This window comes from Punica granatum, chromosome 2 (assembly GCF_007655135.1).
Source record: "Punica granatum isolate Tunisia-2019 chromosome 2, ASM765513v2, whole genome shotgun sequence".
Taxonomy (NCBI): Eukaryota; Viridiplantae; Streptophyta; class Magnoliopsida; order Myrtales; family Lythraceae; genus Punica; species Punica granatum.
Genome location: NC_045128.1, coordinates 23,584,529 through 23,849,236, shown reverse-complemented (window position 1 = coordinate 23,849,236; position 264,708 = coordinate 23,584,529). Strand labels below are relative to the sequence as shown.

The 264,708-nt window shown below is 39.2% G+C and overlaps 16 protein-coding genes, 3 long non-coding RNA genes, 1 other non-coding gene and 4 pseudogenes across 25 annotated transcripts; 11 read left to right on the top strand and 13 right to left on the bottom strand.

Annotated features, from left to right (window-relative positions):
• Positions 1-15,832: 15,832 nt before the first annotated feature.
• LOC116193789 lies at positions 15,833-17,701 on the bottom strand. Its single transcript, XM_031522538.1, has one exon. It carries the CDS (start codon positions 17,699-17,701, stop codon positions 15,833-15,835), a length of 1,869 nt encoding a protein of 622 aa, XP_031378398.1.
• Positions 17,702-42,436: 24,735 nt separating this feature from the next.
• On the top strand, positions 42,437-43,415 carry LOC116193788 (germin-like protein subfamily 1 member 13). Its single transcript, XM_031522537.1, has 2 exons — positions 42,437-42,503; positions 42,726-43,415. The coding sequence occupies exons 1-2, from the start codon at positions 42,437-42,439 to the stop codon at positions 43,286-43,288; spliced, it is 630 nt and encodes a 209-aa protein (XP_031378397.1). The 3' UTR covers positions 43,289-43,415.
• A 3,708-nt stretch (positions 43,416-47,123) lies between these two features.
• LOC116194431 lies at positions 47,124-48,167 on the top strand (annotated as a pseudogene).
• An 18,106-nt stretch (positions 48,168-66,273) lies between these two features.
• LOC116193787 (probable xyloglucan galactosyltransferase GT14) lies at positions 66,274-68,093 on the top strand. The gene has a single exon (XM_031522536.1). The coding sequence runs from the start codon at positions 66,274-66,276 to the stop codon at positions 67,780-67,782; it is 1,509 nt and encodes a 502-aa protein (XP_031378396.1). The 3' UTR covers positions 67,783-68,093.
• Positions 68,094-68,343: 250 nt separating this feature from the next.
• LOC116194430 lies at positions 68,344-72,386 on the bottom strand (annotated as a pseudogene).
• Positions 72,387-73,561: 1,175 nt separating this feature from the next.
• Positions 73,562-73,643, top strand: LOC116198322. The gene has a single exon (XR_004155259.1). It is a non-coding gene; the product is annotated as a small nucleolar RNA Z199 (small nucleolar RNA).
• A 7,047-nt stretch (positions 73,644-80,690) lies between these two features.
• LOC116193786 (xyloglucan galactosyltransferase MUR3-like) lies at positions 80,691-82,165 on the top strand. Its single transcript, XM_031522535.1, has 3 exons — positions 80,691-80,946; positions 81,024-81,207; positions 81,802-82,165. The coding sequence occupies exons 1-3, from the start codon at positions 80,691-80,693 to the stop codon at positions 82,163-82,165; spliced, it is 804 nt and encodes a 267-aa protein (XP_031378395.1).
• Positions 82,166-83,335: 1,170 nt separating this feature from the next.
• On the bottom strand, positions 83,336-86,369 carry LOC116194429 (probable aldo-keto reductase 2). The gene is made up of 5 exons (XM_031523239.1): positions 86,032-86,369; positions 85,614-85,811; positions 85,160-85,332; positions 84,951-85,053; positions 83,336-83,905 (listed from the first exon to the last, which is right to left on the bottom strand). The coding sequence occupies exons 1-5, from the start codon at positions 86,242-86,244 to the stop codon at positions 83,567-83,569; spliced, it is 1,026 nt and encodes a 341-aa protein (XP_031379099.1). The 5' UTR covers positions 86,245-86,369; the 3' UTR covers positions 83,336-83,566.
• A 2,907-nt stretch (positions 86,370-89,276) lies between these two features.
• On the bottom strand, positions 89,277-92,385 carry LOC116194428 (annotated as a pseudogene).
• Positions 92,386-94,258: 1,873 nt separating this feature from the next.
• LOC116193785 (galactolipase DONGLE, chloroplastic-like) lies at positions 94,259-95,694 on the bottom strand. The gene is given in 2 exon segments (XM_031522534.1): positions 94,259-94,998; positions 95,001-95,694. Coding segments are annotated over 2 exon segments (1,434 nt in total).
• Positions 95,695-99,170: 3,476 nt separating this feature from the next.
• On the bottom strand, positions 99,171-102,138 carry LOC116194425 (annotated as a pseudogene).
• A 3,683-nt stretch (positions 102,139-105,821) lies between these two features.
• Positions 105,822-122,262, bottom strand: LOC116194424 (probable aldo-keto reductase 2). Of its 3 annotated transcripts, none has more exons than XM_031523236.1 (5): positions 121,815-122,262; positions 121,397-121,594; positions 120,569-120,741; positions 120,364-120,466; positions 105,822-106,175 (listed from the first exon to the last, which is right to left on the bottom strand). In XM_031523236.1, exons 1-5 carry the CDS (start codon positions 122,025-122,027, stop codon positions 105,837-105,839), a joined length of 1,026 nt encoding a protein of 341 aa, XP_031379096.1. In that variant the 5' UTR covers positions 122,028-122,262; the 3' UTR covers positions 105,822-105,836. The 3 variants fall into 3 exon arrangements, with proteins under 3 accessions (XP_031379096.1, XP_031379095.1, XP_031379097.1); XM_031523235.1 differs by lacking the exon at positions 105,822-106,175 and adding an exon at positions 118,674-119,246 and having other exon boundaries at positions 121,815-122,253; XM_031523237.1 differs by lacking the exon at positions 105,822-106,175 and adding an exon at positions 120,094-120,242 and having other exon boundaries at positions 121,815-122,255.
• LOC116194427 (probable aldo-keto reductase 2) lies at positions 112,248-114,236 on the bottom strand. The gene is made up of 4 exons (XM_031523238.1): positions 113,970-114,236; positions 113,190-113,387; positions 112,729-112,901; positions 112,248-112,622 (listed from the first exon to the last, which is right to left on the bottom strand). The coding sequence occupies exons 1-4, from the start codon at positions 114,180-114,182 to the stop codon at positions 112,487-112,489; spliced, it is 720 nt and encodes a 239-aa protein (XP_031379098.1). The 5' UTR covers positions 114,183-114,236; the 3' UTR covers positions 112,248-112,486.
• Positions 122,263-130,757: 8,495 nt separating the features above from the next.
• Positions 130,758-140,202, bottom strand: LOC116193784 (inositol oxygenase 1-like). Its single transcript, XM_031522532.1, is given in 12 exon segments — positions 130,758-130,863; positions 130,998-131,096; positions 131,208-131,281; positions 131,401-131,523; positions 131,629-131,681; positions 131,817-131,876; positions 132,133-132,337; positions 132,570-132,651; positions 133,691-133,815; positions 139,319-139,530; positions 139,809-139,874; positions 140,154-140,202. Coding segments are annotated over 12 exon segments (1,254 nt in total).
• An 11,188-nt stretch (positions 140,203-151,390) lies between these two features.
• Positions 151,391-158,083, bottom strand: LOC116194423 (protein PAM71-homolog, chloroplastic). Its single transcript, XM_031523234.1, has 10 exons — positions 157,722-158,083; positions 156,929-157,067; positions 156,432-156,615; positions 155,781-155,828; positions 155,074-155,170; positions 153,377-153,537; positions 152,819-152,884; positions 152,304-152,354; positions 152,065-152,169; positions 151,391-151,736 (listed from the first exon to the last, which is right to left on the bottom strand). The coding sequence occupies exons 1-10, from the start codon at positions 157,843-157,845 to the stop codon at positions 151,671-151,673; spliced, it is 1,041 nt and encodes a 346-aa protein (XP_031379094.1). The 5' UTR covers positions 157,846-158,083; the 3' UTR covers positions 151,391-151,670.
• A 5,619-nt stretch (positions 158,084-163,702) lies between these two features.
• On the top strand, positions 163,703-164,658 carry LOC116194422. The gene has a single exon (XM_031523233.1). It carries the CDS (start codon positions 163,796-163,798, stop codon positions 164,489-164,491), a length of 696 nt encoding a protein of 231 aa, XP_031379093.1. The 5' UTR covers positions 163,703-163,795; the 3' UTR covers positions 164,492-164,658.
• An 11,702-nt stretch (positions 164,659-176,360) lies between these two features.
• Positions 176,361-179,643, bottom strand: LOC116194421. The gene is made up of 2 exons (XR_004154438.1): positions 178,977-179,643; positions 176,361-177,320 (listed from the first exon to the last, which is right to left on the bottom strand). It is a non-coding gene; the product is annotated as an uncharacterized LOC116194421 (long non-coding RNA).
• A 2,077-nt stretch (positions 179,644-181,720) lies between these two features.
• Positions 181,721-190,948, top strand: LOC116194420 (fanconi-associated nuclease 1 homolog). 2 transcript variants are annotated; one of them, XM_031523230.1, is made up of 15 exons: positions 181,721-181,956; positions 182,446-182,599; positions 183,122-183,570; positions 183,656-183,760; positions 185,289-185,553; positions 185,644-185,706; positions 186,177-186,251; positions 186,348-186,463; positions 187,542-187,612; positions 187,701-187,788; positions 187,886-188,026; positions 188,139-188,362; positions 188,879-189,152; positions 189,388-189,621; positions 189,859-190,948. In XM_031523230.1, exons 1-15 carry the CDS (start codon positions 181,843-181,845, stop codon positions 190,303-190,305), a joined length of 2,820 nt encoding a protein of 939 aa, XP_031379090.1. In that variant the 5' UTR covers positions 181,721-181,842; the 3' UTR covers positions 190,306-190,948. The 2 variants fall into 2 exon arrangements, with proteins under 2 accessions (XP_031379090.1, XP_031379091.1); XM_031523231.1 differs by lacking the exon at positions 187,886-188,026.
• Positions 190,949-197,484: 6,536 nt separating this feature from the next.
• LOC116194419 lies at positions 197,485-199,408 on the top strand. Its single transcript, XR_004154437.1, has 2 exons — positions 197,485-198,751; positions 199,182-199,408. It is a non-coding gene; the product is annotated as an uncharacterized LOC116194419 (long non-coding RNA).
• An 18,053-nt stretch (positions 199,409-217,461) lies between these two features.
• On the top strand, positions 217,462-222,179 carry LOC116194417 (uncharacterized WD repeat-containing protein C2A9.03-like). 2 transcript variants are annotated; one of them, XM_031523229.1, is made up of 10 exons: positions 217,462-217,972; positions 218,486-218,612; positions 218,883-219,050; positions 219,166-219,252; positions 219,731-219,865; positions 219,982-220,092; positions 220,341-220,432; positions 220,516-220,621; positions 220,980-221,066; positions 221,475-222,179. In XM_031523229.1, the coding sequence occupies exons 2-10, from the start codon at positions 218,493-218,495 to the stop codon at positions 221,886-221,888; spliced, it is 1,320 nt and encodes a 439-aa protein (XP_031379089.1). In that variant the 5' UTR covers positions 217,462-217,972; positions 218,486-218,492; the 3' UTR covers positions 221,889-222,179. The 2 variants fall into 2 exon arrangements, with proteins under 2 accessions (XP_031379089.1, XP_031379088.1); XM_031523228.1 differs by having other exon boundaries at positions 217,464-217,960.
• Positions 222,180-229,661: 7,482 nt separating this feature from the next.
• Positions 229,662-233,987, bottom strand: LOC116194416 (eukaryotic translation initiation factor 3 subunit H). 2 transcript variants are annotated; one of them, XM_031523227.1, is made up of 12 exons: positions 233,817-233,987; positions 233,634-233,710; positions 233,222-233,338; positions 233,019-233,122; positions 232,543-232,609; positions 231,657-231,790; positions 231,470-231,518; positions 230,961-231,032; positions 230,783-230,884; positions 230,636-230,703; positions 230,322-230,474; positions 229,662-229,981 (listed from the first exon to the last, which is right to left on the bottom strand). In XM_031523227.1, exons 1-12 carry the CDS (start codon positions 233,824-233,826, stop codon positions 229,924-229,926), a joined length of 1,011 nt encoding a protein of 336 aa, XP_031379087.1. In that variant the 5' UTR covers positions 233,827-233,987; the 3' UTR covers positions 229,662-229,923. The 2 variants fall into 2 exon arrangements, with proteins under 2 accessions (XP_031379087.1, XP_031379086.1); XM_031523226.1 differs by having other exon boundaries at positions 233,634-233,713; positions 233,817-233,986.
• Positions 233,988-251,877: 17,890 nt separating this feature from the next.
• LOC116194413 (amino acid transporter AVT1H) lies at positions 251,878-254,016 on the top strand. The gene is made up of 3 exons (XM_031523224.1): positions 251,878-252,340; positions 252,517-253,124; positions 253,242-254,016. Exons 1-3 carry the CDS (start codon positions 252,064-252,066, stop codon positions 253,782-253,784), a joined length of 1,428 nt encoding a protein of 475 aa, XP_031379084.1. The 5' UTR covers positions 251,878-252,063; the 3' UTR covers positions 253,785-254,016.
• Positions 254,017-254,255: 239 nt separating this feature from the next.
• Positions 254,256-258,617, bottom strand: LOC116194415. Its single transcript, XR_004154436.1, has 2 exons — positions 258,306-258,617; positions 254,256-257,686 (listed from the first exon to the last, which is right to left on the bottom strand). It is a non-coding gene; the product is annotated as an uncharacterized LOC116194415 (long non-coding RNA).
• A 2,822-nt stretch (positions 258,618-261,439) lies between these two features.
• On the top strand, positions 261,440-263,975 carry LOC116194414 (chitinase-like protein 1). Its single transcript, XM_031523225.1, has 3 exons — positions 261,440-261,958; positions 262,745-262,904; positions 263,239-263,975. The coding sequence occupies exons 1-3, from the start codon at positions 261,565-261,567 to the stop codon at positions 263,660-263,662; spliced, it is 978 nt and encodes a 325-aa protein (XP_031379085.1). The 5' UTR covers positions 261,440-261,564; the 3' UTR covers positions 263,663-263,975.
• The last annotated feature ends 733 nt before the right edge of the window (positions 263,976-264,708 follow it).

The window sequence follows — 264,708 nt, the reverse complement described above, 5'->3', positions numbered from 1 at the left end:
ATGGGAAGTTCACTCATCCAGCGCGCGACTCATGGGATGCCGCACATGGAGGACACTCAATTTCGGGAGTTCGGTCATCGCCACGCTGGAGCGGTTAGACTGTGACTAGGAACCGTATAGTTGTACTTTCCTCGATTGCGGGTTGATCTATGCATCCGTCCTAGGGAAAGCTCGAGGAGCCGAGTCCCATTAGGACATGCGAGTCGGACAGGTCCGACAGAACCAATAGGGCGTCTTCGAGACTGCTCAAGTGCCCATTGAATGGTTCGTTCATGCCGAGAGCTTGTTTGGAAATGCGAATAAATGTAAAAGAGCATTTGAAGGAGAGCATGTGTTGCCCCGGTAGCATGTCGGTGACCATAGCGGAGGGTGGGTTGGCCCCATTCTTCGATCGGCAGTGTGATCGTGCTGGAAACCCCGTGGCGGGTGGGCTGGGACATGCTATGATTGTTGGAGCTGTCGTCTGTGATCTTTCGTGGAGGGAGGGTCGGTCTTCCAGTCTCGATTGTGTTTCCTGTCTCGATTGTGGTCGTTTGAGATTCAGGTTGCTTTCTTGTCGATTATTTCCTGCAACGGGAAAGGGGAACGATAAAAGAGCAAACTATGTTCGCAATTTTAATGCAAGGGCGTAGGGGATCGAACTAGTCTGGTAGGCGTCGTGCGAGCACACTGAGAGACATGCACAAGGTGTGTCGAGGATGCGTGCATGGGCAAGGTAGGGGTGTGCTCGCACGACGCGGAAAGGGCACGCTCAGTTGTGCTGATGGAAGCACTTGTAGCATTGAAGGACGTGTGCTAAACCATGCAATGACATAATCGATTGGGCGGATTAATGGGGAGTTAGTGTTGCTTGGATGGTTGGCCCTTAAGCTACTGATCGTCTCGCCGTGGAGGAAGGGTGAGGACCACAAGAGGTCCACCTGCAAAGGCGGTCACAACTTTGTCTACTGTGTGGTAGTGTTAATTGTCGTGTAAAACAGTAAATGGATAGGATGCATGCAATGCGTGAGTTTTCAAAAGCTAATGTTGTCATTCACATTGACTCGAAAGGTTCAAAGTACAATGCAAATTTTGTAAAGTAGAGCCTTAAGCTGATTTGCCACCACACTCGGGATTTCAGCGAGCGCGGCCTCGGAAAGCACCGGGTCTAGGAGAGGGCCTTGCGAGGACATCTATCCTACAGTGCATGTGTGGGCCTTCATGAGGCCCTTTCCTATACCTCTCCAGGGCGGCGTTCGCTCAAACGAGCTCCTGATCGTATCTCGATAGCTTGTCGCGGGTTTGGGAGAACTCCTTCCAAGTTGTGGTTGGCCGGCGAGTTCCTCATCTCTCAGCAGCCTCTCGATAATCGAACCTAGTGTTGGTGAGGTCGATCGTGTTGTCCCAGAGTATACGCCATCAGCATTTCGTGGCGGGTCGGTGAGGTCCTTGTGTGCTGGTGGACTCTGTCGAGGCGCGAGCAGGAGGCCGAGTGAGGCGTCCCTTACCAAGACGATAAGAAAATCTGCTTAGGACTTGTCAACGTGAACGACATCCTAGTGTGTTTTGAAAACTGCATGATGCATATGTGCAGAGAAAATTAAATGCCCATGGCTTAATACAAATTACAAGATACATCCCTCTTGAAATAGAAAAGACTCAAGTGGCACGCAGGCCGACTCGATAGACTGTTGTCGGCGTCGGGTTGAAGGCTTGCATGGAGACATAGCACGATGCATGGTTCGGTGCTACAGGGACCGTGCTATCTATGGATGGGGGCCCTCGACTCAAGGGTGTGAATTCCTTGAAATCGAGCGAGGATCTTTGGGGGCCGGTTCGGTGGCATAGCCGACTCGATTCGTTCCCTTACTCGGAACCTCTGACTAACCTAACTTCCTATTTTGGCGCCCGTGGGATTTCAGACAAGGCACCTAAAGCTAGCATGATATGCAATTCATGCGTGAAATAAATGTGCGTAAGTAGATAAGCGAAAAATACGGAAAGCGGTAAATAAACAAGCAAACAAAGTAAGCGGGAACGAGCCCGAACCCTCTAAGTATCCCCAGTGGAGTCGCCAAGCTATGCGCACCCGAATTTCGTCTCGTCGGGGTACGCGTGCGCACGCCTATGCAACGCGGCTTGGGAGTGTTCACCTTTCCAAGGGCGCGCGACGGACACACGTGAGAATGAGTCGCCACTTGCCATTTTACTACCCGAAGGTCAAGGGCCGACAAGTTACCAAGGTCTAGGGGCACGGGGTACACCTAATTGCTAAGGCATGTAGTCTGCGAAACCCGAGGTTCCGAATTCAGGGGTTTTGTTACATGCGAGCCTATATCTCGCACGCCCTATCGGTACTCTAGCTTGTCTAGGCTTGCCATTTTAATTCAATTACCGCTTAATTAAGTTCCGCTCATCTTACACGTTTTGACACCGTAAATTCGAAGGAACACTCCGACCGTCCACTCTCCGACCGGGATTCTTACATGAATAAATGTATAACATAAATCCTTACATTGTCCTCTCAAATAAATAAAATACAAATTACAACAACTGAATCCCGGCCGAATCGCGTTCGGTTATTATTCCACTCGTGCTCACCGTGTAGTTTGAAAAGACCGGAATTGAAATTAAGATGCGCTCAGTGTTAGGGGGGTTAGACCCCGTGATCTACGGTGGGGCGTTGGACCCCTATGGATCGCATCCTAAAGGATCGAGCTCGATCCGCATAACAAAACAAGTGCAAGAATGTAACAAAATGGGCATAAATAAGCAAACAATGAGATTTTGTTATTGCCGAATTTACGTGAATTAACCGATTATTAACCGGGATATCTTAGCATGCAAATCCTACCTTAAAACAGACAAAATGGGTACAAGGTGTGAACCGATCAAAGATCGCCTCGGGAAGGTATTTCGCATTTGGCATTATTTTCTGAGGATTTGACGTACGTTACGTCTGTTGTCAAGTCTTGTGTTTGTGGGTTGCTTTTAGAATTGTTCTATGTTGTGACACTACGGTTATTACAAGTTATTACCGAACATTGATTTCGCCCGTAAATCCTAGAATCTAGTGCCTATCCCGCTATTACCCGCTTTCGTCTTAACCAAGTACACAATTAGTCCGGTATTTGTATTTTGAGCCTATCCACCGAACTAACTACCCGAGACTATACTAGAATAACGAAAAACTCATCGGTCGGATAGAGCGGGCTATGCAGATGAACCTGCCCCTAGATAGTAGCCCATCCCTGCCCTGATACCGTAATGTTTCTCTTATTCTAACCTTAGGGGTGTTGCTAAGTTGCAAATAGACGATTTTGCCCTTGAGGTAAAAATTATTTTCGGGAAAGAGAGATTATGCGGTGCGGGCCACCTCGGCCTGTGACCGGCGCTAACCAATCCCCTGGACCTTCCAAGGTTGTCAAGAACCCTAAAAGAGCCAAAAGATCGGTTAATCTATCCGGAAGTGATCTAAGAAAGACTTCCACGTCCCGACCTGAGTTTTTTGAAATCAGGTGAGGCCTCGAGTCGAGATGCGCAAGTCCTTCCTAGACATCCATGTCACATCGAACCACGTGTCTCGAGTTTTATAAAATTTGCAAGTTTTGAGAAGGGTACCAACGCATGTTTGCAACCTATTGACGCATGTTACCGATTTATTACCAATTCGTGAAAAATTATTAGGGCCAAGTGATTTAATTAATCGTGTGAACGTCCCAATTACCCGTTAGTGGAATTGTTGATTAAATTAATTAATGTTTTTGCCAAATGCTCTGAATATGCGGGTTTCAGACCGTCGAACCGATCATTGATAGACCGTCCGATGCGAATCCTAATTCCCGATCTCCTTGGGATTTAAAAGTTAATTTTAGGTCGAGTTTGTATGATTAAGCCGATTCATGTGAGTTTTCAATTGAAACGAGAAAATAAAGCATTTAAACACGGATCAAGAGCATATTAACACGTCAAGCACGACAAACATACAAATTTACATAATCGGTGCCGCCATGATCATGATAAATACATACAAACATACGTATAAACATAGTATCAACGAAATCGATAAAACGACACCGATTCATGGAAGCGGAAAATCATGCAAAGCACACACGTTGTCATGCCGTATACATATAATTACAGGAATAAAATATTTAAACAGGGCACATACGTTGTCGGTCGGTGATCCAAGTAGGAAAGGCTTGGATATCTTAAAAATGTCCAGGGACTGATTTGAATAATTTTAAAAGAACAGGGACTGATTTGAAAATTCGGATAAAGTTTCGGGGACTGATTTGAAAATTCTGAAAAATTGGGGACTGTGTAAGAATTACTGAAAATATCCCTAGGACTCCTTTGGAATGAATCTGAAAGTCCGGGCTGATCTGAAAAATAAAAATGCCCCAAGGACTGAATTGAAACGACACGAAAAGTTCCGGAAACGATTTTAGAAAATTCTGGTAATTTCGAGGACTGATCTGGAAGTATCAAAATGACCGGGACTTGAACGGAAATAATTTAAAATTCAGGGCTGATCTGAAAAAGGCGAAAATGACCCCGGGACTAAATTGAAACAACTTGGAAAGTTTCTTGGGATGCTTGAAAAATTCTGGAGATTTCAAGGACTGATCTGGGAATATTAAAATTGCCGGGACTTGACTGAAAATAATTTTAAAATTTGGGGCGGATCTGAAAAAAAAAAAGAAATGCGTCCTCTGGACTGAAATGAGAGAAAATGAAATGTTTGGAAAATCGAGTTCTCGACGAATCCGATCACCCACACGACCCAATAACGCTCATTTCACATCATATTCATCCAAGCAAGCATAAACATTCAGAAATGGAGCCCTAAACATGCCACTAAATCGAGGATTTACCTAGTTCGGGAAGTTGAGAGGTGATTCTGTAAATAAAAAAAATTAAAAATTAAAAATTTCGCCGGATATTGGGCTGCTGAGGGAAGATTGGGCCGAGTGGGCCTGCTGGGAGTTGGGCTGGGCCGAGTGGAGTTGTCTGTTGCTGGGCCGGGCTGGATGGATACCGCTGGGCCGGGCCGGATGATTGGGCTGGGCCGTCGCTGGACTGAGTCGAACTATTGGACCGTATGGACTGCTGGGCTGGGTCGGCGCGATCGGCCCTGGTCGTTACGGGCGTTCCCTGTACGATCCAAAAAAGAAACCGACCCGATTAATGTCGGAATGGGAACCGAGGGGGAGAGGCGAGCTGAGGGAGCCCAGAGATGGGCGAATCGGCCGAGCTAAGGGTTCGCTGGGCTGAGGGACGAACTGGGAATTTCCGGGCGTGAGAGTGAACTGGACCGTGGGCGAGCTGTGGTTTCGGGCGTGAGCTGGGGGTTCCGGAAGTTCGAGCTTCGGGTTTCCCGTTTTTTTTTTCCGTAAGCTACCGTTCTTTCTCTTTAAAAAAACGAGCTGCCGAGAGAGAGAGAGGATTCGAGCTGAGGGGTTCGAGTCCGGGAGCCGAGGGCGGATCATCCGAACGAGCTGAGGGAGAGAATCGGTGAGCTAAGGATTTTTCGTTTGTGAGCTCTGAGAGTTTTTTTCCGCCCCTCTCCGAACTCTGTGAGCTGCGAGTTTTGTTCTGGAATCGAGAGAGAGAGAGAGCGAGAGAGAATCGCCGGTTTTCGAGGAGGGGTCGAGCCGGTTCGATCGTTGCCGTGTGAGCCGAAGTTAGCGGGTGCAGAGGAAGAACGTAGCTGAGAGGGAGGTTTCAGGACGAGTCGGTCTCGGGCAGAGGAGCGGTGCTGCAGAGGAGCAGCCATCAACGGAAAAATGAAAAAGAAAAAAAGAAAGAGGTCAGAAGAAGAAGAAGAAGACGAAGGACGAAGGCTGGGGAAAAATGAAGAGGAAAAAGGGAAAGCCATGGTCAGAAGTCAGCAGTCTGACTTCTGACCGGCTTTGGAATTTTTTTTTTCGAATTCGATGCGCGTACAAATTGAAAATCCCATTTTCTTGATCGGGCATCGGAAAAATAATTCGAGACCGCCATCGTGCTCAGAAAAATTCGTCGATTGATATTATGCGATAAAATTATTTTCAATCTCGAATTTTGTCCCGGATTTTGAAGATTGACGTCGATGTACGCGAAATCCGAAAACGTCCAGAATAGTATTATTTTTGAAAAAAATCATAAAATTGGTGTAAAATTAGGAAAATTTGCTATTTTCAAAAAGTCGTGAATACTCGAGTAATTAATCGGAAATACTTCCCTCACGGTGGCAAAAATGACGATTCTGCCCCTCTGGAGCCGGCGGACCAAAATTGGGTGCTGATAGCTGGTATCCTTCTATATGTATTCTGCTTAACTTGTAATATTTAATATTTCATTCTTTTGGGTTGACATTGATTAATGTTTTGATTTCTGTATTTTGATCCGATCTGCTGTGTTGAAGGTTGTACTATATATGATTCCTATTTATTCTGGTTCTCTTGACTTTTCCAGATTTGAATCCTAATTATTTGGGAGTTCTTGTTGTTGATTTTATTCTATTTAATTTTGATAAATTAGTGGGTTACTCTTTTTGTACTAAACTTATATGGTTAGTGAATCTCACGAATTTGAATGGAATTGGATGTGTAAGCTAACTTTTATTAGATGATGGTTTGCCAAGATTTGATTGAATATAAAGTTAGGTTTCCTTAATTCATATTTGGTAAACTGATCATAGTTGGTCCATATTCTTTAACTTTTGTATCTTCTCTGTCTTGAATCTCATCCTTGAATTGCTTTAATGCGACTTGTCGTTTTAAACTCCTTCATTTAAAAACTGAGCGAGTTACCTGATTGGTGTACTATTGAAGCTATGTTCTCTAACTGCAATTGCTCCATGATGGGTTTCTTCACTTGAAATTCTAAGTGAAAATGAGCTTAGGTTCTTGATATGATTATACACGGGTACAAATTGTTATTGGTTGTAAGAGTATTTTGTCACCTATTTGGTCCTTAGCTAAAGAGTATTTTTTTTTCTCCATATGTTTGGAATTATCTGATAGTAGTAGATCTTTTCTACTACTACACTTTTTCTCTCATTTATGTGGCCCTTATTTGAAGGATACCTGTGATTGTGAATCTATATTGTTTATGTAGGCGTAGTCATAATGGAGATTGGTTCTTCTCAGTAACCTAATGCATCGAATATATATATATATATATATATATATACACATATATATTTTATGTTGATGTCTGCAAGGATTATTGTTTGCTTCGTAAGATTCCAGATATCCTAAAATATTGATGATTACTGAGCAATCAAGCAAATGGTTCATGTTGTTCTTGTAGGCTCTGACTTTCATATGCAGTCGTCGAATTCCTGTTCTTCCGTGGGCTCTCTTTGCTTATTGAAACTACTATAATTTTTTAGAAATCCTTGTCACATGGAGTAGTTCTGCTAGATGCCACTAAATGGGTAGAGTCGAGCTTAATAAGAGGGAGCCGAACTCGAACTTTCATTGAGTCGAACCTGAACTATTTGTGAATAGTCTCTTCTGTTTTTATTCTAGTTTAAACTTGTCGATTTGGGTCTAAGATCGTTTGGTTATATATGGGAAATGTGCTTCAACTGCTAACTTTCATTAGATGCTATGAACTTTAATAATCCTTTCTAGTTCCCCAAATAAATTTCGAGGACGAAATTTTTATTAGTGGGAGGGATTGTAAGAACCGGCATTTATTTTAAACATGCACACACATATAATTACATATGCTTATATATGTATATTTATATATATATTATGGCTGGAGCTTTAATTAAAAAATGAAGAAGAGATGAAGTGGTTGAATGGGCTCCACGTTTACCCCATTTCCACCGCCATCCTTTCCATCTCTTTTCTTTCTTTCTTTTCTTCTTTGTTTGTTCATTTGTTTCTTCCTTTCCTTTGCTCTGTTTTCGGGCTGGAGAAGAATGGAGAAACAGAGCATGAGAGAGAGAGAGAGAGAGAGAGAGAGAGAGAGAGAACAGAGCAAGATTGAACAAGAAGACTAAGCTTCGAGGAGTAGCTTCAGCTCTATTCTTCTTTCTTTACAAACTAAATAGTAGAGAGAAAACTAAAACATGGGAGCTCAAGTCCGAGAAGAGGAAGTTCATAACCGAGAGCAAATTTCAGTTTTCAACTTGAGTTGACAATACCGAAAGCAAGCATCTTGAACGCTCGATTCAGTGGATCATACGTTGGGTATTTAGTGAGTACTCTATTTTCTTGTCAAATGATGTATTATAGTTATATAAATTATTTAAGAATAATATTGTGATAGTTAGAGATTAAAAAATTGTCCTGCTAGGTTGTGTGAAAGAATTTGAGAGATTACCCTTTTATATTTCATTTTGACTTGAGATATATGGTGTGATTGTGTATGATATATGTGATGATAGCGTGATACCATTTTAATGTGATTTGGATTGTGCTTGTATATACTGATATTGCTTGATTATAGTCATGGGACCGATGGACCCGGCGGAATAGAAAATAGGGCTCGAATGGCCGCTGGACTCGGTATAATAGAAAATAGGACTCGAACGGCCGCTGGACCCTACAGAATAGAAAATGAAGCCTGAATGGCCGCTGGACCCGGCGAGATAGAAAAAGGGACTCGAATGAGATGTGCGAGGTCACGGTACCGTCCTAACTTGCCGCAAGGAAATACGACCCTATGGCTATATTGTTTGATTAATGTTGTGCATTGTTTGTTCGGATTGATTTAGATGGATGGATGTGATTGTTGAGCTTGATCTATCAAGTGATTGTGTAGTGATTTGATATGGAATGCTAAATGAATGATTAATTTATGTTTATGTAATATTGGATATTAGATTTTTTTTTGAAGAGTTACGTGTATTAGTTAGGAGGACTTAAATTTAATTACTATATTGGATGTAATTATTAATATGGTATATCTCTCTATATATATACCGGATATGCATGTGGTGAGCTGATAGTTGAATTGAATGTGATTGTATTATTTATTTGAATATTTGGTTATTTGTAATTAAATATTTATTTAATAATAATTCATTTTGCTTTGGAATTTAGTACTCATTGAGATGCAGCTTACATCTTGCGTATATTTTTCAGATGAACTATGAGCTAGACTTGCAGCACAAGAGAACTTTTTGTGGAGATCGGGGATTAGCTCGGAGGACTAGGTAGAGATCTTAGTTATTTGATAAGTAATTTTTGTATAGAATACATTTGAATATATTACAATTTGAAACTTTTGGTTAGCTGGATTACTGATGTGGGTGAGAAAAAGTAATCTCTTGAGAAGTATATATACATATTAGAGTTAGCTGGATTGGTTATATGTATTTTGGAGTTTATGGAAAGCAGGTTGTTATATGAATACTTATGTGACAATGGATATTAAGAAATTTAGAAGAAACTCTGCTCAAATTTCGAGTCGTGACAAAATATTTGATGAAAGATGAGATATACAAAGATGATAATAATTACTATTATACCTACCTATTTAGTATCGTATCTCTTTTGCACTATCTCATTGTTTTCTCTTCTTTCTTCTTTCTTATTTTAAATGGACACTGTGCGCACCCGAATTTTATCTCGTCGGGGCACGCATGCGTGCGCCTATGCAACGCGGCTTGGGAGTGTCCACCTTCCCGGGGACGCGCGACGGACGCACGTGAGAAGGAGTCGCCACTTGTCATTTTACGACCCGAAGGTCGAGGGCCGGCAAGTTACCCGGGTCTAGGGGTACGGGATACACCTAATTGCTAAGGCATATGGTCTGCAAAACCCGAGGTTCCGAATTCGGGGGTTCTGTTACATGCGAGCCTATATCTCGCACATCCTATCGGTACTCTAGCTTGTCTAGGCTTGCCATTTTTAATTTAATTACCGCTTAATTAAGTTCCGCTCATCTTACGCGTTTTGACACCGTAAATTTGAAGAAACACTCCAACCGTCCACTCTCCGACCGGGATTCTTACATGAATAAATGTACAATGTAAATCCTTACTTTGTTCTCTCAAATAAATAAAATACAAATCACCGTGTGGTTTGAGTAACCGAAACCGAAATTAAAGCAACGCGGGCTCAGAGAGCCGGGGGTCGGGTCCAACCGAACCAACGGATGGCAAAGAATCATGTGACTTTCTTGATAGCCGGAGGATCGGTCGAGCTCCCGGGTCATGTCCGGCCGCGACTTACTTACTCGATCCGAGTCGTCTTCCACATAGACACTACTAGGAGCGAAGCAAAAAGTCGAAACAGGATCCGATTCCGCACTTGGGTTGCGCGCGCTAGGTGTGTGAGGGGCATTGGACCCCGTGATTGGCAAAAGAGGGTGTTGGACCCTGTGTATATCGTATCCTAGGGATCCGGGCTCGACTTGCAATAAATAAATAGAAAACAAAGAGTTATGTCTTTTAATGTCGTGTTTACGTGATTAGCCGATTCGTGCGGGATTTCGATCAAAAGCGTATCTAATTATTCACATGTGCATATGAACAAGCAAAATCAGTCACGACGGAATTTAATTTTGTCAATTTTTAGTCCGAATAATTAATTAAACCAATTTTGATGTATTTAATCGATTTAATTCCCTTAAAGTCGAGTGAACATGAGATTGGTTCGTGTGAATTCGTTCTCGCTTCAAACAACCGGTTTAATGTCGAGTAATTAAAAAATTCCAATTCGTGTTTTTGTTGGTTTAATTAAAACAACAATTATTTTATTTTCAAATTTTTTTCCAACACGACAATCACAAATTATTATCGCAATTACCGAATTTATCCACAAATTGAGTCCTATGCATGCCACTAAGTCGGAAGAATATACCTAGTCCCGGTTCAAATCGGAAATATGGCGGTCGAACCAGCAGGAGGCGGTCTGCACAATTCAGACTGGCTGAAAGGGCACTGGGCCGGCAAGCTGGGCCAGGCGTGAGGGATCTGGGCCGAACGTACGGGGACTGGGCCGCAGAAGGGAGCGTTGGGCCGCGGAAAAGGACGGCTGGGCCGAACTGGGCCGCGCGTCTGGATCCGCTTGTTCCAGGCCAATTTCGGGGTGAGACCGAATGGGTCAGGCGACAAACTGGGTCGGGTCGTCTCGGATGGACTGAACTGGGCCGAACGGGCTAGACCTGCGCAAACCCAAGGAAAATGGGCCGAGCCCGTGAGAGATAAGATGAACGGAGAAGATGAAGATGGGCGGAGGGGAGGATTCCGGCAGCTGCGGACGGCGGTTCCCGCTTCTGGGTGTCGTGGCGACGGCGCGAGAGGACGCGAGAGACGACAACGAGCACCGCCTTGGCTACACCGTGCTCGGGATGGGCGTCACGGGAGTCGGGACAGTCTCGGTCGAGAGGATTTTTTGAATTTTCCGGCGCGATTTCTAGATTTTCCGGCGAAGGATTTTCGAGTTTTTCGCCGGAAATCGGTAGAGTTGAGGGGAAGAAATGGAGGGGTTTTGTTCCGAGGAGTGTCGCCGGTCCGTTTCCGGGGAGAAATCGGAGCGAGGGGGAGGGATTCCGAGCATTTTTCGGAGATCCGAGAGTCGGGGGCCTTGAGTTCGAGAGAGAGTTGAGGGTTTGGGGGGGCCGGCCAGAGAGAGAGAGAGAGAGAGATCGGGGCCGTGAGGGAGATAGCGGTCGAGGGAACGTGCCAGGGAAGCGAACGGTGGCGTGTCGGACGAGCGTGTCAGCGATGGCAGGCGGTCGCGGTGGGTGGGCAACCGCGGCGTGTCAGAGATGGCAGAGGGACGTCAGTGGAAGAAGAGGAGAAGAAGAGGGGGGAGAAAAGAAGAGAAGGAAAGAACAGTGGGAGCGGAGAGGAAGTGGAAGAAAAGAAGAGGGGGCGAAGCGGAAAGAAATAAAGAGCAGGGGCGAAAATGAAAGGGTCAAAAAGTTCTGACCCACATCAGAAAATTCTGACGCTGATTTGGCCGGTCTGACGCGATCTGACATGGTCTGACGCGATTTGACCGGTTTGACACGATCTGATCGGTTTAGACCCTTGGAGAGAGTTTTTTTTTAAAATAAATAAAAAAGGCCATCCTTTTGTTAGGGTGAACCAAAATGGGGTGCTGACAGCTTGCCCCTCTTTGGTTACATGCTCGGATAGAGGATGCTGCCAAAGATCATGAGAAGCACCCCGTCGGGATCCGGCGACTGTCTTGTTTCGGATGTGTCGGAGAGAATTGTGCAAGTGCATGGACCCTGTAGAAAAGTAATGATAGGACTCGGCCCTGCAGAATATTGGAGATGGACTTGGCCCTGCATAATAGCGATGATGGGACTCGGCCCTGCAAAACAGTGAAGATGGGACTCGGCCCTACAAAAGAGTGAAGATGGGACTCGGCCCTGCATAAAGGTGAAGACGGGATTCGGCCCTGCAGCTAAGTAAAGATGGGACTCGGCCTTGCAGAATAGTAGTGGTGGGACTCGGCCCTGCAGAAAAGTAAAGACAGGACTTGGCCCCTGCAGAATAGTAGTGGTGGGACTCGGCCCTACAGAAAAGTAAAGACGGGACTCGGCCCTGCAGAAAAGTAAAGACGAGACTCGACCCTGCATAAAAGTGAAGGAGGGACTCGACCCTGCAGAAAAGTGAAGGAGGGACTCGGCCTTACAGAAAAGTAAAGACGGGACTCGGCCTTGCAGAAAAGTAAAGACGGGACTTGGCCCCTGCAGAATAGTAGTGGTAGGACTCGGCCCTGCAAAAAAGTAAAGACGGGACTCGGCCCTGCAAAAAAGTAAAGACGGGACTCGGCCCTGCATAAAAGTGAAGAAGGGACTCAGCCCTGCATAAAGGTAGTGGTGGGACTCGGCCCTTCAGAAAAGTAAAGATGAGACTTGGCTCTGCAGAATAGTAATGGTGAGACTCGGCCCTGCAGAAAAGTAAAGACGGGACTCGGCACTGCAGAAAAGTAAAGACGGGACTTGGCCCTGCATAAAAGTGAAGACGGGACTCGGCCCTGTAGAATAGTGGTGATGGGACTCGGCCCTGCAAAAAAGTAAAGACGGGACTCGGCCTTGCAAAAGTAAAGATGGGATTCGGCCCTGCAAAATGGTGATGATGTTGTGGGTTGGACCTGCTCTTAGGATCACGATCCGTTTTGTGATGAAGAACTCGAGCTTGGAGAGTGAGCGCCTATGTATCCTATGGGGTCGAGCATCAGAGTTTGCCATATTCCTTGCCGCTTGGTATCTGTGATCCTGACATCATTAGCAAATCATAGTGAGTTACTAACGATGTATGGGCGTATCCATGCTATGAAGATAACGTCATTGTGACGCACAATGCTCCAGTTTTGGGGTCCCCTGGGTGACCTGTGAAAAATTTTGCTTTGACAAATACGACTGGATCCCGCTTTCGAAGGCCTTGATACGAGGCCTTCAGAGGTTTTTTTTTTTTTTTTGCCAGCCATGCATGGGTATATTAAGACGTCCTCAGTGATGCCCTAGCGACTCTATCGATTGTTCGACGCGCTCGTCGGCTTAGGACCCTTTTCGTCAGGGTAGCGCAAGGCGGCTGCGTTTGTGACCCACATGGGGAGTTCTGCGCAAATTTGATCAGACCTCAGTCTAGTCATCCCAAAGTGTTATGACTAGGCTCCCGGAAAGGAATGTCTGAGACATTGGCTCTGTGGTAGCCGATTGCAGGGTGGCTATGACCCATTTAGTTGCTTATGGACAGAGAGAAAAGAGAAAGCATGGAGAGCACGTTGTCCCATGCTAAAAGGATACACGGGTTCACGCCTGCAGCGAGATGTACCCCCTTTTTTATCTTTCCGCGGTGTGGGCTGCGCCAAACTGCTCGGATGGTGTGCTCAGTTGCCCACTATGCCTGGGGAAGAATCCGTCTTGGAAAGTTGAGTTGTGTTGAAGAGCCGATCGAGGATCGCGTTGGAGTAGATAACCTGACCATTTCCCTTGGGGATCCCTAGTTCGCATAGTGTGCGAGAGCCTAGAGTGACTGTTTTGTTTATCTCTCGTTTTACTCTCCTTTTGCTACGGTCACCCACCTCGGGGCCGTACCTCTCAACCTAAAGGGGATGAGCTCTCCTTTTGCCACGGTCGCCCACAAGGGATTTTCAGTCGTGCCTCTCTCTTACCCTAGCTTTTGTCTAGTTCGCCCCGAGGGGTTTTCGACCTAGCGGGCTCAATTATTTTGTCTCTCGAGTTTGCAAGGGCGAATGGTTCAAAGGATTCGACCTCCGAGTGCGTCGCGTTCTATCTCTGTCGAGGAGTTGCGTCTGCTGCTTCCCCTTTTTGTTGGGGGTCTGTTGATTTCTTCTTCGAATTGGCGGTGTCGGAGTTTTATATCTCGGCGGTGCCTTGTTTTGTTCATTGGCGGGTTTTTCCCGCATATTTTCTCTCTCTCTTCATTGGAGGGTTTTTTCCCGCTTCTTTTCGCTCTGTCTTTTGCAGTTGGGGTTTGTTTTGTGCCCCGTGTATTTGTTGGAAACTCCTCGACTTTGCATTGCGTGGTCGCTTTGGTGTGCTTGACCCAATCCCATTTTGTGAGGGTCGGCTTTCTTGGAAGCTTGACTCTTATGCACTCGGAAGTTGAACTTCGTGTCATTTGCTCTTGCAAGCATTACAAGTGAACTTCCCCTATTGTCTAAGAAGAAAATGTAGGATTGCTCCGTGAATAAACAACTGATGTTGCCTCTGTACGAATGTTAGACGGAGATGCCCCAGTCTTCATTTGTTAGACTGGCCCGTGGCAGGCTCCTGGTGCGATGTTCCTGATCGTTTCTTGCTATTCTTTACAGTGCGTGCCTCTTGGATGGTGCACGCTGTTAAAGTTGTCGGATGTTCAAGGAAGACGGTCGCATCGATGCTGAGTGATTCGCTCGATTGTCCTCGTCTTCGGCTTCGTAGGGGGGTACCTCATGGTCGGACCCTTTCCCTATCGAAGTAAAAGGGTGAAGGGCCCGATAGAGTTCTCGAGGAGGTGTGAACCCGCGCATCGCTCTTTGCCTGTGACCGGCGTGTCCTTGTGAAATACGACAAAGAAAGTGATGTATCAGGCGATTATGCGGTGGAATGTGTGGTAAGAAATGTAAGGTGGACCCATGGGAAGCTCCTTCATCCAGCGCGCGACCCATGGGTGTCTCGCGTGGGGGGACACTCAATTCCGGGAGTCTAATCATCACCACCCTGGGGTGGTCAGACCGTGACTGTGAGCCGCATAGGTGTACTTTCCCCAATTCCGGGTTGGCATGCGCAGCCATCTTAAGGAAGGCTCGAGGAGCCGAATTCCACGAGGACAGACAAGTCGAACAGACCCGACAGAACCAATAGGGCGTCCTGAGAACTGTCCTAATGCCCCTTTCTTGCCCGGAGTCTGTTTGGGAATGCATTAAGATAAATGTAAAGAGAGAGTTCAAAGAGGAGTGTGTGTTTGCAAGGCGCATGGTGCTCCGGCTGTTGATTAGTATCCGCTGTGGTGGGTGGATTAGCCCTCTCCAAATTGTGGCTCGGAATAATATGAGTCGCTGTGTCGGTTCGTCACGTTTGAGTGGACCCTAGCAAAGAAGATGATTCTTTTCAGCGGGCGAAAGTGCTTGAAACAAGTGAGGAGAAAAACATACGGATGTGACAATTTCAAAAACATGCGAAGGTATTTCATTAAGATCGGCATTTGCGTTACAAAAATCCCTCTTTCGCCGTGCGGCTGATAGTTTCGCCTACATGCAGGGAACGTTTTACGTGGGTAGCCTCATGGGGGAACCAGCTTTTCCTTTTCGGCCTTGTTCTTGCTCCTAGGACAAATACCGATCAGATTGATAGTCGCATCAGAGCTCGATCCGTGGTCGAGGAGGGGGTTGGCCTGGACATTTGATGGTTGACTTCATTGAAAGAGAGTTGGTTCTTCTCAATCATCCCTTGCAATTTGCCCCGGAGCACCCATATGGTATTCACAACGGAGATTCTGATCTTGATTCGCGGGATTGAACTGAGGATGAGGGGCCACGGGTCTAATTTCCTTTGCTGCCAGAAGTTGGCGATAGACTTGTGATTGGGGAACCGGCAAAGGCGGGTATTGCAGACGTGGCCTGGCCTGCCCTCCTTGTCGAGGATGCAAGGTTGGGGCTTGTTGAGCCGTTGGTGGAGCTCCTAAAGCTAGGGGCCCATTTGGAGATGCCCAATGAGGGGTAGGCGCATAATTATGACTATATGGTTGCGGGGCCCGTGGCGGAGGGTAAGCCGATGGCGCCGAGTAGTTAATCGGCAGGGCCGGGTATTGTTGCTGGTACGGCATGGGTGTTTGGCGTCCAAGGCTGACGGCATTAACGGACGTGTCTCTGCCCTTTTTGTTACTCGTTGGTGATGGCACAGTAGTGGCATTCTTTGATGACTGCCCCTCCTTTCCGGTCGGTCCTTCTATCTTCCCAAGCTTGATGCCCATGTCAAGTTTCTTCCCAACGTCGATCAGACTGGAGAATGAGGAAGTATGGGCCAATAGGTGCAAGTAGTAGGCCCCTGTGAGAGTGGAGTGAAATAACTGGATCTGCTGCGCTTCACTAATCGGGGGGACATGCTTCGCCGCTCTAGCCCGCCACTTCACTGCGTAGGCCTCGAAGCCCTGGTCCTCGGCCATCTCTATTGTACTGAGCTCCAACAGGGTCGGGGGCGTCTCTGCACAGTACTTGTACTGGTCGATGAATTTGTTTGAAAGGTCCACCCATGTAGGGATATCCGCGGCTTTTAGTGACATGTACCAGTCAAGAGCCGCTCTCGCCAAACTGTCCTGGAACGTGTGGATGACGAACTCTTCGTAGTCCCAGTACTGCAGCATCTTTCCTCTGTAGTGACAGAGATGGTGACGAGGGTCGGTCGTGCCATGGTACCTTTGGAATTCAGGCACCTTAATCTTCGGGGGTAGTCGCATACCCTGGAAAAGGCTCCAATCGTCATCGCCGGCATCGAGGCGGGAGCCACCTGATTGTAAGGCTTTGATGTTCTCTTCCATCTTCTTCAATCTCTGCTCCTGCTCAGTCCTCGTTTCCGGGAGAAAGTTTGTCAGTGGAGCTATAGGGACAACCTGGGTTGGCGTGCCCGGTTCAAGGATGGGAATGTTTAGGGGAGGTAGAGTTGGGTAAGAAAAGCTGATATGGGGTTGTGAAGCTTGGAATGGGAGAGGCTCGGATGTGTGAGCAGGAGCGTGAGGGCTTTGTGCCGAGAAGACCATCGGCGAAGGAGCTGCGTAAATAGGTGCCGGAACCGGTATGGACATCGGCGGCGGTACAAGAGTAGTCGGGTTCGACGGTGGAAGAGGAATGGCTGCCGGGAGCGTCACCAGTGGCGGAGGAATGTTGACCGGGTGGACCGCCGGTGCGTGCATTGCGGGCGCTTCGTCATTCTCCGGAGCATGGGTTGGTGGGACCCAAGGGTTCAAGTCGACCGTTGGCCCGTATCCTAGAGGCGGAGTAGAGCTCGAGGAGGCGCGGTTTGGGCCCTTGAGCAAAACCATGAGTTCGGCCATGTTAGCAGCCATCTGGTTGATCGTACCCCTCAATGTGGTGATGTCACCTTCCAATGTGACGATGCGGGCACCATCAGTGGTGGTGGACGGTGCTCGAGTTTCCGGCGATGGGCTTGGTGGCGGAACTACTCCTAAGTGTGCCGGAGGCGCGCCCGCAGGGGTTGGTGGTAGCGGTGCATGAGTCACGAGCGGTTGAGAATAGACCGGCGTCGGTGGAGTGCTTTCCTCGAAACTCGCGGGTTGGTTGTTTTGCGCCATTCTCAATTGCTGATGAGTAGGATAACGATGTAGCGCCAGTTATGGTTACCTGCGTCCCACAAGTTTGTAAGTTGCAACGCGAGCGAGTCTTGCTAATTATATAAATGTACAAAACAATAAATAGAGAGGTGCGGTGTATGAGATGCATGAATTTTGAAAGCTAATGTCGTCATTCGCATTGATCCACGGGGTTCGAAAATACAATGTAATTTTGAAAAACAAGCCCTAAATCGATCTTCCACCGTGCTCAGGGAGCGAGCGACCATCTCCGTGGAAAGCACCGATTCCAGGCGAGGGCCTGGTGAAGATGTCTATCCTAAGGTGCATGTGAAGGCTTCCACGAGCCCTCTTCCTAGACCTCTCCAAGGAGGTGTTCGCTCAAGCGAGCTCCTGATCGCGTCTCTGTAGCTTGGTGCGGGTAAAAGAGAGCTCCCTCTAGAGGTCACGGTTAGTCGGTGAGTTCCTCATCTTTCTCAGCAACTTAACGGCGAAGGTGATCGATTCTGATGTTGGTGAAAATACCATGATGGCTATGCCTGGAGTAAGGGATATCTTGGCAAGTGTGTCGATCTTGGTTTGCGGAGACTCGGTGAGGATCCTCGTGCGCTAACAGACTTTGTCGAGACGCGAATCAAGAGACCGAGTGTGGCGTCCCTTACCAAGATGAAAGGAATATCAACTTAAGACTCATCAATGCGAATGACATCCTAATTTTAAAAATTTACATGATGCATGTTTACGAAAATGTAAATGCCCACGGCTTAACATGTTACAAGTTATATGTACATCGCTCTTGAAACAAGAAAAGATTCAAATTGGCACGCAGGCCGACTCGATGGACTATTGTCGGCGTCGGGTTGAAGGCTTGCATGGAGGCATAGCACGATGCATGGTTCGGTGCTACAGGGACCGTGCTATCTATGGATGGGGGCTCCCGACTCAAGGGTGTGAATTCCTTGAAATCGAGTGAGGATCTTTGGGGGCCGGTTCGGTGGCATAGCCGACTCGATCCGTTCCCTTACTCGGAACCTCTGACTAACCTAGCTTCCTATTTTGGCGCCCTTGGGATTTCGGACAAGGCACCTGAAGCTAGCATGATATGCAATGCATGCGTGAAATAAATGTGCGTAAGTAGATAAGCGGTAAACGACGGAAAGCAGTAAATAAACAAGCAAGCAAACAAACGGGATTGAGCCCGAACCCTCTAGATGTCCCCAGTGGAGTCGCCAAGCTGTGCGCACCTGAATTTTATCTCGTCGGGGCACGCATGCGCGCGCCTATGCAACGCGGCTTGAGAGTGTCCACCTTCCCAGGGACGCACGACGGACGCACGTGAGAATGAGTCGCCACTTGTCATTTTACGACCCGAAGGTCGAGGGCCGGCAAGTTACCCGGGTCTAGGGGTACGGGGTACACCTAATTGCTAAGGCATATGGTCTGCGAAACCCGAGGTTCCGAATTCGGGGGTTCTGTTACATGCGAGCCTATATCTCGCACACCCTATCGGTACTCTAGCTTGTCTAGGCTTGCCATTTTTAATTTAATTACCGCTTAATTAAGTTCCGCTCATCTTACGCGTTTTGACACCGTAAATTCGAAGAAACACTCTAACCGTCCACTCTCCGACCGGGATTCTTGCATGAATAAATGTACAATGTAAATCCTTACTTTGTTCTCTCAAATAAATAAAATACAAATTACAACAATTGAATCCTGGTCGGTTCGCGTTCGGTTATTATTCCACTCGTGGCTCACCGTGTGGTTTGAGTAACCGAAACCGCAATTAAAGCAACGCGGGCTCAGAGAGCCGGGGGTCGGGTCCAACCGAACCAACGGATGGCAAAAGAATCATGTGACTTCCTTGATAGCCAGAGGATCGGTCGAGCTCCCGGGTCATGTCCGGCCGCGACTTACTTACTCGATCCGAGTCGTCTTCCACATGGACACTACTAGGAGCGAAGCAAAAAGTCGAAACAGGACCCGATTCCGCACTCGGGTTGCGCGCACTAGGTGTGTGAAGGGCATTGGACCCCGTGATTGGCAAAAGAGGGTGTTGGACCCTGTGTATATCGTATCCTAGGGATCCGGGCTCGACTTGCAATAAATAAATAGAAAACAAAGAGTTGTGTCTTTTAATGTCGTGTTTACGTGATTAGCCGATTCGTGCGGGATTTCGATCAAAAGCGTATCTAATTATTCACATGTGCATATGAACAAGCAAAATCAGTCACGACGGAATTTAATTTTGTCAATTTTTAGTCCGAATAATTAATTAAACCAATTTTGATGTATTTAATCGATTTAATTCCCTTAAAGTCGAGTGAACATGAGATTGGTTCGTGTGAATTCGTTCTCGCTTCAAACAACCGGTTTAATGTTGAGTAATTAAAAAATTCCAATTCGTGTTTTTGTTGGTTTAATTAAAACAACAATTATTTTATTTTCAAATTTTTTTCCAACACGACAATCACAAATTATTATCGCAATTACCGAATTTATCCACAAATTGAGTCCTATGCATGCCACTAAGTCGGAAGAATATACCTAGTCCCGGTTCAAACCGGAAATATGGCGGTTGAATAGGCAGGAGGCGGTCTGCACAATTCAGACCGGCTGAAAGGGCACTGGGTCGGCAAGCTGGGCCAGGCGTGAGGGATCTGGGCCGAACGCGCGGGGACTGGGTCGCACGCGCGGGGACTGGGCCGCAGAAGGGAGCGTTGGGCCGCGAAAAAGGACGGCTGGGCCTAACTGGGCCGCGCGTCTGGATTCGCCTGTTCCGGGACGATTTCCAGGTGAGACCGAACGGGTCAGGCGAAAAACTGGGTCGGGTCGTCTCGGATGGACTGAACTGGGCCGAACGGGCTGGACCTGCGCAAACCGAAGGGAAATGGGCCGAGCCCGTGAGAGAAAAGATGAACGGAGAAGATGAATATGGGCGGAGGGGAGGATTCCGGCGGCTGCGGACGGCGGTTCCCGCTTCTGGGTGTCGTGGCGACGGCGGGAGAGGACGCGGGAGACGACAACGAGCACCGCCTTGGCTACGCCGTGCTCGGGATGGGCGTAACGGGAGTCGGGACAGTCTCAGTCGAGAGGATTTTTTGAATTTTCCGGCGCGATTTCCAGATTTTTCGGCGAAGGATTTTTGAGTTTTTCGCCGGAAATCGGTAGAGTTGAGGGGAAGAAATGGAGGGGTTTTGTTCAGAGGAGTGTCGCCGGTCCGTTTCCTGTGAGAAATCAGAGCGAGGGGGAGGGATTCCGAGCATTTTTCGGAGATCCGAGAGTCGGGGGCCTTGAGTCCGAGAGAGAGTCGAGGGTTTTGGGGGGGGGGGGGCGGCCAAAGAGAGAGAGAGAGAGATCGGGGCCGTGAGGGAGATAGCGGTCGAGGGAACGTGCCGGGGAAGCGAACGGTGGCGTGTCGGACAAGCGTGTCAACGATGGCAGGCGGTTGCGGTGGGTGGGCAACCGCGGCGTGTCGGAGGTGGCAGAGGGACGTCAGTGGAAGAAGAGGAGAAGAAAAGGGGGGAGAAAAGAAGAGAAGGAAAGAACAGTGGGGGCGGAAAGGAAGAGAAAGAAAAGAAGAGGGGGCGAAGCAGAAAGAAATAAAGAGCAGGGGCGAAAATGAAAGGGTCAGAAAGTTCTGACCCTCATCAGAAAATTCTGACGCTGATTTGGCCGGTCTGATGCGATCTGACCTGGTCTGACGCGATCTGACCGGTTTAGACCCTTGGAGAGAGTTTTTTTTTTAAATAAATAAAAAAGGCCATCCTTTTGTTAGGATGAACCAAAATAGGTTGCTGATAGACACCATAAGATAGTTTCTCATATAAATTATATTAGAATTAATGAGAAAGAATATAAGGAAGAGAATCAATATTGGTTAGGTTTTTCTATAAGTCATCAAGATTTCATTAATAGAATTGATCTTACAAGAAGAAGATCACAAAAAAATATTCACAAGAAAGATCAATGTGGGGTTTTTCTTTTTGATAGGTAAGATGTAGATTATTATAATACTGAAGTTAGGTTACATCTAAATCCGGATAACCCTCAAACATACAAAAGGAAGCAAAATTCGACTTGAGACCAAATTGGCCTAAGTCATGAGTAAGTGGGTTGTCAGTGCGCGGAATCCAAGTACATTTCCAAATCGAAAAACGGGAAAGTAAATGTACAATATCCAAGATAATGCTTCTAATATCCCACGGTGAGTGATGGGGTCTATGGATAGCATCACCTAGGATCAGAGCATCAGTTCTAATCCAGATTTTCTTCCATCCATGATTAAGAGCTATGATAATAGCAAACAACGCTGCCCTGGCCTCGGCTTGTAGTGGAAAAGCTGTCTCTGTGCGTGAGAATCATGAGCAGGATATTGATTGTAGCTGGCCTGGGTGACAGCAAAATTCCTGTCACGCGTGATTTTGCTGTTATCCAGGCTGCATCAATACTGATGATGGCTCAATTCTTGTCCATGCCGCTGGCTTCCTCTTCATTTTGGTCTGGTTTGTGATTGGAATCGAGGATATCCAAGGGTGCATGCTTGCTACTATGCTCGTTGAAAGTCCGCTAATTCGTTGGATGAATGTTGTGAGATCAACTCTTTTTCTTGTAGGCAAAGTTTTAGTTCTAAGATTCTACAAGTGATACAAAACAAGGGCACCATAGAGGGCAAATGATGCGGTAGAAGACCTGGCAAGTCGGTACCTGGAGAAAATTAGGTTCTGACGATCCTATTTTGAAGGAAATGGTCTCCGGAGCAAAACTCACCGCTTTGTCGTGATTTTTTGATATATAAGGCAAATTCCTTCGTTTATGGTCTCAAACATGCAATTTATGTTAATTAGGGTTTTTTTAAAAATTTTTAGGAAAGTTTAGTTCTTTTTATGCAATTTAGGTCTTCTTAAATCTATTTAAGTTTTGTGTAAGTCCTAGGGCTGGAAGAGTTGTTTTTGGATTATCAATAAAAATTGGAGCTTTTGTGCTCTTTGCCCAATTCTCGGATTTGTTCGAGTTGGATGCCAATTTCTTAGGAATTCGAAGAATCAATAGGGATTGAAGGTCGTAGTTCCGATATTCTGTTGAATCAACGGGTCTGCGATAGGTTACTTGCGTGTACGCTGCGTCAGTTGGTATCAAAGCTACGTTCGTTCTGGGATCAACGATGCCGCCCAGGAGGAGGGATCGTGTGGAAGTTGTTCATGACCGTGAAAATCTGCGACATCTGGAGCAGAGGCTGGATCAACTGGATCAGAGGGATCAGAGGCTGGATCGTATGGTGGAGTAGCTAACACAGCAGATGGCTGCACTTATGGAGAATCAGAATCAGAGAAACCATAATCCGAATTCTGATCTTGATCAAGAGGAAACTGAAGCAGAGTCGGAAAGGGAGAATTTTTTTGCTGATATTCCACGAAGACAGCAAAGAGGCCTAATTGAGGAAGACAGGCAGCGATGGGAGATGGACATTCGGACCGATATTCCCGAATTCCAAGGGGGTTTGCAGCCAAAAGAGTTTCTAGATTGGCTAGCAACGGTAGAAGAGGTTTAGGAGTTCAAGGGGGTACCTGAGACCAAGCGGGTACAACTTGTGGCGACTCGGTTGCGTGGTAGGGCGGCATGGTGGCAGCAGGTGAAGCTTACCCGTAGTAGGATGGGCAAACCGAAGATCACGTCGTGGGAAAAGATGAAGAAAAAGATGAGGGCTACCTTTGTGCCCTATAATTTTCAGAGGATCATGTACCAACGCCTGTAGAACTTGAGGTAGGTGTACGAACCCGAATGTGGACTCTCGTCGGGGCCCGCATTGCGCGCTTTTGGATCGCGCGGCTTGGGAGTGTCCACCTTCCCGTGGGGACGCGTGAGAGAAGGAGTCGCCACTTATCATTTTACGACCCGAAGGTCGAGGGCGGATAAGTTACCCGGGTCTAGGGGTATGGAACACCTAGTTTGTCGTTAAGGCATTGGTCTGTGCGGAACCGGAAAATTTGTGTTCGGGGGTTCATGTTACGTGCGGGCCTATATCCCGCACGCCCTTTCGGTACTCTGGTTTGCTAGGCTTGCATGTTTTATGATTTACCGCATGAATTAAGCTGCACTCGGCTCGCACGTTTTGACACCGGAGATTCGGTGAATTAAACGATGTCGGTTGAGAAGCCGAGAGAGAAGTAAACCCGTATGTCGGGGAGTTGGTTCACAATCTTGCATTACAGTTCATCGAACCATGGAGGTTGAATCCCTGCGTGAACCAAAAACCGCGAGATCTTGGATTTACTTGTCTCTGGACAAGCATTAGACCGATTCGATTAATTCGACTCTCGGACCGTTCGCTTACCGACTGAAATTCTTACATAATGAATGTACAAAATAAAAGTCCTTACAATGCTCTCGAAAACAATAAATACAAATTACAAATGGCCGAATTCCAGTCGACTCGCGTTCGGTTATTATTCCGCTCTAACTCACTGTGAGTTTAGGGAAAAGACGGAAGAACTGAAATTCAATGCACACTCTCACTGAATAGGGCGTTGGATCCTGTGAGTGATGATTAGGGTGTAGGACCCTGTGCTCGATGATTAGGGCGTTGAACCCTAATATTATTCGGCCTAGGGATCAAGCTCGACCCGCATGGCAAACAAGTGCGGAAGGATAACAAGCAGCAGGTAAATAACAGACAATGTGTTTGTATTCACCGAATGTACATGGATTAGCAAGTTTATTAACCCGGGGTATTTTGGCATGCAAATCCTACCCTAGACAAATAAACGTGTGCAAATGTTTTAGCATTCGGCTTTGGTTTGAGAACCTGACATATCGGGTGTCCGTAGTCAAGTTTCGAGTGTGTGGATTGCTTTTACAGTGATTTGGTGTTGTGACACTGAATTACCACTGAATTAACCTAACTCGTGTTTTGACTTTAGATTTGAAACCTAGAGTTCCACCTAACCATTTTCTAGCGTTTGGTTAAGTCGAGTGAAATGATTAGTCAGTTAATTGTAATTTTGATACAGAGTACCCAACTGACACCTTAAACTGAGCTAGGATGTCGGCAAATCACAAAATGATGTTCTTGCCCTTGATTTGAAAATTTGTTTTCAGAAAAGGAGAACAACACAATACGGATTTGAAAGTATGAGGGTTTTGAAAAGGGCATTAACACCGTTTTGTAATTCGTCGACGCGAGTTACAAATTAATGTCCAATTCATGCAAAGTTGTTTAAATTGAATGAATTAACCGTGTGAACGTCTCGATTAACCCGTTCGTGGAATTAATGCTTAAGGTTATCGCCGAATGTATTAATTGTGAAAACGATTCGTGATTTGACGACCAAGACGGTTCCGTAAGGATCGAGGATATTTGGTCCAATGACCGAAACTACCCTCGTAACCGAATGGACCCGAATGAGTCATTGATACTCGAATCCATGCATGCTTTGTTTTGAAAAGACATTTTATGCGATATTGCGACAATAATGTAAATTGTAAATTACACGAAGGCCGAGAATGGACTCAAAACGGGAAGAAGAATCCTCATACCACCCGTACGAGTCTAAGAGGCTCTCGGTTACTTCTCCTTGGAGATAGCCGAGAGGTCTCATGGCTCGAATGGGATTCCACGAGGTTTCCCCGTCTTGTTTCGAATCATTTCTCGCATGCTTAAACGACAAAAATGATAAATGACACGATTAAACGAAAGTCGGTATTGCCATGACTTGACTAACGCATTCGAACATGCAAACATGCACAAACAAGTTATTTAAGGAATCGATAAAACAATACCGACTTCATGCACGTAAGAAAACACGAGAAAACTCAGGAATCAAGCTTGGATCGGGCTAAGAAGGCCGATCTTAACCTGAGGAAAGCAAGCCAAGCCTCGGTCACCTCTTCTTGAGGCAAACCCGAGAGCTCTTTTGCTTATTTCGGGTCGGGAAGGTCTTCTGAGGGTCGATCCAAACGTTTCCCGACATGCTAACATGTTATATGATGATGACCATGCATAATATAACAAGAAAGTGTATAAAAATTAAGTCTTGTAAGTTAAACATGCATAAAACGCCATATTACTCCATAGTCATGCAAATAATGTAAAAAAAAGCCCTAACTTCTCTAAGTCAAGAGTGATTTACCTAGCCTCGGGATACGAGGAAAGAGTCGGGGAAGTGTTCGAGAGTCGGGTGACTCGGTTGAACGCTTGGAAGAGTGCTCAGGTGCAAGGGCATGCACGTTCGGGGAGCTAGGTGCACGGGGTGTGCGGCTGGAGTGCATGGGAGGCGCGCGGGCGCGCGGGGCGCGCAGCTGGCGTGCGCGGGGGCGCGGGGCGCGCGGGGGCGGGGCTTTGCGCGCGGGGCGCGCAGCTGTGCGCGCGGGCGCGCTGCTGTGCACGCGTGTGCTCGGCTGGACTCGCGAGCGTGCGGCTACGGGTGCACTGTTTACCCGAGAACACGATCTTCGCCTGAAATGAGGAAATCAACCTGAAATGATGAGCAAATGACTTCAAACCAAAAAACTAAGTTCATAAATGAACTCCTTGGGTCCAAAACATGTGGTCCATGGAGTTTGAGAATTTTTGAACTTAAGTCGGGATGATGAACATCGGCTTCCGACTTAAGAAAACTCAAAGCTTTCTTCGAGTTTTCTTCGGTTTTTCTCTCTTGGTTTTGAAGTGTTGAAGCTTGCTGGTTTTGGCTTTGGAGTTGAGAGCTTTTCTTGAGGGAGAAAGCTTGGAGAGAGTGTGCAAGAGGAGAAGTGATTATCTTAATCACTTTTGGGGCATTTATAGGCAAAGCTAATGACACAATTAGCAAAAGCAAGTGCTCTTAACCCCCATACTTAGCAAATTTCAGTTTGATTAAGAAAATATCAAGTCTCATCCTCTTCCATTGCATTAATGAAGAAGAGATAAGCATTGATGAGCATTGATGAAGATGGAGTGTTGTCTTCAAATTGTAGGCTTGATATTTTCCTAAGAGGATGCAAGTTGCATGGAGAAAATGACAAGGAGATGAGGATGAATGTGGACCGTGCAATCTTGATGAAGAAGAGCCAAGAAGCTTTGATGAGCATTGAGTGTTATCTTCAACCTCTCCAAGATATTTTGGCTAAGAGAGGGCAAGTTGGCTTCTTGCATTGAAGAGGAAGAAGAAGCTTCTAGAGCATAGGGTGACTCATATTGGGTATCCCGTGGGTCCCACGACCGAAGAGGAGAAACCGGGAAAAAGCTCGGGTCTCGATTGATCGCGCATTCGAGGCTCGTGGTTCGAACCAAATGTTGAATTATCGATATACGCGAAGAAACGGGTTTAAAGATCCGAGATTGGCATTTTCCGTGAGAAATTGCCAAATGTCTGTATGAGGCTCGGAAGCCGGTTTTGCTCCTTTTATGCATTCAGAGCGAGGTTGCCCATTTCTGACAGCATATCTTGTATCTGCATCCCACGTCGGTCATTTTGACATAAATTGTCAAATTACGTGGGCACTTGACCCTTAAGCCGGTAATGCAAAATATGGAGCCGGAGATGTCCTAGGAGGCCGAAACTGGATTTCTCAGATTGCTTTCTGAGTTTCTTGGGCGATCCGGAGATTACTGTGATCTCTGTTTGCCGAGATTGGGCCTCTAAGGATATGAAAAGTGCATCTGAGACCCTTAAAGCACTGCTCGGGGGGTCTAGGCGAGTTGTGTGATTCATTCCGACGACTCCACATTGAGCCTTGAGAAGGCTAGCATTGTGTAACGTAAGCATTCGGCATCAAGTTTCCCCAAAGAGGATCTTCGGATATGGATCTTCACTGAAAATGGCCTTTTGTGCTCCTCGGAGGTTACTCGGGAAACCGTGAAGGGTTTTGCTATCTGTTTTGCCCAATTGCGAATGTCCGCTGGAGTTTTTAGGGCAATGTAGTGTGAACTTCGTTTGCCGTAATTCCATCAGACCAGTCTCCGGTTACGCTCTTCCGAAGAAGGGTATACCCGTTTTGTCCCTCGGAAGTCATTTAGGGTGTTTGTATGGCTTCCAAAAGACAATCTGAAGCTCTGCACGTGCTCTGTATGATTGTGGGGCGTGGCCGCATCTGATATTTGGAATTAACTTTTCTCCGAGAAACCGACATTTTTGGACTTCCACTGAAAAGATGTCTGTATACAGAAAGTTGTTCTGTATAGAGCAGATGATTTGCAAAGTGCCTTTGGGGACACTTTTCATCTGTTTGGCATTGGAGTGGATTTTTGGAGTCCAATATTGGCTATCTTCCGATAGTCGAGCAAACTATCGGAAAATGGGGATGTCCACGTGGTATGCTGGAAATGCCGGTTTTGGACGTTGTTGAGCTCTCTAGTCACTCTGTTGTCCTTTAGTGACCCTTGGAGTCCTTCTGTCGTGTCCATGTGTCATTTGCCCGATTTCGCCGACTTGAGGATGAATAGTGATTTTCTGCTCTGTTAAGTCGTTTTTCTGTATTCTGCTCAAGTTGCGGCTTGGATCATTACTGATAATGTCATTTGAATTGGTGAGCCAAAATGCGGTGCTGACAGCAGGGCAGTAGGTCGGTGGACGATTACACCAACGAGTTCTACCAGTTGGTTCCTCGTAACGAGCTTCAAGAAACCAAGGATCAGCTGGTGGCGAGATATATTGGCGGGCTGAGAGTGCAACTACAAGACACGGTTAACTTGTTCAACCCTGTTAATGTGTCTTCCACCCATCAGAGGGCCCTGATTATCGAAAAACAGCAGAAGCAAGCGGGCAGCGGGGTGTTCAGTGGAGGTGTTGCCATTGCAGGAACCGGTGGGGCCGTCCGAGCTGGCGGTAGTAGTGTTGTTCCTGGACGTCCGATGAGGCCTGCCAACATTGGGTCGAGCAGTAGCGGGGCGAAGTGCTTCAAGAGTGGAGAGCCTGGGCATCAGCAATCTGAGTGCAAAAAAGGGGAAAAAAAGGGCTATGTTTATTGAAAAGGAATTGTCTGATGACGCAGTTTATGTAACTGGAGGCGATGGAGAAGTCAAGTTTGATGAGGAGGAAGAAATTGTGACTGGAGATGGAGTGCCCAATCTGGTGGTGAGGAGGTCTTGTAAGATTGGCTGCGTAACAATATCTTCCAGTCCACCTGCACCATCGGGAATAAAGTCTGTCGTTTCATGATAGACTCGAGCAGTTTCGAAAACATTGTATCTGTTGAGGCCGTGCAGAAGTTGAGCTTGCGAAGTGAGCCACATCCCAAACCGTATAATCTGGCATGGCTGAAGAAAGGAGGTGAAGTGAGTGTGTTGAAGCGCGCGCTGGTTACCTTCTCTATTGGCCCTTGGTATAGGGACTCTGTGTGGTGTGATATTGTAATGATGGACGCGTGTCACTTGTTGTTGGGAAGGCCCTGGCAGTTTGATAGGAGCGTGAGGCATGATGGACAGACCAATAAATACAGCTTCATGCATAAGGGATTAAAGATTGTATTGGTACCGAATAGAGGTAGGGACGCTATCGAGCCCGAACCTACGAATTCGGTTACCGCAACCAACTTGCTGTCCTTTGCCCGATTTTAGGAGGAGTTGCATGATGCAGAGTTTATATTTGCTCTCGTGGGCAGGGAGGTTGTGGAGTAAGGTCTTACGTCTTGTGAGTCCTTATCGATCTTGAAAGAATTTCATGATGTCTTTCCTGAGGAGCTGCCAAATGGTCTACCACCCTTGTGGGACATCCAGCACCATATTGACCTGCAGCCAGGTGCGGCCCTTCCAAACATACCACACTACAGGATGAGCCCGGCTGAACATGAAGAGTTAAGGAGATAGGTGGAGGAGCTGATATCGAAAGGGTTTATTCGAGAAAGTATGAGCCCGTGTGCTGTCCCGGCACTTCTAGTGCCTAAGAAGGATGAATCATGGCGTATGTGTGTAGACAGTTGAGCCATCAATAAGATAACGGTCAGGTATCGTTTTCCCATTCCTCACTTGGATGATTTGCTTGACCGAATGAGTGGTGCTAGGATTTTTACGAAGCTTGACTTGAAGAACGACTATCACCAGATTCGGATTCGTGTTGGAGATGAATGGAAGACCGTATTCAAGACTAGAGAGAGGTTATATGAATGGCTGGTAATGCCATTTGGGTTGTCGAATGCGCCGAGTACATTCATGAGAGTGATATACCAGATTCTGCGGCCTTTCATTGGTTGGTGCGTGGTTGTGTATTTTGATGATATCTTGATCTACAGCGCCGACCCCGAGCAACACCTGGCCCACTTGCGAGAAGTCCTCTCTGTCATTCGACGCGAGAAACTATATACAGCGTTGAAGAAATGTGTTTTTATGAGTTCAGAAGTTCTTTTTCTTGGTTATGTTGTTGCTGCTGATGGTTTGAGGGTTGACTCGTCCAAGGTCGAGGCAGTCAGGTAGTGGCCTAGACCAACATGCATTACTGAAGTCAGGAGCTTCCATGGGTTAGCCTCCTTCTACAGGTGATTTATTCCTCATTTCAGCAGTATTATGGCTTCCTTAACTGACTGCATGAAGGGAGGCAAATTCGAGTGGACTGAGGGGGCAGAAACGGCATTCCAGAAGATTAAGGAGCATTTGACGACCGCCCCGATTCTTGTCCTGCCTGATTTTTAGCAGCCCTTTGAGTTGCATCCGATTCATCGAAGGTGGGGATTGGAGCAGTCTTGAGCCAAAACAGCAGGCCAATTGCTTTCTTCAGGGAGAAGCTGACGAGGGCGAAGGTGAGATACAACACCTACGACGTGGAATTCTATGCTGTAATGCAAGCGGTGAAGCATTGGCGACATTACCTTTTTCACAAGGAGTTCATTTTGCATACCGACCACGAGGCCCTGAAGCACCTCCATAGCCAAGTAAGGTGTCAGCTCTTCATGCATCATGGGTGGCTTACCTGGAGCGTTTTACTTTCGTGGTAAAGCACAAGAGCGGAGTCACTAATCGCGTTGCAGATGCTCTTAGTCGGAGGCGTAGCATTCTGAGCAGGATGACGGTTGAGGTACCTGGTTTTAGTTCTTTTGCTGAGTTGCTTGAAGTCGACCCCTAGTTTTCTATGACGCTAGCTAAAGTTCGGGCTGGAGAAAGAACAGAATACGTGTTGCAAGATAGTTTTCTTTTCGGGGGAAATCAGCTCTGTATTCCTGATTGTAGTTTGCGAGCCCACATTATTCAGCAGCTACACTGCGAGGGTCATGTGGGGAGAGACAGGACCTTGCAGCTGGTCCAGTCATCGTCTTTCTGGCCTACAATTTGTAAAGAAGTGGAGAAGTACGTGCAACGCTATAAGGTTTGTCAAGTGTCCAAGGGTACAACAACTAACGCGAGGTTGTACATGCCCCTGTCGATTCCCTCGCAGCCATGGGTGGATATCAGTATGGATTTCATCCTCAGCCTGCCCCGTACCCAAAGAGGAAATGCTTCTATATATGTGGTCATCGACAGATTCTCGAAGATGGCTCCTTTATTCCGTGCAAGAAGACCACTAATGCTGTGCGAGTTGCTCAGTTGTATTTTCGAGAGGTATACCGTCTGCATGGTCTGCCAGTTTCTATTGTGTACGATAGGGACACCCACTTCTTAAGTCATTTCTAGCGGACCCTTTGGAAGATGGTGAACATCTAGTTGAACTTCAGTACGGCGTATCACCCGCAGACAGATAGACAAACATAAGTGGTTAACAAGTCATTGGGCAATATGTTGAGAGGTTTAGTAGGGGAGCACGTGAAGAGCTAGGATCAGAAGTGAAGTCCAGTGGAGTTTGCGCACAACCACGCTGTTAATCATAGCACTGGTTTCAGTCCCTTCCAAGTGGTATATTTTGTTACTCCCCGGGGTCCCCTTGATCTGTTACCCGTGTCGGATAAGACCAGGGTTCATGGTAAGGCGGCAGACTTCGTTCACGAGCTGCAAGAGATTCATGAAGCTGTGCAGAATAATTTGAAGAATGCTGCCATAAAATACAAGGTTGTTGCTGACCGAAGGAAAAGGCACGTGGAGTTTGAAGTTGGCGATTTTGTTTGGGCTGTCCTTACGAAGGATCGATTTTCTGCTGGTGACTACCACAAATTCGCTGCTAGAAAGATTGGTCTTGTGGAGGTCGTTGAGAAGATCAATTCGAACGCCTATCAGCTTAAACTTCCCAACCACATTCGTACTGCTGATGTATTTAATGTTAAGCAGCTGATTCCTTACACAGGTGATAGCTCGGACGATGACGATTCGAGGGCGAATTCTCTCCATCCAGGGGAGAATGATGCGGCAGAAGACCTGGCAAATTGGTACCTAGAGAAAATTAGGTTCTGACGACCCTATTTTGAAGGAAATGGCCTCCGGATCAAAACTCACTGCTTTGCCGTGATTTTTCGATATTTAAGGCAAATTCCATCGTTTAGGCTTCAAATAGGCAATTTATGTTAATTAGGGTGTTTTTGAAATTTTATGAAAGTTTAGTTCTTTTTATACAATTTAGGTTTTTTTAAACCCTATTTAAGTTTTGTGTAGGCCTTAGGGCTGGAGGAGTTGTTTTTGGATTATCAATAAAAATTGGAGCTTTTGTGCTCTTTGCCCAATTCTCGGATTTGTTCGAGTTGGATGCCAATTTCCTAGGAATTCGAAGAATCAATAGGGATTGAAGGTCGTAGTTCCAATATTCTACGGAATCAACGGGTCTGCGATAGGTTACTCGCGTGTACGCCACGTCAGCAAATAATTCATAATCAGGTAGCATGCAAGATAAATAATTAGAGGGGCTTCGCGATATAATTTACAGTGTCCTTCAAGGTGTTGCGTAGAAGATTACAGCACGAGAAAATTTTGAATAACCTAGCACAATCACGAAGAAGAGGGCAAAATCGTCATTTTTGTCATCCATCGGAGGGAAGTATTTTTGACTAATTGCTCGGGCATTCATGATTTTTGAAATCGGGGCATTTCCTTAAGTTAATTTCAAATTTTACATCTTTTAGAAAAATACTCAACATGACATTCTTGGATTTCACGTGCATCAATTTATGTCTTCCAAAATTCAAAATTATATTCGGGACCAAAAAAATATATATTTTTTCATAATATTGATCCCTAAATTTTTCTAAATACAGGAGTGGTCCCAAAATATTTTTCCAATATTTGATTAGAAAGGCAGTAATTTCAAGCCTGCGTGCTTTAATTTCAATTTTCAAATTCGGGACGATACTTGAGAATGAAAAATATTTTTCTACGTAATATTGATCGTTGAATTTTTCTGAATATAGCGGTGATCCCGGATCAGTTTTTGGATATCCAATTGAAAATACGAGTTTCCAGCCTTACGTGCATTGAATTTCATTTTCAAAATTTAGGAAAATATTCGGGGCTAGAAAATATTTCTCTACATAATATCGAGTCTCGAATTTTTCTGAACGCAACAGTATTACCAGATTATTTTTCAGATATCCGAGTGAAAAGACAAGAAATATGAAAATGATCGTGCAATTACAATCGACATGCATTGAAAGTTTGATATCAATTTTTATCGAGATTTGATCTCCGTCGATACAAATTAGAATTCTCATAGAGCCGGTTATTTTTCGAATTTCGCAATTTCGAAGCTTTCTTTCCGAAAATGTTGACGGAATTTTGAGAAATCGAATTTTCTTCCTCCAAGTCGGCAACAAATGCATCCGGCAGCAGAGGCAAGTTGCTCTGCAACCGCCCACAACAAATCTCGGCGCCAACTTCTCCTAGCCTAGCCAATCCTCATACGATCCTCGTTATCACTTGCGCCCAACATTACCATCATCATCTCCATTCCATTTCTTCTCTTCTCCATCTTCCTGGGACAGCAACAACAGCATAATTTTTCTTCCTTTTCGTGATCCCCTGTTAATCCCATCCTCAGCCTAGTGGACGAATCCCCCTAATCATCAGCTCAATCCATCAATCCCCTCTCGGATCTCTCATTCAATCTCTCGACACTCAGTTCTCTCACTTGGGCTTGAAAAACCCAAAAAAAAAAGAAGAAGAAGCATAACAGAACAGACAGAACAGAAGACAGCAGAAACGAGACAGAGGACAGAACAGAGAGAGAAAAAAAGGAACATAATAGAAGCTCAGTTAAAAACTCCTGGTTTCCCCTCAATTCAGTGGACTCTGGTGTCCCTCAGCTCAGTCAATTTGGATCCTCAGCTCACTCTCAATGTTCCCTCAGCTCATTTCCTCTCAACGAGGACTCGACTCTCCCTCAGCTCAGTTAGGGAAAAAAAAACCCTCAGCTCATTCCCTCTGCATTGGATCTCTCTCTCCCTCAGCTCAGTTAAACTCTCGGTTCCTCTATTCTCCCTCAGCTCACTCTCCTTGAACTCTCTCAGTTCGCCCTCAGCACTCTCATTCTCCTCTCGCTCACTTTCAACTTACTTTCACCTCACTCAATCCCTCACGATCTGCTCACTCTCTCTCTCTCTCTCTCCCCCTCTCTCATTCGGGCAGAAACACAGACAGAGGGGGGGGGGGGGGGGGACCTTCACTCTCGGCTTCCCTTGAGGTCATCACCAGCTCAAGACCATCACACCATCATCTCTTGTTCTCTCTCAGCCGATCATTCCTCATTCAAAAGCAACACTGAAACTTCCTCATCACTGTCATCATCATCGCCCCAAATAGGTCAACATATACAGCTTCGGCTTCCTCTGTAGTGAATCTCACTAGTAACGGAGAAACTAATGGAGCAATACTCAGGGAAGGAACGATGGGAATGCTTTGTATTCAATCAGCAACTCTTAAGGGAGAATTGCAATCCTCACAGCATAACATTCAGGAGAAAAGGAGATGAGAATTCAGAAGGAGATGAGAAATACAGAGAGAAGACTAAGGAGATGAGAGAAGAGGAATATCACTTAACAGATTGGCTACCCTTTCCTTCATTCACCCCCTTATTATAACAGCTCACTCCTTGCCCATATATGCCAGCACACATTTTTGTAACTAACTCGGGCCCCAAACAAAATCATCAAATCTTCGAGAAGGAATCCTCTGACGTGAGCTCCTTCTCTTTGCACCGCCACCATGATCCATGTTGGCACATGCTCCTTCATTCACAACAATACCCCTATCCCGAAATTGAACCTTGCCCTCAAGGTTCCAATTAGGAAAGTTCTGCAGTATGCAGGACTTATCTTCCCAGGTAGCAGCCTCATCATCTAGGTCTTCCCATTTGATCAAACATTGCTCTACAATACTGCCAACCCTTTTAATGATTTGTGTGGCAAGAATTTTCTCCGGCTGCAATTGGAATGAACCGATTGAGTTCACCAACTGTAATGGAGTGACCTGTTGGTCTGGATTTCCTATGCATTTCTTGAGTATCGACACATGGAACACATGGTGGATTCGGGCTGCCTCTGGTAAGGCCAACTTATAAGCCACTTCACCTACTCGTTTCAACACCTGGAAGGGTCCAACGTAGCGTCTTCCAATCTTGTGATAGCGTTGTAAGCGAACCGATCTTTGGCGATAAGGTTTCAGTTTCACATAAACCCAATCACCCTCTTGAAAGTGCACCTCGCGTCTCTTACGATCAGCTATCTCCTTCATTCTTAGCTGAGCCTTAGCCAAATTTTGCCTTAGTAAAGCGAGAGCCTCATCTCAATTCAGCAGTTGTTGCTCCACCAATTCATTAGAACTACTTCCTTTAACATATCGTGCCATCGTGGGGGGTTCTCGTCCATATAGAACTTGAAAAGGTGTCGTTCTAGCAGATGTTTTGGAAGGAAGTGTTGTACCAATACTCTGCCCACGGAAGCATTGACACCCAGCTATGTGGAGAATCAGCAAGGAAACAATGTAGATACATTTCCACGCATTTGTTTTGCGCTTCCGTTTGCCCATCTGTCTGTGGGTGGTAGGCAGTGCTGAAAGCCAACATGGTGCCCTGGAGTCGATTAATCTCTTGCCAAAACGAGTGCATGAATTTTGGGTCTCTGGCAGTTATAATCACCCGAGGTACCCCATGCAATTGAATGATAACAGCCACAAAAACCTCAGCAACCTGTCTACTCGTGACGTGTACAGGTAAAGCAGTGAAATGCCTATACTTCGATAATCGGTCGACGACAGTCAAGATAGTTGCTTTCCCTTTGGAACTAGGCAACCCTGCAATAAAATCCATGGAGATTTCTTCGAATACCATCTCTGGAATTGGAAGAGGTTGAAGCAAACCAGCTGGGCACTGGAAATCATCTTTAATCTGTTGACAGACTTGACAAGCAGCAACAAACTGTTGAACATCCTTGCGCATATGCTTCCAAGAAAAATTAGAAGATAACCGATGGAAGGTTCACGCTATTCCAGCATGCCCTCCAATTGGTGAAGAATGAAATTCTTGTAGAAGTGTGAGACGAAGAGGCGACCCCGAAGGAATCACTAGTCTTCCACGAAAAAATAATAATTCATCCTTAAATTCAAATCCTGGTAAGGAGCAAGGGTCCATTTGCAGTTGCTGCTGCAACTCTAACAACTCGGGGTGCTCTTTGTTAACCTTGCGCAACTCATCGGCTAAAGCAAACTTTCGACTAGAGAAAGCCAACAGAGTAGCAGTAAGCACTCGGGATAAAGCATCTGCAGCTGAGTTTTGCTTGCCAGGACGGTACACTATAGTGCATTCATAACCAACCAGCTTGCTAAGCCATTTCTGTTGTTCAGGAGTTTGTATCACTTGCTCCTGTAGATTCTTCAAAGATTGTTGGTCTGTGACAATGGTAAATTTGCGCCCTAGAAGATATTGTCGCCATTTACTTACTGCTTGGGTAATGGCATACATTTCCCTATGATAAGTAGAAGCTCGTTGCATTCGTGGACACAACTTCAGACTGAATTAAGCCACGAAATGACCTTCCTGGGACAACACAGCTCCAATACCAACACCAGAAGCATCAGTTTCAACCTGAAAGTCCTTAGAGAAATTGGGTAGTGCTAACACCGGCGTGGAACTGAGCTTCTGCTTCAGTGTTTCGAAGGCTTCCTGCGTCACTGAATTCCAGCAAAAGGCATCTTTGCGCAGCAGGTTAGTTAAAGGACCAAAAACATGCGCATACCGTCGAATAAATCTCCTGTAGTAACTGGCTAAGCCCAGAAAACTACGTACTCCCTTGACATTTTGAGGTTGAGGCCACTGTTGAATAGTGATAATTTTGTCTGGATCAACCGCTAGGCCTTGTTTGGAGATAACATGCCCCAAATAACCCACTTGAGTTTGACCAAATAAACACTTGGATTGCTTGGCCACAAGGTGATTATCTCTCAACAATTGCAAAACCAATCGTAAGTGATCCAAATGGGTCGCCCAAGTAGAGCTATAGACAAGTATATCATCGAAGAATACTAGAACAAACCGGAGCAAATAAGGCCGAAAGACCCCATTCATGAGACCTTGGAAGGTCGAAGGAGCGTTGGAGAGGCCGAAAGGTATTACCAAGAACTCGTAGTGTCCGTCATGAGTACGAAAAGCCGTTTTCTCCACATCTTCAACTTTAATGCGTATCTGGTGATACCCTGCCAATAAGTCCAGCTTGGAGAAATAGTGGGCACCATGCAGCTCATCAAATAACTCATCAATTGATGGGATGGGAAATCGATCCTAACTGTAATAGCATTGAGAGCCCTATAGTCGACACAAAAGCGCCATGTACCATCCTTCTTACGAATAAGCAATACTGGAGAAAAAAAAAAGAGGGCTGGTACTGGGTTGAATGAGGCCCTCTTGAAGCATCTCAGCAGCCAGTCTTTCCATTTCCTGCTTTTGAAAGTGTGGATACCGATAGGGCTTCACATTTACCGGACCAGAGTTGGGCAGCAAGTGGATCGAATGATCTTGTGCTCTCGAGGGCGGTAAGCCATGTGGTTTGGCAAAGACATCCGAGAAGACTGTCAATAACTCAGAGAGTTCTGGTGGATACTCTGGAGTAGATTCCACATTCGTAGTTAATACTTCCAGACGAAAAAATGAAGCAGTAGAATCAATATCCTTCATACGTCTCAGACACTGTAGCTGGACAGGTTGAATCGCAGTGGTAGAGTCTCCTTTCCAACAAATCCGCTTCCCTTGAAAATTGTATTCAAAGCGACGATTTGCATAATCTGTGAGAATCGGACCCAAGGTGGCCAGCCAAGAACGCCCAAAACCATATCAGACCCATGTAATTGAAGGACATAAAAATCAAGTGGAAGTTCATAGCGTTGAATTGACAGGGGAACACTTCGAATAATTCCTTCACATAACAGTCGTTCGCTGCTCCTAACTAATACTAAATATACAGGGGAGGGTTCAATAGGTAACCCTAGAAATTTCGCCACCCGAGCTTGCACAAAATTGTGCGTACTACCCCCATCCACAAGAACCTGAATTGGCGTGCCGTGGATGTGGCCAGTAAATCGAAGAGTAGTCGGCGAAATACTCCCAGCCAGTGTACGATAAGAAATAGTCGAAAGGGCTTGTACCTCTTGGACCTGTAACTCCTCAGCCAAGGCAGTATCACTGGATGTCTCCGAAATAGGTTCGCTGTGTTGCCCGCCCTCATCCTCAAAGAGAAACAGCTTCGGTCGAGAGGCACATTTATGATTAAAGGTATACTTCTCATCGCAATAAAAACACAGACCTTTCTCACGCCGTTGTTGAGCTTCGGCATAACTTAGTCGCTTCACTGATTGTTTCCCCAGAAGCATTGTAGGAGGGGTTATCGGTGAACCCACAGAGCTGGTAGGAGTAGATGGCGTCGGAAGCAACGGAGGGGAGCGACCTAACGAAGGCCGAATAAAACCCTTCTCAAGGGAAATACGTTGTTCATGTAGATGGGCCAAGGTGATAGCATCCTCCAGTGTAGTGGGCCTATGGACCAATAGTGCTGTCTTGATATCCAATCTTAAGCTCGAAATAAAACAATGGAGTAAGAACGTACCGGGTAATGCCATAGTTTCATTGGAAATAGCTTCAAAGCCCGCCTAATACTCAGTGACAGTGGTGCGTTGGCGAAGTTTAGCCAACCGCCCTTCAGGAGCTTCAAAATCCTTCTTACGGAATTGAGTAACGAGGGCTTCAGCAAGATGTGGCCAATCAACCAGACGTTTGTTTCGAAACATCTATCGATACCACTCAAGAGCTACACCCTCTAAGTAGAAGGAAGCTAGATATAGTTGATGATCGGGGTTGATTTTATAAAACTCGAAGTAATGCTCAACCTGAATTGTCCAGGCCTCTGGGTTGGTGCCGCTGAAATGGCCAATCTCAACCGGAGCCGGCCTATGACGTAAGGTCGGAGTGCTGTTGGTTCCCGATCCTTGGCCCAAAAAATCAACAGTAGCAAGACGTGATTTACCCGGATTAGCCATGAAATCGTCCAGTTGAGTTCCCAGGGAAGACATGCGGTGTAATACCTCTTGAAATAGCTTTTGTTGACCCATCACGGTGGAATTCAAGCCTTCAAACTCCTTCTTGTGTTGGATTTTAGCTTCTTGAACAGCTTTTAAGGAATCATCGAGAACCTTGAGGTGAGTACCCTTTGCCATCGGAGATGAGAACACAATGAAAGCACCAATTTAGTGAGTCCCACTAATAACAGAGAAACTAATGGAGCAATACTCAGGGAAGGAATGATGGGAGTGCTTTGTATTCAATCAGCAACTCTTAAGGGAGAATTGCAATCCTCACAGCATAACAATCAGGAGAAAAGGAGATGAGAATTCAGAAGGAGATGAGAAATACAAAGAGAAGACTGAGGAGATGAGAGAAGATGAATATCACTTAACAGATTGGCTACCCTTTCCTTCTTTCACCCCCTTATTATAACAGCTCACTCCCTGCCCACATATGCCAGCACACACTTTTGTAACTAACTCAGGCCCCAAACAAAATCATCAAATCTTCGAGAATGAATCCTCTGACGTGAGCTCCTTCTCTTTGCACCGCCACCATGATCCATGCTGGCACCTGCTCCTTCATTCATAACATCCTCCCTCCAATTCCAAAGCAGTTATGTTGTTGCTGTCCTTCCGAGCTGCTGGCCGTGTCCCATCCGAGTCCCCAGGAGTTGTTGGTGTTACTGCTTCTCCCTACAGAGCCACTGAAGCTGTTGCCATCTTCCTCAAACTTCCTGAGCTGAGGCTGCTGCTTCTCCGCTACTTTGCTCTTCCATTGAGCTGTCGTGTTGTCCTTACTGGTGTTTCGAATTTGTAGAGTCTTTGCAGACCCTTTTCCTCTCTTTTGCAGGCTTTTCCCGAGCTCCTTCGAACTCTGTTGCTACTGTCCCTCCTCATTGCTGTGGTGACTTGTTTGTATTGATTGAGGCTCGATTTTGTGGATTTCCGAAGCTCCATGTAGTTCTCTCGACACTTACTCCGGAAAAGGTATAATAACTTGACCTTAGTGGCATGATTAGGGCCCATTCATCGGTTGATTCGATGATTATGTGAATAATGTTGATGTGAATCATCTGTTTTGATGGAAATTAGCACGAATCAGTTTGTTAATATTAACTCAACTCTTTGGAACCAAGATGTATGATGATAAGAACCGGCCCAAACATGAAATGGACATAATGAAAATCGAGATTATAGTTGGTTGTATGAAATAAGAATGAATATACACAAACCGACTCCATGCTCACTCGGCTTAAAGGAATAAAATTGATTAAGAGTCAACACCGGCTTAATTCATCCACTTGAGCTAAAATCGATAAATTACATTTTGATGTGATTTTGTTATCATTATTCCCATGACTCGTACATTTAGATGCGTTCCTTGTCATTTTTAGAAAAAAAATCTCACACAAATTGGACTCCATGTGCACTCAGCTTTAAGGAATAAAATCGACCTAAAGAGTCCAAACCGGCTTAATTGATCCACTTGAACTTGAAATTGATGAATCAAATGTTGACGTGATTTTTGATTCCATGATTCGTGTGTTTGGACGTGTATTTGTCATTTTTTTTTATTAAAACCTCACATGAACCGGATTAATCATATAAACTCGGATTAAAATCGGTTTTAATTTCAAGACGGTCGAAAATTAAAGTTCTTGTCGAACGGTTCACCAGTAACTGGTTTGATGGCTTGAAACCCGCAAATAAAAGCATTTGGCAAAATCATTTAATTTAATTGATCTCACATATGTAGTAATTGGGACGATCTAATTAATCCACTCAACTTTTAAATAAATTGCACGAACCGGCTAGTAACTTATAATCGAGTCGATAAATCGCGAACTGATAATTGTGCCCTTTTCTAAATCTGCATTTCTTTATAAATACCGACACGTGTGGTCTGTGCAGCATGGATATCTAAGGACTCACATGTCTTGCCTTGAGTCTGGGCCAGATTTGAGGTGACTTAAGTCGGAACACAAGAGTCCTTCTTAGACCACTTCTGGCAGACTGACCAGTCTTCCGGCTCCCTAGGAATTTACACACGACCCTAGGGACTCCAAGGGATTGGTCGACACTGGCTGCAGGTCGAGGTGGCCTGCATCACGCAGTCTCATTTTTGCAAATTAATTTTTCCGTCTCATGGGCAAGATTATCGGTTTATGATTTACCGACAACTCCAGGGTTAGAGTGACCGAAACACTCCAAGCCACGGGTAAAGACGGACTGCCTGTGCAGCCACAAGTGTCATTTGCATTGCCTTCTTTACCCGACCGAAGTGATCTGTCATTCTAGCATAAGCTTAGAAGGTGGACCAGAGATGCGAGCTGGGACGACCCATGAAAGGTTGTTCGGCCTTCCATAGGGCATGAGCAAAGGCCTTGGCACTTCCGTGGTGTTTCGCGTTCCCCACTTCCCTAAATTTGTGTTTAGATTGGATTTATCCATCATAAAATACAAAATCAAATTAATCACGTATTCGACATAATCAAACACAGGGAAACGGCCTGGTCAAAATCCTAGGTATTAGGTATGAAGCAAAACATTTGATATAATTTATTAATCTGTCAAGTGTCACAGAACGGTAAAACTTTAAAAAAACCCACAAACTCAGGGCTTAACCACAAATATCATGTATGTCAAGTCCTTTTTAAGCAAAGCCGAATGCTACATGCTCTTTCATGGTGGCTCACTATTTTTGTCTGTTTAGGATAGAGACATGATTGTTAAGCAACCTCGGTTCATAATTTGATAATCACGTAAACACGGCAATCCACACACAACTTGTCTGTGCTCATCTGTTTTTATCTATTTTCATATTTTTTTTGTTTGTTTTTATTTGTTTTTATCTATTTTTAAATGCTTTTATTTGTCTTTGCCAGTTTTGTGACAGTTTAAGCCCGAACCCAAAGGATACGGTTCACACAGGGTCCAACGCTCAATCATCGATCACGGGGTCCAATGACCCCACACACACTGAGTGCGCGCAACCCGAGTATGGTATGGGGTCTAGCCTCGAATCACTGTTTCGACCCTAGTATTACCCAAGCTAAGGATGACTCGGGTCGGACTACCTGAAATGGGGTTAGACAATCACCCGGGAGCTCGACTGGTTCCATGGCAATCTTGAGGACTCTTTGGCCCTCTTGGGATCGGTTGGTTCGGTCGAACCCGACCCCTGACTCTCATGAGCCCGCGTCGCATTAATTTTGGTTTTGATCTTTTCAAAACTCACACTGAGCGCGAGCAGAATATTGGCCGAACGTGAGTTGATCGGGATCCATTTATTGTAATTTGTATTTATTATTTGAGAGTACATTGTGAGGTATTTATTTATGTAATAACTACGTCCTACTTTGATATATACAATGAAGCTCTTTGTAGCCTTACTCGTGTGTGCTTTGGCAATCTCGAGCAGCTTTGCATTTGATCCTAGTAAAAAATGCTGGTATTTACATATCTAGATATATCTATTTTTATATTTGTGTGATATCTATTATTTATATATATCGGTCCGTCAGGTACATCCTAGCTAACATGCATGCAAACACTAAACAAAGCTGAACAAAGCTTCATTCCAATTATTCGATGTTGCCCATGGGAAACAATTCACATGGATGCATCTTTTGTATACATATCGTTAGATATACATGTTCTAATTGCCATCTTTTTATACAGTATTTATAAATGGAAAATTATGCAAGAATCCAAACCTTACAGTCGCCGATGATTTCCTCTTCCGGGAAATCAACATTCCCCTTGATACCAACAACAACGCCGGGTCCATTGTGACTATGGTTGCTATTGACCAGCTCCCGGGTCTTAACACTCTAGGGATCTCTTTGGCCCGCATCGACTATGCCCCTTACGGCCTGAACCCTCGTGCAACTGAGGTCATCATGTGCGTCCAGGGCGAGCTCCAGGTTGGGTTCGTCTTGTCAAACCAGCTTGGAAACAGGCTCGTCACCCAAATCTTGAAGTCTGAAGACGTGTTTGTCTTCCCATTCGCGATGATTCACTTCCAACTCAACATAGGGAAGACCGCCGCAGTCGCAATCTCAAGCTTGAGCAGTCAGAACCCCGGTGTCATAACAATTGCTAATGCTGAGTTCGAATCTAAGCCACCGATTAACTCGAAGGTCTTGACCAAGGCTTTCCAGGTGGACAAGAAAATTATAGATTATCTCCAATCCCAGTTTTGGTACAACAACCACAGTTAAAACCAAAGGAGGGAGTGAAAGAGGATAGATTATATCCATCAAATAAAATCGAGGCGTCGGAGCTTGTTTCCTTTGCTGATGGTTAAAATATATTCGACATGTGTTCGTGTGAGGTGGAAACGTTCGATGTTTCTTATAATTAAATGTTCGTGTACTAAGGTGGAAACATGGTATATCTTTCTAAATGAAATTAATGATGTGTTTCATCGATGTTGTTTCTTGTTATTATGAGTTATTCCCTTATTCTCTCACCCACTCGAAGAATGGGATTTGCATACCTCAAGACTGAATTCTAATTGAACTTTCCAACGTGATCACTACTCTTTCGATTCATTAATGAAAGCGACCTTTTTCCTAATAGAATCAATATTATAAACATCACACGGCAATGGTCACGAGTGATTAATTCATTTGCAATCCATAGATTCACGTTTAAAATGATAATAGTTTTCGAATTGCCTTAAAATAGTCAAGATATCCTAGCACTTCACAATAGCATGTTTCATCTGTTTGGCATAGTTTCGGATTGGATATAATTAGTTAAAGGATAAAAGCACTTGATTTATTAAAAGAGAGTCCAACATAGTAGAGCATGCTCTCTTCTATTGATCTAGAGATCACACGTTCGATATCTAGTATGATTACCAATGTCCCTTTATCAGTTATTTGAGATATTTTTTTTCATTGTACTAGATCTCGGACCACTTTATAAAAAAAAATAGTGCTTGATTTAGATTGGCCGTTGTTTACAATCCGTTTCTGATAATCTTCAGATTATTGCACCAAGAAATGCCAAAAAAAAAAAGAAGGAAAAAAAAAGTAGATCCTAGTTGATGTTGCTAGTAAGAGTAAGCTTCAAAGGTGGACAAGGAACCAGAGTAAGAAGTCTCGGGTATTGAAACATTTTCATATTAGCAAAGGTGGAGAATAGATGATGCAGCTCGCGTGGTTATAAATCAATGCGGATTTTTTAAGGTGATTCAACATTCGTTCTCCTTAAATGAGATCTTGAACTTTGTGAATAAAGAAAAGTCACGATTGGAAATTCTTACTCATTATTGAGCCGACTCGATTTGAATTCGAATTAATCGACATCTATTGAACTTCAACTACTCAATTACAGAAAAAAAAATCTATAAATCAGAATAATTCTTCGGGGAAGAGTCAGCATCTAATAGACGGTACCGCTTTTGATTCCCAACTTGGATAGCCAGTGCGATGCTGCATGGCTGAAATTTTTGAACCAATAATATCGTAATTATAAGTCATGCTATGTTTGATATAACATGTATAACCGCGATATATTGTATAGAATGAGAATCTTGAATTCTTAATTGTTAGTACTACAAATGAACATTGATTAATATGTATTACATGACGCAAAAGCTAATATCTATCTTTACTTCAAATATTACTTTTAATAATTAGAAAATTATTATTTTTATTTCAATAGATCACTTTACTCAACCGATATTCGTTAAAAGATGAAAATAGAAGTAAGTATGCATATAATATCTTTAATAAGAAGAAGACCATTATGACACGATAGAGTTTGTCATATAGTTCAAAATTAGGTGTTACAAAATTTGTTATTATAACAGAATTACGATATGACTAGTGACTGAAATTTACTATGATAAGAAAATTATAAGGCAAAATATGATTACAAAAGTGGACATCGGTGAACTCGTTTGTGGGGTCACACCAAAATTACACGTTCCTACGTTAGCTTTTTTGTCCAATTTTTTTTATGGAAAATTAACAGGCTGGTATATAGTAAAAAATTCAAAATATTTGTGCTATGTAATAAAAATGAATTAAATTGTGTTATGTCATCGAAAAATCAGAAAACCGTGATGTACAATATATTTCTTTCTTGTATTTTACTTTATTAATCGTTTGGGTCACACCAAAATTACACAAGCTTTCCATCAATTCTTTCTTCTTTTTATGGAAAATTGATAGGATGCTGCGGGGTGTAAAAAGTGCAAAATCGTTTACTTTATGATGAAAATATTACGATATGTGATCGCGGTAAAAAGATTTAAAATATTGTGTTGTACAGTATCATTTTTCTTAAAAGTTTTCATGTCCATCTCTAGATCCTTTCCCATGGGGTTAAATCATTGAAAAATATGGTTAGTTTTATACATAATGATAATGCCACGAAAATACTTGTCTATGGTTTCATAACTAAGTGAAGCAATACACAAATAATTAAGTAAATTTTGACCTGGTTGATGTTGCTTGTAAGGATAATCTTAGGTTAAGTAAATTAGTGCTTAAGCTTGAATAGGCTAGGTTGCTTGTAAATATTATAAATTCCTCCAATTTCATTCCTAAGTGATGTATGGTGAATTCATGATGATGGATAGATGGATGGACGAGTGGGATTAGACTTTGTTAGATGTTAATTAGGTTTGATTTCACGACTTAGAATATAATTGGGCTTAATCAAGTGAAAATTAGCAAATTATGTTGCAGCCACTTGTAATGGTAGTCTAATTGAATCTAATTTGGAGTACATAGGTTGGATTGTTCGTATATACATGTGGCCAATCGATTGCTTAATCAATTAAGATGACACGGTGCAATAAAACATGTACTACAAAATAAATGACATTTACTAATAGACAATTTGGGTTGGTAAAACGAAATATTCATTGATAAAAGGCTAATTTACATTATACCTTCAGTCAAGACTAGTTGGCAATAGTTGGATTGGTGTAGGACAAATCTAATGGACTTTTGCTGAGGGTAATGTTCAGAAATCTATACAAATGGACAACTAATACTAATCATAGCTTAATCTCACCCATGAAAATAGATAATTTCATGCTAATGACTAAAGAAATTCTGGTATAACTCCGTTTATTAACATTTTCTCTACCATTCATAAAGATTTCTATTGGTATATATATCATTTATTTTGTGCCATTGTCCTCGCCGGCAATGAAAAGTTTTTAAGGTCGATTTTCGTCATTGAAATTAGTTATAGTGTACATGTTTCTATTTTCTTGTTTTAGACTCAAAGATCTCCTTTATAAACCGATAAAACAATTAGAACTACTATTTTTTATTTATAAAGAAAAAAATATTAATTACTCTTTTAACCCTTGGTGTTACGTGTCTGTCCTCTTCCATTGGGTGAGTGATATCTTCCCTATGATTTCTTTAGTAGTTGATAAAGCTACTTATCTCTATCTCTTTCTCTCTCTCTCTCTCTCTCAGATTGGAATAAGAGTTGAGTTTTCAACCTCGGAAGCTTCGAATGTTATTTAAAAGTTTCATATAATTAAATCTTGGTCGAGTTAATGGTATGTAATTTATTTTTTGGTGGATATAAAGTGCATGTATATACATATATAAATTCATTTGATCATTAGAAAAAGAAAAGTCAGGCTCTATACACCTTGCATTTTTTTCTATAACAACACGTGATTTTTTTTTATTTATTTATGTATTTCGCCATAGTAAATAAGTTTTTTTATTTAAGGAGCTATACTACTGCAATGCTAGCCCTTGCCAAGAAATAGGAGTTCCTAAGTTCAATTTCTGTCAGTAGTATTACCAGTGTCTATTTATTTAGCACTTTATTTTAATTATACAAGGTCCATGAACCTCCCTTATTCAACTAGAAAAAAAAGTATATTATTCGGTGAGATCATGGAGGAATGATTAATCAAGACCTTAATCAACCTAATGACCAAATTAAATATATCCACCTTAGGCACCTGTAGCTGCGAAAATCTATCAGGTCAGTGCCTCCTATCTATAAATAAGCTTGTGATATGTGCTCAATCCCTCAAACCCCGAAGGTATTATCGATCACCTTTTCTCTCATATAACTAACTCCTACTTTGATATAATACAATGAAGCTCTTTGTAGCCTTACTCCTGTGTGCTTTGGCAATCTCAAGCAGCTTTGCATTTGATCCTAGTCAACTTCAGGACATTTGTGTGGCTGTAGATCAGCCCAAAAATGCTGGTATTTACATATCTAGCTATATCTATGTTTATATTTGTGTGCTATATATATTATCTATATATTTCGTTCCGTCACGTACATCCTAGCTAATCGGCATGCAAACACTAAACAAAGCTTCCTTCGAATTATTCGATGTTGTCCATGGGAAACAATTCACATGGATGCATCTTTTGTATACATATAGTTAGATATACATGTTCTAATTGTCATCCTTTTATGTAGTATTTGTAAATGGAAAATTCTGCAAGAATCCAAACCTTACAGTCGCCGATGATTTCCTCTTCCGGGGAATCAACATTCCCCGGGATACCAACAACAGTGTCGGGTCCACTGTGACTATGGTTGCTGTTGACTAGCTCCCAGGTCTTAACACTCTAGGGATCTCTTTGGCCCGCATCGACTATGCCCCTTACGGCCTGAACCCACCTCACATCCACCCTCGTGCAAGTGAGGTCATCATGTGCGTCCAGGGCGAGCTCTATGTTGGGTTCATCTTGTCAAACCAGCTCGAAAACAAGCTCGTCACCAAAATCCTGAAGCCTGGAGACGTGTTTGTCTTCCCATTCGCGATGATTCACTTCCAACTCAACATAGGGAAGACCGCCGCAGTTGCAATCTCAAGCTTGAGCAGCCAGAACCCTAGTGTCATAACAATTGCTAACGCCGTGTTCGGATCTAAGCCACTGATTGACCCAAAGGTCTTGACCAAGGCTTTCCAGGTGGACAAGAAAACTATAGATCATCTCGAATCCCAGTTTTGGTACAACAACCACAGTTAAAACCAAAAGAGCGAGTGAAAGAGGATAGTTTATATCCATCAAATAAAACCAAGGCGTCGGAGCTTGTTTCCTCTGTTTTTGGTTAAAATATATTCGATATGTGTTCGTGTGAGGTGGAAACGTCCGATATTTCTCATAATTAAATGTTCGTATAATAAGGTGGAAACATGGTATGTCTTTCTAAATAAAATTAATGATGCATTTCATCGACGTTGTTTCTTGTTATTATGAGATGTTTCCTTATTAAAAACTAGGTATCTCTCTCTCTCACACGCGAAGAATGTGATTTGCATACCTTAAGACTGAATTCTAATTGAACTTTCCAACATGATCACTACTCTTTCGAGTCATTAATGAAAGCGATCTTTTTCCTAATAGAATCAATATTATAAACATCACAGGGCAATGCTGACGAGTGATTAATTCATTTGCAATCCGTAGATAGTATGCTTCACGTTTAAAATGATAATAGTTTTTGAATTGCTTAAACTAGTCAAGATATCCTAGCACTTAAAAATGGCATGTTGCATCTGTTTGGCATACTTTGGGACTGGATATTATTAGTTAATGGATGAAAGCACTTGATTTATCAAAAGAGAGTCCAACGTAGTAGCGTGCGTTCTTTCCTATTGACATAAATGTAGCATGTTCAATATCTAATAGGACTGATCATGTCCCTTTATTAGTTATTTGGAATTTTTTTCATTATACTGGATCTTGAACCTCTTTGTAACAAAAAAAAAATATATATATATATATATATATATATATATATAGCACATACCTTACCCAACTGCTGTTCCTGGTTTTAACAATAATAGTAGGCAGACAAACTCAGTAAGACTCTCTATAGATCTACATCCTATCCCAACTGCTGTACCTAGACGAACGATAATGCACAAGGATAACTCTACTCCAGCCGATAACCTCCATCTACTTAGACGGTGTTCATAACACTACCGGGCCATTGTCCAATTTTCTCCCTGATGCCATAGGTGGGGATAGGATGTATGTTCCGTTTAGATTCTCAGATTCAGTAGAACTCGTAGGTCATATCATTTAGGACCGCCTTCATGGCTGGTAGAAACTCATATAGTGTTCCTCTTCATGTGTGGCAAGGTACATATCTATACAATGAACTGAAGCTGGTAAACATAGTAATTAGGCAGCCCTAGCATAGGTCTCTTTAGAAGTCTAGATCCAGTATCACAATGAACTGATGCTAGCATAAGGAGTAATGTTATGAGGCTCTAATGTCCATCTAGTCGCTCTAATGGACCCTACACATTCACCGTTCATAGGAACCCGGGGGGAGTCCTAAGGTATTCCCGTTTGTAAGTCCCGACGGTTAGGGCAGTTTCAGGGAGAAAATTGGACAATGGCCCGGTAGTGTTATGAACACCGTCTAAGTAGATGGAGGTTATCGGCTGGAGTAGAGTTATCCTTGTGCATTATCGTTCGTCTAGGTACAGCAGTTGGGATAGGAAATAGATCTATAGAGAGTCTTACTGAGTTTGTCTACCTACTATTATTGTTAAAACCAGGAACAGCAGTTGGGTAAGGTATGTGCTAGATCTTGCAGGGAAGCATTGTGTGAGGTGGGATTTCTACCGACCAGGTATGTCTTAGACCATTGATCTTGAGAGAAGCTGGGTAGGAGAATTAGATACGGTTTAGCATCTTTCAACCACTAGGCTATTGGCTCTATAGATCTATAGAGATTTCGTCTAGGATAGGTTTGGAATACTGTAAGGGTAAGGAACTGATATGCAGATTAGAAAGTCTTGATAAATATTTGAGAAACTGGAAGATTTATTGTTTTTGAAATATGGGTTTGTTCAAAATGATTCTTGCTCATGCATGCGGCTCTTACAGCCAAAAAACCGATAAAAATCCTCTTCATAAAAAAATCTCTTTTCATGATAGGATTAATCAAAAAATATCTGATCTGAATTCCCAGAAACCACTATCTGTGTCGGTTGTCCCTAGGGTAGACACAGTAGTCAAGGAATTTAAGATAGACTACGATAAGCTTAGGAATGATTTCCTAGGATCCCATAATGACGATAAAAGAAGATGGCTCCATGAGTCATTCTCTAAAGAATATACCAAGTCTCATATTAGGGTTAGTTGGATAGCATTCGTGCTAAAAAACTCCACAAATATCCTATTTTGGGATTGGTTTGAAAACCATTTCGTGCCTGAAAGAATGGTATGTGTAACTCAAAAAACCATAAAGTGGGATCTTGCTAACGCAGACCCGGTTGAGTCAACACACCCACCTTTAGGTACCCTCCAAATAATCCATCAAAAGGCGGAGATCAAAGCTTCTCCTTTCAAAATGAAAGTGGATGATTCACTGGCCCCCAAAGATATTAAAAACATCTTTGAATAAAATAACTTCACAAACCAGTGTCTTTCCACCATAAGTTCCCAACTGGATAGGATTGAACAAGAAGTCACCAAGCCTGCTGCCAATCAGGTAGGGACTTCTAGTCATCCAAACCAATCAAGACCTTCACCCATAGAACCTCTCAGAAAACCTCCTTTTAGACCTCATGAGATTCTCATCTCTAGGAGACAAGAGTTTAATCAAGAGCTAGAGAGGAAAATAAAAGGCATAAATCTCCATGAAAACTCCTCATTCACGAGTTTGCCCAAAATGGTCATTCCGGACACTCCCCTTTCAGGAATAGAGCCAGGAACCCCATTAAGAGCAACAAAAATCAATGCACAAGAGTCCCAGGGCTCGAATGTCAACACCATCGATAAAATTGGAGATTTGAATGCATTAGTGTGGAAGGAACCCCAAAAACCCTACTACACTACCATAAGTGCACCAGACCTAGTTTTGGAAGAAAAACCCAATATTGTCCAGAATAGGTATAGTGCTAATGCCATATATGAGTGGAACATTGACGGGCAGTCTGAGTATAACATACTCAGCGTCTTGCAGCAAATGACAATGGTGTCAAATGCTTACAAAACCCAGACGCGACTGTCGGATCCAGCCATAGCACACCTGCTAATAGCAGGGTTCACTGGTCAGCTGAAAGGATGGTGGGATAACTACCTATCGCCCTTTCAACAAAATGAAATCCTGACCAGCGTCAAGACTGATGAAGTAGGTGAGATCATATGGGATTCTAACAATGAAGATATCCCTGATGCCGTAGCAACTCTAGTCTTTGCCATCTCCCAACACTTCGTAGGAAATCCTTCTCACCTCAAAGACAAAAACCTAGATTTGCTGTCAAACCTAAAATGCAAAAGACTGTCTGATTTCAGACAGTACAAAGACACCTTCCTCACTAGGGTCATGTCTAGGGAGGATTGTAACCAGCCGTTTTGGAAAGAAAAATTCTTAGCAGGCCTTTCGACCTTGTTAGGAGTGCAAGTCCAAAACGAAATCAAATCCATAAATCATGGCCAGATACCTTACAAAGAACTGAGTTATGGAGAGCACATCAACTTCATCCATAAGGAAGGTATCCGAATGTGTACTCAGCACAAACTTCAAAAACAATTGAAAAATGAAAAGGCCCAGACTAGGAAAGAGCTTGGCAATTTCTGCCAACAATTCGATCCCTCTTTTCAAGTCGACAAAAAGGTCGAAAAAACCAAAACCTGCAGTGGGGACTGCAGCAGAAAACATAAGCCCAAACCATTCCATAAGAAACCTAGGTTTCCCCCAAAATCCCAATCCAGTGAGAAGAGCGAAAAGAAATTGAGCTCTTCCTACAAATGCTTCAAATGTGGGAAAACAGGCCATACCCAGAGGTATTGTTACCTCAACAAAAAGATTCATCAACTGGAAATTGATGAAGAAACCAAAACCCAGGTCTGCAACCTGTTGATAGAGTCTTCTGACTCTGATACAGGATCCTCAATAGAGGATGAAGAGGACCTGCAGGTGGATGAACTTGACTAGTCGTCCGATGAAAAATCGATAAATGTCTTAACAAAAGATCAGGAATTCCTGCTAGAAATAGCGGACCAAATCCAGAACCCCTTGTTAAGAAAACAATACCTTGAGAAGTTGAAACAGGGCACTCTCGAAAATGAGACCAAAACCCCTAATTACAACCTCTCTGAAATCCTTAAAAGGCACGACAAGAAATGAGCTCATAAAACCTCGTTTGATGCCCAAAGCGAAATCGATAATCTCAAGAGTGAAATTGTTTGTCTCAAATTTGAACAACAACAACACTCCACCATAATAAGACATTTAGAAGAGCTCATCACTGGGGCACAAAAACCCCCAGCCAGCTCTGATCAGGTTCTCATGAAACAGGATAAAAACCCAGAGGAAACTCTGGCCCTGGACCAAAAACAAAGTGACCAGCCTGGAACACTAACTATGGTAGGAAATCTCTCTCCTAACAGATGGTTAATCAAAATCACGCTAGTCATAAACCATAATCTGTTTATTAATGCAATAGCTCTGTTTGACACAGGTGCAGATGAAAATTGCATTAATGAACAATCCATTCCTACCAGATTCTATGAAAAAACAACTGAATCACTTTCTTCTGTCAGTGGTGCTAAACTCGACATCAATTACAAGTTGAGTGAGGTAGAAGTTGAGCAGAATAGAGTCCGGTACAAAACCTCATTTTTGCTAGTACGAAACCTTAACCATAAGGTCATACTAGGAACCCCATTCATCCAGCTTTTAAAACCGTTTCTAGTCACCTCATCTGGCATAGAGACGCATAAGCTTGGAAGCAAAATAAAATTCCATTTCATTTCTGATAAATGTGTTTACAAGAAAGACTGACCCATCTTATACAGGAAATGGCCGTGGAATCTGCTCAAGAGTGGTTACAACAATGGCTGTTTGAACTGTTGTTGCAAGACGACAGTCTTGAAAAAATACAAAATGATATACAGGACGGGGAAACAGACTCTATGGATCGTATTTATACGTCATATATCCATAACATCTGTGCCCTCATCGATCATCCTGTGTCCGATGTGTTGTGTGCTTATTTTGACAGGCATTGCAAGAAAGTCCCTCCTTGCGATAAAAAACCTTGTTTTCTGGATATTAACTCCACTTTAAAAACCCGGGAGGATTATGAGCTAGTCATTGGCCATTGTCTCTACCAGGAACCAGTGGTGGTTGATTTAAACATAAACTTGCCATAACCCTTGTTCATGTCAACATACAGGAACATGGAACTCCCCTGGTTTGACCAGGTTTGCGATGGCTCCTCTTCTAGGAGCAAAACACATAAACATCAGGATCTGCCTCTACCTCCAAAGAAGCGATTCTGCATAAAGTCCAGCCTCACGGCTTGGCGGCCTGACCCCAGGCAACAACTCATCTTGGATAATTTATGGGCTTCCATAAAGAATCCTCAAAAGGGTGAGGAAACCATAAACACATTAGTCCTTCACATGGAGGAACAGTGCAACAGCAAAGCGTCCTTGCAGCAGAATCTTTGTCTGAAAATCGATTCGCTGCAACAAGAGCTATCCCTCCAAAAAGCTCAAACTCATGCTTTCTTCCAAAACAGGTTAGTTGAGTTCGATAATTTCACAGAGCACTTTGCAGAGATGCAAAGAGAAAATCGTGCTCTGAAGAAAAAATTAAAAAAGAGTGAAAAAAGGAGAGATATTCTGGGAAAAGAAAATGAAGGCTTTAAAAAAGAAATCGAAAGCCTATGTGCGGAAAGAATAGAAGTCTTAGAGTTTTCTGAGACCTGCCTCAGAGAAAAAGACGCTCTTGAAAAAGAAAATAAAAAATTCAAGCAGGATTTGGAGTCCTCATCAACTCCATCGATAATTCGGTCAGAAGTTCCCCCCATCGGAAATATGACTGAAAAAGTGTTTTCTAAAAAACCCATTGAGGTAACTCTCAGTGGCATTTTCCCTCAAGCAGGAGAAATCCTGTTTCTTTCAAAACTTTCGGAGGACATTGTCTTTAAAATTTCTGAGATAAGTCTTCAGGATTTTACTACTTCCATGATTTCCTTTTTCAAAAGACTCCTTCAGTTTTGTGCGTGTACACAAAAAGGAATTGACGGATGGTTTTGGAATTGGGAAAGAAAAAACCATTTTCAAAATGATTTTCCACAACCCTGCGACCAACACGGTGAGGATAATGCTTTTGAAAAGGCTGATATCTTACTCATGAGTGGTTGCAGGCATATCTTGGAATTCTCGATCCCCAGGATAAGTTTTTATATTTTCCCTTTAAAAGATAAATTTTATAACCACCATTTCGATTTTTGTGATCTTCTGAAATATGGAGTTCTCAAATCCATAATTTTAAGACCAGAGGATCAACATCGGCCAGAGTATCAATCCCTTTTTGGGAACAATGCTTGGGACCTCATCAAAAAGTCCTTGCACCGATCGTTCAGCCTCTTCATCAGCATTGAATCCTCTCTCCCAGAGTGGATTTCCCCCATAAAAGTTCAACCTGCCATCCATTACATATTTATCTCTCCGGTAAGTTCAAGAAGTGTTCTCACCCTAGAGGCAAAGTTTTGGCCAGCAGAAGGACAAATCATTACTCAGATCAGCAAATGGCGAGCTTGGGTTCAGGTAAATGAATGGCACTGGCGTTAATACCAAGAACATATTCTCCAGTTCTCAGGAACATGCCAAAGGGTTTTCATGCATATCTCCCTCATCGACATGCCGATCCAACCAAGGTTCAGCACCCGTCATGATTCATTTCTTGACAAGTTCGAGGAGGAGTTCTTATTGGATTCCCAAATTGCTCATCAACGTTACTAGCCCCATTAACCGAGAGCGTCCGCCCACTGCATCAACAAGTGGATCATTACTGGACAAAAAACCTTTCGGCTCATAAGGCTATGCCCCACATCATCAGCGCAATCTCCGGAAGCGTCCCACCACTCCTCACAGTGGTACCATAATGGACAAAAAACCTTTTGGCGAGACGTGCCTGACATAAAGCAGCAATCTGTCACTATTTGCGACAAAAAAGGCACTGTAGCTACAGTTCTTCCACTGGGCTAGACAGTACCCTGCATGTGAGTGCACAGTCCAAAGCTGCACAGCGACAAGGCATCCACCACTGCCTATAAAAGAGGTCTCCTTCCAGCATCAAAGGACACCACTCATCCACCGATAATTCTCTCTTCTTCTTTCTATCTTCTTCTCATATGTAAACATCCGGCTCTCATAACCCGGATCCTCCAACCCCCTTTCTGAGTGTAAGTTCCAGTGTAAGCATGGATTGAGTTCTTTCAGACTCTTTCCTTTTCCCTTCTTCTTCTCATGTCTTCTTTTGTTTTCTTGAACATCATGTACTCCCTTGAGCCCATCATGGGCTAAGTTTCTGAATAAATCTTCCATGTTTATCTACTATTTATCTTGATCGTCTATGCATATCAGATTCTTGTTCTTTCTGTATTCCATGGTTATCCCCTACGATAGATCTACTATATATATATATATATATTGCTTGATTTAGATTGGCCGTTGTTTACAATCCGTTTCTGATAATCTTCAGATTATTGCTCCAAGAAATGCCAAAAAAAAGAAGTAGAATAGGTGAAGACATTAAAGCAACATCTATATACACATTCGCATCCACATCATGCGCGAGATTAGGTGACGACATCCGGTTTTGTAACAAACCATGAGTAAGGATAAATTGGAGATCCTATATATTATGGGGTTAAACAATAGAAAATTACGGTTATACACGAAATATTATGGATCAGGAACCAGAGTAAGAAGTCTCGTGTATTGAAACATTTTCATATTAGCAAAGGTGGAGAATAGATGATGGAGCTCGCGTGGTTATAAATCAATGCGGATTTGTTTCGGTGATTCAACGTTCGTTCTTCTTAAATAAGACCTTGAACTTTGTGAATAAAGAAAATTCACGATTGAAAACTCTTCTTACTCATTATTGAGTCGACTCGATTTGAATTTGAATTAATCGACATCTATTGAACTTCAAGTACTCGATTACAGAAAAAAAAACTATAAATCAGAATAATTCTTCTGTAAAGAGTCATCATCTATTAGACGGTATCGCTTTTGATTCCCAGCTTGGATAACCAGTGCGATGCTGCATGGCTGAAATTTTTGAACCAATAATATAGTAATTGTAAGTCATGCTATGTTTGATATAACATATATAACCTCGATATATTGTATAGAATGAGACTCATGAATTCTTAATTGTTAGTATTACAAATGTACATTGATTAATATATATTACATGACGCAAAAGCTAATATCTATCTTTACTTTGTTCAAATATTGTTTTTAATAATTAGAAAATTATTATTTTTATTTCAATAGATCACTTTACCCGACCGATATTCGTTAAAATATGAAAATATGAGAAAGTATATATATAATATATCTTTAATAAGAAGAAGACCATTATGACACGATAGAGTTTGTCATATAGTTCAAAATCAGGTTTTATAAAATTTGTTATTATAATAGAATTACAATATGACTAGTGACTGAAATTTATTAAGAAAATTATAAGGCAAAATATGATTACATGAGTGTGGTCGTCGGTGAACTGATTTGTGGGGTCACACCAAAATTACACATTCTTTAGGCTGGGGTTCAACTAGCTTTTTTGTCCAATTTTTTATGGAAAATTAAAATGGTGTTATGTGGTGAAAAATTCAAAATTTTCGTGTTATGTAATGAAAATGAATTAAATTGTGTTAACTAGTGAAAAAATCATAAAACTGTGATGTACAAGATCATTCTTTCTTGTATTTTACTTTATTAATGATTTGGGTCCCACCAAAATTACACCAACTTTCCATCAATTCCTTCTTCTTTTTATGGAAAATTGATAGGATGCTGTGGGGTATGAAAAGTACCTTGTACTTTATGATGAAAATATTACGATGTGCTATACGTGGTAAAAATATTTAAAATATTATGTTGTGCGGTATAATTTTTCTTCAAAATTCTCATGTCCGTCTCTAGATCCTTTCCCATGGGGTTAAATCATTGAAAAATATATTTATATTCATTGAAAAAATCATAAATATATTTATAAATCATTGAAAAATATATTTATAAATCATTGTTATATTTAGTCTTATACCTAATGATAATGCCACGACAATTACTTGTCTTTGGTTTCATAATATAAGCGAAGCAATAAACAAATAATTAAGTAAATTTTGACCGAGTTGATGTTGCTTGTAAGGATTATCTTAACTTAAGTAAATTTTGGCCTAGTTGATGTTGCTTATAAGGATAAGTTTCCGAAGGTAGACCAGGTAGGAACCAGAGGAGAAGTCTTGTGTGTCGAAACTTATAGTTCTCGGTAGAGAGAATTGAGAGTATTTTCTCGGTAGAGATAGAGACAACATCTAAGACGCGTACTTGCTCCTGTTTCTCAATTTCTTTTGATTTTTTCGGGGTGGATGGTCTATTTCATGTCGGATGTCGCAGGTCGTGCGGTATGTGAAGATCTTTCCAAAGCATACATATATATGCACATACATACATATATATATATATATATATATCTGGAGTTTAATAGGTGCATTGAAAATCAACCTTGAAACGGTACTACAAATTCATAGATTATAGCAATGTATATTGATTCGTTCCTAATTAATGTAAATAATTGAATGTATTTTTGTATCAATTTCGAGTTTATATTTATACTTATATTTATGTTTATATTTTCGGAAATAATACATAGTAAGAAAAGAGAACCCGTGCTTCGCGACGGGATAACAACTTCATTTTAACATTATTTGAGTCAATTATAAATTGTTCAACAATATGAATAGAATATATTTATTTAGATATTTGATATTAGTAAGTAATCTTATTATTACTCTTTTATCATGATCATATATTATCTTTGGGTTGTTTAAATATCTTCTTGAGTTACTACCGATATTTCATAAGCCATATATTACATATGTATGAGCTTACGCCAATTTGAAAATAAGAAGTAAAAGGACTACATATATTTTAAGATAGGGTGGTAAAATACTAGTTAGAATTGATTTATAAAATTCGAGTGTTCCATATAAATGAAATTACAATGATAATCATGCTAAATCAAAATCATTAATTAGAAAATATTTGATGAAACATGAGATATATATAAAGATGATAATAATTACAAAATAACTACCTATTTTGTATAGTATCTCTTTTGCACTATATCTCATTGTTTTCTCTTCTCTCTTTTTTCTTATTTTAAATGGACACCATAAGATAGTTTCCCATATAAATTATATTAGAATTACTGAGAAAGAATAGAAGGATGAGAAATTTATGCACAAAGAAAAAATATTAATAATAAAAGAAAGGGGATGGTCACAGTTGATCCATTACGTTATAATTTTGAGATAAGTTTCTTCTATTGTTTTGGTAGATTAAAGGGGTCCTTACAAATTATTTCAACTAATATTGAATAACGATAATCAGCGTGGGTTATATTTTTTTTTATAAGTCATCAAGACTTCATTAATAGTGTTGATCTTACAAGAAGATCACAACAAAATATTCACAAGAAAGATTAATGTGGGTTTTTTTTTATAAGGTAAGATGTAGATAATTATAATACTGAAGTTAGGTTACATCTAAATCCGGATAACCCTCAAACGTACAAACGGGAGAAAAATTCGACTTGAGACCAAATTATCTAAGTCGTGAGTAAGTGGGTTGTTAGTGAGTGGAATCCAAGTACATTTCCAAATCAATAAGCAGGAAATTAAATGTACAATATCCAAGATAATGCTTCTAATATCCCAAAGTGGGTGATGGGGTCTATGGATAGCGTCAGCTAGGATCGAAGCATCAGGTCTAATCCATATTTTTTTCCATCCACGATCAGGAGCTATGTTAATAGCAAGCAACGCTGCCTTGGCCTCGGCTTCTAGTGGAAAGGTTGTCTCTGTGCATGAGAATGATGAGCAGGATATTGATTGTAGCTGGCCTGGGTGACGCTGAATTCCCGCCATGCATGATTCTGCTGTTGTCCAGGCTGCATCAATATTGATGATGGCCCAAAACTTGTCCATGCCGCTGGCTTCCTCTTCATTTTGGTCTAGTTTGTGATTAGAATTAAGGATATTAAATGGTGCATGGTTGCTACTGTCTTATTGAAAGTCCGCTTGATTCGTTGGATGAAGCTTGTGAGATTAGGGTTGCGTTTGGTTTCATAGTAAGATTTTAAAATCAGATTTTGATTTTGATTTTGAGTGGAATAAATGGGGTCCACCTTTGACTTTGTATGAGTTATATTATTTTGTTGTGGAAAAAAGTGATATAAATGGGGCCCACTTTTTGACTTTGTATGAGTTATTTTGTTTTGTAGTGGGTAGAGTTAAGTTAGAATTGTGATTCTAAAATATTATCCTAAAACCAAACAAGCCCTAGCTCTTTTTCCTGTAGTCAAAGTTTCAATTCTAAGATTCCACAAGTGATACAAAACAAGGGCGCCATAGAGAGCAAATAATTCATAATTAGGTAGCATGCAAGATAAATAATCAAGGGGCTTCATGATATAATTGACAATGTCCTTAAGACATGTGCAAAGAATAACGTTAGATAGAATGTTCCAAGGTGATTCTTTCCAAACATGATAAAAAATGAAATCACTGGAGAGGTGGGCATAATTATCGGAGCTGGTTCGATAGAGCGGATAAGGAGCGTCGGTATGCGTGAACCAGGGGAGGCTTTCACTAGCTAATCTCCAAAAATGAATTTTCAATCGATCATGTAGCTTTAGGTGCCACCACGTCTTCTAATTAAATTATGTGGCAAAACTGAAGCGATTCCCTTGGTCTAGGACATAGAAAGATTTTACCGAATGAGCACTCAATGTTGTATGGGGTCCAGAGAACTGAGTCGTTGTAATCTTGTTGGGGGAGATGACCTTTAAGATGTTTGTGGTTGTGGACTGATCAAACATATTTATCAAAAGCTCGAGGTTCCATCTTTTTGGATTAAAGAGCATTAGGTCATGTGCCTTTGTCTCCGTTTTAGCTTGAATACCGAAGCTAGAGGCGAGTTTGCAATCAAGATTACCTGGTATTCAGGGGTCATTCCAAGCTGAGATGGAAGCCCCATTTCCGATGGAGAAGCACGTAACTTTTCTGAATCGTGTTCTTGCACCAAAGTAGACCCTTCCACACATGTGATGAGCTCGCGGCTGAGCATTGGCTAGATGATAAGAAGTTTCCATATTTTGCTTTCATGGTTCGAGAGGCAAGGCTATCGAAGTTTGCAGTGAGGGCCCTTGGTGTCTTCAATAACATAGCTCTATTGGAATCTTCCACTTTTCAAAACCCAAGTCCACTCGAAGCCTTGGGTTGGCAGATGGCATCCCAAATCTTTGGGGCAAAGTAACTTCCTTCATCTTTATTGCTTCCCCACCAGAAAAGTTGAGTGGCTTCATCGATCTTGTTGAGTGTGGACTTGGGAAGCTTGGATAATGACATAGTGTAGATGGGGGTGCTTGTGATAACGGAGTTCACCAAGGTTGCAGAGCCGCCCAGGATAATGATTTGGATTTCCAAGAGGTGAGTATGTTCTTTATCTTTTCTATAAGGAATTGGAAAGACTTTTTTTTTTCTTTTTGACGAAAAGAGGGCTACCCAGAAAGTGAGTATCATGTTTGAGCTTTCTCATTCCCAAGGTGGATTTGATATCTCTTCGAATGTGAGCTAGGGGGTTCCTCAAGTAGAAAACAACATATTTTGCTGAATTGATTTCCTGGCCCAACCATAGACAAAACTTGTCGAGAATGTCCTTGGGTTTTTTTTTTTTTATAATCTCTGAGGCAGTGGCCCGGGAGAGGATAAGGAGGTCATCCGCAAGCCTCAAGTGAGAGATAGATGGACTTCCTTGGCTAATTCGAATACCTTTTTGGATTCCATTTTCTTCGGCCCTATAAAAAAGATAGGACAAGACTTCCATGGAGATAATGAATAGATAAGGGGATATAGGTTCACCTTGTCTTATACCTCTTTTCGAGGAGAGTAGACCGTGTGGCGAGCCATTAATGAGAATTGAGAAGAAGGAAGTAGATATGCATTGATGAATCCACATGATGAACGTTTCATGGAAGCCAAAGTTTTTTAGAACAGTGATGATGAAGCTCCATTCAAGTTTGTCAAAGGCTTTCATGAAGTCAATCATCATGCCTACCCATCCTCTTCTAGACTGTCTTATTCATTGTATGTAGAATTTCTTGTGCTAGGAGACCATTCTCATTAGTCCATCTTCCCTCGATGAATACATTTTGATTTGGTGAGATAATCCTTTGGAGATGTGGCTTGAGTCTTTCTGCAATGATTTTTTAGATTACTTTATAGCATGCATTGCATAGACTTATAAGTCAAAAGTCCTTGAAGGTGGAAGCATTTTGTGATTTTGGGAAGAGCATGATAAGGGTGTTGTTCCATTCTTTAAGTATATGACCCCTATCGAAGAAGTTTTGAACCGCAAAGATGAGGAGTGGTTGCACTGTGTGACCATAGTGTTTGTAAAACAGTGATGGAAGGCCATCTAGTCCAACTGCCTTCAGATTTGGGATTGCATGTGATGCTCTAGAAATTTCTTCTTCGTTTGGGATAGAGGTAAGAGCCTCGTTCTCATCCTCCGATATAACTAGAGTAATCAAGCCTTCTAGGTCTTAGGGAAACGTCGGGTTTGATGAGGTGAAGAGATCCTTGGACTTGTGGAGAAAATAGTTCCCTATCCATCATGTTCTTGAATCCAATTGCCATTTGGATCCTCGTTGGCGATAATGTGGTTTGAGTGCCTTCTAATGATTGTGGAGAGTGGAAGAATTTTGAATTTCTGTCGCCATCTTTGAGCCACAATTCTCTTGATTTTTGGCGCCAGACGAGATCTCTCCTCAACAAATATTCATCGTGAGCCATTAGTAGGTTTTTTTCTTTTTCCTTGCTCTCTGGTGTTTGATCAAGATACAGTAGCTCATCAAGCTCTTCTACTATACCTGTAATTCTTGTATTGCAATGTCCAAAACAATCTTTATTCCACGCATGCAGTATATTTTTCACATTCTTTAGTTTTGAAAGATAGTTCAAAAGCTCTAGATCCTTTGGTTTCAAGTAGACATGCATTTCTTACTACATCTTGACTTGTTTGATCAAGGATCCAGACTTCCTCGAAACGAAAGGGTCTAGGTTTTTTGCTTAAATCCATCCAAAGCTTAACCAAAATGGGGTTATGATCTAACTGAACCCATGGAAGATGAGCAACCCTGGCTTTTGGGAACAGGAGACGCCACTCATCATTAGCAATGGCTCGATTGAGCCTTTGCTTGATGTGCGCTAGGCCTGAGCAATTGTTACGCCATGTGATATGATTACCAAAGAATCCTAGTTCTATACAGCCCGAATGATTAATAAAGGAATCAAGAAAAGATTGAGAAGATAAAAGCAAAGTTTCTACTACCCCTTTTATCAAATTTAGCATAAATCTCATTAAAATCACCAACCAATGACTAAGGGCATTTAATAGAATCAGTAAGTTCAGACAATTCAAACTAAAAAGCTTGTTTCAGATGATTATAAGGGGGCTATAGACACAAGTGATACACCAAGTGGTAGGCAAAGTGGCACGATCTATAAGTGCATGAATATAGTGAGGTGAATTGTTAATAATTTGTACCTTAAGATCGGTATCCCAAATAAGGCGGAGGCCACCCGCAGTATTTGTGGAGTCAACAACTGAATATGGCCTCGAAGTTACAAAGCCTTGCTATCTTATTGCATCCATTGGTACTTGATTTGGTCTCGAAAAGGAAGATCATACTAGGTCGATGTGGGATCAAAAGGGGCAGTCATGCGGGATACCCCCACCCCGAGGGATCAATCCTAAAGTAAACTCCTATTCTGGGATCGATCTCGGGGATGGGGCTAGTCGACAACCATTATCCCTTGGTTTAATATTGTTGAATTCTAACTTTAGGCTCGATCTCGAGGGTGGGCTAATAACTCTTTATATATTCGAGCTATTCTATTCCTAATTGTGCTTGAATTTAGTGCTAAGCCTTCTATGTGTTTAGTATTTTAGATAGTTTTTAGGTCAAGTTAGTTATATTAGGAAGTCTCTAACCTTTAGTTCATCTTTGTATAATTTTGGTAATCATAGAAATGTATATTCGTGTTTGATAGGAGTATCAGAAGAGTGGATCATTGCTGCACTTGTTGAAGTGATGGGGTTTCTCTCGCTTTTGACATAATGGGCCCCAACGAGAGGCCCGCACAACGGGCTATTAGCTCAGTGGTAGAGCGCGCCCCTGATAATTGCGTCGTTGTGCTGTGAGGGCCCTCAGACACATGAATAGTTCAATGTGCTTATCAGCGCCTGACCCTAAGATGTGGATCATCCAAGGCACATTAGCATGTTTGCAACTCCAATAATCTGAAGTTGCAAATCAGCTTTAGAAGGCAAGGGCAGAAGGTTTCGAAGTTGTGACTATTTATTCAATAGTTGCAACTTTGACTGATCTATCACCTTCTCACACATAAACCGACTTTGAGGAAGAAAACCATCAAGAGTAGGACCCTTGCAAGCACAAGTGGACAATCTTGTCCAAGTTGAAACTTCAATTAAGAAGAAGAAACAAAGAAAGAGGCTAGTAATTAATGCATGAGTCAACTTGGGAAGAAATGAAGACAACTCACACTTGGCTTCCCTTGTTGAGCTGCGACTTGGAGCAAATTGGTGAGGGAGAGACAAAATTAGAAAGCTTCTATAGGAAGCTAATGAAAAGGGGACATAACTATCACCATCCCATTAGCTCTCCTATCTTTTATATATACATACATATATATATATATATATATCTTCTTTTTTTTTCTCTTCTCCATTCAAGGGGGCTAGTTTTGAACGTAAGAACAGAGGAGAAGGAGCCCAGTACAGAGCATAACAGAGGAGTAGCTGAGCATCGAGCCAAGGAGGAAGAGAACCGGGCAACGATTCAAGACATCAACTCTTTCGAGTTTCTTCTTTCCATTCCACTATTCTATTCTCTTGTTTAGCATGTTAAATACTTCTAAAAGAATGTATTTTGTGGCCATGAGCCGAGTTACTGCTAGGGTTGTTGAGGTAACTTCATGAAACTCTCTCAATCATATTGTTGAATGAATATATGTACTTATTTCATCCCTTTCTTAATGCTTGTGGTTGCTTGGCCATCAATTACATTAATCAAATAATCTTACTGGATTCAACGAAGTAAGCTATGGTTTAGATGAGGATTGAAGCAGCCTTTGTTTGACTTTGATTAATTGATAGTCGGGTTGTTTCTCGGGTATCGATAGAAATATATGTGCTCGCCTTAGGCACCCTTGGTCAGGATTGAAACTTAATGAATTTATTTAGACTTTGATACTCATAGAAATATAGGGAGTTGGTTTAAATAGATATATCCCATAAGCAATTCAGAAGATACCTATGAGAGAACTTCGAATCTCGGGGTAGTCCATCATGTCATTCAAGAATATGAGAAGGAGAGTGTGTGAAGTTAAGACAATATCGAGGGAAATCAAGACCCTAGGCTTTCTTATCATTGATTTCTGATAGTTGAACTAGATAGTATTTTATTAGTTAGTTCGTTGTCTCTTAACTTTACATCTCATATGATCGATTGGCTTGACTATTATCGAGGTGTGATAATTTTAATGATTAGCAAAATTATTAGATCAATTGTTCGTGGGAACAATACTCGACTCATCTCTTTATTACTTACACGATGTGTATAATTGCCGGAGGCAACATGGGTCTCTCGAGTGTGACCACTACCTCCAGAGAAATGAGGTTGTCGTGCGCCCCCCCTCCCCCCCCCCCCCCCCCCCCCCCCCCCCTCAGGGATGTGCTCACTAGAGCTTTTTTTTTTATGTTGTTGGCAACATTACGCTGAGGGATGATGGCAGTCGACTAGCCCCCATCCCTGAGATCGCTCCTAGAAAAGGAATTTAATTTTAGGCTTGATCCCCCGAGATGAGGGTATCCCACGTGACTGCCCCTCCCAGGATCGCCGCGGGTGAGACTGCCACCCCCAAGATCGATATCCAATTTGGTGTAGATGTGGTGAAAAATGATAGTTTGTGAATTTTATTTGCAAAATATATAAAAGTTCATGGTAAAAATGAAAATATGAACTTTCATATTTCTCTATTTTTTTGAATTTTTCAATACTTTTTTTTTATGATGCGGTTGCCGCATCAATTGCTGTTTGCTATGTTGCACCCGTTAATTGCCACATCAGCAAAACTAATGGCGAATAGAACAAATGGAGATGGGGCAAAAAAAAATTGAAAGTTCATGTATTTAATTTCCTAAAAGAAAAATTTTATGGTAAACTTACGCAGAAGGCAAAATTTGTGTTTTTCTAGTTCATTAGCCCAAAATAAAAATCAGGATCTCTTTGTCTCAGATTAAGGGAGATATCATTTCGTCAAACCTCATATCTCTATATATCACCTCCCTGTGTTCGGCACTGTAGAACAATATCGTTGGATTCGCCTTACCCCGTCCCATATATTTGTTGCTGGTTATTTGAGTTTTGTGGTCTCTAATCACATTTATCCACCCAAAAAAGAGAAATGTTGATCTGAGATTTCTCGACTGGAAAAAAATAAAAAGGAATAAACGGAGAACCAAAATAGCCTATTCCCTCAGCTGACCGATTAATATTGCCGCCATAATAAGTTTTGCAATCAGGAGTATTAGGGAACTTATGACTATCATGTAGATTTTCTTCAAAGGGAGGAATTATATGGCTTACCAAACAATCCAATCAAATATAATCTCTCCAAATAAAGTTTCTTCTTTAACTGCGTTTTAAGCACCCCTAACATGGAATAACATGAAACCCTGCATGTTAAATACATAAAATGTATAAATTGGCGCATCTGACAAATAGGGAAATTAGATATCTTTTTATTATTATTATTCTTTGCTCGGTGAAATTAGATATCATTTGATTCACTTCTTAAATTTTTTCTTCTTTCCCTGGAAATTTTCCTAACTAAGTTGCCATAGATACAATTGATTTATATGTCATGTACAAACCAGCCTCCTTAAAAGTGACACCGAATCTTTCCTTAAAAGGCACAATTAACTTCAATATGCCTCCATGTCCATTCCACCCCCTAAAGTCAAAATTCAATTCTCTCTCTATTGTTCATATGTACGTAGGTTTTCTTGTGGTGATATTTGTGCTTCTTCTCTTGAGATTTAAGATGGAGAAGAAACCCAATCTCATCAAGAAGGCCAATGGCCAATCCATGTCCACTTTCATCTTCTTTTTTCTCATTTGCTTCATAGTCCTCCTGCTCCACTTCTTTGACTTTGGTGGGGCCAAGAGTGGGGTCTCCTCTCTATTCATAAGCTACTACCATAGCCAGGACGATGTTCCAGCTCGTTCCTGCGTCCTAAATGTAACCGATGAGAGTAGTAATGTGGATCCTTGCTCAGGTCGTTACATCTATGTTCACAATCTCCCCCAACGGTTCAACGATGACCTTCTCAAAAACTGCCGAGCCATAGCGAAGTGGAATGATGTGTGCTGGTTCGTGTCAAACTCAGGCCTCGGGCCCAAGGTTGAGGACCCAAGAGGGATCCTCTCGAATGGTAGTTGGTACTCCACGTACCAGTTCTTCCTCGAGCCCATATTCCGAGCCCGGATGAAGCAATACAGGTGCCTCACGAATGACTCTTCCTTGGCCTCAGCCATTTATGTTCCATTCTACGCGGGCCTCGATGTTGGCAGGCATCTTTGGGGGTACAATGTATCGGTGAGGGACGCCTTGGCTCATGAGTTGGCCCAATGGGTTAGCGCGAGGCCAGAGTGGAAGAGAATGTGGGGGCGTGACCATTTCGTCGTTGGTGGTAGGATTTCATGGGATTATCGGCGTAATATCGACAATGACTCCGAATGGGGAAATAACTTCATGAACCTCCCTGAATCGAAGAACATGACATTGCTTTCAATCGAGTCAACCCTGTGGACGAATGAGTTTGCAATACCATATCCGACTTATTTCCACCCCTCGACCATCCTCGAAGTCTCTCAATGGCAAGAGAGAATGCGGAATCAAAATAGGAAGTACTTGTTCTCCTTCGTGGGGGCCCCCCGACCCAAGTCAAAAGAGTCTATAAGGTCCAATCTCGTCGAGCAATGCTCTCAAGCCTCGAATTCGAGTAGTACTGACACTTGCTTTCTACTGGCATGCCGTTCAGGGAAAAATAACAAATGCAATGACCCTTGCGAGATCATTAGAGTTTTCCAAAACTCGGTCTTCTGCCTTCAGCCTCCAGGGGACTCCCACACTAGAAGATCAACCTTTGATTCGATCCTTGCCGGGTGCATCCCTGTTTTCTTCCACCCAGGGTCAGCTTACGTGCAGTATTTATGGTACTTTCCGAGTAACTACACCAAGTACTCAGTATATATACCCGAGGAGGATGTGAGGAGCCGGAGGGTTAACATTGGTCACAGGCTGATGAGCATCTCGAGCATCGAAGTGGAAGCGATGCGAGAGGAGGTGATAGGGATGATTCCTAGGATTGTGTATGCTAATCCTAGGAATGATGGATTGCCTGAGTTTGAAGATGCTTTTGATGTTGCAATCAAGGGGGTCCTTGGGAGGATAGAGGCAATTAGGAGGAGAATTTCTCAAGGGGAGGATCCTAGTGTTGGGTTTTCTGATTGGGACAGTAGGAAATTTGATCTGCCCTCCGTAGTATGAAAAAGTTATTATTAGTTGATTGTCAGTTAGTATGGTCGTCAACCACAGTGTGACCGTGGAGCGTACAAGTCCCGCAATCCGATGATGTGACAAACTATGATTGGTAGTTATACGTGATAGCATATGGATGACACTAACTATTCATTATTGGTTAGTATGTGGGAAAATGAAATAGGTAGATTTCAAAGGGGAAAGAAAAGAGAGAAATTGTATCAGATCGTTTGTCTCTCTCGTTGGAGTCATTAGGATACAAAGAAAAAGCAAAGTCATTTTCTTATTTGTCAAGAAGGATATGGGGGCAGGAATACTCATCTAATGGTGACTATGGTAAGAATCATTGTCTAACGATGTCTAAGTATATTTTTAAATTTTAAGTATGATCCATGATCCTGTTTTAAAACCTTGTGATACTGACATTAATTTATTATCCATCTCATTTTCCATATACTGCCGAATTCTGATGCTTGGGCGTCGGTTTGATATTCTAATCGTGGCTGTCTACAGATCTGACCATACCTAAAGAGGTTATTGGCATATTCGGAGAAGTTTTAACATTCGATAGATCTTGAATGAGTCTTTGATCATTTTGGCACATAATATGTCATGCACACCAGTAGAGAAACTTGGATAAGCACGTTTAACAAGTAACTTGACTACTACATATCGTAAACCCATAGCTTCCATATCCCCATACTGCATTCTGTCATACCAAAATGATCAGTGGGAGAAAAGCTGGCTTTTGGCTCAAAACAACACTATTCTAAACCAACATACGAGCTGCATATGTCCTGCAGGATTAACTCGAAACATCCAGCAGTCAATTCTCCATGGTACGGTACAGATCCATGACTTCCTCTTAGGCAGCTTTCCATGAGGATAGGGGCGGTGACTCAGAATCCTTCCATGTAGCAACATCGGGTTTATATCTCTCACCCTTCCCACTACCTGACGCTGCAATAGACTCGAGCTCCACCATTTCTGATAACATAAGCTTCACAGACAGGGCTCCAATGTTCTGTTTAAAGTTCTCTAACTTGGTGGTTCCTGGGATGGGGCACACGTCATCCCTCAGATGGGGACCCATGCAAGGACTACCTGTGATGGGGTGCACCCCTTCCTCCGTGTGATCTCGTTCACCCTATCAAATATCTTTGTGTTGTGTTCCAGGTTCTCGGGTTGGAACCTTGGGAGATTCTGCAAAACAAGCAGATTCAGTACTGTAAAAAAAGTGAACTGTACACAGAAGTACAATGATTTTCCACCTAAATAGTAAAACTAAGGCAAGTATTATCCTGTTTCAAGCTCAACTTCCCTCACAAAACTCAAGGACAGAGATTTGCTCGGATTCGAATATCTTTTAGACTTCAGCTTTTCTCAAAATTATGTTCGACCTCAACTCCGCTCAAATCTATTTCGAGCTCGAGCAATAACTTGGAAAATGGAGGAACTTTTGTACTATTAGACTTAAATATCATTAGTTTCAACTATATGAGAGAAGTTGGATCAGCTTCCAGCAGAGTAAACTGATCTCAAGCATAGCTAGATCAACTGAAATACGTTGGTCGAACTCATAAGAATTTGAGTTGAATTCAAGTAGACTTCAAGCCGATTGCCCCTGAGTAATTTAGCCCTCTCCTTAAGCCATCTTGAGCTCTTACATGAACTCAACAGTGACTTAGACGGCAGTGGAACCATTGCTTGATTCCAGTCTCTCGGACTGTTTTATATATGTAGTAGTTCAGCTCCGACATGTTATATTCTTAGTAATGCAAACACAAGTAATGAATTTATATGTGATTGAACTTCCACTAGAGTTGGTTGCGAAAAAATAAACTAAAATAGAATAAATAAAAGGAAGAATAGATGACCAATGTCTGTATTACTTCTATTTTCTATCAGTGAAACGTCACAAACTTGCTATACAAAAAAGGCAAGGAAGAACTATAAAATTTTTATTTGTATAATTTTACTTTATGAGTATTATGTATTGCAGCACAATCGTATTAACTAGAGCAAAAGTTACTGCAGAGAAAATTCAGTAAGTACAATTCAAATTGTACTTACCAGTCCGTACGGGTATGGTCCTTATCTATTGGCATGCAGCAATCTTCAAATTGCACCACTAACTTAAGCTTTTAAACTTTTTATGGTGCACAACTACCTTAACAGGACTTCGCTCTAGCCAGTTTTTGAGGATTTACTTGGCCCACTAGAAGTATAAGCCTATCTTTTTTGGGCGCTGGAGTATAAGCTTATTCCTTAGTTACATATTTTAACAATAAATCATGTTGCATAATTAAGGCAAATAATACGAACCTTTCTGAAATCATCGTTCGACAAGTTCTCAACCAACTTTGAGCCCACAGAGAAGAACCCTCATCCCAGAGGACTGTGTGAGACAATCCCAATCCCCAGCTCCCTGAGAAATAGCATACGAAAGAATAGTTCCTTCAGAGAATACAAAGAAAATAGATTTCTACTTATTGCAGAAAACAGTTCACTGCGAGGGGATAACCCTAACCTGCACGTGGGAACTACCTTCCTCAACATCTCTCGACCACAATGACCACTCCAACTGAACAGCAGTTATTGGATGAATGGCACGGGCCCTTCTGATAGTTGAGGCAGAGGCCTCAGACAGACCGATGTATTTTATTTTCCCCTCAATGTGTTTCTTCAACTCCCTGATCTTCAAGAACGAAAGAGGGATTTATCAATGAAAAGATAGCCAGGACACCGTAGTCCATTTTATCCTTCCAACAGAAGCGAGAAACAGATTGATATTAACTGCCAAGTCAGTTTTAAACGAAATTAGCAGGATGAAGCATTGAGGAGCAACTTAATAATTTTTGTTTTACTTCGTGCAGGAGACATCTTTTTGTTGCATATGCTAAATCCAGGCGAAGAAGTCCTGCATATCAAAACACACTTTTCATAATCCAAACACAGTGGATAGTGTTATACATATATACATATGTATACATAAAAAGAAGAATTCTGTAAAGATGATAATCATATTTTATGCAAACTATACTCCACGAGGCAAGTGGAGCAGGTAGAATGATGTTATCTGCAAGATCAACGACTGGAAAGATAGATTCTGGTGACATCATAAAATGAAACAGAATGAACACCGAGAATTAAATCATTAAGGTTCAAGCATTCTAAGCTGGAGATCTCCCAATGATCAATCCCAAAGATTGAAACCGTCATCACTAAAGTTAGGAATCAGTTAGTTGAATAAACAAACAGGTCCAGAATTACTGAGTAAGCGAGAACAAATTTACAAGCATTGGAGCAGTTCTAGCTACATTTTACAGTCAGGCCGTGATATTTTTAAAATTCTTAAGATGATAAAGATTTCTTAGTGAACACAGTGAGTTATGTGCTTGATAAATTAACGTAGTCAACACAGCACAGCAGAGCCGAGCTTAATAACAGCAAAAAGACTAATGACAGCAATTTCAATCCCAGCACACATGACTCCGAGAAAGCTAGTATCAGAAAACAAAATTAACACGGGATGAGAAGGGTCTAATACCGTCACTTCGATGGGGACTCGAGTATCGATGTGTGCTGGTAGCAGAGGTCAACACGATCAACACCGAGCCGCTTAAGGATGCCTTCGCAGGCTGCTCTCACGTGGGCTGGATCGCCACGGATATATCCCTTCCCGCCTTCATAGTAAACACCAAATTTGGTAGCTAACTGGACTCTGTCCCTTATCCCCTTCAAAGCCTGCTCTAAGGATGTAACCAAAATCATCGGAAATAACGAAAGCGAGATTAGTTCAGCTCAGCTCCAACTGAGACCTGAAAGAGGATTCACTGGCCAGATTTAGCCCCGGCATGAATTATTAAAGCTTCAACCAAAAACATGCGAAAACTGGCCACTGGGAACCATCATGATTACCCATAAACAGAACAAAGCGGAAAAATGAAACTAAGTCAACCCAAGAGAAGAAGGTCAATGCTTCCATCATGCATGAAAGCAAAAAAGCCCGGAAAGGTCGGGCCTTTTTAAGGAAATCAATCGATACAACATTTCTTCCGACCAAGAAAGTGCAAGAAACTAGAAACAAGATGATAGTATCAGATATCCACATGATAAAATGAGCTTATTTATTGAGAAATAGGAGCTGGCCCACCTTGCCGAGGAGATCCTCGTTGGTGTCAGGGCCGTAGACATCGGAGGTGTCGAGGAAGGTGATGCCGCTGTCGACGGCGCGGTGGATGAGGGCTATCATGTCGGGCTCAGGCTTCGGGGGCCCGTAGGAGGCAGACATGCTCATGCAGCCGAGACCCTGAGCGGAGACCTTGAAGCCCTGAGACCCCAACTTGATCTTCTTCACTGCCGCCATATTCTCCCCCTCCTCTGTCCTTCCTCTGCTTCTTCTTCTGGGTACGTACCACCTCACAATCACAAAGAAGAAGAAGCTTAATGGAAGTATGGAAGCCCAGCGCAAAGTGGGATGAAGCAGGAGCAGCGATGCTAATTTATGAGGGGAAGTGGAGCAGTAGCAACGCAGGAAGAGGAGAGAGACTCCAACAGCAAGCAACAAATGGCAGACATCGTAAGTCTGAACATGGAGAGAAAATATTGGATAAACAATACACTATCGCTGAAAGATAAATGACTTTATGGGAGTATTACTAATCTTTCATTCCAAACCAGGGCGTTGGTATCGTAAGTAGGATTTTTGTGTCCTAAACCAAAATCACACAATTTAATATTAATATTTTAGAATGTAAAACAGTTGACATTATACAATTTAAAATCGCTCGTATGATTCTATGTTGCTAGCAACAAATTAAGTAATTTAAGATAATTGTTTTGACCACCAAAAGAGTAATTTTTTAAAAAAAATCAAAGTAATTAGAGATAATTATTTATGGCAAATAAATTTGGATAAATGAATTTATTCCTACTAAGAAATTTATTCATTTCATTCAATGATATGTACAGCAATAAATTATAAAATATAAAATCATAAGAGGTAAATGAATTACATTCATTGACCTATGTATCATATCAAATAATGAACAGTGAAATTTTGCATACATATATGCATATATATTCTACATTTTAAATGATGACATATTCCTATTTTGTTATCACAAGAAATTTTCCAGAAAAAGTTTATAATAGTCACTAAAAAGTATTTTATAATTACAAATTCAGCGAGTTAAATTTATGATATATAAATATATTATATAAAGTGTTTTTAACATAAAATAGCACGTATTATTTAAAAATTTCTTAATATACACGAACTTTAAGAATTTTCTATAAGAACATAACGTTTCAAAATCTTCTCTTACCTAGTAAGTTGCTTCCTTCTGTCCATCTTCCCTCATGAAATCTGTGAGACTCGGTAATTATTTTTAAACCTGTATAAATACATATATACATACTTATATATGTATATCATATGTTACATGTTTAAGTGGCTGGAAAATTAAAAAAAGAAAAGGTTCTATGGGGTCCACGTGGTGTTGAGACCAATCCATTTTCCACCGCCGAACATATTTCATTTCATTTGCTCCTTCCTTCCCCTTTGTGCTCTATTTTTTTTCTTCGCTGGGGAGACGAAGAAGAAACAGAGAAATAGAGAGGGAGAGAGAGAGCCCGCCATTGACGACCTTCTTGAGCTTCGTACCTTGCTTCTCCTTTTCTATCTCATGAGCTTCTAACGGATTCCCTAGCTTTTGGCCATTGCCGATTTAATGTTTCTCTTGCTTGTTCTTGCTGGTTTGGCTTCGTTCTGATGTTGAGGAGCGATCAGGTGATGGAAAAAAAAACTGCAACAATATGACAGAGCTTGGTTCCACGATTCCTTTGTATTTAAGTCTCTGATGATTTTTCATCTCAATTTTTCTCCTTTAGCCTTCTTTGAACTCCTTCAATATCAAACAATCAAAGATTGCTGCTTTCTGATACTGTTTCCACGAGAAATGATGAGAAAAACTTTTGGTTCGATTCCATTTAACTGAGAATAGGGTTTCAAAACAAAATTTACTTTGATTTTTTTTTCCTTTGATTTAGCTGAGATTTATGTGTATTTTCGCCCACCACAGCTAAGTCTAAGATGTGGTTTGCTGATTGGATAGTGGGATTGAGTAATTAAGCCGTGAGTTTGATTTGATAAGATGGCTGGAATTTATTTATTTATATATATATATATATATATACACTACGCATCTTTGATATTAAAAAAAAGAGAAGATATGTGTTTTGATGAGTTTTATTGTTTTTGGACTACCTTATATGTTATACTGAGTTGTCTAGACGAAATAATTGATGTCGGTTTGAGCAAATTCTATTGATGATATCCTTTTAATATGTTTCTTGAGAGATGGTTGAGCTTATATACTTAGTTGTATTTTTCCTTATATGATTTAGCTAGTAGGTTGAAGTAAGCGGGTTTTTCATAGTTTAAGCATGGGTGTCTAATGAGTTTAATGAAGCTGGAGTTTCTCTTGTTAGAGTGAATTTAGTCGTGTTTTGAGCTGAAGGAATTCGATTAGATGAATTTGATTGAGTTTTTGAGGTTATGACAAATGATTCGAATTTACATGCTGAATTTATACTTGATAATTTCTATTGATTGTGATTGTTTGGGTGAAAGTTTGAACATGCGTGTGGAGGAAGTTTTATTTTTAATGTTTTCATTAATAGATTAATGGAGGATTTGTTAATTAGAGTATTTTTCAACTTTATTTAAAGTGAAAAAGTAGTTTGACTGAACCAACATGAAAAAGTAGTTTGATTGAACCAACATGTGTATTATGATATTCTCTTGCATATTTAGTAATATTTTATGATTGTAATGGATAGGGATGGAGAGACCGAATATCTAGATTCTGAAGACTCGAGCCAATGAACTATTCTTTTGGAAATTATCTGTGAGTACTTTATTCCTTTATAAAATGATATATTATAGTTATATAAATTATTTAAGAAGAATATTGTAATAGTTAGATTAAGGAATCAGTCTTACTATATTTTGTGAAAGAATTTGAGAGATATTGCCCTTTTATGTTTCATTTTGAATTGAAATCTGCAGTGTTGCGTACAATGATTGTGTATGAGATATGTGATGATAATGTGATAACATTATAATGTGATTGGGTATGTGCTCGTGTATACTGATATTGCTTGACTATAGTCATGGGACCGTTGGACCCGACAGATTATAGTAAGAGTTAGATCGGCCGATGGATCCGAAGAAATATAAATAGGGACCCGAATGGCCGTTGGACCTAGCGAAATAGAAAAAGGGGCCCGAATGGCCGCTAGACCCGGCAAAATAGAAAAAGGGGCCCGAATGGCCGCTAGACCCGACAAAATATAAATTGAGGTCAACTTTTACCTCCAGAGGTTAATTGGCGGCCCCCGCTTATGAGATATGAGTATTAGGAGTTGATGATGATATGACTGAGATGTGCGATGTCACGGTACCGTCCTAACATGTTGCAAGGAAATGCGACCTTATGGCTATATTGTTTGACTAGGGTTGTGCATTGTTTATTTGGATTGATTTAGATGATTTTGATGATTGTTGAGTTTGTCGAAATATGTTCTTATACTTGAATGCGGGTGGAATGCTAGAGCTTGATATGTCAAGTGTTTGTGTAGTGATTTGCTATGTAACGTTAAATGAATGGATATTTGATGCTTATGCGATATTGGATATTAGAAAAATAGTTGGAAGAGTTGTGTATACTTGTTTGTAGAACTTAAATTTAGTTAGTATATTGGATATAATTATTATTATTATAATTTGTGTATATATATATATATATACACACACTATATATATGTAAGGGTGAGCTGATAGTTGGATTAGATGTAATTGTATTATTTATTTGAATATTCGGTTGTTTGTAATTAAATATTTATTTAATATTAATTCATTTTACTTTGAAATATAGTACTCATTAAGATACAACTCACACCTACATATATTTTTTCAAATAAGCTTCTAGATGCACAAAAAAACCATTTTTGATTTCGGGGATCAGCTCGGAGAACTAAATAGAGACTTTAGTTATTTGATAAATATTCTTTTTTGTAGAATGTATTAGAATATGGTACGATCTGAAACTTTTATTTAGTTAGTTTAGTGATATGGCTCTCTTGGAATGTAGATATATATATATATATATATATATATATATGAGAGCTTGCTAGATTGGTCATATATATTGGGCAATTTATGGAAAGCAAGTTTTATGTGAATAGCTTTTATGTGATAATGGATATCGGGAAAATTCTACTGAAATTTCGAGTCATGACACAATGCTTACATGGCATTTACATTTGGTCTAGTTAGATGTTATCTTCCACGTAAACTTCATTTAGTCCAATTGGCGAGCCCAGCCACAATATTTCCCTCAAATATCTCTTCCTCCTCCCTCCATCATGCGCAAGCATAAAATTAGGGCAAGAAACGAAGCTAAAGCTTGTGCTCCTTCCCACTTTTTTGGGTTGGATTGAGTTGCAATTCTCTTGCTTTCTTCAATTGAGCGCTCGCTGAATAAAATCCCTTAGTCAATTTTCATAATTGGAAATTGGAGCATGACCGCAAGCAAGCATTAGCCGAGAAGGTGAGTTGAGATGTCAACAGGTATATTAGTTGAATTGGTGAGTCTTCTACAGCAACTAACAACTCTGGAGTTTAGAAGGAATGCCATTACAATTAAGTAGCTGCGTTATTGACTTCATGGAGTGAGAGCAATCCTGGAAGAAGATTTTTTCAGTGCAAACATTGGAAGGTACTCATGTTCTCGTTTTGATCATGATTGCTTATGATATGATATACTATATGCTGATATAAGTTTTAAAATAGTAGGAAAATGATTGTAAATACTTCAAATGGTTGATCCCGAATACTCCAAGCATAAAAAGCATATATTGGGTGTCCTGATGAAAGAAAAGTAATATGCTGCTATGGAGCTCAACCATGTCTAAAAGAAGAATGAACTTCTTCTTTTAAAATTGTCAGCGGCCGAAGATAAAGTGGCCACATTGGAATGGAAGAATGAAATGATGCAAAAGGAGTTAAATGAGATGAGACTGCAAGTCAAAAATGCAAATTTGGTTGGGAAATATTGTTCCAAGATGAAAGCAACATTGTGCCTTATAATTATATGTTTGTTGTTTAGTTGGATATTTGTAGTTGGCAGAAATGTCAACCAAAAGATGCTGCCATGAATTCCTTTATTTTAGTAAGAATGATGCAAGTATTCGTATATTACATAGATGTCAAACCATTTATGTTACAATGTTCATGACCAATGAGTAATGAAATTGCATGTTCTTCATTTTATGCAATGAGGCTCCACCATCCTTTGTCTAATCATATTACTCCTTATAATTAGAAAATCTATCACAAAATAATGATAAAAGCGATATAACCACAAAAGGCATCATATTACATAGCAAGTAAAGTTGGCATAACTAAAATCTATCAAATAACTGTAAAATGCATCATATTACATATTGATATTCATAATCCATCATAATCCATCCATCAAGTTAAATTACAGTTGGCAAAAATGAAATACAATATATTATCACAAGTTAAATGTCATATCTACCACCATCACTGTAAACAAAAAGCCTTAAATATGGTCAGACATCGTGCCATATCTACGACCATCACTACTACACCATACTATCAACCACCAAAAGCTGACAAAAACAACCACGACCAACACTATATATGCTTTTTTTTGCTTCTTGTTTGGACATTTATCTGTAAGTGTCTGTTGCTGCTGCTCCTAGAGTCTTTGCGCCCTTGTTCTCACAATTAGCTAAGGTTGTTGCTAAACCCCTTACTGATGAGCCCCTTGCTTATGATCCCCTTGCTACTGAATCCCTTGTTGTCGAACCCCTTCCTGTTGAATCCCTTGCTGCTGCTATCCTTAAACTCCTTAGACAACGTTTATGGGCTAGCATCCATATTTGCCAGTGTAACTAATTCTCATAGTCCAAGCAAGTGTACATAGCAAATGCTAGATTGACCTGTGATCACCCCAACACCTCTTGAAGCTTGTTCGAATTCTCTATACATAGGATGCCTAATATTTTTGCTTGAAGTGACTTTCTTATGCTTGCTTGTGCTTGGTTTGTCCCCAACTTCCTTGAGTTTATTGGTGTCTAGTCCGTCCTCAACTTCATTTGTTGCATTTCTTTTGACCTGTCATTCACAAAATCACAAAAATACAACATTAAATTATGTGGATAAGACACTGAGCCAACAAGACAAACAATATACTTACAAGTAACTTTAGTCTATTCTCATAAGTAGATACTAACTTCATGACTGTGTTCCTCACTAGCTCCATGATTGTGGTCTCCTGAGACTCCATGACTCTGGACTCCTAAGTCTCAATGACAGTGCTATCTTGAGGCTCATTGAATCTGCTATCCTGAGGTCCCATGACTCTGCTCCCTTGAGGCACCATGACTCTGCTCCCTTGAGGCTCCATGACTCTACCCCGGCCCCTGAGGCTCAATGACTGTGTGTCCTTGAGACTCCATGAAAGCACTGCCCCGATTCACTAGTTGGACATTTTTTCTTGGTCTTCCTCTCTTCTTAGGTTGCAAATCAATTGTAAATCTATATTTGTTATTACACACACACACATATATATATATATCATAGCTCATGCCTGCCAAATTGAGTGAATTCTGAATTAGGAGATTTTCAGGTTTATTATAGAAGGATGTAGTAACACTCTTATTTTGGGTGAATTGAAGAATTAAATTTATGTGGCGGATTAAAGAGAGTAAAACGCAGTGATACATTCTCTCGCCTAGTAAATCCAGTGCTATTTTGTCTTTTCTATACATGTCGTACTCAAGTTCATTTGTCTCGTACTCCAAAAAATAAACTCTTCAGACAGTCGACTATATATGCATATTATCGGCTGCATCATTTTGTATGCAAAGTAGCCAACAATACGCACATGTAGTCGACTGTCTGAAGAGTTTATGAATCGAAGTACGTCACAAATGAACCAGAATATGACATGAGCACGACACATTTAGGAAAGATAAAATAGCATTGGAGCTCCAGTGGCTTGACTAAAAAATTTCCCAAGGAGAAAGGGAATTCATGTTTTCTTTGTTTTCCAAGGAAATAGGACTCTCTTCCGTTCAAATCTTAAATGGGTTCTTTAACCTATGCCTCAACTACATGGATTTCGTACAATATAGAGACGATCAGAAATCAAGGGACTGATTCATTGAATGTATTCATATTACTAAAAAGAAGCACAAACTCAAATTTAAATTACAAAAGATATCCTACGCTGTCCTGTATCAGGCATAGGGATGGGTAAGCTTAAGAAATACAAAGGCGGGGTAATGAGACCTCAATGATAACGATAAAAAGTTGTTAGGCTCGTTTGCAGATGCTGATGAAAATGAGAACTAAAAGGCAAATGCAAAGAGCTCTTGGCTAATTAGTCTGCACATGAATTATCTCCCCGATAGCTATGATCAATCTAGACAGTTCAATCCCTATGAATTAATCTTTTTATGGCTTATACCAAGGAGACGATATGTGGGGCATAATACTAGAAAATGCGTGATTATGAAGGGAAATTTACGTAGGGATTTACTGAGAGAATATTTCCTCCATAATAATAAAAAAAATATAAAAAAATCAAAATTACCAAGGGAAGGACTCCTCGGTAAAGTTATTATCGAAAAGACAATCAGACCTTACCCTAGCATACTGCTCCTATGTTATCATGCCCAAATGGAGCTTGTTCTTTTTCTCGATATAGTCACATAATTGATTGATTGTAAAATCACATATGTGTCATAACAAGTAAATATATTTCGAATATACTGATGAATATTTACAATATGAACGCTTATATTCCATTCTCGTTTGACAAGTTTAAGGCATGCTTAGTCTCCTTGCATTATAGTCTTGGAAGAGCATTATGAGTTGGTGAGGGAACTCATCATAGGCCTGGATTCCTTTTGGTCCTCAAATTTGGTCATTACCGGGAGCTAGCTAGTTGTATTCTTTTGGGCAGAAATTGACAGATTGTCAGTCGAAATTAGTTGTACGTATAGAAAAGGAAACGCATGTACAGATAGTACAGCGGACTGATCCTAAACCTAATTGTACCGTGGTCTCTAATCCCATTTATTCACCATAAATGAGTATCAATTTGAGATTTTCTTGAGGACAAAAAAAAAAAAAACTTAATGAGTCCGTTCCTTCAACAAGTGATTATTTTAAAAAATTCTTACTGTGGGAACTTTATTAGTAGGTCGACTTGTCTCGAACCGGATTAGTCGAGGTCCGTTGTGATTGTCTGGATTGAGGGTTATGGAGGGTTATGGAATTGGAGGGTTATGAAAGCTTCTATACAAACCATAATCTTCTCCTCCATAACCCACATACTCCAAACAAGCTAAATTAGGTTTCCAAATGCCATGATAAAAAATTAATAAATAAATATATTTCTTGCACCATATGACTATTATGCAAATTTTCTTCCAAAAGAGGAATTAGCAACTATCAAATCTCTCCAAATAAAGTTTCTTCTTTACTTGAGTTTCAAGCACCCTCACATGGAAAAATCAAATACTAAATGTTAAATACATAAGTGTATTTGGCACATTTAACAAATATGTACAGATATTGGAATATTAGATTTACTTCTACGTAATTTTCCCCAAGTAAGTTGCCATGTTGACAACTAATATATGTCATGTACAACCAAAGTCCTTTGAACAGACACCAAATCTTTCGTTAAGAGCCTCAAATTTCTATCCCTCCTTGTCCAAAAGTTGAAACTCAACTCTTCGTCTCTCTCTGTATTGTTTATGTGTACTTAGGTTTTCTTGTGATGTTTTGTCCTTCTCTTGGGATTTAGATGGAGAAGAAACCCAATTTCAGAAAGAAGGGCTATGACCAATATTTGTCCATCTTCGTCTTGTCCTTCCTCTTTTGCTACATAGTCCTTAACCTCCATTTCTTTGCCTCTGGTGGGGCCAAGAGTGCGGTCTTCTCTCTATTCATAGCCACCACGAACTTCCAGCTCATTCCTGCGTCCCAACTGCAACCGATGAGAGGAGTAGTGTGGATCCTTGTTCGGGTTGATAAATCTATGTTCGCAATCTACCCCACCGGTTCAACGATGACCTTCTCAAAGACTACCGAGCCATTACAAGGTGGTGTAATGTGTGCTGGTTTGTGTCAAACTCAGGCTTCGGGCCCAAGTTTGACAGCCCAAGAGAGATCCTCTCCAATGGTAGTTGGTACTCCACGTGCCAGTTCTTCCTCGAGCCCATATTCGAAGCCCGGATGAAGCAACACGGGTGCCTTCCAAATGACTCTTCCTTGGCCTCAGCCATTTACATTCCATTCTACGCGGGCCTCGATATTGGCAGGCATCTTTGGGGATACAATGTATCGGTGAGGGATGCCTTGTCTTGCGAGTTGGCCCAATGGGTTAGCGCAAGACCAGAGCGGAAGAGAATGTGGGGACGTGACCATTTCGTCGTTGGTTGTAGGATCTCATAGGATTATAGGAGAGGTATCGGCAATGATTCTGAGTGGGGAAACAACTTCATGAACCTCCCTGAATTGAAGAACATGACATTGTTGTCAATCGAGTCAAGTTCATGGAGGAACGAGTTCGCAATACCATATCCGACTCATTTTCACCCCTAGACCACCCTCGAGGTCTCCCGATGGCTAGAGAAAATGCAGAAGAGAAAAAGGAAGTGCTTGTTCTCCTTCGTGGGGGCCCCCAACCCAAGTCAAAAGAGTCGATAAGGTCCGGATCTCATCAAGCAATATGCCCAAGTCTCAAAATTAAGAAGTACTGACACTTGCTTTCTACTGGCATGCCGTTCAGGGGAAAATAACAAATGCAATGACCCTGTGGAGATTATTAGGGTTTTCCAGAACTCGGTCTTCTGCCTTCAGCCTCCGGGGGACTCTTGAACTAGGAGATCAGGCTTCGATTCGGTCCTTGCCAGGTGCATCCCCGTTTTCTTCCACCCAGGGTCAGCTTATGTGCAGTATTTATGTTACTTCCCAAGTAACTACACCAAGTACTCAGTATTTATACCCGAGGAGGATGTGAGGAGCCGGAGAGTTAACATTCGTCGGAGGCTGATGTGCATCTTGAGCATTGAAGTGGAGGCGATGCGAGAGGAGGTGATAGGGATGATTCCTAGGATTGTGTATGCAAATCCTAGGAATGGTGGATTGCCTGACTTTGAGGATGCTTTTGACGTAGCAATCAAGGGGGTCCCTAGGAGGATAGAGGAACTAGGAGGAGGATTTCTGAAAGGAAGGATCCCAGTCTTGAGTTTTCTGATTGGGATAGGAGGAAATTGACTTGCCCTCCGTGGTAAGAAAAAGTTATTTATTGATTGCTGGTCATTATAGTTTTCAATTACAGCGCAACACATAATCACAGTAAAATGAACAATTCTCACAATCTCACGATCGATGTGACAAACTGTGATTGATATTACTATATGATCACGACAGCCAACAACCAACTAGTCGTTGTTGGTTATTATGGGAGAAAATGAGATAGATTTTAGAAAAGGAAGAAATTGTATCAAATCGTTTATCTTCTTGGAGTCATTAGGATAGAGAGAAGAAACACCCAGACATCCTCTTATTTTGTCAGGAAGGTTTTAGGGGTAGGAAAATTCAATTTTATAATTAATATTGCAAGAAGAGTTCGACTTCAAGTTGTGTGCCCTGATCCCTTGTTTAAGTTCTTGTGATTCTTAACCTTCATGAGTATCCTATCCATGTTATTTTTCATTCTATTTGTTAGCCCTGGAGACCATCCAACCAACTGAAGAAACGAGAAAATCGAAATAGAAACGACACACGAATAATTAGGTGGAATTAAAAGGATTCATTAGATCACACAAAAGATATTACAACAAGATCACGCTCGTACCTCCCAAACCCAAACCCCAACCTATTCTCACCGAGACTAAGTCTTACACTAAGTTCTCTCACGATCTTTACCATCACGTCTAACCAGTACTCCAAGACTATCTATCTCGATGTATAGAGTACAAGATCCATATCTATAGTATCAGATAAATATCTTACATATCCCTAAGAAATATATCATAGAATATTTATCTCTAAAAGACCACCTAGGAAGTTAAAACGGAATCACACCAAAATAGAAATGAAATCGTGAGGATATCTCTCATTCGACCATTCGTCCTCAGCACAAAAAACTGGTGCCTCGACACCGAAATTCTGATGCCTCAGTAAAAGCGTGCCTCAGCACATTCTGGTCAATGCCTCAGCACACTTCATATATTTCTCCGTAAAAGAGTGCCTCAGCACACTCTGGTCAGTGGGTCGAATGTGGCTCGACAATAGGTTCAATATTCTAACAGTAGTTGTTTACATATCTGATAATAGCTAAAGAGGTCATTACTTATTAACAAAATAAGGGGTAGTTTTTTAACATGACAGTTCTAAACCGAGTTTCTTTCATTGCGGCACTAATTATGACATACTTACCAATAGAGAAAACTTTGGATAAGCACATTTAGCAAGTAACTAGACTACAACATATCGTAAACTCGTACTTCATTTCTCCTCACATTATGTCATACCAAAAGCATCATGCTGTACATTATTCTAAACCAGCATTCGACCTGCATATGTTCCTGCAAGTTTAACTTAAAACATCCATGATTTCACAAACCTAAGAGCCAAGTCTCCATGTACACTTCCATGATTTCGGATTTCCTCTTAGGCCGCTTTCCAAGAGGACAGGGGCGGTGTCTCAGAATCCTTCCATGTGGGAACATCAGGTGTGTATCTCTCGCCCTTCACTTTTTCAGAGGTCGCAATGGACTGCAGCTCTGCCATTTCTTCCAACGTAAGTTTGACAGACAGGGCTCCGATATTCTGTCTTAGGTTCTCTAACTTGGTGGTCCCTGGGATGGGGCACACGTCGTCCCCCTGATGATGAACCCATGCGAGGGCTAGCTGTGATGGGGTGCACCCCTTCCTCTGAGCTATCTCGTTCACTCTATCGAATATCTTTGTGTTGTACTCCAAGTTCTCGGGTTGGAACCTTGGGAGATTCTGCAAAACAAATGGATTTTCAAGCTAAATAGTAAACCAGAAGCAAGAATTATCCAGTGCTAAGCTCAAATTGCTTCACAAAACTTGGGGACAGAGCTTTGGTTGGATTCGAATATCTTCTAGCCTTCAGCATTTCTCAAAATTTTCTTTTATAACTGAACTCCGCTAAACTCAAGCTTGAGCAGTAACTTAGAAAATGAGATGAGTTAAATCAGGGTCTAGCAGGGTAAGACCAAGCTCAAGCATAGCAAAACCAACTAATAATCTTTGGCCAAACTCTTGAGTTGAATTCAAGTAGACTTCAAGCTGGCTGGCCCTCAGTAACTTGACTAGCTAGACCTTTCCATTGGCTATTTTGAGCTCTCACATGACCTCACAATGACTTAGCTGACAGTGGAAGAATTGCTTGATTCCAGTCTCTTGGACGCTTACTCTGCTTTCTAAATGTTTTAGTTCAGTTCCGACAAGTTAATTTTCAGTAATCCAACCACTAGTGAATTTATACCAGCAAAACTTCAATTAGAGTTAGTCGCCAAAAAAAGTAAAATAAAATAAAAAGAAGAACGGATGAGAAGGTTCTTTCCAACCTTGCAAAGTTTAAGGCACTAGAAGCATTTTTATGACCACCGTCTGATTTCACTTATACTTCTATTCACAAAAGCATCGCAAAATTGCTATAGAAGAAAGGCAAGTAAGCACTGAGTAAATTCTCCATTTATGTAATTTTACATTGGTAAATATTCCAGCATAATCAAATTAACTGGCGCAAAATTTGCAGAGAAAATTCAAGTAGCTTAATAAGTTCAATTCAAATTGTACTTAGACAGTGTGCACAGTCCTTAATAATTGCCATCCACCAATCTTCAAATTGAACCATTAACTGAAGCTTTTGAGCTTATTTTACGGTGCACCAAATACTTTAGCAGGACTTCACGTTAGGCAGCTTTTGTGGATATGCCTTCCTCCAGGCCCGTTAGAAGTGTGAGACGCTCTTTTCGCTCATGCTTAATAAATCATGTCACAAACTAAGGCAAATAATACGGACCTTTCTGGCATCATCGTTCGACAAGTTCTCAACCAGTTTTGGGCCCACAGAGAAGAACCCTCGTCCCAGAGGACTGTATGAGACAATCCCGATCCCAAGTTCCCTGAGAAATAGAATATAAGGGAATATAGGACCATCATAGAATACAAAGAAAATAAAATTCTACTTATGGTAGAACATAATTTTCAATGCAAGGGGGTTGCCCTCACCTGCAGGTGGGAATTATTTCTTCCTCAACATCTCTCGACCACAGTGACCACTCCAACTGAACAGCAGTTATTGGATGAACGGCGTGGGCCCTTCTGATAGTTGAAGCAGAGGCCTCAGACAGACCGATGTATTTCACTTTCCCCTCCTCAACGAGTTTCTTCAACTCCCCAATCTCCGAGAACACGAGAGAAATTTATCAATGAAAAGCTAAACCATGGACCATTTTATCCTTCCGATAAAAGCAGGATACAGAATAATATCTTACCGGCAAGAACACTTTTGGCAGTTGCACAGAATTTGCAACAACTTCACAGAGTCAATACACAATAGCAGAGCCTAACTTATATAACAGCGCAGAAACTAATGACACCAATTTCAATTCCAGCACACATGACTCCGAGAAAGCTAGTGGCAAACAACTAAATTAACATGGAATGAAAAGGGTCATTATACCGTCACTTCGATGGGGACTCGAGTATCGATCCTGTGCTGGTAGTAGAGGTCAATACAATCAACATCGAGCCGCTTCAAGCTGCCCTCGCAGGCTGCCCTCACGTAGGCTGGGTCTCCACGGATGTTCCCCTTCCCGCCTTCAAAATAAACCCCAAATTTGGTGGCTAATTGGACTCTGTCCCTTATCCCCTTCAACGCCTGCTCAAAGGATTCAAGGTTGGTTATACCAAAAACACGCAAAAACTGGCCACTGGGGACCCATCAAGAAAAGAGCCCGAAAGGTCGGCCCTTTTTAAGGAAATCAATCGACACAACATTTCTTCCGACCAAGAAAGTGCAAGAATCTAGAAACAGGATGATAGTCTGAGAAAACCACAATAAAATGAGCTTATTTATTGAGAAATAGGAGCTGGCCCACCTTGCCGAGGAGAATCTCGTTGGTGTGAGGGCCGTAGATATCGGAGGTGTCGAGGAAGGTGATGCCGCTGTTGACAGCGTGGTGGATGAGGGCGATCATGTCGGGCTCGGGCTTCGGGGACCCGTAGAAGGCAGACATGCTCATGCAGCCAAGCCCCTGAGCGGACACCTCGAAGCCCTGAGACCCCAACTTGATCGTCTTCACTGCCGCCATGACTCTGCCCCCTCCTCTGTCCTTCGTCTGCTTCTTCTTCTTCTTCTTCTTCTTCTTCTGGATACGTACCACCTCACAATCACAAAGTGGGGACGGAGCAGTAATTGAAGTGAAGAGCAGTAGAAAGGCAGGCAGGTTATAAAGTGTCAGAAGGGGAGACTCCCACAGTAACAAACGGCAGACAACGCTCAACCACCAAAAAAAAAAAAAAAGGGCAGACAACGCAAGGCCTGACGTCCTACCAAATAAAAAAACGCGAGACCTGACGTCCTACCAATAAAAACGTAAAGACCTGACGAAGGAGCTGTGAGTTGACTAGATTCCTGACATGCGTTGACGAGTATATGTTTTTGGTCGAACGCTAGGGAAGAGTCGATACAAAACTAGTCTTCGGACCTACGCGTTGCCGGGGTATTTGTATTTCTGGAGGCAATGGTTGTAAATTTATACCGAAATGACATGCATTGAAATATGAAAAGACGAATTTATGATCAATCTATTAAATTGTAACATTAAGGCTTTCAAAATGCATAATGATTCTTCATATTTTACTCAAGTCTCTTTTTTAAAAATGACAACTTAATTCTGATAATATTTTACTAGAAACGCTGATCACTTTTTTCTCATGAATTTGAATTACAGTTTTTAATTTTTTTCATATTGACAAGGAATTCTTCCTAATCGGGTTGCACTATAATTTTAACTTGAGAGGACGAGATTTTTCACAGTTATGGGAAGAACTGTCCTTAGTCTTCTCTATTATAGAGATACGAGTAATGTTCGTTCATTGAATTGACTACTCTGCAAGATTGGGCAATTAGAAAGAACGTTTCTATTATCTTTACGAAGAGCTAAACACAAAATTTAGTCACTAATGAAATTGTCTTATCTATATATCCATTCCAATAGTTGTCGTTGTTTTTATTTATATGCCCGACGATTCTAGCTCGTGCGTGTGCACGGGCCTTGCATCTAGTTAAATTAATTGGGTCTTTCCATCGTGACAATTTGTTAAGGTGATGAAAGTACAAAAAAAGGTGATCATAACGTACTAAATTAAAATGACTACGAAACTTATTAGGTAATTTATCATACTTTACAATGTTGTATAGTCCCTCAATTACGAGTTCAAGAGTTTCCAAAAAGGTGGTTGTGGCGCTTCTGATTGCACTTTCTTGCTTTTATATATTATTATAGTTGATATAATCATATTGTAGTTGATGTGCCAGCAGGAGTGCAGACTCTCTCCCAAAATGGCACTGTGGTAGTTCTAGACGAATTTTTATGGCATGTATCATTACGGCCACACTCCTTACGTAGTAGGGAGTGAAAAAAAATCTAATATAAAAAGGGAAAAAAATGAAAAAACTTCAATTCTTAATCTTTGATTACCTTTTCACTTCCGCCCCTAAATCTCCGAATTGCATATCACATCCTCAACCATAACTTGTGGAGGCAATTAGGACTTTCTAAAGAGAGGATTAGGAGTTAGGTTTTTTCTTCTTCTTTTTTTATTTTGGGATAATAGGAAGTTTGATTTGCCTTCCATAGCATGAAGAATCATCAGCTAATTAATAGTTGTACTCCTCAATCACAAAAAAACGTTATTATTATCATAATGTCATAAGTTATCACTGCTCACAATTTTAAGAGGATTGGTCGAGTAATAGAGAGGACTTCTAGTATCCAAATGATCTTGAGTTCAATTTCCCTTGAAGTCATCCGCCAGACTTAACCGCCCAGTTTACTTGTTCATTGTGTCGCAGGAGGTGCACGAGACCGGGGATAATATGAGTTGTTTTTATGTTTTTATTGGGATAATCAGAAGTTTGATTTGCCTTCCATAGTATGAAGAATCATTAGTTAATTAATAGTCGTAGTCCTTAATCACAATGTAACGTTATCACAATCACAATGTAATAAGTTATCACTGCTCATAACTTCAAAGGGATTAGCCTAGTAATAAGGACGACTTCCAATATCCACATGATCCCGAGTTCAATTTCCCTTGTAGCCACTTGCCAGACTTAACCGCCTAGTTTATTGGTTCATTATGTCGCAGGAGGTGCATGAGACCGGGGTATAATAGGAGTTGTTTTTTTTTATTGGGATAATTGGAAGTTTGATTTGCCTTCCATAGTATGAAGAATCACCGGTCAATTAATAGTTATAGTCCTCAATCACAATATAATGTTATCACTATGACAATGTAATAAGTTATAATTGCTCACAACTTCAAGGGATTGGCCTTGTAATAAGGAGGACTTTCAGTATCCACATGATCCCAAGTTCAATTTCCCATGAGGCCACCTGCCAGACTTAACCGCCTAGTTTACCAATTCATTGTGTCGCAAGAGATGCATGAGACCGGGGATAATAGGAGTTGGATTTTTTTTTCTTTTATTGGGATAATAGGAAGTTTGATTTGCCTTCCATAGTATGAAGAATAACCAGTTAATTAATAGTCGTCCTCAATCAAAATGTAATGTTATCCTATCGCAATGGAATAAGTTATCACAACTCACAACTTCAAGGGGATTGACGGAGTACTAAGGAGGGCTTCTAGTATCCACATGATCCCAGTTCAATTTCCCTTGAGACTCCCTACCAGACTTAACCACCCATTTTACCGGTTCATTGTGTCGCAAAAGGTGCATGGGACCGGCAGTTTAATTGGGCGAAATCTACACCCCATTAAGAAAAAAGAAAAAATTATCACTGCGCACAAAGCCATACACACAATATGACCAAATGGGAAACTGGGATCGGCAGTCATACAATATCACGTGATGGTAACCAACTATTAATTTGTAGCTATGTTCCATGATCCTGTTTAAGTTATTGTGAATTTTTTACTCAGACAAGCTTCCGTTTTATTTCTGAGAATTCTGTGGCTAGACAGAACGTTCGATATTCTAATAGTAGCTCCCTGCATATCTGTCCATTGGTAAAGAAGTTGTTGGCAATTTGAGGTGTAGTTTCACATTAGACAGTTCTTGAATGAGCATCCGATCATTACTGCACATATTATGTCATATGTAGCAGTAAATAACTTGGATTAGCACATTTAGAAAGTAGCTTGACTAGTATTTCATTCCGTGCCAGTAACTCCTATATCTTCATATTGCATTATTTGACAACATTATTCTAAACCAGCACACAATTACGCATTGTGATTTCACAAACTTGATAGTTGAGTCAGCCCGGTACAGATCAATGATCTCTTCTTAGGCAGTTATCCATGAGGACAGGGGCGGCGTCTCAGAATTTTTCCATGTGGCAAAATCGGACATGTACCTTTCACCCTTCACGTTATCAGATGCTGCAATGGACTCAAGCTCTGCCATTTCTTCTGATGTAAGTTTGACGGACAGGGCAGCGATGTTCTGTTTAAGGTTGTCTATCTCGGTGGTCCCCGGGATGGGGCACACGTCATCCCCCAGGTGGTGGACCCACGAGAGGGCTAGCTGTGATGAAGTGCATCCCTTCCTCTGTGCGATGTCGTTCACTCTATCGAATAACTTTTTATTGTGCTCCAAGTTCTCGGTTTGGAACCTTGGGAGATGCTGCAAAACAATCGGATTTTCAAGCTAAATAGTAAACCAGAAGCAAGAATTATGCAGTGCTAAGTTCAACTTGCTTCACAAAACTTGGGGACAGAGCTTTGCCTGGATCCGAAGCTCTGGATTCGAATATCTTCTAGGCTTCAGCTTTTCTCAAAATTTTCTTTTATAACTGAACTCCGCTAAACTCGAGCTTGAGCACAGCTAAACCAACTAATAATCTTTGGCCGAACTCTTGAGTTGAATTCAACTAGACTTCAAGCTGGCTGGCCCTCAGTAACTTGACTAGCTAGACCTTTCCATCGGCTATTTTGAGCTCTCACATGACCCCACAATGACTTAGCTGACAGTGGAAAATTTACTTGATTCCAATCTCTTGGACCCTTACTCTGCTTTCTAAATGTAGTGGTTCAGTTCCGACATGTTATACTTCTATTAGAGTTAGTTGCCCCAAAAAGTAAGAAGGTTTTTTCCAACCTTGCAAAGTGTAAGGCACTAGAAGCATTTTTATGACCACTGTTTGATATCACTTATGCTTCTATTCACGAAAGCATTGCAAAATTGCAATAGAAGAAAGTCAAGTAAGCACTGAGTAAATTCTCCATTTATGAAATTTTACTTTTGTTAATATTCCAGCATAATAAAATTAACTGGCGCAAAATTTACTGCAGAGAAAATTCAAATAGCTTAATAAGTTCAATTCAAATTGTACTTAGTGTGCACAGTCCTTGTTTATTGCCATGCACCAATCTTCAAATTGAACCATTAACTGAAGCTTTTGAGCTTATTTTACGGTGCACCAAATACTTCACCAGGACTTCACATTAGGCAGGTTTTGTGGATATGCCTTCCTCCAGGCCCGTTAGAAGTGTAAGACTATCTCTTCGCTCATGCTTAATAAATCATGTCACAAAACTAAGGCAAATAATACGGACCTTTCTGGCATCATCGCTCAACGAGTTCTCAACCAGTTTTGGGCCTACAGAGAAGAACCCTCGCCCCAGAGGACTGTATGATACAATCCCGATCCCAAGTTCCCTGAGAAATAGAATATGAGGGAATATAGTTCCATCATAGAATACAAGGAAAATAAAATTCTCCTTATGGTAGAACAGAATTTTCAATGCAAGGGGGTTGCCCTCACCTGCAGGTGAGAATTATTTCTTCCTCAACATCTCTCGACCACAGTGACCACTCCAGCTGAACAGCAGTTTTTGGATGAACGGCGTGGGCCCTTCTGATAAAAGCAGGATACAGAATAATATCTTACTGGCAAGAACACTTTTGCCAGTTGCACAGAATTTGCAACGACTTCACGGAGTCAATACACAATAGCAGAGCCCAACTTATATAACAGCGCAGAAACTAATGACAGCAATTTCAATTCCAGCACACATGATGAGGAATTCCAAGAAAGCTAGTGGCAAACTACTAAATTAACATGGAATGAAAAGGGTCATCGTACCGTCACTTCGATGGGGACTAGAGTATCGATCTTGTGCTGGTAGTAGAGGTCAATACATTCGACATCAAGCAGCTTCAAGCTGCCCTCGCAGGCTGCCCTCACGTAGGTGGGGTCTCCACAGATGTGCATCTTCCCGCCTTCAAAATAAGCCCCAAATTTGGTAGCTAATTGGACTCTGTCCCTTATCCCCTTCAACGCCTGCTCAAATGATTCAAGGTTGGTTATACCGAAAACATGCAAAAACTGGCCACTGGGGACCCATCAAGAAAAGTGCCCGAAAAGGTCGGGCCTTTTTAAGGAAATCAATCGATACAACATTTCTTCCGACAATGAAAGTGCAAGAAACTAGAAACACGCAAGGGTCTATATGGATATCGGGTATATTCGGAACTGGTTAGAGCCTACCCGTTAGGTAGGGTCCGGATAATTCCAATTGAAAATAGGATATAATTCGGGTAGTAATTTAAGAAATCGGTGAAAATAGGTTCGAATTTCGGTTATAACATACAAGATATCCACAAAACCAGTACCCGAGACCTAATTTTTTTATAAAAAAAATATTTTATATTTACATAATTCTCTATGTGCGATGTAGTAGCCACATAATCCGACTTATTTGCTTTGTCTACGAAGAGGAATTACATTATCTTTTTTTTGTTAAATAGCTACATAATCTTTTAATTGCGTACTTACTTTGTCTATTATATAATCTTAAAGAAAACCACATAATCCTTTAGTTTTATGGATGGACGTGATCTGATTAATCTTTGTCGATATTTATTTGTTTTACGTGATTGAGAAATAGGAGCTGGCCCACCTTGCGGAGGAGAATCTCATTGGTGTGAGGGCCGTAGACATTGGAGGTGTCAAGGAAGGTGATGCTGCTGTCGACGGCGTGGTGGATGAGGGCGATCATCTCGGGCTCGGGCTTCGGGGACCCGTAGAAGGCAGACATGCTCATGCAGCCAAGCCCCTGAGCGGACACCTCGAAGCCCTGAGACCCCAACTTGATCCTCTTCACTGCCGCCATGGCTCTGCCCCCTCCTCTGTCCTTCCTCTGCTGCTTCTTCTTCTTCTGGATACGTACCCCCTCACAATCACAAAGTGGGGAAGGAGCAGCGATTGAAGTGAAGAGCAGTAGTAAGGCAGGCAGGTTATAAAGTGTCAGAAGAGGAGACTCCAACAGTAACGGCAGACAACGTTCAACCACTAAAAAAAAAAGGGCAGACAACGCAAGAGCTGACGTCCTACCGGAAAAAAAACGTAAGACCTGACGAAGGAGCTGTGAATTACTGGATTCCTGACATGCGTTGACGAATAAATGTTTTTGGTTGAGCGCTACGGAAGAATCTATTTATATAAAACTAGTCTTTTGCGCGGGTACTTGTCTTGTTGGAAGACGTAGATTGTAAATTTGTTCAATATTTTTTTTAGGAAATTCAAAATTCATTAATGATGTTATTGGAAGTGCTTTCTAGAGAAATGAAAAGATTAGGGTAAAAATTAGAGAAGTCAATGGAAAATGTGAAAGCACAGTAAACTCTTAACTCCTTATTTACAGAGAATGCTTACAATGAAGCTTCTCAACAAATGGATAGGAGGCTCTCGTTGAGAGTACTTTAAATTACTACATATACAGATACTTAAAGCTGACCTCATAGGACAGAGAGGGGTTCTCCTCACGATACCTTTTGTGGGACCACCAATAGTAACACGACAAGTGACATAATAATGTGATACTACCTCACCTTTTGAAATAGAAATGAGATGCATTGGAATATGAAAAGACGAATTTATGATAAATCTATTAAATTGCAATATTAGGTCTTCCAAAATGCATAATGGTTCTTCACATTTTGCTTGGGTCTCTCCTTAGAAAGTGACATAACATTTTACTTGAAACACTCATCACTTTGTTCTCACAAATTTGAATCATAGTTTTTTAATTTTTTTCATATTGACAAGGAATTCTTTCTAATCATGTTGCACTATAATTTTAACTTGAGAGTGGGAGAAATTTTTCACGATTATGGGAAGAATCTGTCCTTAGTCTTCTCGGTTATAGAGATATGAGTAATGTTGATTCATTAAATTGACCACCCTCTAAGATTGAGCGATTAGAAAGAAGGCTTCTATTATTTTTACAAAAAGCTGGTCACGAAATTTAGCAACAAACGAAAGAGCTTCTATTTTCTTGCTTTTATATATTATTATAGCTGATATTAATCATATTATAGTTGATGTGCGAGCGGGAGTGCAGACTCCCTCCCAGAATGGCACTCGGGTAGTTCTAGATGCATTCTTATGGCATGTATCATTTCGGGCACTCTCCTTGCACAGTAGGGAGTGAAAAAGAAATCTTATTTAATAAAAGGAAAATCTAATATAATAAAGGGGAAAAAAACTTTTGATTCTTAATCTTTCGTTAACTTTTCACCTGAAGACATATACATATATGTGTGTCTATATATATATATATTTATAAGTTTCTTGCAAATTATATCCTCCATTGATTAAATGATACTTTCCCTATTTGGAGCTGATGAATTTCTTAAGCTCTTGAAACTAATCTGATCACGGGGTAGTTAATCACTAATTAGACACAGTCCATGGTATTATGTTTCCAAAATATTGACAGATGCTTTACTGAGTTCTGAACGCATATAAGAGGTAAAAAAGACTGAGGAATAATTCTTGAATCATATTTTTATAGTTACTACAAAGAATGCTTGCCCGTCATCATAATCATCAACACTTGAGGATTTTACATATTATAAGATGAGATACGTCACCACACTGAAAAAACTCCAACCGGGAAAATATATTTACAAAAGTCGAAGATCTCGTGTTTCTCTACATATAAGATCACAAGTTTTCGTATCTGTATTCTTTTTAATCCACTTGGAGCCGTAATAATGTTAAGAAATCCACCTTAATAATTTCTGGTGTACTTACGTCCTCTGAGATTGTAACTGGATCAAGTTCGTCATTTTGACTGCTGCGTTCCTCCATGGGAGCATGTTGTTGAAGTTTTGGGCACTGAGAGGAAGTCTCGAACTTTTTGCAGTAAATCAACAGTCGGCATGATATTCTCAGCTCTTTGGATCTCAGTCGTCTTCGGAGATTTGAGTAGGCTTATATAGGTCTCTAGGTCATGAACACAAGAAGGGTTTTGGACACTGAAGAACTCTACGGCAAGTTCGATGCCGACATGGGCATAACATGAACAACTCCATGGGAACTCGTATCTCCCACCCAAAACCCTAAAGTTCTCATTGAACAAGACCCCAGGAAGCTTCGTGATCGGGTCATTGATGTTAACGATCCTCAATACCTTGATTCCCAATTCCTCACACCTCTCCTTGAAGGTGAAGTTTCCCACTCTCGGTCCCCCAAAGGAAAAAACCGTGATGGGTACTCTATGATCATCCAGGATTGTTGGATTGACGGGGTTGCTTCGATTCAACCCAAGCTCCGAGATGTCGTAAGCCAGGAGAAGAGCCAATGAGCTCCCCATGCTGTGGCCTGCAAGGGTTATGCTCATGCTCTCACCTTTGTACTTGCTCAGTAGACGCGACACCTCGGACAAGAGCTGTTCCCGGCAGCTCCTGACCCCGAACTTGCAGGCACTCTCATCCCCGATGTACAAGCTTAGGAACCCCGACTCAACCTTGACATCCGGCCGGGGGTTATGGGGGTCGAGCCGGGCAGGCGTGAGGGAGCTCACAGGTTAGCGATCCACTCGGGGTTTGTGACGGTTCCCCGGAAGGTGATCACCACATCCCTCCTCCCAAGTCTTCTGACCGCCTCATCTGTTGACACAGCGACGTACCCGATCCACTGGCCCGTGCACGAGTCCCCGTTCTGGATCAGGATGTTCACGTCAGGGGTGGCGTAGATGTACTTGGTGACCTTGTAGCCCAAGCCCCCGAGGCCTACTTCCTGGAACAGGCTCTTCTTTCCGAACTTGCAGTTCAGGTACCACCTCAAGCCAGGATTAAGATCGAAGGCCTCGTAGCATGCCATCACGAACTCCCCGTATCGGATGATCTCATCCCTTAGAAGAGGGTGCAAGGGATCCAAGAGATCCTCCCAGTTGTCACACCCTTGGATCTCTCTCCAAAGGAGGGGCAAACAATAATTCGACGAAAAAGTCATCGTCGTCGACGTTGTTGCCTCCATGGAAGAAGTAGTAGTAGAAGCACAAGTGGTAGCAGTTGACACTGAAGTTGCTGATAGAGAAGAGACAACTATTTGATGCCTTATGCTACCATAACAAGTACTTCTCTTTGGCATATTTAGGAGCTGCCTCTTCGAATGAGACCAGGGCTTATGATTAATGTCCCCTCCGCCGAATGTGGCCAAACCCAGATTGTTTGTGTTTGAGACATTGATGCAGCTGTGAACTGCAGAGGAGGCCATTAGAGAGAGAGAGAGAGAGAGAGAAAAGGGGGGAGGGAGAGGGCGTGCATGGAGGAAGAGAGTGGGGGAAGAAATAATTGGATATATATAATCAGGAAAGGAGGAAGAGGGGGGAGAAAGGAGGTGTAGTGCAATGGCTAATACTCTCACCTGATAACCTAAAGGTTCTAGATTCGATTCTCATCAGTGGGACTACCTGTGCTCCTTTATTTAGATTTCATTTTCATTTCCTTATATTAGGTCACAAGTCTCCTATTGTAATCCAAAAAAAAAAGAAAAAAAAAGAGGAGGAAGAGGGGGAGATAGTGTGTTTTACTGATGAGGACAATAATCATCACTAAAGAAAGGGAAAAGGCATGCTTGGCGAGGATTGACTAGGAATTTACTTAGCTTTTGCTATGTTTTATTATTTTGGGAGAATAATATTTGTATTATTTTAAGTGGTCGGTAGGGGGTGCTTAAGTTCACAAAATGGTTGGACTGCTTGTTGCGGCTATCCTGTACAACATTAAAATAATTAACCAAACAAACATTAATTGGGTTAATTAATTACGAGGTTGTGGCACGAGGCAAACTGAGTTTTTAGTGAGTGATCAATTTCATTTATATGATGCAGGAGTCTGATGGTTCACTAGGAGCACTAGGTGGTCATGCTCAAGCGAGTAGCTGAATTAAAAGTTAGTATGATGCAAGTGTTCGTATATTACATAGATATCAAACCATTTATGTTACAATGTTCATGACCAATGAGTAACGAAATTGCATGTTCTTCATTTTATGCAACGAGGCTTCACCATCCTTTGTCTAATCATATTGCTCCTTATAATCTGAAAATCTATCACAAAACAATAACAAAAGCGATGTAACCACAAAAGGCATCATATTACATAGTAATTAAAGTTGGCATAACTGAAATACATCAAATGACCATAAAATGCATCATATTACATATTGATATTCATAATCCATCACAATCCATCCATCAAGTTAAATTGCAGTTGGCAAAAATGAAATAACAATATATTATCACAAGTTTAATGTCATATCTACCACCATCACTATGAACAAAAAGCCTTAAATATGGTCAAACATCATGCCATATCTACGACCATCACTACTACACCATACTATCAACCACCAAAAACTGATAAAAACCACCACGACCAACACTATCTAAGCTTTTTTTGCTTCTTGTTTGGACCTTTATCTGCAAGTGTTTGTTGCTGCTGCTCCTACAGTCTTTGTGCCCTTGTTCTCATAATTAGCTGAGGTTGTTGCTGAACCCCTTGCTGCTGAGCCCCTTGCTGATGATCCCCTTGCTACTAAGCCCCTTGTTGTTGAATCCCTTCCTGTTGAACCCCTTCCTGTTGAATCCCTTGTTGCTGCTATCCTTGGACTCCTTGGACAACGTTATTGGGCTAGCCTCCATATCTGCCAGTGTAACTAATTCTCACAAGTTGTCCAAGCAAGTGTACATAGCAAACGCTAGATTGACCTGTGATCAACCCAACACATCTTGAAGCATGTTCGAATTCTCTATACATAAGCTGCCTAATATTTTTGCATGAAGTGACTTTCTTTTGCTTGCTTGTGCTTGGTTTGTCCCCAACTTCCTTGAGCTTACTGGTGCCTGGTCCATCCCTAACTTCATTTGTGGCATTTCTTTTGACCTGTCATTCATAAAATCACAAAAAATACAACATTAAATTATGTGGATAAGACACTAAGCCAACAAAAAAAACAATATACTTACAAGTAACTTTGGTCTATTCTCATAAGTAGAAACTAACTTTATGACTGTGTTCCTCACCATACTTACAAGTAACTTTGGTCTTTTCTAGCCTTCAGCCTCCGGGGGATTCTTGAACTAGAAGATCGGGCTTCAATTCGGTCCTTGAGAGGTGCATCCCCGTTTTCTTCCTCCTAGGGTCAGCTTACGTGCAGTATTTATGGTACTTCCCAAGTAACTACACCAAGTACTCAGTATTTATACTCGAGGAGGATGTGAGGAGCCGGAGAGTCAACATTCGTCGGAGGCTGATGTGCATCTTGAGCACTGAAGTGGAGGCGATGCGAGAGGAGGTGATAGGGATGATTCCTAGGATTGTGTATGCAAATCCTAGGAATGGTGGATTCCCTGACTTTGAGGATGCTTTTGACGTAGCAATCATGGGGGTCCTTAGGAGTATAGAGGAAACTAGGAGGAGGATTTCTCAAAGGAAGAATCCCAGTCTTGGGTTTTCTGATTGGGATAGGAGGAAATTGACTTGCCCTCTGTGGTAAGAAAAAGTTATTAATTGATTGCTGGTCATTATAGTTCTCAATTACAGCGCAACACATAATCACAGTAAAATGAACAATTCTCAAAACCTCACGATATATGTGACAAACTGTGATTGATATTCTTATATGATCACGATAGCCGACAGCCAACTAGTCCTTGTTGGTTATTATGGGAGAAAATGAGATACTTAGATTTTAGAAAAGGAGGAAACTGTATCAAATCGCTTATCTTCCTGGAGTCATTAGGATAGAGAGAAGAAACACCCAGACATCCTCTTATTTGTCAGGAAGGTTTTAGGGGTAGGAAAATTCAATTTTATAATTAATATTGCAAGAAGAGTTCGACTTTAAGTTGTGTGCCCTGATCCCTTGTTTAAGTTCTTGTGATTCTTAATCTTGATGAGTATCCATGTTATTTTTCATTCTATTTGTTAGCCCCGGAGGCCATCCAACCAACTGAAGAAACGAGGAAACCGAAATAGAAACGACACACGAATAATTAGGTGGAATTAAAAGTATCCATTATATCGCACAAAAGATATTACAACAAGGTCACACTCGTACCTCCCAAACCCAAACCCCAACCTATTCTCACCGAGACTAAGTCTTACACTAAGCTCTCACGATCTTCACCATCACGTCTAACCAGTGCTCCAAGACTATCTCGATATATAGAGTACAAGATCCATATCTATATTATCATATAAATATCTTAAATATCCATAAGAAATATATTATAGAATATTTATCTCTAAAAGACCACCTGGGAAGTTAAAACGGAATCGCACCAAAACGGAAATGAAATCGTGAGGATATCTCTCATTCGGCCATTCGTGCCTCAGCACGAAAAACTGGTGCCTCGACACAGAAATTCCAATACCTCAGTAAAAGCGTGCCTCAGCACATTCTGGTCAATGCCTCTGCACACTTCATAGATTTCTCCGTAAAAGAGTGCCTCAACACACTCTGGTCAGTGGGTCGAATGTGGCTCAACAATAGGTTCGATAGTCTAACAGTAGCTGTTTACAGATCCGATAATAGCTAATGAGGTCATTACTTACTAACAAAATAAGAGGTAGTTTTCTAACATGACAGTTCTAAACCGAGTTTCTTTCATTGCGGCACTTATTATGACATTTACCAATAGAGAAAACTTTGGATAAGCACATTTAGCAAGTAACTAGACTACAACATATCGTAAACTCATACTTCATTTCTCCACATCACATTATGTCCTACCAAAATCATCATGCAGTACATAATTCTAAACCAGCATTCGACCTGCATATGTTCCTGCAAGTTTAACTTAAAACATCCATGATTTCACAAACCTAAGAGTCAAGTCTCCATTTACACTTCCATGATTTCGGATTTCCTCTTAGGCCGCTTTCCAAGAGGACAAAGGGCGGTGTCTCAGAATCCTTCCATGTGGGAACATCAGGTGGGTATCTCTCGCCCTTCACTTTTTCAGAGGTCGCAATGGACTCCAGCTCTGCCATTTCTTCCAACATAAGCTTGACAGACAGGGCTCCGATATTCTGTCTTAGGTTCTCTAACTTGGTGGTCCCTGGGATGGGGCACACGTCGTCCCCCTGATGGTGAACCCATGCGAGGGCTAGCTGTGATGGGGTGCACCCCTTCCTCTGTGCTATCTCGTTCACTCTATCGAATATCTTTGTGTTGTACTCCAAGTTCTCAGGTTGGAACCTTGGGAGATTCTGCAAAACAAATGGATTTTCAAGCCAAATAGTAAACCAGAAGCAAGAATTATCCAGTGCTTAGTTCAACTTGCTTCACAAAACTTGGGGACAGAGCTTTGCTTGGATTCAAATATCTTCTAGGCTTCAGCTTTTCTCAAAATTTTCTTTTATAACTGAACTCGGCTAAACTCGAGCTTGAGCAGTAACTTAGAAAATGAGATGAGTTAAATCAGGCTCTAGCAGGGTAAGACTAAGCTCAAGCAAAGCGAAACAAACTAATAATCTTTGGCCGAACTCTTGCGTTCAATTCAAGAAGACTTCAAGCTGGCTGGCCCTCAGTAACTTGACTAGCTAGACCTTTCCATCGGCTATTTTGAGCTCTCACATGACCTCACAATGACTTAGCTGACAGTGGAAGACTTGCTTGATTCCGGTCTCTGGGATGCTTACTCTGCTTTCTAAATGTAGTAGTTCAGTTCCGACATGTTAAATTTTCAGTAATCCAAACACTGGTGAATTTATACCAGCTTAAACTTCAATTAGAGTTAGTTGCCAAAAAAAGTAAAATAAAATAAAAAGAAGAATGAATGAGAAGGTTCTTTCCAACCTTGCAAAGTTTAAGGCACTAGAAGCATTTTTATGACCACTGTCTGATATCACTTATACTTCTATTCACGAAAGCATCGCAAAATTGCTATAGAAGAAAGGCAAGTAAGCACCGAGTAAATTCTCCATTTATGTAATTTTACTTTGGTAAATATTCCAGCATAATAAAATTAACTGGCGCAAAATTTGCAGAGAAAATTCAAGTAGCTTAGTAAGTTCAATTCAAATTGTACTTAGACAGTGTGCACAGTCCTTGCTTATTGCCATGCACCAATCTTCAAATTGAACCATTAACTGAAGCTTTTGAGCTTATTTTACGGTGCACCAAATACTTTAGCAGGACTTCACGTTAGCCAGCTTTTGTGGATATGCCTTCCTCCAGGCCCGTTAGAAGTGTAAGACTATCTTTTCGCTCATGCTTAATAAATCATGTCACTAAAATAAGGCAAATAATACAGACCTTTCTGGCATCATCGTTCGACAAGTTCTCAACCAGTTTTGGGCCCACAGAGAAGAACCCTCGTCCCAGAGGACTGTATGAGACAATCCCGATCCCAAGTTCCCTGAGAAATAGAATATAAGGGAATATAGTTCCATCATAGAATACGAAGAAAATAAAATTCTACTTATGGTAGAACAGAATTTTCAATGCAAGGGGGTTGCCCTGACCTGCAGGTGGGAATTATTTCTTCCTCAACATCTCTCGACCACAGTGACCACTCCAACTGAACAGCAGTTATTGGATGAACGGCGTGGGCCCTTCTGATAGTTGAAGCGGAGGCCTCGGACAGACCGATGTATTTTACTTTCCCCTCCTCAACGAGTTTCTTCAACTCCCCAATCTCCGAGAACACGAGAGAAATTTATCAATGAAAAGCTAAACCATAGACCATTTTATCCTTCCGATAAAAGCAGGATACAGAATAATATCTTACTGGCAAGAACACTTGCCAGTTGCACAGAATTTGCAACAGCTTCACAGAGTCAATACACAATAGCAGAGCCTAACTTATATAACAGCGCAGAAACTTATGACAGCAATTTCAATTCCAGCACACATGACTCCGAGAAAGCTAGTGGCAAACAACTAAATTAACATAGAATGAAAAGGTTCATTATACCGTCACTTCGATGGGGACTCGAGTATCGATCCTATGCTGGTAGTAGAGGTCAATACAATCAACATCGAGCCGCTTCAAGCTGCCCTCGCAGGCTGCCCTCACGTATGCTGGGTCTCCACGGATGTTCCCATTCCCGCCTTCAAAATAAACCCCAAATTTGGTGGCTAATTGGACTCTGTCCCTTATCCCTTTCAACGCCTGCTCAAAGGATTCAAGGTTGGTTATACCAAAAACACGCAAAAACTGGCCACAGGGGACCCATCAAGAAGAGTGCCCGAAAAGGTCGGCCCTTTATAAGGAAATCAATCGACACAACATTTCTTCCGACCAAGAAAGTGCAAGAATCTAGAAACAGGATGATAGTATGAGAAACCCACATGATAAAATAAGCTTATTTATGGAGAAATAGGAGCTGGCCCACCTTGCCGAGGAGAATCTCGTTGGTATGAGGGCCGTAGATATCGGAGGTGTCGAGGAAGGTGATGCCGCTGTCGACGGCGTGGTGGATGAGGTCGATCATGTCGGGCTCGGGCTTCGGGGAACCGTAGAAGGCAGACATGCTCATGCAGCCAAGCCCCTGAGCGGACACCTCGAAGCCCTGAGACCCCAACTTGATCCTCTTCACTGCCGCCATGACTCTGCCCCCTCCTCTGTCCTTCGTCTGCTTCTTCTTCTGGATACGTACCACCTCACAATCACAAAGTGGGGATGGAGCAGTAATTGAAGTGAAGAGCAGTAGAAAGGCAGGCAGGTTATAAAGTGTCAGAAGGGGAGACTCCCACAGTAACAAACGGCAGACAACGGTCAACCACCAAAAAAAAAAAAAAAAGGGGCAGACAACGCAAGGCCTGACGTCCTACCAAATAAAAAAACGCGAGACCTGACGTCCTACCAATAAAAACGTAAAGACCTGGCGAAGGAGCTGTGAGTTGACTAGATTCCTGACATGCGTTGACGAGTATATGTTTTTGGTCGAACGCTACGGAAGAATCGATACAAAACTAGTCTTCGGACCTACGCGTTGCCGGGGTATTTGTATTTTTTGGAGACAATGGTTGTAAATTTATACCGAAAGGACATGCATTGAAATATGGAAAGACAAATTTATGATCAATCTATTAAATTGCAACATTAAGACTTTTAAAATGCACGATGACTCTTCACCTTTTACTCGAATCTCTTCTTAAAAAGTGACCACTTAATTCTAATAATATTTTATTAGAAGTACTGATCACTTTCTTCTCATGAATTTGAATTACAGTTTTTAAATTTTTTTCATATGGACAAGGAATTCTTCCAAATCGGGTTGCACTATAATTTTAACTTGAGAGAGCGAAATTTTTCACAATTATGAGAAGAACTATCCTTAGTCTTCTCTATTATAGAGATATGAGTAATGTTCGTTCATTGAATTGACTACTCTGTAAGATTGGGCGATTAGAAAGAATGTCTCTATTATTTTTACAAAAAGCTGATCACAAAATTTAGTCATAATCGAAATTGTCTTATCTATATATCCATTCCAATAGTGGTCGTTGTTTTTATTTATATGCCTGACCATTCTAGCTTGTGCGTGGGCACGGGCCTTGCATCTAGTTAAATTTGTTAAGGTGATGAAAGTACAAAAAAAGGTGATCATAACGTACTAAAATGAAATGACTACGAAACTTATTAGGTAATTTATCATACTTTACAATGTTGTATAATATGGGAAATCGGTTCCGAGTACCTTATATTTTTCACGATACCTGAACCCTACCCTGTAAGGGACAGGTTCCAAAATTTTGAAATCAGACCCTATCATGTTGAATCCTGGAATCGGAACATACCCGGAACTTATATTATACCACAGGTTTCGAATGCCTAGTTGAAACCTATAAATTTTTTTCTTTGGCTAAATAAAATCGAAAATGTCACATACATAATCAGTAATCATGCCAAATAGAATATCAATAAATATTTAAATTAATCCACAACAACAACAAAAAATATGTCTCATCAATCCATCGATAAAATTAAACATCCATAATACGATCCCACATAACAAAGTGCCTCTGTTTTGATTCATTAAAATAGACAATAACTTTACTTTTTTCTCTTTTTTTAAATAAATAACCGGTTCCGAATACCTTGTAGGCAGGAATTGGAACCGAAATCGATTTTCACCGATTCCTAACTTTAATATCCGGAACCTACCATATTTTCAATATGAGCTACCCGGACCATATCCTAACAGGTAGATTCCGATCGGTTCTCAATATAGCTGGTACCCGTGCACACCCCCATTGTATAGTCCCTCAATAACAAGTTCAAGAGTTTCAAAAAAGGTGGTTGTGGCGCTTCTGATTGCACTTTCTTGCATTTATATATTATTATAGTTGATATAACCATATTGTAGTTGATGTGCCAGCGGGAGTGCAGACTCTCTCCCAGAATGGCACAGTGGTAGTTCTAGACGAATTTTTATGGCATGTATCATTACGGCCACACTCCTTACGTAGTAGGGAATGAAAAAAAATCTAATATAATAAAAGGAAAATCTAATATAAAAAGGAAAAAAGAAAACTTCGATTTTTAATCTTTGGTTACCTTTTCACTTCCACCCCTAAATCGCGGCATTGCATATCACATCCTCAACCATAACTTGTGGAGGCAATTAGGACTTTCTAAGGAGAGGATTAGGAGTTGGGTTTTTTCTTCTTTATTTTATTTTATTTTATTGAGATAATAGGAAATTTGATTTGCCTTCCATAGCATGAAGAATCATTAGTTAATTAATAGTTGTACTCCTCAATCACAATAAAACGTTATCATTATCACAATGTCATAAGTTATTACTGCTCACAACTTTAAAGGGATTGGTCTAGTAATAAAGAGGACTTCCAGTATCCACATGATCTCGAGTTTAATTTCCCTTGAAGCCATCTGCCAGACTTAACCATCCAATTTACTGGTTCATTGTGTCACAGGAGGCGCACGAGACCGGGAATAATAGGAGTTGTTTTTTTTTTATTGGGATAACCAGAAGTTTGATTTGCCTTCCATAGTATGAAGAATCATTAGTTAATTAATAGTCATAGTCTTTAATTACAATGTAACATTATCACAATGTAATAAGTTATCACTGCTCACAACTTCAAGGGGATTAGCCTAGTAATAAGGAAGACTTCCAATATCCACATGATACCGAGTTCAATTTTCCTTGAGGCCACTTGCCAGACTTAACCGCCTAGTTTACTGGTTTATTGTGTCGCAGGAGGTACATGAGACCGGGGTATAATAGGAGTTGTTTTTATTTTTTTATTGGGATAATCGGAAGTTTGATTTGCCTTCCATAGTATGAAGAATCATCAGTCAATTAATAGTTGTAGTCCTCAATCACGATGTAATGTTATCACTATCACAATGTAATAAGTTATAATTGCTCACAACTTCAAGGGATTGGCCTTGTAATAAGGAGGACTTTCAGTATCCACATGACACCAAGTTCAATTTCCCATGAGGCCACCTGCCAGACTAAACCGCCTAGTTTACCGATTCATTGTGTCGCAAGAGATGCACGAGACCGAGGATAATAGGAGTTGGATTTTTTTTTCTTTTATTGGGATAATAGGAAGTTTGATTTGCCTTCCATAATATGAAGAATAACCAATTAATTAATAGTCATCCTCAATCAAAATGTAATGTTATCCTATCACAATGGAACAAGTTATCACAACTCACAAACTTCAAGGGAATTGACGGAGTAATAAGGAGGGCTTCTAGTATCCACATGATCCCGAGTTCAATTTCCCTTGAGACTCCCTGCCAGACTTAACCACCCATTTTACCGGTTCATAGTGTCACAGGAGGTGCACGGGACCAGCAGTTTAATTGGGCGAAATCTACACCCCGTTAAGAAAATAGAAAAAATTACCACTGCGCACAAAGCCATACACACAATATGACAAAATGAGAAATTGGGATCGGCAGTCATACAACATCACATGATGGTAACCGACTATTAATTTGTAGCTATTTTCCATGATCTAGTTTAAGTTATTGTGATTTTTTACATAGACAAGCTTCCGTTTTATTTCTGAGAATTCTGTGGCTAGAGAGAAGGTTCGATATTCTAATAGTAGCTCCCTGCAGATGTGTCCATTGGTAAAGAAGTTGTTGGCAATTTCAGGTGTAGTTTCACATTAGACAGTTCTTGAATGAGCATCCGATCATTACTGCACATATTATGTCATATGTAGCAGTAAATAACTTGGACTAGCACATTTAGAAAGTGGCTTGACTAGTATTTCAATCCGTGCCAAAAACATCATCCGGAGAAGTTGGCTTTCGGCTCAAACCACAACATTATTCTAAACCAACACACAATTACGCATTGTGATTTCACAAACTTGATAGTTGAGTCACCCCGGTACAGATCAATGATCTCCTCTTAGGCAGTTTTCCATGAGGACAGGGGCGGCGTCTCAGAATTTTTCCATGTGGCAAAATCGGACATGTACCTTTCACCCTTCACGTTATCAAACGCTGCAATGGACTCAAGCTCTGCCATTTCTTCTGATGTAAGTTTGACGGACAGGGCAGCGATGTTCTGTTTAAGGTTGTCTATCTTGGTGGTCCCCGGGATGGGGCACACGTCATCCCCCAGGTGGTGGACCCACGAGAGGGCTAGCTGTGATGAAGTGCATCCCTTCCTCTGTGCGATGTCGTTCACTCTATCGAATAACTTTTTATTGTGCTCCAAGTTCTCGGGTTGGAACCTTGGGAGATGCTGCAAAACAAACGGAATTTCAAGCTAAATAGTAAACCAGAAGCAAGAATTATCCAGTGCTAAGTTCAACTTGCTTCACAAAACTTGGGGACAGAGCTTTGCTTGGATTCGATTATCTTCTAGGCTTCAGCTTTTCTCAAAATTTTCTTTTATAAACTGAACTCCGCTAAACTCGAGCTTGAGCAAGAACTTAGAAAATGAGATGAGTTAAATCAGGATCTAGCAGGGTAAGACTGAGCTCAAGCATAGCAAAACCAACTAATAATCTTCGGCTGAACTCTTGAGTTGAATTCAAGTAGACTTCAAGCTGGCTGGCCCTCAGTAACTTGACTAGCTAGACCTTTCCATCGGCTATATTGAGCTCTCACAAGACCCCACAATGACTTAGCCGACGGTGGAAAATTTGCTTGATTCCATGTTGGGTATCCCTCCAATTTTGAAGGAAGTTGGGCTCAAATTGTATTGGGCTTTTATCGGGCTTTAATACGCCCAAAAACCCACTTTTGTTAGGGTTAATTTTCAGCTAAATTAGCTGGGTAAGAGGCAGCAGAATATAGCAGCAAATTAGCACAGAATAACAGAGAAGAGCAGAGCAGAATTCGGATTAACAGGGGGCAGCGCGCAGCTGGAGATCAAACCTCGATCGGGATGTCAAACGAACTCCGATTGGGACGAAATTTTGACAGCAGCTTCACAACACGTAGGGCTAAGATCTGAACGGTCAGAATTTCTATTCGAGCTCTGTAGGTACTGTTTCAGCTGACTTTGTGAACCACCCGGTGTGGGTGACGAATTTAGTGTTTGGGTGATCCAAGAGAGTGTTTCTCTTGAGTTTGGTGATCCAAGGGTTTACCCTTGATGAAAGACATTGTATAACCTTCATTCATAGTGGATTGTTGATTCGGAGTTGGTCCCGTGATTTTTCCCCACATCGGGGTTTTTCACGTAAAATTCTTGGTGTTCTTTTACTTTACTGCTTGTTGGTTGATTTGATTAGTTCCTATCTCGATTACACTAGTAGGGGAGGAAGATTAATCGCTACGTTATTATTTGGTTAAGTACATCCCTTCCCAACAAGTAGTATCAAAGCCTCGGGTTAGAGAAGTTTGAGTTTTTTTCGGTGTTTTCGAGATGGAGGAGTCTACAGGATCTATGTTCAAGTTGAATGCAACCAACTACTCTATATGGAAGTCTCGGATGGAGGATCTTCTATTTTGCAGGGATTTGTACGATCCCATTGAAGGGGATTCCGCGAAACCCAAAGATAAGGATGACAAGGCTTGGAAACGCACAAATCGAAAGACTATTAGTTTGATTCGACAGTGGATAGACAATAGTATTTATCATCATGTTGCTCAGGAGACAAATGCGAAAGTTTTGTGGGATAAATTGACAAATCTCTATGCGAGGAAGACACCGCAAAATAAGGCATTCCTCGTGAAGAAGCTGGTTCATCTTCGTTACCATGATGAAGGTGATATGGCTGTGCACATGAGTAATTTTCAAGATATTATTAACCAGTTGACGAACCTGGAGATAATATTACCCGATGAGTTGCAGGCTTGTCTACTTTTAGGGACTCTACCAGATAATTGGGACACACTTGTGGTTGCTTTAAGTAATTCTGCGCCAAACGGGAAGCTATCGTTGGCCACGGTGACAGACAGTTTATTTAATGAGGAGACTATAAGGAAAGGCTCGGGGATTTCCATTCAGTCTGAAGCTTTGGTTACTGAACAACGGGGGAGAAGTCAAAGCAGAAATTTCTCTTCCAAGCATAGTAACTCACGTGGCAAATCGAGGGGTAGATCAAAGTCGAAGACGAGGAAAGTGGTCACTTGCTATCACTGTGGAAAAGAGGGACATTACAAAAGGGAGTGTAGAGCTTTGAAGAAAAATCAGAATGGCAACGGTGAGAGCAAGAAGGAAGAAGGCACTACAGCAGTGGCATCTGATGGAGAGACCTACATCGTTTGTGATGAAGTCTATGTGAATTTCACGTGTCAGGACTCTACCTGGGTTGTAAATACAGGTGCCTCGTTTCATGTCACTCTTCATCGGGATTTCTTCTCATCTTACACTACTGGGGACTATGGTTATGTGAGAATGGGGAATAGACAATCATGCAAGATTGTCGGTACTGGTGATGTTTGTCTAGAGACCGAGCTTGGCTGCAAGTTGCTTCTAAAAAAGGTGAGGCATGTTTCAGAAATTCGCCTTAACCTAATCTCGACGGGTCAGCTTGATGATGAAGGCTACAGTAATGAATTTAGCAATGGGAGATGGAAGCTCTCCAAGGGTTCGTTGATTGTGGCACGGGATCAGAAGACCGACACTTTCTACAGGCTGCGTGCCAGGCACAATTCCGGTCAGGTTAATGTTGCTGAGGATTATCCTATCGAGCTATGGCACAGGAGACTTGGGCATATCAGCGAGAAAGGTATTCAAATTCTTGCTAGAAAGCAGTCTTTGCCCGTTAAAGGTATGCACTTGAGCACTTGTGATCACTGTTTAGTTGGTAAGCAGAGGAGAGTTTCTTTTGTTAGAAGTCGTCCCTCTAGATGTAATCATATACTTGATCTTGTGCATACTGATGTTTGTTTCATGTCGGATAGATCTCTTGGTGGTGCTCTCTATTTTGTGACTTTTATAGATGATCATTCCAGGAAGGTTTGGGCTTACCCTGTGAGAACTAAAGATCAAGTGACTGAGATTTTCAAAAACTTCCATGTAGCAGTGGAAAGAGAAACGGGCATGAAGCTGAAATGTGTCAGAGCTGATAATGGTGGTGAGTATAGGGGTCCTTTCGAAAACTATTGCAGAACTCACGGTATCAAACTTGAGAAGACAGTACCGAAGACACCACAGCAGAACGGGCTTGCAGAGAGGATGAACCGCACAATTGTTGAGAGAGTTCGTTGTATGCTTTCTCAGGCAAAACTGTCTAAGTCTTTCTGGGGCGAGGCAATGAGGTCAGCGGTTGATCTTATTAATCTTATACCGTCAGTTGCACTTGATGGAGATGTACCCCAGCAGGTGTGGACCGGCAAGAAAGTATCATACAAGCATCTCAGAGTCTTCGAGTGCAGGGCATCTGTTCACATTCCTCGAGATGAAAGATCAAAACTCGATGCCAAGGCAAAACAGTGCATCTTCTTGGGTTATGCACATGAAGAGTTTGGGTATAGGTTTTGAGACCCTGATAGCAAGAAGATCATCAAGAGTAGGGATGTTGTCTTCTTTGAGGACCAGACAATCGAGGATTTGCAAAAGTTAGAGAAGGCCAGAGTAGGCAATCCTCACGAGGTCTCTATTCCTGTACCGGTTGATGTAGAGCATCCAGTGGAAGAGGTACCTGGTGAGTATGAAGAAACCACGACTGGGGGTGAGATTCCTCAGGTAGATGATGATGTGACTACAGATGATACAGGCTCGCAGTTACAGTTAGAGCCTGCAGATCTACCTAGACGATCTGATAGAATAAGACGACCATCTACAAGATATCCGCCTCATGAGTATGTGCTACTGACTGATGAGGGAGAACCTGAGTGCTATGGTGAAGCTGTGGCACATGATCACAAGGAGCACTAGTTGAAGGCGATGAATGAGGAGATGAACTCCTTGTCTGAAAATCACACGTATGACCTAGTGAAGCTACCGCAAGGTAAGAGAGCATTGAAGAACAAATGGGTCTACAGGTTGAAGACAGAGAACTCGCGACCTCGATACAAGGCTCGACTGGTAGTGAAAGGTTTCAACCAGAAGAAAGGAGTTGATTTCGAGGAGATCTTCTCGCCCGTTGTCAAGATGTCATCGATCCGAGTTGTTCTCGCACTGGCAGCTAGTCTGAATTTGGAGATCGAACAGCTCGATGTAAAAACAGCTTTCCTGCATGGTGACTTGGAGGAAAAAATATATATGGAGCAGTCTGAAAGATTCCAAGTTAAAGGTAAGGAGCATTTGGTGTGCAAGCTGAGTAAGAGCTTGTATGGGCTTAAGCAAGCACCTCGGCAGTGGTACAAAAAGTTTGACTCTTTCATGTTGAGCCATGGCTACACACGGACAACTGTAGATCATTGTGTGTTCGTGAAACAATTCTCGGATGGTGATTTTATCATTTTACTGTTATATGTGGATGATATGTTACTTGTTGGTCATGATATGAGCAAGATTGCAGAGTTGAAGAAAGAGCTCAGTAAGTCCTTTGCCATGAAGGATTTGGGATCGGCAAAGCAGATCCTTGGGATGCATATTTCTCGTAACAGATCAAGTGGAAAAATTTAGCTTTCTCAAGAGAAGTATATCGAGAAGATTTTGGATCGGTTCAATATGGGTAATGCTAAACCAGTTTCATCACCACTTGCTTCTCATTTCAAACTTAGCTCGAAGCAATGTCCTACAAGTGAGAAGGAGAAAGAAGAGATGAAGAAAGTCCCTTACTCATCAGCTGTAGGGAGTTTGATGTATGCCATGGTCTGTACAAGACCAGATATCGCTCATTCTGTTGGTGTGGTTAGTCGTTTTCTCTCCAATCCGGGGAAAGAGCATTGGAATGCAGTTAAGTGGATTCTGAGGTATCTCAGAGGAACATCCAAGGTGTGTTTACACTTTGGCACTAGTAAACCGGAGTTAGTGGGCTACACGGATGCGGATATGGCAGGAGATATCGATTCCCGGAAATCCACTTCGAGATACTTGATGACTTTTGTAGGGGGAGCTATCTCATGGCAATCAAGGCTTCAAAAGTGCATCGCTTTGTCTACAACGGAAGCCGAATACATTGCGGTGATCGAATGTTGCAAGGAGATGTTGTGGTTGCAAAAGTTTTTGCAGGAGTTGAGCTTGAAGCAAGAAAGGTATGTTCTACACTGTGATAGTCAAAGCGCCATTCATCTTTGCAAGAATCCCACTTTCCATTCGAGGTCGAAGCATATCGATATCAAGTTTCATTGGATTAGAGATGTGTTGGAGTCCAAGCTGGTGAAGCTAGACAAAGTGCACACTGATGAGAATGGAGCTGATATGATGACAAAACCTCTCGCTAGGGAGAAACTTCATGTTTGCCGAAGTATAGCCGGTATGCTCGAAACCTCCAAATAGTCGGGAGGGGGAGTTTGTTGGGTATCCCTCCAATTTTGGAGGAAGTTGGGTTCAAATTGTATTGGGCTTTTATCGGGCTTTAATAGGCCCAAGAACCCACTTTTGTTAGGGTTAATTTTCAGCTAAATTAGCTGGGTAAGAGGCAGCAGAATATAGCAGCAAATTAGCACAGAATAACAGAGAAGAGCAGAGCAGAATTCGGATCAACAGGGGGCAGCGCGCAGCTGGAGATCAAACCTCGATCGGGACGTCAAACGAACTCCGATTGGGACGAAATTTTGACAGCAGCTTCACAACACGTGGGGCTAAGTTCTGAATGGTCAGAATTTCTATTCGAGCTCTGTAGGTGCTGTTTCAGCTGACTTTGTGAACCACCCGGTGTGAGTGACGAATTTAGTGTTTGGGTGATCCAAGAGAGTGTTTCTCTTGAGTTTGGTGATCTAAGGGTTTACCCTTGATGAAAGACATTGTATAACCTTCATTCATAGTGGATTGTTGATTCGGAGTTGGTCCCGTGATTTTTCCCCACATCGGGGTTTTCCACGTAAAATTCTTGGTGTTCTTTTACTTTACTGCTTGTTGGTTGATTTGATTAGTTCCTATCTCGATTACACTAGTAGGGGAGAAAGATTAATCGCTGCGTTATTATTTGGTTAAGTACATCCCTTCCCAACATTCCAGTCTCTTGGACCCTTACTCTGCTTTCTAAATGTAGTGGTTCAGTTCCGACATGTTATACTTCTATTAGAGTTAGTTGCCCAAAAAAGTAAGAAGGTTTTTTTCAACCTTGCAAAGTGTAAGGCACTTGAAGCATTTTTATGACTCTGTCTGATATCACTTAGACTTCTATTCACGAAAGCATCGCAAAATTGCTATAGAAGAAAGGCAAGTAAGCACTGAGTAAATTCTCCATTTATGTAATTTTACTTTGGTAAATAATCCAGCATAATCAAATTAACTGGCGCAAAATTTGCAGAGAAAATTCAAGTAACTTAATAAGTTCAATTCAAATTGTACTTAGACAGTGTGCACTGTCCTTGCTTATTGCCATGCACCAATCTTCAAATTGAACCATTAACTGAAGCTTTTGAGCTTATTTTATGGTGCACCAAATACTTCACCAGGACTTCACGTTAGGCAGCTTTTGTGGATATGCCTTCCTCCCGGCCCGTTAGAAGTGTAAGACTATCTTTTCGCTCATGCTTAATAAATCATGTCACAAAACTAAGGCAAATGATACGGACCTTTCTGGCATCATCGCTCGACAAGTTCTCAACCAGTTTTGGGCCCACGGAGAAGAACCCTCGTCCCAGAGGACTGTATGCGACAATCCCGATCCCAAGTTCCCTGAGAAACAGAATATGAGGGAATATAGTTCCATCATAGAATACAAGAAAAATAAAATTCTACTTATGGTAGAACAGAATTTTCAATGCAAGGGGGTTGCCCTCACCTGCAGGTGGGAATTATTTCTTCCTCAACATCTCTCGACCACAGTGACCACTCCAACTGAACAGCAGTTATTGGATGAACGGCGTGGGCCCTTCTGATAGTTGAAGCGGAGGCCTCGGACAGACCGATGTATTTTACTTTCCCCTCCTCAACGAGTTTCTTTAACTCCCCAATCTCCGAGAACACGAGAGAAATTTATCAATGAAAAGCCAAGCCGTAGACCATTTTATCCTTCCGATAAAAGCAGGATACAGAATAATATCATACTGTCAAGAACACTTTTGTCAGTTGCACAGAATTTGCAACGACTTCACAGAGTCAATACACAATAGCAGAGCCTAACTTATATAACAGCGCAGAAACTAATGACAGCAATTTCAATTCCAGCACACATGATGGGGAATTCCAAGAAAGCTAGTGGCAAACAACTCAATTAACATGGAATGAAAAGGGTCATTGTACCGTCACTTCGATGGGGACTCGAGTATCGATCCTGTGCTGGTAGTAGAGGTTAATACATTCGACATCGAGCCGCTTCAAGCTGCCCTCGCAGGCTGCCCTCACGTAGGTTGGGTCTCCACGGATGTGCATCTTCCCGCCTTCAAAATAAGCCCCAAATTTGGTAGCTAATTGGACTCTGTCCCTTATCCCCTTCAACGCCTGCTCAAATGATTCAAGGCTGGTTATACCAAAAACATGCAAAAACTGGCCACTGGAGACCCATCAAGAAAAGAGCCCGAAAAGGTCGGGCCTTTTTAAAGAAATCAATCGATACGACATTTCTTCCTAGTTCCGACAATGAAAGTGCAAGAAACTAGAAACACGTTGGGTGTGCATGGATACCGGGTATATCCGGAACCGGTTGGAACCTACCCGTTAGGTAGGGTTCGGGTAACTTCAATTGAAAATAGGATAGGATTCTGGTAGTATTATAAAAAATCGGTGAAAATAGGTTCTAGTTTCGGTTCTAACATACACCCAAGACCTATATTTTTTATAAAATAATTATTTTATATTTACATAATTCTCTATGTGCGATGTAATAGCTACAGAATCCGGCTTATTTGCTTTGTCTACGAAGAAGAGTTACATCATCCTTTTTTTTATCTAAATAGCTACATAATCTTGTAATTGCATACTTGCTTTGTCTATTATATAATCCTAAAGAGAGCCACATAATCCTTTAATTTTATGGACGACATTTATTTGTTTTACGTGATTGAGAAATAGGAGCTGGCCCACCTTGCTGAGGAGAATCTCGTTGGTGTGAGGGCCGTAGACATCGGAGGTGTCAAGGAAGGTGATGCCGCTGTTGACGGCGTGGTGGATGAGGGCGATCATGTCGGGCTCGGGCTTCGGGGACCCGTAGAAGGCAGACATGCTCATGCAGCCAAGCCCCTGAGCGGACACCTCGAAGCCCTGAGACCCCAACTTGATCCTCTTCACTGCCGCCATGACTCTGCCCCCTCCTCTGTCCTTCCTCTACTGCTTCTTCTTCTTCTTCTGGATACGTTCCCCCTCACAATCACAAAGTGGGGACGGAGCAGTGATTAAAGTGAAGAGCAGCAGTAAGGCAGGCAGGTTATAAAGTGTCAGAAGAGGAGACTCCAACAGTAACGGCAGACAACGTTCAACCACCAAAAAAAAAAAGGGCAGACAACGCAAGAGCTGAAGTCCAACCGGAAAAAAAAAAAAAAACGTAAGACCTGACGAAGGAGCTGTGAATTACTGGATTCCTGACATGCGTGGACGAAGAATCTATCTATATAAATCTAGTCTTTTGCGCGGGTACTTGTATTGTTGGAAGACGTAGATTGTAAATTTATTCGATATTTTTTTTAGAAAATTCAAAATTTATTAATGATGTTACTGGATGTGCTTTCTAGAGAAATGAAAAGATTGAGGTAAAAATTAGAGAAGTCAATAGAGAATGTGAAAGGACAGTAAACTCTTAACTCCTTATTTACAGAGAATGCTTACAAGGAAGCTTCTCAACAAATGGATAGGAGGCTCTTGTTGAGAGTGCTTTAAATTACTACATATACATATACTTAAAGCTGGCCTCGTAGGACAAAGAGGAGTTCTCCTCACGAGACCTTTTGTGGGACCACCAATAGTAACATGACAAGTGATATTATAATGTGATACCACCCCACCTTTTGAAATAGAAATGAGATGCATTGGAATATGAAAAGACGAATTTATGATAAATCTATTAAGTTGCAATATTAGGTCTTCCAAAATGCATAATGGTTCTTCACATTTTGCTCGGGCCTCTCCTTAGAAAGTGACCACTTGTTTTTTATAACATTTTACTTGAAACACTTATCACTTTCTTCTCATGAATTTGAATCATAGTTTTTTAATTTTTTTCATATTGACAAGGAATTCTTCCTAATTAGGTTGCACTATAATTTTAACTTGAGAGTGGGAGAAATTTTTCACGATTATGGGAAGAATCCGTCCTTAGTCTTCTCGGTTATAGAGATATGAGTAATGTTCATTCATTAAATTGACCACTCTGCAAGATTGAGCGATTAGAAAGAAGGTTTCCATTATTTTTATAAAAAGGTGGTCACAAAATTTAGTAACAAACGAAAGAGCTTCTATTTTCTTGCTTTTATATATTATTATAGCTGATATTAATCATATTATAGTTGATGTGCGAGTGGTAGACTCCCTCCCAGAATGGCACCCTGGTAGTTCTAGACGCATTTTATGGCATGTATCATTTCGGGCACACTCCTTGCGCAGTCCTGAGTCAAAAAAAAATCTTATATAATAAAAGGAAAATCTAATATAATAAAGGGGGGAAAAACTTTTGATTCTTAATCTTTCGTTAACTTTTCACTTCCGCCCCCAAATCTCCAAATTGCATATCACAACCTCAACCATAACTTGTGGAGGCAATTAGGACTTTCTAAGGAGAAGTTAGCAGTTGGGCTTTTTTCAATTTTTTTAAAATTTTATTGGGATAATAGGAAGTTTGATTTGCCTTCCATAGTATGAAGAATCATTAGTTAATTAATAGTCATAGTCCTTAATCACAATGTAACGTTATCATTATCACAATGTAATATGTTATCACTACTCATAACTTCAAAGGGATTGACCTAGTAATAAGGAGGACTTCCAGTATTTACATGATCTCGAGTTCAATTTCCCTTAAGGACACCTGCCAGACTTAACCGCCCAGTTTACTATTGTATTGTGTCACAGGAGGTGCACGGGACCAGGGAAAATAGGAGTCGGGTTTTTTTTTATTGGGATAATAGGAAGTTTGATTTGTCTTCCATAGTGTGAACAATCATCAATTAATTAATAGTGGTCCTCAATCACAATATAATGTTATCACTATCACAATGCAATAAGTTATCGCTGCTCACAACTTCAAAGAGATTGGCTTAATAATAAGGAGGACTTCCAGTATCCACATGATCTTGGGTTGAATTTCTCTTCGGGCCACCTATCAGACTTAACCACCCAATTTACTGGTTCATTGTGTTGCAGGAGGTGCACGAGACATAGGGATAATAGGAGTTGGTTTCCCGTTTTATTGGGATAATAGAAAGTTTGATTTGCCTTCCCTAATATGAAGAATCATCAGTTAATTTATAGTCATAGTCCTCAATCATATCACTATCACAATGTAACAAGTTATCATTGCTTACAACTTCAAGGGAATTGGTATAGTAATATGTATGACTTCCAATATCCACATGATCTCGGGTTCAATTTCCATTGAGGTTGCCTGTTAGACTTAACCGCCCAGTTCGCAGGAGGTGCAAGGGGCCTAGGATCATAGGAGTTGGTTTTTTTTTTATATTGGGATAACAGGAAGTTTGATTTGCCTTCCATAGTATGAAGAATTATTAGTTAATTAATAGTCGTAGTCCTCAATGATTACAATTATCACTATCACAATGTAATAAATTATCGCTGCTCACAACTTCAAGGGGATTAGCCTAGTAATAAGGAGGATTTCCAGTATCCACATGATCCCGAGTTCAATTTCCCTTGAGGCCACCTACCAAACTTAGCCGCCCAGTTTAGTGGTTCAGTGTGTGACAGGAGGAGCACGGGACCGGGGGATGATATGAGTTTTTTTATTTATTTATTGGGATAATAGGAAGTTTAGGTTACCTTCCATAGTATGAAGAATCATCAGTTAATTAATAGTCGTAGTCCTGAATCACAATGTAACGTTATCACTATCACAATGTAATAAGTTATCATTGCTCACAAATTTAAGGGGATTGACCTAATAATAAGGAGGACTTCCAATATCCACATGATCTCGGGTTCAATTTCCCTTGACACCACATACCAGACTTAACCGCCCAATTTACCGATTCATTGTGTCGCAGGAGGTGCATGGGACCGAGGATAATAGGAGTTAGATTTTTTTTTTAACTGGGATAATAGGAAATTTGATTTGCCTTCCATAGTATGAAGAATCACTAGTTAATTAATAGTCGTTGTCCTCAATCACAATGCAATGTAATAAGTTATCACAGCTCACAACTTCAAGAGGATTGGTCGAGTAATATGGAGAACTTCCAATATCCACATGATCTCGGGTTCAATTTCCCTTTAGGCAACCTATTAGACGTAACGGTCCAGTTTACTGGTTCTTTGTGTCGCAGGAGGTGCATGAGACCCGGAGATAATAGGAGTTGGGTTTTTTCTATTATTAGGATAATCGAAAGTTTGATTTGCCTTCCATAGTATGAGGAATCATCAGTTAATTAATAGTCGTAGTCCTCAATCATATCACTATCACAATGTAATAAGTTATCACTGCTCACAACTTCAAGGGGATCGGTCTAGTAATAAGGATTTCCAATATCCACATGATCCCGAGTTCAATTTTCCTTGAGGCCACCGATCAGACTTAACCGCCAAGTTCTCAGGAGGTGCAAGGGGCCGAGGATAATAGGAGTTGTTTTATACATATATATATATATATATATATATATATATATATATTGGGATAATAGGAAGTTTGATTTGCCTTTGATAGTATGAGGAATCATCAATTAATTAATAGTCGTAGTCCTTAATCACAATGTAATGTTATCACTATCACAGTGTAATAAATTATCACTGCTCACAACTTCAAGGGAATTGGCCTAGGGGACTTCCAGTATCCACATCATCCCGAGTTCAATTTTTCTTGAGGCCACTTGCCAAACTTAGCCGCCTAGTTTACCCGTTCATCGTGTCGCAAGAGGTGCACAGGACCGGGGGATAATATGAGTTGTTTTTTTTTATTAGGATATTGGGAAGTTCGATTTGCCTTCCATATTATGAAGAATCATCATTTAATTAATAATCGTTGTCATCAATCACAATGCAATGTTATCACTATCGCAATGTAATAAGTTATCATAGCTCACAACTTCAAGGGGATTGACCTAATAATACGAAGGACTTCCAATATCCACATGATCCCTAGTTCAATTTCCCTTGAGACCCCCTGCCAGACTTAACCGCCCATTTCACCGGTTCATTGTGTCGCGGGAGGTGCATGGGACCGGGGATTAATTGGGCGAAGTCCATACCCCATTAAAAAAAAAGAAAAAAATTATCACAGCGCACAAAGCCATACCCACAATATGACGAAATAAGAAACTGGGATAGGTTGTGATGACGAAATAAGAAACTGGGATAGGTTGTCATACAGTATCACGTGATGGTAGCCAACTAACTATTAATTTATAGCTATTTTCCATGATCCTGTTTAAGTTATTGTGATTTTTTAACTTAGACAAGCTTCCGTTTTATTTCTGAGAATTCTGCGGCTTGAAAGTAGGTTCGATATTCTAATAGTAGCTCTCTGCAGATCTGTCCATTGGTTAAGAAGTTGTTGGCAATTTCAGGTGTTCTTCACATTAGACAGTTCTTGAATGAGCATCCGATCATTACTGCACATATTATGTCAGATGTAGCAGTAAATAACTTGGATTAGCACATTTAGAAAGTAGCTTGACTAGTATTTCATTCCGAACCAGTAACTCCCGTATTTTCCTATTGCATTATTTCAGGCCAAAAACATCATCTGGAGAAGTTGGCTTTCGGCTCAAACCACAACATTATTCTAAACCAGCACACAATTACGCATTATGATTTCACAAACTTGATAGTTGACTCACCCTGGTACAGATCAATGATCTCCTCTTAGGCAGCTTTCCATGAGGACATGGGCGGCGTCTCTGAATTCTTCCATGTGGCAACATCTGACATGTACCTTTCACCCTTCACGTTATCAGGTGCTGCAATGGATTCAAGCTCTGCCATTTCTTCTGATGTCAGTTTGACGGACAGGGCTCCAATGTTCTGTTTAAGGTTATCTATCTTGGTGGTCCCAGGGATGGGGCACACGTCATCCCCCTGGTGGTGGACCCACGCGAGGGCTAGCTGTGATGGAGTGCACCCTTCCCTGTGTGCGATGTCGTTCACTCTATCGAATAACTTTTTATTGTGCTCCAAGTTTTCGGGTTGGAACCTTGGGAGATGCTGCAAAATAAAGGTATTCAGTACAAGTAAATAAGGCAAACAGCACACAGAAGTACAAAGATTTTCCCAGCTATACAGTAAATCCGAGGCGAGTAACTCCGCCCACAAAATGCAAGCAATAGAGCTTTGCTCAGATTCTATTATCTTTTAGGCTTAAGATGTTCTCCTGCTAGAGCTCAACTCTGCTCAACTCTCAGCATGAATCTGATGAGCTCATGGTTCTGTTCGAGCTTGGGAAATGTAGTATACTTATACCGTTAGACTTAAATATAAAGTCTCAACTGTATGAGAGAAGTTCGATCAGGCTTTAGCAGGGTAAGACTAAGCATAAGCACAGCTAGATCAAGTGAAAAGCTTTGGTCGAACTTAAAGATTGAGTTGAATTCAATTAGACTTCAAGCCACCCCTGAGTTGAATTCAATTTGACTTGCTAGCCCTTACCATCTGCCATCATAAGCTCCGACATGAGCTCACAAGGACTTAGCACGAAAGTGGAAAAACGAATTGATTTGGTTTCTTGGACCCTTGGTTTGCTTTTTTTTAGTAGTTTGGTTGCGACATGTTACATTTTCAGTAATCCAAACACAATTAATGACTTTATTTACTAGCTTAAAGATGTGAAGGCTCCTCCCAAACCTTGCAAAGTTCAAGGTATTAGAAATAATGAAGACAATTACATTGTCCGTGCAACATTTTTATGACCAGTCGGATATCACTTCTGTTTCTATCAGTGAAAGAATTGCAAAATAGCCATACAAAACAGGCATGAAAGCACTGAATAAATTTTCCATTTATGTAATTTTACTTCTTAAGTATTCCAGCACAATCGAATTAACCGGCGCAAAAGTTACAGCAGAGAAAATTCAGTAACTTAATAAGTTCAGTAAGACAGTCTGCATGGTCGGTCCTTAATTATTACCACACACCAATCTTCAAATGACACCATTATCTGAAGCTTTCAATGCTTTAGCCAGTTTCTGTGGCTATCCATTCCTCCTGGCCCATTTGGAATTTGAGATACTGAATTTCAATCAAATGACTCTTTAACGGTATAGAACTATTGTCTTCATACTTGAACAATAAATTATTGTATACGGCTAAAGAAAATGATATGAACCTTTCTGAAGTCATCATTCGACAAGTTCTCAACCAGTTTTGAGCCCAAAGAGAAGAACCCTCGTCCCAGAGGACTGTATGCCACAATCCCAATCCCCAGTTCCCTGAGAAAAAGAAAACAAGGAAATAAAGTTCCTTGGTAGAATACAAAGAAAATAAAAATTCTACTTATTGTAGAACACAGTTCATTGTGAGGGGGTCCTCACCTGCATGTGGGAATTATATCTTCCTCCACATCTCTCGACCACAGTGACCACTCCAACTGAACAGCAGTTATTGGATGAACGGCGTGGGCCCTTCTGATAGTTGAGGCAGAGGCCTCAGACAGACCGATGTATTTTATTTTCCCCTCCTCAACGAGTTTCTTCAGCTCCCCAGTCTTCAAGAATGAAAGAGGAACTTATCAATGAAGAGATTGTCAGGACTTTATGGTCTATTTTTGTAGCATATGCTAAATCTAGGCGAACAACTGTTGCATATAGCATCAAAGAACACTTTACAAAATCCAAAACAATTAGTTAGATAAAGGGGAAAAAAAGAAGAAGAAACAATTCTATAAAATGGTAATTATACTTTATACAAATCATACTCCACGAAAAAAGTTAAGTAGGCAGCATGATATATTCTGTAAGTCAACGATCGGAAAGATCAGTGATATCACACAAGGAAACAGAGTGTACACCAAGAATTAAATCATAGATGTTCGAGCATTCTAATCAAGAGTTCTCCCAACGATCAATCTAAAAGATCAAAATCGTCATCAGCAGAATTATGAATCAGTTAGTTAAATAAATAAATAGGTCCAAGGTTACAAGGATTGTAGAAGTTCTAGGGAATTGCGCCATGGATCTTCTAAAAATCTTCAGGTGACAAAGATTTTTCAGCGAACCTCACAAGTAATGTGCCCAACAACTTAACAGAGTCAATAAGCAAAAGCAGAGCCCGCCTATATACCTGCCGATTCCAGAACTCATGACTCCGAGAAAGCTAATGGAGAACAACAAAACTAACATGGACTGGAAAGGGAGAAATACCGTCACTTCGATGGGTACTTGAGTATCGATCCTGTGCTGGTAGTAGAGGTCAATACAATCGATATCGAGCCGCTTCAAGCTGCCCTCGCAGGCTGTCCTCACGTAGGCTGGGTCTCCACGGATGTTCCCCTTCCCGCCTTCAAAATAAGCCCCAAATTTGGTGGCTAATTGGACTCTGTCCCTTATCCCCTTCAACGCCTGCTCAAAGGATTCAAGGTTGGTTATACCAAAAACACGCAAAAACTGGCCACTAGGGACCCATCAAGAAAAGAGCCCGAAAGGTCGGCCCTTTTTAAGGAAATCAATCGACACAACATTTCTTCCGACCAAGAAAGTGCAAGAATCTAGAAACAGGATGATAGTCTGAGAAACCCACAATAAAATGAGCTTATTTATTGAGAAATAGGAGCTGGCCCACCTTGCCGAGGAGAATCTCGTTGGTGTGAGGGCCGTAGATATCGGAGGTGTCGAGGAAGGTGATGCCGCTGTCGACGGCGTGATGGATGAGGGCGATCATGTCGGACTCGGACTTCGGGGGGCCGTAGCAGCCGGACATGCCCATGCAGCCGAGGCCCTGAGCGGAGACCTCGAAGCCCTGAGACCCCAACTTGATCCTCTTCACTGCCGCCATATTCTCCCACCCCTCTGTCCTCCACCTGCTTCTTCCTCTGGGTACCACCTCACAAACACCAAGAAGAAGAAGATGATGATGAAGAAGCTGATCAATGAAAGCTCTCACCACCGATGTAGGATGGAGCAGGTGATGCCGATTTATGGAGGATGGGTGGGGGAGGAGAACAGTAGTCGGTGAAAAGGGTCCAGGGCAAACTCCAACAGCAACAAACACCAGAAGACGTAAGTGCTATCGTGTGATCACGTCAGTCAACCCCTACTTATTGGTATTCTATAATTTATATTATCCGACAAAGACGATAATTGCGGTCTCTAATCGTAACTCTGTGATTGGTCAAATTAAGGGAGGAAAAATCTAAGGTGGAAGAGTTTTATCATGGACCCATTCGCCTCTAAAAACAGAAAAACTTTGGAGATGGGGCCGTAATATAGAGATACAGGACGCGGACACGGAATCAATGATCTTTTATTAGTTAAATTTATGTGCCTTTTTATTCTACTTCCTTTCATATTCTTATATTATATTCATAGGCCTCGATTATTATTAAAAAGAAAAAGTTGGTTTTGGTCCAGTATTATCCTCAATAATATAATTCGGACATTCAATTTGGAGCATTGCTATATGTGCCGAAATATCTTAGCGTAAATGCATTTTCTGATAAAAAAGATATCCGCTTATTATATTAAAAAAACAAAAAAAAGTTGGTTTGGGTTCAATATCATACTCTAATACAATTAGAACATTCTATATGGAGCATTGTTTTATGTGCCAAAATATCTTATGGAAATGTGTTTTCTAATAAAAAAGCTATCCACTTGTATTCATATATATATATATATATATATATATTGCAAAATAAATATTTTATTGTAAACACACATAATATACATTAGACCAGCGATAAACCCATCAGTAGAATATAACCACGACGATGCCGGTGACTATCTCGGCCACGACAATACTAGAGTCTATCATGGCCATGATACTGTCGGTGTTGATCTCGGCCATAAAACTACTAGGTGACAGCATACCTCTTATTATGAAACCAACAAGGAAAAGAAACCGCACACTGTATAGAAACTTATCACAACCACAAGATACCGGGCAGATCAGACTCGATAAAGGATTCTCCAAGACAAACCAAACACATAGATAACCTAAACAAATCATAAGCTCCTCAAAATGGACACCAGAGATAAATGACATTGAACTATGTCGGTAAATCGTTGACGGTGAACGTCTGAGAAGCAAAGTTTTTAACTTGGGGCAGGGAAGAGGAAGAGGTGACCATCAAAGACTAAAGAAGAGTTGCGCTCGAGTCGGCTTGGTACGTCGAGGCGTGAATCGAATTGATGTTGAGCTCTAGGGTAATTGGATGGCAGAAGATCAATGTGGGCTACATTGGTGCGCGGCAGTGGCTCGACGGTGGACAATGGAAGGATCGGGATGGGGTCAACGAATTGTGGCAAGCTAAGAGTACGAGGAGTGGACTCGGGTTTTGTTAAATCATATAATAGAGGGAGATAGATCGGGAGCAAAGGACTGGGGATCGTCATCGAACGCGCTCAACCTGAGCCGGACGCGCCCAGCCAGAGCGCTGAGAGGAGATACAGCTTTTGGCTGCACGTTGCACGGGCTTATGCAAATTGATTTTTTGAATTTATGTTGAATAGTATAGTTTGACTTTTGTCATGAGTTTCCATTTAAATTACAAAGTTATCCCGTAATAATTATTTTCCCCAAGCAAATGTGATATAATAAACATAATTTATATCCTAAAAACATTCAGTCTTCTGAGGGTGGTAGATCTAGAGATTTCAAATTTTTTGTGCTTTCATGCAACTCATGCTTTAATAGACACCTTCCTAATAACATTTTTGCTTTTTTGTTTCTTTTTTTTAAAATGTTTTGTAAGCATTAATAATAATAATTTTTATTATTTATTTTTTCTAAGCATGAATGTAGTAGTAGTAATAATAATAATAACAACAACAACAACAACAACAACAATAATAATTGCGATTTAGATATAAAAAAAAGTGTTACGTATTTAATACAGAGACTCAAAAAGATTTTCAATCTTAAAATGAGGATTTGCTAAAAAGGATTATGTGGAATGTTCTCCTTGCATGAATGGGAGTCTCTTATTGTAAAGACATAAAGAGTCTATTTTAAATACATATAATAGATAATCGATGCGTATTCAGAATTTCAGATCACTTTGCCACCTTTTCTTTCTATATAAGACCATAATAACTATTTTCATTTTAATATGACCATAATGTTTTGTAAATTATTTATATCAGGTCTCATTGTACTTATTTAATATTTTTTTGAAATTTCAAATATCAATAAATTAATTTCTAGAAATAAAAAATGAAACATTGAATTAAAACTTTAAAAATAAATAGAAAATAGAAAATAGAAAAGAAGAACGCTAATGGTTAGAGAAGGGGCAACTGGACCCGAGATCACTGGATGCCTCAAAGATCATCGGCTCAAGGTTGTTAATAGCATTTATTTGGAGCATATTTGTTATATGCGTTTTCCTATTCTATGCCCTGAGTCTATAATTGATCGTTGGGTTATGAATTGAGATAAGGGTGGGATGGGATGGAATTTTAAATCCCATGGACATTGATCAATGTCTCATTCTAGTGTTTGGGAACTGGCAACACGGTTGATTGGGATTCTAAAGTTAAATGACCAAAGGGATACTAAATGATCAAAGCGCGATCATATTAATTGTATAAGCATAATTAAATATCTTTTTCAAAAATTTCTCAAGATAAAAAATTAATTTCGAAAACTTAAAAAAAACCAGAGAAAGACAAAAAAAATTGAAGAACAGAGGGAGGGTCAGTGGTTTCCTTGCACCAGCAACCACTGTCACGGTGAGGTCGATCGCCTAGGACGTGAAAGGCGGTGCCAGGCCACTGCTGCCCGCAATATACCGAAAACACAGCAGAAAGAGAGACATAGAAAGGATATTAGGGCTGTGATGCCACTGCCCTAATCAAGGTCGCTGGTGACCTCTGTTGTCGCCATCGACCTCGGTAAGGGCATTTTCATCCTTTCATTTAAATTATAATTTCAATCTGCCTTTATCCAACTCTTTTAATGGGATAACTTCTTTAATACTAGCTTTATCCCACCTTATACCAAGTCCAATCCCAATCCCAGTGTGTCCAAACATAATATAATGATTTTTAAAATCCCATCCCATTTCTTATCCGGACCGTCAAACATGACAAAAGTACATAGTATAACCAATAATTGTTTACCATACTTAGTGTGAGTTTCGTAGTGCGTTGCTTCTCCCAAAACACCATTTTGTATGATGCCACCTATATATATATATATATATATATAAATTTAAAATAGACTCATAAATCACATGTGACGAGAGGTCTCCATTCATTAAACGAGGGCCCTCCACCTAAGATTTTCATGCATTTTCCTGACTCTTTATTGATTGTCCTTTTGAATTTCTTAAATCAACGAATAATCCATGTTTATTTTTCGATGAACTAACACATATGTATTTTAGCCGAGTGACATTGCATTTCCTAATTTCAATTCTCTTCTTCTTCTATCTTCTTCTTGCTCTTTGATGTTTAGATTTTCCGACTCCATTCATGACTATCAGTCCAAGATCGAGGCTGGGCCCTCCAACATCTGCCCCAAAATTATATATACATATATATGTATGTGTATTACTTCGAAATGTTTTAAATTTCATGATATTTCATCTCATCTATCATTATCTACTATTAGTACTAACGGAATTCTAAATTTAATTTGCAAAATACCAACAAAAAATAAAAGCATGCAAAGACCGGCACGACGCGCGGTTTATATGGTTAGATATATATTGCTCCGTTTGTTTTCAAAGTCGTGATTTAAGATTTTAACTTTAACTTTAACTCAAAACACTACACAACAAAACACACATTTCAAAAGTCAAATTGGTGGGCCCCATATATTATTAAAATACAATCCCATTATAATTAATTATCTCTATCTTCCATTCATTTTATATTTCAAAAGTCAAACTGGTGGGCCCCATATATTTTTGTCTTCTTCTACAATCACAATCACAATCACAAATTCGTGACTTTAACTCCGAAAACAAACGCATTGATATCGTTCGGGGTTGCTTTTGAGGTCCATCGCGTATCTTTCCGCCACCGCCAAAATTAAAAGCAGAAAGGATATTCTTTGCGGGATTTGCTTCCCCCACTGTAGCTAATATTCTTGGTAATTACCCAATTTTGCCCTCTTTCTTTTATAAATTTGACATGCATTCTCAACTCCTTTTATTAACCCTAGCCTTTTTCTCCATTCATTATCAAATCGATCGAACAAGATCAAGCGCATTACCACAAACAATTCTTCCCCTTAATTCCTTGATGGGTACGTCTTCTATCATCACTATTTCTTTAATTCATGTCCTACAAAGACTCCATTTTTCAACTTTTAAAATTTTTTTATACGTATCATTTACATGTGAATTTATTGAGATCGTCCCTCTTTTACATGTCCTTTCAGTTTCAATAACTTTTCCAACAAATCATTGTTATTCCAATTTACATATTATACATATATATATATATATATATTATTTGTGTAATTAATTATTTGTACCTTATATTTCTTTTTTTCGGTTGGTAAATTGATATCCAGAAGTCCAACGGGTCCTGACAAACTGAGTCGGCTCATTAAATGGTAAAACTTTCATAATCAAGAATTTACTCCATTCTCATGACTCAAACCCGAGATCTTAGTTAAGGCGAACAAACGTCGAACCATTTGAATTAACCTTTGTTAGTGTACCTTATATGGTTTTATCCTGTAGATAATTTTTTTTTTTTACTTAAAAAGATAGTATCATTCATTTTATCTATTTCAGCGGTCATAGAAGTAGTTTCCCAAATACCTTTGTATATTTTTCCTTCAGTTTTATCAGATTTATGAAAATTACATGACAACAAGATATTACTAAAGATTATTTTTGTTGGTTTGATGAGGTACTTAGGTTTTTTTTTTAATTGCTGACAATTTGATTTAAAAAAAGTCATCTGCAGTATGTGTAGTTTGGTGATGAACATGCTACCTGAAGCTGAGATTGAGGGCGTGGAGTCCCGTAAATGCTGCTGCTGGATTGCACGACCTGCACGAGAAAACCCCATTGAACATCCAATACCTGTTAGAAAAACACAAAAACGGGCGCAAAAACATATATTGAATAACATGGAATTAAGGATTTTTTTTTTAAGGTGAGTAAGGATTCTTTTTGTGATCAGTTTAGATTACCAAAGAATTTTCTCTCATGTTTAAAGAAAATATATCGCAGTGATGCATACACTTAGATATTATATATTTATTAATTTATCCATTCGGAAGAAACGAAAGCGGTCCCGTCCATCTATTTAAAAATTCAGGTTCTCATCCTCACTCAAGACGGGAAGGGAAGGGAGACCTCCTCCTTAACCAAAGAAAATATGTTGTTACAGGTTCGATTTATTAATATAGCTTGTTATATATTTGATTCTCATTGTGGGACTACTCATGCCCCATTATTAGTAATTTAATTTTATGTTTTATGATATTAAATCCATGGATCTTCCATATAATCGAAGAAAATATCTCAATGCGTTTATAATAGAAAATATCAAGTACATATAGAGCATAAAATGTCCGTATAATATGCACGGACATGATATACCAGTAGTGTTTATATCAGAAAAAATAAAGTTTAAATTTTTGTTTCAGTAAACAAGCTGATTTGATTTGAGAATGATGCTAATTGGGATGTTCAGCATGACAAATGGCTTTTTTTAGTTGGTCCACCTCATCAGCTCATTTTTTAGTGCAATTGCACATCGGTGGATGTTCAGAATGCTAATTTAAAACTTTAGGCATGGAATTGTTATTCTCCGTAAGTGACGTCATGTGCGTAGACAATTAAAAAATTCCGGTCAATTACAGGAATGCCATCTCGACCCTTTTATAAATTAATAAAGGGTTAAATTTTTATTACTAGAAAAATTAATTAATTATTCTAGTAGTAATAAATATAATATTTGGATCGTATTCTGTGCATTCAGATTTGTTAAGATTAAAGCATCTATGGAAATCAAATAAGTCAGGAATCATGTATGATAATCTTGAGCAAATGGGAGAATATTTCCTCAAGAAATTTGGAAATGCCTTCTAGCAATATTTACCAAATTTCGTAAGAAACTTTGGTTCGAGCAAGCACGACTATTGATGGCACCCTCCTTCTCACCTATAAATTGGATCCATCATTCTGCAGAATGAAACCTTTGAAAAGCTGAAGCTGCAGAGAGACTTGAGCAGAAAAACAAGTGCTCTACAAATTAACAGTGTGCTAGAAGATCAAAGGCTTTAAGATCTTAAGAATGCTTTGCATTCAAAGAAAGAACACTAAGAGCGACGTATAAAAGTCGTGGAGACTCCAACGATTTTTAGAGCTGATCAGATCAAGCACACGCGCCTCGACGACTTTCAAAAGGTGATTATGTTTAAAAGAAAAGTTTTCGAACAAGCGCCAAGCCCGGAGACTCATTAGCGGTTGTTCGTGTTTAATGGAGTATCTCTGAACAAGCAACAAGCATGGAGGCTCATTAACATGAAGGAATAAATTAAAGAATCTCTGAACAAGCGTCAAGCCTAAAGACACACTGAAACGACAAATTAAATTAATGGTTGTTTGCGATTAAAGGAGCATTTCTGAACAAGTGCCAAACCCAGGAACTTATAAACTGAAGCCATTATCAGAGAGGCAATCATCAAATTCCTGCATACTAGCATCTAGTCCGACATACCTTTCAGGAAAATAAACTTCCTCAAGTTTACCAACAGAGTTGAAATCCCCCAGCAATATCCAACAACCAGATAGCAACATACTTTTGTTGCTATCTTTTTATACTCTAGTTTTTAAAATAAATATTGGTCATCAAAAGAATGGATTATCATAATTAATTTCTTAGTTCTCACTACATAACTTTTCACGTAGAATCATTAATATAAAATCAGTGTAAGAAACTTAACAAAAAATATAGTTATAAATGTTTGTTTTTTTTGGGTTACCGACGAGGATCTCCTTATATATAGTTAGGTCTTTATTTATCCATCAAAAAAGAAACGTTAGGTCCTTACTTGACATCTTCATGCACCTTCATCCAGACTTATATTCATGGATTTTATGCTCATAAAAAATTCTCTTAATTTTCTAATATCGATTTTACGATTTGAGTTAACCTTTTAGTCAGGGAATCTTCCTTATACTTTTCTACCAGAATTCTTTCAATTAGCAACTTGTTGTAAGTTAGCCCATTTGGTTTTAGGGTCGATTTTTAAAATTTTAACCATAACTTTAACTATACTTACTACACAATAAAAGCAACAACAAAATTATTATTTTTTCCATTTTCTTCAATTTTTTAACCATTCAATTCAATTTTTAATACTAAATTCCCTCAACTATTCATTAATTTTTCACACTTTTTCTCATAATTCAACAACACAATCATTACAACTCAATTAAAATCAAAACTAAACTCTACTTAACTCTAAAACCAAACACACTATTAATTTGAGTTCGTTGATCGACTTCTGATTTATGTCAAATTATTGCTGGGTATATCCAAATACTAGCAGTAGTGGATAATTATTGCGTTCATTGCTCTTGATGATGATAATCTCATTAGACAGACACACTAAGGTTGCTATTGTCTGAAAGCTAGCCATCGAGCTTTCTAAGTACAACTATCATTTGAATAAACAGAAATAAGACATGAGGCTACTTCGCCGCAATCGATTGGCCAATAAAAGCTCCTGATCATCTGGGTTGATCAATCAATACCAACATATCCATCATCAACTGGCATTGTTCATTCTCCAACCACATTATGTGAAGCTGCCGATCAGCTGGCTCTTGGGCTTGATTCGCCACATGAGCTTGGCCATTTGATGAATATATTTGTTTATTAACGGTATGATAATAAGTTATTGAAATATTTTTCATATATTTTTAAATATTTTTTTATATGAATTAGCAATGATTTTACCACTTTACCCCTATATTATTTTGACATTTTTTTTCTAGTTGTATTTAATGCATTTGTTATTTTCTTAAAATGATGAATCTATTTTTATTTGTTAGCAATATGATAATAAGTTATTGAAATATTTTCATACATTTTTAAATATTTTCTTTATAATACATATAGTGTATTAACGTATGAATTAATAACGATTTTATCACTTTATCCCCATATTATTTTGACATTTTCTTTTCTAACTCTATTTAATGCATTGGTTTTTTTCTTAAAATGATGAATATATTTTTATTTATTAACGATATGATAATAACTTACTGAAATATATTTCATATATTTTTTGATATTTTCTTTATAATACATATAATATATTAACATATGAATTAATGAGGATTTTATCACTTTACCCCTATATTATTTTGACATTTTCTTTTCTAGCTCTATTTAATGCATTGGTTATTTTCTTAAGATAATGAATATATTTTTATTTGTTAAAGATATGATATTAAATTACCAAAATGTTTTTCATACATTTTTGAATATTTGCTTTAAAATATATATAGTATATTAACATATGAATTAGTAAGGATTTTACCATTGTATCCACATATATATATATATACATATATATATATATAGATTAAACCTGGAAATAATGCAATACCTTGTCAATAAGAGAGAGGTAGTAGGGCTTCACTTCCTCAACAGTGATCAGGACTTTGCTCTTTGTGTAGAGGTCATATTTGCTGCTCCGATCGCATACGAATTGTAAAGCAGTCAGTGCAGGCATACCCAATATCCACAAATATATAAAATGTGTATGTGAATGTGCATAGATATATAAATATTCTTCTATTAATTTATCATATGAGATAATTACTTGAATACATGGAGCCATTTGAGCATCTCTTCGTCTTCCTCATTCATGAGGTACTTGTAAGCCCCCGAACGATGTAACAGTGTTTATCAGACAAAGAAACTGACCATATGCAAGAAGTTAGTATTACACTCAACCCGCATAATGTATGCATACATCTTGATCCAACCAGAGAATGTGTCGGTCATCAATAACGCATGCTCAAGATCGTACTTACAATAAAAGGAATGGAACCGGATGATGAAGAGTGCAGCCGGTGGGAGAGTAGTGTTATTTCCTTGGGCCACCTAATTGTAAAAAAGAAAAAATGCGTGTAACCTTAGCACATTGAAAGTTTTATTTTATTGATTGTTTCCGAAATCCCCCCTGCATGGCTGTACTTGATGAGTAATATATATGGACATACAAGGTACATGTACTCGTCATGGCCCCACGACATCGGGACCTTGTCCAGTCCACAGTTCTCAGAGTAGACGCCAAGTTTGGTGTTGAATTTTGGATTTTGGAAGTCCGGGTTGTCCTCGAAGACCTGAAAAAGATGCGGAAAGACGTGCAATTGGGTTAATTCATTTTGTCGATCCTACATAGGCGTACTACACAAAATATGTTTTAATTACACCGATGAGTTAATTACTCGATGGTGCACGATGGACTCATCAAATGCGCATCCAAGAGGAAATGTGTCACCTGAAATATATATGTATATATATTTATGATTATAAGAAAAATAAGAAAATAAAAGATTACTTCTGTAAAAATTCATATATGAAGACAATTTTTTCCTCATAGATCAACAATTGTCGGAGAAATTAATCGACTTACCCACCACAGACCACTGAGGCTGCTCACCAAACGACGGATGTAGCAAAACTTTTCCCAAGTCTGAAGTGTGTTATAAGACGGAATTAAGAGATTATAAAGAAATTATCAAGGAGGCTAGTTAGATAATATGACCAAGTCACGTGAGTCATATAACTTGCCAATATTAGTAAAGAGCCAGTTCAATATCATATATTACGTTTAAGTTATCTCATCGGTCAAATATTTGTAGAAACAGTTGTTCGTGAAAAACAATAATCATTTTCTCCCGATTATCAAAAGAATGTATAAATATGTGTATGTGAGAATATATATGTACCATGGATGAGGGCAGTGAGATGGAGCCAGTCTCCGTCGGGATAATCCCGGCGTATTGCCTCAGCACTCTGGAGGAGGTGTTGAATCTGGGGCTCATCCAGGTCGGGATCGCTCTCGTCAATGTACTGGCTCAATAGCTCGCAACACTCCCATATGCTCATCTCCGCCTTATCCAGCTTCGCATACTCCTCTCTTTTCTTCGTCGCCTACATCAATTTTTATATTTTTAGTACAAATGGTGAAGTGCCATATATATATATATATATGTATGTATGTATGTATGTATGTATGCATTCATTACTATTTTCCAAAACCATATAGGCAAAACAAAAGAATTTCATGGACGATGGCGATCTTCTGATTATTATGCATTCATATGGTTATTAATAGAAAGAGATTACTATATATATAGAAAGGGTTCTAGGGTTTGTAAATTACGAATTCATAGGTTTGGTAAATGTGATTCTTCCGGTAGAATTCTTCGACCATCAAGTTCCTCTCACTCCTCTCGTTGTAGTCCCTGAAATCGCCATACGAAGAAAAATAAAAAGGCAAAAAAGAAAAAGAAAAAGAGTTAAAAATTACGTCACATAGGTAGCAAGTTTGTTATCAACAAGAAAGGGTTAATTGCATCGATAGTCCAAAAGATTTCATGAATGTTTCAAGTTGGTCCAAAATATTTTTTTGATAACTTATTGGTACAAAAAGTTTCAAAACCGTTTCAATATAGTACATTTCGTCAATTGTCCCCGACGCCATTAATATTTTGCTGATGTGACGCGTCCTATGTGTCACTTTTGTTACGTGGAATCAATCACAGTGCGCCACGTCATTTAAAAGAAAATAAAATTTGAAAAAAGTCCAATAAAAATACCAAAAAAATAATAAATAGTAAAAATTTAGAAAAAATAAACAAAATTATTTCAAAATTATTTCAAAATTTTTTTAAAACTTTTAAAAATTCTAAAAATAATTTTAAATTTTCAAAACATTTAAAAATAATTTTAAACTTTTAATTTAAATTTTAAAATAATTTTTATTAATTTAAATTTTAAATTAAAAATAATTTAAATATTAAATATTAAATATTAAATATTAAATATTTTTAAAAAAATTTAAAGTTATTTTTAAAAGCATTTAAAAATAAATAGAAATTATTTTAAATTTTTTAAAAATAATTTCAAAAAAAAATTTAAAATTTAAAATAATTCAAAATTTTTTTAAAATAATTTTAAAATTTTTTAAAATAATTATTTTACTTTTTTTTTTCTAAATTTTTACTTTTTGTATTTTTTTTGTATTTTTATTGGACTTTTTCAAATTATATTTTCTCTTAAATGACGTGGCGCACTGTGATTGGTTTCGCGTAACAAAAGTGACACGTGGGACGCGCCACATCAGCAAAATGTTAACGGCGTTATGGGCAATTGACGAAATGTACTACATTGAAACGATTTTGAAACTTTTTGTACCAATAAACATTCATGAAATCTTTTAGACCATTGGTGCAATTTATCCAACAAGAAATGATTGATTAAAAAGGTTATTTTAAGGAGAACTTGAATCCGTGGCCAAAAGCAATGTTCTCAGGCATAACAAGTCCTTCTCCCTTCCCCTTCGCATCGTTGTCATTCTTCTCGGCCACATTGTCGACCTTGTTGTGGCTTGTGACTTCCTCGATACTCTGCACGGAAGACAAACATCGAGGCATTTGAAAAAAAAATCTCTTATATCTTCAATACATGATTGTACGATGTGCATGAGCAGCAGGGACGTATTATACCGGGAACAATCTCAGACATGATGACGGCAGATGAAATCGACAAAGATACAAATATACGATTTTTTGAAGATCGAAGAAGTTACGAGCTCAATTCTTGAATCAAGTTGGTATCAACTTAGCAAAAGGCTGCCCTTTCATTGGCGGGAAGGGCTTCACAGGTTTTCCTTGAGTTGCCAAAATAACTAATTTTTACATATATGACAAACATATCTGTCGATTGACCAAGTCAACTCGACGTGTGGGTAAGGATGACATATCAATTCGACATGTTGGGTCAACATGAACGCTTGTCAAGTGCCATTATGGGAAAATACACATGGTAGATGAATTCATCGGATACTAATGCTGCGTTTGGTTTATAAGTAACATTTTAAAATCAGATTTTGATTTTGAAAAAGAGTTGTATAAATGGTTATGTATGGAGCTCACCATTTGACTTCGTATGAGTTATTTTGTTTTATTGTGGGTAGAATTAAGTTAAAGTGTAATTTTAAAATCACACTAACAAACCAAACAAAACATAAATATCTAAATTTACCCAAAGATACAGATACGATAAAACTGAAATTTGATCGATTAAGGGAGTGAATGGTTGAGCTGATTTCTGTTCGAAATTTGATCTTGTCGAATGTTGCAGAACTGATTACGATCTATATTTGCCATATTCTTCTTCAATGACTTCAATTTTCCTTCTCTTTTTTTTTTTTTGGCTCGAAAGATAATGAGGATCCATTACGTGACAAAAGACCGGTGCAAGAGCGGAAAAGACTTCAAATTCTAACTGATTACGATTCAGAAACTATATGTATTTGTTTATATATATATTTATATATATATATATATAGAAAGGAAGTCCAGTTTATTCTTCTTCTTCAATGATCACTTCAAATTCTAAACTGACTCGGAGTGAAATGACTATCTCAAATCCAATAATACAATGCTGTCATCGATTCCATTTCTTTTCTAATCCTTCATATCAAACATCGCTTAGGATCCTCTCAGGTCACTCTATCCTCCTCCAAAGTTCTCGTCATAATTTGCTTTTCAGTCTTATGAAAGTCCTAGAGTCAAGGAGTCACATTGTTGGTGTAATATTATTTCATTAGAACAATAAACAGCTGCAAATGCAAGAATCGAATTGGACAGCACAATGCACCGCGAAAGTATTTTTGTTTGTAAAATGGACTATACTAAGTGCTGCAAAGCAAGGGAATATCCCACACACAAAATCTAATTAATCTCATACATCAATAAGGTTGATGCGTTAGTAAGAATAGAGTTGATTGTTGCTGAATGGATAATACAAGGTCAGATAATAGGCAGATCACAATTACTTTACAGATAATCTATATAAAACCGAAACCGAATTCTCACGTCGTCACATCATCAAAATAAGAAACGGAGCTCTCTTGCTTGGTCACATCATCACTTATATATTAAGAAAAATTTGATCTTCTTTTATCATTAATTATGCAGTAGAATAAATAGATTATATACATATAACCCAAAAAAAATATCCAAGGTAACAAAATATGCAATAATAAGGGCATATAGAACTGAATATAGCCCAATAATATGGACATTAGAATTTGGATATAATTTACCATATACTATATCCACGATGATTTTCACAAAAGATATGGTATATTATCTTTATGGGGTAAATTGCACTGGTAGTCCAAAAAGTTTTACAAATGTTTCAATATGGTACAAAAAGTTTTTTTTGTTACTTGATAGTACAAAATGTTTCAAAGTTGTTTCAGTATAATACAAACCGTTGTCTCGCCATAGACGCCGTCAAGCCGACGCTGATGGTGCAAAATCGATTTTTGTGAGACGTTTCATGATGGTGCAAAATGTTTTGAATTTATAACTTAATAGTACCAAATATTTTACGTAAGTTACATGATAGTACAAAATTTATAGATCTTGTAAAGGACGGCTTGACAGTGTCAATGGCAAGATGACAGTTTGTACTATACTGAAACAATTTCGAAACATTTTGTACCATCAAGTAGCAAAAAAAACTTTTTGTACCATATTGAAACATTTATAAAACTTTTTAGACCATCAGTGTAATTTACCCTATTTTTATGTGTATATATGTGTGTATAGGCGAAGCAAAGGAAAGCATAAGCGGACAATGTATATATATAATCTCAAACCTCCTTTTGTTTTTTTCCCTCTTCTCCAAAATTTTATTTTTTCTTGATTGAATTTTGATTTGTTGATTTAATTTTTGAATGCAAATTTGAAATTGATTGTTTCGGTTTTGTTTTGACAAGATCTATATTCCAGTTCCATTATGGGTGCCGCTTCAGTATTGTAAGACTTTTATGATTTCTATACCTTGAATATTTCTTTTATTCGTATTTCATAACTTAGTGGATTCACGAACTTCGATTCATTAGTTTTATTTATTTATTCTTATTATTTGGTTGAATTTTGATTTGTATACAAATTTCAAACTAATTGTTTCGATATTGATTGTTTTAATAATCCTCTTCAAGTTTTCATTTTTCTTGGTTGAATTTTGATTTGTTGAGTGAATTTTTTAATGCAAAATTTGAAATTAATTATCGATATTGATTGTTTTCACAGGATCTCTATTCCAATTTGATTATGGATGTTACTTCAGTAACCATAAGACTTTTCTAACATTATGCCTTGAATATGAATATTTCTTTTTTATTCTTATTCCATAATTTAATAGAAATCTTTTTTCTCCATGAAGTTCGAGTTCAATTAATTCATTTATTTATTCTTATTCTTTGGTTGAATTTTGATTTGTAGAATGCATTTTTTAGTACAAGTTTCATACTAATTGCTTCAAATTCAATATTGTTTGTTTGTTTTAGTAAAATCTTTATTCAAAGTTCCTCTATGGATGTTGCTTTAGTAATTGAGAATCCTTCAATATTTCTTTTTTATTCTTATTTTATAATAATAATTCCATGCAGATCTTTTTCATCAACTTTTGAGTTCAATATATTTATTGATTTATTTATTTTTATATAATTTGATTTGAGAAGTCAAAAAATGATAACATTAACAATCAACTTCATTTATAAGTATACATATTCTAAGTTTGACTACACTTTATTTGATATATGATCAAATGTATGGTAATTCTATTCTATGAGATTTCTTTTCACTTTTCACTTATTTTACTTTTATAGGATAATTATCTTAGATCATATCGTATAATTATTTAATAAAGATATTTTGTATATTTCTGCTTTAAACATTTTTGTAAATGTATATTACTAAAAATAATAAGGGGATATACATATCATTTTAAATTTTATATAACATTCCTACTTTATAAGAATTAAAACTTAATATTTTTAATTTTTCTCATCATAAGTTGTTTTTCATGCATGTTTTACATATTATAATGAAAAAGTAATATTAAATTATTTTCTATAGTTTAGATTCTTTTTCTCAATTCCTAAATAAAACGGTTTAGTAGTAATAGATATATATATATATATTATATATACACTAGACGCTGATCCATGTTACATATGGGCATATGTTAAAGAAATAAAACTCAATTATGCATAATATATATATATATATCAAATTTTACACTATTTAACAATACGAATAAGTTTGATATTTTAAGATTTCTATCTTTAAATTTCTTAGTAATTGTTGGTGCAAAGCGTAGGTCTTTATCTAGTTTTTTTAGTTACAAGAGAGGCTCATGGGCCTCATTAAATGAAATATAAATTCTAAATTTCTAATAAAGGGCGTGCATTACTGTATTATATCATTTTTTGATACTTTACAGATAAATTGAATTCAAGAAGCCCATAATTTTTCGAACATCGATCCATTACGAAAATTCTAGAGCAGTTGTGTCTGCCAATAAATGAGAAGCTCCTCAAGCAAAATGCAGATTCTAAGCAGAGCAGCATTGCTATGGAAGGCCAGGGCACGTGAAGATCTCAAACTGTAAACAAAAGCTCCTTTGGTTTGGGAGATTCGGTTTGATCTCCATGAAGTAACCTGCAGTGCTTCTCTGGGGTAATGAAAGGCAGAGAGATCTCTCGGATCGTAAGGTCCCCACAGAACGGACATTCGCTTGCTGTGGCGACATCTAACTGTGATCTCAGCTGCACATCAATAACGATAACCACAAAACAGGAGGGACACTGCTTGAAGGCCGGAAAGCTATCAATCAGAAAGAAGAAAATGCGTGCAAAATATTTATTAATCTTATCATTGTTGTGCCAAGGTAGACATGCACAACAGAGGAACTCTAGAGACCAATCTTATCATCTGTAGCCGTGCAGCGGTGCTTGTCATTGATTCCTCATTCAGGATGATGTTAGCACCCCGTTTTGATCCACCGGCACTCGAGGATCGTCGATACATTCCTTGCTTTTGAACTCGGGGGCATTTTCTTAATTTAACTCTAATTTCACATTTTCAAAACAATTACTCTACGGAACATCTTCAGGCCTTACACGTGTCAAGTTCGATCTTCAAATACCGGAACAGAACTCGAGGTCGAAAAATAATTCTCTGCATAATATTGATCTCTGAATTTTTCTGAATACAATGGTGGTCCCTGATCATTTTTCAGGTATCAGATTGAAAAGACAATAATTTCAGGCCTTACATGCGTTAATTTCGATTTTCAAAATTCGGGACGATATTCGGAATTGAAAGATATTGTTTTGCATAATATCGATTCTTGAATTTTTGGGACCACCGTTGTGTTCAGAAAAATTCAAGAATCGATATTATGCAAAACAATATCTTTCAATTCCAAATATCGTCCCGAATTTTGAAAATCAAAATTAACGCATGTAAGGCCTGAAATTATTGTCTTTTCAATCTGATACCTGAAGGTGGTCCCAAAATATTTTTCGGATATCCAATTGAAAAGAGTTAATTTCGAAAATAATCGAGCAATTACGATTGACGCGTGTCAAAGGTTCAATGTCGATTTTTATAGAGATTCAATCTCCGTTGATGCAAATTGAAATTTACATGAAGCTAGTTAATTTTTGAATTTCTCAATTTTGGAGTTTTTATTCCGAAAACATCGGTGGATTCCGAGAAGTCGAATTTCACCCGGGATACGCAAGTAAATGAAAAAAAAAAAAAGGAAATATAAGCAAACAAAAGGTTCCTTTTCTTTTTCTTCTTCTTTTTCTTTTCTATCTTTTTTTTTTCCCCTTCTTTCTTCTTCTGGTTCTGAACGCCCATACGGCCTCTCTGCCCAGTTCTTCCTGCTTCCTCTTTTTTCTGTTCTCTTCTTCTCTGCAGCGTGATGATCCCAGGCTCGGCTGACCAGTTCTTTTTTTTTTTTTCCTTCTTTCCTTTCTTTTCTTTCTTCCTCCTGCTTCACGCCAGTTGCTCTCTGCGGCAACCTGCATTCTGCTGCTACCTGAGCCTGCAAAAAGCTCACGCCCATGCCCTGATCCTTTGATTGCACGGCAATATCACCATCAACCTCAACTTCTTCTTCTTCTTCTTCGACCCGAGCCAGCAACTTTTCGAGCGGCTCACACAACCAACTACCACACCCCATGCCACCTTCTGCAATCTTCCTGCTCCCGTACCCTGCAACTTGCTGCCGACGCTGGTGCACCCATCCCCCTGCTCAGAACTCCATCAACATCACGAGCCCCCTCTCCCTGTCAATCACGGAACCAACTGATCAGTTCACCTTTTCCCTTCCTCCCTTCTTCCGTTCTACAGCTCATCACCCGACCTGGACTGATCTTCCCAGGACTGACCACCCGACCTTCATCAGTTGAACCAATGATACCCTCTCTCTCTCTCTCCCTGGCCGACTCTCTCGCTCTCGCTCACAGTTCAGACCTCTCTCTCTCAACCTCTCTCTCTCTCTCAGTCTCTCTCTCTCCCTCTCTCACGCAAGTTCACCGACTCCTGGAGCTCACGGCTCACTCTCACCTCCCTCGATGACTCCCTCAGCTTCCCTACCTCACGAACACCACAGCATCCTCATTGGCCAACCTCTGGACACCATCACCTTACTCAGCTTTTTTTCTTCTCTTGGGGCAGCAATCAACATCAGGACCTGTTGCTCGGGTTTGGAGCCGCTCCTTCCAGCTCTCTTACTCTTGGTTTTCTCGATCTTGGGCTCCCAGCTAGCAGCAACAGACACTTCCCACCACCATCACCGGTTTCTTCAGCTCCTGGGCGGCTGGCTCCCTTCGGGTTCTCTCGACCCCACTAATCAGACTGCCCCAACTCACTTCCACAAACCAACACCAGCTCAGTCCCTCTCCTTCTCCTCAGCACCATTACTCCACACCCTCTCCTTGACCCGCAATCTCCCTAGATCATCGGCTCAACTCCTTCTCAGCACCCTCAGCTACAGCCCAACACACCCCACTTTCATCATCAAATAAGAAAGATGGCCATGTGACAACACTGTTAATACAGACAGTACAAATGTAGCAGATAACCAGAACAGAGAGGAATTTCAAAGAGAAATTGAGAGAACAACGACACACACTTCATTAACGTAACCTCTCAAAAGTCTATATATTTTTAAGTACATAAAAAAAACTAAAAACATAAACGCAATAAGTAACTGCCATTACAACATAAAAACTGCCTAATACATGACTAACATCCCCTACAAACCAGGAATTGAACAACTAAAACATAATAAAATAAGTCAATCTTCTGCTCTGATCTAACACACATCAGCATGGCAATCCTGATTCAATCTCCAACTTACTCCTCCTTGGATTAGAGACTGCCACAGACTCCGATCTTTACCTTAAGCAACGCAACCTTGTAACAATTAGATGACTTAGTGAACAAATCAGCCAATTGGTCCTTGTTTTTGCAGTACACCAGTTTGACTCCTCTAGGTTGTTGTACCTCTCCAAAATAGTATAACTTCACCTTGAACAATTGAGCAGCTTCTTCTGAACCAAAATCTAAGTTTTCCATCAGCTTCCCTGACCAAATTGCCTTGTACTTATTGACAGAACCTTCATCCCACTTCTAGTTTTTCTCAACCATGCTCGACTCCTACTGCATAACACCTTTCCACTTGTCTTCTTTGGCTTCCTTTAAGCATGCTGGCTCAAAGACAGCTACATTACACCTTTGGTACACTTCTACTAGTGATCTGGTGCCTCTTATAGGTGGATCATCTACCAATTCCTCAAAATCCAATGCTTCAATATGCTCATTAGATTGTGTGTTTTAAGGTGCAATCTGCAATTGTTGTACAACCCCATTCTCATTCTTTTCAGTCTCCTCAATTTGATTTTCCATAGTTACAAGCCTTTTATCCATTGGATTGAACAAAAAACATTTATCTCTCATAGGAGTCACAAGCACTGTCTACCCATCAACATCTGCAATGACACATTCTTGCTTCTCAAACACTACCTTGAATCTCTTCTCAACCAACTGACCAACACTAAGTAAGTTTGGTATATTTGAGGCACAAATAACCCTCAATCAATGCATCTCATTTCCCTTCAACAACAATGAAATCACCATTCTTTATTCTCACTTTTGACTTTACTGACCTGTCTAACTTACAAAACAAGCCTTCATTGCATGTCATATGGTTAGTACTATCACTATCTACAAGCCAGCCATCTTAGATGCATTTGAAGTAAAGCATGAGACCACAAACAGATGCACTACCTCATTTGCTGCTACAATCTGTGCTTTTCCAAACTGATGATGCTTCTCCCTGCAAATCCTCTCCACATGCCCCATTTTGTGGCATTTTCTGCACTTTACATCAAGTCTCCTCCAGCATCTGAAGTGAGGATGACCCTTCTTCCCACAGTGCTTACAAGGATCTGTATAACCCTTGCTATCTCTAGTATCTGAACTCATGCTCCCTCGGTTGTTTGCAGGATTGCCTTGCTTCACTTTGGCTTGCAATACACCCTTTACTGGCTCTTCTCTCCTCATCATTCTCCTCTGTTCTGGTGCTTGCAAAGCACTTAGAACTTCAACAAACTTCAGTTATCAACTTAGTAAAACCAAAACCCTCAATCAATACATCTCATTTCCCTTCAACAACAATGAAATCACCATTCCCTATTCTCACTTTTGACTTTACTAATTTGTCGAACTTACAAAACAAGTCTTCATTGCTTGTCATATGGTTAGTACTAGTACTATCTACAAGCCAGCCATCCTTAGATGCATTTGAAGTAATGAAATCTTCATTCCCTATTCTCACTTTTGACTTTACTAACTTGTCTAACTTACAAAACAAGCCTTCATTGCCTGTCATATGGTTAGTACTAGTACTATCTACAAGCCAGCCATCCTTAGATGCATTTGAAGTAAAGCATGAGACCACAAACAGATGCTCTACCTCATTTGCTGCTGCAGTTTGTGCTTCTCCAAACTGATGATGCTTCTCCCTGCAAATCCTCTCCACATGCCTCATTTTGTGGCATTTTTTGCACTTTACATCAAGTCTCCTCCAGCATCTGAAGTGAGGATGGCCCTTCTTCTCACAGTGCTTACAAGCATCTGTATAACCCTTGCCATCTCTAGCATCTGAACTCATGCTCCCTTGGTTGTTTGCAGGATTGCCTTGCTTCACTTTGGCTTGCAATGCACCCTCTACTAGTTCTTCTCTCCTCACCATTCTCCTCTGTTCTGGTGCTTGCAAAGCACTTAGAATTTCAGCAAACTTCAGATCTGACAGCTCCTTAGTATTCTCAAGAGAGGCAATTGTTGCCTCATATCTCTCTGGCACTGAAACAAGTAGTTTTTGTACCAACATGTTGTCACTTAAATCAGTCCCTAATACCCGTATCTTGTTTGCTATCCCCACAAGCTTGTCTGCAAATTGCTTCATAGTCTCATCCTCCTTCATTTGCACCTTTCAAACTCTCTCATCAAGTTAAGGACTTTCATACCTCTAATCTTCTCATCTCCTTCATATTCAGCTTTAAGAAAATCCCAAATTTCCTTTGTAGAACCAAGTCTCATGATTCTAGTAAAAACAATAGGAGAAATTGCAGCATAAAGACATGACCTCGCCTTAGCTTTCCGGGTGGTTCTCTCCTTGTGATACCTTATTTGATTCATGGTTAGGTTGTCGGGAAGAGATGGCACTTCATAATCCTGCTCCACTGCTTCCCACAAATCACTGCCTTCCATGTAAGCCGCCATCTTTACAGCCCAAGTTTGGTAGTTTTCCCTATCAAATATCGATATTGCTATGGCAGAAAAACTACTCGAACCTACCTCCATCTTGCCTTAAACCTCTATGGATTCAAACTAGAAAGAGACTTACTCAAACTCACTCACAAGGCTCTTAAACACACATGATCTTACACACACTTACAAATCTCTCAAACACTCATTCACAGGTCTCTCAAGACCATTTACAGCTCTGATAACACTATTAATATAGACAGTACAAATGTAGCAGATAACTAGAACAGAGAGGAATTTCAGAGAGAAATTAAAAGAACAACCACGCACACGCTTCATCAACGTAACCTCTCAAAAGTTTGCATATTTTTAAGTGCATAAAAAAAACTGAAAACATAAAGACAGTAAGTAACTGCCATTACAACATAAAAACTGCCTAATACACGTCTAACATCCCCTATAAACCAGGAATTGAACAACTGAAACATAAAATACATAAAATAAGTTTGTCTTATGCTCTGATCTAATACACATCAGCATGGCAGTCTTGATTCAATCTCTAACGCCATGCTCTATATTGGTTTTCTCGGGGAAACTTGGTTAGCTGAGCAGAGATCACACACCAGAAACCACAATCTATTGCTGCCCAGACAACGTCTTCACTCAACCATAAGGAAAGGAAGGAACATAGAGCGTTTCCAAGTGCAGCTCAAGAAGACGTTGCAATCACTCTTACCGAGACCTACTGGACAGAACAAAGCTACTGGAACCTGGAGGAATGAAGTTAAATGTGCCATTGTCAAGTTCAAAAGAAATGGCACTCTTGTTACTATCTTCAGAATTACTTGGCAAACATATTTATATCTCATCTAGGAGGCAAGGAATGACATGATTCACTCACAAAACGTGGCCTCACTAGAAGACATTTGGAACGCCATTCGAGAACTTCGGAAGCAAGTCAAGTACTCAAGCAATTGAAACTCTGGAGGTTATAGCGAAGAAGTACAATAGATATTGGCCAAAAATCATCCCGACTTCTTGCAGCAGAGGCGGGGCTGGTTTCAACAATTTCGTCAAATTCATTAACGCCCTCAACAATGTAACATGCACTAACGTGAATGGTGCTTGTCCCGTCACCCCACGAGCTTCCCAAGTCACCCGATTCCTTCGTCACTTCTTCTCGAGCCTCCCTGAGCTCATCGTTGTGCTGCATTGCCACTGCTCTTCCTATCCCCCCCTTGCCCCGAACAAAGCTAAGTTCCTTTTGTTCTCTTGATCCCTTGCTTCGTTGGTTCTCTCCTCTGCAATTTATTCTCGCCATTCTCTTACAGTTGGTGCTTCTTCTCACTACAGTGTTGCTTCCCTCTTCCCTTTCCTTCTTATAGAAGTTTGTTGTTACTACTAGTCATCGCTCGTTGATGCTTATTATTGTTGTTCTTTCGCATACCGTGCATGCTCGAGCTATTGCTAAGTCGCTGTGAAGAGCTCAGATGATCCGCTCTAGCCTCAATTCAAGGTTTCGTGGTCCTCTCAACATTAGCTCGAGAAAGGTATGATTCCTCGAGCTTAGTGGCATGTGTAGGGTTCTCTTTCTCGGTTGTTTTGATGCTTGCATGGTTGACAATGTCGTGAAATGAATTATAACTGAAAAGAACCACGACCTGGTTTGTTAATCAAACTCGGCCTTTCTTAAAATCGGCATGTTGTGATGACAACCGGCTCGAGCACGAATTTAAATTCTTAAAGAATCGGACTTAAAATTAGTTGTTTGATGTGAGAATGAACCCACACAAATTAATCTCATGCTCACTCGATTTTAAGGAATAAAGTCAATAAAATACATCAAAACTAGCTTAATTGATTACTTGAGCATAAAACCGGCAAATTAAATTTTGTTGTGATCGTTGTGCCCACTTTCGTGTGCTTTTGAATGTTTGAATGCATTATTAATTAAAACCTCACATGAACCGGATTAATCACATAAAGTCGGTTTAAAATTGAATTTAATTCTAACATGGTCGGGAATTAGAGCTTTATCGGGCGAGCGGTCCACCAATGGCCGGCTTGACGGCTCAAAACCCATAGACTAAAATATTCGGCAAGATTTTAATTAACTCAATAATTACACGCACGGGGTAATTGGGACGTTTAACTTGGCTAAATAAATCACTCGGCTTTTGAAATAAATTGCACAAACCGATTAATAATCTGTAATCGCGTCGACAATTCAAAAACTGTTGGCCATGCCCTTTTAAAACTCACAATTTCAAAAGCACCGAGAAACGTGTCACGCATAGCATGGATATCTAGGGAGTACTCATGTATCTTGACTTGAGTCTGGGCCTGATTTGAGGCGGCTCAAGTCGGGGTGCACGAGTCCTTTTTAGACCACTTGTGGGCAGAACGACTGTCTTCTTGGTTCTTTCGGGGTCCTCACGACCCTGGTGGATTCAAAGGACCGGTCAACACCGGCTACTAACTTTCGATAGTCCCTGTCGTGTGGTCTTTATTTTTCATACAAACAAACATTTTTCGGTTCAAGGGCATGACCATCAGTTCTCAACCCGCCGACACCCTAGGCATTAGGATGACTGAAACATACCGAAGAGGAGAAGGGTTAGGCGCTTGTCGAGGTGCGATTGTCATTCGTACACCCCCCATATTTTCTATCTGTATGTTTTTGTCACCCTAGTATAGATTAGGACGCTTAAGGATTTGGACCAAAGACACGAGCGGGGATGGCCCGTGAAAGGTTGCCCGATCCTACATGGGTCATGTACAGAGATCCTGGCACTCTCGTGGTATTTTGTGCCCCAATTTCCCTAAGTTTGTGCTTAGAACGGTTCAAAATACGAAAAACAGATTAATCTCAAACTCGATTTAATCAAACAAGGGCAAATAGTCAAGTAAAGGTTTAGGTTTTGGGTTTTAGGCGAAAACACACTCTTGTCATAATCTGTAAAAGCCACATTATCACGATACAAAACAATGTAAAAGCAACTCACACATTCGAGACTTAACTGCAAAGATCATGTCTGTCGGATTCTTTAAAGTACTGCCCAATGCTATATACCCTCCTAGAGCGGTCCATGACCAATTCACATCGAATACATCATCATGTTTGTCTGTTTAAGGTAGGAATTTGCTTACCAAGTAACCCCGATTCATAACCTAATAAATCACGTAAATCCGACAATAACACACAACTTGTCTGTTTTTGTCTGTCTTTGTCTGTTTTTCTATGTTTTCTTGCGGGTCGGGCCCGATCCTTTAGAATACAATTCACACGAGGTCCAACGCCCTTACACATCCGAGTGCACGCAACCCGAGTGCGATATGAGGTCTTACATTGGGTTACTGTCTTGACTCGTTTAATATCCATGCGGGAGGATGACTCAGGTCAAGGGACGTGAAACGAGGTTAGACAATCACCCGGGAGCTCGACCGATCCCACGGCTATCTCGAGGATCGTTCTATCCTCTTGAAAATCCGTCGAACCGATCGGACCTGATCTTCGGATCTCACGAGCCCGCGTCATTTTAATTTCAGTTTCTATTTTTTCCTAAACACACAGAGAGTCTGAGCGAAATAATGGCCGAGCGCGAACCGACCGGGCTACAATCATTGTAATTTGTATTTTTATTTATTTGAGAGAACAATGTAAGGATTTATTTGTACATTTATCCATGTAAGAATCTCAGTCGGTGAGTGAACGGTCCGAGTGTTGAATCGGTCGAGTGGATCTACTTACCTAGGGACGAGTAAATTCAATGCTTCGCAGTTTCAGTTCGCGCAAGATGTTGACCATCACGGTCCGATGATCCGTTACGCAAGGATAGCAAACCGATTCCTCGATGTACGGGCCTATTCCTCTCTCAGGCTCTTAGTCCGAATCAACTGTTTTCTTCGAATTTACTGTGTCAAAACGGGCAAGACGAGCGTAGCCTAATCATGCGATAAATAAATAAAAAGTGGCAAGCCCTAGGCAAACAGAGTACCGATAAAGCGTGCGGGATATAGGCCCGCACGTAACAGAACCCCATAATTCGGAATTTTCGGTTCTGCAAGACCAATGCCTTAGCAAACTAGATGTATCTCATACCCCTAGACTCGAGTAGCTCATCGGCCCTCGACCTTCGGGTCGTAAACAAGTAGTGGCAACTCCTTCTCATGTGTGCCCGTCACGCATCCCCACGAGGAAGGTGGACACTCCCAAACCGTACGATCGGTTGCACGCATGCATGCCCCAACGAGACAAAATTTGGGTCCGCACGGCTACCATTTTGATCGCTTCACTCCCCAAAAGAGTAAGTTGCTTATATAGATCTAATACATACTCTGCATGAAACAGTTGGAAACCAAAAGACAAGTAAGAAATATCTCTTCTGGGACTACATTTAGTAGGGACTATGAACTTTGTGCATGAGAATGGTTTCAACAAAATAGGTCCTCTTTTCTTCTGCAGGTTCCGAGAACGAACACAAGTACTTGATGACAATGAGGAGAACAGCACATCAGAGCTAAGTTAAAACATTGGTAGTACAAAGATGTGCTGATTTTCTCCATTACAAGAAAGACAGTTTGCCAAAATCTTTTTGACCGAAAAATGAACTGGTATGATACAACAATGCAACCTTTTCTAGTCAGTCAATGGCCAAAAATATCCGGTGTCATATGCAATATCAAAGTGACTTTAAGCATAAGAGAGAAACTCGACACTTATAATACTGTCATCTTTCCATCAATAGAGGGGCATCGAGTCTTCCTACTCCTAAGGGAAAGTTACTCCCGTTCAGATGATCAAGTGGACCAGGTTTATAGCATGGACAACTTACTTCAATTCACAGGAGAACATCCAGTTCGTTGTATGTCCGACCTCAGATATATGACACCACTGAGGTGACTCCATATGAAACATTTTTTTCGATTATCAGAATTAGCATAGGGGAGAAAAGAAATCTGACATGAGGGAGTGGAGTCAAGTTGAAGCTCGGGCACTAGCAATTCGGACCTTAGAGAACTGAGTCAAGTTGAAATCGAAGAAAATCCTTTCAAACGACCAGCAAAATGACTGAGTATATCATGGCCTGTAAAAATATACCTAAACCAGCCTATAATTTCGTGCTATCATTCTTTTCATGAATATGAGCAGTGAATCTTCACGTAAAAATATTATGGACATGCATACGGTCCAAATTCTTGTTATTCCAATCTAACAACTGAAATAACATCAAATATAGATTCACTAATTCACTCACAAGGTCAGATTTCTAGAGTTTTATCATCTCTTTTGGAAAAATTCAGAATTCTAATGCTAAGACCCTAGAAATCCGAGAGATGAGCAGAATGGAAGGGAGGATCTAAATCAAAAGGATAATGCTGATGTTAATACACTCACAAGGTCAGATATCTAAGGTTTGTTTCCTCATTATCATCTCTCTTCTTGTATGCCATTTCCTCTTACTCTCTTCACTTGTGTTAGGATGGATAAGGTACAGGTTAAAGAGTCTAGGCCCTGGTGTCTTTGGATGCGGAGAATGGAGTAGAGGATCTGAATCAGGATAATGCTAATACAGAGGTAGGCCTGTTATTTTAGTACTCGTTTGATGTTGCAGGGTTAGGGCTGTTAGGATTGAGAATGTGAATTAATATGAAGGATGATGTTAATGCAAATGTAGGCCTGTTATTTTAGTACTAGTTTGATGTTGCAAAGTTAGGGTTAAAAATGTGAATTATGGTTGCTGATGTTACAGAGTTAGGGTTGTTAAGGTCATTGTGTTAGGGTGCGTCAATATTCATATTTTCATTTGGTTTTAAGAATAAGTGATTTTTCCCTTTCTCCCTCTAGTTAGGGTTGTTCAATTATATTCGTTTATTTTGGTTTTCCTAGGATCGCGAAGAGGCTGCTTCTGAGTCTGTGTCCACAAAACGTTCTCTCTTCTTGGCCTTAGACTGCTCCAAGCTGATGCAGAAGAACATTCACCATTATTGCTGGACCTCCACAATACTCTATTACAATGCTGCAACTTGATCTGAGTGGCTCTCTTTAATTTCACCTGTCAGAGGATCAAATGATCTTGGCTAATACCAATGCCCATTTCTTAGAACACTAGTCACATTATCCTCAAGTTGAATAGTAGGAAAGCACCTCAACCCGCTTATACAATAATCCTCAAGTGGACCCATTTGGTCTTGGAATGATGCTAATTGAGATGTCCAGCATGACGACTGACTTTTGTTAATGGGTCCGCCTCATCAGCTCATCCTCGTTGCAGTTGCACATCTTTGGAAACATCTTTGAGCAAAAGTATAAAGAATAAAACTTTAGGCACGGAATAGTTATTCTCCATAAATGACCATGCGTATGAATGAGGTTTCTCTTCTTGAACTCAAAGATATATATAGCCAAGCATTATGGTTATTTTTATATGTCATCAACCCTAAAATAATCGCTCTATCTGTGTCCACTCCCCATAGTTATATAGGGTTCAAATAATTTGCTATAATCAATTCAATAATAGGTTTTAATTCTAGAAATTTACAATACATCAGATTTCTAGAGAAGAGAGGATTGGTGGAATTGGCTCACACACCAAATAGTGTGGAGGGCGCCCTTATTTATATACCAGAATGCATAAGATATAGAAAGATAATTATCCTAATATAAAAGCTCTCACACAGATATTGTCCTTGAGTCCGTAAAACCTAAAAGAGCATATTAACTAATGGGAGTGTCTAGGGTTCGGAGGCTCCTAAAAAGTGAGCTTTTAAGGATCCTTTAAAAAATAATAAGATCCTTGTTATTTAGCAAGGAGTTTGTTATTCAATAAAAGTTTTCTTGTATTCAAAATAATAAATTTCTTACAAAATAATAAGTTTCTTATTATTAACAGATATCTTATCATATTCAAAAATAATAAGTTTCTTGTTAAATAACAAGTGTCTTACCATTTAACAAGTTTCTTATTATTTTGTTACCGACTATAATTCAACACGTGATGACGAGGGAGGAGGGGGCGGGGTTGACGGGGGTGGCCCAGCGGGGGGAGATGGAGGGGGAGTTGAATGGGTAGCGGGAGGAGGCAGGGAAGGGGTGGCTGGGGAAAAAGCGGTGGCATTGGCCGTGGGATGGGCAAGGCTAGAGCTGGAGGGGTTTCAAGAGGAGTAGAGAGAGGAGATGGAGGAGGAAGAAGAGAGAGAGAGAGAGAGAGAGAGAGAGAGAGAGAGAGAGAGAGAGAGGGGGGGGTTGGGATCAAATTTGAAAATATGAAAAATATATGGGTCTTTTTAAATAGAGAGCATCCAGGAGAACATGTGTCGTCATTTTATTGATTAATCGACAATTGACATGGCATATTTAGCCCTTAACCGAGCCCTGTCAATTTCTCCATCAATTTTTTACGAAAAAAGTCACGACATGATAGATCCAAAACATAATACAAAGGTTAGGATGTGTCAAAAAAATTTTAAAAAAAATACGATAGATTTGAGAAAAATTCAAAAGATTGAAAAGTGCGGCGTCATTTTTCCCTTTTCTTTATTGATCATAAAGAAGTTCGTAGACCTAATATAATAATAACCTAAATGTAGTTTCGAGTAACAGAAAATTACAGTGTAAATCGCGATATTATGACATTTTTCACTGTATAGCATATATTGTGATCATTTCAGCACACAGAACGATATTTTGAAAAAATTTCATTGGATAGTATAACGTCAACTTTTCGCTAAAGGGTGGACAGAAAGCGGACATGGCACAATTTTTTGGCCTTCCCGTGCATACGTCGTCAAATGTGGGACCCAACCCATTCCCATCTCTCCCACCCCCTTCCTCCACGGCTAAGCATTTCCCGCTTCTTCTCAATTCCTTCTGTCGTTTCCTCTCCTCTATTTCCATCCTCTCTCTATTTTCTCTATTTTCCCCAACACCATTAATACAAACCCTAGATTAAAAATCCAACTGCATAACTCCGGAGAAGCTTCCAGTGGTTGAAGGGAGTGAATTGTTGGAGCCAAAGAGAGCACTGGGAGTCCATAGTGCGGCACTTTGGAGAATCGGGAAAAGCTTATCAGTCCAGAGGTGGTCCATATTTTCTTTTTCCATGTCTTGTACTGCGTTAGAGTTGAGAATCTGCATAAAAGAAATTGTTGCTTTGGGATACATGCAGGTGGGACAACCTTGGAGAAAGCTTGTGAGGGGGGGTCCCTTGCTCGGGAAAGGGAACAAGGGACCGACCCTTGTTCGAGAAAGAATATCAACCTGAGGGACACTGGATGTTTTATCCCTGTTCTGTTCACTTTCCAAATCTCATCCCTCCCCGACTACCAGACGACATTTCTCGGTCGAATTGAATGATATTGAGAACAGCGGACTTGTTATTCTTACACAGGGAGTCAAAGTCCAGAGATCAAAACAAAATTAACCAATAATGGCACAAACTGCTCAGCGTAAGAACCGACCTCTGTCGGTAAAATTAGACATAATGTTTCTCAACTGCATGACCTTCTCCCAGCAATTATTGACTTGTTCGGTCCAAGCTCATCTTCCCAGTATGTATTTCCACCCAGAAAGTATCAGGTGGTTGGTGTCTAGTTCAAATACATGTCCCGATTACTCAGAAAACTCCGAAAAACGTAGCCACAGCAAATACTAGGAACAGCACTCCCCCCAAGTAGCCAACCTGCAGCATCCAAAATTTTCAACCCACGAGCATAAAGGATCAAATGCAGAATGAACCGAAAAATATAGTTAATGCCCATGAGTTTTTCGTATTCCTTTTCTTATCCTCTCTTTTTCCTTCAGACCTGGCTTTGTATTTTTGTTCTATCTTTCTATGCAATTGTCAAATCTAACAAGTGAAAGAGTCATAAGAAAGGGGATTTCCCTGTTACCTCAACTTTGGAGGTCATTATTCGGAATAACAATGGACAATTGCCGAACAGGCAAACTTCAGCAGGTTTTTGCACAATTTACCCGGAAAACAAAGTGATGGAGGGAGTAGTTCTTACCAGCTTTTCAGAGATGTAGTTGGCCAGAAATGCCCCTCCAAGAATTGCAAACGACGTTGCTAGCAGGTGCCCCCCGATGGCTCCACTTGCCACGCCCCAAGGAGACTGAGAACCGAAAATGAGAGCCATCATTATCATATAATTCACTCTTTGTTTTCCTCCCCCTCACACATTTTTAAGGCAAAAATATATCGCAACTCAGAAATCACAAATCAAACATACTGAAAACACAGGCATACCTGTGCAGCACCAAGGGCAATTGTTGCAAGCATCGAGCGGTCTCCCCATTCCTAATTGCAATTAGAAACAAGTAGACAAGAACTAATTGAGCGCTCAGTAACAGAAACAATTCTTTTTATTATTATTATTATTATTTTTTGGCTTCCTCTCTCATATATGCAAAAATAAGAAAATGCCTTCATTTCATATGTCCATCCAAGAAAACATTTATGGAATAGAGAAAATAATGGCAGACTGGAAAATTATTTCCACAATTAAGGATTGTTGTAAGTCTATCCTCTGGTTAGAGCAAAGCCGTGCTCAGAAGCCAAACTGTTTCTTATTTATTTATATTTCCTTGTCCGCAAGATAATGAAGAGAAATGTGACGCTGCTTTGGGGTTCATATAATGAACAGCAAAGACTATTAGCAGCCATGCATCCTTAATATGACAATCTATGGTAAAAGAAGAAGGGAAGAAAAAACTGGCAGACCTTAGTCCCGGAAACAGTGTAAAATTCAAGAAGATTCTTACCGCAAAGAATACAAGGCTGAACGACTTCCAGACAATTTCCAGGGGATTCGAGAGCCGTTTCGAAACCTGGAAAAAAAACATATGCAACAAAACTAAAAATGAGGTCCCACAGTTCTAGTATGAGGATAATACAGCACAACATACCAATGCAAAATTGCTTTTCAACACAGTTGGAGAATAAGACCTTAAGAGAAAAGGGGAATGGAAAAGAAGAAACAGAATATCCAGTCAACTGGTATTCAGCTTACCTTTTTTTATTTTTATTTTTTTGGGGTTGGGTTGGGGGGGGGGGGGGGGGGGGGGGGGGGGGGGGGGAGTACAGGACAACGCACCTTCAATTATGCACATTTCGGTACAGAAGTTTTCATATACTTAGACTACAAGTCCATATACATCAGCAACTCCTTTACCAATTTTAGCAAAATACGGCAAAGGACAGAACAAAACAGCTTTCTGAGAGAGCAAAAGCGACTAAGAGACTCCAAAACTTTGGAAAGAATGAAGCACACGACATCGTTGTAAACTTGCCAATTATATGCGTCTATATTAGACAATTACCTTCTTTTTCAAAAGCTCTTCTGCTTCAACATATTCATCGAGTTCAGGGCCATTCTTCTCCCCACTTCTAACTATGGTTGGAAGATCCCATGCGTCTTTTATCGATTTAAGGCCGAAGAAGATCAGAAGGGTAACAGCAGCGTACTCTCCAACAGGCAGAGCTGTAAACAATATCATAAAAATCGAATTATTGAATGGCCACAACATATTTATGTTTATTAGCCTTAACTTTCTAATATATCTGTAACCTCAGAAAATCTAAACGATCTGGCAGTTTAACATTTAAAAACCCAGAAAGAGACGTGGTAAAAACACTCGATAGCCAAGCATGCTACTATAAAATTCATTCTAGTGATCAAACTGGTGGACTGGCCAGTTTGATCAAATTCATGCAGGAATTACCGGATCATTCTTTGGATGCAGATTCCCATACATAATAAAGCAGCATGAACTAGACTCAATGGACCAATTCTTTGCATCGAGTCAACTTGAACTAGGCAAATATTGGTATCTTTTATATTCTTTTATAATGCTTATCATTATTAACAATTTTAAGTGGTTGGTTCCATAGAATTCCCACTTGGACCTAAATGAATCCGTGAAGAAACGAACTAACCAGTTAATGTCCAATCCGGTTCTGACCACTGTGCATATGAAAAAATCTATGAAAGAGTCATATTCCATGCGTTGTAGAGGTTTGTGTTCATATATGTATTAACAATCACTATACGTATTATTTACATTTTCAGGGTAAACTGATTCTTATTTAGAGCACTCAGAATTTCCTATAATCCTTGTCAAATCTTCTCTTTTTCTTTTTCTTTTTTTTTTCTTTTTTTTTTTTTTTGGATAGCGAGGAGTTTATTCTCCCCGGGCCCATGAACACCCCACAAGCCCATGGATCCAGGTAAGTCCATGTGCAAGCACATGTATGGGTGGCCCCACCAAGGACTACACGCACAAGGGGGATTCGAACCTACGACATTGTGAACTACTCACAAATCTTCAGTAAAATTACTTACTTTAACAGGTGCAAAAATAAACTTAGCAGCTAATTATTAATTGTTCTGCAACAATTCTGAGTGCATTAACAGATACGAAATTGTTCTGTAACTGATTTTATTTGTTAATGCATTAACAGATTAGTACAGAACAATTCAAAAGTTCTCATATCATCTTTATTTATGTGACCTTACAACTTTCAAATATTTGATTTGTGATTTTTTTATATTACTGTAAATTGAATCTATTAATGAGTTACAACAATTTCGTTTTATGTGGAACCCTACAATCATAAAGATCAATTTTTTTTTTTTGGCTAAGTAGTAAAGATCAGTTACTTGCTTTTCTAGGCAATTATACCAAAATCTAATTACTGTTTTGTTATTATGTCCATATATTAATTATAATAATTATTTTCAGGATAATCATTGCATTAGTTAGTGACATGAGTTGTATTCCAAGTCAATTTGGATAGACTCATAGATGTTAATAGCCTCCCAGAAATCCTTATCTAACTTAAAAAACAATAGCACTGGGTCATGGATTATGAATTGGGATGTCATCCTAGGATTCCAGACCATGAAAAATTGCATCAAAACTTTTTTTACGAAGTCAAAGGGAGGAAATAGAAGCTCCATTCAGCACAAAAGAAAAAAGGGTTTACTAACAATAAAATAGATGGAACTGCAACTTACTTGTCTGAAATTGAGCAGGAACTGACTGAAATATCCTTCCTATTACAACAGATAGAATAGTCATAAGTGAAAGAGCACCCATAGACCCCAAAAGCACCTGATAAGAATATTTCTCCATTGTCAGTACACTTCATTCTCATAAATATAGATATAGGTATCCGCATAATAAACATAGATCCGTGCAGTATCTTTTGACACAACACCTTGGAAGCAAAGAACTTAAAAGAAAACAAAAATCCATTGTTCGAAAACTACAGTTGTTTATTACAGACTGATACCAGGGAAAACTACAGCTCACGATTTATTTCCCCAAACTGAATCGATCTTAACCAACGAGATGAAAATCTTCAGTTTTACCCACATTTGGCCACAATTTGTTCAGTATTAGCCAATCGCTATCGTCACCCTAAATTTTAAATCGTGGAGATGCTAAAACACTAAACATTTTTCAACTTAATACACCATTACCTCTGGCAGTTGTTAGCTTTGACAGTTTCATCCACAGGGATAAAGAGCATGCAATCTAGCACAAGGGCAACAACAGTTTATCTCCCAACTTATGTTTCCAAAAGAAACCGAGAGGACTTAGAAATATTAGAAAAACCGAACTTTTCAGATACGTGCAACCATTGAGAGAAAGAAAATCAATTGACTAAACAAGCTTAGAAAACAAAGACTGCTCAGAGAGACAAAGAGAGAGTGTGTACCAGTCCTTTCTCATACTGCATGGCTAACAGTGCAGCAATGAAGAATGTCTGTCGAATTGAAAAGGAGAAAACGTGCAATTAGTCCCTAATTAAAATCAAAATACTTTCTGAGCAGATGTGAATATATTATTCTTCATATGACAAACAGAAGAGAAAATCCTTCACTCTTTAACAAACATGTGTATAGGCTGAAGTTACATTATATAGCTAGTGGAAGGCTGGAGTTATATTATGCAGTCTGAATATATAAGCAGCTTAATTTCTCCAGTGATTACATACACCTGATTGGATTTTGGCTTTGAGTACTGATATCAAATACATTCAACACTTATCTAGAATCTCCACATTGAGAAATTAGAAAGGACTTTCTTCTAGTTGCTTCATAATTGTATTAAATAAATTGAGAGGAAATTGTCGGGTCGCAAGCAAGTTTTTGTCGAAACAAGATGAACATACTTTTATTAAATTCACACATTTTGCATTTGCCAATTTACCTCTAATATAGTTCTCCAATTGCAACAAAAAATAGCAGGAGAATTTATTGAATATGAAAATGACTACTTTCAACCATCCAATTTACCTGTACAGACTACAGAAATTGATTTTTCATGCATATCAAATATATACATCAACTTATCTATTTGCAGTTACCTTATCTCCAATTTCAGATACAAATATCAATGTGAAAGCAGCAGTGAAGCCCGACTTTGCAATCGTAGCTAAGAGAGATGAAGGTCCACCTTTGACGAAAACAATCAGAGAGAATACTATGGCACATCCAAAAAGCACTAATGCTACAGAGAGAGGGTAAGGTATCTTGCTGGGAGGCTTTTCTCTGCAAAATCAGAAATAGTGTGAGAGCACTAATTCCAGGAGGAAGGAAAATGGGGAAAGAATATTAACTCCACCGTTAACTCAGTCTAAGAAATTAGTCAACTAACTCTCGACATGTTTCAAGCTGCAATACAAAATTTAGTTACCCTTGCGCATCTCAAATGCAGATGGTAGGAGCAAAAACAAGGTGCTTTGTGCATTCAAAATTAAGCTAGCATGTAAAAATCGAAACACCTGAAGATGTCTATTGTTTACTAAAGGACCTAACTTTGGAGACCACTCAAGTACTGCAGAATAAGACATACGGAACTCACATATTAGATGGAGTGCTGCTCGCTGAATTATCTGAAGGAGTGTTCGGGTTGCCATTTTCACTATATCCACCAGATCCAACACTAATATTGGAGGCTTGGGCTCGGAAAATGCTGCATGTGGGAATTGATCTCCATCTTACTACAACAAAAATTTAAGCGATATCCAGTCAACTCCAAAAAAGTCCATGAGCATCCTCGCCTTAGTGTTTGAGGCTGTACAGCATTTCCACAACAGACATCTCCACTTTCACAGAATGTCACAAAATTATGATTTTCTTTTTCTTTTTCAATACACAAACTCAGTACGATCCATTCGTGATATTTAGTTCCAGCATCACACAGCTAACAGTAAATCATGTAAACTAAACCTCATTACGCTTTAACGTCACGTTACACAAAATCAGTGTGAAAGCACCAAAATTGTAGCTTAACACCAAAATTCAGACCCACACATTAACGCAAATGTGGGCACGAACGCGGCCTTAATAGAGCCCGCGACGTAGGGTGCTCTTAAGGACAGAAAATCAGCACTTTCTCTTCCTTTTTCGCTTCTTATTGGGTCAACTGCCCTTTCACTTCATAGCTTAAGCAGACTCCTTCAGGGCATTATATCAAACCAATTAATAAAGTTCAGGAATCCCATCCTAAGCAAGATCTTTGCAGACCAATTGACCAAATAGTTTCCGACACCGCAATCCCATCATCTAAGCTCTAAGAGCAACAATTACGGCAGCAAAAGAGCGCAAACTCAAGAAGACGGAAAAAATGTGGAAAAGGGTTGAGATGAACTTACGAGAGGGGGAGAATGGCGTTGTGGGTAGAGCAGCAGTGGCACAGGAAGGCAATGAATCGACGAGAGCTAACAGGGGGAGCTTCCCCCTCGAAACAAACGGCCTGTGAAGAGCCAGCCCCTTCATCCTCTCTCTCTCTCTCTCTCTCTCTCTCTGTGAACTGTGTTCGGCTAATTTAACACAGCTCCTTCATCTTCCTAAATATATTCGACAACCCAATTAGCAGAGTCCCTCCTCGGTCCTCCCCCTCCTCCTTCTTCGACTGAGTACCAGGTGAGACTGAGGATTGAAGTTGGGAAGAAAGACAGTCTCGGCAGCTCTGAACTGAACGAAATCCACCCTTTCCATCCTAACGGAGGAAAAAGCGCTGTCGGGGTCCGCCACGTGTACTGCGGCAGATGGATTGGGCTTAACGATCTGAGAAGATGATTGAAGCGACGCCGTTGACATTGAGAATCCGACGGCTCCTGATCTACTCTGGACTCCGAACATGAGACTGGACTTTCTACTGAGGAGAAGATCTATGGTAATCGATTCAACCGTGCAAATCAAAATGGTATCGAAATAACTTATTATAAGTAGTCATTACGTTGCGCGAAAATATTATTACTAAAAGAAAATAATATAATATATGGTTTAACAGAGGAGAATAAATCAATAGGTAAGTAATTCTGTTTTAAAAAAAATTAGAATATTCAATTTATCTGTTCAAATTAATTATTATGCATACGTTTTCCTTTGGTTTCTTTGGGTACATGAATATGAATATCACTAATTCATTTAAGATTTAAAAAGCTAACCCTTAATTATATGAAATTTGTGAGTGAGGCAAAATAAAGTGGAAAGCGCATATGTATTTTAATCAAAATTATCGTAGTCAATTACCTTTTTTTTTTTACCGGACTAATTTTTTACATTTGATATTGCAAAAGGAGATTTTTTATTTCTGAATTTTTTATCGCTTTACAAATAACTCGTATAAAAAACATTTCAACTTTAAATGATAAATCAATTTACTCCGCATTTTTAAGAAATTTACTTGGCTTGTTATCCCTAGCATTGGTGCATAAATCCTCATCAACATGCAAGCATTTTAAATTCCTTTCGAACAATTTTTATTTTCATGACATCTATGAATATTTTTCTTCAATTTAGTGAAATTCTTGTTGTGAAATCAATGTTTTGCTTATTGAAGATAAAAATAAATCTTGCTGCAACAGGTAAATGGATAATTACTTGAAAACTCCTGCTGGGCATTACTTTCTCAAATAGGATCTTGCAATCAATTTAGCTTGGTTTGGATCATAATCTAAATCAATTGTAATGGAATAAAGCATTTAAAAGAAAAACGTAGAGGTAGAGAGAATAAGGCCCTGTTTATTTGGCCAAAAAAATTCAATTTTTTGGAAAATTTTCAAAAAAAAAAGCATAAAATGTGTGCTTACCTACTTAAAATGAAAAATATTTTTTTAGGAAAAAAGATTTCTCTAATTCTCCAATTCAAAGCAATTTAGAGAAGTACTTTTTATAGTTTTTCAATTTTCTTTTCTTTTATCGGAAGGTTCTTTATCAATTTTTTTCCTTTTTAATTATATCAATTATCCTCCCTTTAATTGGAAAGTCTCCAATAGTTATTAGATATTAAATATAAAGTTGAAAATTTTAAATTTTGAGTTTGTAAACATGATTTCTCAATTTTCTTTAGAGAAATAAATTTTAAAAAAGAGAAGAAAAATAGAAAAGAAAAATGAAAAGGATTTTCTAAAAGTAAACGGCCTTAATTCTTTTTTTTTCGCTCGAAAATTAATGATGTCCATTAATGACAAAAATGAATACAATGGGAAAGTATCCAAGAGGGTAAATTACAAAGACAAATACAGCGGATCCACCTAGATAAGTTGCAAAGGAAAATTAACATGCGATTAGGGCATATCAAATAAATTTAGATGCAATTGCAAAAATCCTTCTAGTTGCTGTAGTTCGTTCTCAACTTCTTGAGACTACACTCTATATGGATTCCACTGAAAACCGAGAAATAGAGTATAGTGCAATTTATATAGAGACTGCAAGTACTGTGAAAACAGAGAAGCAGATCCAAAAGGAGTCTTGGACTGGTATCAAATACAGTAACTCTTCACAGATTCATATCTCAGGTAGAGAGTGTCTGTTGTGACATTGACTGCCGGAAACATTCCCAGGCTAGACTAGAGAGAGAGAGAGAGAGAGGACCAGAGCTTACTTTTACTTGCGGTGACTGTATGGAGAAAAAAGAACATATCTATAATTGAGTATGGCTAAATCGGAAAAGAGGAGATGAATGAGGGAGACGAACCAAATCCTCACCTATTGGATTGGACGGAGAAACTTGCCATGTTTCTAACTGCTAGCCCTCCTCTCTGCTTCTCATCATGTCGACCACATCCTAAAGAAAAATAGTTTCATTAAAACATTGAATCAGAATAGATGAAAGTAAGATACCGATGACATCAATATTTCATTGATGTATTATTATTTAACTATAACATAAAGAGCTTCAGTATGGACCCAAAAGCACATACCATTTCTTCCTCCTTCAAGTTGGACATTAATTGTAGGGATCATCAAGAAGTCATGGACCTTGAGGAAGAACAAGGTCGTCACGACCGACCGGTACGTTTTTAGGATCATGGAGATGGAAGCATTGACTTGCCACTTGATATGAGAGTATTGATGCCACCCACGTGTGATTTGGTGCGGAATCGAGAGACTCATATTGGAGTCCATTTAAAGAAGATGAAGGTTTACTATGTTGAATCGTGTACATATTCATTAATTTTTTTTCACCGAGTTTTATGCAGTTCTCAATGTCCAAGCAGGCATGTTGTTTAAGAAATAAAATCTAAATCTAATTAAATTCTTTAAAAAGAATTTGATGCGTGTATAGGGAACATAAACGGGCATTGCACCATGAGCTGAGGGTTTCTAAAATTTCACCATGAGTTCAAGGTTCTCAAATAGAATTCTCATGATTCCGCTATTCCTCTTTTATATATATATTATATTATATTGATTATATTGATATTAATTTCTAGTAAATTACTTGCATTTTAGTAAATTACTAATAGAGAAAGTAAGTTCCACTAAAAAAAAAAGACAGGAAGTAAGTTGCACAAATTTCAAAGCAAATTACTCACATTTTGAAGTAAACTATTCAAATTTTGAAAAACTTTACGTAGCTTTTTAGTGTAATATTTAATTTTTACCTACACTCTTAGTAATTTATTTGATGGTATAGTGCAACCAAATTTATTGATTGCACCGTAGAATTACCTTGTAAGTGAGCCAATTTAGAAAGTCGGTGCTCACTTGAGTAGCTCGTTGGCCCTAGTCTATGCGGATGAACACTTCTAAATCAAGAAATTTTGTGATTTTGTGAAGTTGAAAAAAAATCAAGAGATCCTACCGGGAAAAAAATAAAGAGTGTAAAAGAACGTAAGTTCAAGTTTCCCAAGGGCAGTTGTTAGGAGAAGAAAAAAACCTGCTTTCGGGAGTGGGGGCCTGTCTGTGGGAAACGACACTAGCGACATCTGTGAGAAAAAACTTGTTTACGAAAAAAACCTACTTACGGAAAAAGCCTAATATTGGCGTTGTCTATGAGAAACGACACAAAAAGTCATCACATCGGCTATTTTCCACCGCACCAGGAAGTGATCAAACTCTAAGCCGTGAATGGGGGGCTACATACCCTCACGACATGCTGCAAAGACCAACACAACAAAGTCGTGCAGTGAGGCTACCTCATGACGATCGTGACTGTCCTCGCGAAAGATGTGCAATGCTTCTATCCTAGAGATATCACAAGCTAAGTCATTTAAATTCACTTATTGTTCGAATTAAAATTTCGAATATGATTGATTACACAATAGTTTCCGCGTTAGTTGATTTGTTTGAAATCAATAGTACTTTGATTTGGAAATCTCAGGCATTACATTGGCATGTCCTTTTAAAAGTGGCTTGTAAAATCACGACACATCTAGCGCATGCAATTGTTAATATAGTAAAGCCACGTTCATACAATAATCTGAACAATGAATGCCTCCCCTTCTAGAAACTATAGCCATCTGATTTTTAAATAATCTTTGGATTGAGGATAATTGAATAAACATTCCCCGTTTACCAATTCAATCGGGGACGATTTTATTTAAAGATTTCCTTTAAACATCCCTTGTAAGATCATGAAGTTGCTTTTTAATTTATATGTGCAAAATAGAATTGTTGGAGACCGTGAGGTCGTAGGCCTAATTTCAATCCGTGGCAAGTTTTGATTCTTTGATTCTTTAATTGAGTGTAGTTTGCATGGATATGCGGCTCCGGCTAGAAGCAAGAAACATCCGAAGCCAGTGAACATGCAAAGCAATAGGCATGAGGTGTCTTGAAATTAGGCACTTAAAACATGTTGAGACGACAATGAGCAAGCCGCAGGTTCAGAGGCCATCGACGCAATAAAGCGAGGCAAGTCCACAATGTTGCATCACATATGCGAAGGTCCCACCACTAAAAATAAGATAAGTCTTTGGATAAAAATTTAGATAAATATTGCAGGTTTCACAAGGCTTGTGGCTGCAATATTGAACGCTGTCACATGCTAAAATTTGGGATTGAGGAGTTGATTAGACAAGGACACCTCAAGTCCTCTGTCCACAGTAAACCTCTTCACCATCACAAGCATAGGGAGATGCACGAGGATACCCATGAATGAGTGATTAATTAAAGCTATTACGCTATTATCACAGCCTACTATCTTTTCCTTCTTACTTATTAGGAATACTTTGGGATAAATATCTGATGGTTGTTATGACGCGATAATGGTAGGTATGAATTGATCCACTTCCACCTCTCGAGCTCACGGGAGTGGGGGCTATGTTAAGGACCAGAAAATCAGTCCTATTTACCGGATCGGGTCCGCATCGATATTCTCCATTTTGGTAATATCTTTCCACTCAAGAAATCCATATATAGATACATTCTATGTTATCTAACAATATTCTATTGATATCTCTGTGGGATATTATATTATCTCTAATGATATATTTGGTATATAAATCTATATGTTATTGATAATCAAATATATTGTGTAGATTGCAATATCCCAACACAATATCATGGGACTCCCATAAATACCTTTTCAAGTATGCCTAAAGGCTAAGTTTAATTATCTTTACTTCTTGTACACACTCTCATTTAAGCATCAGAGAGGAAAATCGAGATTCCCTCTCGATTTTCCCCGTTTTCAGGTTGTTCGTGCAGTGTTCGTGGAAGCTCGAGACTCGTGGCTTGCATGTGATCAAGACCAGATTTTTCAAGACCCCAACAAAAACGAACAATGAAAATGAAAAAATGATAAAACGGAAAAATAAGCAAATCTATTGAATTAAAAAAAAAGTATTGAAGCAGAAAAATGTGTAAAATTAGTGGACTGAAAAGTACAATTTTTTCCCTTTATCTAACTAATTGTCCCCCGAAAAATCCCGCCCTTTACTCAAAATGTTGGGTCTGTCTCTAACTTGAAATTTTGGATTCGTCCTAGATTCATGATCAACAAGTAATCATAGACCCGTTCGATGTAACACCGCACTTCCTTGACCTATAATCAAACGAATTTAAATTCAATTTTCATCAGTGAGATTTTCAGTATTCCATTATTTCTCCTTGTGCTATTAGCTATGCATAGCACTTTTAAAATAAAAATTACCGCGGAATTACAAAGAAGCCATCTACGCATCTTCCAAGACAAAACCGCTAAAAGAGGAGGATAACGAAAACGTTGTTGCTGATGCTTTAATTCTCATTGTGACTCAAATGCTTAGTTTCAGTATATATCTTATTAATTGCACTAACGTGCCTTTCCAGCAAAAACCGCCTTGTAATATATGTATATATATATATATATGTATTTTTTCGGTAGATAACTCGTCATATATATTTATTTCCAGTTAATAATAATCATACCCAACATATATAAAATCTCCCGCAAGCCACTTTTTTTTCGGTGGAATCCCACAAGCCACTTTGTTGTCATATTCTTCACGACCAAGTCATGAACAGCTCTAATTTCGTCAACGGATCCTCCTCCTCCCCGCCCCATGATCAAGAACAACCACCATCCCTAATTGCAACAAACCCGGTTTCGATCGAATTGATCGAATCATCGGTTGCAAAACTCATCCGAAAATGGAACAGGAGGAAGAGATGGCAGCTCCTGTTCAGTAGCAGCACCACAGGCGAATCACCGCCACAGGCCTTGAACGCAGCAGCTCCATGGAGGAACACCCTCGTGCAGTTCCTGGAGTCGAACCCGGTACATATAGTAAGCATCCTCTTGCTCGTCTCTGACGTCGTCCTCACAACTCTTGAGCTTTCTTCTTCTTTCCTTTCTGATTGCACCGCAAAGAGGGACCGAGTGGAGGACTTGTGGTACCACCGGGTGGGAATATCAATCTTGTGCGTGCTCCTTGGGAAATCATTGGGCTTGGCGTTGGCCTTGGGAGCTTCCTTCTTCACCCGCCCGGGTTACATAGTCGACGGTTCTGTCCTAATTGGGGCGATATTCATGGAGACTTTCCTGGAGGGGAAAGGCGGTGGACTGCTTGTGATGGTAAGCCTGTGGCGTGTCCTGAGATTGGTCGAGAGCGCATTCGAGCTCAGTGACGATGCCATTGAGGCACAGATCAAAGAGATACTGCTTCAGTTGGAGTCGCTTCGAGAGGATAGAAGGCTGACTGCGACCAGTTAAGATGAAACAGTTGAAAGAAGTGCATCAATATTAATGTGGAGGGCACATTTTTATTGATCTTAAAAGACATTTGGACTGCACGTACGATAGATTTGATTACGGTTATTTCTTTCATGTTCATAAATATTTATTTGCTAGCTTACTGTAATTAAGAATAATTAGATGCATGCTCGTGCTGTACCCAATTTCTTTTTTAAATTAATACGAACTAGATGGGAAACCGCGCTTTGAGCGGGATACTTGAAATTAAAAGGTATAATACGTAAAGTTACCAACACATATATAGAATTATAACTCTCCAATTTGTCATTTATATAGAAATTATTTTGGGAGCAAAAGGAAGAAAACTATTATAGTCTAACGATCATAATATCAAGCACGAATATGTCCAATTCAATCATATTATTCTATACAATACATTGTATAATATCACCACGAAGTGTTGAGCAATCTGATTCACATCATCCATAGGTTTTTCAATACATACAGAAAATTACAAGATTACCACACGTAGAAATAATCTCACCATGATAACCAAACAATCCAATTTACATCATCCATAGACATCAAATATATGTAGAAAATTACGTAAAATATTACCATCTATATATATATATATAAACTTGAAAACAAGTGTATTAAATGGTGTCATAATTTTAAATATGTACCATTGATTCACATTAACAAAATATTTATCAAACAAATGAATAAATAAATAATAAAACAAATATATATGCTCTGGAAACATATATACATATACATGTGCATGAATATCTATTTTGGTAATTATATTACATAATTATCGGTGGGCAAGTGATCGTATATTTGTTTAGATATATAAAAATGTTATATGTTGTTCGTTTATTTTGTTTATTTTGAATTTTTTATATTATTAAAATATAATGCAATTTTTCACTTTAGGTAATTCTACACATTTACCGTAATTATAATTGATATATAGATCTTAAAAAAAGTTCACTTTTAGACTTACTATTTTAAATAGTATTAAAAGTTCACTTTTAGACTCACTGTTTTAATTATAATTGTAATTTTTATTATTATAATAAAAATCATATAATCATCATAGGATTTAAAAGAATTCATATGGTATATCTTTAAGAACATAAATATTCTCACAAAGTAAATATAATTTATTAATACCATGTAAATGTGAAAATAGTGAAGAATCATAGATAAATTAAGTATTTTCAGTATAAAACAAATTTCATATGTTTTGTATATCTGTAACTATAAAATTCAGATTAATAACTATTATTAAATTCAATTTCTTATATTATAAATAAATATAATTTTTTAATGAATTTTTGTTTATAGAGTCCGTGCAACACTGGTCTAAAACCTAGTGTGTGTTTGTGTATAAAGACTAATATTTCATTTCGAAAAAAGAAAAAGTACCTGAGCTTTTGAGTGATGGTGCACTATCCAGGCAGGTTTTTATAAAGCATGTATGTTAGGAAAGCGAAGCATATGTAACATACTTCCATTTAATACAATGAATCTTGAAGGTAAAGATGTGGATGATGGGGAGAGCATGTTTCCTGGAGAACAGTCGGAGTCGGGCTCTACAAAAGAAATAATGTACATAAAGAATATGTTCATTCAAAAAATAGGGAGACAAGTGAGGATGTTCATTCAAAGGAAGGGACGGGCAATGGCCATAGAGAACGAGGCATGCAATGTGAAATTACGGATATTGATTCAATAACAGATGAGATTTTGAACAAGGCGGAAGTTGCAGAGGAACTTCCACGTCCAATACCAGTTGGTCCATTAAAACATCTTCTTCCCAAACTTGATGAAGATGATGTGTGCTTATGGTTACTTTCTTTCAAAGTTGTAACGTCGAAAATGTGAGTAATTGTACTTTTTGTAATAATTTGTTTTTATATAAATTTTTTAATTTAATTGGATCATGATTGATAGAACGACGTTCTTGCAGAGATTTTCTCATCTGACTCAAGTTAATTATCACTCCATATTTTCAATAGCCAAGAAAAAAAAATTGGGTACAAATTGGATACATGCACGTCTATATCCATACAATTAATGCCATAACATCATTATGTTAATGCAAAATATGTCATAAACTTTAAATTAAATAAGTTAGCTTTTATGATGAGATAAAATAATTATAGCTAAATATTTTACGGGGCAAAGATCACTTCAATCATCAACTTACTCAGCAATAATGTGCCTGGTCTCCAACAAAATTGCTTACCACAGTTGAGCTAGTTAATACGAATAAAGATAAAACCTTAAGTTCGAATATAGATGAATGTTGTAACATTATATTGAAGAAGGAAATATTACATAAAATACGAACACAAAGAAACATATCAAAAATGCACAAGGAAGATATTAAGTGTGCAGCGTGTAGCTTGGCAGTAGAAAATAGTGGATCCGTTTGAAATCCGTTATAATATGTGATAGAATGTTGATAGTAACTTCAAGCAAAAAAGAAAAAAGAATGTTGATAGTTACCTAAGCTTTTATCATTTCTTATATTCAATGATGATTTAAAATGTAGTACCATAAATTTTGATGTTGTTGATTATTGGAAAAGATGTATGGTAGCGGAATAGACCGACGTGACCAATGCATGTAGCTTGGGTTGGTCTACAATACATAGAGTTGAAACTATATGTATGGTACATGCAAATAATTTGCTTGACTTCAAGTAATTTACTTATTTTTACGTAATTTACTTGAATTTGTCAAGAATATTATACATAATGTGCGTACCATACATGCATTGTATCATATAACTTTTTATGTAGCTTGGATTTCCATAGAGATGGGGTTTTACTTATATTTTTAAAAAATTTCAAAATATAAGGACCTATTTTAATGAAATCGCACTAAATATACATATAAGTTGAGTTACAGTAATGTCAATTTGACTAAAAAGCGATTTTGTGCTCATTTCCTTATGTTTGGGCCGAACTATACTTAGGTATTATCAGAGCTGTACTAACAAACAATTGACGGACGCAACCATTGCGCATTAAAGCTTAGTATTAATTAGATATATAGACAAGCGAAACGGCTGAAGGGGAAATTAGTAGTTATTTCCTAATCAACCTCTATGATGACATCCCTATTGTGCGAACATTAGATCCGCACATAGAATGGAACTTAGGTCATACTCCGACCGGAATTGATCGAATGAAGGAGTCGCCACTATCTATTCATGGTTGTTGGAATCTCGGGTCGATTGTCGCCCAAAGACAAGGATTTGTAGCCAACTCTACCATATATCTTTAAAGTGAAGGTCTTGAGCCAAAGATAAGGTTTGAGGGTTCTATTACACATGATCTCCAAGTCACGTGTCATTTCGGTACCATACTTGTCTAAATTTGCCAATTTTACTTGTCAAGTTGAGTTATATTAGGTCTTCCCCACATCTCACACGATCCTAATTAAAATCGAGCAATTTGGACTTACTTTGGACATGTAACTATATGTAATGATTTGAGCTTGGATAAACGTGAATGCATGTATCATGGATCAAATATTCTATGGGCCTTCCATAGGCCCAACCCATATATATGCATGACAACACGAGTGATAGTATAATCCACCGTATGATGGGCCTTAACTATGCCTAAGCCCACGTATTTTTTTAGAATTCTTGATCCATTATCCATTTATCCTATATGCATCTTTCATTTTGATTTTTTATGTATGATCCAATTTCATGATTTATATGGGATGGGCTTTTTGTGAGCCCACGTCCATTTATTCAACTAGAGCCCAACTATATTTTATAACTTCTATCAATTTTTATCCTAACATATCCAAGCCAATCCTTCTTACACGATTTCCGTCTTTCTCTCGATCCAATATAATTTTCATCTCGTTCTCACCAAACCTATTCGATTTATTTACAAAGTGATGTCGGTTTGGATCCCTGGAAGGTCGGAGACCGGTATGAATCGACCCCATGGAGTCTATAATAGGCTTTGGGCCAATATTAGATACGATGAGCCTAATTGGTTTGTGACTGGAAGTCATCAAGTTCAAATAGAAACAATCCCACTCTAATCGATCCAATGAGGGTCTGAAAGAATCAGTGCAAGTCTATCTTAACACAATTTTTACTTCTCACTCAAACCGACTTAATTATATATATTTTTGAAATTAGGTTTGGGCATTGGACACTTTTTCAAGTTTGATTGCTCTCATTCGAATTCTAAATGGTTCGGGCCCGCATCACATTAACATCATTGAGCCTGTTTCATTTAAATAAAGCAATTCAATATTAAACTGATTCTATTTATTTCAAGTCCATTAAATCGGATTTAGGTGATTCAGTCGGTTCGTACGATTTCAGTTTAACAAACAACTAAACACATCCTAACTCCTACTTTTTTAGATTAAAAAAGGTACAAACAATTAATTACAATTCAACACTACCCAAATATATAAAAAAACTCACGCAACTCAAGAACGAATATATGAACACAAAGAACGCAACGATTTTCAAACCAACCATGTAAACGCTGAGATCACTCCTTCAACTCCTAAGCATGATTTCTTAACACAAATCTAGCATAAACTTACTAAGAACACTCAAAATCAGACTTCCTAGCTCATTCATTTCATTCGGCCTAGTGATGGATAGAGGGGCCGAGACCTCCATTTCATTTTTCATGTTCAACCGTTGGTTGTTGGGCCGATTTAGTGTCCATTAAGTCGATTATACTTATATTAATGTTCGTATAGGCTCATTCTAGCTCAAGACAAGTCCGATTTTAAGGTTAAAGTCGAGTTTAATAACGACTTTTCACATGATAGGGGGTGGCCACACAAGGATTGTTCATTCAAGACACCAAACATCATCACATTATTGAGAGTCCTATCATAAATCTAAGTTTAAGATGTTATACCTCTCCTAAGTGACTCTTGGGAGTGAAGCTCGTGAGGAGCTCGTAAGAAGGAGGAAGAGGGGGCTCTCGGCTCCTCTTGGAAGGTATGGCTATGACTTCTTCAACTCAACCACTGCTCCTCTTGGCTGTAATGAGCCCTTCTAAGCCACGAACAAAGTGAAAAAAGAAAGAAGAAAGGTAGAAGGAGGATGTTCAAGGAAGATATGACAAGATAGCTCTCCAAAGAGCTCTCGGGTCCATTGCTATGTAGGTGGATGGAGGTCTCCAGTGGTTGCACGGTCACTTAGGATTGCTAGAGGGGATGTGTGATGGTGGCGGTCATGTAAGTGAGAGGTGGCTGGAGGTGGTCGAGATTGGCCTTAGGTGGCCTCTGGTGAAGGGGGAAAGGGGAAGAGGAGGGGCTACTATTCTTAAGTCAAAAGAAAGGAAAATAGAGTTTTTTTCTCTTCAAAAAAGGCAAGTTTTCTCCAATTCCTAAGACGATTTGCTGGTAGGGCTCTAGAAATTTGAAGTTTCCCTTTTATATAGGGGTATTTATCTAAAATGGCTCATGATTTGCCCGTTTTGTCAAATCTATCCTATGCTTTTTTTTGTCAAATCTATCTCATGGTTTACTTTTTGCATCAAATCTATTCCGGCATTATCTTTTTCGTCGACATCTAATGGCCGTACTGATGTGGTGTCTACGTGGCAAGTATGGCCCACTATCTCTCCATGTGCCACGTCAGTACGACCATTAGATGTCGACGGAAAAGATAACGCCGGGATAGATTTGATGCAAAAAGTAAACCATGGGATAAATTTGACCAAAAAAAACATAAGATAGATTTGACAAAACGAACAAATCATGAGCCATTTTAGGTAAAAACTCCTTTTATATATGATGAGTTAAGGGTGATTAGAGGGCAAAAGATCAAGATCCGAGGGTTGTCTCTGATTTTCATTAGGACAGAGGAGTTTTAGCGAATTTAAGGAAAAGGCTAAGTTGCCCCCGGAAAACGCGACTTTTCCCCTCAATTTCGGCCGTTTCGACCCCGGCGAAGTCCAAATCGGACACCGCGAAGCCCAAGCGGTGCCCAGAGCCATCTCCCGAGCCCTCTCGTGCCGTCGTCGCGGCGTCCAGGGGCGAGAATCGCCCCCGCAGCCTCGTCGCCGCCGCTCCCCCCGATCCCGGTCGTCCTTTGGCTAACGGGCCTCGGCCCATTTCTTTGTCTCGCAGGTCCAGCCTAGAAGTTCGGCCCATTCAGCCCAACGCACCAGTTCGGTCAAGCAGCTCTTCCGGGCGGTTTCTCTTTCGGGCGAGCGATTCGATCTGATCCGACCCGATCCATCCGGCAATTTTTTTTTTATTTTTACAGAGAAGCCCCTCAATTTTTCGAATTAGGTAAATTCTCGACTTAGTGGCATGATTAGGGCTCATTTCCTGAATATTATTGCTTGCTTGATGAATATAATGTGAAATGAGTGTTCTTGAGTCGTGTGGGTGATTGGATTTGTCCTGAATTCGATTTTACGAACTTTCTGTTTTGTCACATTTCAGTCCAGAGAAAGCATTTTATTTTTTTTAAGATCTGCCCCGAATTTAAAAATTATTTTCAATAAAGTCCTGGTCATTTTACTATTTTCCAATCAGTCCTTGTATTTTTCAGAATTTTTCCAAGAATCCCAAAGAACTTTTCAAATTGTTTCAGTTTAGTCCCGGGACCATTTTCACCCATTTTCACCCAGTCATTTTACTATTTTCCAATCAATCCTGGAATTCCCAGAATTTTTCAAGAATCCCAAAGAACTTTATAAGTTGTTTCAGTTTAGTTCTGGGGCCATTTTTTGTTTTTCAGATTAGTCCAGATTTTCAAATTCATTTCAATAAGTCCTAGGGCAGTTTCAGTAATTTTTTACACAGTCCCCTTTTTTTAGAATATTCAAATCAGTCCCCAATTTTTTAGAATTTTCAAATCAGTCCCTGCTCTTTTGAAATCATTCAATTCAGTCCCCTAGACATTTTCTAAAAATATCCGACACTTTCCTACTTGGATCACCCACCGACAATGTATGTGCCCCATTTAAATATTTTATTTTTGTAATTATATGTATACAATGTGATAATGTCGGAAATTAGAGTTTATCGGGTGGTCAATTAATGGCTATCTCGACGACTCGAAACCCGTAAATTAAAGCATTCGGTAATTTCTAATTAACCTAAAATTCTACATATGGGATAATCGGGACGTTAAATTTGGCTAAATTAAATCACTTGACTCTTTTAAATGAATTGTACGAACCGATTAATAATCTGTAATCGCGTCGACAGTTCAAGAACTGTTAGTCACTCCTTTTTTTAAATTCACAATTTCAAAAGTATCGAGATACGTGCTACGTAATCTTGATTTTTCATACACACACATATTTTCCTATTCAAGGGGGATGACTATCGGTTTTTGTCCTGCCGTCACTCTAGTATAGGTTTGTGTTTAGAACGGGTTAAAACATGAAAAAAAAAACAGATTAATCTCAAACTCGGCTTAAATCAAACATGGGCAATAGTCAAATAGAGGGTTAGGTTTTTGGGTTTTAGGTTAAAATACTTTTAATCTGTAAAAGCCATATTGTCACAATACAGAATAATCTAAAAACAACCCACACATTCGAGACTTGACTATGGACATCACGTCTGTCGGGTCCGTTAAAATAATGCCGAATGCTACATTCCCGATCCATCACCCCTTTTGTTTGTTTTAAGGTAGGATTTGTATGCCAAGTTATCTCGGTTAATAATCAGTTAATTCACGTAAATTCGGCGATAACAAAACCCCATTGTTTGTTTATTTGAGCTTGCTTGTTACATCTTTTGCACTTGATTGTTATGCAGATCGAGCCCAATCCTTTAGGACTCGATTCACACTGGGTCCAACGCCTATAACCGTCGATCACGGGGTCCAATCCCCATACACCGAGTGCGCATTTAATTTAATTTTCGGTCTTTTCCAAAACTATACAGTGAGCATGAGTGAAATCATGGCCGAATGCAAACCGACCGGGATTTAGTCATTATAGCTTGCCTTTTATTTATTTGAGATAACAATGTAAGGTTTTATATTATACATATATTCATATAAAATCCTGGTCGGAGAGTGGACGGTCAGAGTGTTTCTTCAAATTTACGGTGTCAAAACGCATAAGATGAGCGAAACTTAATTAAGTGGTAATTAAATTAAATTGGCAAGCCTAGACAAGGTAGAGTATCGAAAGGGCGTGTGGGATATAGGCCCACACGTAATAGAACCCCCGAATTCGGAATTTTCGGTTCTGTACAGACCATTGACTTAGCATTTTAGGTGTACCCCGTACCCCTAGACCTGGGTAACTTGCCGGCCCTCGACTTTCGGGTCTTAAAATAACAAGTGGCCACTCCTTCTCACGTGCGTCCGTCGCGCGTCCCCGGGAAGGTGGACACTCCCAAGCCGCGTTGCATAGGCGCGCGCATGCGTACCCCGACGAGACGAAATTCGGGTGCGCACAGTTTGGGTATAATTACTGAAATAAGCATGTACAAATAATGGAATAATATTCTAATATACCTCTACTTCGGCTTTCCAATAAATGAGGTGGACTTTAGACAACGATCTAAAACCTACAAGACATGGAAATGGAAATATAAAGGGAAAAATATATTTTTGGTCATATCAGTTTGGCAATTAGTCAATTTTGATCCTATAAGATTTAAAACTATTGAATCAGTCCTATACGTTTCCTCCTTTAGACAATTTCGATTCTATAAATTTTAAAAAGGACATTTTTGGTCATATAAATTAGCTTTTAATTAAAATATGGTCTTATAAGTTTTGAAAAAGAAATAAATTTTCGGTCATATAAGTGACAAAAATGGACCATAATTGCTTTATGAAGCAAACGTATAGGACTAATTCAGCACTTTTAAAACTTAAATGATCAAAATTGATCGAAAACTAAACTTATAGGACCAAAAATATCTTTTTCTTGAAATATAATTATCAGCAAATGGAAATATAATAATATTAAATATTATAATGAGAACTTTCCATTTAAAATAATTTTTCATATAAATAGAAATATAATATTATTAAATGGAAAATAAAATATGCCCAATTAATTATTGCTTAATCTAAATGGAAATATAATTAAAAAGCGTATAAATTAATTATTTCACAATTTTTTTCTTAATTTTCATAAATTATAAAGAATAGTTGAAGATCTAAACGGAAACTAAAATTTACAGCAATGGAGGTTAAATTTTGTTTGACATTGTGTGGACCCGAATTTAATCTCGTCGGGACCCGCATGCGTGCAACCGATGGCACCGCTTGGGAGTGTCCACTTTCCCATGGGGACGCATGACGGACGCGCATGAGGAGTCGCCACTTACTATTTACGACTCGAAGGTCTATGGCCGTTAAGTCACCCGGGTCTAAGGGTACAGGGTACACCTAATTGTTAAGGCATATGGTCTGCGGAACCTGAGGTTCCGAATTCGGGAGTTCTGTTACGTGCGGGTCTATATCTCGCACGCCCTTTCGGTACTCTGTTTGCGTATGGGCTTGCCGTTTTATTTACCGCATGATTAAGCTGCGCTCGTCTTACCCATTTTGACACCATAAATTCGAATAAAACAGTCGATTCAGACTAAGAACCCAAGAAAGGAGTAGGCCCGTGCATCGAGGAATCGGGTTCGTTATCCTCGCGCAACGGTTTATCGGACTGTGATGGTCGACGTCCCTCGCGTACCGAAACCGCAAAACATTGGGTTTACTCGTCCCTAGGTAGATAAATAGACTCAACCGATTCAGCACTCGGACCGTTCACTCTCCAACCGTGATTCTTACATGAATAAATGTACATAATAAATTCTTACACTATTCTCTCAAATATAAAAATACAAATTACAACGACTGAATCCTGATCGGTTCGCGTTCGGTCATTATTCCACTCATGTTCACCGTGTGGTTTGAAAAAGACTGAAAATTAAATTAAGATGCGCTCTCGGTGTATGGGGGCATTGGACCACATGATCGACGGTTAGGGGCGTTGGACCCCGTGTGAATCGTATCCTAAAGGATCGGGCTCGACCCACGAGGAAATAGAGTAAAAACAAACAAAAGCAGATAAAAATAGATAAAAACAGATAAAAATAGATGAATACAGACAAGTTGTGTTTTAAATGCCGTGTTTACGTGATTTATTAGGTTATGAACCTGGTTTAGCAAGCAAACTCCTACCCTAAACAGACAAACGGGACGATGGAGAGGCTATGTAGCATTCGGCAGTATTTTAACGGACTCGTTAGACATGATGTCTGTAATCAAGTCTCGGATGCGTGGGTTATTTTTAGATTATTCTGTATCGTGACAATGTGGCTTTTACAGATTATGACAAGAGTGTTTTCACCTAAAACTCGAAACCTAACCCTTTACTTGACTATTTGATCATGTGATTAAGCCGAGTTTGAGATTAATCTATTCTTCGTATTTTTGACCCGTTCTAAGCACAAACTTAGGGGAATTGGGGCACAAAACACCACTAAGGTGTCAAGATCTCTGCGCATGATCCATGAGGGACCGATCAACCTTTCACGGTCGTCCCCGCTCGTGCCTCTAATCCAATTCCCTAAGCGCCCAAATCTACACTAGGGTGACATAAACATACCAATGGAAAAGAGGGAGTATACGAGTGACAATCGCACCTTGACAGGCGCCCGCCCATTTTCCTATTCGATATGTTTCAATCATCCTAACGCCTAGGGTGTCGGCGGGTTAAAAACCGGTGGTCATGCCCTTGAACCGAAAAATATGTGTGTGCGTGAAAAATGAATATTACGTGACACGAACTATCGAAAGTCGGTAGTCGGTGTCGACCGATCCCTTGGATCCATCTGTGTCGTGAGGACCCCGAAAGAACCAAGAAATCGGTCGCTTCGCCCTGAAGTGGTCTAAAGAGGACTCATATACCCCGACTTGAGCCACCTCAAATCGAGCTTAGACTCAAGTCAAAATAAACGAGTACTCCCTAGATATCCATGCTACGTGTGACACGTATCTCGGTACTTTTGAAATTGTGAATTTAAAATTGCGTGGCCAACAGTTCTTGAATTGTCGACGCGATTACAGATTATTGACCGGTTCGTGCAATTCATTTAAAATAGTCGAGTGATTTATTTTAACCAAGTTCAATGTCCCGATTGTCCCATGTGTGAAATTTTATGTTAATTAAAAATTTGTCGAATGCATTAATTTACAGGTCTCGAGCTGTCGGAACTGTCATTGATGGACTGCCTTGATAAAACTCTAATTTCCGACCGTCTTGGGATTAAATCCAATTTTTAGTCGACTTGACATGGTTAATCCGGTTCATGTGAGTTTTTAATAAAAAAAAAAACACATTCAAACACTCCAAATACATTAATATGGACAAAAATTATCACAATAAAATCAATTCATCGGTTTTAAGTCCGAGTGATTAATTAAACTGGTTTTGGTGTATTCAATCGACTTTATTCCTTAAAACCCAGTAAGCATGGGGTTCGATTCGTGTTAGTTCATTTTTCACTTCAAACTACCGGTTTTAAGGCCAATATTTAAAATTAGTCCAATTCATGTGAGATTCCAAAGGATCTTCATTCAAGTCATCGCCAAGCATCGAAACAATATCATAAGATGCAAGAGACACACGAATTAGGCATTTTTAATATTTGCCAGATCTGATCAGAATGCTTAAAACCCTTTTTTATGTTCATTTCGACGTTTAGCATGTTATTTGAGCCAAGTTCGATTTAACAAATTCATATGAGTCATTATTCCAACATCATAGCCACTACCCTACAATTCTTAGGACCTATTAAGATCATGAGAAGTGGTTTAAGAGGATATTTAACCGGTTTTTAACGTCCAAGCTCATATTTTGTCGTTTTCATGTGTTTTCGGCCTTGAGAAGCAAACACGCAACCTTCAATCACTCAAATAAGATTATAGGGGTCCTAAGCATGTTTCTAAAGGTCCAAGACAATACCTTTTCCGGGCTTATGTTAGAAGGATCAAGAAGCTTCGAAAATTGCTCCGACTAGGGCTGACACGGGCTGTCCAAGGATGCCTCGGCGGACGTGGAGGTTGAGTAGCAGCTGGGGGGCGGTATGGCGGGGCGGCTCAGCTTTAAGAGGACCTGGGGACCCGAAGAAGGTCCACAGCAACGGCTCAGCAACAGCTTCTCCACATAGCCATCACAACGCCCTGCCAAAAAAAAAAAAAAAAAAGAAAAGCCGCCAATCCTCAAGAGAGCTCGGGGAAGGTGGCACCACAGCAGTTGCGGCTCGAGACTGAGGGAATAGACGGGAAGAAGTTGAAAACAGAGAAGGGTGGTGACTCATGAAGGGGCCATGGACGTGAGGAATGAGAGAGGTCGAGAGGGAGAGTTGAGGTGAGGATGAAGGAGCTAAAGAGAGGAACTGCCAGAGAGAACGAGGTCTGGAGGGTCGGTTGAGGGAGTTGGCTAGGTTTTTTTTTTCAGTGTGTCACCAGCTGAGAGAGGGAGAGAGAAGCTGTGGGCGTGAACTGAGTGAAGAGGGAGTCTGAGTAGCTGAGGGGAGAAGGAGAGCGAGGGAGAGAGTCGTGAGGTCTGAGCTGTGAGGGCGAGGATGAACTGAGAGGTGTTAGAAGGGAACTGAAGGCGTCAAGGGAGCTTAGGGCAGGTAAGACTGAGGTGAGAGGGTCGGGCTGTTGCTGAGGGAAAGGGAAAGGGAGTGAGCGGCAGCTGAGGGAAAGGGAGTTCGGGGGGAAGTGTGGGCTGTGGAGTTCGGGAGGAGTGTGGGCAGTGAGAGAGAGGTGGGGTCAGTCAAAGGAGTCGGGCTGGGGTGAGCGGAGGGACATCGGGGTGACTTGGGAGAGGAGCCCGAGCTGAAAGAAAAAGAAGAAAGAACTTTTTGAATTCAGCCGGGGGTAAAGCAAACATATTATAGTGCAATGACTAATATCATTATCTGTTAATTTAAAAAATTTGAATTCGATCCTCGTACGTGGAATTATCCGTATTCTTTTTATTTATATTTCATTTTTATTTCTTTTGTAACCGGAAAGGAAACGTGCTCCGTACCATTTTCCTTTCTTCTTTCGTTCTCTATTTCTTTTCCTTGTTTTGTCCTTCTTTTTTTTTGTTCCGTCCGCTTCTTTTCTTCTTCTTCTTTTTTTTTTTTTTTTGAGATGAGAGTGAGCTGCCAGGGCCGAACTTGCGTGAGGAAGGGAGAGAAAAAGAGAGAGTTCGGTTTTGCATGGAGTTGATGGCTCGTCCGAAATGAGCCGAGCCAGAGAGAAGAGAAAAAAGAGAAGCCGAGCCAAAGGGAAAACCGACGTCAAGAAGATCGTTTTTCAGAGATTTCGAAGAGAAATGAGGCAGGAGAGCAGAAAAGCTAGGACGGGCAGAGCTTGCAGGCTCGGGTGCAGGGAGTAGAAGCAGAGGAAGAGGAAAGGGAAAAGAGAAAGGAAAGGGAAAGAACCGATCAGCGGTTCCACTGGTTGCAAGTCACGGGTGAGAAGGGAAAGAAGAAGTGGAAGACAGAAGGAGTAAAGGGGAAGAAGAGACCAGCTGATTACAGGCTCGGGCAGGAGAAGGGAAAAGGAAAAAAAAATGCAGGTTCTTTACGCTTCGGTCAGGGATGAGCAGGGAAAGAAGAAAAAGGAAAGAAGGAAGGAAAAGAGGGAAGGCAGGACGAAATCAAAACAAATGAGGGTTGACCCCTCTGTTAACATTTTCTTTTCCTTCTTTCTTTATTTTTTTATTATTCTTACGGGGGCGTTTATTTATCGATAAATCGACTTTTCAGGATCCATCCATGTTTTCGAAATGAAAATTTTGAAATCATGAAATTCGAGAAATAATTGACTCTATGAGAATTTCAATTTGTATCCATGAACCTCTGATACAAGTTAATCGTAATTGCTCGATTATTTTTGAATTTCTCATCTTTTCAAGCGGACATCCGAAAAATGATCTAAAAACATTGTTGCATTCAGAAAAATTCAAGAATTGATATCATGTGAAAAAAATACTTTCAATCTCGAGCATCACCTCGAACTTCAAAAGATATTAAGATTGTCGTACGCAAGGCCTGAAATTTTTGTCTTTTCAACTAAATACTCGAAAAATGGTCTGAGACCACCATCGTGTTTAGAAAAATTCATGGATCATTATCATAAGGAGAATCATTTTTCCGTCTCGATTTTCGTTCCGAATTTTGAAATTAGAATTTGACGCGCGTAAAACTTGAAACGTCACGTAGAGTATTTTTCTAAGAAATATTAAATAATAATAAAAAATGCCCCTAGGTTTAAAGTCGTGAATACTTAGACAATTAATCAAAATACTTTCTTCCAATTATGACGAAATGACGATTTTGCCCCCTAGAGCCGGTGAACCAAAATGGAGTGCTGACGGACATAGCCAACATTCATTGTAATGCAATTACAATAATTAATTAATGATATCTTAAAAATATAAGCATATATATATATATATATATGTATGTCATTAGCTTTGAATAAATGAAAAAAATATACCGGCTATTGCGTGTGCTCAAAGACACGGATGGGGCTGAGCTTCTACTTCTCGGCTTCTACTTTGTCGTTTGGATCTTTTCTTGCTCTTCACTAGGCTAGCGGAGGAGACCGCTGTGGTGGCTCAGATTGAGCTAGATCCGACAATATCTGGTCGAGTCTTGCTAAGATTTGATTAGATCTAGCTTGATACTATCAGATCTGATCTAGATCCGACCTCCGACACGGGGAGGGTAGCAGAGGCGGCTGTAGTCACAACATCTCGGCCTTTTCCCGTTTTTGTCTTTCTTGTCTCAAGTGCCTTCCCCATCTTCACTGGATTGATCGGCTACAAGTGTGCTAGTGGCTGGATTTGTCGACTCCATGGCGCCCTTCCTGGCTGCGCTGGATTGATCGCCTCTTGGTGTCTTCCTTGGACTGGATTTTGGTTTGATCTTTCGGCCTGACTCTATGATAGGTCCATAGTGCACAAGTACGTCTCAGGGCCCCTCCTGCTTTGCCCTGATGTTGATGTTTTTTCAGAATGTCGACATGAGATGATTGAGATCTACATTGATTATGGCTTAAGGACCCTCCCTTAGTTTTAACAAAGTCCATGTAGGACAGTAGGGTTTCGAATGGGATTTCGGATTGGTTGCTGCATTTGTTTCATAGTTACTTGCTTGGCATTTTCGTCTATTTTTCCAATGTAGTTTCCCAAGATGACTCCTTTGTTTGTTTTTTATCTTGTAATTTTATGTTTTTTGAGTATTTTTATCATGTACTCTTTTCTATAATGAATGAATTCCCTCTTCTTTTGGGTAAAAAGAAACTGTGGCATAACGTTTGACATTTTTGTCAAATTTGACACAATTTTTAAAAATTACACCATATGACACAACGTTTGAGTTTCGGGCAAAAAACGGCATGTAGTGACTAAAATCGTCAAAAGCTAATGAAAGTAATGACGTGGCATACACGTGAAAGACATATAGGACTCAATCTTTGGACGTTGCTAAAGCCTTCTTCAATATGCTTGCTTCCGTGATGACGTGGCTCCTGTGACTTTAGGCCATATTGGGCTTTGCTAAGCCTGCTTCACTGTTCCTCTTTACTATAAGGGACACCTCATATAAGGGCAAATGGGCCCTGTCCCTTAGACCTGTTAACTTGACCCTTGATAGGTTCTTATTCTATCGACTCCATTTTCATTATCATAAATTCATTCGTGAAGCACTAATAATAATGACCACGCTTGAGTTACAACGCTTCCTTGAAGGATAAGATGGTCTCCAACCATCTTTTATTATTATTATTATTATTATTATTATTATTATTATTATTATTATTGTTTAATTAATTCGGTTAGAACCAGGGGTATGGACGTCACTGCCGACGACCCCATCCCCCGACTAAGGTTGTAGGAGGGGCTAGAGCCCACCAATGAAGGTTGAAGGTTGGGGTCACCGGTGGGGGCGCCCCCACCTCGAACTCGTGAGATCTAATAAGATCTCTGGAGTTGGGGTCTCAAGTTAGGGATGGAGACGCCACTGCCGACAACCCCACCATTGACCAATGGTCGCCGGCAAGGTTTGAGCCCATCGATGACTTCGGTCGATGGGTGGAGCCGCCGACGGGGGTGCCCTCACTCCTGATTTATGCAATAAAAAAAATGAAAAAACGGTGGAAGAGGGAAGAGAGGGCAGGGGTGCCTCTGGCAACGACCTCACCCCCAACTGAAGTCGTCGACAAGCTTAGACCTCACCGGCGACCATTGTTTGATGGTGGGGTCATTGGCGCCCCCCAACCTACTCAAGCAGAAGATCTAGAGAGAGACATGACATGGGGAAAGAGACGAGAACTGGGAGAGGAAGCAAGGGAGATTGAACTGAACGTCTAAGAGAGAAATTGAAAAGATTCGTTTCTTTCATATTTTTTATTATTTATTATCATCATTTTGATATTTATCATTTTGTTTTTGTTTTATTTTATTATGCCATGTTAGTATTTACTAATGATGTTGCAATTCTTTTTGTACCAAAGTGTTACGCTTTTAAAACTTTTTATACCTTGGAGTAATTTACCAAATAATATTACGTATTCTAAAGAATTCTTTCCTATTATCAAGAAAATTTTTAATTTATAAAAAAATTTAATTATATATTACTGCATACAATAACCTCAGGACAATTTCTAACATTCGTTAAATATAACTCGAATAGTATAGAGTATAAGTTCATTTAACTAAAATTGAAAAGGTTAAATTCTGCGGAGTTGAGAATTATCAAATGAATTGATTTGATCAAATAAGGACATCTTACAAGAAGCTGAAAGTTATCAAATGGAGATCTCATATTTTGCGTCTTGACGTTTATATATTTTAACAATGAGAAAACTGATGCACCAATATCAGTTAGTTCAAGTGATTTGACATTTGTTTTTAAGTAAAGTCTTGAGTTCGAAGAACTTTATCTATTAATGGCCTGACTCTGTTCGAACTGAATTAGTTGTAGGTCAATGGATTAGATAGCATATAGCAGGAAATTTATCCAGTCTAAGGTGATGACCGGTCCAGGAAGCCTAATGAACATAATAAATTGCTGAACGAGCATAGTCGATTGGAGTGAAAGCACAGTCTACTATATTAAATTTTGCAGTCGATTACATGCATTTGAAACTGGTTCCCTCAAGATAGCAGGATGCGTGTCAGAAAACAAAAATAAATAAATAAATAATGATGATAAAGAAAAATTAAAATAAATCCGCGCCAAATGTTCCCGAGGGTTGAGACTTGAGAGAGAACAGACACGCCTGTCTGTCATGGCTATTACAGAGGAATAGCACTGTGGAGGGGGAGAGAGAGCTTCTGCAGCACTTCTCTCCGGTGGCGATGCTGACGGGGCGAGAGAGCTTGATCAGATTGGTTGGCAAGCGCCGCCGTTTCCTTCCCAATCGCGAATCCCTCCTCTCCTCTCCTCCTCCGCCTCCTCTTCATCCCCTCAAGGTACTCGCTTCTCTCAATGGCGAGTCGATTTTTCCCTAATCCGGGCTTTCTTCCGAATCGTGCAGAGTACGGCGTTATGTTTGCCGGGTTTGATTACCCAACATGATACTCTAGTTGCATCTAGTCGGCCTATGATTATGATTCACCGCTGAAAGTCTCCGCTGGATCAGCATATATATCAGTTGTTAACTTTGCTGCAGCTTATTGATTTCTTAACATTGGCAAATTTTTGTTGAAGTGGATCGGTTGGATAGGTTGTTACATCTCGTAATATGCATCAATATGCCTTTCCTGTTTCTTGTCTTTCGTGTTTCTGCTGACATTTAGTTGAAATGCTTCTATGCGTAAAGCGTTTCTTAATGGTGTCACGAGCAGGCACCCCTGCTTGAGCTGTAAATTTTCATTTTTCCTATATAAACTAAGAGTTCAGATAGATTTGTACGTTTTGGTAGTGACCCAGATTTTTGGTGTGTTTACTTCTTGTTGTAGAGCTGTCCCGATTTAATAAGCAAAGCGAAAGATGTGGAGGATGGGATAGACGGAGAAGTTGTGTCTGGAGAGTTATTGAAAATAGCATCGGTGACTTGTCCTGTTTGCGGTAATCAAGTTCATGGGGAAGATTATATGATCAACTCTCATCTTGGTACGCTTTTACTTCCTGTATTTCTTATCCTCATTCCTGTTTCCTGTTTTCTGCATGTCGCTTTGCGAATGGTGATGTATAATTGGATCACGTGGCTTTAGATTCTTGGTTATTTCATGTACATTGATGTTTTCTCTCTGAGTTTTATAAGTAATAGACACACACCAGTTGTGAACCATATTTGAACACAAACTAATTGCCTGTCTGGTATGAACTTATTTGAAAAAAAGTGGTGGCATTGAAGAAAGCAGGAAACATAGGAGTCGTTAATTTTGTTTACTTCTGATTATATGGATTTTGATGTATCTTAAATTCCCTAAAAACATGAAATGCTTATGGCTCTGAAACTAAATGGAAGGGGATTCTTTTCTCCTCGAGTAAGTAACATCAATTTAACGTGCAATCAAAATGGAAAGCTCTGTTTTGATCATGTTGATGAGTGTTCAACTACAATCTGAGTCTTTCTCTTAGTTTATATTGTTGCTGTTTCCACTGCTTAACTTCTTTATTAATGACCTCCAGATACATGCTTAGCTAGAGGAACCAAAAGGAAATTGGCACAGCGTACACTTCTACAGTTGAATTTTACACCACTGCCGAAGGTTCAAGTTTGCCCTTATGAGTCAGAACCATCTATTCCAAATACTGATTGCAGTTGCAGTCCTGAAGTTAGTGTTGTGCGAAATTTGGTTCATGGACCGCACAATCTTGATGAGGCTGAGAAAAGTGAGGGGGAATTGGCAGTTTCTGGTGGCTCTGCTGAGGGTTTAATCAAGAGTCCCACACCCCCTCTTTTATCCAGTAATGCAATTTATGCTGGTGCAAATGTAAATTTGGATGTGGTTTCTGGGACAGTTCTTGAAACATTTATTGTGGGTCGTAAATTCAGTGAGGAAAGGGAGCTACAGTCTGGGACAAAAGTTACACTTGTCAGAGAACCTGATAATGCCAAGGATCCAAATGCAGTGAAGGTCAATGTGCTATACTAATTATGCTAATTGAAATTTCATTTCTTAATCAATTCTTCTGAAAGAGATTTCATGATCTTTGGATCAGGTTTTCTCCACAAATTCTGGATGTTCCAAAGTCCTCGGCTATTTGCCCCGTCAGTTGGCCCAGTATGTTTCTCCTCTACTGGAGAAGTGTTGCTATAACTTTGAGGTTAGTTAACTGGAAATTGCATGATTTGCAAGTTTATATTTCTACATTACCTAAATTTGGCACTTAAGTTTTAAACTTTCATAATAGCGACTTGCCTCTCTTGTTTTCTCGTCTTCAAACCAATCTGCATTAATGTCCTCTCGTTTTCTTTTACATACAATTAGGTTGTGTTTGATAACAACTTAGTCAAAAATGTGCTTACAAGTAAGTTATAAGTTAGTTATACGGGAAAACGAATGGGAGGAATAGGGAAGAGGAAAGATGAGGATTTAAACTACTTATTCATTGAGTCAAAAACCACTTAATGAGTAAGTAGTGAAAATTGATTTAGTAAAATAAGTAATTTTTTTTACTTATTGGTGCCCTTAAACCCTCACAAAACCTCTTCTCATCCTTATTTTATTTCGTAAAATTTCAAAACTTATTACTTATTTAGTGGTTTTTGACTCGATGATTAAGTAGATTAAGACCACCATCTTTCCTCTTTCCCTCTTCCTACCATTTATTTTCCCTTCCCCTATAACCAATTTGCAACTAATTTTTAAGCACTTATTTGATTGAAAAGTTGAAGTATATATAGGCCTTGCTCACAGGTGGTTGGGTTTTTATTATTGGATATAGTAGACTCCCTTTCTTGTTCCTGGATGACCTTCTAATACAGCTTTGCTTTTATTTGTTTTTTCTTATGTACTATTCAAAAGAATGACTATCAGGTGTCAGTAGCAACTAACTTTTGTGGTAAAGAAATATTGTTATAGCCCCTACACATAAAAGAAGTAGAATAGTATGTATTGGATTTTCTGCTACAGTGAAGCTATGCAGAAAAGGCAAGAGCATGATCAAGAGTAATATCGTCTTAAAGTTTAAATTACTTGATCTTCAAGTCTTGTTTATTTAGGAACCTGAGTCGTTTAAGTTTCTTCCAGATATTAAGATCACTAGCTCCCACAAAATGAATTGGTAAATAGGAATTAGAGTAATCAGTCTCTTATATCTCTAACTAAAAGAGATGCTAAATGAATCCCGGCAATCTTTGTAATTAAAGCCTAAAATGTCAAGCTGTGAAACCATTTTTGTTTTTCTCATGCCACTTTTTGTTCTAGTTCTGCAATAGCATACACTTTTGAAGATAACCACCCATAATATTTCTCACACCAGGGAGAAGAGTATGCCCTGCAGGATAATTTAATAAAACCTGCAGAACATTTGATTTGTCTCTTCGAAAGAATTTTCATGTGGTTTTATAAAGCTGAAAGAAAAGTTGACCTCCAAGTGATGATGAGGTATTGTTCATAATGATGCATTGAATTGTACTGAGATTGAATTAACTACATTTTCCATTGTACATAATCTATCTTTCTGCAGTTTCCGTGGACATAATGTAGGGACCTACTCATTTCTATGTCCTTTTCATTTTCATTCACAGTCTACCAAGTTCTTGGAACTTTTTAGCAGGTTCCAGGATTTAGAAATGTTGCATTAGATTGGGTAATTGCCTCACTTTTCAATATAATGCATTCTGTTGCAGGGAGGCATTACTTCTATTCCAGAACATTATCTTGATGTTGTTCCCATTCAAATTAGTTGTCCTGAGATGCTAGCATATTGTGAAATCGAAGGTGGTGATGCTCAGGAGATCAAATATCTTTGGAGAAATGCACTGCGAGAAGCTGATGCCGCCAAGAATAATCCACCCAGTTCGACAAAATACCAACAGAATTTTCGTGTCATAGTACATGAGGTTCTCGCCAGCTCTCCTCACTTATTCAGGGACAGTGAGAAACTGTTCATTGGTATCCATCTTAGCACTCTCTGTTGCTGCTGCGTAGTATTTTATATTCTTGATTGCAGGTGATGGATTATCTTCTCTCTTTCCTTGACAGAATCATTCAAGTCACTCTCCAATGATAGCCAGCGGCTTTTTATCAGGATTTATTCTAGGAGAGGTGCTCTCCTCCATCTCCAATATTTTTTATTCTTTAGATCTTGACAGTATATGTAACAATTATCTAAGACGTGGACTTTCTTTTACAACACAGAACTTCAGTGCTCTCAATGCCATCAAAACATGTATCACTGAAATTTTGAACCAGTTGTATTGAAAATATTGAGATTCCAAGGCTGGAATAACCTACCTGGACCTTTATTTTGAAGCTCCATATAGAAGTTGATCCAAATTGGAAAATCCATTATAAACTACACTGTCCTGGTACTACCTTTAATAATTGCTTTTTAAAAAGTCAAGTGTGCTTCTAGTGACGGTTTTCTTTGATAAGTGCCTTTCAAGAAGTCAAGTATGCTTCTTGTGACAGTTTTTCTTTCTGCATCATGAAATTTCTGCTTATTATATATGCCTTGGTTTGGTGGGTATCTTTGTTATCGAGTGACTAATCCTATATCATTCTTATCACTTCAGGGCCATGGTTTAGGATGTCCAAGATATCCTATCCAGAAATATCCAATGTTCAACAAGCAGTCGACGATCTCTCTGGTTATTCAAATTCTAAATATATTATTGTTGACAGTTGTCAAGAAGCTTTCTAATTCAGGTCATTGATCGGAACTTATTGTACTTTGACATAAGCAGCATCAGGATACGTCATTGCGTTGGAACCTTCAGGGGTTAATACTGATGACATAGTGGGCGTTTTGAGAACACTTGCTGTCTTTGAGCTTTATGAGATTCTCCACTTATTGAACAAGGTTTGCATTTGATGGATTTTCTGTCATTCTCACCTTATATTGTATAGTCTATGAGTGAACCTAAATCGTAAAGCAACTTTTGGAAACTGAAAAATCCTTTGGCAATTTTCTCGTACTGTGGCCTGAGTGTCATTGCTAGTTCTTTCCAGAGGAACAAATCTTTGGTGAAATGTGTGCACTTGAAATATTAGAAAGGCAACCTCTACTTGGTGGTTTGGGCTCTAAAATTCATTTTACTAAAAATATTATGACTTTCATGTAGTAGTTCAGTAATCTAGCTGCTCCTAGTATGGCAAAGTTATTAGAGAATATCAAACGATCTTTTACACCTTATTTTGATCCTGTGCTTTTTCATTGCTTATCAAGCCAGAACCCCGTCACTTATGATACTATTTGTCAAAGTACTCGAAATGATTAAAGAAAATTTCTCATGGCAAAGCAGCTGCTTAACATGAAGGCCGAAGAGAAAGCCTTGCTGTCCAGAATCAGTATTGGAATGCTTGACTTCTGCCTAGTTTAGCTTTTAATGTCTATGCTAGAATTCCAGCTTTATATTCTTTCTTCCAGTATATATTGATTATGCACAGAGTTTAATAATCAACACCAACTTTTTTTTACTGATGATGTGGAGCATTTTGGGTGGGTCTTCCCAAATTTGGTAGCAGTCATAGTTTGTGCTCCTAAAGTAGATTGGCTTATGATGACTACACATTGCAAGATCAGCTGTGTGGACAGATACGGGCCAAACATCAACTTTGACGGATATGATCAATATAGACCAATTTCTAAGACATGGCTTCGCAACAGAGTCTGTTGGTTGTGCAATAGAAACTCTTATTCGGGACTGACCATTAAGCAAGATTGTTGTATCCAGTTCAAAATTCTTGATACCTACTCTTCCAAATTTTGATTCTTTGTTGTTATACAAGAAGATTTTGTTAATGCAACATGAAATATCATTTAGCAAAGAAGTTTGAGCTTCAAATTACTTTTCCCCCTCTACCTATTGACTGGTCTGAGTCTTCTCATTCACTGATGTATTCCATGTATCTATTGTGTGCCTTCTTGGAGGTTTCAGAACTGCAAACGTGGTTTGAGGAAACAGGATGTTATTTCATTACTTATAGCTTCATATGAAGATGGATCAAGGTACTACTATTTTCAATTACTCTTGCTTGTCCAGGCATTCGGCTAATTTTAACTTATCTCATTTTTATTTTTGCTTTATGATTTGCAGCCCGCTGCTACCAAGTATGATTTTGGAGAAAGTGGGCCTATGCATCAGAATATCCTCAAAAGCTGAATCCCTTTTCTGGCGTGCTGAGGTGCTTGGTGTCATTTTAGGATTTAGATTGATCTGCTTGATTGTTTTGTGGTTCAGAATTAGATCTCTGGTTCTTAAACTTTTTTTTCTTATTGCAGAGAATATTCTTCCTGAATGGAGAACAGGATCTTTCTTCCTTTCTTCTTGTTGATTTAGGAATTATAAAGTACCCAAAATACAATTGCATTATTACCGATCAAATTTTCGTTGATCGAGTTGAGCTGCTTGCTTATGAGGAGGTTTAAATTCCTTTCAATCTGCTCAATGTTTTTGGGCATTTGTCTTTCATTCAATTTCATCTGATGATTTGGTACCACACCTAGATCTGATGATTCAGTATGCATTTTTCAGGCCATCGAAGTGGCCCAACTGATAGACGAAGCCCTTGAGGAAAACGACAACGAGAAGGTGTTAAGATGCATTAGTATAGCTGATTCCCAAATAGATCTTCCTTCATCAAGAGTAATTGGATCCTTAGCTTCATCATCAGCTGCTTTTCTTTTAAGCTTTACGGCATCATGGATCTACTCCAAAGTGGTCTTGTTGGGTGTTTCTTTTCTTGAACGCGAACGTAGGTACGGAGGTTAGATTCATCAATTAAGGCTCATCTGGCTTTTTGATTTGATAGTTTTTTCTGATTATTAAATACACTTTGCTCCTGGAGTTTGCTTTCCTTATCTCAGATTTCTGTGAGTAACTACCCTTACTCATCTTAATTTTATATATCTTTGAAGTAAGAATTAGCTTCAGTGCTGTGAAATAACTTGAACTCGCTTTTAAATTCCAATCATGAAAATGATACATTTTATAATTTTCCTGGCCAAATAAGAGCCTTATCAGTTAGTGATTGATATCCTAATAATTTCTCCAGTAGCTCAATTATTTTTATGGACATCTCATGAACATCCTCTTTAACTTTCATGAAATTCAGTGAACAATTGATGCGTGACATGTGAAAGTGTTCTTTTATCCAGGTTCATGTGATTACACCACGTGAAGGAACTTTTAGTTTCAAATTCTCGCCATCTATATTCAAATCTGTAGCTGATACTCTAGCTCTTGCTGTTTTGAGACATCTTGTTCTTTTCCAGGTACAATTATGCGATTAATCTGTTAAGGCGACTGCTAGATTGTTTTACATGTGATGGAAGAAGAGGATTTTGGACTCTCCGGTTATCCGTTGACTTGGGGCATCTGGGCTATCTTAATGAGAGCCTTTCAGTTGCAGAGAATGGGCTGCTGGATCCATGGATTCGTGCTGGTTCGAGAATGGCCCTACAAAAGCGGATCCTTCGCCTGGCAAAACCACCGAGGCGGTGGAAAGTTCCACCATTTTCAGAGTCTATAAATAGGAAGATCAAGGAGGTAACAGAATAATAGTTTCTTCTCATCAAAGTAAGATAGGAATAGTTTATGTCAAAGAGATCCTGCCTGACTCCTGAGCTCTTCTTAGGGCCAGTCCACGAAACTGGGAAAATGAACAAGAAAAAGTCTATCTAATAAGATGCACTTGTTGCTAATTTAATTGTTGTGCTTCACATGTCAATTTTGAGGCCTGAGGTTTGCTCTTATCTGATTTATATGCTGCTGGATGATTTAGGTTCAAGTGGTTGGGAGACCTTTAAACTGTGAAATCGGCAAGAAAAACAGGTTTTACGGAGAAGACGGAGAGCAGTGTGGGGTGGAACAGCTCGCTCTGCAGCACTATGCCTGTGAAGGCAGGGGATGGTATGGGGTTCACACGGAAAGTGGAATTTGGTTGACTATTTTTGGGCTCCTTATGTGGGACGTTATATTTTCCGATGTTCCAAATGTCTTCTGCACCAGATTTCAGGTATAGTACTAAAAAAAGTTTCCCTTATTATAATTTCTTTGCTCGCTGCCAAAAAGAGAAGCGTATTATTAGAAAGAAACAGTTGCTTATTATCTGGCAATGGCATCTTATGGTTAATTTTGTTCATGAGACAAATGATCTTTTATCATCTCCTTTGGTACGATAAGCATGACTGCCTGAGACTTGAGCTATTTCTCCCTCACAATTTGAATAAGATCATTATTTTCTCTTTCACAGACAGCTCCATTGGACTTGGAGACTAGCAGCTTCTACCCTGCAAGGAAGACCCTCATAGAAACCCAGCTCCAAAGGATCCATGAGGGAATGGCCGAAGAAATGCTCATCACATCATGGGAATCCAACTTCGGGACATCTTGCAGGGGCATCAACTGGGAAAGGCACTCCTTATCTGATCTCCGAGCAGCTGTTTCGTGTGTGGGAGGCCGGTGTTTGGCTTCACTATGTCAAAACCTCTGCCAGGATTATAGGAGCTGGTCCAGTGGAATGCCCGATCTTCTGTTGTGGCGGTTCCACGGAGAGTACAAAGGCGAGGCAAAGCTTGTGGAAGTTAAGGGCCCGACGGATCGACTATCGGAGCAGCAACGGGCTTGGCTGCTGCTTCTGATGGATATGGGGTTCAACGTAGAGGTCTGTAAAGTTAGCCCTCCAGCCAAATGCTCCTGAATATTCTTTTCCTTTCATTGCCTGGTCAGTAGAGCTGTTTCAAGCATTCAATTGAAGAAAGATGAGGTTTAAGACGTGAATCGGACAGCGGGTGGCGTCCAATATGTATTTATGGTGGAGCTTACATTAGATTTTCTTCTCCCCATAATAAAATCGGAGGATAGCATTCATGTTGAATTTATCGACGGTAAAATGCTGTCCGCCAACCAGTACGAAATCCTGTGTAGCAAAGCTTGTGGAGGGACTTTGGAGTTCTCGAGGGACCCTCCAGGACTATGAAGTATCCAAGGCACGGAGGAGCCTCCTCACGCGACTCTCGTATCTACTGGATATGTCCTATGACTTCGAGACGCACCCCCGACATCACAAGCCCTCTGGACATACTTTCCCTGAGAGAGAATCATAGTGTGCAGTGTCCCTGGATTGTCATGGTAAAAGATGTGGAATATGCAACGCGAAATGCTGCGAAATTGTTAGATTCATCCTTCCTCTGGACCCGATGCTTTCTTCACTTTGATGCATCTTTGGGCTTCCATGATTCTTCTGTTTTCACTGCGTTGCTTATCACTTGAACCTGACGAACAGTGTCCAAAGAAAAGGTTCCACAGCCCAATGCATGAACACGTCTGCCTAATTCAGTTTCTGTTCTTCTACATTGTTTTTTGGCACTAACTCAGGTCGTAGTATCTAAACATTACATTACCAAAAAAAGAAAAAAAACACAAATAAACACTATGAATTTCATCTCGTTTCTCTCCTTGTGCACTCTCGAAGAATCATAAAATGTTATTCGATTACTCTCACATCGTGAACTATTTGGAGGGCAGCACCTGAACCCTATCTCGCAACTAAATGCAACACCACGCATTGCTCGCTCTAACGCACGCTTGCTCGTTGAGTAGACAGCGAGTCGCGTGAACAAGCCATTTGCAGAGAGAGGACTAAGAGGGAGTCCTACACGAGCTCGTAAGTCAAGTACAGAACGAGCATTGTCCGTGAAGCAGAGCGACCTCATCTTTGCTTCACAAAAGGCTTTTGAGTCCGATTGCGTCATCACTTGTCACCAAAACTTCGAATTTCAGTTCGTAAAGTTATTCTAGAGGATAGAGATTCATGAAAAAAATTATAAATAATAAAAAGAAGGAAAAAAGGAGGATCGTATGATGAATCCTTTATCAAAGTAAGGAATTAGGACAAAGAGTAGTTCAAAAGTGCATGTGTACGTAGATACATACGTTATTGAATATTTAGTAAGAGTCATCATAGTTATTGTAGATAAAGTATCGATTCACCTTGGAAAATAGCTTGTAAATTAATTTGATATCTGTTGTTTCCGCCTCCCCCAACAGAAGGCCATGATGTCAATTTTGTCCACCATCATGGCCATCCAGCAACATTTTTTTAAAAAAAAAATTTCCTTTTTCTTGTGGGTGAATATTACGTGTATATGTATTGCTTTGATCATGAACCATTATCCCAATAATGTAAGTTAATTATATGTCGTTTTATTTTTGTCAGAATGATATATGTTAATTAGTCTTAGCAAGTTGCATTAAATTCATTCCACCTTGTTTCAGCCAATAATAATAATAATAATAATAATTCCAACTTTGACCCATAGAACCCTTCAAAAGCAGTCTTCTCAACAAAGGATTTAAAAAGACTTTAATGTTCTTATTAGTGATATAATCAAACTTAATCATTTCCAAAAGAATTATTAGTCTACTTATACGTTAGCTAGGGAAATTGAGGTTTTTCCATGGAAAATACATTTGGGCTGTGGGCGGTGCTCTGAGAATAGTCAAATTACTAGCACGATGACGTACATAGGTCAATGACAAATGGAGCTCTTAAGGAGCGGATTTTACCTGCAGAGTTACAATTTTGAAAATAACTGATCATTTTATGATATTATGTGAGATTCTCATTTAATTTACAAGTAACTCGATGATATCTAATCCAAAAATCGAAATCGGATGATGGTTGATGGAACCTTATTTACTAATTAATTGATAGCTGATTATATTATATCTTATTGGACATCCTGTAAAGAACCATATTATAAACCTCAACCCCTGCATGGGCCACTGATCATGCGGTCTCAGCTACGTTGTAGGCCGGGCAATATGGTGGGAGCATTCTCGATACGGTCGATTAAACCTGCTTTGAAACATGCAAAGTCATATGTAGATAGTATATATATGTCTCCATGGCATTTGCTCGTCTCATTCCGATTGAATATTAATGATCGAGAGAATCATGAAGATAGTCTTAAAAGTTTTTCATTTTTTGACTTTGATTTCTATAAGTTTAACTTTGCAAAGAGCAATCCTAAATCGTTTCGAAAAGTGATTGTTTTAGTCTATTCCGTAATCGACTATCACGGAGTCGCTGATTTGGACTTTACACCGTTAAATTCGTCCGAACTAGCTACAAATTGTTCACTTGTCGATTTTTTATCAGAAAAAATTAAAACTACAGAATATTAAACAAGAGAATAAAACAAAAATTACAAAAAATAAATATAGAAAGAAAGAAAGCCCAAACCCTTGTCGGACTAGGTGTGGGCCTCGCCGGGGCCCCTTGTTCGAATCGAGCTGGCTTCCTGCATAAGGGATTTGCCACACAAACAGTCAAATGCGCATCATGGAGAGAAGAACGCGGAGACAAAATCATCATCTATCGGAGCAAATCAACATCAAAAACTAGGAAATCAACTATCTGAAGAACAAGCTAAGGAATTCGGTCTCAGTAGCTTCCTAGTGAGAGAAAGTCCATATCCCTCCCTTTATTCCATCCACCATCAAACGAATTCCCATCACATTTTCCTGTTAGTTTGCACTAATTAATCAATTTTCGTTCACACACACACACACACTCATATATATAGATATATAGATATCTCCATTCTCGTTACTTTCTGACAGCGTTACACTGATTGGGATAGCAGAGAGCAGACACAGAGAGAGGAGGGAAGCGGGAAAGAGAGAGAGAGAGAGAGAGAGAGAGAGAGTCGATTTCGCTCCTTCGGGGTCAATCGATTTCGATCCATCGATCTGCAGATTAATTTGGGTTGTGGGCTCGATCCGCATTGTGATCTTCCCACTCTTTTGTCTCTCTGTCTTCGATTCGGTTGTTGCTTAGTTGAATTGATTGTCACTCAAGCTGATTTGGCTGCCGGCCACCTCATCCTGGGGATTGGGGGCCATCGGCGGGGCCCCCCACCCCCGGCAACCACCCAGCCCGACAAGGGTTGAAATTTTCTTTATTTTCTTTATTTTTGTTTTCTTTTCTTGTTTAATATTATGTGATTTTTAATTTTTTTTCCAATAAAAAATCGACACGTGGACAATTTGTAGCCAGCTTGGACGAATTTAACGGCTTTAAGTTTAGATCAACGACTCCTGACAACCGGTTATGGAATATACAAAAACAGTCACTTTTCGAAACGATTCAGCTTTATTTTTTGTAAAATTAAATTTATAGGACTCAAAATCAAAAAATGCAATACTTTTTAGGACTATCATGATAATTCTCCCATTAATGATCAATAATTGGTTTTTCATGGATTGATTTGATCTTCCGTGCAAGGGGAAGCCTCTAGCCAATTATTCTTTGTGGTTTTGAATTTGCAGCCTTCAGTACATGCAATATAGACATGTACTATATAAACGTAAGTTTCACATTTATTTCAATAGCTTGACAAATTATTGGTTTTGGTATTGCTTTATATTAATTCTCTATGGGACGTGTGCATGACAATTTTGACTTTGGGCTGTGGAAATAGACCAGCCAATGGCAAAAATTGCAATGCCGATTAATTGCTGCAGTGTGGTTTAGATCGATGTGCTTCTAGAACAACAGCAAATACACTGAAAATAACGTCTGGCTTCTCTATTCATTTCATTTCATTTCATTTTTATATCTAAAAGTAGAAAAATTGCAACCATAACACAAAATTTCCCATCTTTTCTCGTGAAAAATCAAAGAAATTCTTAGGAACTTTTGACTCTATCGACGTGCATCCAAGCTACAAGTAGTTGAAAATGAAATTAAGTGGTGGCCATAAGGACAAAACTACCAGGAGCAAATAATTTTTATTGCTAGTTTATTGCAAGTTGATTTTATATATTTTTATTTTGTTTAGTTATAAAAAACGCCCATGAATAGAGTATAATAAAATAAAAATTTTAATATCTACTAAATACGTACGGGTAGTTCCACTAATTATCTAACTAACCCGGAATCTATTAACTACGAGGCGAGAGCGTGTGCTACTGCACTATATTCTTTTGATTATATTTCATTATTCTTAATAATATGTACAAGGTCACAATATTAGGTGTAAATATAATTATATCACCTGACTTTTTGTTAAATATTTAATGGACGTACTCATCTACACATATGATTATATTTCAATTTTGGTGAAATATTGGGACATGCCACGTGAACTTGTTTTCAAGTAGTATTTTTACAGCGAATGACATTGAAGCTTCTTTTTTTTTTTTCCTGATAGAGTGATCATCATTTTTTTCTTTTAATTTTTCCAACATCCAACTCTTATTCTTAGACCAACGTTATCTCTCAAGTTCAATATAAAGTTGAACCTATGCAGTTTGACAAAACTCATGAAAAACTTTTAGAACCACGATAGATTTAAATTATAATGTGCTACGTTTGTTAATTATATATAGTTGGGTAAATTGAATATATGGCTTTTATATATTAACCTTGATACTTGATGCCATATGACTATAGCTAGCATGAATTTCTACGATGATTTTGCTGTTTGCATCTCACTTTTTCTTGACTTGGTTAACATTGTACCACTCAACATCATTTCGGCCGTCCTAAATAGTTCAGAAATTGAAATACACATTCCGCTTGACAGTAGATGGTTTGAAGCAACAATTACATGCATAATGTGAGTTGTTTAGTGATTGCGTTGATAGGAAGCCTCGAGTCCGTTATAAGAATATTTTTTTCTCCATTTAATTCTATTTGCTCGTTGTGCCTCGATGCAGGTTTTCTATTCGATCAGCCTCAAAGAGGCGATGGACATCTCCACTTCTTGCGAGATTCTACTCTGTTAAATTCCCCAAGCCCAGAGACCGTATGAAAAATTAAATTGTCTTTTTTTTTTAAGGAAATGGAAAGGAAATTTAAATAAAGAGGCACGGGTAGTCCCACTGATGAGAATCGAATCCGAAACCTCTAGATTAGCAGGTGAGAGTGTTAGTCACTGCACTACACTCCATTTCTCAAATTAAATTGTCTTTGGAACCTCTTCAAGTATGATAGGCGGAAGAAATTTTACGACAAAATTGCAGTAACACACGGTTACCATTTCTAGTGAGGATCATTCCAATTCTCCTAATACTGAAACTCAGATAACAAATTATGTAATATGAATATATATATATATATATTCTTCAAAACACATCCATGATTGTAAACGACAGCATTTTTCTGAAAAAGACCACCAGCAGCACTCTTCTTTAACGAGTGTATAATGAGATGGTGATAGTCGTCTCAACAAGAGACAAAAAATGAGACGGTGACAGTCATCTCTAAAAGAGACGGACAGAGAGACGGACCTTTCTGTCTAACTGGGAAGAGACGAAAATTTGCATCTCATGCCGTCTTAAATTGTGAACGGCATTATTGACGAAAAGATCTGTCTTAATTGTTGAGACGGAAAGATTTGTCTCTTTCTTCCATCTTCTCAACAAATAATGAGACGGAATCGGTCCTACGATTTTGCTAGAAAGATTTTTTTAGACTGATCTTTTTTCGATTATAATGGAGATCGAATGTCTAGTACAGTAAATTAAAAGATAAATTTTAAATAACTAATAAAGGGATATAGATAATCTCGATAGGCATCGAACATGTGATCTTTAGGTCGACAGACGAAAGCGTGGACCAATACGCTATACCCTATTTTGATTTATAGACGGATCTTTTGAAACGGAAATATCCATCTCTATCGTTGTAGAGACGAAGATTTTTCTTTCAAAACCGTCTCTATATGATCGCATTCGTGTAGTGATGATAGGTGGCAGAAATTTTACGTAAATTGCAGTGACACACGGTTACTACTTCGAGCAAGGACCATTCCCATTCTCTGAATACTGAAACTCAGATAACAAATTAGGTAATATATATATATATATATATATGTATATTATATTCTTCAAAACACATCGGTGATTGTAATGGACAGCATTTTTCTGAAAAAGACCACTGGCAGCACTCTTCTGCCTGCAAACATGAACACTTCTTGCCATCGTTGGTTCCGAACTGGATTAAAAAAATAAAATAAAATAAACTACGTGTTTTATTTTACAAAATTGAAAATTTTGGTTATTTCAGGAAAATTGATAAACTTAATGATTTTATATTCAATTTACCCTAATATATTTAGCCCTATTAATAGAACTCATTACATGTACAAAGCCGAAGTCCAAAAAAAAAAATAAAGAGTTTGCACCTATTATTTTGCCAATAACTTTACATCACTTTTTTTTTATCAATTATTTAGAAGAAAACACAGGTGAATCAACGAATCAGTGATGCAGTTCAAAATATTATGGATTATTACACCGTCTATTGCCATGAAAATCGATTTTCCGCAGACTACTCTTAGAATTACGCCTTATGTCCTTTCTATTCCTAAAGAGTAATATCGTTGTCAACACTCCATTTTGGTCCACCGACTCTAGGAAAGGACATCGACGGCACTTCTAACGACAAACTAGCATGATTACAAGAAGGAGGGGCAAAATCATCATTTCTGTCATCCATCGTAGGGAAGTACTTTTGGCCAATTGGTCGAATATTCACGACTTTTGAAAATGGAGCATTTCTTTAATTCTGACATTTAAAAAAAATACTCTATATAACGTTTTCAGGTTTTACAGGCATCGGATTTAATTTTCAAAATCCGGAACAAAAAATGTTTTTTCACATAATATCGATCCCTAAATTTTCTGAATATAGTTGTGGTTCCGAATATTTTTTGGATATCCAATTGGAAAGACAAAAATTTTAATCTCTACATGCGTCCAAAAAAAAAAGTCAAACATGGGTCGGGGTTTCTGACCATTGCTTTCCTCTTTTAACCGTTGCATTCTCTCTTTTTTCCTTTCTTTATTTTTTCCCTTTCTTTTTCCTTTTCCCGCCCGTTTCTTCTTCTTCTCTTTCTTCTCCTTTCCTTTTTCTTTTTCTTTTCCTTCTCTGTACCCCGCCTGATCGAACCTGCCATTCTCTTTTCTTTCTTCTTCTTCTTTCTTCCTTCTCCTCCTCCTGTAACCCGCTCGACTTGTCAACATCTCGACCTTCTCCTCTGCGTCTTCTTCTCCTTCCTCTTCTCACGCGAACGCCTGCAACCGGACCTACCCCCCTCCTGACCCTCTCTTCTCCTCTTCTTCTCCTCTTCTTCTCCTTCCCCTGCTCTTTCGAGCACACGCATCCACTGCCGCATGCTCTGCCTCCCGTCTGCTTCTTCTTCCTGTTATCCTTCCCGCAGCAGCCCTGCAACAACCCAGCCAAACCATCACTCATCCCTTTGCCCTTCTCTACAATCCCCCGTTCTCTACGGAGTACACCGGCTTTGCCCCGTGAGAAGCCTCTCCTCTGCTCCTTTCTCTTCTTCATTTCTTCACGGCAACCCTGCAACTCCATCAACACCCGAGCCTGCAATTAGCTCAACCGGACCTCGTCACCATCAACCCTTTGGCTCTCTCTCGCTCGCTCTCTCTATCTATCTCTCTCTCTCTCTCTCTCTCAAAGAAACCAGAACAGACAGACAGAAAGAAAAAAAAGCCCGGGGGGCAAAGAACAGAAACCCTCAAGCTCACACACACTCACCCTCATCTTGCTTAGCTCAGAAACCCCGAGACTAAGGCCCTCGGCACTCTCTCTCACCCCGGACCCCAACGTCCTCAGCACTCTCTCACACTCCCTTCAGTTCACTCACCCTCGCAGACAACTCCCTCTCAGCCCGCCATTCATGGACACAACCCCAGCTCACGCCACTTCCCTAGCTCAGTGGCCCGACGACCCGCCACCCAGGCAATCACTCCAGCCACGCTCAAGGACCTCCCAGGGATCGCATGCAACTGAGTCACGACGCCTGAACCACCCGGATTATCCTCCATCTTTCTCGGTTTCGTTGTGGTTCTAACCGGGTTAGTTTTGTGTTTTCCAAGTTTGCACAGATAGCCACCTGCTGGGAGCCATTCTCGACCCCCTTCGAGAGCCTCTCAGGAGCCTAGAGCCCCATCCTCATCTCCGGAAGTAGCCTTGAGACTCTCGAGCTAGCCAACCTCTCTCTCCGGGCGTTTTCCTCTCAGTCGAGTTTGCCAGACCTGATCGGGTACCCTACTTGTCCAGCAACGCCATCCGACTTCCAACGGCTTTCTCCTCCCCCCCGAGCTAGGTATAACACTATTCCGACTTAGAGAAGTTAGACCTTTTAGTTCTCTAGGCTTTGCAGGGCAATAAGGTGATTCTTGGTCGATATTATGCATGGTTGCGATTAATGCGTATTTAATTTGGGTATATTTTTGTTAACGTTACTTTACATGTTCGTATGACGGGAAAAGATTAAATTCGGGGCAAAGGAGACCACCAAGGCTCGAGAGTGCCTTCATAACCCCTTCGGACCCAAAACGGCATCATTTTCCTCGATATTAGTCAGTTCCCATATTTTCATGTTTTCCACTTCATGAGTTGGTGTCGTTTTATCAATTCCGTTAAATATCATACTTTATGCGTGCTTGAATGGTTGCGTATGTTCATAAAATCATGACGGCACCGGCTTTGTATAATACGTGTTATAATCGTGTTTTGATGTGTGAATATGCAAGAAATGACCAAAAAAGGGGATAGAAAGACCATGCAAAACTCGATTCGGGCTCAAGGGTCTCACAGCCATCTCCAAGCGATGGTGGCCGAGTGTCTCTTGACCAGTCTCAGGTCAAGTAGGGCCTCCTTGTCTCGTTTAAAGTTGACTCTCTGATTGTGTGCAATTGTATTTTTCGTTTGGCATTAATCAGATGATAAATCGCTTGTTAAACGCGTTAGTTTTAAGTAATGTGCATGGATTTAGGTATCGGTGACTACCTCGGGCCCATGAGGGTCCAAGAGCGTATCAGCCATCATTGGTCGGGTGGTCCTGGCCTTCGGGGACCTTTCTTGGTCCTCGTGTCACAAATCGCTTCGTGAACCCGTAATATTTAAGGCATAGGGTAATAATCACTAAAAGAATTTCACGTATGGGGAAAGGGGCGCGTAACTTGGCTAAGTAAATCACTCGGTTTTAAGTAAAATGCATAAATTGGTCAAAACTCGGTAAGTGCGTTGATAGGTCAAGAACTAGTGATCTTGCCTTTTTCAAACTAAAATTTTTCAAATTATTGAGGTGCGTGGTCCGATGTAGCATGGACGTCTGAGAAAGACTCATGTACCTTGGCTCGGATATTCGCCTTATTCTAGGCCGTTCAGGTCGGGGCGCGGGAGTCTTTTTCAAATCATTTCCGGGCAGATCAACTAGTCTTTTGGTTCCTTCGAGGTTTTCACATAACCCTGGAAGACTCAATGAGTCGGTTGGCACCGGCTACAGGCCGAGGTGGCCCGTATCGCGTAGTCTCATCTTTCTCAAAATCATTTTTTTCAGCACAAAGGCAATATCATATGTTCTTAATTTACCGACAACCCTAGGGTTAGGATAATTGAAACACTTTGGGCCATAGGTGGAGACGGGCAGTCTGTACAGGCCTGGGCTCATTTGTGTTGCCTGCTTCACCCGATTAAAGTGTTTCTATTATCGCAGCACAACATTGGGCACTTAGAATGGGTTCATCTATCATAAAACACGAAATTTGACTAATCATGCACTTGGCATAATCAAACATGAGCAATTAGGGTTTTTAGGGGAAAACATGTCTTTGTCATAATCTGTTAAAACCATATTGTCGCCTGACAGAACAATTTAAAATAAACCCACGCATCTTTAGTCGAATTAGTACCATTCGCAAGCATGGTCTCGTGTCTGTTTAGGTTAGAAAATTGTGTGCCAAGCAATCCTAGTTTATAATTGGCTAATCACGTAAACACAACGTTTAAAACACAACTTGTTTGTATTCATATGTTTTCATTTGTTTTTGTCTGTTTTTATATGGTTTTATCAGTTTTTGTCTGTTTTCCACTGTTTTATCGCGGTTCAAGCCCGAGCCCATAGGACACGTCTTGCACGGGGTCCAACGCCCCAAACCATCGATCACGGGGTCTAATGTCCCATACACGTCGAGCGCATGCAACCTGAGTGCGAAATTGGGTCTAGCTCCGAATCACCGTTTCACTCTGAGTAGTGTCTAAGCGGAAGACAACTCAAATTAGGTGTGTGAGTTGGAACCTAACAATCGCCTTGGAGCTCGATTGGTCACACAACTATCTCGAGGGTCCAATGACCCTCTTACCCTCCGTCGGTTCGGTCGGACCCGACCCCCGGCTCTTTGAGCCTGTGTCGCCTTAATTTACTTTTCGGTTATTCAAATCTCACAGTGAGCCAGAGAGGAATAATGACCGAACGCACACTGACTGGTTCAGTCATTGTAATTTGTAATTATTATTATTTGAGAGAACGGTGTAAGGATTTATTTTATACATACATTCATTCATTGTAAGAATCTTGGTCGGCGAGTGAACGGTTTGAAAGACAGAACCGACCGAATCAGTCTATTTCCCTCAATACGAGTAAGCCGATGCTTCGCAGTTTCGGTCCGCACAGAGAACCGATCATCATGGTTAGGTAAACCATAGTGAGGATAGTGGACCGAATTTTCGAGGTGTGGGGCCTACTCTCCTCTCGGGTTCAAGTCTGAATCTATCGGTTATTCGAATTTGCGGTGTCAAAACGGGCGAGGCGAGCGTAACCTAATTCACGGGGTAAATAAATAAAAACAACAAACCCTAGACAGACTAGAGTACCGATAGGGCGTGCAGGATACAGGCCTGCACGTAACAGAATCCCTGAATTCAGAACCTTGGGTTCCGCAAGACCATATGTCTTAGCAAACTAGGTGTATCCCTTACCCCTAGACTCGGGTAACCCACCGGCCCTCGACCCTCGAGTCGTAAACATGTAGTGGCGATTCATTCTCATACGTGTCCGTCACGCATCCCCACGGGAAGGTGGATACTCCCAAGTCATGAGATCGATCGCGCGCATGTGGGCCTTAACAAGACGAAGTTTGGGTCCGCACAATCGTTAGGCCTTAATTCAGTTTTATATTTTAGTTAAATTTGATAAAGTTAACTTGCATATAATATTGACTTTAATTCAATCGCATCTTATTACTGGAAATAATCCTAAACAAAATGTACATCATATACAAAAGTGCTTTTCTACGAACAACAAGAGTTGGTTCAAGAAATTTAACGTTTATTCCTCTTAAGTAAGGTCTGAGATTCGAGTCTTTTGAATGACAAATTTACATTATGAGAACTTTACCTCTTAGTGTGCCTAACCAATTCAAACTGGATTCATTACTATGGTACATACCAAAATAAAGTGCCTTCTATAGAATCACTGTAAAGAAAATACTTTCTACAAAATCACCAGGAAAAAAATATGCTTTCTACAGTTTCTCTTGATGTTTCTTTTATGTTCCTCTTCTTGATTTCTGAAAAGCTCCATAGATTTTGAACTGGAGATGTCAACCGATGAAATTCATATTGATGGATCAATGAGGATTTTATTGATCAGTATGAAATGCTTGTGATTGTCCTTTCACATTCATAAATTTCTAAAACCTTTATGTATGATCTTATATTTTTTTTTCATAATAAGTGATATCGATTAAGTTACAGTAAGAACATAAGGATTTAAAAATACTTCAGAGATTTGTATGAGATTAACCAAATTAAAGATAGATGATCCATTATTTCTTATAAATGTAACACTATATAATTTTTTCGGTAGGAACCGTATATAATTTAAGCAGTAAGGAAATCAATATACATATATATGTAAATATATATATATATATTGTTTATCCATCTCTCTTGCAATCACCTCTCACATATGTAACGTGGAGAAGTCACGTCATCGCTTACATGCTCTCTCGCGCAGATTTCTGCACAAAATAGCGTCGTTACTTTAATTATGTAAATATTATATAGTAAAATTTATGTGGAATATTTTATATACAATGGAATCTATATATTACCTGGTGAAGTTGACATATAATCTTACACTTAGGAATATATATATATATATATGCTTTGATATAATAAAATATAGGGCGAATTACAAAAAAAAACTCAAATTTTGTAAAATGTCTCAGTTTTGTCCTAAATTTTATTTTGTAACAAAAAAAACCATAAGTTTTCTAAAATGTCTCAAAAATAACATCCGTTATAACTTCCATCAATTTTTGCCTACGTGTGACCTACGTGGACTGTTAAAGGGACCCACCATCAGCAGCAAAAATTGACGGAAGTTATAACGAATGTCATTTTTGAGACATTTTAGAAAACTTATGGTTTTTTTGTTACAAAACAAAATTTAGGACAAAATTGAGACATTTTACAAAACTTGGGTTTTTTTTTATAATTTACCCTAAAATAGTGTAATTTTCAATTGGCATATATATATGTTTGTAGATGTTTGATGCGTTATGCCAATATAAAAATATGGTTTTCCAAATATAGATAGTATATATTTATGAATATATATAGTTGAGGCATATTTTTTTTATTATTATATTATTATTAATAGATTCAATCACTTCATTTTCATATGAAAGTATAATACATGTTTCCTTTACATATATGATCTATCTGTTTCGAATATATATATATATATATATATATGATGTGCGCACCCGAATTTCGTCTCGTCGGGACACGCATGCGCGCACCTAAATGCAACGCGGCTTGGGAGTGTCCACCTTCCCGGGGACGCGCGACGGACGCACGTGAGAAGAAGTCGCCACTTGCCATTTTACGACCCGAAGGTCGAGGGCCGGCAAGTTACCCGGGTCTAGGGGTATGGGATACACCTAGTACATTAAGGCAATGGTCTGTACGAAACCAGAAATTTCGAATTCGGGGGTTCTATTACGTGTGGGTTTATATCCCACATGCCCTTTCGGTACTCTAACTTGTTAGGCTTGCCATTTTATTTATTTACCGCATGATTAAGTTTCGCTCTTCTTACGCGTTTTGACACCATAAATTCGAAGAAACACTCTGACCATCTACTCTCCGACCGGGATTTTACATGAATATATGTATAATATAAAACTTTACATTGTTCTCTCAAATAAATAAAGACAAGCTATAATGACTAAATCCCGGTCGGTTCGCATTTGGCCATGATTTCACTCATGCTCACCGTATAGTTTGGAAAAAGACCGAAAATTAAATTAAATGCGCACTCAGTGTATGGGGATATTGGACCCCGTGATCGATGGTTATGGGCGTTGGACCCAGTGTGAATCGAGTCCTAAAGGATCGGGCTCGATCCGCATAACAATCAAGTGCAAAAGATGTAACAAGCAAGCTCAAATAAACAATCAATGGGGTTTTGTTATCACCAAATTTACATGGATTAATTGATTATTAACCGAGGTATCTTGGCATACAAATCCTACCCTAAAACAAGCAAAAGGCAAGAGGGGAATGGCATGTAGCATTCAGCATCATTTACCGGACCTGACAGACTGTATGTGTCCGTGATCAAGTCTCGAATGTGTGAGTTGATTTTAAATTGTTATGTATCGTGACACTTTGATTATGATAGGTTATTATACAATGTGGATTTTGACACGAGAATCCTACAACCTAGTGCCTAGCCCGCTATCCCCATTATGTTTTCTATTAGGCCGAGTATGCGATTAAGTCGAATGTTGGTATCTTAAACCGTTATTCCCGATCTAACTACCCAAGATCATGCAGAGATAACAATAAATTGTAAATACGCCTTTTTGCCTTTGCATAGAAAATTTATTTTTGAAAAGAGAGAGACTACGCAATGCGGGCCACCTCGGCCTGTAACCGGCGCTAACTGATTCCCTGATTCTTCTAGGGTTATGCGAGAACCCCAAAAAAGTCAAAGAAACGGTCAATCTATCCGGAAGTGATCTAAAAAAAACTTCCACACCCCGACTTGAGTTACCTAAAATTAGGAGGCCTCGAGTCAAAACATGCAAGTTCTTCCTAGACATCCATGCCACATCGAATCGCGAATCTCAGATTTTAGTATGAAATTTGCGAATTTTGAAAAGAAGGCGTCAACACATATTTGCAATTTATCGACGCGTATTTCCGATTAATTACCAATTCGTGCAAAATTATTAAGGTCGAGTGAATTAATTAGTCAAATGAACGTCCCGTTTATCCCGTATGTAGAATCATTAAGTTTAATTAAAATCTGCTGAATGCTTTATTTTATTTTTTGGGTTTCAAGCCGTCGAAACGATCAATAATAGATCGCCTGATAAACTCTAATTTCAAGTCATCTCGAAAAATTTACATAAAGATCGAACAACATAATGTAGAATAATAAGGACTAATAAAGTAACGGAGAAAGGTTTCAAGGACTAAACTGAAACAAATCAAAAAAATTTGGAGAATGATTTTTTTTCTAAATTCTATAAAATTTGGAGAATGTTCGGGAAAGTATAAAATGGGCTAGGGTTTATTTGAAATTAATTTTTGAAATTCAGGGCTGGTTTTAAAATGAATAAATGTTGCAGGGACTAAATTGAAACAAATTGAAAAAGTTTACTGAGATGGTTTAAAATCCTCAAAAGTTTGGAGGATGTGATATAAATAATGAAATAGCCCAGGGTATGTTTGAAATGAATTTTTAAATTTAGGGCTGATTTTAAAAATTAATAAATTCTCTAGGGACTGAATTGAAACAAGTCAAACAGTTTACTGGAGCAGTATAAAATTCTAGAAAAAATTAGGGACATGATAACAATGTTAAAAATGTCCTGGGACTGATTTAAAATGGATTTCAGAATTTGTGATAATTTGAAAAATAAGAAGAGTTGCGGCAGGATTAAAATGAAACAAATCAAAAAGAAAAAATAATCGAATTAGACATAATTTCGATAATCTATGCAAGCAACAAGCAATTATTTCATGTCATCATCATCCAAGCAAGCACGATATTTAATATGAAGCCCTAAACATGCCGCTAAGTTGAGATTTTACCTAGTCCGAAAGTTTGGGGACGTTTCTGTAATATAAGAAAATTGCCGGAAGGACGAGTCGGGTCGGATCGGATCGGTCAGCCTATCCGAAGGAGGAAACCGCCCGGAGAGGTCTTGGGCTGGACTGGATTTAGGATCGGACTGGGCTTGGGCCGCGAAAGGCGTCGGGCCGCGGCTGACGGGCTGGGCTGGCTGGGCTGACGGGCTGGACCTGCAATGAAACGCAATGGGCCGAAGCCCGTTAGTGGCGATCGGACGGTAACACGGGCGGCGCCGAGCGGCTGAGAGCGGCGGTTCCGGCCGTTGGGCGCCGCAACGACGGCGCGAAGGGGAGTGTGTGAGTGTTCTGAGCGCCGCCCTGGGGACGTCGGTTCCGATCTGGGCTTCAGCGGTGGCCGGAACGGTCGGGATTGCTGAGATTTCACGGTTTTCCGGCGCGGTTCCAATCGGGCTCCGATTTGCAAAATTCTCCCAATCCGAGAGGAATTTCGCGATTTCTTTCACTGGGTTCTGTTGTGTCCCTGCCGAATTCGATTTCCCCCCCCCCTTTAATTGCAATTTTAGGTTGAGATTTCGACCAATTTGGGGAGGAAATCGCGGAAATCCGCGATTTCCTGTTCTGGGCAGGTCGGGGATCGCGGGCAGCCGGCGAGTGCTGCCCGGCCCCTGCCCGGCCTGCCCGAATCTTTTTTTTTTCTTTTTTTTAGGGCCGGCGGGTCACGGGCAGCCGGTCAACGCTGCCCGGCCTGCCCGGCCCTGCCCGACTCTTTTCTTTTCTTTTCTTTCTTTTTTTTTAATACATATTTAATTTAATTAAAAATAATAAAAAAAAATTTTAAGAAAAGGTGATAAATTGGGAAATGACAATTTTGCCCCCCCTCGGAGCCGATAGACCGAAATTAGGTGCTGACATATGATATATTTAGTATTTGTAAAAAAGAAAATGGAAGTACATAAAATAATATTTTACATTGTGATATTCGATTATATTTTCCTTGTTCTACTTTTATATTTTGGCATATTTACTGTGAAGATCAATTTTTTATTGGAAACTGATAGATATCATGTAATATTTAAATAAATAAAATCATTAATATCTTAATTGGCATATAAATTTTTTATATAAGTAGTACCTATCGTCAAAACTTTTAACATCACTAACTTTTTTTTTATTTCATTCATATTCCAACAAGGTAAACCTTTTCTTCCTTTTCACTCATGCATCTATGTATATTCCCCCTTTTTTATCTTGATTTTAGTTTGATTTATTGTTCATAATTGTTAGAGATTATTTTGTTTTACTTATAAATGTTTATTCTAATATCTTGTTGGATGCAGTTAATTATTTTTGTTAGAATAATTTTTATATATTTGATATGAATGATTTATTGTAATACAACATATATAAATACTCGAGTAGGTTAGTTGCAATTAAAAATTCTTCAATTTCTGCCTGAGATACGCGTGGGCCCTCAACTAATTTTTTTAAAAATAAAGATTGGACATTAGTCTGCGTGCATACATACCCTCCTCCAACCTCCTTCGTCTATTTTTTTCCCCTCAAAAAATTTTTATGTGCTAGAGAAGTGCAAAATCCATGCAGCCCGAGAAATGATGTAGAAAAGCAAGAAAATGTGCATGAGAAATTGTAGAACACGGTTTTTTTTCGGTTATAAAGAGGATTTATGGCCTAATACAATGAAATAAAAATTTTAAATAGCTAATAAAGGGCACCGGTAGTTCCACGATAAGTATTGAACCTAAAATCTCTTGGTTACCAGTGAAGGTACGCGCCATTATGCTACACCCTTTTCGATTGTAGAGCATGCTTTTTTTTTTCAGTGTGAACATTCGTATTCGGAATCCCAATGGGGCCCCAACACGCTTTTGTATGTCATATACCCAATGCTCAAGATTATTACCAATAATAAATTTTAACCGAATAGAAACTCAACATTATATGTCAGGTAATTTATATAATTTTAATCAAAATGGGGTGTAGCAGTGGTGGATGCCTCACTTGGTAACCAAGGGATTCCTTATTTGACACTCAATGGAACTACCATTGTCCTTTATTAGTTATTAGGATTTCTATTTCAATGTAATAAGTTCATGAGTTTCTTTCGTAATCGAAAAAATTATAAAATTTTAATTAAAAAGATCAAACTAAATTGAGAACTAGCGGCATTATTAGAAAGAACATGTAGCACAATTTTATTTTATTTTTAATTATAAAGAAAGCCCATTAGTATAATACAATAGAAATCCTAATGGCTAATAAAGAGATATGAATAATCCCATGATGAGATTCGAACTTGAAACTTTTTTTTTTGGAAGAAAAAGAAAGAAAATGTTATGGTTAAATTACTAAAATATTCTAAGTTAACTTTTTATAACTGGTTGATTATCTTTCAATGAATAATTATGTAATTTCAAAAACTTTATTTTATTAATTCCAAGAAATTAAAAAACAAGAGTGCCTTTCTCTTTATTATAGTATAAATAACAAAATATTACATTTTATATTTATAAATTACAATATTATTATTATATAATAATTAAACTACTAATTTTAATTTTGCCACGGCACCGCGCGGCCCCGCTCCCTACTTATTACTATATTATGATATTTTTCATTGTTTTACGTTTTTATGAACGTTATATAAAATTTCCATTTGATCTATAAACATTTGAGCTAATTTTCAACCCAAATGTTTGAGCTGAAAATTGTGGTATACTCTTACAAAATCCATGTATTTCTAATCTATTTTTCAATATGGGACAACAAATTCTCAACGAGACAATGCAAAGCAATGGAAAATTTGGAAAAAACCTTACGCACTGAGGGCACAATTTTTAGTATACATTTCGCAAATTATATATGAATTATATCTATAGCGTAGTGCCAGTAACGCAGGATGTAACTTGACTTGCATGGAGGATTTGTGATAAAAATCTTTAAGAGTGGCAGCATAACTAGACTTGTTATTGTTGCCAACTCCCTAACTTGATATGGAAGCGGGCGGGGACAGGAGCAGGAGACTGCAGAGAGAGAATAAGATGACGTTTTATTACCTTTCGGTTTGCGTTCTTCTTCTTCTAAGTCATCTTTTTATTATTTACACTTACAATTGTTAATTTTCCTTTGAGAGAGAATCGTTTCAATTTGGCGTTCTCATGAATATCAGAAACGTGGCATGCTTGTTTATCATTCATTTATCCGTATATAAAAATATCTTGTCCTATCGTCAACTGAATTCTCCCTACCCATTTACATCCATTTCATATCTATGTACTTCCGTTCCGTGCATCTACCTTCTCTACCATTATTATACTCTATTATTCAACTGCTCGGGAACCTAAATTAATCCATATTGTTAACTCATTTTAAGAAGGAATGAAATAATAGATTAGAGAATATACTTATGAAATATTAATGTAAAAATGGACGAATATCACGAATTTCTGATTTATAATTAAATTATCTGAGCAGCCAAAAAGACGATCAGGTTTGAGTTAAAGGTTGCTAATGAGCTCTCATAATATCGTCGCTCAACTTTTATACATCATAGTAATATATTTACCTCTAAAAGTTAATTATTTGCCTTTAAGAGTATTAAAAATAAAAGAGTAAATTGTCCTATTTACCAATGTCACTTTAGATTTATAGAGACAAATTAGCAACAAATAAGTGTAAGCCACTAATTTGGACTATTAGCATTAATTAAACTAGTTTTAAAGCTCGTGCGTTGTACGAGGGCTAGCCGTCATTCAATTTTTCAACAACTTGCTGGAACACAATTCTGGTCTGTGTGTGAGGAGGGGATCTTCATAGAAAATGTAAAATTGAAATTAATGAAACAATTGTGAAATTCACATCCATAATAAATAACGGAGATTCGAAGAGCCGATCAATGGTAATGTCCGAAATTCCTATGCGGAAGGCTCTAATGGATTGAATTGAGGGCTCTCGTTTGCAGAAGCCTTCTTTACTTGCATATAATTGTTTTTCGGATTTTGATGAACAATGAAAGGCAATTTCCAATCTTCTAATTTATTAGAAAACTAGAAAACTTCTCTTTCATTCAAACCCTTTGGGTTCTTTGCCTTGCTGATGCGATTCCCGCCAAGAATGACGAGACCCGACAACTAAAGGAACCCAAGATCGTTCCACGATCAGATTTGATTGACGAACCATCGACCCGTTGTTTACGACAAAAACAAGAACCTTGGTATAACTGACCTCAACCCGTTGTTTAATGCGAAACAAGAACCTCGGTATATAGGAAGACGCCACAAACAGTGGTGGAAAGCCGTTTGATAAGTCGATGATGAATGCCACGGAAACTTCCGATAAGTTCGATTAGTTCTTCAAGAACCAAAGAGAATACTCTCACAATTTTCTGAATGTTCCTTTTTATTAAAAATTGACTAAGATGAATATATATAGACATAAAATAATCCTAATCTGGCCATATCTCCTCCTAAAGATAAGGAAATTAACACCTAGAATATCGATAGAGATATGATATAATCTATAAAGATATGAAATCTAAATACCCCTAGAATATCTCTATGAGATTTAAACTTTAAACAAATCTGATGATATCTTCTCTTAATCATCAAATATTCTAGAAGATTCATCAAACACTTGCTGAATTTAGCCTTGTCCAGAATCTTCTATAACTTGAATCATGTTAATGGATTTTTGTTGATCACGTGGTTCATGTCCAATGGGCCTCCACGAATTTGCTTGAGCCCAAACCTCATGAATCAGGCCATTGAGTTCATCTTTAAACTTCTTTGCTCGTGTTCGCGTAATCGGTCCAATTGGAACTTGAACTGGATCCCTTGAAGTCGTGCTACAATTTGCATCACTTGCGTACAATGACATCGTAATAATAGAGAGAAGGATGCAATTAAAGGATCAATTGAATTGAACTGATAATTTTATTAAAGTCAAAAATGGAAATATAATCTCAATCTAAAGAGGAATACAAACTTAAATCAAGACTGCAGAGGATGGCTCACATTGCTTTCCATTGCGAAGCATAGTTTAGGCGCTCTAAAGCAGGATCTGAGATCGCCTGTGTCAGAGATGGAGAAATGCACTGCGTTGAGATGCTCCGAGCAAATGTTTGTGGGATGATAGCAATTTCTCGAGATAACCAACCGGTGGAAGTCGTGACTGTAGTCGTGATGGTATTTATAGATTTTCCTTACCCCTGGTGTAAGCACCTCGTATTGGCCCAAGCTTGGTCGAGAACCAGAAAAGACCCCAAGCACATCATCAATCAGAGTACGAAGTTACACAGAAAGATTTGCAAAAGCAACAACCTTGAGAAGACAGTTTTCGAGACATACGAGATAAGTCCTTGAGTGCTCGTCTTAAGCATTTCTTTATTTTTTGAGCCATTTTTAAAACGATACAGTAGTCGGTCATATTTTTCTCAACGTTTGCATGTAAGAAAAATAATTTATCAAAAATAGCATGTAATTCCCGAATATTTTTCCTTAAAAGTCTGTACCTTAATCATTTTAACTGATATAAACTAGAATCCTTTGATTATACTATTTCTATTCAATAAAAAAATAGTTCAAGACTAGAAATCAATATTCTCTAGTCACGAGAAATATTCATTTCGGGGTACTTTCAGTTAAATAATCATTTCGCAATCATGCAAAAATTTCTCGATAAATTTTCTCCTCTAAGGTGTGCTTAAAGTCTTAAAAAATGGTAAAATTGAAGTTTTTTTTACAAAGTTTAGGAATTGAGGCACTATTAATTTAGACCAAACTAGTTTAGTTCAAATAGTTGAACTCAGTTTCATCTTTTGAGTAATTCAAGAGAGTTCGCACAGATACCACTCCCACGAAAGTACGCTCGCGTAGTTACAATCCGCGCGAGCCGCACCAGCTATCCATCCTTATCTGGATGGTTAGTTGGCATGCCCTGTAACTTCGAAATTTCAAAAATAATTTTATTTTGATACCTACACTCTCGGTATTTACAAAACGACCATTGACTCTCATTTCTCTATAAATAGAGGGTCATTTTCAGTATTATAGATCTTTTGGCCATTCACGTATTAAAATGCTGCTAAAATTGACCAAAAATTCCTAAACTTATACCTACCTTCTATCCAAGATAGCAACCCGTGGACATCTCGATGGTCGTGTTCAGTCATCCAAAACTTTATATAATAAAATATCATGAAAAGTGCAGCAAAAGTCTTATAAATTTTAAAATTTTTTGACTTTAGTCTTATAAATTTTATTTTGAAATTTTCAGTCCTATAACGTTTGCTCCGTAGAACAGATTTGATCATATCCGTTAACTCACTGTGCTCGTGGAGATAACACCGTCTCTTTTTTTTTTTAACAAACGTGGATATTAAATTGTGTTCGTGGCAATTCTTTCAATGATGTGTCATTTTCAAGGGGAAAAAAATTTAAAAACAAAAAAGAAACCGGTCCAAATTTCCCAACCTCCAAACTCCCCACTTCGTCCTATAAATCCCAAAATCCTCCAGTCGGTCTCATCTTTGAAAGAACCCCGAATCCTTTGATTCGAAAAACAATGGAACCACAGAATCCTCGATTCCCTTGGATCTGAACTTGAATTTTTTTCAAATTCTTAGGCAATGTCACTCGTCGACCACTTGCTAGTCAGGGTTGAGGCCAAATGAGTGGATGTAGGAGAAAAATTGGATGCGATGGCTCTTCGATCGTCTCCGATAGCTCCCACTTCTATAGCTGTGGATTGGGAGTCATGGACAGATGTTTCTGTAGATGAAGATTCATCGTCTGAGTCATGGACAATCGCATATATGTTGTTGTGGGTTTCTTTTTTGGATTATCATTGGGCAGAAAAATGTGTATAAGTGTGTGTGCGTTTGGGGAATTAACGTGTTTTGTTTCAGCGTTTCAATGTGAGAAATTTGAATTTAATCAGCTTGTACTCATCTTGAAATTTTTTTTTTTTTGCGATATTGGACCAACTCGTATCTTGCAGTAAATCTCAAGTGGAATTCTTTCTTCTTCCTTTCCTCAGCTTTAGCTCAATCAACAGAATCAGCAGTGGCATCACTTCTTATGAACTGATGTCCCCACGGTCAGGGGCGAAGCCAAGATTTATGTCGAGGGGGGGCAAAAATATTATAATAAATATAATTTTGGGGTAAAATTTTAAAAATTCAAAGTTCAGGGGGGCAAAAATGTTAAAATAAACATACTTTTGGGTAAAATTTTTAAAAAATTAAAGTTCAGGGGGGGCAATTGCCCCCCCTGCTAACATGCTGGCTCCGCCCCTGCCCACGGTCTTGAATGGATATTTCAGTGGAACTGTCCTAAGCATGTTCATGCTGCTTCTCATTAATGCCGCAACTACTTCATTGCAATGCAACAAAAAGTGACATTTCACTGCATGCACCTTGTTAATGCTGCAGTGATGCATCCATGCGAAATGAAAGCATCATGTTATCTTTCACTGCAACTGCTTCATCACTGCTGAAACATACGCTAAAATGGAACTGAAAGATGCAGAAAATGCTCAAATGCAGAATAACCAAAACACAACATATGGATATCTTTGCGAACAAAAGAAGAGGGTAAAAATCTCAAAAGCAGTTACTCTACTCGCAGTGGGGCCGGTGATGAAACCATCAATGTTAAGAATTTCTTTAAGGATTGAGTATAGAAGGAGGACAATGGGGTAACATTTCTTTTTCTGATTTTGTCCATATATAATGAAATAACTATATTAATTACCAATAATTGGATCATGGAGAAGTTGAGGCAGATTGTTTTTTAAGCAACTTCTCACTCCCTAATCTCTCTCCCCCCCCTCTCGCTCTCCTCTGTCTTTCTCTCTTCTCTCACGGTATCTCATTCTTCCTTTTCTCTCTCATCTCACCATTTCTTTAATTTTCATGTAATCCCATACATTAATCTCTACAAATAACTCATATACATGTAAAATCTTTAGAAAATAATTATATTTCTTTAAAAATTTTAAGATTACACGATTATGACCTCAACTCCGCTGAGCTGAATGAATCTAAATCGGGAAGAAAATCAGGGATTAAGGAAAGCAGGAAGAGAAAGAGCAAGCCGCTGCATGATGAACTTGATTCGCCACACGAGCAGACGAAATTTGATTAAATAGGAGGATGACAAAGAGCGAGAAAGCAACTACCTAGGACTGGAAAACTGATTCAAACCTCAGAGTGGACCGAGCATGTCAATTGAAGGGTGCAGTCACCAATATTCGGTGACATCGGCACTCAAATATTTTATTAAAAATGTAGGTAAATCTCCTTTAAAATCCATGCAATTTACTAACAAAATAAATACAAACTTTTCGAAATCCGTGTGATTTAATGAGAAGAAACTAAGTAATTTATCCCAACTAATTTATCAAAATACATGTAATTTACTCGAAAGACGTACAATTTACTTAAAATTAAGCTATTATTTGTAACATGATCTTCACCAATATTCTTTCGTATAATTCAAAATCAAATATGTGAATTAAATTCTGGTACATATTAAACAACATCAAATAAAATAGATAAAATTATAAAAATAAAAATATAGCAATTAAATTAAGGGTAAATTAAATTAGTGGTCCAAAAAGTTTTACAAATGTTTCAATATGGCAAAAAAAAATTTTGCTTCTTGATGGTACAAAATATTTCAAAGTTATTTCAGTATAGTAAAAACCATCATCTCGCCATTGACGCCGTCAAGCCGATGCTGATGCTACAAAACCGATTTTTGTGAGACGTTATATGATGATGCAAAATATTTTGAAGTTGTAACTTAATAGTACAAAATGTTTTACGTAGGTTACATGATGGTGTAAACTTTACAGTCTTGTAAAGGACGACTTAATGGCGTCAATGGCGAGATGACGGTTTGTACTATACTGAAACAACTTTGAAACATTTTGTACCATCAAGTAGCAAAAAAAAACTTTTTGTACCATATTGAAACATTTGTAAAATTTTTTGGACCACTAGTTTAATTTACCCTTATATTAATATAGATCATGCTTGCATAAATCTATAATAATTTGGTTAGCAAACTATTATATAAATTCTTTGAACATAAAATTATATATATTTGTGGAAAAGTTCAAAGGACTTTTATGAAGAAGAAAATAAGGTGCGAAATTTTTTTGCAAAGACGGAAAAAAAACTAATTAATTGGTCCATGCCACATGTCAAGTAGCTGTGATTTTTCTTGGTTATATTTGGCACGCGATGATATCTGTTATGGTTCTGTCTCTTTAAAACTGTAATAAATATTGTTATATCCTCCAAATAATTTGTTTAAAAATTTTCCTAATTCAAAAATCTCAATGACTATGACAATTTATATAACATCTCGAGGACTATTTATAATATGTGAATATTAATAGGATTATAAGGCTGACTTGCTAAAATAATAGATGTTAGAGTATATAATGATGGCTTGAACCTCCGAACTTGTGGGTGACCATCACACGTATATCTATTTAAATATTATGTAATTTAGACCTCTCTCATAAGAGTTTATAAGAGCTCTGCATTCGATTGATGAGAAACTTCCATTCGTAACCCTCACCTTTTAGATGATCGATCATTCGCATCCTCTATATATTAATATATCTGGATTTTTTTTCATTTTTTTAATTTCCATAATGTAATTATTTATTAAATATTTTCGAGGAAATTTTAAATTTTTTGTTATTATAAAATTCATAAATATAATAATATTAATATAAAATAAAAATCACAAAAAAGTTCGGATTAGATGACTAGTTATGTATCATGTTGATAGCTCATATGATACCGGGAAAACGAAGCCAATAAATTGGCCTCGTACAGCTATGTTGCCGCCCACGCAAATCGGCATTTTTTTTTTTAGTCTCGTTACTCTTCCTCAGTCGGGATTGATCAAAACACACAGGCATGGCATCTTAGTGCCATAAAATTTCCGTTATTATGCTTTTTAACCCATAATCAAGAGATTTCGATTTTAGTTCCTATATCAGACTTTCTGTACTACTTTAAAATGTTCTTCCACTTTGTTTGAGGTCGAAAGAGAGACGGAGAGAGAGATTCGGTAATTTCTAAATTCGGTTGGTATTTGATATCATCATCGATCTAACTATGGTCGTCAAATGAAATATTAATATTAATTATGCGGACGTCTTGCCAACAGGTTTAGTTGAGATCACAGCTTTGCTCGGGTCCATCAATCCTTTTACCGTTCGCGAGAATCCACCCTTTTCTATTTTGGTCTTATCTAAATTTGTCATAGACAATGAAACACATGCCAAATATAATAATTCTTGTATGACCTGGATAAAATATTACGAGATCCAATATTAAAATCTCTCTGACTTGATTTCGGATATATATATATATATAACAATAAATAAATAAATATACTAACGTGAGTTGATTCAAGTGATTTGACGCTTATTTCTTTTAATGAAAGTCTTCGGTCCAAGCATTATAAAAAGAGAAAATTTACGCTGGGAGTGTTACCCTAAAACTCTCATCGGCTTATTTGGTTTTAACTGAATTAGTCGCGACCTTTTAATTTTTTTAATTTCAGATTACACAAAAAAAAATGACAATGCGTTTTTCTATAATCAATATAATAATAATTCATGTATGAGAGAGTTCTCTTTATGCATTTCCTTAATTTTTTATTTTATAGTCTTTTTTTAAGTAAATAAAATACAACAACCGTTTAAAGACGTGCCGCTTGAACGATTTTATATTAAATGAAAAACCATTATTTTGTCGGTGCACCGCTCGTCCTTACACAATTTATATAAACTCTGTAACAAATCTGTTTTAGGAAATATCTTTTTTTTGTATGTTTGCCGTTAAGTAACGATCAGGACACCTCAACTAATCCTTCGCCCTGACTGAGTCAAAAGCAGGTTGCTCCAGGAAACTCATAAGATAATCGTGCTACTTTATCTGGGATTTGAACCTTAAATGAGAGTATGAAATATGACACATGTAAATTACAATCACCGAATCATACAAGGAAAAAATTTTAAGCGCACCATCCTCGCAATAATATGGTAGGTAGGAAAGTACAAATAAAATTATTTCGATTAAGAATAATTATGATGATTACTTTATGTGATTAGTATCGTTTCTATCACACTACCGGAGTTCTTTTAGTCTCTAGAAGGAGTGGCGAATAACATGTTGATATAGTGATGAACGAATCAATTATAGCAATGCTTCGTTCCGTTTGGTTTCGCAGTTTAAATCACAAAAATTTTAACTTTAACTTTAACTCAACACAATACACAACAAAAATACACATTTTCCACATTTTTCAAGTCAAAAATTTTAACTTTAATTTTAACTCAACACATTACACAATCATTTATCATTTTCCACAATCAAAATCAAAGTCACTTTTAACTTTGAAACCAAACGGAACATTAATTAATTCTTGTTCATGCTATCCTTAGCCCGAAGCATGCCCCTTGGGAACTTAAGACTATTTTATCTGACATTAGTAGTTTACATAATTCATTAAAAAAAAAGATAAACAAACTCCAGAAAACTTATAATTACATAATTTAATTATAAAATGGAACAACGAGATATATCTAATTTTAAATGAAACACATAATATATAAAAGGAAAAGAGGGGAGAAGGATGGATAGATGGGGACCAGTCGCCCGTATTGCACTTGTCCTCTAGTGCAGTGGAGAGGAAAGCCGAAAGAGCTTCTTCGTTGTCTCCTCTGCGTTGTCTCCTCTTCCCTTTTCTTCCTTCCGTCGTCTCTCTCTCTCTCTCTCTCTCTCTCTCTCTTATCTCTCCGAAAGCACAAGGCGATAGGAGAAGACAACTAGAACATTCTCTCTCCTTCTCTCTATCATATCTGTTGGGATTGGATGGGGAATGAGTAAAAGGGGGAAAAAAAAAAGGTGCGCAAAGAGAGAGAGAGAGAGAGAGAGAGAGGAAAAAATCGGGAGGAGCTTTCGCTTTGGGCTTGGCTTGCGTTGCGTTGCGTTGCGTTGCGTGCATTCGCAATCCTTTTGTTCCCTATTCCTTTGCCGACATATAACATCATATCTTCCTTCCTTCCTTTTTTCCTCCTCCCCCTCTCCCCTTGTTTTCTTTTCGCAACGTTTATCATTAGCATTAGCAGTATAAAGCAATACAAGAGGCGGTGGTGGATCTCATCAATTGCCTCTGTTAACTGCTAAGGCTCTCAACCTGATCCTGAAGCTAAAAGGGGCCGACCCGTAGATAGACACACACCCACAGAGAGAGAGAGAGAGAGAGAGAGAGAATAAGTTGAACTCATCATTCTCACTTCCCCTTCAGCAGCTTTTTGCTTGTTGGGGGGCGGTGTTCTTCTTCTTACTGAGTTCTTCTCGCTCTGTGAGGTGAGCTCCCAGGTTTTCCTCGACGACCCTGTTCCCGTTCTTCCTTGTCTTTCCTAAAGTTCGAGCCTTTCTCTTTTTTTCTGGCTGTTCCCAAGTGTCTGCTGTTCTGTTGGAATTGCCTTGTCTGGTTGGAATTGCTTTGCTCTGACTTTTTGATTCCATATTCCGTCTGTGTGTGTGGGTGGGTAACGGGTTCTCCATAATCTTTGCTGTTAGTTCCGTGAATTGACTTATGGAAGTTGGTTGACACCATTGCCTTTTTGAATTGACGGATGCCCGGTTGCTTGCTTTGTCATGAAATGTGCCCTGCTTTTCTTTTGGCGTTTCCTTTTTCCTCAATGGGTTTTGACGGATGGGTCACTTGGAACTTGCTAATGTGTCCATTTCTCTGCCTCACGTTGTTCGTAATTTTTTTTTCTTTTTTAAGCTTCCTGAGTGTTGCTTACCAGTTACGTGATACCTAACTTAATCCAGAAGACTCCGGAATTCCGCTGCTCATAAGTTTGTGATCTCTCTGGGTTGCAGGTGTATCATGCCCAACCAAAGAATGGACGAGTTTGATTACATGGGGGACGAGAAGGATTTTTTCGATGAAATGGATGAAGAAGACAATGGTAGAGACGCGGATGAGATTGCTGACGAATATGAAATGGTGCGTTCCTTATCCCTTCTCGAAATATCTCCTTATCTCTCCTCGAAATATCTTCTTTTTAGTGATTGTCATTTTGTTCCGTACTAGATTATGCTCGACAAAACTCCTTGTCTCGATGTTTACTATGGAGATAAGTGTCATGACTGCTTTCTTCAGTGTTTTTGTGTGTATTAATGTATTTGAAAATTGATATATCAGTGTTTTTGGCAAGTTTATAATGCCCCAGGCTTTGGCACGATTATAGATGTTTCTTGTTTGGTCTTTGAACAGCTTACGAAGCTCACCGATACATCTGCTGCCCAAGCAAGAAAGGGAAAGGACATTCAAGGCATTCTGTGGGAGAGGCTGAACATAACTAGGGAGAAATACAGGTTGACGAGGCTAGAACAGTACAAAAATTACGAGAACATTCCTGCCTCGGGTTTGACTTCAGATAAGGTTTGAAACTGGGTTATTTATATCCCTAAATGCGTCTCTTCTTCTTCCTTCGATTCTTTTAAGTGGAAAATAGTCTATAGTAAAGATTGATAATCTCCTCTCTGCGTCTCTACAGGAATACAAACAAGTGGAAAAGGGTGCAAATTACTATGACTTCTTCCACAATGCGAGAGTAGTGAAGCCCACTATCCTCCATTTCCAGGTATACTTTTGTTCCTCTTTTTAGTTCCTCTCTTCAAGCATGGTCTAGCTTAAAATCAGCTCTCTTTCCCGTCTTTAGATCCTGAGAGTTGTAAATTACAGACTTTCGCTATGAATCAGCCTTAGACATCTCAGAATTTCTTTCTGAGCGCACTTGATAATTTGAAGGAAATTTAAACAGGGCATGGTCCCCTTTCGGGTTACTTTTTTACTTTCCACTAATTTTCAGACACAGCAGATTGGATGTATAAAATGATTGGACGGAGAGTAGGCTCTCCGTTTCACCTGTGGAAGAAAAATCCTTGCTGTAGCAATTTTTAAACAACCAAATAAATTGCCTGACAGACACATACTCTCCACATATTTCGGTAGTTTGGAATTCTTAAGGCCTCAAATATTGTACAGATCTTATTGAAAGGGTGACTGTACATGATGTCGAATTGGTGTTGATTTGGTTTATAATCCATTTTCCTTTGCAGCTTCGGAGCTTGGTGTGGGCTACTTCGAAGCATGATGTCTACCTTATGTCCAACTATTCGCTTATGCACTGGTCATCTCTGACTCGCAATCTGACGGATGTTCTCAATTTCTCGGGACATGTTAAACCCACTGAGGTGAGGAAGAGACCTCACTATCTTCCCTTAGAACCATCTTCTCTTTGTCACTCTTGTCTTTAATATGCTTTCAGATAAGTAGTTGCACTAATGGGAGCTCTGTTTGGTCAAAACAGAAACATGCAGGGTGTCTAGTCGAAGGCTTTACGCAGACTCAGATCAGTACATTGGCTGTGAAGGATAAATTTCTCGTTGCAGGTGGCTTTCAAGGAGAGCTTTTCTGTAAGGTATATGGAATGCCAATGATTTATTAGTCCTTTTAATAGTATAATTAAATTTAATACCATTGTAGGAAAGTTTGAATTGGCAGAAGCTGTAGCTCTCTCATATTGGTCGCTGTTTTAGGTATATGCCTTAAAATTGGAAGGGGTGGTTGTAGAAGTGGGACTATTATAAAGATTTGCCTTTCTATGGCTTCTGTATCTTATATTTACACAAAAAAATATGGGAAGTGATTGTCTCAACTTTTTTGCAGCATTTGGATCGGCCAGGAGTGAGCTTTTGTACGCAGATGACCTACGATGACAATGCCATAACAAATGCCATTGAGATTTACGACAACCTTAGGTACTACTTGCGTTTGAACATGGCTTTTTGGTCAAATTGAGTACGTGAAGTGGTGCATAATTCTCTTTTGTTTTCTCTTGTAGGGGTGGAATGCATTTCATGGCTTCCAATAACGACTGTGGGGTGAGAGAATATGACATGGAGAGATATCAACTCCTAAATCATCATCGCTTTCCTTGGCCAGTGAACGTAAGTTCCTTTTTCATAATTATTTACTTGTAGTTTGATTTTATTTCTGCTGCTTTTGAGCCTTGTCTGATTATGGAGGAAAGTATAAATTTCATTTTTCCATTTGTATATTTTAGGCTTAGTAGTACGGAAGTTCAAATTTTCATATTTTCATTTATATATTTTAGGCTTTTTAGTACTAATTAATTACATACCTCAGATCTCTTCCTTGTCTGTAAAGATAGCTTGTTTTAGTCTCCTGGTTAGGTGGCACAGTACTTTTGTTGTGGTTGGTTTGCTCTCTCTTTTTGCCTGTATAAGCCTGATTGATCGTAGTTTTTGCTTATGTTGACATCTGCTTGAATCTTCTATAATGCAGCATACCTCGATGAGCCCGGACCGTAAAATCATAACTGTTGTCGGGGATCACTTGGATGGCTTACTTGTAGATGCACAAAATGGAAGGGTAAGTGCACTCATTGTCGAAGAATAACCGAGTTTCTTTTCGGGGGAAACTAGTGGCAGGAAGTAATTCTCCTCCCAGTTGTCATCTTCAGAGCTATATAGGAAGCTGCTTAGTGGATAAAATATAATCTTCCTGAGCATTTCTTATGGAGGAATAACTAAGTCGGATTTGGCTGAGTTTATTCCATGCCTTGTCGATAGTAATTTGTAGGGAAGGCACGATTAGCATTCTCAAACATATGTTTGGTTGAGATCTATGCTTGAGATGATTATCTGCTTACACATACGAGAAAATAAGGGTTTGTCGTCGTCGTCATTATTATCGTGCAGAGTTTCATAATTCTTCTGCTTAATTCTCTTATAGGAAATTTCAGTTATATTGAAATCTCTTATGTTCGATGTTATGCAGACAATTGGCACACTGGTGGGCCACCAAGACTACTCCTTCGCCTCGGCATGGCACCCCAACGGGCAGGTCTTCGCCACGGGCAACCAAGACAAGACGTGCCGTGTCTGGGATCTGAGGAACGTCTCTGCCCCGCTGGCAGTCCTGAAGGGCAACCTGGGAGCCATCCGTTCAATCAGGTTCTCATCGGACGGGCAGTACATGGTGATGGCGGAGCCTGCAGACTTTGTCCATGTGTACAGCACGAGGGCAGACTACAAGGAGAGACAGGAGATCGACTTCTTCGGGGAGATATCAGGGGTCTCACTTAGTCCGGACGATGAGTCCATGTATATCGGGATATGGGATCGGACTTACGCGAGCCTCCTGCAGTACAACAGGAGACACAGTTATGGGTATCTCGACTCGGTTTTCTGATGATGTGAGGGGACAGCGAGGTGAGAGTGTGGGCAGTGGAAGAAGCAGCAATCTGTTTCTTTCATCTCCGTTTTCCTTAGTCCTTTTGGTGGGCACTGCATAGGGAAACATAGTGTGTTGAGTGGTTCAGGAAATTTTCTACTTTTAGCGAGGTATTCATCTAGATGTCTTTATTGATATTCGCCGGAGTAAAATGTGCTGACAATCGGGATCGATATGCAGTAATCTTGTATGATGTGATGATAAGCAATGAAACATAAAAAGCATAAAGCAATCGAATAAGCCGTAAAAGATCAACCAATGTAGCCTCATTAATCGCGAATGCCTAGGGGTACATCACTGTTGGGGCTCCCACCAAACACTGTCCCAAGGAGGGGTCCCGGAGGTGTCGTAGGCCCCCAGCGACCCCCGCCAGAGGGCAATGCTTAGCATTGAAGGCCTCGCCACCGTGAATGCTTTCGCGCTCTGTCTTCTGATTTTTTTCAAGGAGAGAGGGAGGGCGATATTGACAGTGGAGGATCGCCCACCGACCGCTGTCCCCTGGAGGAGGTTGCGACGGGTCTGCGGTGAAACTCTCACCGCTGAAATTATCCCCTTTTCTCTCTTCAATTATGTTTTATTTTTTATTTTTATTCTAAATTTTTCCTTTAATTTTCAAAATTTTATTTTATTTTAAAAAATAAAAATGTTATTTTGCGGTGGAGCATCAGCGATTAGTGAGCATATCGATACAAATGTACCCTAAAGTAGCTGGCCAAACAGCCCCAAACAAAAGATTCTCAGAGCTTGTTTGACAGCCTAAGCAAAGTGCTTGTTTAATAACCTAAATTAAATGCTGAAATTAATTTTTCAGCACTGAATGCTATTCAGTTGTTCAGTAAACATAAAAAGATGACATAATTTAATAAATTTAAGCTAAAAAACACTTAATGATTAACTGAAAATAAAATTACCTATTTTTCAGTTTATTCGCTCAGCCAATGGATAATTTTTCACAAAATGCAGTGCTACCTTTCAATATTTTTTCATAATTGCAATTTGGTCCATCTTTCATTTTCCCTTCAGAACATTGTGGGGGGGGGGGGGGGTTCCGATTCCTGCCCACCAAGGTGTAGCCTGGACGGTGATGGCCGAAATAAGGGCCACCACAGCCCTTAATCGTCTCTCTCTATTTTCGAAAATCGAAGAGAAAAATGGACCAAATCAGAGTGGTGGCGGCTCCAACGCTAGCCCCACCATCACAGACAAGGTCACCAGCAAAACCGGCGTCGAAGCCCTCACCGCTCGGATCTACCCCTTCTCTCGAAGAGAAAGAAGAGGCTTGATCGTTTGGGCAGCGTCCCAACGACCCGTTTTGTGCGTGGTGGCTTATATCAGGATAAAAGCTCGAACGGGACTGGACTGCCTGGAAGCTTGATTTTGTTTCGAGAAATTCTATATTGAGGAAAATGGGATTGAATTTATTATGATGCGTTTGGTTTCAGAGTTAAAAGTAACTTTGATTTTGATTTTGATTGTGGAAAAGGACAAGTGAGATGTAATTATAAATTTGACTTGAGAAACGTGTGTTTTTGTTGTGTAGTGTGTTAAATTAAAGTTACAGTTTTTTGTTTGGGAATGTCTTAGTTTCTTTTGAAAATGTAAGAAAACAATTCATTTTAGAAAAGTCATTTTCATACCTAACTCAACCGGGAAATACCTAAGGAATAGCTGAATCCCGAGGGAAGCATATCAGAGTCGCCACCTCCGGTGCCGGCAGAGGACGGTCATCCGACCCCTTGCAAGAGCATCCCCGTATCTCGACTCTCATGCCCTTTGGAGGCTAAGATTCAGGATGACGGAGATAGGTACCCGATTGGGAAGGTATATTGCATAGCATCTCCATCATGCCCAGCTTAAACCGTCCTCGCTATTCCCTTGCTCATTTATTCTCGAAAATTGCCCAAAAATTAATGTGGAGACCCTAATTTGCATATGCATTCACTCAACAATTCAATTGCAATTGTCTAAGAATCGAGGTTCTAGTCACTTGAAAGACCCGTGAAATATGATAGTGATGAAATGCCCTCCGAGAAAAGGGTGTGATTGCGGTAACGAGGTGTCCCGGCTATGCTGATTTCTCCTTGTATCGTGGACTCGTCGTCTTTGGTACCTACATATAACGAGATATATACAGTATGATTGATCAATTAGTCGAGATGTCTCACCTTTAGACCGTTGCTCGAATGCAAGAGCTCTCCTAGGACCTATCTTGTAGGAACTTCGGTTTTCCTCTCAAGTTTCTACGTTCTCTCAACCTCGGGGGCCTCGAGAAGAACCTGAACTCCTCCTCCCTTCCTACTCTCTCAGCCTGACGGAGTCGATGGGAAGCTAATCTCTCCTTTCTCTCTGAAATTCGCCTGCCCTCGAGACCACAGAAATAGCCTATATTTATAGAGTTTTGGGTGCAAACTTAGGCGGTCGCCGCTGTCAAAAACGGCAGTTAGGCTGACATGTTAATCGATCGCTGCTAAATGCGAGCTCCCGCGAATATTAAACCGAATTTCTTGCCTCCTTACCTCGAATATGGTCAGACCGTATTAATGCCAAAACTTAACGCCCAAGCAAGATCCGATTGACCAGCTGTCACAACTGTGGCGCTCGGCGCAAACGTTAGCGGGTGGTCACCGCAAACTGCGCCAATCGCCGCAGTTTGCACGCAACCTGAAAATTCAAATCCTTTTTTCCCGCCAACCCACTAAGAATGGGGTTGATCTGACTCGATATTCAGGTTTGGCACCTAGACCCGAATTAGGCTAGCTATGGAAGTCATCTGCACCAACTGGCGCTGTCAACAAGGGCGGTCACCGCATTCTGCGCGACTACCATTGTTGTCGGGCTAGGCTTTTTCATTCCGATTGGCCTGACTTCCTCTTATTTGACTCGAGATTGATCCGTTGGGTGAGACCATCCGATCAATCAATCGCCATACGTGTATACATGCTCGATATTCAGCTAATATGAGTTTTCATATCATCCGAGAGACTGGTCGGAGCCGGCTGGTCCGACTTATGGAAACATGTCGAAAATTGAGTTTCAATATATCTCAAATTTCTGAGTAGTGGTGGCTCCAATCCAGCCACCATCGCTTAGGGGAAGTCGCCAGCTATTTCTAGTGTCGCCAATGACCTCGACTTGGGCAATGATGGCCAAGATCCGAGCCACCACCTACTCCTTCTCCAATCGAAACCCTTGATCCTCTTTTTTCTTGTTTTTTTTTATTTTATGATATTCAAAAAAATTGTAATAAATTGTGGGGTGAAAGTGAAAACATATTAAAGTATTGGGCAATCATGTATAAATAATTTCAGCCCTGATAATTCTCACTCAAGCAAACACTTTCCACTTAATCAATTATGCACTTACTCTATTAAGATCATAAATTTTCATCAATTAATTTTCAGCACGTAAAATTAAGTCCAAACAAACACCCATTTAATTAGAATAAATGTTTTAACCTAAATCTACAACTTGTTTGATCTCTACTAGTAGCTGATTTTGTGATGATGCTTATTACGTACTCAAATAGTTCGAGCTTGAAATTGATAATGTAGAAAATAGAGGTGTGTTTCAGACGACTACTTTGATTTTTAAGCTTATAGAAACTCCAAAATGGACTATGTGATATTTGATAAATTAAGTACTTAAAAATTAAGCACTTAATTAGTTAAGAAAAATAAATGTATCAAAAGAAACGAGGAATGATAAGAATGAAAAAATATTATGTGAGGGGAAAAGAGCACCAATAAGTAAAAAATAACATATTTTGTTAAGTCAAAATTTTTCTTTAATTATTGACTGAATTATTAAGTAGATTAGACAATTATCTTTCATCTCTCTCCTATTCATTTTGCAATATAATAACTTGTAACTAATTTTTAAGCACTTATTTCATTAAGTTTAAATGAACCCAACCTAAATGTATGTTTGATAACCAAATTAATTGCTGAAATTAATCATTAAGTATTTAATAAGATTCAGCATATTTGATAATGCAAAAGTAAAATTCGACTTAACATAATGGATCGGTCAAAAAAGTGTTGAATGATTAAGTGAGGATCTACTAAATTACTACACACTTAATAATTGAACGGCTCAGTTGTGGGGCATCTTTCGCATATTTGTAGCACTTTCTTTCAGGTGGTTAGAGAGAGAGAGAGAGAGAGAGAAGGGTTTAATAAGGCAATACACGGGAAAAAGAGGTGGTGGCTCTGATACTAGCTGCCACTACCACTACGCCAGGCAAAGTCACTGGTGACCCTAAAGGCAGAGGTTGCCAGTAGGTTGTAGGCACGAGACGGTTCGGGACAATTTTTAGCGTAAATCGTAACTATCCCAAATTTTCGATTCTAGAATTTAGGTAACCGTAATCTTATTCGAATATAAAAACCGTCCTGAAATAAAATCAAATTTTCTGGTTCGATTAACCGAATCGAACCGATATTGAGAAAAAAAATCTGAAATCAAGAACTTAACAGACTCCTATTTATTCATTAAAGATTCAGTACATCACAAAGATAAAAGTGGCTAAGATAAAAGTGGGGATTAGCCGATTAGGGATTTAGATTATATTGTTGGACATATATTTAATTAGTTATAATATAATATTGTTTTTTATACATAAAATATATAGACCAGTATGTAAAAGTGAAATGGGAATCACTAAACTAAGATTAGAGACTTAAAGACAAAGATTCTATTGACTTTTATATTATATAAACATATAATCAATAATAAAAATAATATAATTAAAATATATATTCAGGACGGGACAGTTAACCGTAATTTCTAATTTTGAAAATATTAATCGTCCTGTAACTAATTTCCTCTTCAAATTTCCGAACCAGATTATTCCTATAACCAATTAATCCGATTTATTCGGTTCGGTTCGGAATGGTTTCGCAATACGGTTCGATTTTCGGGATTTTTTGCACAACCCTAACTGCCAGCGACCTTGTCAAGGCCGATGGTGGCTAGGATCAGAGCCAGCACCACCTTCAATCTCCTCATCTCTGCATTTTCAATCATCGGCGACTACCTTGTCTATGGCAGTGGTTGTCGGGCCCAGATCCACCACCACCACCTCTGATTGGAGATCGAGTCTTCCCTTTCTTTTCAATTTTCAACTTTTTATTTTCAGAACTTGTAAAAATAATATAATATTACAATACTAGGAAAAATGTTTTTAAAAAGAATGTTTTGTCCAAGTAAATACAATCCCAAGAACTTCAAATTTAGAGCATTTGCTTCACTAAAAAAATTTTACTTGATAAATTAAGTAATTATTTGATTTAGCACTTAAAATTTCAGCACTTAATTTTCTATACTATTAGAAATGGGAGAAAAAAATTAATTGGAGTGAATTTCTATTTTCCAAAATACCCTATAAAAAATAAAAAAGTTCATCATAGACCATTAGATGGGAAGGTAGTTAAGAATAAGTAGGTAAATTTATCCATTTGTTAACGACCCTTGCACACTACTATTAGTTCTCTCCCCTTCTCACTTTTCTCTATTGGCCACAGTGTCAGTTCCACTTTTTTTTTAAAAAAATAATCATCTTTATTAATTATTGTCATTTGATCTTTTTAAATTAAAATTCATTGTTAACATTTACCATTATATTCAAAAATCATGAAAAATACAATTATCTTTGAAAATTTGACATGTGCATAATTATATTATAAATTATTTTTTAACATAGTATCGAGCGTAGACCGATTGAAACTCGCAAAGTCAAATTAAATTTGCCACTTCACATAGCCCTGGGTCATGCTCTACTTTAATTTTAAGTTAAAAACAAACACACTAAAATGTCGAACGAGATAGAAGAAGCTCAGATTGTTAGCCTTGGCTGCGTTAGTAGGCCGGATGTCAATAATGATATATCATACCTTAGCTGCTGCTTTTGTTGTTGTCCTATCTAATCCTCTTGTTTTTCCTAATATGTTCGGACCTAATATTGCATTAATATTTCAAATATATTCACATTCTTTAGCACATTCGTCCACTCCACAATCATACTAAGTAGTGTCAGAAAACACTAATTAGATTCCAATAAAGGAGAGAACAAGTGTTAATCAATCGAGTAAATGTTATAACTATTTGTAATTTGTATAATCTTATTGGTTTCTTTTCATCATATCATTATTACTGCTTTAAGATTTTTAAGGTGGCATTTGATTTTGAAATTGAAATTCTACTCCATTCAATTCTACCATCAATTCAACAACATAATTATTACTTCTTTTTTTAGTCTTTTTCTCCAATTTAATAATAAATTCACATATACTTTTTCATCATTATTATTGCAATCAATTTGGTAATGCTAAATTTTTCATATACTTTTACATTCATATATATATATATATATACATTTTTTTTGTCTTTTTCTCTAATTTAAAAATAAATTCTCACATTTATTTTTTTCTAACTATTACTACCATTAATTTTTTAATAATAAATTTTCTCATCTACTAATAACTATTATGTCCTATTACGGGTGTTGTAGAATGAATAAAATCCTACTCCACAACCAAACGAACACTATTTTCCTTGGAAAATAATATCAATTTGTCTAAGATCATAATGATCAAGCAAGAATAATAGGTCTAGCCCATATTTGACATTAGGCTCTATAAAAATATGACACCAAATTGTTTAAAGTTTTAGTCCAACCCAAACAACACATGTTTCCACTATAAATTTCCTAGATCCAGCCCAATAAAACTTTGTTTATAAATAAACTGACCATAATCAACATCAAAATTTCTCTCACACCACATGAAACTTGGAGAGCTTCATAACCAACATGGCCTCGCACATGCCAACCTAATAAAGTTTGGTATTACGGGATCTATTGCGGTGTACCGATGTATTCAGCTTCAGGATAGTAAAGTAGCTTAACAGCAGCCATATGGCTCCTGTTCGGTTTCGCAGGACATACAAAACTCACAATTCAAATAACAATCGTATGATGCCTCACCTCGCATGAGAGACATATTGTAGTAGCAATCCACAACTCGAGAGATGTTATCCCCCGCTAGTCCAAAAGAGCACATGCAACTTCTACTGGGAAAGACAAACCCGCAGGGCTGGCCAGTTACTACTTCTGAACCTGTTTAGCAAACTTCAATGAATTAATGTCCCATCAGCTTTTGCCCCCTTCATGACCTTACAATGTTTGGAACACGCTGCCCCCTCCGATGACGTCAAAAATAACCTACCCACGGCACATTAATAACTTGTTTAGATAGTGGGTTATGAAAGGTTATGAAGAATTTCTATACAAATTTATATAGAAACCTTTCATAACCCTCATATCCCACCCCCCTAAGCCCCATAACCCGCTATTCAAATAACCACTAATGCAGAACAGAACCAAACCGAAATTTAAGAAAGCTAAATTGTGCATCCAACAGCTCTTATCTTCCAAACTTAATGACTTCCTGAAACGAAAGCATAAAATTTTCCTCCTCAATTACTATTGAAGGAAAGGACCTGGCTTGGTGGCTTAGGCTCAGGCTCAGCCAAGCAGCCAGCTAGATGCAGATGGAGTCGCTGGAATAATCTGCCACTGCTTACCACTGTCAATCTGGGTCTCGATTGGGACAGATAGGATCTATCAACCTTGACCCTCCACGATATGTGATTTGGGATGCTTCCGTAACAGTAAAGAAGGATTTTCGGCTGCCTGATTCCGGCGACCAGCGAAAATGAAAAAAAGAAAATATCTGTTGAAAGGCACTTTCTACTACACTACTTTCCATCAAAATTTTCCACAGTTCATAGTAGCCTCCGTCGAAATTCTCATGTTATTTAATGGTATGCTTCAGAGCTTCAGGATCAAACAAGCCTCGAATACAACAGAAGAAAGAGCAATGACCAAAAAGGATGTGCTCTAAATAATTTTCTTAATATAACATGAAACATCATTTTACTGCTAAACAATGTAAAAATTTAAACTAGAGAGCAGAGAAAGATAACCACTCTCTTGTCAATTGTCATGCAATGCCTTCATCAAATAGAGTCTGCTGAAGCTTTGTCCCGAAACCCTGCCATAGTTCACAAACATGTAAGATAAATGCTAGATATAACAACACTTCATCATAAGAACCGAAAAAAATTGTCTAATGACTAAACTGAGAAGCCAGAAGGATTTCAAGTGTCTTTTCTATTTGCTCAGGAAGCATCTTCGATTTGATCAGCAGGTCAACAAGAGTGATACATACTTTTGTGTTTCCTTTTCATACTTAATTCTCTTCTTAGATCGGCATAAGTGCCATTGGTGGCCAAAAAGTAGAGCACAGAGAACAGACTAAAGCACTGGTTTATATGACAACAGTTCAGTGAGCAATGTATTTAGTGATTGTTGCCTCAAGGTTTCAGACATACCCATTGATTTGGTTGCAGTAGTTGGAGATTTGATTGGTTACAAGAAAGCTCTCCAAGCGAGATGGCTCAGGGATAGGCTTGAAAATCGGATTTGATGGATCCTCCTCAGGCAAAGGCTCCTCTCCAGCAGCTTTACGTGAAAAGTTCTCAGCCCTTGCATGAGATAATAACACCCAGTCAGTATATTTTTAGTACCTCATCAGTGGGTCTAATAACCACATATAAAATTGATATAATATGCTCTTTGTATGATGTAAGACTAAAGAAAGTTGACACAATGCAGAGAGCAGTCATCAAATGTGCTCATAACTAACCTTCTTTTCTGTAGCCATGCTTGCTGCTGTACCTGCTGTCTTGATAAGTTCCTATAGTAATATTGGAACTGAAAAAGAAACCATATCTCAACCAGTGAAATTAGCAACCACAGGAATGTGTCTCCAAAGATAGAAAGCAAAACTAACCTTTTGTTGTTCAACTGACAAATCATCCATGCACTCAATCAAAAATTCCATGTTCCTCTCCACAAATGGACCACTTGATAATTGGAGGCGATCATAATCACACTAGAGAAACAAGAAAGATCAGAATATAAACAAAATTATCAGACTTTTATGTTCCCAGGAAATTACAAAGTATTACCTGGGTCACTGGCGAATCGGCTTCCAGCTCAGTCATAAAGGCACTCATAAGGGCAGAATTTGAAACCTTGATCTGTTCACACATAGAGGCCACAACTTAATTATTATTCTTGAGTTAGACTTGCATGCACAGTGACTGCTAAAAAATCTTAAGTCCAGAACTCCCCAATACTAACAATTTGCAACAAGAAAAATCACACAGGAACTCCGGGCAATTCTACCAGTTGTGATAGTTTCACGATTGCTAATGCCACCATTCTTTAAATCTCATCAAATCCTCTGAACAAAATTAATATATATATATATAACTGACAGCTCTAGCGTGAATTAGTTACATGTTATCTCTCATATTCTCATCACTCTTTTAGCAACAGATTGATACGTGACATTGCTAATCTATATTTGTTATAAAAATAGTAATACAGCACAGTTAAGAACTCAAGATGGCAGTTTTGTGCACTATTGGAATGTGTAAACCAGAAAACGCCCTCCCGATATAAGAAAGCTTACAGGAATTTCTTCGAAGATATCCACCCAAGACAAGTTTTTCTCCCTTAACCTGTTGAGACGACCAATAAATAGATTTCAATAACACAATATCTTCATTATATATACACGTGTATATCTATAAACACAATATCTTCGTTATATATACACGTGTGTATATATATAAACAAAATCTGTAGAGGTCACTCACTTCTCTCCAGTGAAATTGTGATTTCGGTAGAGTTCCATGAAAGAATCAGAGAGCTTCAAGGCCTTGAGTGATAAGACACCTTGGCTGGACCTTGAAGGATCATATATTATGCAAACACATCGCCTGATATTCTCCTGCAATCAAAAGAGACCTAAATCAATGACTGATTGAACCATAGCAAAGCGCTAACGTAATGCCCCATCTAAGAAATCAAATAATGTAACTGCTGAAGAATCAAACCTCAGCACAGATTCAAAATCGAAGGGTCTCAATATACAAAACCAAGAAGACCTATTCCAAAGATACTACTCCAACAGCAAGAGCAATATGGAAAATCAAGTGACTGATTGAGCCATAGAGAAGCACTAAGGTAATGCCCCCTCTAAGAAACCAAATAGACTACCTGCTGAAGAGTCAAAGCTCGCACAAATTCAAAATTGAAGGTCTCAATATAAAAAATCAAGAAGACCAATTACAAAGATATAGTTTCAACTTTCAACAGCACGACATACACATAGCTCACTGTCGAGACAGCTTAGGGAAATAAAATTTGCAGAATCGTGCAAATGATTGTCACGTGACTAAACCAAAAAAGAACCAAGAGAATGTTTTAGAAGCAACACAACCATGTACATCAACATTTATATTTTACAGTTCCAACAAAAAAAAAAGAATATTCAATATATAATTAATAGTGGTCAGACATTCATCACAGGCCAACTGCAATGATCCACTATATAACAACGACTCTATGTATAACTAATAGTGGTCATATAGCTGGCACGTCAAACTGCATGATAAGAAAGTTACTTGAATGAACCAAGGTTACTAAGGACACGACATTATATGCAGTCTAACTCAATTTAGATTACTCATGATCCAATACCTGGTAATTCATGAAGGTTTCAATCAGTTCCACTGTCTGGTAAGAACCTAACAATGTAGACTGATACCTAAATGGATAAAAGAGAAGAGATTATTACATTGCAGAAATAGCATCACAGTACTCTAAAAACCATCACAAATGCTTAGATGATGACTGGAGCATCTAAAAGCTATAATAAGGATGATATTTTTTTGGAACGGTTCGAGACAGGTTTCACTTTTAATCAGAAAAGACGCACACTAGGAAAACAGGACACCACTTTCACATTGTGTTCACCAGATGGATGATAAACACAGATTGTGAACGAGGCCGCTGTGATCCCAATTGAAAGGCAATTCCACAAGTTAGGAAAGAGTTCCACTAGTGAACTTGGGAAATGGCATGGGGCTTTCGGTTCCATGTCAACTGATCCATGAGAGAATATCAGTAGAACTATAGATCAAAATGCAGCCACCGAAAGATTGGATAGGGCTTACCATCCAACAGTGTTATTGTCAACATTGACTTCTCGAAGACACCTCATCATTTCAAGCTGGTAATTGGCACCGTCTGCTTCAATTTCCTCATCCTCCTCCCTACTCTTTACAACACAATAAAGATTGGGGCAATGTTAGAGAGAGGTCGGAAAAGCTTCCACGGAGAGAAATAGAGAAGCTTTATCCTTCGAATTAGAACATACTGGAAAAGGGAAGCAATTCGTGACTTCAAGAACACTGCCAACATCTAATCCGAGCAGTTGCCCCGTCACAAGGGCAGGAGAGAACTCCTTGCAGTGCTTGATTATCTTCAATACGACCTGTTGGACCCATCCATAGGATGCCACGAAAACAGAGTTATGAGCATCTGAACTCGAAGACTTGATTACAAGAAAAGCAACCAAATTTGCGAGCTAAGGAACAAACTGAAGCTCATCGAACTCCCATAAGCTGTTGCCATCGCATAATTATGCAGAAAAACAAAACCCCAAGTCAAGAGATTCAGCCTTTCGTTTTAATCATAGACCTAACATCCATCTTAATCGAGAAGACAATCAACGACGACATTCAGATAAAGAAGACAGCATAATCGGTCGATTCAGCGATGGAACTCACAAGGCCCTCAATCTGGACAACTCTGAGAGGCGACGCAACCTCCTCGGTGGACGCAACTTGCAGGAAGGACCTTGTCGCTGCTGCCATTAGACCGAGCAGTTACTATACGTTGTAGATGAGGGTAGAGAGTAAAACAGAGGGAGATGGAGGTAAGCGTATGAGATCATTCGAGTCCAAGCTTACGGGCAGCCATGGATGACGTAGTGATGAGAAGCCGGATGTAGGAGGAGGAAACGGCCGCCGCAACTTCCTGAGTCTATCCGCCGGCGGCGATGAGCCCAGTGGGAACCTCTGTTGTATCTGAACGAGCGAGAGAGACGACGGTAACCCTAGTTTTGGTTCCCCAGTTGAAGCAAACCCTGTGGATTTCTTTCTTCACCGCCTCAAATTTTGTTAATTTAAAATTTACTCCTCAAACTTATTGCGCCTTCTTGAAACTTGGTCTTCGTACGTTTGCTCACGTAATTAAGCAAGCATTTGTTTGGGCTCAAAATAAAGTGTTGAAAATTTAATCATTTAGGTTGCGTTTGGTTTCATAATAGGATTTTAAAATCAGATTTTGATTTTGATTTTGAGTGGAATAAATGGGGCCCACCCTTTGACTTTGTATGAGTTATGTTGTTTTGTTGTGGAAAAAAGTTGTATAAATGGGGTCCACTCTTTGACTTTGTATGAATTATTTTGTTTTGTAATGGGTAGAGTTAAATTAGAATTGTGATTCTAAAATTATATCCACAATCCAAACAAGCCCTTAATAGAATAAGTGTTTAATTAGTTGAATCAAAATTGTTTGGGAAAATATGTAGCCAAAAGTTAAAGTTCTTTGATAGTATATGAATTTTGGAGCCAATATTTTGCTTATTTGTACTTTGACCCCTTTCTGTATTTTATTCTTTTTCTAAAAAATAAAAAATGAAAATCAAGAAAAAGGATCAGATCTTAGACCTTATCTGAGGGCAGGGGACCATGGTGGCTCTTCGGACAGCCACCATCGCCATAGATGAGGCCGCCAACAAGCACTCACCTCTCTCTCTCTCTTCAAACACCGAATCTCATCTCGAGCCACCACTGCACATACGAGGTCATCGATGGTCTCGCCCCCACTTTCTCTTTTCGAAGAGAGAGAAGGAGGAGATTCAAGAGAAAACCCCAATAATGGTGGCCTCGTCGTCAGCCACCACCACTCCGGCAAGATCGCAAGACCAAGGCGACCTCACTAGAGGGGTAGTGGCCAGCGATGGGCCCCATTGCTTTAAATCAACCACCGCAAGAGAGAGGGCTGAGTCGTCTCTCCCCTCTCTCTATCGGGTGTGAAAGGGTTAAGGGATGGACTAATTTGCAAATATGAAAATATTTTGAGCACCAGTGCAATAAATGAACAAAGGCCCCCAACTGGGAGAATTAGCAGACTCCGCCTATTTAATGACTAAGTGATCTTTTAACATAAATATATTAAGCTAAGTCAATTTTTCATGTGTTTATTAAACAAACTAAATCCCATTACATGCTGAAAATTTAATTTCATCACTTAATTTGGATAATAGAACCGGCCTGAGTCCTCAAACTTCTCTACAATGTTTGATCAGACCTTTATTTTACAAGCTATTATTATCAAGAATTATATCTAGAAAATAGCGAGCTTAAGTCTAGACAATACTTTGTTTGGTTTGTTAGTGTGATTTTAAAATCACACTTTAACTTAATTATACCCACAATAAAACAAAATAACTCATACGAAGTCAAAAGGTGGGTCCCATATATAATCATTTATACAACTCTTTTTCAAAAGCAAAATCTGATTTTAAAATGTTATTTACAAACCAAACGTATTTCTGATTGGACCAGTTGAGATGATAATCTTAGCTAGGGATAGATTTACGTATTTAACTGATCATTTATGTTCAACAAAAGAAAGACCATTTCTTACATATGTAAATAAGACATGTACCTTTGCTATGCACAGTGTATTATTACTTTTTTTTTGCCCTTTTATAATCTCTAAAAAATGTAATTATTTCTATAATTTTTTTCATATGTATATAGGTTCTTTATAGCAATTAAAAAGGATTTTCATACTTAAAAATTATGAAATGAATTAATAAACATGTAAATCATGAGAAGGGCGGGTGAGAGATTCGGAGAACCTTTGAGAAGAGAGGGAAAAGGAGAGAGGATAATGGAAGAGAGGACAGAATTGAACGTAATTGAGATAAATTATGGTAGTTATGTATACTAGCAATTTAATTTTTATTAATTGTTGCAATTAATAAAAATATTTGTAATAAGGTTATTTAGGAAAATTAAAAGTTACATCAGTGAATGCTTCTCCAGTATAGTAATATAATATAATATAATATAATATATAAGCATGTAAATAGTGAAATCTCCTCAATGAGAGATGTTAGGGAGGGATAAAAGGAAAAGTTTCGGAAGGAAGAGGAGAGAGAGAGAGAGAGAGAGAGATACAAAAGAGAGAGAATGGGCTAAGTAGCATCGGGAGGAGAGGGGTGGGGTAAATTTGTAGAAACACAAACTATAGGGTTTACTTTTTATTTTAAGAATATAAGCGTAAATGTGTCCCGTTCTTATGGCAGAATGGGAGTTCACTTAATGCCATTATACTCCACGTAAGCAATTAAACAGAATCTGTCATAACTAATGGATGGCATGCCAGAATTGAGACAAATATCTATGCTCTTGGAATTTGAATAAGTTCGGCATCGAATCAAGAAATTTTGGCGATCTTCTCTATCTAATGAATGAAGATTCTAATCGACTAGGAGTATCATGCCAAATTGTTTGAGTAATATATTTGAAAATGCCCATTGATTCTTTATTAACTAGAAACATTGGGATTTTTATGGCAAAAGTGAAAACTCGTGCTAAAACTGAGAAAAAGTAAAAACTTGTATTTTTTTGTAATTTACTTTTATTTTAATAGTGTTTTATTCTATTTATTTATCTCATTCAAGATCTATAATTAGTACTTCTTATTTAAATATTTTTACACCGCGATATAAGATTAAATTATAATGGATAAAATTTTCACCATTTTATTAATTCTATAAGTCAATTTAGACTCTTCTTGTACTTTCTTCACAACTAAGCAAAACTTACTTTGTAACTAAGTAAACTTTACCGCTTTCTATCTCTACAAGTCTCTCTCTCTAATCTCTCTCTCAATCGAAACCCTAAAGACAGCTCCACTGCCGATGTGTCTAGTTCCGATTAGCCGCGCCCATCAGCATCCCCATCCTCCTTTACTCCTCTTTACTCTCCCTTGCCCTCGTCATCCTCGACTAAGTAACAAGCTAATGAATCTCCTTCTTTTTGCCACTAGATTTCCCAATCCAATTCGTCGTAACATTCATAATGATCAACTTTACGAAGATCCCATTGTCCCACCAATGTTCTAGCAAAGGTATCGTGCCGCTGTGCCGTGCCAAGCCTTAGCTCCGACGTCCTGTTGTTGCTCTGCACCACTTCCTCCTCCTTGTTGTACCGTTGCGCTGCTTTCCTCCTCCCCAAACCAAGACCTTGCTTGATCAGGTTTAATACAATCGGGTCGAGCCAAGATGGTGCCCTTCCCAGTATGGCCAGTTTACAAAGACTTCAAATCCGGTAAGATTGATGCCGTATATGGCCGAATCGTGGCAAAATTCAACCAAGGGTTGCTATAGGGTTCAGGAACTGACGTCTTCTTAAGTTCGGGCCAGAGGACCCGCAGCCACTACTATGGAGTTGGTGTTGACGCCGCCCGAGTCGTCGTAAGGGCTCTTCCTCCCCCTCCTCTTGATCTTTGGCGGGCGCGTGTGGTGGTGACATTTTGTGGCTCTGCCTTTTTTTGTTGATATTGATAGGTCACGGCTCCCCGAAAATAGTCATTGGTTTGAACCAATCAATGTAGTTTGACTGATTTGATTTGATTGTCTAGATAATAATCGCTGGTTTGAACCGATCAATGATGTTTGGTTATTTTAGTTTGACTTTTTAGGGATTGTGTGTGTGTGTGGTGATCTGTGAAGGGTTGCTACCCCGAGTACTAGTTCAAGAACCCTTTTGGCTCTACTCATTTGTTTCCATGTAGTAGCTGCTTTATGTGGATTGCACTTGACTCCACTTCCCAGCAATGACTGGGTCCATGCAGAGTTTAGTTTCAAGAGGTTGGGATTAGACATACAACATTTGAAAGGTTCTCTACAATTGTATTTGTTCTCATGGATGTGCTCTTGTCGCATTTATTTCCTTTACAGTGATACTGGTAGATTTGCTATATTTTTTCTGTCATCGTAATCTTTCTCTTGAACATTCTATCTTGTATTCGTTTTGTTATATCAATGGACAATCATTGATTGATGAGCCAAAAAAACTAACTAAACTTTACGTTATGGTTAAATAAATTATGTATATCATCGTTTTATAAGTCAAAGTTTTTTATGATTAAAATCAAACTAGCCACAAACTCATGTTGCGCGGGATTATTACCATGAAAAATAATATATATTTTTTATATATATAATTAGATCATTATAAATATAAATTAACTTACGATTGTAGAATTAAGTTTTGAATAATTCTCAAATTGACAATTAAATGAAATGAATAAAATTATTTTAATCAAAATCATGATAATTAGTTATAATTACAATATAAATTTATCTCATACATTTTGTGGTTAACTTAATATTTTTATTAATGCATTTTGTTATGAAAGCTTCATTTATATTTTTATTATTAAGTTCTACATTACTTTTATTTTTCCATCAAATTAATGTTGGTTGCATATAGTTAGTTGCATATATTATAAAGCTACCAATATTCTTTATTATTTTTGTAAAAAAAATTATCATTTCAAAATTAATAGATTCGAGATGTGTTATTCACACCGTATTGATGTATATATATAATTTTGAGAGTATCATCATAGTCGAAAATTGTCATATTATTTAATTATTATTATATTATTTCAAAATCAATAGATTAGAAATGTGTTTAAGATCATATTTATGTATATATAATTTTGAGAATATTATCCTAGCCGAAAATAGTCTTGTTATTTAATTTCTATTATGATTTCAAATTAATTTATTAAAGATGCATTGTTAACACCATATTGTTATATATATATATATATATATATATACACATATAATTTTGAGAATATCATCACTGATAATTATCCCTTATTTAATTTATTGATTGGGGCTATGAAATTTGAGGAATTGAACTAATGGTTGAGAATTCTAGGAAAAGTAAATTGGGCGGTGAATTTGAAAGGGAATGGCACTCTTCCTTTTGAAGGCAAAAGATCGATCGGTAAATGAATAAGATAATTAAAATTATTTGTTGAAACGTGATTCTATGTATGATAGCCTTGTTTATTTGAAATAGAGAAAATAATGTCATATATCCCAACATTTACATGTTATCTAAGTTTTATCCCAACTCCGATTTTTTTTCTTAGGTATTCTAACGTTAATGGTTTCATTTCAAATCTATCACGCTGTAAAAGTTCCGTCCATTTTTTTATGAAAATGCTGACTTGACCTGTTAATTACTTGACGGAACTGACTTGGAGAGTGTGTGGGTCTCAATATAAGGGAAAAATTACACCATATATCCCAACCTTTTTGTAGTTTCTTAGTTTTATCCTAACATTTTGATGTTTTCTCAATTTTATCCCAATATTTCGATAGTTTCTCAGTTTTATCCCAATATTCTATTGTTTTCTCAATATTATCCCAACAGGTTAGGATAAATTTGAGAAATTATGAGAAGATTGAGATAAAATTGCAAAAAAATAAAAAAGGTTTGGATAAAATTGAGAAAATATTAAAAGGTCGGGATACATAGTGTTATTTTTCCTCGTATTATGACCCACACACTCTCCATGTCAGCGTCGTTAAGCAATTAATGCACGACTCAGTATTTTCCGTTAAAAATGAACGAAATGTTTACGGCGTGATAGATTCGACACCAAACCATTAACGTTGAGATACCTCAGAAAAAAAAAATCGATGTTGAGATATAAAGGTTATACAACATATAAAGGTTATGATATATCGTGCAATTTTTCCTTTAGAATATTGTGGTGCATTAAACATTTCTAATTAATGAAGTCATCTATCATAGATAATTCGGTAAGTCATTACATTAATGAAGAACAACCAACTCATAGAAGAGCAAATGAACAACCACTTCAGAAAATGGCAAAGCTCTTAGTAAGTTCTAGTTTCATCTTCTTAAATTTTCTTTTAAAGTTCTACAATAATTATTATGACTGTGCGCACCCGAATTTCGTCTCGTCGGGGCACGCATGCGCGCGCCTATGCAACGCGGCTTGGGAGTATCCACCTTCCCGGGGACGCGCGACGGACGCACGTGAGAATGAGTCGCCACTTGCCATTTTACGACCCGAAGGTCGAGGGCCGGCAAGTTACCCAGGTCTAGGGGTACGGGGTACACCTAAAATGCTAAGGCAATGGTCTGTACGTAACCGAAAATTCCGAATTCGGGGGTTCTATTACGTGTGGGCCTATATCCCACACGCCCTTTCGGTACTCTAGCTTGTCTAGGCTTACCATTTTAATTTAATTATCGCTTAATTAAGTTCCGCTCATCTTATACGTTTTGACACTGTAAATTTGAAGAAGCACTCTGATCGTCTACTCTCTCCGATCGGGATTTTACATAAATGTATGTATAATATAAAACCTTACATTGTTCTCTCAAATAAATAAAAGACAAGCTACAATGACTAAATCCCGGTCGGTTCGCATTCGGCCATGATTTCACTCACGCTCACCGTATATTTTGGAAAAGACCGAAATTTAAACTAATATACGCACTCAGTGTAAGGGTGTTGAACCCTGTGATCGATGGATAGGGGCGTTGGACCTGTGTAAGTCATATCCTAAGGATCGAGCTCGACCCCGCATATCAAAACAAGTGCATAAATCATAACAAGTAAGTATAAATAAACACGCAATGGATTTTGTTATTGCCGAATTTACGTGAATTAACCAATTATTAATCGGGATATTTTGGCATGAAAAATCCTACCCTAAAGCAAGCAAAAGGCAAGAGGGGAATGGCATGTAGCATTCAGCATCATTTACCGGACCTGACAGACTGTGTGTGTCCGTGATCAAGTCTCGAATGTGTGGGTTGATTTTAAATTGTTATGTATTGTGACACTTCGATTATGATAAGTTATTATAGAATGTGGATTTTGACACGAGAATCCTACAACCTAGTGTCTAGCCAGCTATCCCCATTCTGTTTTCTATTAAGCCGAGTATGCGATTAAGTCGAATGTTGGTATCTTAAACCATTATTCCCGATCTAACTACCCAAGATCATGCAGAGATAACAATAAATTGTAAATACGCCTTTTTGCCTTTGTATTGAAATTTTATTTTTGAAAAGAGAGAGACTACGCAATGCGGGCCACCTCGGTCTGTGACCGGCGCTGACTGATTCCCTGATTCTTCTAGGGTTATGCGAGAACCCCAAAAAAGTCAAAGAAACGGTCAATCTATCCGGAAGTGATCTAAAAAGAATTTCCACACCCCGACTTGAGTTACCTAAAATTGGGAGGCCTCGAGTCAAAACATGCAAGTTCTTCCCAGACGTCCATGCCACATCTGATCACGAGTCTCACATTTTAGTATGAAATTTGCGAATTTTGAAAAGAAGGCGTCAACACGTATTTGCAATTTATCGACGCGTATTTCCGATTAATTACCAATTCGTGCAAAATTATTAAGGTCGAGTGAATTAATTAGTCAAATGAACGTCCCGTTTACTCGATTGGTGAAATCATTAAGTTTAATTAAAATCTGCTGAATGCTTTATTTTATTTTTGGGGTTTCGAGTCGTCGAAACGATCAATAATAGATCGCCCAATAAACTCTAATTTCCAGTCATCTCGAAAAATTTGCATAAAGATCGAACAACATAATGTAGAATAATAAGGACTAATAAAGTAACGGAAAAAGGTTTCAAGGACTAAACTGAAACAAATCAAAAATTTGAAGAATGATTTTTTCTAAATTCTATAAAATTTGGAGAATGTTCGGGAAAGTATAAAATGGGCTAGGGTTTATTTGAAATTAATTTTTGAAATTCAGGGCTGGTTTTAAAATGAATAAATGTTGCAGGGACTAAATTGAAACAAATTGAAAAGTTTACTGGAACGATTTTAAATTCTAAAAAAAAATCAGGGAACGTTCTGGAAAGAATGAAATAGCCCGGGACGCGTTTGAAAAGAATTTTGAAACTCTGGACTGATTTTTTAAAAGGGATATATGTCACAGGGACTGAATTGAAACAAATGGAAAAGTTTCCTGAGGTGGTTTAAAATCCTGAAAAATTTGGAGGATGTGCTAGAAATAATGACATAGCCCAGGGTATGTTTGAAATGAATTTTGAAATTTAGGGCTGATTTTAAAAATTAATAAATTCTCCAGGGACTAAATTGAAATAAGTAAAAACGTTTGATGGAGAAGTATAAAATTCTAGAAAAAAATTACGGACGTGATAACAATGTTAAAAATGTCCTGGGACTGATTTAAAATGGATTTCGGAATTTGTGATAATTTGAAAAATAAGAAGAGTTGCGGCAGGACTAAAATGAAACAAATCAAAAAGATAAAATAATCGAATTAGACATAATTTCGATAATCTATGCAAGCAACAAACAATTATTTCATGTCATTATCATCCAAGCAATCACGATATTTAATATGAAGCCCTAAACATGCCGCTAAGTTGAGATTTTACCTAGTCCGAAAGTTTGGGGACGTTTCTGTAATATAAGAAAACTGCCGGACGGACGGGTCGGGTCGGATCGGATCGGTCAGCCCTTCCGAAGGAGGAAACCGCCCGGAGGGGTGTTGGGCTGGACTGGATTTCGGGCCGAACTGGGACTTGGGCCGCAAAAGGCGTTGGGCCGCGGCTGACGGGCTGGGCTGGCTGGGTTGGACCTGCAATGGAAACGCAATGGGCCGAAGCCCGTTAGTGGCGGATTCGTCGGACGGTAACGCGGGCGGCGCCGAGCGGCTGAGAGCGGCGATTCCGGGCGTTGGGCGCCACAACGACGGCGCGAAGAGGAGCGGGTGAGTGTTCTGAGCGCCGCCTGGGGGATGCTGGTTCCGATCTGGGCTTCACCGGTGGCCGAAACGGTCGGGATTGCGGAGATTTCACGGTTTTCCGGCGCGGTTCCAATCGAGCTCCGATTTGCAAAATTCCCCCCAATCCGAGAAGAATTTCGCGATTTCTTTTACTGAGTTCTGTTTGTTCCTTGCCGAATCGCATTTTTGTACCATTTAATTGCAATTCCATCACCTTTCCGTTGAGATTTCGACCGATTTGGTCTAAAATCGCGGAAATCGCGATATTGGGTTTCTGGGCCAGCCGGGGATCGCGGGCAGCCGGCGAGTGCTGCCCGGCCCCTGCCCGGCCTGCCCGAATCTCTTTTTTTTTTTTTTAAATTAGGACCGGCGGTCACGGGCAGCCGGTCAACACTGCCCGGCCTGCCCGACTCTTTTCTTTTTTTTTTTTTTCTTTTTCTTTTTTTTAAACATATTTAATTTAATTAAAAATAATAATAATAATTTTTTTTTAAGAAAAGGTGATAAATTGGGAAATGACAATTTTGCCCCCCCTCGGAGCCGATGGACCGAAATTAGGTGCTGACAATGACTATAATTGTCTTCTACATAATAGGTAGGAACAATGACTTACTAGTAATGGTGCCAACTCTAACTGTGAATGCCTCTAGTGGAAGTCAATCTTATGAGAGGACTATATTTAGAGAGAGGGCACAAGCTATGCGTGGGTATGGTATTTTAGCTAGCACAACAACTAGAATGGCCTATGTGAGGGTAAGTGAGACAAGACTCAGTTGAGTTAAGTATATGTTTAATGAACAGTTTAATATAACTATTTGTTTCTCTGATAGATGCTTGGAGAACCACTTCGCATTAATTACATTAGTACTCATGGTGCCCAGTTTACAAGTGTGGTACATGAATCCCAACCCAAACAATCACACCATCTTGTAGGGCCACAAGCAAACTCAGGTGGACAATAGACACAACAGCAGCAACCATCACCAAACTCAGGGGGACAGTAGAAAAAGCAGCACCAACCACTATCAAACTCAAGGGGACAATTAAAACAATAGCAGTAGCAATGAGCAAGCTCTTTTGTTCCCAGCAGCACCAGTAAGAAAAAGCAGAAAATATTGCCCTCAACACCAACAAGAAATAGTCACAAACTGAATCAGCAAAAGCAGCAACATGGGCAAGGAAGCAATAGTTCCACCTCAAGAAAGTTGAGGGTGTGAACTTTAACTGATGAAGGAGAGCTGGAGTAGATTCTTGGATGTTCTGTCTCTATGATATTTTATGAGGGATACCGAGAATCCACATCAACTGTTCAATTTCATTTTGGTTAGCTTGGATCAATATTGATGTTTAAATTATTGTTAGTTGAAATGTTCATTTTGGTACCTTAGATAATGTTGAACTTGGTATCCATTTGTGGAGTATCTAAGACATGTTTATGGGATGTTAGATTGATCATTTTGTATGTTTGGATAATCTTAAATGATTATGAAATTGTTACTTTATATTGGTATTGTACTTTCAACATCATTTGGTTTTGTTTCTCCGTCAATTTAATTATGACTAGAATATGGTCATTTGTAAACATCAATGCCAAACTCTTAACTGTTTAAAAACACTACTAAGTACTAACCATTCAAAGTGTGAACAAAATACATAAATACAAGTTATCATGACAACATCATTTGATTTCCATTGTTTCCATTAGTAATCATCTTACTCACAATAACAATAACTACAATGAGCAAGGCCATGCAAATATTGGTCTTCATCTTCGACACATGAGGAACAACTTTATGCTTCTTCAGTTTCATCCTTAATGCAATCAACTCCTCCTGTAGCAAGTTTTTCTCCCTTCTACTGAAGAAATTTTTTCTTCTAGTATTGACAGTTTCATCAAATTAACTTCATTCCTTTTTTGCGATACCTTAATCTGCTCAATCGAACTCTTCTTCTTAGCTATTAAAGATCGCAATACATCTTTCGTGTGTCCATGGTCCTCAGGATCATACCATTGGAAAAAAAACGACAATTATCATTCTGCAATAAAAATATATCGCATAAGCAGCTCACAAACATCTAAGAATAAGCAATCAAACAACAGAATGATATGCATTTACATAAGATCTACATACCCTCCAAGATTTGCAATGCCAAAATCTTCTTCCGAGATTCTGCTAACTCCACGAGGTCAAAAGCACAACATTACTTCCGTGATTTCATAATGTTATTGGTCTAGAGAACATAGAACTTACCAAACCATAATCATTCTCCACAGTTAACCTATCACAGTGGCTCTTTGTTGCTCCAACCACCCAAATTTCCAAGATAGACACTTCAAATTTGTTGGGTTGATCGCAATGCTTCTTCTCTAATGTCAATTGCTCAAATTCCACTACCGAGACACCGAATTTATTGAACGCTCAAACCCTAATCACAGGTCTGTGAAATGGAAAACCCAATTTCATCCATCGATCTTCCCAATTGCACCTAATTTATGTATCCAAATCGAGCAGAGGCGAGAAATAAAATGGGGAATTTGCCTCGCTTGAAATGACGAAAATGACCTGACTAGTGGAAACGGCCATGTAGGATTCCGTTATGCCACATAATCACTGTTATCATCCACATCAGAAAAATTACCGCCCCCCTAACGATTGGTTAGATGTGGTAACGGACTAAAACCTTCTGCATTTTCAAGTCAATTTTTGAAAAATTGGTAGATTTGAAATTTTCTTGAAACCTTGTGCATTTCTAAGCTATTTCCCCTTCTCTTTATTTATGTGGAATAGGAATCACGTGAAGGAAGCATGATAATTCATTGTTTATTATTAATGGAAGCCCCATCCATAATCCAACAGTCTACCCCTCAACCCACCACCTTCCTTCCTAAAAAACCAAGGCACCCTCCCAGCTACTCTCGAGCCAATGACAGCAATGAAGCTAGATCTGATCTCCGCGAGCCAGATCTGACTCAAAAGGCTCATGGAGGGTTTGAGCCCTTCCGTCAACTTCTTTCTCGAGCCACACTTAGGGCTTCGAAGCTCCATTACTGGGTTCGCAAATCCAAGCAAGGGGCTCCCAAGCCTTGGGATGGTCGAACAAGGGCTTGGGACTAGAGAGACTTTGGTTTAAGCTTTCTCTCTCTAGCCAGTCTGAGGTTTATGAGCTCCATGGCTAGGTTCGCGACCCTAGTGCAAACCCAACGATGGGGCTCGAAGCCTTGGTCATGGTTAGGAGGCTTGGCTCACAGAATCTAGATCTAGCTTCGGCAGGCCATGGTGCTTCCATAATTCTCTTTTTTTATTAAAAATCTTTAAAAAAATACCCAAAAAAGTAAAAATTTACATATATTTATATATAAATGTGATTATGGGTCCCAATTTGGACCGTTGGGGCAAGAGGGGACATTTTTCCTACTCGCCTTTGTCTTAAAAAAATATTTAAATTTTAAATTTTTTCAAAAAAAATGATCCTTTTTTTCTCATTCTTTTAAATCCGACCTGAATAAGATATCATGTCCCAAATAGAGCCTTGAGGACGAGTGGGGGCATTTTCCCAACTCGCCTCTCCTTTTTTTTAAAAAAATTAAAATTAAATTATTTTTTTAAGTGTTTTCAAATTCAACCCAAATAAAGTATTGGGTAATCCGATTGACCCGTTAGTCCAAATATAGTGCAAATAATCCGATCATATAGTCGGACCACTTATTTCTAAAAAAGTATTTTTCACCCAATTTTTATGTAGAAAATTAAAAAAATTGTATTGAAAATAATATATGTACAAAATAGGATATATGCAATATGTTTTTTATATTTCAAAATTTGGGTTACAAGTAGTGGAGAACATTTTCCCTCTCCTAGATGTCTTTTTTTTGTTTTTATTTCTTGATTTCGTCTAGTGTTTTTAAACTCGTTCTCACAAAGTAGCGGTGTCAAATGATTGTCCGATCAAGTCAAATAACCCGATCATTATGGTTAAACCAGTTGTTTCTATAAGAATTTATTTTCCTTTTTACCTAGATTTTTCTCTATTACCTACAAGTTCTTTCTTTTTCTGTTTTATGAGTACTATAAGTACAAATAATGTCACCTATGAAAGTAAATATCCAGCATTCACAAGTAAATAGAACTTCACATTTTTCGGCCATATGGTGCACAAGCTTTTCTCTTTTTTTCCTCAATTACTATAGGATTTGACACAATGCGTTTTGATTTATTTTCTCTATCTATTTTATCTTTTTCTCAAAAGAACGTATAGCATAGTAGTGTACGTTTTCATCTAGTAATCAAGAGGTTTCAAGTTCGATACTCAGTAGGATTACCCCAATTATTAGTTATTAGGATTTCTATTTCATTATACTATGCTCACTGGGTCTCCCTCGTTACTGGAATAAAAGAGTACGATGCCAAATACTTCTTTTCTTCATTTTACAAATTTTTATTTGTAGATACAAACTTTCTTCCTATATATTGTATCTTTTGTAAGGAAGTATACTAGGTATATACATATTTTTGCGAATTATAAGTACTACTTTTTCTCACTTTAACCATATGAGAAGACTCACGAACACTCCAAATCTATTATTTAATATATTATAATTATTTAAAATAAATGGATATAAAAAATAATAATTTCGTAATATTATATTTGTCTAACAAATCACTTGAAGGAATTGTTGAACCCGCGGTGAAACCCTGGCATGTTTTCTAATTATATTATTATAATAGTAGCATTTTTGTCCTCTTTTATTCAGCTTTGCCACCTTCACTTATCAACCAAACAAAAGATTTCAATTTCTCGCAAATCTATTACCTCAAACCAAACAATCAAAATTTTCTCCGTGCTCCAATTCGATTCCTCGATCATTCATATTACATTTCTATATCATTCTCAATAATTACGTTATGGCGGGGATCCAAACATGGCATAATATCATAATCTTAGTAATAGAATACGGAACTAATGATTTGCGATGGTCGGAATATGAAGCGTAAACAGGAGAAAATTAGGCTTGATAGTATTCTAAAAACGCGTCAAACTCCATTGAGGGGTACTTCAACATGAAATATTGCCTTTTTTTTCTTTTTATTTTTATACTCTTTTAAGTTGCTTACTCTTAGTTATGCGTTTCACACACCTCGTCAAATTTCAAACATTCTCTTATTATTAGTAGTCCATATTTTATAAGGCCAACATGCTTGCATCTATCGAAGAATAAAGGAAATTAAGTTAATTGTCGGGGTTTCTCCTTTTCTTTTTCTTTTTTTGGTAAATTACATATAAAAGAGCCACCGTTTTTCTATTTGTCTCAAATTTAGCCAATTTCAAGTTTTGTCTCATAAAAGTACAAGAGTTTTCATTTTCATCTCAAATATGACCAACTGTCCAATTCCATTAACGTTTTCCTCCATTGTTGACATAGACTTAATAGACATTAAAATGGACCCAAGTTGCACACGTGGGACAAATCACTGCACACCACCTCATAAAAGTTCAAAAAAAAATCAAAAAAAATTCATGAAAAGTTAGAGAAAGTTCAGAAAATTTTAAAATTAAAAAAAAATTCAGAAAAAATTCAAAAAATTGGGAAAAATAAAAAACAAAAATATATGAAAATCTAGAAAATTTTTCAAAACTAAATAAAATTCAAAACTTAAATTATGAAAATTAAAGAAAATGGTAAAAACTCATAAAATTCAGAAACAAATAGAAAATTTAAACTTTTATGAAAATTAAGAAAAACGGAAAATGAAGAAAATTTAGGAAAATTCAGAAGATTGATCGAAAATTCAAAATAAATTCAAAATGAAAGAAAATTCAAAAAATAATTAGAAAAAATTAACACCCTGTTTGATTTTGCAATCCAATTTTAAGATTTTACTCTAACTTTAACTCTACTCTCTATACAACAAAAATCAACTCTTTCAATTCAAAAAGGTGGACCCCATGTATAAACCCACATACAACTTCATTATACTCAATTCTTTCAATTATTTATTACTTTTTCATACTTTTTCTCATAATTCAATAACATAATCATTACAACCCAATTAAAATCAAAAGTCAACTCTACTTAACTCTAAAACCAAACAAACCTATTCATGAAAATTCAAAAAAAATAAAACCAAAGACAATTTAGAAAAATTAAAAAAAAATTTAAAAATTTAAAATTTAAAAAATCACAAAAGGATTCAAAACAAATAAAATAAAGTTCATAAAAATTTTGAAAACATAATTCATTGCCCCAATAAGACGAATCATGTAGGCTCCGTTTGGTTTTCCAGTATTATTTTAGAATCACAATTTTAACTTAACTCTACCCACTATAAAACAAAATAACTCATACAAAGTCAAAAAGTGGGTCTCATTTATATCACTTTTTTCCACAATAAAACAAAATAATTCATACAAAGTCAAAGGGTGAGCTCCATTTATACCACTCTTTTTCAAAATCAAAATTTGATTTTAAAATTCTATTATGAAACCAAATGCAGCAGTAGTTTTTGAGGAATTTTAAGGCCTTGTTTGGTTTGTGGATTTTATTTTAGAATCGCAATTCTAACTTAACTCTACTCATTACAAAACAAAATAACTCATACAAAGTCAAAGAGTGGACCCCATTTATACCACTTTTTTCCACAACAAAACAACATAACTCATACAAAGTCAAAGGGTGGGCCCTATTTATACCATTTTTTTTCAAAATCAAAATTTGATTTTAAAATCTTACTATGAAACCAAACGCAACATAAAACTCGTGAGATTTTGCAGCTCAATTGGAAGCTTCCTGGTCATGCTGCTATTATAGAGATCGAATTGCTGTAGGTTTATTTAGTTCTCGATTTCCGGTGGAATGTTTTTTATGACGTTATTATTCAAGAATTCGAAGTTGATGAGCTTTGTGAGTCCTCTAGTCGCAGATTATTTTTATTTTTTTTCTATCACCAATACAATAGTACCGCAGCCCTAGATGTGGCAGATCCTACAAGGGAGGAGAGCTGCCATTGACAAGAATAATTGTGGCATTTTTGCCAACCGAATGAATAGGAAAGACACGCCATGTCACATCTTGAACCGGCATGTTTTGCACTTGTGGTATCTAAAATTCAGGATATATATTGTGTGTATCCAACACAAATGCGTAAGGTTCTTTGGGAATCACTTTTCCTCCTCCCCCCATACGCACTACACATACATTTGAGGAATCCCCTTGCATCATATGATACCCCAATACCAAAATATGGGAGAATATAGGAATATATTTTGTCTAAAGCCAACTCTTGTCTGTGAAGATTTCTTCGGCTGATGTGAAACTTTATCGGATCTATAAATAGATGAGTCCATATCTAATAGTCAGAAGTTTGTGGTCATCAATGTGTTGAAATACCGTCTAATTAATCACGGAGCAGTATTTTCCTCAGGTCATATATATTTTGCTTAAGATTTATACCTATTTGAAGTATAATAAAAGTGTTAAATCCTGCCTAATAAGCCTCGTAATACTCACATGCTTCCGTAAATTACTTATGAATACTTCCACTAGGAAAAACCTACTTTTGAATAATTTACTTGGATTCATTTTAAATGATTGACAGATGAAATAGCTATATTACACAGAAAGTTTTAGTTACAATTTTAATAGATTATAAGAATTTCAAAAAGTGTTAGCTAGATTTTATATAGTAGATTAATGAATTGTACATGCCATTCTGTTGATTGTAGCATAAAATCTATGATTTTCCTCATATCATTTTCAAAGTGGTGTTTGTGAAAATTTGATATATATGACCATTAATACTTACTCTATAAAATTAAATTTGTTTATTCATGTAGTATTTTATTATTTATTACTCAAAATGCTCTCTCGTGCTCATTCATGGGTTGAAACAATAAAAAAACCTATTACGCGGAATACATTAAACGCTGAGTAAACACATATGCGGAGTTTTGAACCTGACCTTTGATGCCATATTAATTTTTCATTATTTTTGTTTTCTTTTTTGGATAGTTAGTAAGTTTTGAGAATCAGGTAAGCTCATCTCAAAAGTTAATTTTAATCCATTTTTTCTTTGACGAGGGGAAAAAAAAAGGTCATATAATTCCTCTACTTTTTCAAATATCTCGGAAAAGAATATATATCTCCTGCTTACTTTGGCTAATTCTCTTTATAAAGTGGAATTACTATGCTAATTGTCAAATGATCTCACAGTAGACATCCTTGTCTTCTTCTTATTTCTTGGAAGCGCAAAACGCGTGGTGTCTCAGGATCCGCAGCCATGCATTTCCCATTCCTAAGGAGCCTAAATTCCCCTTTTCCATTTTTTTATTTTTATTTTACGCGTCTGGAAGAACAGCCGTATCTATGCCAAATTTACAGAGACATCATTTTCAACACGTCAATTATATCACAAGGAATCAGCATTTCAGTTTGGAGCTGTAAGAACATCTACTTTTTTTTTTTAATGATCTTAGTAATTAATTAGCATATGCTGTGTTAAATGATTAACATCGGCTTCCACACATGTGGCACCTAAGAATGGACTCTTAGCAGCATCTATGATCTCTCTGGACCGACCTATATTATCTATATCCAAAATTGTTAGACGGTTAATTTCAAGCATCAAACCCAACCGATCATGGAGGCACGTAGAATCTTCTCTTGCGCAAGTGATGTTATGGATTGGGAACCTTGCCGATATAGTAAAGGTTTCTGGAATACTCGTCCTAAAACGATGAATAATGATTCAGATTTTAAATCTCAATTGATGACAAGATGCATGTAGGGACTCGACTAACGTCATTGTGCTCGACCGAAGGGCCATGCAAGTTGTCCAAATAGGGCAAAAACCATATCTTCATTTCTCTCAAAGAAATTTGATAAAATCGAATCCACTCGGGCTGATTTCGACTCTCTCATGAAAACGAATCTCTCATGCAATTAGTTTCTCCCAAAATATACTCGCACCCACGTGTATCGTTTCCTTCCTTACTCTTCTTAAACATACAATGAAATTTCATAGTCTTAATTCACTTGATTGTGCTAATATTGTTACGACATAAAACAAGTGGGATACCGTGAGAAATACTGCAATGCATATAGGCAAATATGTAAGCTATGCTGGTGTAAGACTGGGTCCTACGTACTGCTCTTTTCCCTCGGCCGATGGACCGATCCTCTTGCATTTTAGCTATATAAATATACCCAGTCCTCCACTCAGGGCCATCACTCATCATGATCACTAGCTTGTAACCAATCTAGTTAGGTAGCTCTATCTCTCTTGGAGGGGAAAGGATCGATGAGTAGTGCAGAGACATCATCGGTTTCGGTTTGTAGCAAAGTACTCGGTTGGCTTCATCTGCACAGAAGTCATCAGATTGCAAGTGAATCACTTCATGGAGGGAAGTTGGCTGCTGAGTTGATGACCTGTGACGTCTGTTCGGAGGAGAACAGCAATTGCAAAGAGTGCAACTGCAAGCAGAAGCTTAGTGGAAGTACTAAGGAAGTTGTAAGCAATGGAGGGGGCAATTGTTCCTTTGCTCATGCTGTCATCAACATGGTCGGGATGCTCATCGGTGAGTCTATATCTTATGCACGTCTTTCCAATTCACAAAGTTACGATTTTCCATGATTAGAAAGAGCACTACCAAGTCAATTGAAAGTTTATATAGGTATCAGTAATCAGAGGACATAGATTTTTTGAAGCGTACGTGCATATTCTGCATCTTATATGTACTTGACGTATTGACAGGACTAGGGCAACTCTCGACTCCATATGCACTCGAGAACGGGGGCTGGGCTTCAGTCTTCCTCCTGATATTTCTTGGAGTCATTTGCGCCTACACTTCTCACTTGCTCGGCAAATCACTCGAGAAAAACCCCAAGTCGAGAAGCTACACGGATATTGGCCACCATGCATATGGTCAAAAAGGCCAAGTCCTGGCTGCCACCTTCATCTACCTTGAGATCTTCTTGGCCCTCGTCTCTTACACCATCTCCCTGCATGACAACCTCGGCACAATATTCGAACACGTTCAGGTTTTCCCCAGGTGGAGGCTAATGTCTTCTTCCCAGCTGCTGACTCTGATAGCAGTTCTTGTGGCGCTACCAAGTCTCTGGCTAAGAGACCTATCATCGATCTCATTCCTTTCATCAGGAGGGATTCTTATGTCCATGGTCATTTTTGGGTCCGTGGCACTGACAGCCATTTTCGGAGGAGTTAGATCTAACCACACAATACCAGTGCTCCAAATCCGGAACATTCCAGCAATATCAGGGCTCTACGTTTTCAGCTATGCGGGTCACGTTGTTTTCCCAAATTTGCATGAGTCCATGAAAGATCCAGCGCAATTTACCAAGGTATATATGATAAACAGTAGTTTTTCCTTCTTACCAAACAATATCTTGTTCAATGTAATATCCATTAGATTTGAACTAATGATATCCATGCTATCTCATTCTAATTGATGAATAAAGGTTTCGATGGTGAGCTTCACACTAGTCACAATGTTGTACACGGCCCTGGCCTTCATGGGAGCGAAAATGTTCGGGCCAACAGTGAGCTCCCAGATAACCCTGAGCCTGCCCCGACACCTGATCATAACCAAGATCGCCCTCTGGGCCACAGTACTGACTCCCATGACCAAATACGCCCTTGAGTTCGCACCCTTCGCCATCCAGTTGGAGCGCTGTCTTCCCATTTCCATGAGCTCCAGGAAGCAAATGGTCATACGAGGCACTGTCGGCTCGATCCTGCTGTTGATTATACTGGCGCTGGCACTCTCGGTGCCCTACTTCCAGTACGTCCTCAGCCTCACAGGGTCCCTTGTGAGCATTTGCATCTGCGTGATCCTGCCCTGTGCCTTCTACATCAAGATCTGTTGGCCCGAGATATCGCAGCCCTCAATTGTGATCAACGTAACACTTATTGCTCTCGGGGCACTTCTTGGAATTTTTGGGACAGTTTCCTCCTCGAAGTTGCTCTTTCAAAACCTTAAGAGGACCCACTCATCAGCCTAAGAAGAATAACACTTTAGACTCACTTTACATTTTCGAGTACTTTTCCTTCAATACCCATCTACCAAATCCAAACTTAAAAGGGCATGGAAATGAAAGAAGATCAGGGACAAGAGTGTAACTTTGCGTGCTCATTTATACAAACTATCTTCCTGTTTGGTATACCCAGAGGGAGATATGTATATATCATCTCCTGAATAAATGCAATATACTTCCAAGGTTTCTGTGAAGGTTACCATTTGTAAGCCTCATCTCAGTGCTGCTTCATATTCTTTCATATGATTTTGTCCGTAAATACCTGGCAAAGATGATGTACCGTCTACAATCACTTGCAAGCGACATTTACCTATTGGAACAGCTTAAAGTGCCGACGGAATCTTAAATCTTACAAGTAGGTTGCATCGATGATACCCTAATAAGTTCTTGAGATAAGTGAGGACTCAATTGGCACCAAAATGGAAAAGGCAGAGAATGGAAACCTCAGGATACTCCATGAGATTCCTGCAACTTACTTTGACATTAAACATGATCCTAATGGTACATTTTTTAAAATATTCCCTTCGAAGATGAATTAATACGTGACAAGCAAAACTTTCTTACTGCCGAATATTTTTGCTTTGGAAAACTTAAAAAGACTTGATGGCACCTACTCAATCACTCTGAGCTTCGCACTCCTGCTCCGCTGATTCAACTCCCCTTCCTTCTCAGATGATGATATTGGTCTCTTGGTCAAGATCCTCGCATTCTTGCCCTGTAAAACCCTTTTAATCCATGCTTCCTTTGTATCCGCTGTATACTTCTTCCTTAAATGGCTCTCGTTCACCGGTTCACTTGATTGCCCGTATCCTTCGTCGGTTCCACTACTGTCTCCAAGGAAAATCTGTTCCACTATTCTGTCCTCCAAACTGTGGAAGGAGATCACAGCTATCCTCCCTCCTGGTGAAAGGCAATCAAAAAAATCGTAGGGAGAATCTTCCAATGTCTTGAGTTCGTCATTAACAGCTAGAGATTGAAATACCCGAGTTGCTGTCTTAATCCACCCTTGCCTCCCTCCTGGTGCAAAGATTAGCATTAGAAATAAGGGAGAGACTCTCTATCATGCACCCGGTCATCCCAGACCGATCAATTACATCTTCCTAATTAATCTGTGGCTCAAAGCCCGTGTCCAGTATACCATCAGCTTCGGTCAAGCACGAGGTGTGACACTTGCATGAGGATGATCCTCCTCATCTATCAAACGGCCAGGTGGAGTAAACTATCAAGTTCGTCCTTGACATAGTCGATTTGCATATCCCTTGCATGAAATCAACATCAATTTAGTCCCTTATAACATCAATTTATTCCTTTGTAACATCAGTTTGATCCCACAGCATCAATTTGATCATTTAGAACATCAATTTAGTCCTTTTGGAACAACGATTAGGTCCCCAACTCACATCAATTTGGTCGCTCCGTCACTTGCTGTTAGTATTGACAATAAAAGTTGAGAACATCAAAATGGTGCTTTTGTCCCCTTTTTCTTCCCAAATTTTCCGTTCTTTTCTATTTTCTCTCTCCTTTTTCTTCGTCCTCTCCCTCTTGCTCTATCTCTCTCTAAAGTAAAAGGTCTTTCTCTATATATATATATATATAAGCTTTCCAAGCTGATTTTGTAACATCATTCTCATTGCTCATACCTTCAATTCCTGTATTCTTGGTTGTTATAGGAAGCTTATGTATAGGACTACAGTTTAGGATCAAGTTTGGAGCCAAAGAGCGAAGAAATGAGCTAGATATTGATGATATAGAGAGGGGACTAAATTGATGTTCCAAAAGCAAATAAAAAAGGGGATAAATGACAAATTGATAATGACAAGTTCTTAAAAGGTTACAAAGTCAACTCTATAAGGATGATATTGATGTGTTTATATGTTGGTCAGGGACTATTTTGCATGGGGGGCAAATTGATGTTCCAAAAGGACTAAATTAATGTTCTAAATGACCAAATTGATGCTTGGGGACCAAACTGATGTTACAAATGATCAAATTTATGCTGATTTCAGGCAAGGGACTCAATTGATACAAATCGACTATCTCAGGGACGAACTAGATAGTTTATTCCGATTACATGGCATCCGGTGGACCCTTTTGGTATTATGACTCACCCCGATCATTATAGATGCTCTTACAACGTTGCTTCAAATGGATAAAGCCCGGTACTAAGTACCCTCCCCAATGTCTTCCCTGAACCAGTTTTACCAATGTCTATGTCACGATCCGAAATTTCAGCAGAGTTTCCCATAAATTCCTCAATATTCATTACCACATAAACTATTCATATAAAAACTTCCTTTCCATAAGCTCCCAAATATATATAACCAATCCAGTAAACTCAAATATGTATATACATCTCAAGATAGTTTTTTTTCTCACCCACATTTGTGAACCAACTAAATAAAAATTTCAAATCGTAACATATTTATAGCATTCTACAGGAACTTACTACTTATACTATGAGTGAGCCTAACTGCAAAAATCTTTCACGCCGATCCCCGATGTCCAAAAATTCTCTTGTGCTGCTAGTCTAGCTCCTAACTCATTTGAAAAAATTATATGCATGAGCTGTGAGCTGCATCTCAGTGAGTATTATATTTCAAAGTAAAATGAACTATTGATTGAATATTAATCCTTAATTAACTATATATATATATATATATATATATATATATCAATAAAACATACAGCACATCCAAACCTATCAACTATTACCTTCCAATTAACAATATTTGTCCATAAAATATTTTATACCTCACAAACGAATATTTACCAATCTCAACATTTTATATAAATCAAGTATTCATAAAATTCCACCATAGTATTAGAACCTGCCTTTATTTCACTATCGCATAATTTTATACAATACGTACACTATATACAAATACTTCATAGTGCCCAAGCTCTAGCAATCACATACACGACATGCAACTCAATATCACATAATTAGCAAATACCCATTAAGTCAACATTTCATAGCAAATCACTATCCAAGCACTTAACATATGAGGCTCTAACATTCCATACGCAATTAAGTATATTTAGAGCATATTCAGACAAGATCAACCATCATCATATCAAATCTCAATCAATCCTAGCACACAATGTATAGCATCATTCAACCAATATAGCCATAGGGTCGCATTTCCTTGCGACAAGTAAAGACGATATTGTTACCCTGCACTTCTCATTCATATCGCATTATTAGCAAATACCCATTAAGTAAGCATTTCATAGCAAATCACTATCTAAGCACTTAACATTTCACGCGCAATTAAGTATATTTAGAGCATATTCAGACAAGATCAACCATCATCATATCAAATCTCAATCAATCCTAGCACACAATGTATAGCCATAGGGTCACATTTCCCTACAACAAGTAAAGACGGTATTGTTACCCCACACTTCTCACTCATATCATCCTCAACTCCCAATACTCATATCTCATAAGCGGGAGCCGCCGATTAACCTTTGGCGGTAAGAGTTGATCACCATTTATATTCCATTGGGTCTAGTGGCCGATCAGGCTCTTATTTCTATTCAGTCGGGTCCCGCGGCCGTTCTGGCCCTTACTTATATTCTGCATGGTCCAGTGGCCGATCAAACCCCTTTTTCTATTCCCGATCAGGCTCCTTTTGTAATCCGCCGGGTCTAGCGATCTCATGGCTATATTCAAACAATGATACTAGCATACTCAACAAATATATCAGACTATATTCCTCAATCATTTAGCCACCTCTACTTCTATAACATTACATATAAATATTTACTATCATTTTATGATGGAAGAAAGTACTCACAAAGACCCTCAAAAAAGATAACTCAACAAGTGGAGCCTTCCAGGTGTATAATCTCGGTATCCTCGGCTCCTATAAATTATAAACGCAGTTAGAAAATCAAGTATAAATATGTATATGTGTTTATGGATCTCCAACTAAATTTGTCCATGAGTTCCTAGTAATGAAATTGACTTTAATAAAGATCATCACACCACAATAGCAGACCACCAAGAGATCACACCCAAATAAAAGAATTCTAATCCAATTAATGATATTTGAAGGTAGCAAAATGACTCTTCTGACCAAAGTCTCCACTCTAACCATCACTATCACCTTAAAATTTCAAATACGGATTTCCATGAGGTTTGAGAGTCAACTAATTCAATTTCATTGAGCCATTAAACAACAGTTTACAAAACGATTTCAAAGTGATTGCAAGCAGGACAACACAATTAAGACATAAATTTCCAAACCTATTGCGAATTGACAACCTAAACAACACCAAAGCAATAATATCAGTGAATACATATCAAAATCGTGTCTATAACTAAGATTTCTTAATTTCTAACATCACTAACCTCTGTTATCTTCTTTAAGTTTCCCCTAACTTTAGCAATTGAATATTCTTATTCCCAATTCATCAAAGAAAGGATGCAACTAAGTACATAAACTCAACACGAGATTCAATTCAAAAATCTTCAACACATACCCAACTAATAGTCACCTAACAGCCCTAAATCTTCATTATACTCCATGCTCTGTAAATCCTTCCACCCGAGCTAGGCCTGAAGCTCACTCACTCTTTTCTCCCCCCTCCGTTGTTTTGGTTCTTCTTGCAACTAACTCACAAGCCTTTAATGAACTCACTCTCGCTCTCCCTCTCTTTCTCTCGCCTATTCTCTCTTCTATTTTTTTTCTCTCTCTCTAGTGCTCTATTTCCTCTTCGTTTTCCCCTGCAACAAAACAGAATAAGAAAGAAAAAGAAAGAAGTAAATGGCAGTGGAAAGGGTTGCTCGGGGGAAGAATGTTAGGGGCCACGTGGAGTCTGTCCACTACTTCTTCTTTTTTTTTTCTTTTTTTCAGCTACATAAAAATATAGTATAGTATAATATATATATATATATTTATATTTATATATAAGTATATGTATATATATGCATTTTTGAAAAATAATGTCGGGTCTTACAGTCTACAATATCCCGACCTTGTAGTTGTAGAGCAATGGGCCATGATTGTGCCTGAATTGGAGTTGGGGTAGGGAACCCAACTGCATGTACCTGCATGCAAGAGAGAGAGAGAGAGAGAGAGAGAATGGGGGTGTTTGTAGGAGTATGTATAGTAATATCTGTATAAAAGAAAAAGTAATTCGCGAAAAAAAAAACATATGTACAATAATTAGTAAAAGGATCTTTAATAAAAGTAACATTTTCGTATTTGGTTAAAAAATAATATTTTGGTACGAAAACTACAATTGTAATAATTTTATACATAATTTTAAAATTTTTAATAAAATATTAGATAAATTATTAATTTCCAGTTAACATCATCAAGTTTTACTTATGCGACTCTTGCACAGCTATTGATATGTCAAATTTTAAGAACATGACTCCTCCTATGGGGATGGTAGTTGACAAAGTCGTCCCCATCCCCTTCTCCGATCACCATTGTTCTTTTTCTTTAATTTCATTTTTTGTTTTAGTTATATTTACAATAATTTTTAATTTTTAATTCTAATATTTATTTTTATTTTAAAAATAATAATTTATTTTTATTGTATTTTTATTATTTTAAATTTATAATATTTGTATATATTATGTTAATATTATTTTATTTTATTTATCTGTCTCATTTGGAATCTATAAGTCGCACTTCACGTTGAAATATTTTTCTTCTGCAATATAAGATTGGATTATCTTGGATAAAATTTTCACTGCATCATTAATTCTAAAGTCAAATTAGACTCTTGTATTTTCTTCGTAGCTAAGCAGAACTTACTCTAGAGCTAAGTAAACATTACTTCATAATTAAGTAAATTATATATATTATAATTTTATACGTCAAAGTTTACTTAATGAAAAAAACCGAATCAATTTGCTAGAATACGAAAATCAATTGTACTATCTTCAGGACTTCTGAAATATTTTCGCTTTATATAGAAGATAATAGATATGTATAAAAATAAAGGAGTATTTATCTAAAATGGCACATGATTTACTCGTTTTATTAAATTTATCATATACTTTTTCTTATCAAATCTATCAAATGGTTTCTTTTTTCATCAAATCTATTCCGGCTTTATCTTTTCCGTCGACATCTAACGGCCGTATTGACGTGGCGTCTACGTGGTAAGTGTGGCCAACTATCTCTCCACGTGCCACGTCAGCACGGCCGTTAGATGTCGACGAAAAAGATAATACCGGGATAGATTTGATATAAAAAGTAAATCATGTGATAGATTTGATAAAAAAATATATGGTAGATTTGACAAAACAGACAAATTATTGGCTATTTTAAGTGAAAATCCAAAAATAAAAGGCAAAACATATATATATATATTATATTACATTGTATGAATAGCTGTCGGTGGAGGCATTTGGTGGGCCACGACCACAGGCTGGTCATACAGTAAACATCGAACACGTTCTTGAGTTGAAAGCCCTAATTCAACCGCCCATGTTGTGGAGCCTGCTCGTCATTTAGTCACTGGCGCACGGAATCTGACACGGACCTTTCATCTAACACTCTCCCCCCTGCTTGTTCCTTGCTGTCCGGTGCCCGCCTCCTAATTCTTGCGGACCATTGAAAGTATGCAGAATTTCAAAGTACACCTCAAAGTTTGTATCTTATTTCAGTTTGCTCCACATAATTTGGCTGGTGAATTGTCTCAATCCACCCCTCGCATACTTTCTAGCAAGGTTCGACACAACTTCACTTTTCCTCCCCTCTCCTCCATTTCGCTCGTATCCAAACAAAGATTAATGGATTATAATCTCATATAGGATCAACAATGATCGAGGGTCGAATTAAAACGTCTTATTGTTACGATCATATTCATGATTCTAACAAATTTGCCAGGACTTTTTTAAGAATAAATTTAGTTGCAATCATTAAATTCTATATTTAAATATTGAATCACACTAAAGAGTCAAACTTCCTACATTACTTTAAAAAATATATATATTAAAAGATTACTTATGAATAATAAACATGTTGCATTGTTGTTAACCCATCAATTCGATAAAATCTTAAATGATTAATTTTTCCGTTAATTCAATTCCCAATCCAATCCTTCAAGGACTCCGGGTGTGTCCCCCCTCGTAGGGTCCAAACTTAGCAACCTTGATGGATAGAAATTGAAACTCGAATTCTAACTAAACTTAGCCATGATTCTAAACATCTTACCGTTACCTCGAATTATTCTCTATTTTCGATGGATGGCAAGAACTGTAAAATTTTATACAACGGTCTCCCCATGCGCGAATGAATTATGAAATTTAAAACCAATTGAGGTATCGCAATGGTCTTCAATTTTATTTAATAATTAAGATGAAATGTTAGGGAAAAAAATGCAGTAATATCTTTTTCTTCTTCTTTTTTCTTTTTACAGCATCTTCTTCCTTGGAAAGGCCATAAGTGGGGTCCCCATATTCCCAAACCCAAAAAAAAAAAAGGGGAAGTGAAGGGCATTAGAATTTAGAGCCAGAAAGTGTCGGTGGCTCAAAAACAGCACGCCAAGGCGAATAATACAAACAATACAAACATATGTTGGCAAATATAGAAAAAGTACAAATTCAGAGGACCGAATTAAAATTTCCCCATAAATAACCTCTCTCTCTCTCTGTCCCTCTCTTCAGATCCAAGTCTCCGTCTGGTAAAAGCTTCAGCTCCGAGGAAAGAAGAAGAAGAAGAAGGAGGAGAAGAAGAGCCACATTCCCCTGCCCAAGTGCTGCTGAAGGAGAAGAACGGCAATGGAGGCGAAAGGGGTCTCCGCCTTTGCAGTTATTGCCATCCTATCCCTCAGCCTCCTGCTACTCGCGGCGGACGCCTTGGATGACGGGAAGACGCTGGTGAAGAAGGTGAAGGGCAAGAAGCTGTGCAAGAAGACGGAGTGGGAGTGTAACCAGTGGTCGGTGTACTGCTGTAACGAGACGATCTCCGACGTCTTCCAGGTCTACCAGTTCGAGAACCTCTTCTCCAAGCGGAACTCCCCCGTCGCCCACGCCGTCGGCTTCTGGGACTACCAGTCCTTCATCCTCGCCGCCAACATCTACGAGCCCCTCGGCTTCGGCACCACCGGCAACAAGACCATGCAGATGATGGAAATCGCCGCCTTCCTGGGCCACGTCGGCGCCAAGACTTCCTGTAACCCCCTCTTCCCCCCTCTCTCATTTACCTTGTAGATTCGCCGTTCTCTATCCCAATTTGTTGCCCCTGTAGTTTCCGTGGTTATGTTGCTGGTAAGTTTTGCATCTTCGTGGCTGGAATTTCGTTACCGGGCTCGAAATTGATGATGGAAATGGGTCGTGTTGCTTAGGGACTTAGCACAGTACGGCTTCAATCCAAGGAAACTGGAGCTGAAACCTCTGCTGTGACCTTATTATTTCAAAATTGGCGAATCCATTGCCACAATTTCGGAAACCTCTTTGAGATTTGATTGTTTGACAGATGCTCTTTATCTTATCTGATTTTTCGCATTTGGCCCGGAATTTTGCTTTGCCTTATCAGTTGATGGTTTGTTATTGATTTGTCTTTGTTTTGAGCTGGACATATCAATCATAGCCCCGTGTTTTGAAGTTCGGTAACAAATCATTCGGCAGATGCAGTGGTCGACGCGATGCTTTCTTACTAGCATAGTTTAGTCAGCCGATTCAGCCGAATCTTGAATTTTTTTTTATTTTTTGCCCCTGAAGGAGATGTTAGATACATTTTGTGTGATTGAGTTATGAATGCATCTTAGAGCTAATTGTACTCATGAGCTTCATCTGGATCGGGTTCTGTTTGTCAACAGTTGTTTGAGCTAATACTCCCAAACTAACAAGGAAAACGGGGAGAAAACTTACAGGATGAGCTATGTGATTATTTGTAATGATCAAGTTATCAGAGTGTTTCGTTAGAATGACTTATGTTTCTGTTTGACGATGGTTTTAGGTGGGTATGGAGTTGCGACCGGAGGACCACTGGCCTGGGGCCTTTGCTACAATAAGGAGATGAGCCCGAGCCAGTCATACTGCGACGACTTCTACAAATTTGAATATCCATGCACTCCTGGAGCTGAATATTATGGCCGCGGAGCCTTGCCTATCTACTGGTAGGTACCTTTTTTATTTTGAGTTCTTTGGGTGGGTGTTTTTTGCATTCTCCGTCTACTGGCAGCATTGTGCTTTAGAATTTTGAAAGGGAATCGCGATGAAAGAAACTAATTGTATGTATCAATTGTATGAGCGCCTCAATATGAAAGACACTTAAAACCAAAGCCAACTGAAAGTTTGTTCGTCCAAAAGAGATGGGAGAAAATACTTCCAAGAACTCATTAGTTTCTGATTGTATATTCTGCTGTTATTCCACAATCTTGCTTGCGGACTCGGTTTTCCTTTTCTGAAGCTTGTAGAAACAAAGTGATGGGTCTGGTTTTATGATTACAGGAACTACAACTATGGTGCGGCTGGAGAGGCATTGAAGGCGGACCTCCTGAATCATCCAGAATACATCGAGCAGAATGCAACCTTAGCCTTCCAGGCTGCTATTTGGAGGTGGATGACCCCAGTGAAGAAGGGCCAGCCCTCAGCCCATGATGTCTTTGTTGGCAACTGGAAGCCCACCAAGAACGACACCCTCGCCAAGCGGGTCCCTGGGTTTGGTGCCACCATGAACCTCCTCTACGGGGACCTCACCTGCGGGAAAGGCGACATCGACCCCATGAACGTAGTCATGTCTCACTATCTCTACTATCTTGACCTGCTGGGTGTGGGGCGAGAGGAAGCAGGCCCCAACGAAGTGATGAGCTGTGCAGAACAAGGTCTGTTCAACCCTCCTGCTCCACCTTCCACAACTGCTGCCGCCTCTTGAGCTCCCTTGAGCCCGGGGTTTCGTAAGTCACTGAGTCAATGAATCATCATCAATAAGGATCATGTCGAAACTGTGCCTTATTGCTTCTTAGTGTCGGAATTGGCCGAGAGCTTACATAAGAAGAAAAATTGGGTTGCATATATGTGTAAGAAGATTTAGCCGCTATTTATCCCGATATTTGTTGTTTGTTTGGTCCCTCAATATTTGTTCTGATATGTGTTAAGTAGGTACTGTCCAGTCCACTGTTCTTTTGTCTTGTAATTCTTGGAAAACATATACATCTACTTTTGATTTGTGTGCTCTGACTCTCTTCTGTTCCGTCTCTTATTAATGTCTTTATCTCTCCATATACATTTTACCGTTATTTGCATTGTGCTTTAGAACAAGTGAACAAAATTAGAACATCAGACTGTTTGAAAAATTTTGAGATTACGACTTACTACGATAACGAACGCGATGAATGCTGGAGCTTTGTTTTTCTGGCCATCTCCTCTTTTTTTTTTTCGGTGAAACTAGAAGGTTTCTGAGCCAAGAGATTGAGACTATCCATGTTAGGCATCGGTTAGTTCCAGCCAAAGGTCATGAGGTGCTTCCAATTGTATATAAGATGATCTACCAATTTCTCGATAAACGCCAACGGCACCGACTGTTGGGCAAGTTCAATCAAAGGCCAATTTCTTATTTTCCGACCTCACACCCACCTCTTGGTTTTGTATCCATGGTATTGGGGATAATCAATTCACTGAAAGCGTCCGAGGAAATAAATTGAATTCCATTTTAGCCTTGAGGGCCCTAAGAGATTTTTTTTTTCTTTCAAGATTATTTGGGATTTAATTGGTTAATCATGTAAATATGGCTGTAAAAAATCGAATAAAAATTGAAAAAAAATAAAGGTGGCGTTTGGTAATAGAGTAGAGTATGATTATACTTCACTCCACGGGATAAAAGACAAAAGTAGTTTGGGGAATTTATTATTAAAAAATTAGTTGTAATTATGGTTAAAAAAGAGAAAACTATCAATATGGTCTTCCAAAGATCATATTACC

Coding starts and splice junctions, on each gene's coding strand:
- LOC116193789 (XM_031522538.1), bottom strand. CDS start 17,701: ATGGCGCAAAACAACCAACCCGCGAGTTTCGAGGAAAGCACTCCACCG.
- LOC116193788 (XM_031522537.1), top strand. CDS start 42,437: ATGAAGCTCTTTGTAGCCTTACTCGTGTGTGCTTTGGCAATCTCGAGC. Junction 42,504..42,725: donor CAGCTTTGCATTTGATCCTA/GTAAAAAATGCT, acceptor TATACATGTTCT/AATTGCCATCTTTTTATACA.
- LOC116193787 (XM_031522536.1), top strand. CDS start 66,274: ATGGAGAAGAAACCCAATCTCATCAAGAAGGCCAATGGCCAATCCATG.
- LOC116193786 (XM_031522535.1), top strand. CDS start 80,691: ATGGAGAAGAAACCCAATTTCAGAAAGAAGGGCTATGACCAATATTTG. Junction 80,947..81,023: donor GTTCGCAATCTACCCCACCG/GTTCAACGATGA, acceptor TGTCAAACTCAG/GCTTCGGGCCCAAGTTTGAC. Junction 81,208..81,801: donor GCGGGCCTCGATATTGGCAG/GCATCTTTGGGG, acceptor GGTCCTTGCCAG/GTGCATCCCCGTTTTCTTCC.
- LOC116194429 (XM_031523239.1), bottom strand. CDS start 86,244: ATGGCGGCAGTGAAGACGATCAAGTTGGGGTCTCAGGGCTTCGAGGTG. Junction 85,812..86,031: donor ACGAGATTCTCCTCGGCAAG/GTGGGCCAGCTC, acceptor TCCTTTGAGCAG/GCGTTGAAGGGGATAAGGGA. Junction 83,906..84,950: donor CGAACGATGATGCCAGAAAG/GTCCGTATTATT, acceptor TTTGTTTTGCAG/AATCTCCCAAGGTTCCAACC.
- LOC116194427 (XM_031523238.1), bottom strand. CDS start 114,182: ATGGCGGCAGTGAAGAGGATCAAGTTGGGGTCTCAGGGCTTCGAGGTG. Junction 112,902..113,189: donor GAGTCCCCATCGAAGTGACG/GTACAATGACCC, acceptor GTGTTCTCGGAG/ATTGGGGAGTTAAAGAAACT. Junction 112,623..112,728: donor GAAATAATTCCCACCTGCAG/GTGAGGGCAACC, acceptor TCTGTTTCTCAG/GGAACTTGGGATCGGGATTG.
- LOC116194424 (XM_031523236.1), bottom strand. CDS start 122,027: ATGGCGGCAGTGAAGAGGATCAAGTTGGGGTCTCAGGGCTTCGAGGTC. Junction 121,595..121,814: donor ACGAGATTCTCCTCGGCAAG/GTGGGCCAGCTC, acceptor TCCTTTGAGCAG/GCGTTGAAGGGGATAAGGGA. Junction 120,467..120,568: donor GATATAATTCCCACATGCAG/GTGAGGACCCCC, acceptor TCTTTTTCTCAG/GGAACTGGGGATTGGGATTG.
- LOC116194423 (XM_031523234.1), bottom strand. CDS start 157,845: ATGAAGGGGCTGGCTCTTCACAGGCCGTTTGTTTCGAGGGGGAAGCTC. Junction 153,538..155,073: donor TCCTGCTCAATTTCAGACAA/GTAAGTTGCAGT, acceptor TATTGTTTACAG/CTCTGCCTGTTGGAGAGTAC. Junction 152,170..152,303: donor TTGCCCTTGGTGCTGCACAG/GTATGCCTGTGT, acceptor TTCGGTTCTCAG/TCTCCTTGGGGCGTGGCAAG.
- LOC116194422 (XM_031523233.1), top strand. CDS start 163,796: ATGAACAGCTCTAATTTCGTCAACGGATCCTCCTCCTCCCCGCCCCAT.
- LOC116194420 (XM_031523230.1), top strand. CDS start 181,843: ATGCTGACGGGGCGAGAGAGCTTGATCAGATTGGTTGGCAAGCGCCGC. Junction 188,363..188,878: donor TTTCTTGAACGCGAACGTAG/GTACGGAGGTTA, acceptor GTTCTTTTCCAG/GTACAATTATGCGATTAATC. Junction 189,622..189,858: donor TCTTCTGCACCAGATTTCAG/GTATAGTACTAA, acceptor TCTCTTTCACAG/ACAGCTCCATTGGACTTGGA.
- LOC116194417 (XM_031523229.1), top strand. CDS start 218,493: ATGCCCAACCAAAGAATGGACGAGTTTGATTACATGGGGGACGAGAAG. Junction 218,613..218,882: donor TTGCTGACGAATATGAAATG/GTGCGTTCCTTA, acceptor GTCTTTGAACAG/CTTACGAAGCTCACCGATAC. Junction 219,051..219,165: donor CGGGTTTGACTTCAGATAAG/GTTTGAAACTGG, acceptor GCGTCTCTACAG/GAATACAAACAAGTGGAAAA.
- LOC116194416 (XM_031523226.1), bottom strand. Junction 231,519..231,656: donor CACAATTTCACTGGAGAGAA/GTGAGTGACCTC, acceptor TCGTCTCAACAG/GTTAAGGGAGAAAAACTTGT. Junction 230,885..230,960: donor CCGATTCGCCAGTGACCCAG/GTAATACTTTGT, acceptor TTGTTTCTCTAG/TGTGATTATGATCGCCTCCA.
- LOC116194413 (XM_031523224.1), top strand. CDS start 252,064: ATGAGTAGTGCAGAGACATCATCGGTTTCGGTTTGTAGCAAAGTACTC. Junction 252,341..252,516: donor CATGGTCGGGATGCTCATCG/GTGAGTCTATAT, acceptor ACGTATTGACAG/GACTAGGGCAACTCTCGACT. Junction 253,125..253,241: donor ATCCAGCGCAATTTACCAAG/GTATATATGATA, acceptor TGATGAATAAAG/GTTTCGATGGTGAGCTTCAC.
- LOC116194414 (XM_031523225.1), top strand. CDS start 261,565: ATGGAGGCGAAAGGGGTCTCCGCCTTTGCAGTTATTGCCATCCTATCC. Junction 261,959..262,744: donor CGTCGGCGCCAAGACTTCCT/GTAACCCCCTCT, acceptor CGATGGTTTTAG/GTGGGTATGGAGTTGCGACC. Junction 262,905..263,238: donor GGAGCCTTGCCTATCTACTG/GTAGGTACCTTT, acceptor TTATGATTACAG/GAACTACAACTATGGTGCGG.